Source organism: Melopsittacus undulatus, assembly GCF_012275295.1.
Source record: "Melopsittacus undulatus isolate bMelUnd1 chromosome W unlocalized genomic scaffold, bMelUnd1.mat.Z SUPER_W_unloc_2, whole genome shotgun sequence".
Lineage (NCBI taxonomy): Eukaryota > Metazoa > Chordata > Aves > Psittaciformes > Psittaculidae > Melopsittacus > Melopsittacus undulatus.
In genome coordinates this window covers 1,252,774-1,492,176 of record NW_022993944.1, presented here as the reverse complement: position 1 = coordinate 1,492,176, position 239,403 = coordinate 1,252,774, and the positions used below count along the sequence as shown (strand labels likewise).

Sequence of the window (239,403 nt, the reverse complement as noted above, 5' to 3'; positions counted from 1 at the left end):
ACCTTAGCTATTAAACTGTGTTGTCTCAACCCGTGGGGGCTACATTCTTTGGATTCTCCTTCCTAACTCTCCGGGAGTTGGGGGAGTGAGGGGGGGAAGTGAGTGAACGAGCTGTGTGTGGACTTGGTTTAAACCACGACAGTTCTTTTTGGCACCCAAAGTGGGGCCCGAGGGGTTGATATAGCAACAGATCTGAGTGGATTTATAGTCACTCATTACAATGCTGATTTTTTGTCCCTCAGAGTTTTTTCTCTGGATCTCACAGTTTCAGGATTTTGCCAGGTACTTTGAGTTTGGATTAGCTGTCTTCGTGTTTATCAATCATGGGGCTTGGGCTAAAGTTTTTGTTTCACTGTACTTTACGGCAATGACTTGTAATACAGGGGGGCTCCGGCAGCGGGGGGGATGGACGTGGCCGTGGACTTGGACTTGTACCAGGCTGTCCCGCTGCTCTTCACCATCCTCGCCCTTGTCCTCACATCCGTCTGCGTGAGGCTGCGTGAATCCGGGAAGGGGTGGCCCCGGGAGCCGGCAGCGGTGGCTGAAGCTGCCAGGGAGAGCAGCCCGGGGAACCAAACGGCTGTAGCAGAGCAGCGGGAGGAGGTGGTGGAGGAGCAGAGAGAAGCGACAGCCGAGCAGCGGGAGCAGGCAGCGTGGAAGCGGAGTACAGCGGCCGAGACCAGCCCTGCAGCGGCCGAGAGTATCCCCCAGAAGTCGCCCGCCGAGCCCCGAGAGGATGCAGGAGACCACACAGCACCTCCCAGCAAGGCAGAGGAGGAAGATCTGGACTCAGGAGAAGAGAAGCTGGTGCTGGGAGAGCTGGCAAGCATGGCAACAACATCAGCCCCAGTGACAAGTGCAGCAGCAGCTGAGAGTTCTGATGGTTATGAATGCTTTTGGGTGCCCTTGGGACCTGCCTGCTGATTGTGATAGGGATCAGCATGTTGGCACACACAGAGTGTGTTCTATCCACAAACATTTTGTCTGATCCCAAAAGTTAAGCAGAGTCAAGTTTGGGTCTTGTCTAAGGTTAGACAAGGATATAGGGGCACAAGGAGACTGTCCCCAAGGCTGGACAATCATGAGTGGCAGGGCATGTCGGACAGTATGGGCGAGTATCTGGTTCACTGGGCCCCTCCAGTGCTTTGGAAACATTGGAGATGGAAGGCAGCTGTATGGAGTCCCCAGCAGCAAGCTGTAGAAATGCTGAAGGGGACAGTGAATGATTTTGAGCCTAGTGGGCCCAGATACTTCAGGCCATCAGAGCAGAGATGCAACACAGAGATTGACTCATGATCGAGGGATGGACATAAGAGTGATGGTATATAGAAAAAGTGGGATCTGAGCATGATGTGAATGGTATGGAATAAGGGGTGGATAATATTTTGAGTTCAGCAGTAGCAGTCATTTTTCTCCTTAGTAGCTGGTGCAGTGCTGTGTTTTGACTTTTGGGCTGGGAACGGTTGCTGATAGCAGGCATGTTTTGAGTTACTGCTCAAATGTTTGGTTTGTCCAAGGACTTTTCTGAGCTCATGCTCTGCCAGGGAGGGGGGACGCTAGGAGGAAGGAGAGACAGGACACCTGACCTGGGCTAGCCAAAGAGGTATTCCATACCATAACACATCATGCCCAGGATGTAACCAGGAGAGACCGGAAAGGCTGGAGCTCTGGGGGGATGGAGGAGGTATCGGTCAGTGCTCGGGCAGGCATGGTGGGGTGAGTTATGGGTCGGTGGCTGGTGAGGTGTTGTATTCTCTTCACTTGTTATTTGCTTTACCATTATTGTTTGTAGTAGTAGTAGCAGGAGTGATTTGTGTTATTTACTACGACTAAAAACTTCAGTAACGTTCTGCATTAATTTCAGGTATAAATTCTGGTCTCAAGCTTGTGCACCAGTTATCATATGAGTACAAATTATGACCGACGCAATTTCATGCGAAAAGGTCCTGAAGGTTCCATCTGCCATGTCTTCTCTGGTTCTGGTGCTTTCTTTATTCTTGAATAATGTATCCAAGCAGGTTGTTCCTTTATCTTCACTGCTGTAAAGGTGGTCAGCAATATCTGGTACAGTCCACTCCAGTTCTCCTGTAGAGGATCTCCTGAAAAATTCTTAACATAAACCCAGTCTCCAGATCTGAAAGGGTGAATCGGATAATCCAAACCTCTTGCTCTTGTTCCTGCTACTCTCTTATTTATCTCCTCCAATTCTTTTCCCAGATTGACCAAAAATTGTCAGAGATAGCCTTCCCCCACTTCCTGAAGACTTTCTCCTTTAAACTGGGACTGTTATGGTCTTCCATATAAAATTTCAAATGGGCTAACCTCTTCTTTCGACCGAGGTTTAGTTCGCATTCTTAATAGAGCCAGTGATAAACCTTGGTACCAATATAAGTTCATTTCCTGACATATTTTCCTAATTTGTTGTTTGATCAGATGGTTTATCTTTTCTACGTGCCCACTGGCCCGAGGCCTGTATGGAACATGTACTTGCCAATCAATTTCCAATTTTTGCTAATTTCTTGTAACAATTTTGCACTAAACTGCAAACCTCGGTTGGAAGAAATTGCCGCTGGTACTCCAAAGCAAGGTATTATCTCATTAAATAATGTTTTAATCAGTTGTCTTGCATTATTTATCCTACAAGGGAATGCTTCTGGCCAGCCAGAAAAAAGTATCTGTTAACCCCAACAAATATCGATAACCCCCTTTTCTTGATAATTCAGAAAAATCTATTTGCCACTGCTGTCCCAGGCAACTTCCTCTCACAATTGTCCCAATTTGATTTCTATTTTCAGTTTTATGCTTATTTTTAAGACATAGCTGACATTGTTTTGTCACTGATTGAACTGTGGTGTATAGATTTCTTCCTACAATTTGTTTGTCTAAATATTTATATAAAGAGTTGCTACCCCAATGAGTTTTATTATGTTCTCCCTGAACTAACTTCCAGAGTTGGTTATAGGGGATTACAATTTGCCCATCAGGTATCTGAACCCAATCCTCTTTATTTTCCTGTCCATTTAGAACTTGAAACAATTTTCTATCCTCTTTTGAATAGCTAGGTTTAGATTTTACAACTGTTAGCTTGCCATCAGGGATTAAGGACATGATTTTAGATTCTTCAGCTGCTCATTTGGCTTCAAAGTCGGCCAAATTATTTCCAATTTCCTGATCAAAGTCACCTTGTTGATGTCCTTTACAGTACATAACAGCTACTTCTTCAGGTGGCTGAACAGCTTCCAGTAATTATAGAGTTTTGGTAGCATGTTTAACCTGTTTCCCTTGTGTGTTCAAAAGTCCTCGTTGTTTACAGATAGCACCACACCAAATGCATATTTAGAATCAGTCCAAATATTTATCCTTTTATCTTTAGCCAATTCTAGGGCTCTTGTTAATGCTATTATTTCTGCCTTCTGGGCAGAGGTGTTTGAGGGTAAAGGTTTAGCCCCTATTACCTGTGAAGTGGTGGTAATGGCAAATCTTGCCTTTTGTTTACCATTTTTCATGAAGCTACTACCATCCGTAAACCAAGAATCAGCATCTTCCAGAGGTTTTTCTTTCAAGTCTGGTCAGCTCAAATATACAGTCTCTATGGTGGCCAAGCAGTCTTGTGTTAGTGGTTCTGTTGATTGTTCCTGCAGAAGGATGCTGGATTGACAACGTTAGTGACCACAATTTCTATATCATCTTGTTCCACAAGGGTGGCCTGGTATTTAAAAAAACATGAAGGAGATAACCAGTGGGCTCCTTTCTGTTCCAGGACTGCTGATACAACGTGGGACACTAGCACAGTAATTTTTGTCCCAAGGTGAATCTGCGAGCTTCTTCAATATTCATGACAAATGCTGCCACAGCCCTTAGGCATCTGGGCCATCCTTTGCTTGCTTCATCCAGCTGTTTTGAAAAGCACATCACTGCCCTTCTGTAGGGTCCTAGTTTTCGAGCAAGGACCCCCAAAGCTATTCCCTGTTCTTCATAGGAATATAGCCAAAAGGATTTAGTTACATCCGGAAGTCACAGAGCTACAGTTCTCATTAGCTCTTTTTTTTTTTTAAATTTCTAAAATCCCCCTCTGCTGAATCAGTCCATTCTAAAGAGGGAGGGTTTCCCTTCAACAGTTCATATAGTGGTCTTACCAGAACACCGTAATCATGGATCCAAAGTCTGCACCATCCAGTCATTCCCAGGAATGTCCAGAGCTCCTTGCCGGTTGATGGTCGTGGAGTCTGACAGATGGCTTCTTTTCTAGAAGCTCCAAGTTCTCTCTGTCCTCCTGTTATTTCATATTCTAGGTAGGAAACTAGGGTTTGGACTAGTTGGGCCTTTTGTCTGGATACCCAATAACCATTCAGTCCCAGAAAAGTTAATAATTCCACTGTCCACTGGATACATTCTTCCTTTATTTCTGTAGCAATTAATAGGTCATCCACATATTGTAACAGAGTCCCCATCTGAGCAGGTGGCTTCCATGATCCTAGTTCTCGTGCTGATTTCCAGAAATTGCTGGACTGTTTTAAACCCTTTAGGTAATACTGTCCAAGTTAATTGAGTTTCCCTTCCTGTGTCAGTATTTTCCCATTCAAAAGCAAATAAATTTATCTTTCTTTGGCCAATGGTAAGCAAAAGAAAGCATCCTTTAAATCCAAGATGGCAAAACATTTCTGATTATTATTCAATTTAGTCAATAAATAATACAAATTAGCTACTACTGGACAAATATCCTCTGCAGTTTTGTTGACTGCTCTGAGATCTTGAATCAATCTACAACTTTTATCATCCTATTTCTTTACTGTCCAGAATATTATATTCCAATTCACATTCAATTAATAATATATATTTTAAAATTTATCAATGACCTTTTTTTTTCCCTTTGATCTTCTAATTTTCAGGGATATTGTTTTATTCTAATCGGGCAGGCCCCCCTTTTTATTTCCACTTTAACAGGCAAAGCATTTTTCACCTTACCTGGAACTTCAGATGCCCATACTCCCAGATATACCTGATTAAGGATTTCTTCTATTTCAGGGAGGTCCTCCTGTTTGCTTTTCTGTTGAATTAAAGATAAACTCAAAACTGCAATTAACTGCTTGTTTTTAACTCTAAATTCCATTCTGCCTTCTTTAAATGTTGCTTCTCACCCTAAGAAATATTTTAGAGAATTTGGCATGCATAAAAAATTATGCATTCCTATTTGTTTTCCCAATTTGTACTTTAAGGGTTTCAGAAAGAATGCCTCGGGTTGTTTGTTTGGGTTTTTTTTTTCTCTTTTTCTTGGTGGCCAGTAGCTCCCACATCTGTAACAAATTCTTTTCTCTCAGATTTAACACCGAATAAGTTGCTCCTCTATCCACTAAAATTCCACTTTATTTCCTCTAGTTCCTACTTTTAATTTAACCAGTGGATCTGCTAGGGTAGATTCCCCAGGTCCCTGTCAGTCTAGTTCCAATTCAGTCGCTGGAGCCACACCATGGCACTACCCCCCCCCTCCAGGGCAGTCTCACTTCCAGCGTCCGAACTCTCCCCCCCAGTTTCAAAGCAACCACCGCAGCCGAGGCTATAGCACGACCCAGCTTTTTCTTTTCTACCTGTTCCCGATTCCTATATGCTCTCCATGCTTCCTCCTGTCCACATTTATTCAACAACCCCTCAGTCCCGTCCGTGAACATGTCTGTTCCCACTTGTCTGCCTGCCCCAGCACCCACCCCATGCTCAGACACAGGAGCTGCTCGAGCTCCCCTCCTTTCCCCCTTGGTTTTCCTTTTATTTTTCCTCACAGTTGCTCACCCTGCTCTGCAGGGGCTGCGGATGCCTCTGCAACAGCACTTCTGGTTTGACTCTTTCTGAACTCAGAATGTGCATCTGCCGCTTGGTGCCAGTGACAGCGATCTCTTGCTCCTTATGAATATCAGATAGGACAGATGCAGAGGGTGCTCCTCTTGGAGGTACCTGTGATAGATAATTTTACAGCCTATCTTCCTGATTACTGTTTTTTAACTTTAAACATCTTTCCCCAGTATCACAGGCTGAACAACATCTCTCCATCTTAACTTTCAGTTTTTCCCTGTCCTTTTCCAAAGCCAAAATTAAGAGACCTAGCGGAGCTATATTAAATTTGCACTGCATCTGTCAATCCACGTGGTCTCTTAAAGTGAAAAACATATCAGCATACATTACTTCATGCCATTTTCCTTGCAGCCTCAAAACAACATTAATTGTAACAATGTATTATAGTTCAGGTTCCATTTTTAGGCCATTTTTCCTGATCTTCCAAAGTATACAAAGGCCACCATCGGTTACAATATTTTACCAACATTTTCTTATTTACCGAGCCCCCAGGAGACCCTCCCAGTTCTTTCCAATGTGCCAAAATGCACCCTAAAGGACTGTTTTGCATGATCTCTTCACTCTGCTGATTTTCCATTATCAATCTCTCACTCACACACACTAGGGATCCCACAGACACACTCCACACAGTTACAACACTTGAAACAGAGACTAAAATTCTATCAAACAAACCACAGTTAATAACACAGTTATAACATCCTGTCACCAATACCAAAATCACAAGACCAAAATCCTTAATGTCACAAGCCACAACAAGATCCAAAACCATTTCCACGAGACACCCCCTGCATCTTGCAGGACCCAAACCACAAGAAGCCCCCTGCTACTTGTGGGTGTATACCAAACAGACGCTAGCAGTCGGGTATACGCCTTTACCTACGAGATTTCTTATCTCGATTTACGGAAGGCTTCCAAACCTTGCGTACGCTTACCAAACCAACCCAATTACCAATGTAGTCTTTATGCAAGATGCCCCCTGCACCTTACAGACTATACAAAAGAAAATAATACCTTTTATGAAGATGGTCCTTGTCTGCTTCCCGAGGGCCCTAGGGAGCCCTGTCCTCAGCGGGTTCTGCAGCCGAGCAGAGAGGGTCCCATCTGGGGTGCCAAATTGATTCGGAGAAAACTCCAGGAACAAACTTGCCAACAAAGTTTTCAAGCTGACAAGCAGGTATTCTTTATTGCGGCGCCGGGAGACACGGGGGATAACTCCTCCTAACGTGTGTCTCTCTATTGCTACACAAGCCATCCTTATATAGTCCCTGGGCATACATACATATTCATGAGGCTACGTATGGATTACATCACTTTCCAGAAAGCTCCCCACATGCGTACAGAATTGTGGTGGAGGTCTCTGAGGGTCGTTTACTTCTTCCAACAATCTTCATCACTTCTGTCAGACTTTGAAGCACACGCAGTAGATATTTATACCAGTTTAATTGGTTCGCTAGCACCAGAGACATAATAATCCCCCTATCCTTCTACTTATCAGTTAGTTGACCTGCAGCCTATCCCAGGCACCTGCTATTCCCAGATACTCCTTATCCCTGCGTCCTGTTTTTCTAGACTGTTTTTCTTAAGACCACATCAACTATAACGATTTATCTTGTGCCAGTATGTTCTCTATCTGTACTCTATTTTTTCTATGTATTATGCACCTCAGTAATTTTCCACTGCTACTGTTACAAAGCCATTGAACTTAACATTGCTTAAAACTAATTCTAAAGGTTTATAAATTCCGTTTTGTGATTTTGTGTTCCCCTTGTTTCAATATACAAACTACTGTGATGACAGATAGGGTAAGGGCTAGCTCAAGCCCCACGCCAGGGAGCCTGAGCACTACTTTGACAGTTAACCCCTATAGTGCTCTACTGTTTCTTTAATTTTCACAAGTTTTCGTAAATTACTCGTACAATTCTCCCAAATTCCCATCTGGTCCCAGTCGGACCAATTTCCAGGGCAACTAACACACCAAAAATCCTGATCAGATTTCTCCACACCTTATTCTCACAAAGAAAACATACATAGACAAAAATTGCTTTACACACAACACTATAGTGGACAAGACACCAAAACTCAACAATAGGTACAATTTCAAAGGACATATACACTTAGTTCATCTCCAGCCACTCTTCTCACGGAGAACACAGAACTGTGAATCAGGGCTCCATGCTTGCGTGGTAGCTTTGCCACGTCTCACTCACACAAAACAGTCATTGACGCAAGGGCCCATCTCTCAATCAGTCACTTCACACAGAATGTCGTCTAAGCCAGTAATTGTTAACACATAAATCTCAAGCCATTGTTTACCTGCCAAATGTTCATACAGCCGTTAGTACAATTACCCTTGTCCTTGGGGCGAGCATCCATGCTCTTTACCTCGTGTAGGATGTCTTCTTACAACTTACAGGTATCCCCTTTACCTGATATTCCCCAGGATGTAGATCCCTCTTGTCTCTCCTACCTGGACCATATTCCCTGTTAGCTAACATAATCCCCAGTGGACTGTCCGGGGGTATTTCGGCCGGCATTTCCTTGCTCCTTTCCTTTCCTGGGACTTGGCTTACCTGCCCCTTGTCTCATACTTATACCTTGGGGGGTCTTTCAGTCTTTCTTTCTAATTCACTTTGTCTCTTTACTGGCCAATTCCCTCACAGGAGATTGGAATCACGGTTAAAAAGACCCTGCACTTGCTTCACATAAACCTGATTTGATTAACAAACATTATCTCTTTTATTACACTTATGCTAGTAAAAAAAAATGGATGTTGACCTTAAACAGATAAGGAATAGTCCTTGTATTAGCACAGACATCCAGTAATGTAAACAAACCATATGTTGGCCTAGGATACATAAGGTATAGGCCTTGTATTAGCCACAGACATCCGGTAATGTAAAGAATACTTGTGCAAGCTCTGTATTTTTGCAAGACATAATGAATTAACATTTGTTAAGCGAAGGTCACAAGACAATTACAAGAGAAAGACTTGGAGCCTTCATCCCAGAGACCACCGGGAGGCAGGAAAAGACCCCCTAACAACAGACTGGCACAGACGTAGAGTACACCACAGAAGGACACGTCTATCGGAAGTAAAGGACTATAAGAACCGCAACCTCAAGGAAGGGGAGCGCGCACCTTTGGTGGAGCAGAGGCTCCCCAGCTGCCCAGCGCTGTTTTGCTTGCTATCGCTTGCCAAATTTGTTTTAATAAATTGATATATTAATTTACTCAATTGATTCTCTGATTTTATCAGAGTACTTTATAACAATAAGCATGATTTTATTAACAAGCATTATCTCTTTTATTACAGTAACCACACGAAAGGTGCTGCAACTAGGCGCTCCGAGGAAGTCGGGCAGCGCTAGAGCCGCCTGCACCATAAGGTCCCACCAAGTGCACCGGGACTGGGGATGTGTGTGGAGTGAGCGCAGTAGGACTACATTTCCTGTCATCCCCCACGCGGCGCACAGTTGTACGCAGGCGTACTGTACTGGGGCGAGGCAAGATGGTGGTGTGCTGGAACAGCAAAAATGTGATGGTGGAATTTTGAGATTCCCAGATTTGGGGAGCTGTTGTAGCTGGGGGTTCCTGCCCTACCCTGCCCTCACCCCTGCCGTTGCGGGGCCTTTCGCCAGCAGTAGTGAAGCACAAAATCACTCTACAACTCAGAGTTATAAAGCAGTTATTTTTATTACGGCACCGAGTGCAAGGGGGATCACTCCTCCTAACTTGCATACTGAGGTGTGATAAACCACAAACTGTGTTTGTTCATTAAATACACAAATAAGGGAATGGAATGCAGGCTTACTTCAGTTTGCAGGATTACTTAGGGGCCTGGGACACCTGGAAGGAGAATGCAATGTGAGGTTTGTTCATCAAAAGGTTTAAAGAACAACCTGTAACCAATTAACATGTGAAATGTAAAACATTGTTAAGAAACCCTTTTGTATCTACCCGCTTGCAAAACCTTGTAACCCTTCAAAATGTTGCTTGTGTGATAAGCACATAAACGTATTGGCTTTCGCAATTATCATAGATGTGGTTATGTGGATATAACTATACAAGTTTATAGTAACAAAACCAAAGCTCAATAAAGACACAAGATGAGGAAAACGGAGTTGTATAATAGAAGAATCTGTAAAGGTAAACAGAAGAAAGGGAGGGGGGGGTTTTGCATGCTTGATAGAAGAAAAGCTAGTGCCTGTAAAATATAGAGTTAAAGTACTTTTTAGCTTAACTTAGGTTGTAGAAAGAGAACAATGTTTATGTTGTTAGCCTGTGAAATTTAGTGGCCCCACTAAATGTGAGTTAATTGTTTCACACTGGTCCTCTAAAGTCTCTTTAGTTTTAAAGAACAATGTTTGTGTTGTAAGTCTGTGGTGAGATAGCAAGATTTAGTGGCCCCACTAAACATGAAGGAGTTATTTCAATCCATCCTTGTACTTATCAGTTAGCTAAGAGACAGATCCTCCCAAACATCTGCTAGCTTGGGATACTCCTGTCCTGCTATAAATTTTGCAGGAAGGTCACACTGTTTCAAATCTTCGTTAGTTCTTAGAATAATTACAGATATGGCTGGTTTAAGCGAGTTGTGTGATTACTGGGGCATCCAACTGTGCCAAAGGTGAAAAGTACACTGTGAGGAAGACTGCTTACTTCATCTTGAAGACCCCTACTCACATGAGGAAGACTGATTACTTCATCCTCAAGACCCCTGCCCACAATTATTGAAGAGCAGTACGCAGACGCCAAGAGGAGGAGACTTATGATAATAAATTACTAGACTTAATTATAATATTCCCTGCCTATACACAGGGATTATGAATATGTATGTGACTAATGGAATTGTGAAAGTATATAAACCTGTAACAAATACTAATCACTTGCACCTCTGGCTACAGTCACGCGCCCAGCGCTGTTTGCTTTTGCTTTATTGACTTTGTCCCTTAATAAAACCTTGTTATCTTGTTTAGAGAAGTGAATTCGTATTTCACAAATGGGGCCTTGTCCAGGATAAAACCTGCTTTGCTTTCATGGGCCTAGGGGAATCTGAGTGAAAGGCACGCCCTGCTGATTTTGGCAGTTTGCTCGGTTTCTTCTGGTCTCATCAGAGCTTGTAGGTTATATACTGGGCAAAGAAGGGGACTCATAAAGCAAAAGCAGGGAAGGGCTCCCGGGAAAACCACGGTCGCCTGTAATTCACGTGCATGAAGATCCGGACAAGAAAACGGACTGTAAGTATTGTTTGGTTGGGCGGGTATGGGGGTGATCAGTGTGTGAATGAGACACGGACCAGGTAGCCTGGATCTGTGAAGCGAGTGTGGAGCCTTTCTAACCGCGGTTCCAATATCCTGCGAGGGAATTGTCTGGTGAAGGGATTAGGTGAATGGTGATTTGTGTGCTAATGAGACACAGACTGGATAGCCTAGATCTGTAAAGGTACGGGCCAGGATATCTGGGATCTGTGAAGTGAGTGTGGAGTCTTTCTAACCGCGGTTCCAATCTCCAGTGAGGGAATTGGCCGGTGAAGAGATGAAGTGAATGGTGATTTGTGTGCTAATGAGACACAGACTGGATAGCCTGGATCTGTGAAGGCATGGGCCAGGATATTTGGGATCTGTGAAGGGAGTGCAGGGTCTTTTTAACCGTGATTCCAATCTCCTGTGAGGGAATTGGCCAGTAAAGAGACAAAGTGAATTAGAAAGAAAGACTGAAAGACCCCCCAAGGTATAAGTATGAGACAAGGGGCAGGTAAGCCAAGTCCCAGGAAAGGAAAGGAGCAAGGAAATGCCGGCCGAAATACCCCCGGACAGTCCACTGGGGATTATGTTAGCTAACAGGGAATATGGTCCAGGTAGGAGAGACAAGAGGGATCTACATCCTGGGGAATATCAGGTAAAGGGGATACCTGTAAGTTGTAAGAAGACATCCTACACGAGGTAAAGAGCATGGATGCTCGCCCCAAGGACAAGGGTAATTGTACTAACGGCTGTATGAACATTTGGCAGGTAAACAATGGCTTGAGATTTATGTGTTAACAATTACTGGCTTAGACGACATTCTGTGTGAAGTGACTGATTGAGAGATGGGCCCTTGCGTCAATGACTGTTTTATGTGAGTGAGACGTGGCAAAGCTACCACGCAAGCATGGAGCCCTGATTCACAGTTCTGTGTTCTCCGTGAGAAGAGTGGCTGGAGATGAACTAAGTGTATATGTCCTTTGAAATTGTACCTATTGTTGAGTTTTGGTGTCTTGTCCACTATAGTGTTGTGTGTAAAGCAATTTTTGTCTATGTATGTTTTCTTTGTGAGAATAAGGTGTGGAGAAATCTGATCAGGATTTTTGGTGTGTTAGTTGCCCTGGAAATTGGTCCGACTGGGACCAGATGGGAATTTGGGAGAATTGTACGAGTAATTTACGAAAACTTGTGAAAATTAAAGAAACAGTAGAGCACTATAGGGGTTAACTGTCAAAGTAGTGCTCAGGCTCCCTGGCGTGGGGCTTGAGCTAGCCCTTACCCTATCTGTCATCACAGTAGTTTGTATATCCAAGCTAAGTGTTCTGCTTGGTCACAATATATTCTCTCTTTTGGTCAGAGACAAGAGGTTTATTCACAGAACTGCTTGGAATTCAGGTGTATCCGTTGTGGGTGCAGCACTTCGTTATACCTTTTACTCTGGGTAAAATGTTATTGTTGTAGATCTAACTGTATCATATATCTTTTAAGGATTACAATGGGAGGACGACAGAGTGGGGGAATTCTCAGAAAGAGCCTGTTAGTTTGCATTTTAGCTCATTGGAAAGATATAAGGGGAGTGCCACTGGGAGAAAATGTGAATAAGACTATGATCATATATTGTAAACAATGCTGGCCTTTTATATAAATTGAAAGATGGGGAAAAGTGGTCTTTCAAAGACAATTGATGTTGTTCTTAAAGCGATAAGGAAAATGGGATGAAGTGATGTATGCAGATATGTTTTTCACTTTAAGAAACCGCCCAGCATGACAGATTGAATACGAAATTGATATAGCTCAACCAGGTCCCTTAATTTTGGCTGTGAAAAAGGACAGGGAAAAACAGAAAGCTAAGCTGGAGAGATGCTGTTCAGCCTGTGATATTGGGGAAAAGTGTTTAAAGCTAAAAGAAAAAGGAAAACCAATGGGGAAAGGAGGGCAGCTCGCGCAGCTCCTGTTTTTGAGCGTGGTATGAGTGCTGAGACAGGCAGACAAGTGGGAACAGACATGTTGACAAACAGGACTGAGAGCTTGCTGGACCCTCACTGGACAAATCCTTTTATTTGTATGAAGTGATATTAATTAATAATCATGATTTTACATTAATGGTGGACAAAAGTTTAAACCCAACTCAGTTCTTATATGGGAAGCAAAAAGAAGATTTAACCCATAACTGTTCAGAAGTCATAAAATGCCAGATCAAGATTCGGGAGGATTTAATGGTACAGGCTCTCCCGGAGTGTGAAGGAATTTATGTGGATGTATTGTCTAGATGTCTGCAGGGAAAAAGGATGTCAAGGTATGAGCTAGTTAACAGAGAAAAGATGCAAATCATTGAAAGAGGGAAATTACCCTCAGATTGGTCTGCTCAAATGTGTGAGCAATATGCTCTGAAAAGAGCTTTAGAATACCTAGTGCATAGGAAGGGAACTATTTATACTGACTCAAAATAAGCATTTGGTATACTGCACACCTTTGGAAAAATTGCAAAGAATGAGGACTTTTAAATTCGAAAGGGAAGGGGTTGATTCATTGAGGACTTATCCTGGAAGTCTTGGAAGTATTAAAGTTACCTGAAGAAATAGCTATAGTGCATGTTAGAGGACATCAGAGAGGAATGACACTTGAAATAAGGGGAAATAATCTAACAGACCAACAAGCTAGAGATGCAGCAGAAAATGGAATTGAGAGAGTCATGTTAGTTCTGGTACCTGAGGAACAGGAATTGGAGATTCCAAAATTCAGTGAGTCAGAAAAGAAAGAGTTAAATAAAATAGGAGGAGAACAAGATCAACATGGGAAATGGAGACTCCCTGACAGGAGACAACTCCTTAATAAGCCATTGACTAAACAGATATTAGAAAACATACACCAAGAGACTCACTGGGGTACAGAGGCCCTTTGTGACCACTTTTTAAAGGAGTATGGATGTATTGGAATTTTTGGGTTAGCAAAACAAATAACTGATAAATGCATGACTTGTCAAAGAGTGAATAAAAAGATTGTAAGAAAAACTACCTCAGGGGGACGTGAATTGGCAATGCGACCCTTCCAGAGCATCCAAATAGATTTTACTGAACTCCCTCCTGTGCAGAGGTGGAAGTTCCTGTTAGCAATAACGGATCACTTAACTCATTGGGTAGAAGCAATTCCAGTTGTCAGGGCTACGACAAACATAATATCAAAAACTCTTTTGGAAATAGTTATCCCTAGATATGGGATGATCAGCAGAATTAATTCGGATAGGGGGACACATTTTACCTCAAAAATTGTACAGCAAATAACCCAAGCCTTGGGAATAAAATGGGAATTACACACCCCATGGCATCCTCAAAGCTCGGGAAGAGTGGAAAGAATGAATCAAACCTTAAAAAAAAAAAAAAAAAAAAAATTAACTAAGGTAATGATTGAGACCCAGATGTCCTGGGTAAAGTGTCTACCTTTAGCATTGTTACGAGTTCGAACACAGCCCAGATTGGACTAAGGGGTATCTCCTTATGAAATGATGTTTGGATTACCTTTTATGACAACCCAAAAGGAGACTGCTACTTATGAGGGAGGAGGCGAGTATCAGAAGATATATCACCACAATAGCTCAGACTCTGGAACATTTAAGATTAAAAGGATGGATTCCCCAGTCAACACGTCTGGACTTTAAAATTCATAACATTCATCCCGGGGAGTGTATATTGATTAAGACCTGGAGTGAGCAATCTTTCACTCCAAAATGGGAAGGTCCCTTTCAGGTATTGCTGACAACGGAGGCTGCGATCCAGACCAGAGAAAGATGATGGACCCATGCGAGCAGGATTAAAAGACCAGTGGAAGAACCTATGGAGTGGACTGTCATATCTGCGCCAGGTGACACCAAACTGACTCTCAAGAAGAGGACCATGTAGTAAGATATATATATATATGTAATAACTTGCAAACACAAAGTGTCAAATTCCCTTGTGAGATACCCTAAGGCAACTGATTCTCCTCCTGGGGAGATAATATTCCTCAAGCTAGGGGATCTGGATTAAATTAATCAGAGATATATATATAGGAAACTTGCTTAGGCTTATGATTCTATAATTGAGGTATGAGAGTCTACACAAAGGTATGAGACAAAAGGCTAAGTGCGAGTCTATATAATTGGGGTGTTCTGACTAGTCAGCAGAATAGACAGCTATTACTGAGTGCTGACTGCTTGCTCTGTTCTGTGACTGGGAGTTATTGGTACCATCGGAGTGGGAGGTAACTAAAGACAAATAGGTATTTACTATAAGGGTCTGTGAATAAAGTTTGTACTTTTCTGGTATCTGACCCAATTTCTGAAAACAGGTATTTGATGCTGTGCTTGAGTAATTAATGAATGACGAACTGCTTTTATTTTTATCGTACTACTAATTAGCATTTGTATACTTGGCATATGTTTTTGCTTTTGTTTTAAAAATTGTGAACGAGTGGAATTTTTGGGATCCTGTGTGAGTGTGTGTGTATAGCGTGTATAAGATAAATAATGGAAAATCTACAGAGTGGAGAAATAATAGAAAAGAGCCCTTTGGGATGTATTCTGGCTTATTGGAAAGAATTAGGAGGATCCCCCAGGGTCTCGGTAAATAAAAAGACTTGTAACCAATGGTGGCCATTATATACCTTGGAAGATCAGGAAAAATGGCCCAAAAATGGGACTTTGAATTATAATACATTGTTGCAATTAATGTTATTTTTAAGCTGACAAGGAAAATGGGATGAATTGATGTATGCAGATATGTTATTCACTTTAAGAAACCACCCAGAGTGGCAGACGGAATGCAAAATTAATATAGCTCTGTCCTGGTTTGAGCAAGCAGTCATTTTTCTCCTTCTTGGTGGCTGGTGCAGTGCTGTGTTTTGACTTTCGGGCTGGGAACGGTTGCTGATAGCAAGTATGTTTTGAGTTACTGTTCGGGTGCTTGATTTGTCCAAGGCCTTTTCTGAGCTCATGCTCTGCCAGGGAGGAGGGGAGGCCGGGAGGAAGGAGAGACAGGACACCTGACCTAGGCTAGCCAAAGAGGTATTCCATACCATAGCACGTCATACCCAGGATGTAACAGGGAGAGACCCGGAAGGGCTGGAGCTCTGGGGGGATGGAGGAGGTATCGGTCGGCGCTCAATCAGGCAGGGTGGGGTGAGTTATGGGTCGGTGGCTGGTGAGGTGTTGTATTCTCTTCACTTGTTATTGGCTTTATCATTATTATTTGTAGTAGTAGTAGCAGGAGTGATTTGTGTTATACCTTAGCTATTAAACCATTCTTATCTCAACCCGTGGGGGCTACATTCTTTGGATTCTCCTTCATAACTCTCTGGAGCAAGTGGGGGGGGGGGGGGAGTGAGTGGATGAGCTGTGCAGTCTTTGGCTTTAGATATATATATAGGGAACTTGCTTAGGCTTAATTGAGGTATGAGAGTCTACAAGGTATAAAAAAAAAAGAGGCTATGTGCGAGTATATATAATTTACAATTAGGGTGTTCTGACTAGACAGCTATTACTGAGTGCTGACTGTTTACTCTGTTCTGTGACTGGAGTTATTGGTACCATCAGAGTGGGAGGTAACTCAAGAAATACTTCTATAAGGGTCTGTGAATAAAGTTTGTGTGAGAATTTAATGGGAGGAAATAAGATGGCCGAGGGCAAGCCCAGGTTGGCCTCTATGCCTGCCACCAAGAAGCACAAACATACCTTGGCTGTGGGCAGCAACCTCACAGGCCAGAGGGGTGGAGGTATATGTCATACTGGACCTCTGATCATCTTATGGCTACTGTACCTACTACAAGTACAAGCCTCCTCCGATTGCACGGAATGTATAAAAACCACTTTGAGTGGACACTTGACTATGCAAACTTTAATCTATCACACCCATTATCAATGCAGTGGGAACCCACTCGAGACGTGTACCCATAACAATACAGAGTATGACAGATGTGATATTAAAGGCAAGATAATCTGTTATGATCCTAAAACGAAGGCGCAGGAATGATGGTTGGAAGTGCGATCACTGGGGAAGGATGGTATAGTAGTAGGGCGAACTAAAATCACTAATCTAAATAATCCAGTAAGTATAATTTTTGATGCTTGTGAAGCAATAGACAGTGGTAAGTGATCAGGAGAATGTAAAAGTATGGAATGGATACGAACCTACTCCCGCGACAGAAAATATATGTGCTCCTCTTGGAGATACAAATCTAAATGGGCAAGTACTGATTGTACAAGGAACTGGAATTATTGTTCTTCTTGGACCTGTGTTCTTTGGACCACAGATTATTCTCCGGGGAAGTATACCAAGAGACTGGAGGAGTTAGGATACTAAGTAGTTAAGCTAGAGAGACTGACTGTCCCAAACGAATGCAGGAGAAACCAGTGTAATACACTGAACCTAACCATAAATAAACCCGGAACTTGGAATGAGGATTGGAAAAAGGCCGAACACACTTTTGGCCTGCAGATTGACACCACTGGTTCAGACCCAGAAACTCTAGTCCATATTAAGATCCGGTAAGTTGTACACTCGGACAAGGAGGAGGAACTACTGTTCCATTCTTTCTATAATGAAATGGAAACTGGAGCCAAATATGAAATTCCCATAATTGCCAGAAATTTGTTTGTGAACCTGGCAGAAAATATAGCAAAAAATACTCAATATAAGTAATTGTTATGTGTGTGGAGATACCAATATGGGAGAACAATGGCCTTGGGAATCGAAGGAAATTAATATCACTGACAATAATATATGGAATACAAGCAAAGTCCAGAGAGCAAAACAATGGGAATTACAAACGAGTATTATTGGCCAGAACTGTTGGCAGAAGCCCCCTGGGAGACAAGGGAGGAAGCCAGTGGGAGATTTAATTTGTGAAAACATTAGAATTTGGAATGGAACAGTAAAAAATTGGATAACTTGGGGCCATCCCTCAGATATTGCAGAAGGGGGGAAAAGTTGGACTTTAAATAAGAATCCTGGGGATAAGTGGGAAGCTCCAGAAGGAATATATTGGATCTGTGGAAAATATGCTTACTCTGAATTACCCGGAAATTGGACAGGAACATGTGTTTTGGGAACCATCCGGCCGAGTTTCTTTTTGTTACCAATACATAGGGGGGAAGGATTAGGGGTACCAGTCTATTCTGATGTATCTAAAATATCCCGTGCTAAAAGGGGCCTTCAGACTGGAAACTGGAAAGATGAGCAGTGGCCCCCAGAGCAAATCATTGCATATTACGATCCTGCCTCCTGGGCTGAAGATGGATTCTGGGGATACCGGACTCTTATATATATGTTAAATCACATAATTAGGCTGCAGGCAGTCCTGGAATTTGTGACTAACAAAACTGGTGATGCATTAACTATATTAGCCAAACAGAACAGCAAAATTCGTACAGCGATATATCAAAATCACCTAGCCCTGGATTACCTCTTGACCCAAGAGGGGTGAGTGTGTGGTAAATTCAACCTCTCTAAATGTTGCTTACAGATAGATGATGAAGGAAAAGTTAATGAAAAGATAATTACTGAAATGAAAACGGTCGCATATGTTCCCTTTCAAACCTGGAGAGGATTTAACTTGGATATGGAAAAATGATGGAACAATAACTGGTGGAACTTTGGGGGGGTTAGAGTTTTGTTTTGCTAATAACTGGTTTACTTGTTGTACCTTGTGTTGTTCCCCTGATGAGTAGAATGGTTCGTAAGACCACAGAACAATTCCAGTTTGAGCTCCTAAGGGAGCAGAATCTAAAATCAGAATGTTAAAAATTCAGTCTCGTGATGATCCCTTTGAGGAGGCAAAACTAATCTTTGACAGAAATAAGCTAATGAGAAAAGCCAGAAATGAAAATTATGGCTCAAGCCAAATGGATTAAGAAAAAGAAAAAGGGGGGATTGTGATAAACACATAAATGTATTGGCTTTCGCAAATCATAGGTGTGGTTATGTGGATATAACTATACAAGTTTATAGTAACAAAACCAAAGCTCGATAAAGACACATGATGAGGAAAACGGAGTCGTATAGTAGAAGAACCTGTAAAGGTAAAAAGAAGAAAAGGGGGGGGTTTGCATGCTTGATAGAAGAAAAGCTAGTGCCTGTAAGATATAGAGTTAATGTACTTTTTAGCTTAACTTAGGTCGTAGAAAGAGAACAATGTTTATGTTGTTAGCCTGTGGAATTTAGTGGCCCCACTAAATGTGAGTTAATTGTTTCAGGCTAGTCCTCTAAAGTCTCTTTAGTTTTAAAGAACAATGTTTGTGTTGTAAGTCTGTGGTGAGATAGCAAGATTTAGTGGCCCCACTAAACATGAAGGAGTTATTTCAATCCATCCTTGTACTTATCAGTTAGTTAAGAGACAGAGCCTCCCAAACATCTGCTAGCTTGGGATACTCCTTTTCTGCCCGTCCTGCTATAAATTTTGCAGGAAGGTCACACTGTTTCAAATCTTTGTTAGTTATTAGAATAATTACAGATATGGCTGGTTTAAGCGAGTTGTGTGATTACTGGGGCATCCAACTGTGCCAAAGGTGAAAAGTACACTGTGAGGAAGACTGCTTACTTCATCTTGAAGACCCCTACTCACATGAGGAAGAATGCTTACTTCATCCTCAAGACCCCTGCCCACAATTATTGAAGAGCAGTGCACAGACGCCAAGAGGAGGAGACTTATGATAATAAATTACTGGACTTAATTATAATGTTCCCTGCCTATACACAGGGATTATGAAAATGTATGTTATAAAGTACTCGGATAAAATCAAAGAATCAATTGAGTAAAACAATATGTATCAATTTATTACAATAAATTTGGCAAGCGATATCAAGCAAAACAGCGCTGGGTGGCCGGGGAGCCTCTGCTCCACCAAAGGTGCGCGCTCCCCTTCCTTGAGGTTGCGGTTCTTATAGTCCTTTGCTTCCGATATACGTGTCCTTCCGTGGTGTACTCTGCATCTGCGCCAGTCTGTTGTTAGGGGGTCTTTTCCTGCCTCCTGGTGGTCTCTGGGATGAAGGCCCCAAGTCTTTCTCTTGTAATTGTCTTGTGACCTTCACTTAACAAATGGTAATTCATCATGTCTTGCAAAAAAATACAGAGCTTGCACAAGTATTCTTTACATTACCGGATATCTGTGGCTAATATAAGGCCTATTCCTTATCTATTTAAGGTTGACATCCTTTTTGGTTTGGTTTTTCTTTTGTTTTTTTTTTTTTTTTTACTAGTATAAGCCTGATTTGATTAACAAGCATTATCTCTTTTATTACAATCCCCCCTTTTTCTATTTACCGTTTTGTTCATCAAATCGTGATAGCATTTCAGTTGCATTAATTAATTCTGTTTCTTCTCCCTTGATTTGTTCATATTTAGTTCTAACTATCATTAAATGTGCTGCTTCTAATCTCCCTTTCACAGTTGATATTAATTTATTGAAAATACATGGTCCAAAAGTAAGGCTTACAATTAACAAAATTAACGGTCCTGCTAAAGTTGACAATAATGTTGTTAGCCAAGGTGAATAATTAAACCACGATTCATACCAGCTTTGTTGTTGTTCCCTTTCTCTTTTTCGTTTTTCTAGCCCCTCTCGTAATTTTGTCATGGTGTCTCATACCACGCCAGTATGGTCAGCGTATACACAGCATTCTTCTTTTAAAGTGGCACACAGTCCCCCTTGTTGCAAAAACATTAAGTCTAACCCTCGCCTATTCTGAAGCACCACTTCTGATAAGGATCTTAAGGATGTTTCTAGAGCACTTATAGACTTCTCTATTTTAGCCAAATCTTCATCTACTGCTATCCTAAGGGAATTGAATTCCTTGTGTTGGTTAACTAGAGAGGCTATTCCTGTACCCAGTCCACCTGCCCCAATTGTTAATAATGTAGCAACTGTAAGAGCTGTAAATGGTTCACGTTTGGCTAAATGATGTTCTTGGACAGTGTTATAGTCGTATACAAATTGTTCTGGATGATACACAATTTTTGGTACTATCATTACCTGAATACAATAATTGTGATTTTCATTGAATAATTTTAGAGAGAGACAGGGTGTAACTCCGAGACTCGTTCAAACCCATCTAGTATTCACTCCATGTAATAACCAATCAGCTGGCGTTTCCCCTCTTATTGCTCGAGTTATCACTCCACACAGATGTTGTTTCTGTTTAGGTATGGAGCCTATACATCTTCCTTTTCCTGTGACTTGTGTCAAAGTAATGCCTTGCTGATTGTTCTTGTCTTGTCTTGTCACACCCTACCTTTAAGTGTGGGTCTCTCCCTCCACCAGGTATCCAATCAGGGGCAATTGTTTCACAACCCCAATAAGCACAATAGTAGTAACCAGGATGGTTGCAATAACTTTTTCCAGGATTAGAACTAGGGAAAAAATAGAACCCTACTTCGTTGAGGCATGGCTTTATGGGAACTAAATCACAAAGGTAAATGGTGAAACTGGGAGGTCCCGGTGTAATTACGGTCCTGAGTACTGCTTGGTCTTTCCATCTGTTCAAGGTGCATTTATAAGGCTGATGTACATGATCACCCCGAGTTACCGAAATTAGCAGGAACAACAACAATAGAAGCGTGTACAGGAGTGGTGATGAGTCCTCAAATCTCCCTGGAAACTTCTTATGTAAAGTTTTGAAATTTTTTTCACTGTGTCTATAGCAATGACCTTGGAGTTTAGAGATATTTATTAGGGAGCTAGCACTAACAGCCAGGCAGTTTGTCCAATATTTGTTTATAGTCCCAAGGGTTACATATTGGATTTTCTTTCCCCACCTTTTTACTCCTCTGCCTCGCCCGTCGACTCGGTTGCTTCGAGCCACGGGGGGTACCTTCTTCTCGGCAGCAGGGGTATTCTTCAGGGGAGTTAATACTGCCATGTTTGAGCTGTCGTTTTGTGTACTGCTCCCAGTTTTTATCTTTAACTCCTGGAGTGTCACACCTTATTCCAGTTAAAGTTTTTCTACACTTAATTTTGATAATCTCTGTTATAAAAGGTATGGGCTCGTTCAAATGATAGCAGTAGTTTTCGGGATTGATTCCCAATGCAAGTATGTCCCACCACCTTTTAGATTCTCTTTCAAATTGTCCTGTTGATACACCCGTTCTAAGGGCTAGATCAGTTAAATCCCGTTCTTATCTATAGCATTCTACACATACCCCCTGGGAGGATATCCATGACGGCTATGGACCCACCACTTCTCCTGGCACACTTTACACTTGTAACACACAAAAGGATAACAAATACAACTAAGGTTTATACATGTGATAGTTACATCTGAGTTCATCAATGCTCCTTCTTTAGAGTCAATTTGAGATCTCCGGGTTGGCCGCTGATTACCTTCCACTGGGATTCGAGGACCGGTCCTTTAACTCGGCTGGCATGTGTCCATCCCCGCTCGGCAGTTCTTATAGCTGTCTCTGTAGTAAGCAACACCAAAAAAGGTCCTTCCCAACGAGGAGTCAGAGTGGATTCCCTCCATGTTTTAACAAGTACTTTGTCTCCTGGTTTAATGTTATGTATTGAAACATCTAGTGGAGGTCTTTGAACTACTAAGCCCTTCTTTTGCAATTTCTCTCGCCTCTCCATAATTTGCAAAATATATGGCTGAATTTGTGAGTCTTCGATTTTAGGATGATCTATTGGGGACTCCAGATCATATGGCATTCCATAAAGCATCTCAAAAGGGGAAATCCCTATATCAGTTCGAGGCTGCGTTCTTATATTGAGTGATGCTAAGGGTAAACATTTTACCCAGGACATTTTAGTTTCTAACATAAGTTTAGTTAATTGTTTCTTTATTTCCCCATTCATTCTTTCTACCCGCCCTGAACTTTGGGGATGCCAAGGAGTGTGGTATTCCCACTGAGTTCCTAATGAAGTAAGGGTCTCTTTAGTCACTTTGGGAATAAAATGCGGCCCTCTATCTGAATCTATGACTTCAATGTTTCCATATCTAGGGACTATGTTCTCTAAGAGTATCTTAATAACATTCTGAGATGTTGCTCTAGCAGTAGGGAAAGCTTCTACAAAATGTGTTAGATGATCTATGATCACTAATAAATATTTGTATCGACCTACTTTTGGTAGTTCCGTAAAATCAACTTGTATTTTTGCAAAAGGTCGGTGGGCCAATTCCCTTCCGCCTAAAACTTTTTCCCGAAGTTGATGTTTATTCACCCGCTGACACGTCATACAGTTAGATACTAGTTGCTTGGCAATATTATAAACTCCAATGCTCATATATTTAGTAGCAAATTGATCTACTAGGGCTTGGACTCCCCAGTGGGTCTGCTGGTGGAATTGTCTCATAATTCTCCAAGCCAAAGCTTTTGGTAGTACCTTTCGTCCATCAGGAAGCTCCCAATTCCCATTTTCTTTTTCTATTAATCCCATTTGTTTCAATTTACCTCTTTCTTGCTCTGTAAAACTTAAACGTGGATCTTGTGGCTGCACTGGGGTGTCTGGTGCCTTTAAATTTAGTAAGGCTGCCTTTTTTGCCTCCTCATCTGCGAAGTTATTTCCCCTGATCACAGGAGTTAACCCCTTTTGGTGGCCCCTTACATGTGTCACTGCAATCTTTTTGGGTCCCCTTAAAGCTTGCAGTGTTTGTGTTATTAAATATTCATGTACTAATCCTTTCCCTTGTGAGTTTATCAAACCCCTTTCTTCCCATATTTTACCAAAGGTATGTACCACCCCGAAAGCATATTTTGAATCAGTGTATATGGTCCCTTCTTTATGTTTTAAAAGTTTTAAAGCTCTTAGTACTGCATATAATTCACATGCTTGGGCGGACCAGCTGGGGCTTAAGGAGCTTGATTCTAAAACTTGGTAAGTCTTTCCATCTACAATGGCATATCCAGATTTTCGCTTTCCTTCTATAACTCGGGAAGTTCCATCTACAAACAACTTTTCTCCTCTTTCTAGCTCTTCTTCTTCCAGATCTGGTCTAATTTTTGTTTGATTTTCTATGCTTAGGAGACAATCGTGACTCAGTACATCTCCCGGATGCCCATACAGAAATTGTGCAGGGTTTTGCCAACTGGTAGTTTCTATTTCTAGCTTTGGGGAGTGTATCAAAATTCCTTCATGTTTTAGGAGTCGGGCATCAGTAATCCATTTCTCTGCCTTCTGCTGTAAGATTCCCCTGATGTTATGAGGGGTTAATACTTTTAACTCACCTCCCAAGGTGACTTTATTGGCCTCCTCTACTAGCAATGCTACTGCTACTACCGCTTGTAAACAGGTAGGCCATCCTCTACTGACAGGGTCTAATAATTTGGAAAAATATCCTACCAGTTTTCATTTTCCTGCCCATTCCTGGGTTAAAACTCCAAAGGCTGTACCATCATCAGTATTAACAAAAAGATAAAATGGCCTTTTTATATCTGGCAAACTCAAGACAGGTGCATTAACCAAATCAGCTTTTAAAGTTTGAAATTGCTTTTCATCTTCTGGGGTCCATTTTAACATCCCCTCCTTTGTTAGCTGTTGATACAAAAATTTTACCTTCTTACTGTAATTCTCTATCCATTGTCTGCAGTATCCCAGAAGTCCCAATAATTGTCTAATTTGTCTCTTATTCTTGGGTGCTGGTAAGGACAAAATCCCATTAACCCTGTCGGGGTCTAGCTTCTTAGTACCTCCCTTTAACCAATGACCTAAATACCTAAGTTCTTCTTCTACAAATTGTAATTTGGATTTGGATACTTTTAATCCTTGCAGGCTAAGAAAATTTAACAATTTTATGCTTTCTTCTCGAACAGCAGTCTCATTTGTCCCTGCTAGTAGTAAATCATCCACATATTGTACCAAGGTTACTTCAGGATTTATCTCATATTTTCGTAAGATTTGTTCTAGGGCCTGACCAAAAAGGTTGGGGGATTCTGTAAATCCCTGAAGTAAAGCTGTCCACCTAAGTTGTTGTTTCCGATGGGTCTCGGGGTCTTCCCATTCAAATGCAAAGTAATCTCAGCATTATTTTTTCAAGGGGCAAGCCCAAAAGTCATCTTTTAGATTTATCACACTATACCACTGGTTTTCAGGACTTAATTGGCTTAACAGGGTATAGGGGTTGGCTACCACAGGGAATCGGGACGCAGTTCGTTTATTTATTTCCCGTAAATCATGTACTAACTGGTAACTGCCATCGGGCTTTGTAACTGGTAAGGTTAGGGTATTAAAAGGAGACATACATGGCTCTAATAGCCCTTTGTTAATTAACCTATCTATTTCAGGTTTTAATCCTTGTCTCCCTTCTTGAGATAATGGGTATTGTTTTATTCTTACTGGCATCTCAGGATTATTAATAGTGACTTCAAAGGGCTTGATTTTCAGTTTCCCGACCGTGTCTGGTGAATACCAGACTTCTGGATTTATCCTCTGTTCATCTGCAACTGTGAGTGGGCATAGTTTTATTGTTATTTCCTTTTTCTTAATCTCTAGGTTAATTCCCAATTCAACCATAAGATCTCTGCCTAATAGGTTATATTCAGCTTCGGGCACCAATAGTAATGATCCCATTCCAAATCGTGTTTGTGTTTCAAACTGCACATTTTTGATTATTGGGACCCTGAAGGGTTCTCCTTTTGCTCCTATTACTTGTATTTTCTCTGGCGATATAATACAACCCCGGGGTACTTGTTGGACAGTTGATCTTTCTGCCCCAGAGTCCACAAGGAACTCCATTTCTTGTTGCTGAGGACCCACTTTGATTTTTATCAAGGGCTCAGTGTTTCTCTGGGTCCCCAGCAGATAGAGCCCCTGACACCCCTAATCTTCTTGAAACATCTGTTCATCCCGCATCCTTTTTCTACAGTTCCATTTAGTGTGCCCGAATTGGTGGCAATAAAAACATTCCACTTGGTTTTCTCCTACTTTCCCAGGTCTTTTTATTCTGGGGCCGCCAGGTCTTCCCTGTCTGATAGGTATTTCCTGTCTTTGATGATTTACAGTGCTATTAGGGCCAGGATGCTGTCCCTCTCTGACAGCGGCCACTAAGATTCGAGCCTGCTTTTTCTGGGCTTCCTCTTCCCTCCGTACATACACTTTCTGAGCTTCCCTTAATAGTTCTCCTAAATCCTTCTCTTGCCAATCCTCAATCTTCTCTAATTTCCTTCTAATATCTGTCCAAGATTTTGCCACAAATTGAGTTTTTAACAATGCCTGTCCCACTGCAGTGGTAGGGTCCAGGACAGAATACAATTGCAAGTTTTTTCTTAACCTCTCTAACCATTCAGTGGGGGTTTCATCCTTCTTTTGATAATCACTTAGGGCTTTTCCGATATTCTGGCCCCTGGGCACGGATTCTCTGATGCCTTGAATAATCATACTTCGTAAATCAGACATATGGCCCCTGTCTCCTGCATCTTGGTTATTCCAATTAGGTCTTTGCATAGGCCATTTAGTGTCTGCAGCTGGACCTTGTTGGTGTTGTTGCTCCCAGAGTCTCATTCCAGCTCTCCTAATCATTTATCTTTCTTCTCGAGTGAATAAAATATTCAAGATTGCTGTTAATTCATCCCAGGTATAAATATTAGGTCCCAGAAACTGATCTAATCTTTCCGAGACTCCGATAGGGTCCTCTAACAATTGCCCCATTTCCTTTTTGAATCCTCTAACGTCCCCTGAGTTAAGGGGAACAGCCACATACCCTACTCCAGGTTGGGGTCCTCCCATGGCCACTTCTCTTAAGGGGTATAACTTCTCCTGTTCTTTTCTCCGTGTCTGGCTCCTAGTCTGAACCCCAGACACAGCTTGTTCAGTCTCTGATTCCGAACCTGACTCATTCTCCTCCAGAGGGGGAGCATTTGGTATGGGAGAATAATAAGGAGGAGGGGAAAGAGGGGTTTCCTCTGACTTAGTTTTAGTTTTCTTCCCTTTTTGTGACTTTTCTTTTAAGGCAAAAAGATGGACTGTTGTATCCTTTCCTAACCATAGGGCAGCATATTCACTTTCTTCTAATGAGAAAGGTTCCTTATTGTTTACATAAATGTTTAGTGCCTGGCAAATCCAGTCTTCAAATGAACCGAAAACAGGCCAATATAAATTGTCGGCTCTAATTTTCTGTCCTCCCCATACTTCTACACAATAACGTATAATTTTTCGTTTATCCTTCCCTTTCCTAGAAGGGAAGTCATTCCAATACTTAATCATTAGTCCTAAAGGACCGTCAGGGATATTTCTGGGAGCTGCATCCGAGACTCCCTCCCCATGGACACAGACGGCTTGCCTTTCGTCTGTCCCATCTTCCGGAGTGCCTTCTTTCACACACTCACAAACCTCCCCTCGTTTGTGGCCCAGTTCCTCGCGGTAGTAGGGAACCGCACTACTAGAGGGTCTGCACTACTCGCTTTGTCCAGAAGGACGTCTCACACAATCACACTCCGGGGAACCCAACCCCATCCGAACAGAAGACCAGCCTGTCATTGGTTCAGCAGTAGCTCATGCTCTGCCAGGGAGGAGGGAGAGATAGGGCGCCTGGTCTGGGCTAGTCGGGGAGGTATTCCATACCACAGCACGTCCTGCTCGAGGAGGGGACTGGAAGCTGTCCGGAAGGGAAGGGGTTAACACTCCGGGCTGGGCTCAGGGAGGCAACTGGAAGCTGGCCAGGAGAGGAGGGGGGAGCTCTCTGTCTTCCGGGCTGGCCTTGTGGCGGCGGGTGGTATCGTATTCTCTCTTCCGTTTGTCTCCTCTAACATTGATTTGTTATTGGTACCGTTAGTGATTTCTGTTATACCTTGATTGCTGGACTGATTTTACCTCAATCCGTGGGAGTTGTATTCCTCTGGCTCTCCTTCCCATCCCTCCGGGAGTGGGAAGGTGAGGGGGGGAGGGGAAACAAAGGGGGAACTGTGCAGATTTAGTTTAAACCACGACAGTTTTTGGTGCCCAACGTGGGGCACAAACCCATGAAATAACAACAAATCTGACAGGATTTATAGTCATTTGTCACAATGCTGTTTTATTGGCTCTCACAGTTTTTTCTCTTGATCTCACGGTTTCAGGACTTTACCAATTATTTTTCATATATATTAGCTGTGTTAGTGTTTATCAAGTATGGGGTTTGGGCTAAGGTTCTGGTCTCATTGTACTTTATGTTAATGACTTGTAATACAATAGAAGCATTGATCATGAAACTGATCTGGTTTATGCTTCCGGTATGGTCACCAACTTTATATTTTGGGAGGTATATAATAGAAGTGCTCAGCAATTTCACATCTTTTTTCTCCTTCTCGGGTGGTCAACCTGTGAAGGAGACATTCTTCTATCCTCCCAGTGTTCTCTCCAGATGGTCTACAACATCATTTGAGGGTTTTGAAGTTTTTGAATGGCCTTTTAATACTGTTGAGACTTGTATGCTGATTGTGATGGGGATCACCATAGTAGCACGCATACAGAGTGTGTTTTGCTCACAGTTATTTCATCTGATTTCAAGAGTTAAGCGGAGTCAGGTCTGGTCCTGTATTGGGGTTAAACGACAAAATAGGAGGACCAGGAGATCTTCCCAGAGGCTGGACAGTCATGAGTGGCAGGGTGTGTGGGATAGTATGGGCAAGCATCTAGGTCAGTGGGCCCCTCCAGTACTTTGGAATTTTACTCCCAAACAAGTGAAGAATCCGGAAGAATTAGTAAAACACCTAAATGAGGTGTGTTGTCGTCCTGGCCATACCAGAGATGGACAAATTACAGCAACGTGCTGGGGCTTGGCCTATGCTTATAGGGCCTTGATCGACACTATCCAACACCTTCAAAAGGAGAAAAATGTCCCTGGATCTGAGAGCAACACAGAAGTCAGCGCAGCTGTTCCAACTCCAAGTACAGCAGCTAAACCATCCCCAGCGGCAAGTACAGTTGCTACCCAAACTTCAGCTGTGACAGACAGTGCAGCTACCCCAGTAACGAGTACAGGGGCTATTCAACCCTCGACTGCGACAGACAGTGCAGCTACCCCAGCAACAAGTACAGTTGCTACTCAAACTACAGTGATAATCACTGCATCTGAACTAGAGGACCAATTCGTACCAATATTGGTTGCTCCTGTACACAAGAGAAAAACCAGAAAGGAGGCAAGAAGGAAGAGGCAGGATGAAGAAACTATGCATCCAGTACCTGGTCTAGTATCTGATCAGGGGTCATCATCAAACGACGAAGGAGAAGAGATGACTTCTCGATCTCGGACCTCAGCTGAGCTGCGGAATATGCGAAAAGATTTCACCCGTCAACCAGGGGAGCACATCATCACCTGGTTGGGATAATGGGGCCGATGGTCACGAACTAGCAGGTACAGAAGCCAAGCAGCTGGGATCACTTGCTACTGAACGGGGAATTGACAAAGCAATTGCAAGAGAGAAAAAGTCCCTCAGGCTTTGGAGGCGGCTTTTGGCAGCTGTGAAAGAAAGGTTCCCATACAAGGATGATGTTATGAGTCGTTCGGTCAAGTGGACTACTATAGACAAAGGTATCCAGTCCCTGAGGGAATCAGCTATCGTAGAGATGATCTACCACACCAAGCCGAATAATGGGAATGTACTCATAGACCCAGATGAAGTCGAATGCACACGACCCATGTGGTGAAAACTTACACGAAACGCACCGTCGTCATATGCCCATACATTGGCAACGGTAACCTGGAATGACATAGCACCACTAACAGTGGATGAAATGGTTCATAAACTCCGAGAATTCAAAGACAATCTTACCCCTTCCATCATTTCAGCTGTGGAAAAACTGTCTCATGATCTCAAACAGTTGAGGGACGATCTGTCTGATTTATCTAGTTCCTCACGTGTGCCAACACGCGTTTCAGCTATTAACAAAAGGCGTCCTATTGCTCGAGAGAGAAAATATATAAGATACACACCACGGACCACCCTATGGTTTTACCTGCGGGATCACGGAGAAGACATGACAAAGTGGGATGGAAAACCTACTTCAGCCTTGGAGGAACGTGTGAGTGAATTGAAGAGAGGAGCAAGGGCCATGACTGATTGCCCCATGAGAGCTGCAGCTTCAGTCTCTGGTGAACAGGTTCCCAGATGGAGTGGAAGAGCTGATTTTACTCCAGCTCCTGTGATAAAGAAGAATAATCCCTTTCAGCACGACTTAGGTGTCCAAGATTGTGACGACGATGACTATTAGAGGGGCCCTGCCTCCAGCCAGGTGGAGGTAGGGGACAATCGTATTTACTGGACTGTGTGGATCAAATGGCCTGGCACATCAGTCCCACAGAAGTATAAGGCTCTAGTTGATACCGGTGCACAGTGTACCCTGATGCCATCGAACTGTCAAGGGGTGGAACCCATCTATATTTCTGGAGTGACAGGAGGGTCCCAAGAGTTGACTGTACTAGAGGCTGAAATTAGCCTGACTGGGAAGAAATGGCAGAAGCACCCCATTGTGACTGGTCCAGAGGCTCCATGCATCCTCCGCATGGACTACCTCAGGAGAGGGTACTTCAAAGACCCAAAAGGGTACCGGTGGGCTTTTGGTATTGCTGCTTTGGAGACTGAGGAAATTGAGCAGCTGTCCACCTTGCCTGGTCTCTCAGAGGATCCTTCTGTTGTGGGGTTGCTGAAAGTCGAAGAACAACAAGTGCCAATTACGACCGCAACAGTGCACCGGAGGCAATATCGCACCAATCGAGACTCCCTGATTCCCATCCATAATCTGATCCGTAGACTGGAAAGGCAGGGAGTGATCAGCAGGACCCGCTCACCTTTTAATAGCCCCGTATGGCCAGTGCGAAAATCTAATGGAGAGTGGAGACTAACAGTAGACTATCGTGGCCTGAATGAAGTCACACCACCATTGAGTGCTGCCGTGCCGGACATGTTAGAGCTGCAGTATGAATTAGAGTCAAAGGCAGCCAAGTGGTATGCCACGATTGATATTGCCAATGCATTTTTCTTAATTCCTTTGTCGGCAGAGTGCAGGCCACAGTTCGCTTTTACTTGGAGGGGTGTCCAGTTCACTTGGAACCGACTGCCCCAGGGGTGGAAACACAGCCCCACCATCTGCCACAGACTGATCCAGACTGCACTGGAACAGGAGCAAGCTCCAGAACACTTGCAATACATCGATGACATTATTGTGTGGGGTGATACAGCTGAAGAAGTTTTTGAGAAAGGGAGGGAAATAATCCAAATCCTGCTGAAAGCCGGTTTTGCCATAAAACGGAGTAAAGTCAAGGGACCTGCACGGGAAATTCAATTTTTGGGAATAACATGGCAAGATGGACGTAGACATATCCCTACAGAAGTAATCAATAAGATAACAGCAATGTCTCCACCAACTGATAAGAAAGAAACACAAGCTTTCTTGGGTGCTGTGGTGTTCTGCAGAAAGCACATTCCAAATTACAGTTCAATCGTAAGCCCTCTCTATCATGTGACCCAGAAAAAGAATGATTTCAAATGGGGTCCTGAGCAACAACAAGCCTTCGAGCAAATTAAACGCGAGATAGTTCAGGCAGTGGTCCTTGGACCAGTGTGGACTGGTCCAGATGTGAAAAATGTCCTGTACACCGCAGCTGGGGAGAATAGTCCTACCTGGAGCCTCTGGCAGAAAACTCCATGGGAGACTCGAGGTCGACCCCTTGGTTTTTGGAGTCGAGGATACAACGGCTCGGAGGCCAACTATACCCCAACGGACAAAGAGATATTGGCAGCTTACGAAGGGGTTCGAGCTGCTTCGGAAGTGATTGGCACTGAAGCACAGCTCCTTTTGGCACCCCGCTTGCCAGTGCTGGGCTGGATGTTCAAAGGCATGGTCTCCTCTACACATCATGCAACTGATGCTACTTGGAGTAAATGGGCTGCACTAATTACACAACAAGTCTTCAAATGAACTGAAAACTGGCCAATATAAATTGTCGGCTCTAATTTTCTGTCCTCCCCATACTTCTACACAATAATGTATAATTTTTCGTTTATCCTTCCCTTTCCTAGAAGGGAAGTCATTCCAATACTTAATCATTAGTCCTAAAGGACTGTCAGGGATATTTCTGGGAGCTGCATCCGAGACTCCCTCCCCATGGACATAGACGGCTTGCCTTTCATCTGTCCCATCTTCCGGAGTGCCTTCTTTCACACACTCAAAAACCTCCCCTCGTTTGTGGCCCAGTTCCTCGCGGTAGTAGGGAACCACACTACTAGAGGGTCTGCACTACTAGAGGGTCCACACTCGCTTCGTCCAGAAGGACGTCTCACACAATCACACTCCGGGGAACCCAACCCCAACTGAACGGAATACCGGCCTATACTTACTCACTCCTGAGTCTTCGCTCGACCTTCGTGCACAAAATTTAAGGGGTACACCGGTTTTCTTTTGCTTGCGTATCAATTTGGAAGTTCGCTGATCCAGTTGAGTGTAGTGGGATATCCCAAGCCAGGGCCGTCTGAAGACGGGGCGCCTCCCTGACACGAGAGCTCCGCACTACCTTGTCTTGTATCCGAGTCACGGCACCAAAATTGTTATGAAGTACTCGGATAAAATCAAAAAATCAATTGAGTAAAATAATATATATCAATTTATTACAATACATTTGGCAAGTGATAGCAAGCAAAACAGCGCTGGGCAGCTGAGGAGCCTCTGCTCCAACAAAGGCGCGTGCCCCCCTTCCTTGAGATTGTGGTTCTTATAGTCCTTTACTTCCGATATACGTGTCCTTCCATGGTGTACTCTGCGTCTGCGCCAGTCTGTTGTTAGGGGGTCTTTTCCTGCCTCCCGGTGGTCTCTGGGATGAAGGCTCCAAGTCTTTCTCTTGTAATTGTCTTGTGACCTTCGCTTAACAAATGGTAATTCATCATGTCTTGCAAAAATACAGAGCTTGCACAAGTATTCTTTACATTACCGGATATCTGTGGCTAATATAAGGCCTATTCCTTAACTATCCAAAGCTAACATTTTGTTTGTTTACATTACGGATTTCTGTGGTTAAGAAGGCCTATTCCTTATCTATTTAAGGTTGACATCCGTTTTGGTATGTTTTTTCTTTTTTTTTTTTTTTTACTAGTATAAGCATGATTTGATTAACAAGCATTATCTTTTTTATTACATATGTGATACAGGGGTAACCAATGTACAGGGGGGTAATACAGAGAAATTATACAAGGGAATTAAAGGAATTCCTTTGCTTAAACAAAAGTATTGTCTGTCCTAAATACCTGCCCTTGCCATCTTTCCAAGGCATTGATTACTGCTGGAGGGGGAGAAGTAGATGCTAGTTCTAATGACAGAAGCAGATGATTGGTCCTGTTGATAAGCCAGGGAGAGGCAGACTGGGCAACCAAGCCCTAAGAGCATGACAAAAGCACAGGTGTTTGGTCCTACTAAGAAGTAGGGGAGAAGCAGACTGAGCGCCGACCAAACCCTAAGGCCATGTCTGAAGATTAAAAGGTGTAAAGTTTAAGAAGAGGAAGACTCATTTACTTCATCTTGAAGACCCCTACTCACAAGAGGAAGACTCATTTACTTCATCCTGAGACCCCTGCCCATGACCAGAAGGGGCACTGTGCAGGTGCAAAAGACCTTCCGGCTCATTATAATACGAAGTGGGGATAGATAATAAATATGTATAGGCGGATTGAGCAACCTCATGTCTATGTATACCCTAAGAGAATAAATGTAAAGGGAGAACAACCCTGAGGTGTGCATGCTTTGCAGGAGCTATCCCCATGCACCTCAGCGCTGAATAAAAGCATACCTACTTTACAACTTTAACTAGTTGTGGAGTCTATCCACGCATCATATGTAACTAATGGAATTGTGAAAGTATATAAGCCTGTAACAAATACTACTCACTTGTGCCTCTGGCTACGGTCAGGCACCCAGCGCTGTTTGCTTTTGCTTTATTGACTTTGTCCCTTAATAAAACCTTGTTATCTTGTTTAGAGAAGTGAATTCGTATTTCACAGGGCCTTCATCCCAGCGACCACCGGGAGGCAGGAAAAGACCCCCTAACAACAGACTGGCGCAGATGCAGAGTACACCACGGAAGGACACGTATATCGGAAGCAAAGGACTATAAGAACCACAACCTCAAGGAAGGGGAGCGCGCACCTTTGGTGGAGCAGAGGCTCCCCGGCCACCCAGCGCTGTTTTGCTTGCTATCGCTTGCCAAATTTATTGTAATAAAGTGATATATATTATTTTACTCAATTGATTCTTTGATTTTATCCGAGTACTTTATAACAGTTACAGCCCCGCTGCAGGCCCGCGGGGTGAGTGGGGTCGAGGGCTGTGCTCCGCGGGGCAACGCCCACCCGGGCCCGGTATCTCTATGACCGTAGCGGCGAGCACAGACACAGGCAGCAGTGTAAGGGTTAAAGGCGGCGGGCCGGGAGAGGAGGCGGGAGCATGCGTATTACTGGTTTCTATTGTCTCCGGCGCGGCGCCGAGCATCTAGCTGGCTGGCGGCGGTTAGCAGCGAGGCCGTGCCTAGCCGAGTGGGGCCCTGCGCTTCTGCTGCCACATGGGCAGCAGCTGATTGTCGCCCGGCTGCTTGGCCGCGGCCCGGGCAGGAGAGAGGCGGGTGGGGCGACCCGGCTGGCGTCCACACATATCCCAGTTCCCTCGCCGTCTCGGTCTCCCCTTTATCTCCTACGCGGCCCTGGAGTCCTCGGCGGTCCTTGCCGGGAGTGACGGCGGCGGCCTCGGAGCGGGGAGGATGTCTGGAGCGGGGATGGGTTTTCGCCCGTAGTTGCCCGTGCCTCCCCTGCTTCCTTCCGCCTTTTCTCGCTTCCCGGGGGCGGCGCGGCCCCGTTCCTCACGGGAGGCTGTCGCTCGCCTTCCTCCGGCCCTGCGGTGCCCATATGGGGGGTAAGCAGAGTACGGCGGCCCGTTCGCGAGGCCCCTTCCCGGGGGTGTCGACTGATGACAGTGCCGTGCCGCCGCCAGGAGGAGGGGGGGGGGCCGTCTCCTTTCGGCCATTATCGGGCGGCCGGCGGTGGCGCCATGGGGTTGCGCAGCCGCTCAGTCAGCTCTGTGGCTGGTATGGGCATGGAGCCCGCGGCGGCCGGCGCCGTCCCCTTCGGGCTGTACGCGGCTGCGGCAGGGGAGGCCGAGCGGGCTCCGGGCGGCGGTGGCGGCGGTCCGGTCTCCGACTCCACGTACGCCCATGGCAACGGTTACCAGGAAACGGGAGGCGGTCACCATAGAGACGGGATGCTGTACCTGGGTGCCAGGGCCTCACTGGCCGACGCGCTGCCCCTCCACATCGCACCGCGGTGGTTCAGCTCGCACAGTGGTGAGTGCTGGCTCCCCGGAGCGTCCCTACGGCTTCATTTCTTTCAATGGCTGCCCGGGTGTGGCAGAGGGCACAATTTGCCTCGGACCAGGGTGGGAGGGGAGCTGCCCCGTTTTGGCTGGCTGGTCAATGCCCCTTGTGCTAAACCTGAAGGAAGGACCCTCATCCCCTCCCTGGTGCTGGGGATGGTGTCTGTGTCAAGGTCGAGGGAGGAAGCTTTCTGGAAGGCAGGTGGCTTGGCTCTGGGATGTGAAGCAGTGGATACCCTACACACATCCTCCCCACTTTTCTCTGGGGGAAAGTAGTCTGAAGGTGCTGTAGCTTGAGCACTGAGTTTTAAAGACCAGGCTGAGCTCCTCATGCTGCTTCTGTTAGCGTAAGAATGTACACATAACCACCGGAATGGTTATATGAGGTGCTTTATTGCAGCGCTGGGAAACCAGGGGCATTCGCCCAAATCTGGATTCGACCCTGTCACATCGCGCTTGCATAAGAAGTTTCGCAATCAATGCATATTCAACCTAAATTGCTACCTTAACTAATACATATGCATCAGGGATTGCCTCATCAGTCTATTACGACATCAGCCTCTTCAGTGCTTGTGCAGCCCCCCTGTGGTGGTCGTCCTGATAAAGTAAGGAGTCTTCCTCGCTTTGTCCCTTTCACCTGTCTATTCTTTGGACAGGCCCCAACCATTATGTGGATGCCAGCATTCTCTTGTTTTCACTTGGCTGCCTCTGGTCAATCTGTATGTTCTGCTTGGATAAGGTTTTACAATACTTAAATTCACCCATGCCTAAATTACAACTAAAGTACAGAACAGCAAAGTTACAATGTATAAAGGCCTTCTATTGATTTACAGACTTTCAAATATAATTATTTTTAACATAAAATTTCACCCTTTTTCTAACACTTCTGAAGGTGTTTGGGGGGTGCCAGTCAGGTGTAGTGGTTCCCACACCTTGGAAGCTGGGAAAGGGGTAGAGGAAGCCTTTGAAAGTGAGGTGTGGGATTTTCTCCCCCCCCCCTTTATTTTTACCTGATAAAGGGCCAGGGTGAGTCCAAAGCAGGTTTTCTCATTGAAGCCAGCTGGCACTGTTGTGGTGCTGTGGAGGAAGCAGAGGAGGAACTACCTGCCTCTTTAGTGGGGCTGGGGAGCTTGCAGGAAACATGTCAACTCAAGGGAATTGTAAGGTTGTCCCCATCTTCACCCTCCAGGCTGGACCATTCCATGGGTCCTGGTGTCTGGAGAAGGAGCTCTGGCTATGAGTAGGGCTGTGTCACTGACCTAGTTTTGGTCGGGTACAGGGAGCAAGATGGGAGGTCCTCCTTTTGCCTCCTTGCTACAAGGGAAGTAATTTCAGGGATGTCTCCTTGTGTTTACTGGAATAGTCTGGGATTTCTCTCCCACCCATCCCCTTTGCAAACACTGTAAGTGCTCTCTTTGCATGACATGATCTGGGAATTTCATAATGCCCCTTGGGACAATGTCTCATCAGTTGAAACTGAACCAGTGGACAAGAACAAAGTGCAAAATGAGGCATATGGGGGCCCATTTTCCTCCTTCCATCTTGGGATTTTTCCCTATTACCCAGTCTCCAGAGGCTGCTCTTCTCAGATGGAAGCTCTGTGTCTTGCATTACATCCTCAATGGTAGAACACTCTGGTCCCTCTTCCTATTGATCCGGATAAGCCATGTTCTTGCAGTCCTTCCTGGCAGATAGAGAGTGCTGGCTGGCATGTGAAACCAAGTGCTTCTGCAAACTTTCCTGCTCCATGACTTTGTGCAGATTGTGCTGCCGCCCTGGGTTTTAAACACCAAAAGAAACTAAGGCACAGCATTATTCCAGGTATTTCACAAGTCTCTGTATGGACAAGTGCCATGGGGCCTTCTGCTGTGCCTGGTGCTGGAGGGAGGAGGGTTTTGTTACAGAAACACCCTGGAGCTAATCTGTACGTAGAGGTAGTCCTTTTGAGAGTATCAGTTACATTAAATGATAGTTCTCAAGCTGCAATGCTGAGAGGCAAAGACCTACTCATAAAAATAAACCAGCTGAAAAATGGAGTAAGCTTTTTCTGACAGCTCGAGTGAGTTAGTACAATGCTGCTAAGTTAAAGCCAATGCCTTGGAAGATTGCAGCATGAGCTGTGGGAAGTGCTGCAGGAACTGAGTTTCTCTGCTGCCTCTTTTGAGGCCATCTGAGAATGTTTGAGCTGTGCTGAAGCAGCAGTGAGAGCTGTTCAGTCCCTGCTGAAGCCTCTCTTGGTGGTGGTTCTTCCTCATTGCTAACTAATAGTAAAAGGAGCAGAGGATGCTTAAAAACCATCCTGAAAACCATAGCAGCTGGTTAACCTATAGCAGGGCAGGTAGGAGCTCCTTGCTTCAGTGCTCCAGTAAATGGAGAGGAGTTCTGACATTGCTGTGCCTGACTGTCCCTGCTCCTTTTGAAATATGACTCAAGGGTGGGAATGAGGGGGGTCACCAACACACTGAACCCACTCAGCAGGATGTGTGCCTGGGGATCCCTGGGGTCTGCCTGAATTGCTGCACTGCCTCAGGAGAGGAACCCCCAAACTCTGTGACTAACAGGTCTGGAGAGTGGATCCTTGCCCTGCCTGCCCCTTTTCTCCTGCCTCTGCACAGGTCGGAGACTTGGACAGTGCCAGTGGTTGTGCACATAGGCTTGCGCTTCCAGGAGTACTTGGGTTTTGGGGTGGAACCAGGGGCCTCAAAGTGCAGCTTAGGCTCTGTGGGGACCCCAGTGGGACAGCAAGGGAGCCCTGGCTCAACAGTAGTGATAAAATGCTGCTGTTGCAGCAGCATGTCTGTGATAACAGGAGCATGCAGATAGGCTTGGCACCTTGCTGCTCCCTCTATCTGTGATGCTGGGCCTATCAGCAGGGACCCTGAGGAGTGAGATGGGGTGGGCTTGAGATCTTTTCCTTGGCTAGTCTTGACTCCTTTCCCCCCTCTGCAGTTGAAGGCTTGCAGAAGAGCCAGGCATGCCCAGAGGGAGAGAGAAGTGCTGGGAAGCCTGTGCAGGGGGAGATTGTGAAGTGGTCCCCAGGGCCAGCATGTGCTGCAGCATCACTGTAGGGAGCTGTGTGTCATGACAGTCAGCAAGAAGAGCCCACTGCTGAATCCTCCAGGCTCTGCCACAGCTGCTGGGGTGCAGGGACAACAGGAGCAGTTGTTTACTAATGGCCTTTGCCCTTCCAGGGTGAGGGAAGGAAAGCTGATGCTCTTAGGAATGGCAAAGCCTAAATGTCTTTCAAATGGGGTGGGTGAGGGGGCTCTGACCTTTGTGGTAGAGCTTGTCCCTCCCTCTAAGGCAACAGCACATCCTTGGATAAGTGGATCCTGCTTCCTGATGGGGATTTTCCAAGGCATGTCTGGATCCACACAAGCAGTGTAACTGCTCCAGCACCACCCTAAGCTGCTCTGGGATTTCCCTTTCTGCCCAGGGTTTGAGATCTGCTTCCTGCTTATGTAGGTGGAAGATGACAAAACAGCTTTTGCAACTTTGGAGTTAGCTTGTAGTGCTTGACCCCGTCTCTGTAGCTTCATGACCATTAGGACTTCTCAGCAAAGCCAAGGCTAGCTAGGAAGAAGGGATTAAAAGGAGATGTGGTTTAATGCTGCATGCCTCCAGCTTTGTATGGTTCTCTTGGTATCACTCATGCTACTCATCTTCATCAGAGGATCTCAGGGAGTTTGCAGAAGCTGTAAATAGCTTAAAGCTTATCTGGAATTCCCCCTCATCACCCAAAGCCCTCAAGTGTTTGAATAATCCATATCTCCTCATATGCTGGCTAGCCCAGGGAAATGCCTAGCTCATCCTTGTGTGCTGTGCCATCAAGAATGTTGCAAGCTTTCCATGCACTGACAAAACAAGCTATTTGTCACAGATGCTGGCAGCAGCAAGGTCAGGAGGTCTCCTTTGCCAAAGGAGCTGCTACTTTCTCAGCGGCACCTTTCCTGGAGCAGGAGGACCACACCTGGGGAAGACTGAAGGGTGGCTGGTGCAGAGATGGCAGCCAGGCTGTTGGGTTTGGTCCTTCTCCAGGCAGCTTTAGAGAGTAAAACTAGCTGGAAGTGCTCTTTAATCTGGTTCTGGAGTAAGGGATGTGAAATAAGGATCACTTGTTGGAGGATGAGCTGAAAGTCTGTGTAAATACCTGTACTGGGCAGCCCTGGTTTCTGCCTGGCTGGGGAGAGGCATGTCTGTGGTGAACCCTTGTTCTCTACCAGCTTCAATCCTGAGCCTTTTCTCACTTGGCAATCCTCACTCCTGGGCTAGTCCTGCCATTGCAGTCTCCACCAAAACCAGAAGCCTTAATTCTAGCTGGCTAGTCAGTGAGTCCACTTTCAACCCTGACTTTCCTGACACCGACTTTTCAACATGTAGAAATTGTATGTGCTTCTCTCCTCCCTTATGGGTGCTAGGTCAGGGGAAGGGCGCCCCAAGGTCTGCAGGAACTTGCCATTATAAATCTATTTTTGCCAGTGGAAATTTCCAAAGGAGGCTGTCCTCAAGCTGTCTTTTTGTGAGTTTGGCACTAGTGACTGCCTGGCATCTGGGTCAGGCACCCACAGCATTGCCAGGCCTGTGGATCATAGAATGGTTAGGGTTGGAAAGTATCTTAAGGATATCTAGTTCCAATCCCCTGCCACAGGCAGGGACATCTTCCACTAGGCCAGGTTGCTTCAAGTCCTGTCCAACCTGGCCTTGAACACAGCCAGGGATGGAGCAGACACAACTTCCTTGGGCAGCCTGTGCCAGGGCCTCACCACTCACTGCACTTGCTGTAAAGAATTTCTTCCTTATATCTAACCTAAATCTCCCTTTCAAGTCTGAATCCATCACCCTTTGTCCTATCACTATAGTCCCTGATGAAGAGTCCCTCTCCAGCATCCTTGTAGGCCCCCTTCAGATACTGGAAGGCTGCTCTGAGGTCTCCACACAGCCTTCTCTTCTCCAGGCTGAACAGACACAATTTTCTTAGCTTGTTGTGAGGGTTCATTTGGAAGTGGCCATGATGACTCCTCAGGCTGGTGATATTCAGCTGTTGGACTCCTTGGATCCGGAGGGCTTGCTCTTCTGCTTCAGCCTTCTCCGAGCCAGCTGCAGGACAGCATACACCCAGGGCAAGAGGCAGCAGCTGCCTTGGAAGAACAAAGTACTGAATACCAGCATATGGGAGACTGGAAGGCATATCAGGCCTGCAGCCTGATGAAGTTTGTCAACATTGGCATTGCGTGTGAGGAGCTGGCAGTGGTTATCTCTGGTCTCTGGAGTGAGAGCTGTGCTGCCTTGACTCCAGTGCTGTCTGAAATCTCTTTGCCTTGCCCAGGAGCCAGGCACTAATTGCTGTTCATGATAACAGCTTGGCTGGGCATGCTCTTCTCTTAAACCTGTGCTTAAATCAGCACAGGGGAGCTGGGTGCCCTCTTCCCCCCTCCGCACACGTGTGTTCCAGAGATGCTGAGAGGGGTGCTCCCTGGGCTGACCCACTTCCTAGGCAAGATTGTCTTCCCAGCCCATGATTTAAGTTTGTCCCATGCTGGTTTGTTTTGCTGTTTGTTCCGGTGACTGGAATAACTGTAAAAGCGTCTCTTGTTTATTAATGTGCTCTCAGGGCTCCTGTGCTCCCTGTCATTTGCTGTCTGGAGGATCAATCAGCTGTAGACATCTTTGGTGGAGGAGTGGTACCTAGGCTGGCACTGGGCCAAGGGAGCTGTGAAGAGTTATGGGAAAATGCTGCTAAATGCTGAAAATTCATTTCAAGAGAAATGCAGGGAGGGAGGAAAAAAACACTTTGGAGGGAGGGGGGGGGGAAAGCCTTTTTTTTTTCCTCCCATGTAATCTCCGTATGACAAATCAGACAAGCAACAAAGAAATCTTTGAATGAATTCCCTCTGTAGGGACTGGTTCTGTGGCACCCCAGCCACCTGGTGGGCAACCATGAGGCATGTCTTATTGCCTCTGCTGCTGGTACACCAGATGTGCTGAATACTTGGCTTTGAGTAAATGTGACCTGGCTTTCTCTTGGTTCCCTTGAAAATTGAAATTGGTGATAGGACAAGGGACAATAGATTCAAACTTAAATGGGAGATTCAGGTTGGATATAAGGAAGTTCTTTACTGGAAGGGTGGTAAGACACTCATACAGGTTGCCTAGAGAAGCTGTGGCTGCCCCATCACTGGCAATGTTCAAGGCCAGGTTGGACGGGGCTTGGAGCAGCCTGGTCTAGTGGAAGGTTTCCCTGCCCATGGCAGGGAGTTGGAACTGGATGAGCTTTAAGGTCCCTTCCAACCCAAACCAGTCTGGGATTCTAAGATTTATACAAGTGATGCTGTAAAGCAGCAGGCTGTGATGCAGAGCATTTTGCCCTCCTGCTCCAGTACATCAGGACATCAGCTTCTGTCTGTGGAGGTAGACCCATTTTTTCTTGCAGATAGAGCAGGAGTGGCTAAAGTTGGGCCTTAGATGTCTCACCTACACCAGTCCCACCAGGCAGGTTTCAAATGCAGGTGAACCCACTTGAGGCTTGGGTCTCCTCACTTGGGAATGCTCCTGTTTTCTCTTGCAGGTGCTGCTTTGGCCAAACTTTGCCTTGGTGCTTTCTGGTGGGAGGCCATCAGGAGGTGCAGCTGCAGGAAGCTCTGCTGGCCTAGGGCCTCTTCTGCAGCTGCACAGCATTTCCCATGGGCAAAACCCAGCTGTTGGTGGGTTTCCTGCCCTGCCAGGATGTGAGCAGAGGAGGGGAATGCGAGCAGGGATGGTGCTTTGCTGTTGGAGAGACTGCAGTGCACCTCCAAGGTGGAGCTGATTCCTCTCCCCTCCTTCCCCACAGAGCTGAGCTGCTCCAGCTGGTGTCAACAGCAGGTTGGGGAAGTTCCTGGCTCTGTACACTCATGCAGCTGTGGGCCTTCCATCAGCAGTGCAGAAATGAGACTGTACACCTTGTGCAACAGTCTGGTAGTGCTTTGTAGAGGAGCAGAGAGATTCAGCGGAAATACTTACCCTTTTGCTAGTTTTAACAGAAATTCCCCAGTGATGTATATTTCCAGTGAGGCTGGGTTGAGTTATAGCCATGGTTCCTGAGAGACTGTCACCCACCAGGCACAGAAATGGGGCTGGAATGGGTCCTGGTGAGGGAAGCACAATGGCACAGGTGAAGAATTGCTCTGCAAGCTGCTCAGACCTGTTTCCTGGCCCTAGCAGGTAGGACTGCGTGACAACAGTGGGTATTTTTAGAGGCCAGTTGCCTGGAATGCAAGAGAAGGAAAGCAGCAGGAAGGCAGGAGAACTGAGTGATGCTTCCCCTGTCCTGTGTCCCTGCCCAGTATTTTATTTTCTGGGGCTGCTGGCTTTAAGGAGTTTCCACATCCTCTGTGCCTCTTTGCCTGTTGCTGCCTCAAAAGGCAGCTGGCTTCATTCTCCCCTTGACTTTCTCCATGATTTCTCTGATTGTGGCTCAGCAGCTCAGTGGTAGTGTTGGGGGCACTACTCTTTGCATTGCAGCTTGGTGTGGTGGGTGTTTCGGGGATTGGATTTTTTGGAGAAGTCTTTGTCACCAGCAAGGGAAAACCCACAGTTCCTCCTGCAGCCAGGGTAATTGGAGTAATTCATTTGGGAGCTTTCCCTACATAGTGATGGAGCTGCATTTCATCAGCAGTGCTGCAGGGAAATTGGATTCACCTTTTAATCCATCCATCCATCCATCCATCCAAGGCCTGTACATCTGTGGCTGGGGAAAATGAAGGGGGAGAGTTGATGGCTTAAATTACTGTCTGCAGGGAGGTTGAGTCAGTGTGTACTGAGGTCACTTTTGTGGCCTGACATCTGTTAAGCTTTTGAGCAGAACGGGGTGAAGCTGAGCACCCTGCCTGAGCTGCCTTGGCCTTCCAGGTTATCCCTACCCAGATCTTGCTGCTTTGAGCTGTTGTCCATTTGCTTATTTATTGCAATGTTGATTTCATAGCCCTTGAAGTCTGCTGTTTGCCTGGATCTTACCCTTCCAAGGGTGGTTGTAGACACATTTGACTTCTTTTTGCTTACCATATGAAGCAGACAGCACCCTTGTGCTTGTGCCGCTGGCTATGGGGCAGCTCAGCCCTTCCTGTGTTTGAGGGTGGCATGTGTTGAAGCTAAGAGGGGAGGCAGGAGCAGAGGAGATGGGACAGCCAGGCAGGGTTGTTCCTGCCTGTGGCATGGTGTGCAGCCCATCTTGCCTTGCTAGCAGGATCTGGCTTGGATGTACATCTATGGCTGGAGAAGAGGAGCTCATGCTGACTGGCTGGGCAGTTTGGTGCTGTTGAGCATCCCTCCCCTCCTGTACCATGCACAGCAGAGGTGTGTGATCATCCTGCAGGTCTGCACTCCACCTTTTCCCTCCCTGCTGTCCTGGTAGCTGGGAGCATTCACTGGGCATCCCTTAGCAATTCCAGACCCTCCTGTGGAGCAGGAAGATGCTCTTTGCCATGCATCTCTTCCTACCATGCCAGGGGCAGCTGAGGGTCTGCAGTGTGCTCCCACCTAGGGCTTTTTCCCAATGGTGTCTTTCTGCAGAAAAAAAGTGTTAACTTGCCACAGGCATTTCCCAGCCATGTGCTGCCTGTGGCTGTAGCTCTATGTGCATTTTGTCTCTGCTGCCTGCTACTTAAAAACTGCCCTTTCTCTACCCTGAAAAGCAGTGCCTTGTGCTTCCCACACACCCTAGGGGCTGGGAGTCTTGCTGCCCAGGGAGGAGGTGTCTCAGGAGCCAGATGGGATTGTTTCCTGGCAGAAGGGGGTACATGGGTGAGATCAGTGCTGTGCTCTGCTCCCTCTGCCAGCATCACAAAGCTGGAGCATGTCATCATGTCTCTCTGGAGTGTCCCTTCATCCTCCCCAGGGAGATCAGCTGAAGCTGAGGCATGATGGAGCCTTGGCAGCAAGGCATGAGTGTTTTGCTTTAGAAAAACCCAGGGTTCAGGAGGGAGGGAGCTAGGGAGCTGCTGTGTCACCCCACATCCTCAGATCCGGTTGTGTTTGGGAGTAGCTTAGGTCAGGCTTTTGCAATTGAGCCTTTTAGAAAGCAGGAGTTCCTCTGGCAGCTTGGCAGCAGCTGGAGCCCACAGCAGGGACTCCATGGGTGCCTCCCAATGATGGCTTAGGAGTGACTCACACCTGGTCCCCATGTGACATTTCCTCAATGCTCCCTCCCAGCCAAAGCATCCCAACTCTCCCTTTCAGCTCTGCTTCCCAAGTCTCCACATCCCACTTTGCTGCTGGAAGATCCCCTGTGATCCTTCATTTGGACACCCAGGACACCCCCCCACCCCCCCCCACCCCCCACCCCCCCCCATTGCCCTGTTGGCTCTGTGCATCTTGCAGATGCTGCTGCCTGCAGCAGGGTTTGTGGTTGGGCTTCCTCCTTTGTGCAATAGAGTCAGGAGGGAAGAAGCAGGTGCATAGGCAAACCCTTTGGAAATTCCCAGGTGCCTACAGGATTCCTGTCCTCTTTGGGCAGTGAATTTGAAACCTGGAGCCTCCCTCGAGAGGTAGGGAATTAGTGCCAGGACATCCCTGCTGCTCTTGTGTGCCATGAGATGGCCTCAGGCTGGTTTTGTGACTAGCAGGAGCCCTGAATGATCTAGAAACTCGGTAAATTCAAGCCCTGCAGCCCCATGTCAGGAGTCTGAAGTGTTAATGCCTTTGCTGGGCTGTTGCCTGGGATCCTTCTGCTTAACTTTGCTTTTCTCTGGGATGCTAAAATTAGCTTTGGGCTACACTTCCTTATGAAGCTTGTTCCCAGCAACCGGGGGTGTATTTCTGCAGTAAAGCAGGACTGGCGCAGACAGGGTGAGGTTGCCTTTCTCATCCAGGTCTGGAGGAACTTATTCTGCAGCGTAGACTGGGCTATAGGAGGGAGATGCTCCCTAACTGTAGCATAGGTACCTGTCCTGGGTTCAGCTGTCCACACTACAGGCCACACTGGAGGTGTCTTGTAAGGCTTTGGTGTGTCCATCTGCTGAGGTTCAATGGCTTTGGGTGCTCTGGAGCAGATGTCCCTATGGGGTTCCCTCACTTGTGTCTCCTGCCCCTTCCCAACTGTCTGTCTTTCCTCAGCCCCAGTATTGCAATCTGTTCTCCTTCTTCCTGTCCTCCCCCCCGTGCCCATAAGAAACCAGCTGCCTAAAAAAAAATACAATATAGTAAAATATCTCTGCCTCCTTGCTTGCAGCAAGGCAACCCTGGGCTGCTGCAACATGATGCCACCCAGCCCCTCCACTCATGTCCTGCATCCCTACAGTCCCGCATCCCAGCTGATGCCTTTTCTTTGCTGCTGCATTTTCTTTTTGTGGCTTGAGTTGGGTGGGAGGGGGCAGAGGCATCTCCAAAGCCTCAAGTGTTAGGGTGGTGCTGGCCTTGGCCAGCTTCATTGCCCATGGCTTGTCCCTGCTGCCCTTGGCTGGTGTGTGGCCAACCTAGTGGCAAACACCTGCAGCACAGGGACTTTGCCAGGAGCCACTGCAAGTCAGGGACAGCTTTTCTTAGACACTGCAAAACCTTGCCTTGCACAGAAGAAGCTTCTTTTTGGGGTGCTACTTCACATTACAAACATTTATTTTCTCCTGGATCAGCAAAGTGGACTGACTCCATCAGCAAGGAAATGGTAGGGTGGGACAGTGATGGACCACTGCCAAGGCCCATTTAGCTTCTTTCCAAGCTCTGCCATCCAGGGGTGTCCCATCCCAGCCATATCCCTGCTGCTTGGCTGATCATCTGGGGCTGGCTCACTGGCATCCCCCAGCCCTGCCTCCCTTCCATCCCCAGGAAGGTAGGATGCTTGTTTCCACCCTGGAGCCATCCTTTATGCTTTCCCACCTCCCTGCAGCCTTGAACTGGGAGAAAGGACACTCATAGGGGCCTTATTCAGAGGTGGCAAATGAGGCTGCTTAAGTGTTTTACTCCTTCCTGCTTATGTGTCCCTGCTCGTGTCAACTCTTGTGCTGCGCAACAGCCCAGCACTGTCACTGCATTCACCTAGTGCCCTGGACCACAGAGCCGTATTGGGCTTTGGCTCCTGCATCTGCCCATGCAGCTGATGCTGTGTTCTTCTGCAAGAGGAGGTGGCTTTGGGCCTGATTCCCCTGGGTGCCCTGGCATCCAGGCACTCAATGCAAGCACTCTGTTGGCAGAGGGAGCATAGTCCTTGGTGTGACAGGTTCTTGGTGTGACTGTGGGCTGCCTCCTGGCCCCATTGCAAGGAAGCATCACCAACTACATTGCTCAGAGGCTGATAGAGCATCATTTCCATGATGGGTAATGGTCTCAGAAGATGATACTGTCCTGGGTTCAGCTATAGCATTCATTTTTCTCCTTCTTAGTAGCTGGTGCAGTGCTGTGTTTTTGACTTTTAACCTGGGAACAACACTTATAACACTGATGGTTTTAGTTGTTGCTCAGTAATGTTTACTCTGACCAGGGACTTTCTGAGTCTCATGCTCTGCCAGGGAGGAGGGGAAGCTGGGAGGAAGCAGAAACAGGATACCTGGCCCAAACTAGCTAAAGAGGTATTCCATACTACAGCATGTCATGGCTAGTATATAAACTGGGGGCAGTTACCTGGAAGGGCTAGATCAGTGCTTGGGTTGGGCTGGGTATTGGTCGGTGGGTGGTGAGCAGTTGTATTCTCTTCCCTTGTTATTTCCCCTTGTCATTATTATTGGTGGTAGCAGTAGTAGTTTTGTGTTATGCCTTAGTTACTGGACTGTTCTTATCTCAATCCATGGGAGTTACATTCTTTCGATTCTCCTCCCGTTTACTCTGGGAGGGGGGGAATGAGTGAGCGGCTGCATGGTTCTTAGTTACTGGCTGGGTTTAAACCATGACAGTTTTTTGTGGCACCTAATGTGGGGACCAAATTGTTGAGGTAATGAAAGATCTGAGCAGAGTGTGTCTAATCGTATTTGTGATAAGCATTCATTGTTTCAGATTAATAGTTGCTCGTCATGATGCTGATTTATTGGCTCTCAAAGTTGTTGCTCTTGATCTCAGAGTTTCAGCATGTCATACCTTACTTACAGCCAGTATTTGCTGTGTTAGTGTTTATCGGCTGGGGAGCCCGGTCAAAGGTTCTTGTTTTGCTGTACATTATGGTAATGAATTGTAATACAATAGACTCATTGATCATGAAACTGGTCTGGCTTGTGTTCCCAGTGTGGTCATCACCTCTATACTTCGGGAGGTATGTAATGGATGTGTTTAACAATTACACATCTTTTGTTTCCTCCTCGGGTGGTCAGCATGTGACCCCCAGCTCCCCCACCAGACTATTTACAGCATCATTTGAGAGTTTTGAAATTTTTGAATGGCCTTTGAATACCTTTGAGACCTGCCTGCTGATTGTGATGGGGATCACCATGTTGGCACACATACAGAGTATGTTTCACCCACGACCATTTCTTCTGATCTCAAAAGTTAAGCAGGGTCAGGTTTGGGTCTTGTCTAGGGTTAGATGACAATATAGGAGGACCAAGAGCTTTTCCCTAAGGCTGGACAGTCATGAGTGGCAGGGTGTGTGGGATAGTATGGGCAAGTATCTAGGCCAATGGGCCCCTCCAGTGCTTTGGAACTTCACCACTGAACAAGTGCAAAATCCAGAAAAATTAGTAAAACACTTAAATGAGGTGTGTTGTCATCCTGGTCATATCAGAGAGGGACAAATCATGGTAATGTGCTGGTGCTTGGCCTATGCCTACAGACCCCTGTTCAACCCTATCCAGCACCTTCAGAGAGAATAAGATGTCTCTGGATCTGATGGCAAAGCAACAGACAACACAGCTACTCCAAATACAGCAGCTACACCAACCCCAGTTGAAAGTACAGCAGCTACTCAAGTTCCGACATTAACAGAGTGCAGCTGCTGGTGCTACTCAACCTCCAAGCACAGGGGCTGCACCAAACCTGACAACAGATACTGCAGCCATTCCAACCCTAGTGGCAGACTGCAGGTAAACCAAAGGACCAATTTGTGCTAATATCGGTTCCCCCTGTACACAAGGAGAAAAGCAAACAAGAGACGCAAAGAGCAACCCGTACAGTGAAGAAAGATGAAGAACTAGTGCACTTACTACAGGGGACAGCATCTGAACAAGAGTTATTACATGATTCGCAGGAAGAGTAAGAAGAGGTGATTTCTCAACCCCGGACCTCGACTGACCTACAGAATATGTGAAAAGATTTCACCCATCATCCAGGGGAGCACATCATCATGTGGTTGCTCCAATGATGGAACAATGGGGCTGACAGTCATGAACTAGAAGATAGGGAAGCCAAGCAGCTGGCATCACTTGCTAGGGAAGGGGGAATTGACAAAACAGTTGCAAAAGAGAAATGGGCTGTCAGCTTTTGGAGGTATCTCTTGGCAGCTGTGAAGGAAAGGTTTCCCTACAAGGATGATGGTATGAGTTCTTTGGCCAACTGGACCACAATAGAGAAAGGCATCCAGTCTCTGAGGGGATCAGCCTTTCTAGAAATGATCTATTGTAGGCCAGATGCCAGGAATGCACCCATAGATCCAGATGAAGTTGAATGTCTACGACCCATGTGGCAGAAATTTACACAGAGTGCACCATCATCATATACCCACTCATTGGCATCAATGACCTGGCATGACGTAGCACCACCAGCAGTGGATGAACTGATTTTTCAACTCAGAGAGTTCAAAGAAAATATCACCCCTTCCATCATTTCAGATGTGGAAAAACTGTCCCAGGAGTTCAAACAATTGAATGAAGATCTATCCAGCTCCCCATGTGTACCAACCCACATCTCAGCTATTAACAGAAGGCACCCTACTGCCTGAGGAGATACAGGAGGTACATGCCACGGGCCACCCTATGGTTTTACCTGTGGGATCATGGAAAAGACATGAGGAAGTGAGATGGAAAACCCACCTCAGCTCTGGAGGAATGGGTGTGTGAATTGAAGAGGAGAACAAAGATCAAAGATGATCATTCCATGAAAGCTGTGGCTTCAGTCTCTGGTGAACAGGTTCCCAGGTGGAGTGGAAGAGCTGATTTTACTCCAGCTCCTGTGATAACAAAGAATAATCCCTGTCTACAAGACATAAGTGAACAATCTTCTGATGATTATTAGAGGGGCCCTGCCTGCAGCCAGGTGGAGGTAGGGGATAATCGGATTTACTGGACTGTGTGGATCAGATGGCCTGGCACATCAGTCCCACAGAAGTATAAGGCTCTAGTAGATACTGGTGCACAGTGTACTCTAATGCCATCAAGCTGTCAAGGGTTGGAACCCATCTATATTTCTGGAGTGCCAGGAGGATCCCAAGAGTTGACTGTACTGGAGGCTGAAATCAGCCTGACTGGGAGGAAATGGCAAAAGCACCCCATTGTGACTGGTCCAGAGGCTCCATGCATCCTCGGCATAGACTACCTCAGGAGAGGGTACTTCAAAGACCTAAAAGGGTACCGATGGGCTTTTGGTATTGCTGCTTTGGAGACAGAGGAAACTGAGCAGCTGTCCACCTTGCCTGGTCTCTCAGAGGATCCTTCTGTTGTGGGGTTGCTGAAGGCCAAAGAGCAACAAGTGCCAATCGCGACCACAACAGTGCACCAGCGGCAATATCACACCAATCGAGACTCCCTGATTCCCATCCATAGGCTGATCCATAAACTGGAGAGCCAAGGAGTGATCAGCAAGACCTCTGCTCACCCTTTAAATAGCCCCATATGGCCAGTGTCAATGTCTAATGTGGGGAGGAGACTAACAGTAGACTATTGTGGCCTGAATGATGTCACACCACCATTAAGTGCTGCCGTACCGCACATGCTAGAACTTCGTTATGAACTGGAGTCAAAGGCAGCCAAGTGGTATGCCACAGCTGATATTGCCAATGCATTTTTATCAGTTCCAGTGTGCAGTGCAGGCCACAGTTGGCTTTTACTTGGAAGGGCATCCAGTACACTTGGAACTGACTACCCAAGGGGTGGAAACAGCCCTACCATTTGCCATGGACTGATCCAGACTGCACAGGAGCAGGGGCATGCTCCAGAACACCTGCAATACATTGATGACATTATCATGTGGGGTGATGCAGTGGAAGAAGTTTTTGAGAAAGGGGGGAAAGTATTCCAAATCCTGCTGAGAGCCGGTTTTGCCATAAACCAGAGTAGGATCAAGGGACCTGCACAGGAGATTCAATTTTGGGGAATAAAATGGCAAGATGGATGTAGACAGATCCCCACAGGTATGATCAACAAGATAACAGCAATGTTTCCAACCACTAACAGAAAGGAAACACAAGCTTTCTTAGGTGCTGTGCAGTTCTGGAGAATTCACATCCCAAATTACAGTTCGATTGTAAGCCCTTTCTATCATGTGACCCGGAAGAAGAATGATTTCAAATGGGGCCCTGAGCAACAACAAGCCTTTGAGCAAATTAAACGACTGACAGTTCATGCAGTAGCCCTTGGAGCAGTCTAGACTGGCCCCGATGTGAAAAATATACTCTGCTGCAGCTGGGGTCACTTTAGAAAAATGAGGAGTGAATTCATTTTCCAGGTAATGTCAAGTCTGAATATCTTGGCTCTGCAGGTTTCCTTCACTTGGCTGGTGAGGAGGACAACTCCTCCATGGGAGGAGTCCAGGCTGTGCTGGAGCTCATGAGGGGTAAAGGAAGTGGAGGACTCAGAGTCCCTTCACCTCACCCAACCCCACATACTTCTCTGCTTCGGATTGACCAACTGGGCCCATAGATGGGGTCTTTCAGTCTTTCTATCCTTTTCTATCACTAGTATATTATTTTAAATGTGATCCATCTCTTCCAGCTTCCACCTGATGCCAGTTCAGCTGGTGAAGTCAGGGAAGCTGCAGAAGGCGTTGGGATGCTCTGGGTTTGCTCAGCAAGGAGGAGACAGCAAGACTCTACTCCAGCTGCATGCTTGGACCAAATATTCCCTGTGTTCATCTTGTGCTCGGGCACATCCTCACCTGGTGTAAGCTAGCTCCCTTGGCCAGGGGCCCAGGATGCCCTCTGGACACATGGAGATGTCCACTTCAGCTGCATAGCACATCAGGCAACCTGGGGCTTATCCCTGAGTCCCCTGGTGATCAGGTTGTCCCATGGGGTGGTGGCATAGAGGGAGGGACCCCTCCTGAGGTAGGCATATTCTGGGGATGCTGCTGTATGCAGGGCTTCTGGTTTATCCCGCTGTGGTAGCGGGTTCCTGGGCAGCTGGCTATGACTCTGGTGAGTGCTACTCTGTACATGGTGGGTTGCTTGTGCCTGGGCTGCTGCTTTCCCCTACCTTCAGGGCACATCATCCCTCACCAGCATCTTCTTCCCATTGCTGAAGGCACACCAAGCTAGCAGAGGGTTTGGTGATTGAATGTGGACATGTCATGTGCCTTTTCCTGTGGTTAGGGATGTGTTTACAGTTCCCATGGATACCATCCTGCCCATCCCCAAGGGGAGCAGCCACTTCCATTTGCAGGATGTGTTGTGGTTGACCACATTGTAGTGCTTAGTGGCTTTTCTAAGCTGCACAGGTTGCTGTGGGTATTACTTGTAGGCAAAAGTGATGGGAATTTCCTGTCCCAGCTGTGTTTCAGATGTTTGCAGGTGGGTTGGAAAGGTGTCTTGACCCTACCACCACCACCAAAGCTCTGGCAGCCTGTGTGGCGGTTTGTTTGGCACTGTGAGAATTAACTGCGGGGCTTTTTCAACTTGCATAGGACCTGCTGGAGGTTTTCAGAGGTTCCTAGCTCTGCTTCACCCAGCTCTCTAAAATTAACCATGTAACCTTCCTAAGAATATTTAAAGGGCAGTAGCCTCTGGAGATCACCATTGCTGTTTGCTCTCAGCTTCTAGACCAAGCTGTCAGAGAGCTGAGATTGCCTGCTAACCTGTCTCTCAAAGCCCTGGGAAGCTCTTGGCTTTCTCAAAGTCTTGTGCAGGATATGAGTCTAGGTCTGGATCTGAACCTGCCTTTCTGGGACAGCCTGTTTCCCCTCTTCTTCCTCACTTGCTCTTGGTGAGAGCTGATGCCTGCCTGCACATCTCTGTGACATGCGGTGACATTGCCAGCTTCGGGTTTAACGTGCTGCAGGCAGGAGTATCACCAGCTGCCCATGGTGCCTTGGGAAGGAGGAAGGGTCCATGGCCTTTCCCTGGAGCATCCCTAAGCCTCCCCAATGGATGTGGGAGGCCCAGGTGAGAAAAAGTAGCTGGGCCCTTCCTCCTTTTTTCTTTTTTTTTTTTCCATGCATGTGGGAGGAGGGTGAAAAGGGCTTGAGGAGGAAGGAGAGAGCAGAATTTTCCATGAGAAGCTGTCAAAATGTAATCTCCTTCATTGCTTGGACTGGCATCTTAGAATAAATTAACAGGGATTTTTGGGAATGTGGAAAATCCCATAGCCTGGAGGAGGGCTGGCCATGGGGGGAGCAGCCCTTTCATCTGCAGGACCAGCTCTGGGCCCCAGCACCTGCCTGAGCCACAGAGGGATGCTCCATGGCACTGGGCTCCACTGTTGGGTGTCCCTTGGCCTCACTGGGTTTTCCATCCACAACATTCCCCCAAAGGTCACCCAGAGAAGGGGTGAAGGAGCTAAACCCCCTTCCCTGCCTCCCCTTTCCCAGGCTCCAGTGCCTGCCATGGAGGGGGATGCAGGCATTTACTTTTGCAATGCCAAGTATTTGTGCTGACAGCTGGGGTGCAGGGTGCCCCCCTGCCCCAGGGGCCTTTCCATGCCAGCTCCTCCCTCCTGCTTGGACCTAGGAATTTATGGAGTTGCATTTTCACCCCGCTGCTCTGTCCTGTGAAATGCAGAGGCAGGAAAGCATGTGCACTTGGCTCAGCCCCCAGACCCATGCAGCAGCTGGCATCTGTGCCTGGAGCACATTACACATGTGCTGGGGTTTGAGCCTGGGCCCTTCCGTCTGCACAATGTCCCCACATCCTTATCACAGGGCTGTGGTGGCACTGGGGGTCCCTGTTCCTCTGCCAGCTGCTCTGGGAGCACTGAGGAGCGTGATAGGTGTTCATGCCGGCTATTTATAACTGCTAAAGCTACTCCAGCTAACAAAGAGGCCTGGAGACATGGCAACAGTGCTCACCAGAACTTGTAAAGGGCCCTGCTCTTTCCCTGGCTCCCGTTGCTTCGTGCCCTGGGCTGGGTGGTCTCATTCAGGACCTTTTGCCCTGGTTACATATCTCACTGGATCCCTTTGGATGCTGCTGAAGCTGGTTGATCTGGTGCAGCCATTTAAAATAGCACATTGACACAGAAAAAGGGGACACAAACACAGAAAATGAGGTCTTCCCTTGTGGTGCATGGGGGATGGTACCTCACCTCTGCAAATGCCTTATCCTGACACCAAGCTGGCAGCTGGAACACCTTTCCCAAAGGGAGCCCTTTGCAGCCACCCTGTGCCAGGGGCTTGCACTGGGAACCAGTCCCCAGAGCTTTGCTGGTGCTGGGAGACCATCCTCCTTCAACCAGGATGGGTTCAGCTGGAGACAGGCAGGCTGCCAGGGGAGCTGAGTGACAGGAAAGGTGTCTTGCAAGGGGAAGCTAGTTGGGTCTTGCAGGAGGCAGGCTGAGAGGCTATCTGAGCCTGCCCTATAAATACACCAGGTGGATAAACACTTGGGAGAAGGAAAAATAACACCCAACTATTTCAGCTAATGGGCATTGCTGCCACAAGGTATAAATCAGTCAGGAGTAAAATTAGGCTAGAGAGAAGGCAGATTGGGGCTGCTGCCCATGAGGCTCCAGCTGCTGATGTTGCCCTTTTATCTAGGCCTTGGTGCAAACAAGGCTGGACTCGCATCAGAGACCCTGTGGCAGGGATGTGTCCCTGCAGTGACACTCTGCCGGAAGGGCTCCCTGTTTTAGCAGGTTCCTTTAGAGCCAGTTCCCTGCTATCCATGATGCTCATCTTTGCTGTGCCCTCCCTGGGAATAACCACCCTCCAGAGGGGCAGGAGTTGGCATCCCTGTCTTAGGAGCTGGGAAGTAACTGCTCTCATTAGTAGCAATGATAAATACAGATTATCTTGGCTGTTTGCATGGCAGAGGTCTGACCTGCCTACCCTTGAAGCCACCCACACTTTTTCCTTTCCAAGAAGCAAAAAATATGCACTTGCCATGTCCATGTGGTAGTAAACAAGAACCTGATTCATCCTTAGAAAATTTGTGTACATTCCTCTCCTTTCCTGAGCAGCCTTTGCATATATAAGAAAGCTCTTAAGCAGCACTGCAGTCAAATCTGATCTGCTTTTAGAAGTCAGGTCCTTAAATTACCCTCTCTGCAGGCAGGGAGTTGATAGATATTCTGGTGCAAACCCATGGTGGCATGCATGTGTTTAGCTGCGGCAGCTTGAGCCCCATTGCACTAGACAGTGATAAACTGTGTGGCCTTGAGTTGGCTGCAGTGGGACAACAAGAGTTCAGGGTGGATGACCTGCAAGACTGGTTGGGGTTTTACTCCCTAAGAGTTTGGGGTTTAGTAAGCCTGGGTTTGGGGCATCCTGGCTCGGTGGTGCTGGGGATTATGCCATGGCAGTCTGTATAGCTCAAGTTTGTGGTGGCACTTGTGGAATACCTTGGCACCAGATGGGCTCCATCCTCATGCCCAAGAAAGGATGCATCCAAGAATTTGAGTCGCCAGGCAGTGCTAAAATCATTCTGGGACACCAGCCTGCAGGGTCCCCTGCTCCTGGAGCTGGTGGCTGGCATTGGAGGGCTAAGCACCCACTTCACTCCTGCCAAAAGCTGGAGAAAGCAGCAATGTGGGCTCATGGCTCTGGCCTGCCAGTCCTCTGCTGCAGCCCTAACAGCAAACCCTTCTTCCTTGCAGCTTTCCTGGCTTGCTGTGGCAGCAGGGACATCACCGTCCAGGCACAGAGATGTGCCCCTGCCCTTGCCAGCTGCAGGTGCTGTGTGCCCCTGGTTGCTCTCACCCTTTAAGGCTTGGCAGCAGCTGGTGATCACATGTGCTCTGCCTTGGCACGCTCCCTGTGCCCTCTGCACAGCAGGCATGGGGATGACTGGCATGCCAGCTCAGGCAGCTATCCCCTCTTAGATGGCTGTCTCCCATGCTGGTACTGCTGGCAGCCAGCACAGGATGAGCAGGTGTCCAGTGGGCACTGCATGGGGTCAGTGCCACCATGCAAGCAGCAGGTGAGGGGCTGCCTGCTGCTGGGATGTGGGATAGACTTTTCTGTTTCCTTCACTAAGGGCTCTTTCCGCTCTCCCTCCAGGTTTCAAGTGCCCCATTTGCTCCAAATCAGTGGCTTCTGATGAGATGGAAATGCACTTTATTATGTGTCTGAGCAAACCTCGCCTCTCCTACAATGGTAAGAGCCAGGTTCTGCAAGGGACACAGTGTCCTGCTGGCTTGGGATGGCTCCAGGCAGGCTGGAGACACCACAGGCTGCATGAGCAGGTGGTTTGGATGGGCTTGCTGAAGGGCTATGCTCCAGTGGGATGCTGCAGCTCACAGTCCCTGCTCAGCTCTGCTCTCCTGACATGGCTCAACCCCACTGCTTGTGCCTTTGGGGGACAGCCCCCTCCCCGTGTTGCAGTGTGCTGTGTCAGAGGGACCTGTCCTGTCTGGGTGTCCTGCCTGGGGTAGGGGATGTGTCCTCCTGGGTTGCCCCTCAGAAGTGTCATTGCTTTCCTCCCCTTGCTAGCAGTGAAGCTTACTGGGCTGAGCATCTCCTTGCATCTTCCATCCTCTTGATGCTCACCCCCTACTCAGTGGTGCCTTTTTGGAATCCAGCCCCATTCTGGCTGCCTCCACAGAGGTGGCCGTGGGCTTCCCTCCATCCTGGGAATGGGAATACCTCCACAGTGGACCACATCTCATCGCTGCCCTCTCCTCTCCTCCCAGATGACGTGCTGACCAAAGACTCTGGTGAGTGTGTGATCTGCCTGGAGGAGCTGCTGCAGGGGGATATGATAGCCAGGCTGCCCTGCCTCTGCATCTATCACAAAAGGTACTGCACAGGGACCAGGGGACACAGCCAGATGGGTGGCAGGGGGACAGCTGGGGACATCCTGAGGCTCAGCAGCATGGTGGTGACATGCTTTCCTCTCTGCAGCTGTATAGACTCATGGTTTGAAGTGAACAGATCTTGCCCGGAGCATCCTTCCAATTGACCTACTGGGTGTACTTGCTGATTTCTCTCTGAGGTGAGCCTGCGGTGGGCTGGACAAATGAGATTTTCCTGTGCTGGGTTTAAATCCTGGGCTGGGAGGGTAGAATGGGCTGGCTGTGGCTTCTAGAATCATAGAATTAACTAGGTTGGAAAAGACCTTTAAGATCATCAAGTCCAACCATTACCCTAGGACTGCCAAGACCACCAATAAACCGTATCACTGCAGGCTTCATCTATGTGTTTTTTTAACACTTCCGGGGTGGTGATTCTACCACTGCCCTGGGCATCCTGTTCCAATACCTGATCACCCTCTCGAAGAAGTTGTTCCTAATATCCAATCTAAATCTCCCCTGGTGGCATAGCTTGAGGCTGTTACCTCTTGTCCTGCTCCTCACCTGGGATCATCTCTCTCTGCCTTTTCAGGGCACCTTGCTATACCTGCTGTACCCCCTCTCCCCATCCCCCCGCCCCTCCTGGAGTTTTGGGCTGACTTTAAATTCCTCGAGAAGACAGAAATAAAACTCAGAAACTTGAACCCACTTGGGACAACAGTGATTTTTTAAATTTATTATTATTATATTTTAGTTTGGTTTGTTGGATTTTATTGTATTTTTTCCCTTTTTTCTGTTTTTTTAATTTTTATTATTATTATTGTTACTATTTAAACAATTTAAAATAAAGAACCATCCAGGAGAAGACGAGTGTGAGACCAGTGGAGCGACCCACTCTCCCCTCCACAGTTGCTGGTCACCAGGAGAGCTCTTCCTGCCAGGGAGGCCCCAGGGACACCCTCAGCCAAAACCCTGCCATGATGTTTGGCTTTTCACCCCCCAAAAAAAGGGGGAACTGTTGGGGGAAAACAGCTGGCCAAACAGAGCATGTGGCATTCCTCATCGGCAACCCCCACCTGGACCTGCCCCATGGGATCTGCTCGGTGGTTTTGCGCTGACTCAACAGGAATTTTCTCCTCTTTCTTGTCTCCCCTTTGGAGATCTCCACCCCAGGCCCAGCAGTATGAGATGGGGGACTCTGCCCTATGCTGGGAACAGGGACACTACTCCCCTCTGCTGAGCCACAGGGGTCTGTATCAAGTGTTTACAATGAATAACAAAAAAAAAAAAGAAAAAAACCACTAACCACAACTGAAGCTTTGTGTTGATTGTCACGTTCTTTGATTTGAGCTTTCCTGCCCCAGTGATGTTTACAGACTGGTCACTCTTTAACTCAGCTATAACCACTCAGAGTCTGGAGAGCTGCAGCATCCCACTGCCCCTCTGCCACCCCTTTCTGGGCTCCTCTTGCCAAAACTCCTTCCTTGCCATCTCCTTGGAGTCGAACCCTTTTGAGGAGGGGATGGGGAAGGTCCTCGATGGCCTCTCCCTGGCCACCCCAGGCCATGGCAGTGGCTTTGCCAGAGGTGCCAAGACTGAGTCAGTTCCTGACAGTGATCCCCCAGCCAGGTGCGTGGTGGGTATGTTTTTGCTGGTGAGGCCTACCCTGCTGGTGGCTGTGCCCCTGTGGGAAACCTTTCTGTATTTATATATTAAAAACAAGGGGAAAAAAACCCAAAACCTTCAAAGAGTTCACAGCTGGGGGGGGGGGGAGGGGGGGCTTCCTTCATTAGTCAAGGTGTTTTGATATGGTGTTAAACCAATGTTCAATAAAATAGTCACTGCTATTTTATTTCACTGGCTTTCTTGGTGAAGCAGAGGGTGCTGGTGCCCCTTTCTCTATAGCTACCTTGGTGTGGGGATGGCCAACATAGCCTGGAAAGCTCTCAACCCCACAGCTCTGGGGAAGGGGCTAAAGTGGGACCCCACCAGTTCCCCCACCCTGAGGGTATGCACTGCTTGGGGCAGGGAAACCCTGGGGATGGGTTGGGGTGTCCTGTCACCCCAAAAGACATCACAGTGCATGGAGGCTGCAAGTACAAAGGGGTTTATTGAGGGTCTCTGACCCACAGGGGTGGGATGGGGGATTTGGGGCAACACCAGCCTGGTGCTGGTACCTTGCTGGGGCTCATGAGGTTGTGGGGGGTCCAGTGCATCCTTGATGCTGCGCAAGGTATCCAGCCCCTCTTGCCCCAACTCCTCCAGCAGCAGCACCCACTTGCCCAGCCCCATGTTGTGCTCCCTGGTGCAGGTCTCTCCACACTGCCAACACTCATCCACATCCATGGGACACCCCCCAGGACCCCGGTCCTAGGATCTGGGCACCTTCACCCTGGTGACACCAAGGTCCCCCAATCCCTGGCCCTGGGCATGAATCCTTTGCTTCAGGACACACCTGGTTCCCCATCCCAGGTAGTGGACACCATCACTCACCCCAGAGCCATGTCATGGCCCCCCAGCACTGTCCTTCATGCCAGAACACTCCTGGTTCCCCATCCCTTGTCCCTGAGCACCTGTGCCCACCATGGCACCCAGCTCTAGACACTTTATCACTAGGGTGACCCCAGCCTCATCCCACGCTGGTGCTGTGCCTACACATCTTCCTCTGCTACTTGGCCAAGCTGTGCCAGGAGCCGTGGAGCTCCAGGAACAGCATGAGGACCACCGGCAGCTCCATGCTGTTGAAGCGGCTGCAGGTACTCACCATCAACTCATCCAGGAACTCTGGCTAGAAGGAGATAGCATGAGCCCTGCCACCAGCACCCAGACCCCAACCTGAGCACCATCCCCTGGCACCCACCAATGTGTGCCACAAGCGCAATAGTCTGAAGGACCTGCACGGTGCAATCCATGACTGCCTGTATGCTGGGGAAGGCAGTGGCAGCGCTAGCCTCGAGCAGGGGGTGCAGGTGTAGCATGGCCTGTGTGAGGAAGCCCAGGGTGCCCCTGGAGCCCATGAACAGTGAGGTCAGGTCATAGCCAGCCACCCTCTTCCTGCATGGGATTGGTGACTGCCAGTTCGGCCCCAACCCAGCCCAGACCCCCCTGGTGCCCACCTGGGCTGGCACCTGGCATCCGCAGTGTGGAGGAGACACCTGTCTGACAGTACCACATGCAGGTTCAGCACATTGGGGTGCATGGTGCCAAAACACACCATGTTGGTGCCTGAGGTGCCCGTGGCCGTCATGCCACGTAGTGAGGCATTCTCACCAGGGTCTGTGAGCAGGGGATGGGAAAGGTGGCTTGGCATGGGGACAGGGCTATGGGACATCCCCATGGGACCCCATGCTGTGCCTGGCCCTGTACCAGCCCCAGTGCACTCCTGGGACCATGGGGACAGCATGGGATTATGGCACCCACTCCCCCATGGACACCTCTGGGACCACAGCATCTCAGTGGGGACCCCCATCACCCTTGGGATCAAAGCACACCCATGGGTACCCCCAGCAACGCTGGGATGACAGCATGCCCATGAGCACCTGAGACCGTGGCAACCCCAGCCCTATGAATACCTCTAGTGCACCCCTGGCCTCATGGGTACACCCAGCACTCCCAGTGCCACCACACTCAGCCCCAGACACCCTCCTGCCTGCTCCCTGGTGCCCACAGTACCAACAGGGAACCAGAGCCCAGTGCCCTGTAGGTGGCTGTTGAGGGCCTTGCAGGTGACACCGGGCTCTACTGCCACCAGAAAGTCCTCAAGGCTCAGTTCCATGGCATCTATGCAGGTCAGGTCAAAGCAGATGCCACTCTGCCATGGGGCACACAGGGGCTGGGCACAGGCAGCACCGGCAGCCCCAGGCAGTGGCTGGGCAAGGGTCGGGGGGGGCTGTACCTGCACGATCTGTACCTGCCTATGCCAAAGGGCACCATTGGCACACAGCAGCAGTAGCAGTGCACAGCCAGCTCCTGTACCTGCCCCACTGCGTGTGGCCACACCATGGCGTCTGGGGGGGGACAGCTAGGGACAGGGGCACCACTGCCACCCACCTCCCTCCATAACCTCCCCATAGCTCTTCCCCTCTCCTCTTGGATATCCCGGCCACCATACTGCATCCCTGCCAGCAGCACCGTTCCTATTGCTTGCACCCCTAGCTGGGGCACCGAGGACTCCACAGAGACTGATGGGGACTGACAGGGATCCTGGAGAACAGCCCTGTGGGTCCTGGGCTGGCAGGTCCTTGGGGTGCAGCTCCCAGCTCCTGGGGCACAGGGAGCAGGAACACAGAGGGGACTCATGGGGACCCCAGGGAGCAAGAGCACAGGTCCTGGGCTGATGGGGACCTGGGGAGCAAACCCCAACCCCAGGGACAGATGGGTGGCAGGGTCACCCCAGGGACCAAGGACACTGTCCTGGTTTCCGTTGCTGTAGTGTCAATTTTCTTCCTAGTAGCTGGTACAGTTAAGGGACGCAGGCCGGGGTCCAGGACACCTGAGCAGTCGCAAGGACACCCAGTGTGGCCGGTTTGGGCAGAGCAGGGCAGGGGCCTGGGAGCTCCCTGGTGAGGCTATGGCCGGGAGGGAGGGATGGAGGGACCTATTTCCCGGCGCCACAGCCCCATCAGCCTGAGCCATCTTAACGTGGCAGTGGCAGCAGGAGGGACTGGGCAGGGCCCCACTCCTGGCCTTGGGTGAAGCCACCATGTGATGGGTTTGGGGGGGGGGGGGGGTTGGGAAAGGCAGTGGGAGTCCCGTGTGATCAAACTGCCCTCAGCTGTGGGTCCTGGGTCCATGGCCCTGAGTCAGACCCTCCTTCTACCCCCTGCATTGTCCACTGCCCCCTGACTTCATGGAGGACTTGAAGACCATGCTCAGGCCCTCAAAGGTATCAACAGCTGTGGCTGCAAGGGAGCAGCATGGGCACAAGGAGTCCATGCACATGTGGGTGTGTGGGCCAAAGACCCTGGGGAAGGAATGGGAAGGAGCATAGAAGACGAAGGGTCTGGGTTGGGGAAGGGCCAGGGGGAAGGAAATGGACAAATAGAGGGGAAGGGTCTGGGAAGAGGAAGCGCCATGGTGGGGAGACTGTGTGTGTGGGGGCGTAGTGGCAGCAGTTCCCCTGTCCTCCCCAGATGGTGTGGCAGGGTCGTATGCAGTGGGGCAGGTACAGGAGCTGGTTGTGCTCTGTTACTGCTGCCCCATGCACATGATGCCCTTCAGGCACAGGCCTGGAGGGCATCATCACCACGCAGGTACAGGCCCCCCCCAGCCCCTGCCCAGTGCTGCTGGTGCCAACCATGCTCAGTCTCTATGGTGGCCCATGGCAGGGCTCTGTCTGCTTTGAGCTGAGCCTCACTGACTTCTTGGTAGCAGTGGAGCCTGGCATCACCCAAAAGGCCCTCAACAGCCACCTGCAGGGCACATGGCTCTGGTTTCCTGCTGGTACCATGGTGCATCAGGGGTGCAGCTACAATCTGACCCTGAACAATTGTGGGCTCCAAGGGCACTCTGGGCTTCATCATGGAGGGCACACTGCACCTGCACCCAGTGGTTGAGGATACCACCACCTTCCCCAACACCCATAGAATCATGTAATAGTTTGGGTTGCAAGAGCCCTTCAATATCCTGCACAATTCAGGTTCTGCAGGTCTCCATGCCCATGGCCTGCAGCATTTGGTGCTGAGGGCAAATGGAGTTCCTAGATGAGATGATGGTGTCTAGCTGGGGGTGCTGGTGGTGGCCACACTTCTAGAGCTCCACAGCCCCTGGCACAGACTGCAGGCACTGGGGCTTGAGAAGCTTAGCCAGGAGAGACTAGACATCCTGAACCCCACTGAACCCATGGGTATGGAGGTAGTCCCAATGCCGGTAGCAACCCCCTGAAGTCAGGGCTGGGTGGCCCCAGTGTCCCACTTCATTTTCACCCCTAACCTTCTCATCCCCTCTCCTTTGTATCTGGAGCCTCTATGCACAATGATAACTTTTTTCTTTTTTTTGGGGGGGCATACAACAGTACACCCCAACCTTCTCAATGGGTTCCCTCCCCCCAACAGGCAAATGCCGATACTCACAGGCTGGGGAGGTCCAAGCAAATCTTTATACTGCTGAGGGCAGGGGACTAAGTTTTGGGGGCCGCAACTCCATAGCTCTGGGAACCAGCAGAAGCTTCCCCTGCATTTAAAAGGCACCAATTCCAGTTTGCATTTCAGTTACAGCTGGTACAGGAGCAACCCCCAAGATGTGAGAATATGTAGGTCAGATCCTTCTTGCTCCAGGCCCTGTCATCCCCCTGGGGATGCTTACCCAGAGCCCTGGTGCACAGTAGAACCCGTCCCACCACATCCAGTAGCCTCCACACCATTAAGATCTGGCCACTTGGGAGGCCCCGCAGCAGTGGAGCAACCAGCAGCATCATCCCAAATTATCAGGCACATCCTCATCCTGATTCAACAGGGACACAGCCCCACAATCTCAAGGCTGGTGGTTTTGTATGGAGATGCAGGGACAAGCAGGCACAAATCCACCTCCCAAGCTTTGCTTCATTATGGGCAGGGCTCCAAAACCAATCCTGGCTTCTGGCCAGAGGGAGGAAAAAGAGAAAAGGGGATAATGACTGCAGCCCCTCACCCCTTTAGTAGCAGAGCCCCAAACACCCAGTGCACATGGGGAGTCTCTATGTACAAGGTAAAGAGGGCTGTCATGGAGAGGGATATATTTCTGGGGACAAGGTGGGGGCAGCAGCCCTGCACCATCATATGGCTTCCAACTGGCCCAGCACCATCCTGAACTACTGCATGCTGTTCGCAAGGTCCTTGACACATTCCACCATGTCGTTCAAGGCAGCAGGAGAAGGGTAGTGGAGGGTGGCTACCATGGTGGTCACCATGATCTCCTTGAGCATCTCACAGAGGAGGTTGCTGTAGTGCATCACCTTGTGCTGGACATCCTGGGCCTTGGCCTGGCAGGACAGCATGTCCCCAATGAAAATGAGCTTGTGGGAAGTGAGGATGATGAATTTGCTGTGGGCCACAAAGATCCTGGGAGGTTGGTTGGTGCTGACAGCAGTGAAGAAGGGTTTGGTGAGCGTGGCGAGGTTGGCCTTGCACTGCTCCAGGTAGAAGAGAAGGAGCTGGCAGTCAGCAGGACACCAGCCACCCTGTAGCCAGTGTCACCCCACCAGGTCACAGTGCTGGGGGGGGTGGGGCTCCAGTTGGACAGGTCCTCAATGGGGCATGTCACCTCCTGCTCCAGCTGCTTCAACTGTAGGAAGGATAGGTGTGAGGCAGAGCAGCCACCAAGCCAGTGCCTGCTCCCTTCCTTGGAGCCACCAGCATGGCTGACAGTGGCCACCAGCCCCAGGTGACAGATGTGCCCCAGGGAAGCAACAAGGGACAGTGCCAGTCCCAGGACAGCTGTGCCAGGCTCCTCTCCTCTCCACAGTGCTGGTGTGGAAGGTGAGCCAGAACCCACCACAGGGACAACCATGCAAGAGGGAGCCATGGTCTAGGCCAAGGGGGATACAAGCAGAGCAGGACCCAAGGCCCCTGTCTGCCATGAGAGCTGTGCCCAGCAGCACCTGCCTGCCCTAGCACCATTACCTGCTGGTGCTCCAGCTGGTCCTTGCTCTGCCAGATGATGTTGCCTTTCTCCAGCAGCTCTTTCTGGGTCTTCTCAAACAACTCCTTGCCCTGCAGGGAAGGAAGGGGCATGACATGGAGGTCAGCAACACCAGCCTTGCCAGGACCAAGTCCTCCCCTGCCCTGGGACACCCCTAGTTCCCATAGTGCTCAAGCCATAGTATAAAAACAAGATGTGGGTGGCAGAAGCACCATGCCAGTCAGAATTGTCTGATCCCCCCATGTCAGGGACCACTGGCACAAACCCACTTATGGAGAACATCGCCACTGCCTGCACTCACCTGGAGATGGACATAGTCATAATCCTCCATCCAGTCACTCTTGCTGTTCTCATAGGGCCTGTCAGGAGATGCCTGGACCATAAGCTTGGGTTGGGAAGGCAGGGACCATGACAGGATGTTGCTGGCCTTGTTGGAAGGATGAGGGGGGCCTGTGGCTGCCACTCTCCACCACCAGTTTTGTCTGTTTGAAGAGGAGGGAGGCATTGCCATGCAGAAAGGAGGCCAACTGCTTAGCATCATTGGGAATGCTGCGCAAGTGCATGACAAAGTGCTCCAAGTCATCCGTGCCCAGCTTGCTGCTGGCCAAGGTGCTCAGGGCCCAGTGGCAAGCATCCAGCACTTGCCTGTGCCACACCAGAGTCTTGTAGACCTCCTCCATCTTCTGCAGCTGCTTGCTGAGCTTGGAGTAGAGGTAAAAGTCAGAGGCCTGGGCAGCATTGCCCACTGCCCCCTGGGCAAACTCTAGCAGGTCCCTTAGGGCTGTCCAGACACCCTCAGCTGCCTCACAGATGCTGGTGGCATTGGCCTCCATGTGCTCAAGGCTGCACCAGTGTCATGGTTTAAACCCAGCCATGCAGCTCATTCACTCACTCCCCCCCTTCCTCCCCCAACTCCTGGAGAGAGGGGGAGAAGAATCAAAAGAATGCAACTCCCACAGGTTGAGATAAGAACAGTTTAGTAACTAAGGTATAAAACAAATCACTACTGCTACCACCAATAATAATAATGATAAGGGAAATAACAAGTGAAGAGAATACAACACCTCACCACCCACCGACCGATAACTCGCCCCACTCTACCCGACCAAGCACCGACCATAGTCTAATCCTGAAGTGCCCTAGTCCTTCCAAGTAGCTCCCAGTTACATCCTGGGCATGACGTGCTGTGGTATGGAATACTTCTTTGGTCAGTTTGGGTCAGGTGTCCTGTCTCTGCTTCCTCCTGGCTTCCACTCCTCCCTGGCAGGGCATAAGGCTCAGAAAGCCCTTGGTCAGTCTAAACATTTGAGCAGTAACTAAAAATATTGCTGCTGTCAGTGCTGTTCCCAGGCCAAAAGTCAAAAACACAGCACTGCACCAGCTACTAAGAAGAAAAAATGACTGCTACTGCTGAACCTGGGACAACCAGTTGGTACTGATGAAGGACATAAGGTAGGAGATGGCACCACCAACACTGTGCTGGAGCTTGTCCAGTGTCTCCATGGTGGCATCCACATCCAGGGACAACTCCTTGCCAGCACCCTTGGCCAGCTCCTATCGACGCAGGAGTCACGGACAACACAGAGACGATCAATGTGATCAAACGATTGCCGAACTTTATTAGATACAGTGCTCTTCTTATACCCTTACTCCCTTATGTAACAGCCTTGAATACTGAGCTCTAATTGGTTAGTCCAGAGGTTACTACTGTTTACAGAGCTAATGTTTACAACTTGTTATAATTGTGATTAAATACCTTACTCTAAAAATACAGTGGGAAACTACAACCTTGGCAGAGATCATTCTCTGCATGTTTTCAGTGGAAAATTACAGAGGCCTAACAAGACAACTGACCTTGCTTATGCCTGACAAGAATCTTCTTACTTTACAGTAATAAGGCTCAGGATATCGGGATCACTCTCTATGTGGCCTTGGCTCTTTAAGAATTCCCACAAGCTCCTTCATGGGCACTGGGAGAACCAGCCTGGGTCACACCTAGATGCGAGGCATGCTGTGCTGTACATCACCACCAGCTCCAGGGATGCAAAACAGTCCTGGGTGAGAACCAGGACAGAGCCACCCCAGGGGTGCTCCTGACCCCAGGGAGGTTGGCACAGCCCTGCTGAAGGACCCCAGCTTCCCACATCCCCTGTGGGGTGGGAACCAAAGTCCTAGAGCAGCCCAAGAAGGAAGAGACCTTGCAAGATCATCCAGTCCAACCTCATCCCATAGATAAGATTATGTAGGACCCTGCTCCCTCACATAGTGAAGGCTTTCAGTGCCATGGAAGCCATCAGATGCCTGGGGAATCACAGAATCCCAGAATCCCAAGGGTTGGAAGGGACCTCAAATGATCATCTAGTCCAACCCCCCTGCAAGAGCAGGGTAACCTAGAGTACATCACACAGGAACTTGTCCAGGCGGGCCTTGAATATCTCCAACGTAGGAGACTCCACAACCCCCCTGGGCAACCTGTTCCAGTGCTCTGTCACTCTTACAGTAAAGAAGTTCTTCCTGATGTTAACATGGAACCTCCTATGCTCCAGTTTACACTCATTGTCCCTTGTCCTACCACTGGATATCACTGAAAAAAGCCTAGCTCCATCATCCTGACACCCACCCTTTACATATTTGTAAACATTGATGAGGTCACCCCTCAGTCTCCTCCAAGCTAAAGAGACCCAACTCCCTCAGCCTCTCCTCATAAGGGAGGTGTTCCACTCCCTTAATCATCTTTGTGGCTCTGCACTGGCCTCTTTCAAGCAATTCCCTGTCCTTCTTGAACTGGGGGGCCCAGAACTGGACGCAATATTCCAGATGCGGCCTCACCAAGGCAGAGTAGAGGGGGAGGAGAACCTCTCTTGCCCTACTAACCACACCCTTTCTAATGCACCCTAGGATGCCATTTGCCTTCTTGGCCACAAGGGCACATTGCTGGCTCATGGTCATCCTCCTATCCACCAGGACCCCCAGGTCCCTTTCCCCTTCACTACTTTCCAGCAGGTCAACCCCCAATCTGTACTGGTACATGAGGCTGTTCTAAGACATTCCACACTTGTTTTTACTGTAAAATGTGCCACTTGTATGGAGAAGCTTGAACCTCCTCAGCAGCACTTACAATTTGGTGCAGGTTCTCTTCCACGCTGGGGGGGGCATGTCATAGATCTCTTGCCCCAGGTCCTACCCATTGGGACCCTTCACTGCCATAGGTGGGGTGTCATAGCCCTGGAAGGGGGGGACGACACAGGACTATGTGTCAGGGATGGTATGAGTACCAGTGTAAGAAACTATAGACTAGAATATTGTTTATTAAGATTTATGTTAAGCCCAATTTAAAAAGTAGCCAACAGACACTGATAAGATCACCGCCAGGTGCCCAGGAAATCGCATATGCAAACAGCCAAGATAACCACCAGGTGCCCAGGAAATCGCATATGCGAATAGCCAAGATGACCGCCAGGTGTTCAGGATGCAAACAGCCACCAGACACTGCTTGTGCAAGATAAGATAACCGCCAGAGGCCCAGGAACCGACAGAGATGTATAAAAAGGGGCTGTTTGAACTGCTCAGCACGGCAGTTGGCGGAGCGCAGACTCCCCTGTTGTCCAGCGCTGTCTTTGCTCATATTCTACTTGCTATAATTAATAAAATTTTAATTGGATTATGATCCGTTGTGGTCTCAATTTATAACAATTTCTGGTGCCGTGACTCGGATAAGGAACGGTGGGCTTTGGTCCTCCGGGGAGGCGCCCCGCGACATTTCGCGGCCCCGCGACCAACAGCCTACCTCAACCTTACTGACGAACCTAAATTCTAGAATAATGAGCAAAGGAAAAACCGGTAAAATCCCATAAAAATTCTGTGCACGGGAGTCCGGACGAAGACGCAGGACGCGTAAGTATATTGCGAAGTTGTTTGCAGGTTTGCCGTTCGGGCAGGATTGGGTTTCCTGGAATATAACAAATGAGAGGTTCGATATACTGAACCAAGCGAGTGTGGACCCTTAAGTACTGTGTTTTCCATATCCCGCCAGGGACTGGGCCAGGAACAAGGGGGAGCGAGTGAGTGTATATTTGTGGATATTCCAGAAGATGGGGGGCGAAGGGCAGCAAGCCTTCAACTCGCATGAATACCCCTCTGGCATATATCTTAGATAATTGGAGAGATTTCCCTGGAACCCTAGGGAAAGATAAGCAAAAAAAATGATAGAATATTGTACTAAGATATGGGGAGGGAAGACGGGTCCCAGTAGAGGTCCCAGTCCCGGGGGCCCAGGCAGAGGTCCCCGGAGTAAGACAATGGGTCAGAGTAAGAGTCGTAATTATAACCCAGGAAAGGATCCAAGGAGAGATCCTAAGAATAAAGCAGGGAGCAACCTACCAGATATACCACCGGACAGTCCCCTGGGGTTAATGATAAAGTACTGGGGCATTCAGCTGTCACAGGAAGGAAAAAGAAAAAAAGTAAGGAAAAAAAAAAATGGTCCATTACTGTATGGAAGTATGGGCAAAAGAAAAAAAAAATTCGACCCGATATTTGGGTCCGCAAGACACAGTGGGTGTCTTGTACAAAAAGATTTTATGCACAAGAGGCAGCGGGCGTCCTATGGTTTACAATCACAGGAGGCAGTGGGCATCTTGTGGTTAGGGTCCTGCAAGACACAGTGGGTGTCTTGTAGAACAGGTTTTGAGGATTTCAAAGGTATGTGCTGCATGAACGTAATCTGACCATTCTGAATCAATCCATGCTAAGCTGGGAAAACTGCAGGAGAATATGCAAAAGCTTAAAATTGTTGGAAGTGGATTGGATGAGGAGTTACTGAATGGTTCAGAGATATACTTAACCAAGGCCTTCTCCAGGTAACATGGATAAGTCTGTCATAAATAATAGAGTAAAAGAATTTACTCACTTTATAGAAAAAGGGGGAACTGATACACGGGTAACCAATGTACAGGGGGGTAATATGATACGCGGATAGACTCCACAACTAGTTAAAGTTGTAAAGTAGGTATGCTTTTATTCAGCGCTGAGGTGCATGGGGATAGCTCCTCCAAAACATGCACGCACCAGGGTGGTTGTCCCTTTACACTTATTCTCTTAAGGTATACATAGACATGAGATTGCTCAATCCGCCTATACATATTTATTACCTATCCCCGCTTCGTATTATAATGAGCCGGAAGGTCCTTTGCACTTGCGCAGTGCCCGTTTTGATCATGGGCAGGGGTCTCAGGATGAAGTAAATGAGTCTTCCTCCTGTGGGCAGGGGTCTTCAAGATGAAGTAAATGAGTCTTCCTCTTCTTAACCTTTACACCTTTTAATCTTCAGACATGGATTTAGGGTTAGTTGGCGCCCAGTCTGCTTCTCCTACTGCTTATCAGTAGGAATAAACATCCGTGTTTTTGTCATGGTCTTAAGGCCTGATCGCCCAGTCTGCTTCTCCCCGGCTTATCAGCAGGACCTTTCATTTGCTTTTGTCAGCAGAACTAGCATCTGCTTCTTCCCCTCCAGCAGTAATCAATGCCTTGGCAAGGTGGCAATGGCAGATATTTAGGACAGACAATACTTTTGTTTAAGCAAAGGAATTCCTTTAACTCCCTTGTACAATTTCTCTGTATTACCCCCCTGTACATTGGCTACCCGTGTATCAATACAGAGAAATTGTACAAGGGAGTTAAAGGAATTCCTTTGCTTAAACAAAAGTATTGTCTGTCCTAAGTACCTGCCATTGCCACCTTGCCAAGGCATTGATTACTGCTGGAGGGGAAGAAACAGATGCTAATTCTACTGACAAAAGCAGATGAAAGGTCCTGCTGATAAGCCGGGAGAGGCAGACTGGGCGATCAAGCCTTAGGACCATGACAAAAGCACAGATGTTTGTTCCTATTGATAAGCGGCAGGAGAAGCAGACTGGGCGCCGACTAACCCTAAGTCCATGTCTGAAGATTAAAAGTTGTAAAGGTTAAGAAGAGGAAGACTCATTTACTTCATCCTGAAACCCTTGCCCATGATCAGAAGGGGCACTGCGCAAGTGCAAAGGACCTTCTGGCTCATTATAATACGAAGCGGGGATAGATAATACATATGTATAGGCGGATCGGGTGAGGCCGCGTTTTCGCTGTATCCCAAGTTTTGGGAGCCAGGACGGACCTGCTAGGGGGGGCAGGTGAAGGGTAAGCGAACCCACCAGGTTTCTGCTGTATCTCAAATTCTGAGAACCGTGAGGAGGGTAAGCGGAACCATAGTGTGAGTGGGGGATCCCATGTGTAACTTTGTGTTTCTGTGTGACTGAGACGTAGCATAGCTACGAAGCGAGTGTGGAGTCCCAATCCGCGGTTCCGTGTCTCCGCGAGGAGAGCGGCCGGAGACGGACGAAGTGTCTATATTTTGTGGTCCTGTCTCTGTCCTGTGTATAAGATTAAAAGAAAAGAAAAAAAAAAGAGAAAAAAAAACCACAAACTGGAAAAAAAAATTGTAAAAATGTCAAAAAAAAAATTTTAAGAGACATGATTGCAAAGGAAATTTTGCTGTAACTGAAACTTGTGTAGGTGCTCTCATATTTTCATAAGTGCATTTGCAGAGCACTGAGAAACTATATAGAGATTTGTAAAAGATTGGCTGAAATGGGAGCCGGTCAAGACAAGGAAATTCTGAGGAAAAGCCCATTGGGTTGATGCGCGGATAGACTCCACAACTAGTTAAAGTTGTAAAGTAGGTATGCTTTTATTCAGCGCTGAGGTGCATGGGGATAGCTCCTCCAAAGCATGCACGCCTCAGGGTGGTTGTCCCTTTACACTTATTCTCTTAAGGTATACATAGACATGAGATTGCTCAATCCGCCTATACATATTTATTACCTATCCCCGCTTCGTATTATAATGAGCCGGAAGGTCCTTTGCACTTGCGCAGTGCCCCTTCTGATCATGGGCAGGGGTCTCAGGATGAAGTAAATGAGTCTTCCTCCTGTGGGCAGGGGTCTTCAAGATGAAGTAAATGAGTCTTCCTCTTCTTAACCTTTACACCTTTTAATCTTCAGACATGGATTTAGGGTTAGTCGGCGCCCAGTCTGCTTCTCCTACCGCTTATCAGTAGGAACAAACATCCGTGGTTTTTGTCATGGTCTTAAGGCCTGATCGCCCAGTCTGCTTCTCCTGCCGCTTATCAGTAGGACCCAACACCTGTGCTTTTGTCATGGTCTTAAGGCTTGGTCACCCAGTCTGCCTCTCCTGCCGCCTATCAGCAGGACCTTTCATCTGCTTTTGTCAGTAGAATTAGCATCTGTTTCTTCCCCTCCAGCAGTAATCAATGCCTTGGCAAGGTGGCAGTGGCAGATACTTAGGACAGACAATACTTTTGTTTAAGTAAAGGAATTCCTTTAACCCCCTTGTACAATTTCTCTATATTACCCCCCTGTACATTGGTTACCCGTGCATCAGGGTTACATTTTGGCACATTGGAAAGAACTGAGAGGATCTTCTGGGGCCTCTGTAAACAAGAAAACGTTGGTAAAATATTGTAACCAATGCTGACCTTCATATACTTTGGAAGATCAAGGAAAATGGCCCAAAAATGGAACTTTGAACTATGATACAGTGTTATAATTAATGTTGTTTTGAGGTGACAAGAAAAATGGAATGTATGCAGATGTGACAGTGCAAAATTAATATACCTCTTCCTGATCCCTTAATTATTGCTTTGGAAAAGAACAGGAAAAACTAAAAGCTAAAGAAATGTTGTTCAGATTGTGATACTGGGGAAAGATGTTAAGAAGTTAAAGAAAGTTAAGGAGGGAGCTCGAGCAGCTCCTGTGTTTAGGCAAACAAATGGAAACAGACATGTTGATAGATGGGACTGAAGGCTGTGGAACCAGATCGGTGTGTGTGCTATGGGGAGTCTGGACCCTGGAAGTTAGACTGCCCTGGAGGGGAATGCCATGGGGCAGCTCCAGTGAATGAATTAGAACTAGAATTACATTAAAGCTGGAAAGCAAAAAAATTTATCCCCTCGTTGGGAGGGACCATTTCTTGTTCTTTTAACTACAGAAACGGCAATAAGAACTGCTGAAAAAGGGTGGACACACGCGTCATGAGTAAAAGGACCCATAAAAGGAAAGTTGTGACTGATACCGGAGAGACCAAGCTGACCCTCAAGAGGACTCGAATAAGTAACTGAAGGAATTTATATTGACTCCTGTAAATTTTATATGGGAAATGCAGATATAGTTGAAATTATTTTAAGAACCAAGTGTCCCAGTTGTGATACACGGGTAACCAATGTACAGGGGGGTAATACAGAGAAACTGTACAAGGGAGTTAAAGGAATTCCTTTGCTTAAACAAAAGTGTTGTCTGTCCTAAGTACCTGCCATTGCCATCTTGCCAAGGCATTGATTACTGCTGGAGGGGAAGAAACAGATGCTAATTCTACTGACAAAAGCAGATGAAAGGTCCTGCTGATAGGCGGCAGGAGAGGCAGACTGGGTGACCAAGCCTTAAGACCATGACAAAAGCACAGGTGTTGGGTCCTACTGATAAGCGGCAGGAGAAGCAGACTGGGCGCCAACTAACCCTAAGTCCATGTCTGAAGATTAAAAGGTGTAAAGGTTAAGAAGAGGAAGACTCATTTACTTCATCTTGAAGACCCCTGCCCACAGGAGGAAGACTCATTTACTTCATCCTGAGACCCCTGCCCATGATCAGAAGGGGCACTGCGCAAGTGCAAAGGACCTTCCAGCTCATTATAATACGAAGCGGGGATAGATAATAAATATGTATATGCGGATTGAGCAACCTCATGTCTATGTATACCTTAAGAGAATAAGTGTAAAGGGACAACAACCCTGAGGCGTGCATGCTTTGGAGGAGCTATCCCCATGCACCTCAGCGCTGAATAAAAGCATACCTACTTTACAACTTTAACTAGTTGTGGAGTCTATCTGCGTATCAATTTGGCGAGCCAGGCAGGAGACCTCTGTCCGGCTGCAGGATCGGCCAAGGGGTGGACATCCTCGGCGCCACAGGCTGTTTGCCTGGAGGACCTCCACTTCTCGTCTGCTCACTGCGGGGACAGACAACAACCTGTGCCGGCTGCGGAGAAACGGTATGCTTGGGGTTTTGGTAATTTAGGTTTTGGTAATTTAGGTGGCCTGTAAGGCGTACGCGTGGCCCGGGGCTGCTGGTAAGGCGCGCAGAGACGTCTGGCGCACAGCGAAGTTCCCCTTGGTTGGTATGGCTTGCAAGCGGGGGGCTCGCCGACCGATAGAGCGGCTGCTAGCGATCCTGGGAGCGGATCGGGTGAGCCCGGGTTTTCCCTGTATCCCAAGTTTTGGGAGCCAGGACGGACCTGCTAGGGGGGGCAGGTGAAGGGTAAGCGAACCCACCAGGTTTCTGCTGTATCTCAAATTCTGAGAACCGTGAGGAGGGTAAGCGGAACCATAGTGTGAGTGGGGGATCCCATGTGTAACTTTGTGTTTCTGTGTGACTGAGACGTAGCATAGCTACGAAGCGAGTGTGGAGTCCCAATCCGCGGTTCCGTGTCTCCGCGAGGAGAGCGGCCGGAGACGGACGAAGTGTCTATGTTTTGTGGTCCTGTCTCTGTCCTGTGTATAAGATTAAAAGAAAAGAAAAAAAAGAGAAAAAAACACAAACTGGAAAAAAAAAAAGTAAAAATGTCAAAAAAAAATTTAAGAGGCATGATTGCAAAGGAAATTTTGCTGTAACTGAAACTTGTGTAGGTGCTCTCATATTTTCATAAGTGCATTTGCAGAGCACTGAGAAACTATAAAGAGATTTGTAAAAGATTGGCTGAAATGGGAGCCGGTCAAGACAAGGAAATTCTGAGGAAAAGCCCATTGGGTTACATTTTGGCTCATTGGAAAGAACTGAGAGGATCTTCTGGGGCCTCTGTAAACAAGAAAACGTTGGTAAAATATTGTAACTAATGCTGACCTTCATATACTTTGGAAGATCAAGGAAAATAGCCCAAAAATGGAACTTTGAAGTATGATACAGTGTTATAATTAATGTTGTTTTGAGGTGACAAGAAAAATGGAATGTATGCAGATGTGACAGTGCAAAATTAATATACCTCTTCCTGATCCCTTAATTTTTGCTTTGGAAAAGAACAGGAAGAACTAAAAGCTAAAGAAATGTTGTTCAGATTGTGATACTGGGGAAAGATGTTAAGAAGTTAAAGAAAGTTAAGGAGGGAGCTCGAGCAGCTCCTGTGTTTAGGCAAACAACAGACATGTTGATAGATGGGACTGAAGGGTTGTTGGCTGGGAGTAAAGGAGGAAACATGGAAAGTGGATAAAAAGAAAGCGGTTGCTTTGAAATTGGTGGAGAAGGAATGTTGAGCAGAGTTGGGGGAGTAGGCTCTTCTGTGGAACCAGATCGGTGTGTGTGCTATGGGGAGTCGGGACCCTGGAAGTGAGACTGCCCTGGAGGGGAATGCCATGGGGCAGCTCCAGTGAATGAATTAGAACAAGAATGACATAAAAGCTGGAAAAAAGAGAGTTTATCCCCTCGTTGGGAGGGACCATTTCTTGTTCTTTTAACTACAGAAACGGCAATAAGAACTGCTGAAAAAGGGTGGACACACGCGTCATGAGTAAATGGACCCATAAAAGGAAAGTTGTGACTGAACCCGGAGACACCAAGCTGACCCTCAAGAGGACTCGGATAAGTAACTGAAGGAATTTATATTGACTCCTGTAAATTTGATATGGGAAATGCAGATATAGTTGAAATTATTTTAAGAGCCAAGTGTCCCAGTTGTTTGAAGTATATTATTACTGGTAGGGGAGACCATGAATAGTTTTTGAGAAATCAATTACAGTTCTTTTTGCATTCAGTGTGAAATTACCACCTCGTTGGAATAGTTGTTGTGGGGTATACCTTTCTGATAGGAAAACCATTCACAACAACTGTAGACTAGACAAGGGAGAGTAACCTCTCAAATAATGATCTACCACACCGTTTATGAATGCAAAGGAACAAAGACAGGCAATTGCATATATAATCAAACTCAGTGAGGACAAATTCAGAAGAAGGAAGATTAATTGGAATAAGTTATAATGAAGTTATAACCAATTCAAGTACCTCACTGTCAATAATTTTTGATGCATGTGATATTATAGATGATAATTTAGATACTAATTGTGGAAGTTTAGAGTGGAGGTGGTACTATAGTAGCCAACCAAAATATATTTGCCCATGTGGATACACCTCTGTGGAAGAAAAAGATGGTCTTGTGTATGCTGGAATACTGCAGGCTGGAGATATGACTACAACCCGTGCCTGCAGGCCAGTAAATTTAACTGAAATTTAACTGAAAAATTGGAAACAGAAAAAAGTAACTAAAATTGGACTTAAAATATATGGAACTGGAGAAGACCCAAATGTGATTATTAGTATTAAGATCAAAGAAAAATATAAAGAGTCAATACAACATCATGTATTATCATGAAATGGAAACTGGAGTCCAATATGAAATTCCCACAGTTGCTAAAAAAATCTCTTTGTAAATCTTGCTGAAAATATAGCTAAAGCATTGAATGTAACTAACTGCTGTGTTTGTGGGGGAAATAACCGGGGAGAGAGATGGCCCTGGGAGGCAATGGAGAGTAATATAAGTGACCCTGCAATCTGAAAAAATCTAAAAGGGAACAAATGGACCAGGCCAACAATGGCAGATTGACTTTACAGAACTGCCAAGGAAGGGGGGTATAGGCATTTGTTACTAAATTGAATAATAATCAAATGGTTTGCTGTCTTGGATTTAAAGGACTCTTTCTTTGGTTAATATTGGCCAAAGAAAACCAGAATTTATTGGCTTTTGAATAAGGAAAATCCTGGCACTGTAAGGAAAACTCAACTAATTTGGACAGTATTACCTGAAGGGTTTAAAACCAGTCCGACGAGTTTTGAAATCAGTTAACACTGGAACTAGAAACATGGAATCCACCACTCAGAGGGACTCTCTTACAATATGTGAATGACCTATTAATTGCTACAGGTACAAAGGAAGAATATGTCTCGTTAATGGTGGGATTGTTGAATTTTCTGGGACTGAATGATTATCAGGTATCCAGACAAAAGGCCAAACTAATTCAAACCTGAGTTTCCTACCTAGGGTATGAAACAACAGGAGAACAGAGAAGTTGGAACTGCTAGAAAAGAAGCCATTTATCAAACACCACGACCATCAGCCATCAAGGAGTACGTACCTGGGAATGACTGGATGATGCAGACATGGATACATGATTATGGTGTTCTGGTAAGACCACTATATGAACTGTTAAAAGAAACCTCTCTCTTTGGAATAGACTGATTCTGTAGAGGAGGGCTTTAAAACAGAGCTAATGAGAACTGCAGCTCTGTGACTTCCGGATGTGACTAAATCATTTTGGCTATATTCCTATGAAGAGCAGGGAATAGCTTTGGTCCTTGCTCAGAAACTAGGACCCTATAAGAAGACAGTGGTGCATTTTTCAAAACAGCTGGATGAAGCAAGCAAAGGAGAGCCCGGATGCCCAAGGGCTGTGGCTGCAGTTGTCATGAACATTGAAGAGGCTTGCAAATTTACCTTGGGACAAAAGATTACTGTACTAGTGTCTCATGTTGTATTAGCAGTTCTGGAACAGAAAGAAGCCCACTGGTTATCTCCTTCATGGTTTTTTTTTTGGTTTTTAAATTTAAGCTGGTGACTCTGATCAGGAAACTGGAAATAATTTGGCCAATATTGAAGCCAAACAAGAAGCTGAACAATCTAAAATCATTCTTTTAATCCCTGATGGCAAACTAACAATTGAGAAATCTAAACCTAGATATTCAAAGGAGGATAGAAAATTGATTGAAGATCTCAAAGGACAGGAAAAAAAGGGGGTTGGGTTCAGATACATGATGGGCGAATTGTAATTCCCTGTAATCAACTCTGGAAGATACTTCAGGAGGAACCTAATAAAACTCATTGGAGTCGCAACTCTTTGTATAAATACTTAGACAGGCAAATTGTAGGAAGGAGAAAATAGAAATCAAATTGGTACACCTGGGAAGGAAGCTAACCAGGACAGTACTGGCAAATAAATTTTCCTGAGTTACCGAGAACAGGTTACTAATATTTGTTGGTGTTAATGGATACTTTTTCAGGGTGGCCAGAAGCATTCCCTTGTAGAATAAATAATGTAAGACAAGTAATTGGAACATCGTTGTATGATATACCTTGTTTTGGAGTACCAGAGGCAATTTCTTCCGACCGAGGCTCGCACTTTAGAGCAAAATAGTTACAAGAACTACACGTACCATAGAGGCCCCAGGTCAGTGGGCAAGTAGAAAAGATGGTTCATCTGATCAAAACATCAGACTGGTAAAATATGTCAGGAAATTGGTACCAAGCCTTACCACTGGCTCTATTAAGGCTTTGAACTAAACCTCGGTCGAAAGAAAAGGCTAGACCATGTAAAATTTTATATGGAAGACCATATGGGGTCCAACAGGGAGTGCCTCTCCAAGTGGGAGAAGAAAACCATGTGGCTGGAACTCGAAGCAGAGGACTGGAGAGTCCAGTACATAATATACAACCTGGAGATTACGTATACATAAAATCTTTCAGACCCACAGAGGAAGAAGATCTCGAACCAAGGTGGAAGGGGCCGTTCCAAGTATTACTCACAACTTTCACTACTATCAAAATTAGAGAACAAAGCGTCTGGATTCAAAAAGGCTCCAAAAGCTCCTTGGAAAATCACATCGAACGGTAATAACAGAAGGGCAGTACAAGTGCTGCACATACTACATGAAGCTTGGCCTAATTAGGTGCACACCCGGGTGCTAGTGTCCGTTTGGTGTACACCCACAAGAGGCAACAGGCATTCTGTGGTTTACAGTCACAGGGGACAGTGAGCATCTTGTGGTTTGGGTCCGCAAGACACAGTGGATGTCTTGTACAAAAGGTTTTACGCACGAGAGGCAGCGGGCGTCCTATGGTTTACAATCACAGGAGGCAGTGGGCATCTTGTGGTTAGGGTCCTGCAAGACACCGTGGATGTCTTGTACAAAAAGGTTTTAGGTGTAAAACAAGAGGCAGCGGGCGTCCTATGGTTTACAATCACAGGAGGCAGTGGGCATCTTGTGGTTAGGGTCCTGCAAGACACCGTGGGTGTCTTGTACAAAAAGGTTTTAGGTGTAAAAGAAGAGGCAGCGGGCATCCTATGGTTTCCAATCACAGGAGGCAGTGGGCATCTTGTAGTTAGGGTCCTGCAAGACACAGTGGGTGTCTTGTAGAAAAAGTTTTGGTTTTTAAGCAGCAGGCATCTGGTGGTTTGAGTCCTGCAAGATACAGTGGGTGTCTTGTAGAAAAGGTTTTGAGGATTTCAAAGGTATGTGCTGCATGAACGTAATCTGACCATTCTGAATCAATCCATGCTAAGCTGGGAAAACTGCAGGGGAATATGCAAAAGCTTAAAATTGTTGGAAGTGGATTGGATGAGGAGTTACTGAATGGTTCAGAGATATACTTAACCAAGGCCTTCTCCAGGTATAATTTTAACATGGATAGGTCTGTCATAAATAATAGAGTAAAAGAATTTACTCACTTTATAGAAAAAGGGGGGACTGATACACGGGTAACCAATGTACAGGAGGGTAATACAGAAAAATTGTACAAGGGAGTTAAAGGAATTCCTTTGCTTAAACAAAAGTGTTGTCTGTCTTAAGTACCTGCCATTGCCATCTTGCCAAGGCATTGATTACTGCTGGAGGGGAAGAAGCAGATGCTAATTCTACTGACAAAAGCAGATGAAAGGTCCTGCTGATAGGCGGCAGGAGAGGCAGACTGGGTGACCAAGCCTTAAGACCATGACAAAAACACAGATGTTTGTTCCTACTGATAAGCGGCAGGAGAAGCAGACTGGGCGCCAACTAACCCTAAGTCCATGTCTGAAGATTAAAAGGTGTAAAGGTTAAGAAGAGGAAGACTCATTTACTTCATCTTGAAGACCCCTGCCCACAGGAGGAAGACTCATTTACTTCATCCTGAGACCCCTGCCCATGATCAGAAGGGGCACTGCGCAAGTGCAAAGGACCTTCCAGCTCATTATAATACGAAGCGGGGATAGATAATAAATATGTATAGGCGGATTGAGCAACCTCATGTCTATGTATACCTTAAGAGAATAAGTGTAAAGGGACAACAACCCTGAGATGTGCATGCTTTGCAGGAGCTATCCCCATGCACCTCAGCGCTGAATAAAAGCATACCTACTTTACAACTTTAACTAGTTGTGGAGTCTATCCGCGTATCAGTTGTTTGAAGTATATTATTACTGGTAGGGGAGACCACGAATAGTTTTTGAGAAATCAATTACAGTTCTTTTTGCATTCGGTGTGAAATTACCACCTCGTTGGAATAGTTGTTGTGGGGTATACCTTTAATTTACCAGAGAGGGCAAGACCGGAGGGAGTCGGTGCTGCAGCTGAAAAGGTCTGCCAAGGGCTGCAACCCCTGGGGCTGTGACCGCTGAGCACTATGATCCTGACCGGACCTCTTTTGGTGTCAGTTCTGATAGGAAAACCATTCACAACCACTGTAGAATGCACTACCACAACTAGACAAGGGAGAGTAACCTCTCAAATAATGATCTACCACACCGTTTATGAATGCAAAGGAACAAAGACAGGCAGTTGCATATATAATCAAACTCAGTGAGGACAAATTCAGAAGAAGGAAGATTAATTGGAATAAGTTATAATGAAGTTATAACCAATTCGAGTACCTCACTGTCAATAATTTTTGATGCATGTGATATTATAGATGATAATTTAGATACTAATTGTGGAAGTTTAGAGTGGAGGTGGTACTATAGTAGCCAACCAAAATATATTTGCCCAGGTGGATACCAATGTCACATAAATCCTGATGATGTACCTAGTCAAACGGCTAGATATCAGTCATCACACCTCTGTGGAAGAAAAGGATGGTCTTGTGTATGCTGGAATACTGCAGGCTGGAGATATGACTATCAATGTAAGACTCTATGAAATTTAATAGCAGGAATAGCTGTACAACCCGTGCCTGCAAGTCAGTAAATTTAACTGAAATTTAACTGAAAAATTGGAAACAGAAAAAAAAAGTAACTAAAATTGGACTTAAACTGGAGAAGACCCAAATGTGATTATTAGTATTAAGATCAAAGAAAAATATAAAGAGTCAATACAACATCATGTATTATCATGAAATGGAAACTGGAGTCCAATATGAAATTCCCACAGTTGCTAAAAAATCTCTTTGTAAATCTTGCTGAATATATAGCTAAAGCATTGAATGTAACTAACTGTTGTGTTTTTGGGTGAACTAACCGGGGAGAGAGATGGCCCTGGGAGGCAATGGAGAGCAATATAAGTGACCCTGCAGTCTGGAAAAATCTAAAAGGGAACAAATGGACCAGGCCAACAATGGCAGATTGACTTTACAGAACTGCCAAGGAAGGGGGGTATAGGCATTTGTTACTAAATTGAATAATAATCAAATGGTTTGCTGTCTTGGATTTAAAGGACTCTTTCTTTGGTTAATATTGGCCAAAGAAAACCAGAATTTATTGGCTTTTGAATAAGGAAAATCCTGGCACTGTAAGGAAAACTCAACTAATTTGGACAGTATTACCTGAAGGGTTTAAAACCAGTCCGACGAGTTTTGAAATCAGTTAACACTGGAACTAGAAACATGGAATCCACCACTCAGAGGGACTCTCTTACAATATGTGAATGACCTATGTCTCGTTAATGGTGGGATTATTGAATTTTCTGGGACTGAATGATTATCAGGTATCCAGACAAAAGGCCAAACTAATTCAAACCTGAGTTTCCTACCTAGGGTATGAAACAACAGGAGAACAGAGAAGTTGGAACTGCTAGAAAAGAAGCCATTTAACCATCAAGGAGTTCTGTACGTTCCTGGGAATGACTGCATGATGCAGACACGGATACACAATTATGATGTTCTGGTAAGACCACTATATGAACTGTTAAAAGAAACCTCTTTGGAATAGACCGATTCTGTAGAGGAGGGCTTAAAACAGAGCTAATGAGAACTGCAGCTCTGTGACTTCCAGATGTGACTAAATCATTTTGGCTATATTCCTATGAAGAGGGAATAGCTTTGGTCCTTGCTCAGAAGCTAGGACCCTATAAGAAGACAGTGGTGCATTTTTCAAAACAGCTGGATGAAGCAAGCAAAGGAGAGCCCGGATGCCTAAGAGCTGTGGCTGCAGTTGTCATGAACATTGAAGAGGCTTGCAAATTTACCTTGGGACAAAAGATTACTGTACTAGTGTCTCATGTTGGATTAGCAGTTCTGGAACAGAAAGAAGCCCACTGGTTATCTCCTTCATGGTTTTTTTTTTGGTTTTTAAATTTAAGCTGGTGACTCTGATCAGGAAACTGGAAATAATTTGGCCAATATTGAAGCCAAACAAGAAGCTGAACAATCTAAAATCATTCTTTTAATCCCTGATGGCAAACTAACAATTGAAAAATCTAAACCTAGATATTCAAAGGAGGATAGAAAATTGATTGAAGATCTCAAAGGACAGGAAAAAAAAGGGGTTGGGTTCAGATATATGATGGGCGAATTTTAATTCCCTGTAATCAATTCTGGAAGATACTTCAGGAGGAACCTAATAAAACTCATTGGGGTCACAACTCTTTGTATAAATACTTAGACAGGCAAATTGTAGGAAGGAGAAAATAGAAATCAAATTGGTACACCTGGGAAGGAAGCTAACCAGGACAGTACTGGCAAATAAATTTTCCTGAGTTACCGAGAACAGGTTACTAATATTTGTTGGTGTTAATGGATACTTTTTCAGGGTGGCCAGAAGCATTCCCTTGTAGAATAAATAATGTAAGACAAGTAATTGGAACATCGTTGTATGATATACCTTGTTTTGGAGTACCAGAGGCAATTTCTTCCGACCGAGGCTCGCACTTTAGAGCAAAATAGTTACAAAAAACTAGCAAAAATTAGAAGCTGATTGGCAACTACATGTACCATACAGGCCCCAGGTCAGTGGGCAAGTAGAAAAGATGGTTCATCTGATCAAAACATCAGACTGGTAAAATATGTCAGGAAATAAATTAATATTGGTACCAAGCCTTACCACTGGCTCTATTAAGGCTTTGAACTAAACCTCGGTCGAAAGAAAAGGCTAGACCATGTAAAATTTTATATGGAAGACCATATGGGGTCCAACAGGGAGTGCCTCTCCAAGTGGGAGAAGAAAACCATGTGGCTGGAACTCGAAGCAGAGGACTGGAGAGTCCAGTACATAATATACAACCTGGAGATTACGTATACATAAAATCTTTCAGACCCACAGAGGAAGAAGATCTCGAACCAAGGTGGAAGGGGCCGTTCCAACTATTACTCACAACTTTCACTACTATAAGCGTCTGGATTCAAAAAGGCTCCAAAAGTTCCCTGGAATATCACATTGAGCGGTAATAACAGAAAGATAGAGTGATCCATGGGTGTTAACACAATGTTGAATCAGAATATAAATCCAGGTATGAGATAAGGGTAGTACAAGTGCTGCACATACTACATGAAGCTTGGCCTAATTAGGTGCACACCCGGGTGCTAGTGTCCGTTTGATGTACATCCACAAGAGGCAACGGGCACAGTAACAGGGGACAGTGAGCATCTTGTGGTTTAAGGTTTTACGCACGAGAGGCAGCGGGCGTCCTGTGGTTTACAGTCACAGGGGGCAGTGGGCATCTCGTGGTTTGGGTAAAGGTGTAAAACAAGAAGCAGCGGGCGTCCTATGGTTTACAATCACAGGAGGCAGTGGGCATCTTGTGGTTAGGGTCCTGCAAGACACAGTGGGTGTCTTGTACAAAAAAGGTGTAAAACAAGAGGCAGCGGGCGTCCTACGGTTTACAATCACAGGAGGCAGTGGGCATCTTGTGGTTAGGGTCCTGCAAGACACGGTGGGTGTCCTGTAGAAAAAGTTTTGTTTTTTTAGGCAGCAGGCACCTGGTGGTTTGAGTCCTGCAAGATACAGTGGGTGTCTTGTAGAAAAGGTTTTGAGGATTTCAAAGGTATGTGCTGCATGAACGTAATCTGACCATTCTGAATCAATCCATGCTAAGCTGGGAAAACTGCAGGAGAGTATGCAAAAGCTTAAGGAAGTGAATTGGATGAGGAGTTACTGGATGGTTCAGAGATATACTTAACCAAGGCCTTCTCCAGGTATAATTTTAAATCAATAGAAGGAACATGGATAGGTCTGTCATAAATAATAGAGTAAAAGAATTTACTCACTTTATAGAAAAAGGGGGGACTGATACACGGGTAACCAATGTACAGGGGGGTAATACAGAGAAATTGTACAAGGGAGTTAAAGGAATTCCTTTGCTTAAACAAAAGTGTTGTCTGTCCTAAGTACCTGCCATTGCCACCTTGCCAAGGCATTGATTACTGCTGGAGGGGAAGAAACAGATGCTAATTCTACTGACAAAAGCAGATGAAAGGTCCTGCTGATAGGCGGCAGGAGAGGCAGACTGGGTGACCAAGCCTTAAGACCATGACAAAAGCACAGGTGTTGGGTCCTACTGATAAGCGGCAGGAGAAGCAGACTGGGCCCAACTAACCCTAAGTCCATGTCTGAAGATTAAAAGGTGTAAAGGTTAAGAAGAGGAAGACTCATTTACTTCATCTTGAAGACCCCTACCCACAGGAGGAAGACTCATTTACTTCATCCTGAGACCCCTGCCCATGACCAGAAGGGGCACTGCGCAAGTGCAAAGGACCTTCTGGCTCATTATAGTACGAAGCGGGGATAGGTAATACATATGTATAGGCGGATTGAGCAACCTCATGTCTATGTATACCTTAAGAGAATAAGTGTAAAGGGACAACAACCCTGAGGCGTGCATGCTTTGGAGGAGCTATCCCCATGCACCTCAGCACTGAATAAAAGCATACCTACTTTACAACTTTAACTAGTTGTGGAGTTTATCCGCGCATCACAGTAGCCAACTAAAATATATTTACCCAGGTGGATACCAATGTCATATAAATCTTGATTATGTACCTAATCAAACAACTAGGTATCAGTCATCACACCTCTGTGGAAGAAAGGGATGGTCTTGTGTATGCTGGGATACTGCAGGCTGGGGATGTGATTATCAATGTAAGACTTTACAAGCTTCAATAGCAAAAATACAAACAAACAATAACTGTACAACCCGTGCCTGCAATCCAATAAATTTAACTCTCATAGATTTGAAAAAAAAAAAAAAATTGGAAACAGAAGCAAGTAACTAAAATTGGACTTAAAATATATGGAACTGGGGAAGACCCAGGTGTGATTATTAGTATTAAGATCAAAAAAACTGGAGTCCAATATGAAATTCTCACAGTTGCTAAAAATCTCTTTGTAAATCTTGCTGAAAATATATCTAAAGCATTGAATGTAACTAACTGCTATGTTTGTGGGGGAACTAACCAGGGAAAGAGATGGGCCTAGGAGGCAATGGAGAGTGATATAAGCGACCCTACAATCTGGAAAAATCGAAAAGGAAACAAAAGGAGACAACAATGGATCTTGCAAACGGGTATAATCTGAAAAAGTTGTTGGCAAAATTTAGAAAATGGTGTAAAACCAATAGGAAATTTACTTTGTGAAGGGGGTTATATGTGGAAGAGAGCAAAGAAAGACTGGGGAAGATGGGGAAATCCCATAGAAATAAACCACCAATTCAGTAACTGGACTAATGGAACTAACATACCAAACAGTTGGCCTACTCCAAATGGATATTATTGAATCTGTAGTGTGAAAAACTAAAGAATAAGGTATTGTTTATTAAGATATATGTTAGGTATATATATGTTAAGCCCAATATAAAGGTTAGACAACAAAAGATATGAAATTGCTTATGCACACAGTTAACGGACACAGCTTATGCAAGATAAGATAACCGCAATCGCTTACACCAATTAAACCAGAAACCGTTTATGCAAACATAAGATGACCACAAGGTGTTACAGAAACTGGCTTGCAAGATGTTCCAGGAACTGGCAGAAATAAGACAAACCACTCCATATAAGGACATAAATGAAGGGTCAACTATGGAACAAAGGAGGAAGACTTCTTATTTCGGCCTCACCGACCACCGGGAGGCAGAAGTCGACCCCCTAGCAACAGCTGAAGCATGCGCAGAGTACCTCAACTACGTCATGAACACGGAAGTAAAAGATGTATAAGGGAGGGCTTTTTGAACTGCTCAGCACGGCAGTAGGCGGAGCGCAGACTCCCCTGCCGTCCAGCCCTGTCTTTGCTCATATTCTACTTGCTATAATTAATAAAATTCTAATTGGATTATGATCCGTTGTGGTCTCAATTTATAACAGTAGTAAAATAACCTTTGCATTTTTACCCCAAAATTGGACAGGTTCATGTATATTAGGAATGATCAGACCTAGTTTCTTCTTATTAAGGAGAAAACAATATAAAAGAGAGCTACAAAATAGAAAGACAATGAGTGGCCACCTGAATGAATAATCTATTATGATTTGACAACTTGGACCGAAGATGCATCCTGGGGATACAGAACTCCTATATGTATGTTAAATAGAATTATAAGGTCACAAACTGTGGTAGAAATAGTAATAAATAAAACAGAAAATGCACTAGGATTAATTGCAAAGCAAAATACTAAAATGAAAACTGCAATATATCAGAATCGTGTGGTTTTAGATTACCTGTTGGCTCAAAAAGGAGTGGTCTGTGGAAAATTTAATCTCAGTGATTGCTGTTTAGGATTAGATCTATTGTTTTTAAAAGAAGGAGGGTTATGTGTAGCTCTCAATGAAGAATGTTGTTCTTTTGCTGACCATACTGGAGTAGTCCAGGACACCATGTCTGAACTCCGGAAAAGGTTAGATCAACGTAAGAAAGATCGTGAGATGGGCAGGTCATGGTATGAAAACTGGTTTAATGTTTCACCTTGGCTAACCACTTTGTTGTCTGCTTTAGCAGGACCGCTTATTATGTTGATTTTGGGACTTATATTTGGGCCTTGTATATTACGCTATGTTTTACACTTTATTAGAGAACGGTTTGGCATAGCTAAACTGCTTATTTTAACTACGAGGTCTGGGGCAAAATATAAGAGTGTATCTATTAATGAGGATGAAGATTGTTGTGAATGCGTTATGCCACGTGAAAGCTATGCCTATTGTAATTGTGAGGTATTACCTTGTGAGTGTTATGACAAATGTTGGGATTGTGGAAAAAGGTTTGCTCGCAGTGCCGAGAATGAAAGTAGCATCTAATAAACAATAATAGGATAAAAAGAAAAAGGGGGGATTGTAAGAAACTATAGACTAGAATATTGTTTATTAAGATTTATGTTAAGCCCAATTTAAAAAGTAGCCAACAGACACTGATAAGATCACCGCCAGGTGCCCAGGAAATCGCATATGTGAATAGCCAAGATGACCACCAGGTGCCCAGGAAATCGCATATGCGAATAGCCAAGATGACCGCCAGGTGTTCAGGATGCAAACAGCCACCAGACACTGCTTGTGCAAGATAAGATAACCGCCAGAGGCCCAGGAACCGACAGAGATGTATAAAAAGGGGCTGTTTGAACTGCTCAGCACGGCAGTTGGCGGAGCGCAGACTCCCCTGTCGTCCAGCGCTGTCTTTGCTCATATTCTACTTGCAATAATTAATAAAATTCTAATTGGATTATGATCCGTTGTGGTCTCAATTTATAACACCAGCCTCCTCTCAGGGACCACTGGGAAGGACAGAGGTGCACAAAACAGCACCAAGGCTCACAATGTGCCCCGTTTTGTGTGTCATTTGTCCAGATTTGGATCCCACGCTGTGACAGAGCATCTCCCTGCCCGCCAACCAGCCTCACCTCCTGGCTGAACAGGCTCAGGACCTCCCCTTGGACAGGCAGCACATTGTAGATCTCCTGGGAGCCCGTGGAGAGGAGGTAACAAGGGAAATAATACTCATCCTGCTTGTCCTTGGGGGAGTCATAGGCAAACACTTGCCCCGCATGTGTGGGCATCAGCACCTGAAAAGAGGGAAAGGGATGAGGTGGGCACCACCGAGCATCCCCAACTTGCCTCCCACCCCACATCACCCCTCCGAAACGCAGCAATGGGGTGGAAAGATGGGTACTGGAACTGTCTGCCACCGGGAATCCGGTGCCCACGGGAGGGCGCTGCCTGGCCAGGCTGCGCTGCCAGGACCGGTATGAGATCACTGTTTATGGCGGCGAGCACCGTCAAGAGACAAAGCCCAGCGGCACGTCTGCAGCGTGCAGAAGTGAACGGCCGATATGGGCACAGAGCCGCGGGCAGGGATCTGCCAGCTCCCGGCGTGTACAGCAGGTCTCTACCCATGGCTCAGTGCCTCCCACTGTGATAAACACATAAATGTATTGGCTTTCGCAAATCATAGATGTGGTTATGTGGATATAACTATACAAGTTTATAGTAACAAAACCAAAGCTCGATAAAGACATAAGATGAGCAAACTGGAGTCATATAGTAGAAGAATCTGTAAAGTTAAAAAGAAGAAAAGGGGGGGGGTTTGCATGCTTGATGGAAGTAAAACTAGTGCCTGTAAAATATAGAGTTAAAATACTTTTCAGCTTAACTTAGGTTGTAGAAAGAGAACAATGTTTATGTTGTTAGCCTGTGGAATTTAGTGGCCACACTAAATGTGAGTTAACTGTTTCACACTGGTCCTCTAAAGTATCTTTAGTTTTAAAGAACAATGTTTGTGTTGTAAGTCTGTGGTGAGATAACAAGATTTAGTGACTCTACTAGGCATGAAGGAGTTATTTCACACCATCCTTCTACTTATCAGTTAGTTTAGAGGCAGAGCTTCTCAAACATCTGCTAGCTTGGGATACTCCTGACCTGCTATAAATTTTGCAGGAAGGTCACACTGTTTCAAATCTTTGCTAGCTATCAGAATATTTACAGATATAACTGGTTTTACCGAGTTGTGTAATTACTGGGACGTCCAACTGTGCCAAAGGTGAAAAGCACACTGTGAGGAAGACTGCTTACTTCATCTTGAAGACCCCTACTCACATGAGGAAGACTGATTACTTCATCCTCAAGACCCCTGCCCACAATCACTGGAGAGCAGTGGGCAGATGCCTGGAGGAGGAGACTTATGATAATAAATTACTGGACTAAATTATAATGTTCCCTGCCTATATGCAGGGATCATGAATATGTATGTGACTAATGGAATTGTGAAAGTATATAAACCTGTAACAAATACTAATCACTTGCGCCTCTGGCTACGGTCACGCACCCAGCGCTGTTTGCTTTTGCTTTATTGACTTTGTCCCTTAATAAAACCTTGTTATCTTGTTTAGAGAAGTGAATTCGTATTTCACAAATGGGGGCTCGTCCGGGATAAAACCTGCTTTGCTTCCGTGGGCCTAGGGGAATCTGAGTGAAAGGCGCGCCCTGCTGATTTTGGCAGTTTGCTCGGTTTCTTCTGGTCTCATCAGAGCTTGTAGGTTATATACTGGGCAAAGAAGGGGACTCATAAAGCAAAAGCAGGGAAGGGCTCCTGGGAAAACTGCGGTCGCCTGTAATTCACGTGCACGAAGATCCGGACAAGAAAACGGACTGTAAGTATTGTTCGGTTGGGCAGTTTGGGGGTGATCGGTGTGTGAATGAGACACGGACCAGGTATCCTGGATCTGTGAAGCGAGTGCGGAGCCTTTCTAACCGCGGTTCCAATCTCCAGTGAGGGAATTGGCCGGTGAAGAGACGAAGTGAATGGTGATTTGTGTGCTAATGAGACACAGACTGGATAGCCTGGATCTGTGAAGGCATGGGCCAGGATATTTGGGATCTGTGAAGCGAGTGCATAGTCTTTTTAACCGTGATTCCAATCTCCTGTGAGGGAATTGGCTGATAAAGAGACGAAGTGAATTAGTAAGAAAGACTGAAACACCCCCCAAGGTATAAGTATGGGACAAGGGGCAGGTAAGCCAAGTCCCAGGAAAGAAAGGGAGCAAGGAAATGCCGGCCGAAATACCCCCGGACAGTCCACTGGGGATTATGTTAGCTAACAGGGAATATGGTCCAGGTAGGAGAGACAAGAGGGGTGTACCTCCTGGGGAATATCAGGTAAAGGGGATACCTGTAAGTTGTAAGAAGACATCCTACACGAGGTAAAGAGCATGGATGCTCACCTCAAGGACAAGGGTAATTGTACTAATAGCTTTATGAACCTTTGGCAGGTAAACAATGGCTTGAGATTTATGTGTTAACAATTATTGGCTTAGACGACATTCTGTGTGAAGTGACTGAGAGATGGGCCCTAGCGTCAATGAATGTTTTGTGTGAGTGAGACGTGGCAAAGCTACCACGCAAGTATGGAGTCCTGATTCGCATTTCTGTGTTCCCCGTGAGAAGAGTGGCTGGAGACGGACGAAGTGTATATGTGCTTTGAAATTGAACCTATTGTTGAGTTTTGGTGTCTTGTCCACTGTAGTCTTGTGTGTAAACCAGTTTTTGTCTTTGTATGTTTTCTTTGTGAGAATAAGTGTGGGAAGATCTGATCAGGATTTTTGGTGTGTTAACGAGTAATTTATGGAAACTTGTAAAAAAAAAAAAACCAGTAGAGCAATATAGGGGTTAACTGTCAAAGTAGTGCTCAAGCTCCCTGGTGTAGGGCTTGAGCCAGTTCTGTCATCACAGTAGTTTGTATATCCAAGCTAAGTGTTCTGCTTGGTCACAATATATTCTCTCTTTTGGTCAGAGACAAGAGGTTTATTCACAGAACTGCTTGGAATTCAGGTGTATCCGTTGTGGGTGCAGCACTTCGTTATACCTTTTACTCTGGGTAAAATGTTATTGTTGTAGATCTAACTGTATCATATATCTTTTAAGGATTACAATGGGAGGACAACAGAGTGGGGGAATTCTCAGAAAGAGCCTGTTAGTTTGCATTTTAGCTCATTGGAAAGATATAAGGGGAGTGCCACTGGGAGAAAATGTGAGTAAGACTACGATCAAATATTGTAATCAATGGTAGCCTTTTATATAAATAGAAAGATGGGGAAAAGTGGTCTTTCAATGACAATTGATGTTGTTCTTAAAGCGATAAGGAAAATGGGATGAAGTGATGTACCCAATTATGGTTTTTTTTTTCACTTTAAGAAACCGCCCAACATGACAGATTTAATACAAAATTGATATAGCTCAGCCAGGTCCCTTAATTTTGGCTGTGGAAAAGGACAGGGAAAAACAGAAAGCTAAGCTGGAGAGATGCTGTTCAGCCTGTGATATTGGGGAAAAGTGTTTAAAGCTGAAAAAAAAAAAACCAACCAAACCGAACCCAGAGTAATCAGAAAAATAGGTTGAAAAATTATGTATCATGGATATCTCCAAGGGAAAGCACCCTCTGCATCTGTCCTATCTGATATTGATAAGGAGCAAGAGATCACTGTCACTGGCACCAAGCGGCAGATGCACATTCCGACTTAAGAAAGGGTCAAACCAGCAGTGCTGTTGCAGAGGCATCTGCAGCCCCTGCAGAGCAGGGTGAGCAACTGTGAGGAAAAAAAAAAAAACAAAAGGGAAAACCAAGGGGGAAAGGAGGGGAGCTCGAGCAGCTCCTGTGTTTGAGCATGGGGTGGGTGCTGGGGCAGGCAGACAAGTGGGAACAGACATGTTCACGGACGGGACTGAGGGCTTGCTGGACCCTCACTGGACAAATCCTTTTATTTGTATGAAGTGATATTAATTAATAATGATGATTTTACATTAATGGTGGACAAAAGTCTAAACCCAGCTCAGTTCTTATATGGGAAGCAAAAAGAAGGTTTAACCCATAACTATTCAGAAGTCATAAAATGCCAGATCAAGATTCGGGAGGATTTAATGGTACAGGCTCTCCCAGAGGGTGAAGGAATTTATGTGGATGGATTGTCTAAATATCTGCAGGGGAAAAGGATGTCAAGGTATGCACTAGTTAACAGAGAAAAGATGCAAATCATTGAAAGAGGGAAATTACCCTCAGATTGGTCTGCTCAAATGTGTGAGCAATATGCTCTGAAAAGAGCTTTAGAATACCTAGTGCATAGGAAGGGAACTATTTATACTGACTCAAAATAAGCATTTGGTATACTGCACACCTTTGGAAAAATTGCAAAGAATGAGGACTTTTAAATTCGAAAGGGAAGGGGTTGATTCATTGAGGACTTATCCTGGAAGTCTTGGAAGTATTAAAGTTACCTGAAGAAATAGCTATAGTGCATGTTAGAGGACATCAGAGAGGAATGACACTTGAAATAAGGGGAAATAATCTAACAGACCAACAAGCTAGAGATGCAGCAAAAAATGGAATTGAGAGAGTCATGTTTGTTCTGGTACCTGAGGAACAGGAATTGGAGATTCCAAAATTCAGTGAGTCAGAAAAGAAAGAGTTAAATAAAATAGGAGGAGAACAAGATCAACATGGGAAATGGAGACTCCCTGACAGGAGACAACTCCTTAATAAGCCATTGACTAAACAGATATTAGAAAACATACACCAAGAGACTCACTGGGGTACAGAGGCCCTGTGTGACCACTTTTTAAAGGAGTATGGATGTATTGGAATTTTTGGGTTAGCAAAACAAATAACTGATAAATGCATGACTTGTCAAAGAGTGAATAAAAAGATTGTAAGAAAAACTACCTCAGGGGGACGTGAATTGGCAATGCGACCCTTCCAGAGCATCCAAATAGATTTTACTGAACTCCCTCCTGTGCAGAGGTGGAAGTTCCTGTTAGCAATAACGGATCACTTAACTCATTGGGTAGAAGCAATTCCAGTTGTCAGGGCTACGACAAACATAATATCAAAAACTCTTTTGGAAATAGTTATCCCTAGATATGGGATGATCAGCAGAATTAATTCGGATAGGGGGACACATTTTACCTCAAAAATTGTACAGCAAATAACCCAAGCCTTGGGAATAAAATGGGAATTACACACCCCATGGCATCCTCAAAGCTCGGGAAGAGTGGAAAGAATGAATCAAACCTTAAAAAAAAAAAAAACATTAACTAAGCTAATGATTGAGACCCAGATGTCCTGGGTAAAGTGTCTACCTTTAGCATTGTTACGAGATCGAACACAGCCCAGATCGGACTAAGGGGTATCTCCTTATGAAATGATGTTTGGATTACCTTTTATGACAACCCAAAAGGAGACTGCTACTTATGAGGGAGGAGGCGAGTATCAGAAGATATATCACCACAATAGCTCAGACTCTGGAACATTTAAGATTAAAAGGATGGATTCCCCAGTCAACACGTCTGGACTTTAAAATTCATAACATTCATCCCGGGGAGTGTATATTGATTAAGACCTGGAGTGAGCAATCTTTCACTCCAAAATGGGAAGGTCCCTTTCAGGTATTGCTGACAACGGAGGCTGCGATCCGGACCAGAGAAAGATGATGGACCCATGCGAGCAGGATTAAAAGACCAGTGGAAGAACCTATGGAGTGGACTGTCATATCTGCGCCAGGTGACACCAAACTGACTCTCAAGAAGAGGACCATGTAGTAAGATATATATATATATGTAATAACTTGCAAACACAAAGTTTCAAATTCCCTTGTGAAATACCCCGAGGAAACTCTGATTCTCCTCCTGGGGAGATAATATTCCTCAAGTTAGGGGATCTGGATTAAATTAATCAGAGAGATATATATATAGGGAACTTGCTTAGGCTTATGATTCTGTAATTGAGGTATGAGAGTCTACACCAAGGTATGAGACAAAAGGCTAAGTGCGAATCTATATAATTGGGGTGTTCTGACTAGTCAGCAGAATAGACAACTAATACTGAGTGCTGACTGCTTACTCTGTTTTGTGACTGGGAGTTATTGGTACCATCGGAGTGGGAGGTAACTAAAGACAAATAGATATTTACTATAAGGGTCTGTGAATAAAGTTTGTGTAAAAATTGAATGTGAAGAAATAAGATGGCCGAGGGCAAGCCCAGGTTGGCCTCTATGCCTGCCACCAAGAAGCAAAAACATAATTCGGCTGTGGGCAGCAACCTCACAGGCCGGAGGGGTGGAGGTATATGTCATACTGGACCTCTGATCATCTTATGGCTACTGTCCCTATCACGAGTACGAGCTTCCTCCGATTGCACGGAATGTATAAAGACTACTTTGAGTGGGCACTTGACTACGCAAACTTTAATCTGTCATACCCATTATCAGTGCAGTGGAACCTCACTTGAGATGTGTACCCATAACAATACAGAGTATGCCAGATATAATATTAAAGACAAGATAATCTATTATGATCCTAAAATGAAGGCGAAGGAACGGTGATTGAAAGTGCAATCCGTGGGAAAAGACGGAATAGTAGTAGGGCGAACTGAAAACAGTAATCTAAATAATCCAATAAGTGTAATTTTTGATACTTGTTAAGTCCACCCCTCGATCATGAGACATCTCTATGTTGCATCTCTGGAATGATGGCCTGAAATATCTGGGTCCACCAGGCTCAAAATCATTCACCGTCCCCTTCAGCAGTTCTACAGCTTGCTGCTGGGGACTCCATACAGCTGCCTTCCACTTCTAATGCTTCTAAAGCACTGGAGGGGCCCAGTGGACCAGATACTTGGCCATACTGTCCCACATGCCCACTCATGACTGTCCAGCCTTGGGGACAGTCTCCTGGTGCTCCTATGTACTTGTCTAACCTTAGACAAGACCCAAAACTGACTCTGCTTAACTTTTGGGATCGGGGCTGATGTAGCTGCCCTGCTTGCCAGTTCTCCCACCACCAGCTTCTCTTCTCCTGAGTCCGGATCTTCCTTCTCTGCCTTGCTGCGAAGTGCTGCGTGGTCTCCTGCATCCTGCTGGGGCTCGGTGGGTGACTTCCGGGGGACACTCTCGGCCGTTGGGGGGTTGGGAACAACCGCGGGACTCACCTCCCCCGCTGCCTGGTCCCGCTGCTCAGCTACCGCTTCCCCTTGCTCCTTTTCCGCCTCCTCACGCTGCTCTGCCACAGCCATTTGGCTCCCCGTGTCGCTCTCCCTGGCAGCCTCAGCTGCCGGCAGCTCCCGGGGCCGCTCCTTCCTGGTTTCACGCAGCCGCACGCAGACGGAGGCGAGGACAAGGGCAAGGACGGCGAAGAGCAGCGGGACGGCCTGGTACAAGTCCATGTCCACGGCCACGTCCATCCCCCCCTGCTGCCGGAGCCACACCATATTACAAGCCTCTGACATAAAGTACAGTGAAACAAAAACTTCAGCCCAAGCCCCATGATTGATAAACATGAACGCAGCTAATCCATACTCAAAGTACCTGACAAAATCCTGAAACTGTGAGATCCAGAGAAAAAACTCTAAGAGCCAATAAATCAGCATTGTGACAAGAGACCATAAATCTGCTCAGATCTGTTCTTATCTCAAACCCTCGGGCCCCACGTTGGGCGCCAAAAACTGTTGTGGTTTAAACCAAGTCCCCCAACTCCCGGAGAGTTCGGAAGGAGAATCCAAAGAATGTAGCCCTCACGGATTGAGATAAGAACGGTTTAATTGCTAAGGCACAACCAAAATCACTACTGCCATTACTACTACAAATAATAATGATACAGCAAACAAGCGAAAAGAATACAACACCCCACCAGCCACCGATCCATAACTCACTCCACCCTGCCCGGCCAAGCACCACGTGCTCCCTCCTCCATTTTCCTCCAGAGCTCCACCCTTCCAGCTCTCTCCCAGTTGCATCCTGGGCATCACGTGCTATGGTATGGAATACCTCATTGGCTAGCCTGGGTCAGGTGTCCTGTCTCTCCTTCCTCCCGGCCTCCCCTCCTCCACCTGGCTGGAGCACGTGCTCAGAAAAAGCCTTGAACAAAAACACCCTCAAAACATGCTCGCTATCAAGCAACTGTTCCCAGCCCAGAAGTCAAAACACAGCACTGCACCAGCTACAAGAAGGAGAAAAATGACTGCCACGGCTGAACCCATGACACCCTGTTTAAGTTTTAACCCATTACCCCTTGTCCTATCACTACAGTCCTTAACGAAGAGTCCCTCCCCAGCATCCTTATACCCCCCCTTCAGATACTGGAAGGCTGCTATGAGGTCTCCACTCAGCCTTCTCTTCTCCAGGCTGAACAAGCCCAACTTTCTCAGCCTGTCTTCATACAGGAGGTGCTCCAGTCCCTTGATCATCCTCATGGCCCTCCTCTGGACTTGTTTCAAACTATGATTCTATGTTTGAAAGAGTTGGACCATACCAACATCAAGCCCTTTGTCAGAGCTTTCAAACATGCCTGTCAGGTGCAGAGCCAGGTGGTCTTTCGAGTTTCTGAGCACTCAGAGAAAAACCATATACAAGTTTGGTGTCTGTGCCCAGAACTTGGTAATATTTGCAGTCTGTGGTCTGTGGTGTAGAGGATCTTGTGACAACAGTATGTCCAAACCCACCCCAATCTCCATACCTTCTGCAGGCCTCAGCAGAGCTTCACCACCAATTTACTTGTTCCCACCAGCATGTGTTGGTTACTGGCTGAGGTTTATCATGCCAAACCCAGTCCATGCTTCTGCCAGCCCTCTACCCCTTGTTCTTTGCCCCAGTCTCACATCCTCCAACACTTCCCTCTTCATCCCTGTGGTATGACAGCATGTGTCTAATGTGCTGCCATACTCATGTTTTGGCTTTTCCCCTCTCTACAGGTGCTGCCATTGCTGGAGTTTACAGAGCTGCAGGGAAAAAAATTATTCCCTTTGAAGCCCTCATTTTGGGAGTGGGTCAGATATTCTGCATGGTGGTGGTTTAATTTCTACGCATTTTATCCACTCTCTAGCTCTTTCTCAGGTGCTAGAGATCCCAAATCAATGGAAGAGCAAATGATTTGCTGCCTATGCCACCTCTGAAACAGATCAGAAGGAGCACAACAGGAGGTGTGCCTGGATGTGTGCTTTCTCTGCTGGATAAATGATACCCAAGGGCCTCCTCCTGCCTCCAGTTTGGCTTAAGCTAAAAATTGTGAATGTTGTTACTTTTTTGTAACAAGTGCCAAGTGAAACTTTATTTCTCTGGAGGATAGGAAACTAAATGGTTTCTGGAGGAGGAGGCCCATCTACCTTTTACCAGGGATGAACTGTAGCAACAGGATGTAGCTAAGAGATGACACTAGCTGTTGTGGGGTAGAACCAGTGCTACAGAGTAAAGTGATGCCTTTGGAGCTCACTTAATGCTTTGACCTCTTGCTGCTTTGTTTGCAGTGAATTCTTCTAATGTGATTTTTTTTTTTTAAATGAGAAAATGAATTTGTTTTCTTCCTAGCCTGAATACCAGCTCTTGCTCATAATGAATTTGAAAGCAGCAAAAGGAAACATTATTTTGGACAGATGAAAGTGCAAATTTATTGAGAACCGTGACTATGAATGCTGAAGTGGGGGAAATAACTGATGTAAAAAGGATTGCTATCTTTGTGAATTTTATTACAGTGAAGCCCTTCAGGCACTGTGTACCTTCTGCCTGAAAGGCAGAGCACAGCTGATGGGGCACTACACCCCACTGCCCACAGTGGGAAGCCCAGGGCATGTGTGTGAGTGTGCACTGTTGCTTCTTAGGCTCTGAAGAAGACTCATGGTTTTAAACTTCTTCATTCTCCTTTTACTTGCTGATCATGTTTACAGTGTTGTGGTAGAACTGGGTGTCTTTGCTGACATGGAAACATTGCTGGCCAGCTTATATAAAACTCAGTACACTGCTTCTTAGGCGACTGTGCTGGTTGACACTGGGTTGTTGGGATTTGGGGCTTCCTGGGTGAGGAGGCAGCCAGCCCACAGTGTGGTGCCAGGTGGGATTCCTGCAAGGCTCCTGGGAGGATTCCCAGTGATTCCAATGTCCCAGCCCAACCCTTACCAGCAGGCAGTGTGGTCTCCCATAATTAATTGGTTTAGTTTGGTTTGTTTTTAAGTGACTTTTAACTAGTTCTTAGATCTGCCCTTTTGCCAGGAGACACGCCACATGGCTGGGGCACTTTGGTAGCTGGCTGGGTACTCCCTGGGGGCTTGGTTTTTTGGGAGCCTTGGTGAAGCTGAGGTTGAGTCCCAAGGATGGGGGGTTAGTGTAGCCAGTCCTATGGCTCTGCTGGGGTCCTTAGGTTATTGCCATCTGGCATGGCATGGGCTGCTGAGGGAAGGCGTAATCTGTATCCAGCCTTGCGGATCACACTTCCTATCCGTGTTTTTGCTGAACTCTGGTTTCCAAATCAGCTTGCCTGTTGTACCTGCAACATTTCATAAAGCCAGTTATCCTCCATGAGCCATGTGTCCTCTCTGCTGAAATAACCCTCAGCAGGGCACTCTGTGTATCATGAAGAATTTCTTTCTACGTACCAATTTCTTAGGTGCTGTATGTTGGCAGCTGATGGTGAGAGGTGTTTTTCAGGAGCTACTTACTGAGATTACCCTAATTTTTATCCTATGTTAATTCAGGGAATAAAGCTGTGCACTTAGGGAAGGCTTTAATGTGAATCCTTCTCCTTAGGTGCATGAGGTCCAGATGGTGCAACAAATTCTAAGTCCTGGATCTCCAGAGGGCCCCATGTGCTGTGCTGCACTGCTTGTAGAGAGCCTGTCTTCTTACTGCGGCATCCACCAGAGGAAGGTTGGGCCTCTACTTTCCTCTTTGCTTCTGCCCAAATAAAAAAGCAGGACTAATGATCTCTCTAGATGTCTTTTCCCCTCCCCATTTCAAATGGCTGCGCACACAGCATGTGTCCAGAGTTTCTGGTTTAATTCACATGAATTATTCTTTGTTTCCCTGGGTGGATTAAAAGTCTCTCATGGGACTTGGGCTGGGCAGGTCTGGCCTTACCTTTCAGGTGAGGCTAGAAACCAGTGTCCTGAGCACTTGCTGTGCTCCCCTTTCCCCCACCCTGTCATCAAGTACTAAGCTGATGGCAACTGGGAAAGCACATTCAGTGTGCCACGTGTGATGGCACAAGGCTGGTTTCTCTGCAGCAATGGGGCTGAGGCACACAGGATGAAAATCTGGGCTGTTATGAACAAAAATTGCTTAATAAAATCACTTGGTGCTGGGTGAACAGAAACCCTCTTGGTTTCTACTCATTCTGATCTTCTGAAGTCTGTTTTGGGGAGAGGGAAGGGGTCTGCTTTACTTGAAGAGTTGACAGCTTGGCCATTGTTTGGAAGTTGAGTGGTTGGATCCAGTGGCACCTCTCTCTGTCAGGCGCTGTGAAATTTTCAGGGCTTAGGAGGTGAACAATCAGCTGCTGACTTGTCTTGACAGGGATTAGGACTGGGGGTGTGTTCTTTGGTACTCACAGCTCCCCTGGCTGCCTTCCCCACCTCCCTGTCCAATAAAATAAGATCCAAAGAGCAAGAAGTAGTCTTGAACCAATGCCAACAGCTTCCTCCCCTCTCACTGCATCAGCTTGGTCTCCCCTTTATATTCCTTTATCCTGAGTTAAGTGAGCAGAAAAATCCCTTCAGTTTTCAGCAGGTGGCAATAGACTTTGCTCAAGCTTGCCCAAAACTTCAAAGAGTTGTAAACCTGTCACAGAATCATAGAATAGTTAGGGTTGGAAAGGACCTTAAGATCATCTCGTTCCACCACCCCTGCCATGGGCAGGGACACCTCACACTAGACCATATCACCCAAGGCTTCATCCAACCTGGTCTTGAACACTGCCAGGGATGGAGCATTCACCACCTCCCTGGGCAAGCCATTCCAGTATCTCACCACCCTAACAGTAAAGAATTTGTTCCTTATATCCAGTGTAAACCTCTTCTGTTTAAGTTTCAACCCATTACCCCTTGTCCTATCACTACAGTCCCTAATGAATAGTCCCTCCCCAGCATCCCTGTAGGCCCCTTCAGATACTGGAAGGCTGCTATGAGGACTCCACGCAGCCTTCTCTTCTCCAGGCTGAACAGCCCCAACTTTCTCAGCCTGTCTTCATATGAGAGGTGCCCCAGACCCCTGATCATCCTCGTGGCCCTCCTCTGGACTTGTTCCAACAGTTCCATGTCCTTTTTATGTTGAGGACACCAGAACTGCACACAATACTCCAAGTGAGGCTTCACGAGAGCAGAGCAGAGGGGCAGGATCACCTCCTTCGACCTGCTGGTGACGCTTCTTTTGATGCAGCCCAAAATACAGTTGGCTTTCTGGGCTGTGAGTGCACACTCCTGGCTCATGTTCATTTTCTCATTGACCAACACCCTCAAGTCCTTCTCCGCAGGACTACCATGAATTTCCTTATTGCCCAACCTGTAGCTGTGCCTGGGATTGCTCCGATCCAGGTGTAGGACCTTGCACTTGGCATGGTTAAACTTCATGAGGTTGGCATCAGCCCACCTCACAAGTGTGTCAAGGTCCCTCTGAATGGCATTCCTTCCCTCTAGCGTATCAACAGAACCACACAGCTGGGTGTCATCGGCAAACTTGCTGAGGGCACACTCAATCCCACTGTCCATGGCACCTACAAAGATGTTAAACAAGACCGGTCTCAACATCGATCCCTGAGGGACACCACTCGTTACTGGTCTCCAGCCGGACATTGAACTGTTGACCACAACTCTTTGAGTGCGACCATCCAGCCAGTTCTTTATCCACCGAGTGGTCCACCTATCAAATTGATGACACTCCAATTTAGAGACAAGGATGTCATGTGGGACAGTGTCGAACGCTTTGCAGAAGTCCAGGTAGATGACGTCAACTGCTCCACCCCTGTCCATCAGTTCTGTAGCCCCCTCATGGAAGGCCACCAAATTGGTCAGACAGGATTTCCCCCTAGTGAAGCCATGCTGGCTGTCATCAAGCACCTTGTTGTTTTTCATGTGCCCTAGCATGCCTTCCAAGAGAATCTGCTCCCAGATTTTGCCAGGCACAGAGGTGAGACTGACTGGTCTGTAATTCCCCGGGTCATCCATTTTCCCTTCTTGAAAATGGGGGTTATATTTCCCTTTTTCCAGTCATCAGGAACTTCACCTGACTGCCATGATTTTTCAAATATGATGGCCAGTGGCTTTGGAACTTCATTCGCCAGCTCCTTCAGGACCCATGGACAGATATCATCAGGGCCCGTGGACTTGTGTACATTCAGGTTCTTAAGATGATCTTGAACCAGATCCTCACGTACAGTGGGCCCAAGGTCTAGGTTTTCACAGTCCCTGCATCCGCCTTCCAAGACTTGGGTGCTGCAGTCAGAGCCTTTGCCAGTGAAGACCGAGGCAAAGAAGCCAATCAGAACCTCAGCCTTCTCCAAGTCCTGGGTAGCCAGTTCTCCCGAAAGTTTCCGGAGGGGGCCTACATTGTCCTTAGTCTGTTTTTTAGCCGCTACATACCTCTAAAATCCCTTCCTATTATGTTTAACATTCCTTGCCAAGTTTAGCTCCAGTTGGGCCTTAGCTTTCCTAACTTGGTCCCTAACTACCCGGACAACATCCCTGTATTCATCCCAGGCCACCTGTCCTTGCTTCCACCTTTTATAAGCCTCTTTTTTCCTGTGAATTTTTCTCAGCAGCTCCTTATCCATTCAAGGAGGTCTCCTGGCCCTCCTGCTGCACTTCCTTCTAGTCGGGATGCAACACTCCTGAGCTTGTAGCAGGTGAGCCTTGAATATTAACCAAGAGTCTTGGGCCCCCCTTTTCCTCAAGGGCTGTATCCCATGGAACCTTGCTAAGCAGGTTCCTGAAGAGCCCAAAGTCTGCTCTCTTGAAGTCCTGGGCAGTGAGCTTACTGCACGCTCTTCTCACTGTCTTGAGGACCTCAAATTAGACCATCTCATGATCACTGCATCCAAGACTTCCCTGGAGAGTCACATTTCCAACGAGCCCTTCCCTCTTGGTGAGCACGAGGTCAAGCATGGCACCTCTCCTCGTTGGCTCCTTTATTGCTTGCAGAAGGAAGTTGTCTTCCACACAATCGAGAAACCTCCTGGATTGCTTGTGCCGGGCCGTACCGTCGCCCCAACAGATGTCAGGGTGGTTGAAGTCCCCCATGAGAACAAGGGCCTGCGAGTGTGAGGCTTTTCTTATTTGTCTGTAGAGTTCTTCATCCACAGGTTCCTCTTGATCAGGCGGTCTGTAACATATCCCCACAGTAATGTGTCTCGTCACCGATTTCCCCTTAACCCTGACCCTCAAACTTTCTGTTAACTGATCACCTGTCCCCAGGGAGAGTTCCATACTCTCCAGCCTATCCCTAACATAAAGGACAACTCCCCCTCCCCTCCTACCAGGCCTGTCTTTTCCAAAAAGCCTATAACCTTCCATTCCAACACTCCAGTCAAAGGAGCCATCCCACCCTGTTTCAGTGATGCCTATTATATCATAGACCTGTAGATGTGCCCACATCTCTAATTCCTCTTGTTTATTCCCCATGCTACAGGCATTTGTATAGAGGCATCTGATCCGAGCTCCAAATGAAGCTGGCTCATTGGCTGGAGCGGCTAGAATATTACTACATTGCTCAGAGTAATTATTATAGGTGCTGGCAACTGTCTGGGTGTGTTGGGATGGAATGATGCTCCCCTCCCCCAACACAAATAGTTTAAAGCATCCTTGACAAGTCTGGCAAGCCTCCCAGCAAAGCCACTCTTCCCTTTCTTTATGAGAGCAGCTCCACCAGCCCCCAGTAGGCCTGGCCTACAAATGTGGGCCCCATGTCCAAGACACCCAAACCCTTGACTATGACTCCACCCTTTTAACCATTTATTAACCTGTCCAATCCTCCTTGCCTTTGGAAGGTCCTCCCCTGTGTCTTGGAGAATTGTTGAAAAGACTATCTGAGCTCCAGAGCCCCTGACCTCCTCTCCCAGAGCTCTGTAGTCCTTCTTTATACTCCTCAGGCTACTACTATCTATATCCCTAGCACCCACATGTATCACTAGAAGCGGGTAATAGTCTGTGGGACTTACTAGAGCAGGCAGCCCCTCCGCAACATCCCTGATCCGTGCCCCAGGTAGGCAACACACCTCCCTTGCGACCGGGTTAGGCCGACAGATGAGCGCTTCTGTCCCTTTCAAGGCAGAGTCCCCTACTACTACAACCCGCCACTTTTTCCTGGAGGCACCAGTAGAGATCTTCTGTACCAGTGCACCAGCCGACTGTTTCTGATGCAAGTGCATTTCCTCATCAGCCCCCTGCAGGACATCAAAGAGGTTCTGGGTGGGTACAGCAGATTTAGGAGGAAGCCCCTTGCTTTTAGTTGCTCTCTTCCTCCTTTTTTTGCTTTTTTTTGTTACTAACTCCCAGCTTCCCTGATCAACAGCCTCCTTCTTTCCTCCATGAGTTAGAGGGGAAACTTGAGGCCCCTGTGCTGTTTGGTCCTGGAGCTGCTTCCTCTCAGCTTCCCTGACATCTTGCTCCATCAGGGAGCAGCGAGCGCAGCCCTGCCCATTCTGCACCTTTCCCTCACAAGACCAGTGTAGGCACTCTCTCCACTCTGAGCTCTGCACTGCAGCCTCTCCTCTTACTGGCTCCATCTGGGTGCCTACGCTTGCCACCACCGGGGCAGCCAAGGCAGAGCTCCCAGACCAGACCCTGGTCACACGGCGAGTGCTCACCATCCCGCTCACCTGCCTGCGTGAACTGCCGTGCAAACTGCCTCGACCTGCTCTGTTTGCCCGCTCTGTTCGCCGTGCTCCCTGGTTAGGTTTTTAACCACTCACAGTTGGTGCCCCTCCTCCTGTCTCCGCCCCCGGTGAGTCACCTCCTCGCGGTAGCTGAGCTGCAGGCTCTTGGACAAGTCCTGTCGAGGACTTGAGGCTCCCTTGTCAGTGGCTCTTGTCACTCTGTGGTGAGGATCCTGGATGCTGATCTCCCCTGGCTCCGCTCCGGTGTTACAGGCGTCCTCTCTCAAGCTACTCCCCTCAGCAAGTGACAATGCAAGTGCAATGCTGAAGTGTTCCAGGCAGTGCTGTGAACCCCTGACCAGTGTCGCTGTCCTGTGTTCATCAATAGCAGTCATTTTTTCTCCTTCTTGGTAGCTGGTGCAGTGCTGTGTTTTGACTTTCGGGCTGGGAACGTTGTGATAGCACGTCTGTTTTGAGTTACTGCTCAAATGTTTTGGTTTGTCCAAGGACTTTGTGAGTCTCTTGCTCTGCCAGGGAAGGAGGGGAGGCCGGGAGGAAGCAGAGACAGGTCACCCAATCCAAGCTGGCCAAGGAGGTATTCCATACCACAGCATGTCATGCTTGGGGAGGTAACTGGGAGTTGGCCAGAAGGGTGGGAGTTAGCTCTCTTCCAGGTTGGGCTCTTTTCAGCAGGTGGTATTGTATTCTCTCTCCTTGTTTATTTCCTCTATCATTGCTTTTATTAGTGGTAGCAGTAGTGATTTGTGTTATACCTTAGTTACTGGACTATTCTTATCTCAACCTGTGGTAGTTGCATTCCTTCGGTTCTCCTCCCCATCCCTCCTGGAAAACATCTTGCAGAGAAGGTGCCTGCCCTGGAGAAATGTCACTATTGAGGCTCATGGTCCCACTTTCTGTGTACAGGCATCCCCTGTGCTGCTCTCTTGATTTAGCTCCCACCTCACTTTCTGTCTTGCTAGCGACTGTGGCTGTCACGAACAAATCTTTGTATGATGGGAAACTAAATTTTATTTTTCTACTGACACTTCTAATCCTGGTGGTGATTATCAATAAATTCTGTAACCATTGAGGTGAGCGAAGTTGTGTGTTTCTCTTGCAGTATGACAAGGGGGCCTGGCTTGTGCTGCTAGAAATAAGCCTTGCTCTAGGCCATCTGCACCTGGAATGTCCTGGTTCTGGTGATTAATTTTTGTCTCCATTAGGAGCTGGACCCACTCCTGCAGCCAGGCACTGCAGCCTGACATGACATCTCATTGCAGCTCTGCTGTCACGGATGGGCTTGGCCTGTTTTGGGGCCAGGAACCCCCCCCTGCCTGAGCTGACATGCGGGGTCCCTGTAACCCGCAGGCTTAGTACTGATCCACTACTGCTCTCTCAGGGCAGTTCTCACCCTCAGATAGTGGCTTTACAGGGCTGTGGGTCAGTCCCTGCGCACCACTTACTTAGGCTCTCACAGGGCAGTGGAAATCTTGCTGTCGCCTTCTTGCTCTCAAGATGGGACCCCACACTTTACCTGCATATCTCTGGCTAAACCCAGGGCTAGAGCAATGCCTGCATTATTGCATATCTATATACAGCCTACAGAGACTGAGATTGGCAAAACAAGGCTTTGGAAAAGAGTGGCAGCTGCATGCCATGAGCAGTTCCCAAGAGCTGGCAACCAGACACCTTCACTGCTCCCTCAGCCCCAGGCAAGTGTGCTCCGAGATCAGAATTGGCATGACAAATTCACATCCTGAGTTAGCATCCAGGAGGCTTTATTGGCAGTTAAAGGTCAGCACGTTCTCTTGGTTGCCTCAGATGAGGATGATGGGGGGTCTCAGGTCCTGCGAGAGGGTCTTGATTCGGAGAAAACTCCAGGAACAAACTTGCCAACAAAGTTTTCAAGCTGACAAGCAGGTATTCTTTATTGCGGCGCCGGGAGACACGGGGGATAACTCCTCCTAACGTGTGTCTCTCTATTGCTACACAAGCCATCCTTATATAGTCCCTGGGCACACATACATATTCATGAGGTTATGTATGGATAACATCATTTTCCAGAAAGTTCCCCGCATGTGTACAGAATTGTGGTGGTGGTCTCTGAGGGTCGTTTACTTCTCCCAACAATCTTTATCACTTCTGGCATCCTTTGAAGCATGCGCAGTAGGTGCTTATACCAACTTAATTGGTTCCTTAGCACCAGAGACATAATAATCCTCCTGTCCTACTTATCAGTTAGTTTAACTGTAGCCCATCCTGGACACCTGCTATTCCCAGATACTCCTTATCCCTGCGTCCTGTTCTTCTAGACTGTTTTTCTTAAAACCATGTCAACTACAATGATTTATCTTGTACAAGAATTCTCAGTATGTTCTCTAGTTGTACTCTATTTTTTTTCTATGTATCATGCACCTCAGTAATTTTCCATTGCTACTGTTACAAAGCCATCAAACTTAACATTACTTAAAACTAATTCTAAAGGTTTATATATTCCATTTTGTGATTTTGTGCCCCCCTTGTCTCAGGGTTTGGGCACCGAGAGAGAGAAGAATGCGTTTGGAGAAACCCCGGCCCATTTTTGTAGAGCTACGGGCATCCTCTGCTCCTCGGGTGCCTGATGGGCAGTGGGGACGGCTCTTATCAACCCAGGGGAATTAGGCGAGTGGAAGAAGTGAGGGTTACCTTGGCCTCCCACTCAATGCTATCCAGGGAGATGTCCAACAGCACTGTCGTGGTGACCACCCCAGTGATGCAGATGTCGTTGGTGGGGTCCATGATGAGGTAGTTGTGCTCCTGGGGAGAGGGAACCGTCTACAACATGGAAATAAACCTTGCTCTTACTGAACCACCAGGACTACCATGACTTTAGCAGCCACTGGTTGATTATCAGTGGTTCAATGTTAATGTAAATATTATTAATTAACGCTGCTTGTGCACGGAGGTGGGACCCAGGGGACACACAGAGCCACTGTCTTACCTGCAGCAGGTCCTGGGTAGTTTCAGCAAAGCCTACCATGCACATGGCCACGGCCACTGCATTTGCGAAGGTGAAGATCAGCCTGATGGAGCCCAGCTCCAGCCCAAGGCTCCATGATGTTATAAAAATTCCATCTTAGCCATGGTCTGATTTAATTATTTTATTTACAATTGATTAATATTGAGAGGTAATAAGCAAGCAGCTCTGGGTGCGCCGGGGAGTCTCCACTCCACCAAGGATGCACGCCGGGGTCATTGGGGTTCAGTCTCTTATACTTTTGTGGTCCTGGGTCTCAGCCAATCATTTCTTCTCCTTTATGTCGACGTGGTTCCTTTCTATTGATTTTCCTTGGTTGCTGGGGTTTTGTCTCTGGTTGAAAAACTTCTTACAAAAGGTTATCAATCTTTCTCAGTAACACAAAAAGAATAACTCAAGAAGATGTCTATCACAAGCTTAACCACCATAGGTTCCATTCCTTATATGGTTATTTATTCAAAGCATAGGTTTCACAAACCCCTGTAACAGGATGTATCTCTGGGTTACCCAATCCCTTCCTTAAAGCACTCAAGCAGTAAAACAAAGCCATTAAGCACCCTTATTATTTTAACAGTCCAAAATGATTAAAGAGGGGACTAGTCTATTCCCTTGTTTCTTCTTCTATCCCTTCATTATATTGACAGCAACATTTATTATAATCAAAGTAGTTTTTATACATTCCACACATGGTACATTGGTCACAGGTACATTGGTAACAATGATTCCTAAGTTCTTGACATGAATCATTCTCATATCCTTTACAAGATGAAGTAATAGGTACCAACTGAAGCGGTGGGAACACCCTGTGGCATTTGCTGCCTCCCCAACATGTTTTTGGCCCCTCCTGCAACTTGCAGCCCATGCCAGGAGTGGTGGCCGTGCCAGGACACACACACATGCTACCTGACATCACTTTGCCGTTGGTGGATATGGCAGAGATGGATAAGCCAGCGATGGTGGTTACCATCGCAGACATCAGGATGATTAGCCACATCAGGGCTGTGATCCTGTGTCCATCTCCATCCACCCCCCAGCCCCATAGACCCCCCTGCCTTCCCTTGGAGACCCACAAGGACCCCATCCACCGCCTCCCACCATGCTTGATGCTGCTGGCACTGGCCCCCCAGTGCTTTGGGTGACTGTCATGGTTTGAGCATGTTTTGAGGGTGTTTTTGTTCAAGGTTTTTTCCAGCCAGGTGGAGGAGGGGAGGCCGGGAGGAAGGAGAGACAGGACACCTGACCCAGGCTAGGCAATGAGGTATTCCATACCATAGCATGTGATGCCCAGGATGCATACTGGGAAAGAGAGGGCTGGAGGGGTGGAGCTCTAGAGGAAAATGGAGGAGGGAGCACGCGGTGCTCGGCCGGGCAGGGTGGAGTGGGTTATGGATCGGTGGCTGGTGGGGTGTTGTATTCTTTTTGCTTGTTATTGGCTGTATCATTATTATTGTGTTATGCCTTAGCTATTAAACCGTTCTTGTCTCAATCCGTGAGGGCTACATTCTTTGGATTTTCCTTCCTAACTCTCAGGGAGCTGGGGGACTTGGTTTAAACCACGACAGTGACAGAGAGCTTGGTGCTGCTGTCCTGCCTGTGCTGTGCTGCAGCACCCACTGATTCCTGCCTGGGCAGTGATCCAGGGCAGGTGCAGGTAGAGGATGACTCCCCAGATATTCAGCATGCAGCAAATCTGGGGGGACAGAGAGAGGACACTGATGTGTCTTGCAGACCCAAACGTAAGAAAGATCGTGAGGCGGGCAGGTCATGGTATGAAAACTGGTTTAATGTTTCACCTTGGCTAACCACTTTGTTGTCCACTTCAGCAGGACCGCTTATCATGTTGATTTTGGGACTTATATTTGGGCCTTGTATATTACGCTATATTTTACACTTTATTAAAGAACGGTTTGACATAGCTAAACTGCTTATTTTAACTATGAGGTCTGGGGCAAAATATAAGAATGTATCTATTAATGAGGATGAAGATTGTTGTGAATGCGTTATGCCACGTGAGAACTATGCCTATTGTAATTGTGAGGTATTACCTTGTGAGTGTTATGATAAATGTTGGGATTGTGGAAAAAGGTTTGTTTGCTGTGCCGAGAATGAAAGCAGCGTCTAATAAACAATAATAGGATAAAAAGAAAAGGGGGGATTGTAAGAAACTATGGACTAGGGTATTGTTTATTAAGATTTATGTTAAGCCCAATGTAAAGATTAGGCAACAAAAGATATGAAATCGCTTATGCAAACAGTTACCAGACACTGCTTGTGCAAGATAAGATAACCGCCAGATGTCCAGGAACCGACAGACAGACACTGCTTGTGCAAGATAAGATAACCGCCAGATGTCCAGGAACTGACAGAAACAGGACAGACAACCCCATATAAGGACATATGAATGAGGGGTCAACTATGGGACAAAAGAGGAAGACTTCTTACTTTGGCCTCAACGACCACCAGGAGGCAGAAAACGACCCCCTAACAACAACTGAAACATGCGCAGAGTACCTCCACTACTTCATGAACACGGAAGTAAAGATGTATAAAAAGGGGCTGTTTGAACTGCTCAGTACGGCAGTTGGTGGAGCGCAGACTCCCCTGTCGTCCAGCGCTGTTTTTGCTCATATTCTACTTGCTATAATTAATAACATTCTAATTGGATTATGATCCGTTGTGGTCTCAATTTATAACACTGACCATCAGCCTGCGGGCACTGGGACCATGCCAGCTCTCCTAGGAAAGGGTGCTCCCATGGGATCAGTCACACTCACCATCACACCCTTCACCCATCCAAAGCGGATGGGCTCCAGTGCAAGGTCTCTGCCCAGCTCCCCTGGTGCTTCCTCTGGGCTGGCCTCAATCAGCCCATTGCTCTGCTGTGGGTCAGACACGGATGCACAGAGGTGACCTGGGTCCAGCTGAGGGGACAAGGGGGAGGCAGGTGAGGGGGGGAAGGCAGCCAGGTGTCCCCAGGAGTGTAGACCTCTGGAGAAAGCTGGGATATCCCTCTGCCTTCTCCTAGGGCCTTCCCAGAGATGTGCGCATCGGCACAGCACCAGTTATGGCACCAAGAAGCATGAGATGAAGAGCCACAACCACAGAGGCATCCCAGGAACAAGTGGTACAGGCTATGGGATGCTGAATCCCACCTTACCTTGAGGATAGAGTGCAGGTTCATCAGCAAAGGTCTGCCTTTCCCAGTGTCTCCCACCCTCTTGCTGTTGGCGTAGTACTCATAGGTGGGCATGACGTCCACTGTGTTGTACCTGAAGGTCCTGGTGCAGAGGGTGCTGCCCAAGAGCTGGGTGAGTTCTGTCACAACTGGAGCCCTTGGTGAGCACATAGAAACCACGACCACCCTCCTCCATGTCCAAGAGGGTGCTGATGGTGAAGTAGCCGCTGTAGTGGGCTGGAGGCAGCTCTGTGATGGGCAGCTCAGCCATTGCCCTGGCCCAAGGGACCTGCCAGGAGAGGGATGGGGCAGAGAGGGGCTCTCCAAGGCTTTATACCTAGCAAAACTAGAGTGAGGAAACCAGCACCCACCAACTGCTGCTGCTAATGGGGGAAAAGGAATTGGCTTGAATCACCCCGAGCTGGTCAGGGAAAAAAAAAAAAAAAAAACTAGCTGGAAGGGATATCAAACGTGCTGTAATTGGTATCCCTGCCTCCCAGCACTCGATGGGGTGGCGATAACAGATTTGAGATTAAGTCCAAGGACAGATCAGAAGAGAAATGTGGTGTGGAATTTGCCTCCAGCCCTGACCAAGAACATTCATTTCCCACTGGGATTTATTATGGAAAATGGGAGCAAGACTCCCATGCACCCTCACCTTCCCTGGGATACTGCCCCAGACCCTGCAGATCCTGTAAATCGGCTGGTTTTGTGGCACTGAGCTGTTGCAGACATGGGGAGGGAAACAGATCCTTTATCTCAGAGTGAAACCAGGGGAAAGTGGGGAGTGCGATATAAAGGGATACCCCCACTAGGGCTCAGATGCTGGGGGCTGGAAGGGGGCTGGAGAGGCTGGAGAACACGGAGCAGTGACAGCCATAGATTCCCTCCATGACTGCCCAGGGCTGGGAGTTGGCAGCTCTCTGTTGCCAGGCAGCTGATGCCCACATCCCACAGCCCCCTTCTCCTGAGCCCTGGGAGGAGGAACTACTGAGCATCCAGGGTTCAAAATTGCCCCAAACCCCATCCCTGACTTAATAAACCACTTAAACCCTTCCCCACATCACAGAAAACATGAGCTGAGGTCAAACTGCCACTCAGTGCCCACCTTGCAGCCACGAGGAGGTGAGGATGGGGGAAGGATGGGATAGTTACAGATGACATCAGCAAAGACGGCAAATAAGGCAATAAAATGTGAGGGCAGCCTATTTGAGTTTCAGCCCTGTGTGGCTTTGCAAGTGAATGAAAAATTCAGGTTACCCCTGGCTGCCTTCTGCACTCATGCACAAACACTAACCTGCTTTTTGAGGACTCACTTCACCCCCCTTGATTGTTTATGTGTGAACAGACACCATCCATAACTGCACGAGCCCCACATGGGCTAGTATGGATCCATTACCCAGGGAAGCCTTGGGTGATATGGTTTAGTGTGAGGTGTCCCTGGCCATGGCAGGGTGGCTGTAACTAGATGATCTTAAGGTCCTTTCCAACCCTAACTACTCTGTAATTCTATGATTCTATGAGCTGAGGACAGGCAGCACTGCCTGCAGCATGGCTCAGCCCTCACAGCACCCCAGCATCCCAGTGCAGAATATCCCAATCCTCCCCTTCTGACTCCCAGCCTTGGAACAGGGAGAAGGGTGAAATGGGGACAAGGAAAAAGCATCACTCCAGCATCCCCTGCAACACCTCCTGCAAGGTGAGGCGGACACTAGCAGCACCTGCTTCTAAGAGCAACAGAGCTGGCAAAGGACTCAGATCACAAGTCTGATGAAAAATGGCTGAGGGAACGGGGGGGGGGGGGTGTTAGTCTGGAAAAGAGAAGGCTCAGGGGGGACCTTACCAACTACCCAAAAGGAGGATGGAGGCAGGAGGTGGCTGGACTCTTCTCCCAAGGAACAATGAAGGTTTAGATTGGATATTAGGAACAATTTCTTCATAGAGAGGGTGATCAGGTACTGGAACAGGCTGCCCAGAGAAGTGGTGGAATCACCATCCCTGGAAGTGTTCACAAACCACGTAGACGAGGCCCTCAGTGACATGTTTTAGTGATGGTCCTGGCAGTGCTGGGGGAACTGTTGGACCTGATGATCTTAAAAGTCTTTTCCAACCCAGTTGATTCTATGATTCCTCTTGCAACAACAGATGCAGCAGTAGACTCATACCCAGCAGAAATAGCTTTATTTTAGAGCCTTGCATTCCATCAAAACCACTAACTTGCCCAAACCAGCATGAATCCCAGTCTCTTAAACTGGGGATGGGTGTCTGTTAAACACAGCACAGTCAAAGATGTTCCAGCAGAGACAGTAGTTCTCCAGATGCCAGGCAAAGAGTGAAGCGTGTGGTATGATGCCACCCTGGTGTAGTGAAATAGCCGGATAGTAGGATGCACTTGTCGTCGGCCTGATTCACAACACCAGCTGCAGCACCAATACCGGGTCCTGTGGTGTGGGGAGCAGGAGGGGAATGCTCTCTGGCACATCCTGCCAGCCCCTCCACTCATTCAGTGAAGAGGTGCCAAGATGTTTCTTCAGGGCATCCCCTTGCTTCCAGCCAACCCCCTGGATCAAAACAAACAGAGCACAGTGCAATACTTTACATGTAGCTTTACATGTTCCAACAGGCCTTTAATGAAGTTTTAATGGTCCTGTTTCCATCCCCATGGAAGAGGGAACCTACTACCCTAGGCGTCACAGGCCATGCAAATGATGCAGGGGCTTGGCACTGCAAACCCACCTCACAGAGTGGGGCTCCATTTCTCAGCACTGCAGGGAAGGAAGCCCGGGAAGAGAAAATAGATGGTTATTCAGGCAACTGCTGGCCACCTCACCTGATGGGGACAAAAGGACCATTTCCCATCCTCTTCCAGGCACCATTTCCATCCTTCAAGCTTCAGACCCAGACAGAAACAGGGCAAAAATTCTGGTACAAGGACATGAACAGCAGCAGTATTTAAGCACTGTCCCACCCCAGGGACACAGAACTGGAGTTATCAATATCACCTTCTTCTCTCCAGGCTAGAAGGAAAGCAGCTTGCTTCCTTGAGAGGATGGGGCTCATTAAAGTTGGGGAGATAACTGTTGAGAAGGTAACAAGAATAAAAAAATCATTAAATTATTTTTTTTAATACAATCCCTTCAGCTACTGCAAGGAACAAGGTCCAAGTGCTATCTTAGACAAATGCAGGTGGTGGGAGACCATGGGGGAGAAGAGAGAAGCCCCCTCATTCAGCAGGTATGCTTCATCCAGTGGGTCTGGAAAACACAACAAAACAATCAGGATTGAGATGCAGAATCTGCTACCAGCACGGAAATCCAAGACAAGGCCAAGGAGCAGGAACATCTTATACAGGGTGTAGGTATTAATCAATTCAACAAGGGCAAGTCTTGCATCTGGGGAAGAACAATCCCATGTACAGGTTGGGGGTTGACCTACTGGAAAGTAGTGAAGGGGAAAGGGACCTGGGGGTCCTGGTGGATAGGAGGATGACCATGAGCCAGCAATGTGCCCTTGTGGCCAAGAAGGCAAATGGCATCCTAGGGTGCATTAGAAAGGGTGTGGTTAGTAGGGCAAGAGAGGTTCTCCTCCCCCTCTACTCTGCCTTGGTGAGGCCGCATCTGGAGTATTGCATCCAGTTCTGGGCCCCTCAGTTCAAGAAAAACAGGGAATTGCTTGAAAGAGTCCAGCGCAGAGCCACAAAGATGATTAAGGGAGTGGAACACCTCCCTTATGAGGAGAGGCTGAGGGAGCTGGGTCTAACATCCTCCCACATGACATCCTTGTATCTAAATGGGAGACACATGAATTTGCTGGATGGACACCCAGTGGACAAGGAATTGGCTGGATGACTGCACGCAGAGAGTTGCGGTCAGTGGCTCTATGTCCAACTGGAGACCAGTGACGAATAGTGTCTCTCAGGGGTCGGTGTTGGGGCAGACCCTGTTCAACATCTTTATCGGTGACACAGACAGCGGGATCGAGCACCCTCAGCAAGTTTGCTGACGACACCGAGCTGTGTGGTGCAGTCAACGTGCTGGAGGGAAGGGATGGCATCTAGAGGGACCTGGACATGCTGGAGAGGTGGCCAACCTCATGAAGTTCAGCAAAGACGAGTGCAGGCTCCTGCCCCTGGGTCAGGGCAATCCCAAGCACAGCTACAGGCTGCGTGGAGAAGTGATTCAGAGCAGCCTGAGGAGAAGGACCTGGGGGTCGGAACATGAGCTGGCTTCAGAGTGCGCTTGAGCCCAGAAACCCCCTGTGTCCTGGGCTGTATCACCACCAGCATGACCAGGAGGTCAAGGGAGGTGATCCTGCTCCTCCACTCTGCTCTCATGAGACCCCCACTTGGAGCACTGGGTAGAGTTCTGGTGTCCTCAACAGAAGGACGTAGAACTGTTGGAGCAAATCCAGAGGAGGGCCATGAGGATGCTAAGGGGGATGGAGCAGCTCCTGTACAAAGACAGGCTGAGAAAGTTGGGGCTGTTCAGCCTGGAGAAGAGAAGGCTGCGTGGAGACCTCATAGCAGCCTTCCAGTATCTGAAGGGGGCCTACAAGGTTGCTGGGGAGGGACTCTTGATCAGGGCCGGTAGCAATAGGACAAGGGGTGATGGGCTTAAAGTGAAACAGAGGAAGTTCAGGTTAGCTAGAAGGAAGAAATTGTTCCCTGTGCAGGTGATGAGGCACTGGCACAGTTTGCCCAAAGCAGTGGTGAATGCTCCATCCCTGGTTGTGTTCAAGGCCAGGTTGGACGGGGCTTGAGCACCACGGTCTTGTGTGAGGTGTCCCTGCCTGTGGCAGGGTGTTGGAAGTAGATGATCTTAAGGTCCTTTACAATCCAAACCGTTCTATGATTCTGTTCTTTAGCTTGGAGAAGAGGAGACTGAGGGGTGACCTCATCAGTGTTTACAAATATGTAAAGGGTGGGTGTCAGGATGATGGAGCTAGACTTTTTTCAGTGATACCCAGTGATAGGACAAGGGGCAATGGGTGTAAACTGGAGCATAGGAGGTTCCATGTTAACATCAGGAAGAACTTCTTTACTGTAAGAGTGACAGAGCACTGGAACAGGTTGCCCAGGGGGGTTGTGGAGTCTCCTACATTGGAGATATTCAAGGCCCGCCTGGACAAGTTCCTGTGTGATGTACTCTAGGTTACCCTGCTCTTGCAGGGGGGTTGGACTAGATGATCTTTCAAGGCCCCTTCCAACCCTCGGGATTCTGTGACTGTGTAGCCAGTGGAGCCATGTGTACACCAGGGTAGCAGCGTGGGCACCATGGTGAAAACAGTTAGATTAATGCTATGGGGATAAAAAAAAAAAACAAACCAAAATCAAAAACCCCAAAGACACCAAGCTGAGAAGATAGGACCCACCAACACCAGCTCTGCAGCAGAGTTTAGGAGGGGTCCCTAAGGCATTTTTCAGCAGTTTCCTGCTTGTCAGAAAACCTGTTAATTTTCACGTGAACTGGTTGTCTTCCCTTAGCTCAGCTGAGTTGTTACAAGTAGCCCATGGTTAACCCCTGGGCAGAGCATTAATGTTGTTTTTTCTTCCCAACTGGACAGGTAACATAGGGCACTGTAGTGAGTATTTCCAGATTTCCATGACACCCTGCAACTCCCTTGTAAATCCAAACCCCACCGACTTGGACCTTGTTCAAAGGATGTGTAGACTGTAAAGCTTTCAGAGCTGCCATGCTGATACTGCAGCACTTGGGGATGTTTCATGACTGATAAGCCATACAAGCCATGAAAAACCGACTTAGAGACTCCGTGTATCTCTGTTGTGGCCATACCAGGACAGGACATCCCGTGCTCTCAAAGCAAACACCTTCTCACTTTTTCCTCAGCTCTCCTCCAGCAAAACAAGAACGAGCTGCATCTGACTCAAGCTACCTGTGTCTCAGCTACCTGGAGAATCTTTACTGCTGAGGATTAGTCCTGGAGTAGGAGAAAGCAGATGGAATTATCCTAAATTTAAGCTTTGGCATCCATCTGTACTTTTTTCTTGTATAAAAGGGCAGAGCTCCACTGACTTATTTGTCAGCTTATACTAAAAATAAATTCAGCTCAGATAAATATCTACAGCTCTGCTGCAGGCTGTGCCTGGCAAACTACAAATACCAACCTGCTCAGATGTTGCTGGCCACTATCATGGTTTTGTGATGAACTTAGTGACACCCAAAAAAACCCTTCTAGCAGGTGAGCTGTTTAGAAAACCAAGTCTAAGGCTGCACGTTAGCACAGTCAGAGCGTGATGGTCCAACGGGTTCACAAACATCACTTCAGCAGCAGGTCAGAACCCTGAGGGAACAGAACCAGTTTTTTTTTTTTTTTCTCCAGCAGATTAAGCATGGGGTAGAGAGAAAAGAGTGACATCTGGAAAACCACAGGGGTGCCTTATTCAGCAAAGCTCCATTGTGTGTGCAGCAAAGCCCTTAAGAGTCATGCAGAGGAGAGCCAGGCTTGCAAAAGCCAGGCCTAGGTGTGGAGCTGGAACCTGCTGCTCTGAGGAATGTGGGGAGACAATGGGCTGGAATTTTTACCACCTGCAGGGACCCAAGAAGAAACCACAGGGCAATCAACAAGAAATTATTTAATTCCAACTATCTTTGGCAGCTTCCCCATAACCTCTCACATCTTGTCTGAAACAGGGCTGGGTCTTTCCAGGGTTAGTCTCACACTTTGACTCCCTGGGGTTTATTTCCTCTGTCCGTCCATCACAGAAGGACCATCTTGGCTGTCAGAAGTATGAAATGATGCAGTTTCTGCTTGGCTTAGAAGGGAGCAGAGGCTGGAGTCACAACCGCTGAGCACAAAGAGAGCAAGTGGCATGCAGCCATCAATTTTCTCTTTTACTAACACTCATGAAGGCTGAGAAGCACCAGGAAGCATCTGCTACAGCCATCCTCAAGGGGCAGACAGAGAAAGGGCAACATGCTGTTTTGAAAAGGTTCCCAGGTTCAAGGCTTGACATCAGAAATGTTCTGGTGAGGCAGCATGATAGCTCCACTGAGCAGGGGATAGGCAAAAGATAGAAGAACAAGGTCCTGCAAACAGCAGTGGGAAGAGCTGAGCCCCAAAGGACCTCTCTGCCTCTGCACAAAGGGTGGAGGGAAGAGGAAATCACAGTGGGGACAGATGGCCTTTACCCTTCCTGAATAGACTCCATAAACACTGTCCCTCTCCTGCTCAGGTCAACAGTTGCCTGAGGCCAGGTACAGCCTCACCAGCCTCTCTGTACATGGGGTGATTTGATGCCAGGAGTAACTCAGGGACAGGGGCTGAGTCCCAGCAAGGAAAACCACCACAGGAGCAGGGTTTATCTCACAGGCCCATACCTGGGGCAACCATAGCCCAATCAGGACTGTCTGCAGCTATCAAAAAAGATGTCCTGTTCCACCACCTACTTTTTGGTAACCTGTTCCCTGGGGGTTGGATGACTTGGCAAGGGAGACATACCAAGCAGCATTCCTACACCAATATGCCAGAAATGTTAATGGATAATAAAGCTTTTCCACACTCACCTGTTGACATTTTGTTAGGCAATTCAATTCCCCTGCCCCAAATAACTCTTTCATAACTCACCAAATACCCTTCACTTGCAGGGTGCTGTCCAGATCTCTTTCAGCTTCCAGTGGTAAACCACCTTGACCATGCCAGAGGAGGACTTGGTGCCACACACATCCCCCGGCTCTGCTGCTGGTAGTTCCAGCAGCATTTGCTAATGCTGAGGGATATGGCTATGGGTGGCTTAGGAAGCCATCCTTTTGCTTCCTATCCAAAAAGTTTGACAAAATTTATGCTACAACATTTCTGGTAGAAAAAAGTAATTAGGAAATTGTCATCAAGTCACTCAAATATCCCTCTATGCTCTTAAACTCAGACACAGCAAAATGGTGATGAATTCTCTCCCACAATAGCTATTAATATGCACAGGCTGAAATCAGCCCATGTTTTGTTGCCTGTTCTACACCCAGAGCCACACATGTTTTCACATCCCAGGAAGGCAAAGGGCACACAGGCAAGACAGCAGCAGCACAAAGGGTGCATCCACAGGGAGCAGTGGGAGAAACGACCAACATTCCTCCCATTTAATTTCAAAGATAGGCACATATATTAAAGAGGAAAGCTTACACTACAACATGCTCTCTGAGGTTTTACATGGATTTATGGTAGCTCAAAACATTTAAAGCTAACCTTTTTTTAATGACACTCATTTCAGTGGGACTCGGGTTTCCCACTAAATTAATAGTAGTAATAACCACCCATGCCCAGTGCACCCACACTTGGACTTCTCTGGTGAACTTTCTTCCTTCCCCTTGTGAACTCTGCATGGAATAATTTTGAATGCAACTGGTTAAAAACTCACATGTCGATCACCAAAATCTCTCCTACCCAATATACCTGTTTCCAATCCCAGCTTCTCCTCCAAAACGGAGGACTTAATGGTTTAAGGTCCAACTTTAACTGTTGGATTTGATGATCTTAAAGGTATTTTCCAACCTAGTTGATTCTATGGTTCTATGAAAAGCTTCAGCTGAACTCTAGGATACACAGAGATGTGCACATCTGAGACACTGACCTGAGAGTTTAAACTCTGTTAAGCATAAAGGATTTCTGCAGCACACAGAACTCATCTGCACCACATGAACTCATAGACCACACAACATCATGGACTGACAGCATGTGGTGTATCAGAAACAGGTTTTCAACATTTAACATGCATTAAAAGAACAACCCCCCCCTAATTTCCAAGCTGTATGTTCAGCAAGCATTAAATCAAAGTTTTCTTCTCTACTTCCTCTTCTTCTACAAAATTGCTCTTTTACCTTCCTGCTGCAGATCTGACTTCTTCCTCTGCATAGCCCATTAATAAGCAAGAATAATTTTCTAAATAGAAACCAATTTAAAATAAAATGAATAAAAACATAAAACCACAAAAAAATCAGTGAAAAAGCAAATGTCAAAACCAAATAGAAATCAAAGAAATTTATTTCCATCAACAAAAATACAGAACACAAAACAATACTGATCCCACCAGTACTAAAGACAGGCACAGGCTGCTGCAACCCTGAGCAAAAGCTTCTCTGTTGATTCATAAGGACCTCCATTTGCACCAGTCTTGCATTCATGTCTCCTGATGCCCTGTAAGGGATCATCCCAGCAAACATGATCAGTGCACAGGCTTGAGATCAAAATTGCTAAAAACCAGAAAAATAGTCTGGTTACTTTAGCATCAAAAGCCCATAAGGAAAGCTGAGTTAGACATGAGTTAAACACTCACCTTTTCAAATAAGCAAATGTAAACTTTATTTCTCAGAGCTGCTCTCTGGATAATGTACCTCCACGTTTGAATTTTAAATTATTCAGGAAAAACATTTAAACAATGTGGGGCATTGCTGTACTGCAGCAATCTTGTCATTTCTGCATGAAGTGGGCTTTCCCAGGGCAACAGTACTCCTTCCCACCTTGCAAAGTCTAAAGCTGACCCTGCTGAAAGGCAGCATTAACACCCTCAAAACATAAGCTAGAAACAAACCAGTGTTGCCACATGCACCTGGAGATCTCCAGCATCCCAACAACATACCAACAAGGGGCAATGGGTGTATACTGGAGTATAGGAGGTTCCACATTAACATCAGGAAGAACTTCTTTGCTGTAAGAGTGACAGAGCACTGGAACAGGTTGCCCAGGGAGGTTGTGGAGTCTCCTACATTGGAGATATTCAAGGCCTGCCTGGACGAGTTCCTGTGTGATGTACTCTAGGTTACCCTGCTCTTGCAGGGGGGTTGGACTAGATGATCTTTCGAGGTCCCTTCCAACCCTTGGGATTCTGTGATTCTGTGATTCTGGAACATGATGAAAACAGATGCACCAAGTACACCCAGAGACCTTTGCCTAAAGTAACCAAACCCCTTTTTGAGAAGGCTATGTAACAGCTGAAGGAATTCAGGGATAATTGGTTAGTTTATTAAAACCATTAGTAAATTAAAAGAAAATTCCTGTAACTGGTAGAGGTCAGGAGAACACAAAAAGCCTGCATCCCTAAGGAAAACTGTGCAGACTATTTTGATTGCTTACAGTGTTTTCTTCTTAAATATTAAGCATCTCTAAATTACTGCACTAGAAGATCCTGCTGGTCAAATCTTCGTTTAATCTACAGACTGCAGGGAAAGCTAGAGCAGCTTTGGGTGCTGCAGGCGTGTGGATGGTAAATCTGACAGCAGGAGTTTTACAAACTGAGAAGTGACCAAAGCCCATTACATGGCTAGCCACAGTTATAAACACCATCCCTGAGGCACATCTGGGCAATTCTACTCCTTTTCCAGTGTGATGTTAAACCACTTGGTTATTCAATAGCAACAGAGGAGCTTTGGAAGCTGACAGTGGAAAAGCTGGGATGCTCATCTGCTTGTTTCAAGACACTATCTAAATGTGACTGCTTCAGCTAGGCAAAAATCTTTCAACTTCACACATGGGGCAAAAAAAATAAGTTTTCTTTATTACTGAGCTCACAGCCATTTAATGTTCCAGTTCCATTATCTGTCTGAAGGAAAGCTGTGACTGTCTACAAAGCTCAGTGGCCTGGCTGAAATACAGAGCAGAGTTCCCATCTTGCACTGCATTCCTATCTGATTGAGGATGGGTGGATACCTGGAGCTGCAGAGGAGCAATGCAGCAGGAGACACCCCTCCCTTTCTTAAGCGCTGCAGCTGAGGAATGCCAGGAGACAGCACAGCACATCTGCAGTGCCTCTGGAGTAAGCAGCAAACCTGAGACTGACCCGATTGCTCAAAGCTCCCAGGATAGTTTCCCAAATGCAAATTAACACCTAGTTAACAAGGTCAAAGAGGTAGTAGATGGGGAAAAAAAAAGAAATGTCAAGGTGTCCAGCTCTTTGGAATTAAAATGTTAAGAGGCAAAACCTCCCACTGTGACTAAGGCAGGCTTGGGAGAAGCCTGAGTTACCATTTCCTTTACCTTTTTTGGCAGCAATGATACTAAAGCTGGACTATTTTAAAAAAGCAAAACAATAGTTGAGAAAGAACAAACAGGTTTAACCAAGGTTAAGAGTGGCCTGGAGGTCTAGATGTTCTATTGGCTGTAATTACTTCATGAATGTTTGAATCACTTGTGATTTAAAATAAAACCACAAATAAAAATAATTCAATTCCTTTCATGACCTAATTTTGCCACTCAGATAATGCCCTTGGGCTGCTCCAGAGAGTTTGCCACCCCAGATCAGGGCAGGGAACAGATGACATTGCTGTCAGGCACTCACAGCATCTGGGTCAGGGCTGTCACTGCAGCCATGGTTTCCAGAGCTGCAAACTGGGCTTGCTGCTATCTCTGCTTGAAATATGGACAAATGAGATATGATATATGAAATATGACAAAATGGATCAGGCCAAGTGGGACAGGACTTAAAAGACTCAAAGTACAGCTTAGGCAACTTCATTTTGAAATAAAATGCATCAAATGCCAGCTCTGACTCCAAACCTGATAATTTCTAAATAAACCCCATTTCATCTCTGAAGTGGGACAGGAGCTGTTCTAGCAGAGAGCATTACTGGTTAAGGGGGCTCCAGCAGTACTATTCCTCTCCATCCTGCCCTTGGTGCTGGGTTCACACTGTTCCTGCTGAAGCTCCTCTAGTCCCTGCCCATCACAGCAGGATCCCACTTCTTAGGGTGGTCAGCAGACCAGTGCTCCACTCCAGAGGGCAAACTTGAGAGCTGTGTGTTCCTAATCTGGGGGACTCTTACCTGCTACATGGAATAAGTCTCAGACTTACAAACAGCTAGTACATCATGTTTTCAAATCCTTCTGATGAACAGAGGGATTTGAATCTCTCTGCTCCAATGGTTCTAGAGAAAACCCAGGATTTCAAAGACCTACTCAAGAAAAGGTCATTTTTCACTCACACTGCCTACTGGGCAATGTGCTGAGGTTGTTAAACTTCTGGAAGAACCCAATTTCCCCTAAAATTTGCTTCCCTGTGGAAAAAGGAAAAGCTGCCTTTGTGTCCCAGAGAAGGTCTAAAGAAAAATTCTTGCCAAGCACAGCCTCCAGAAGCTTGGGACTGTTCGAGGTGAATTAGGATTTTTTGTTGAAGAAATACCTCTCTTCTCACACTCAAAGTACCCTCATTTTGTCCCACCACTAAAATCCCCTGACATACTTCTCAGGCAGGGACACTGAAGTCATCTAGATTCCTTGCTCCTGCAGTCTTGGGGAAAATTCTTCAGGGTAAGAAAAAAGGGGAACACATGCTGATCCCATCACCAATCAGCTCAACAATCTTTGGTCCTAGTATTCCTACCAAGATGACAACCAACAGCATTACACCCCTATGGAGATGGTAAATGCTTCTATGTAAGGCACAAAACTGAAATCACCAAACCAAAATAAACAGCTCACTCAGAAAGCAGGGAGCTAAGGCTGTTTGCTCAGCACCAACCTTGTGAACACACTGAGCAGGCTGCCTGGGACTTCTTCATACATGCACAATTTAAGGTGGGAGAAGCCCAAGCAGCATGCATCCCTCTCTGATGTTGCTGATCTAGAGTACCAGCACAGCTGCCAGGCAGGATCCTGTAGCTCTCACACAGACTGTACCCCAAAGACAAAAGCTGCATCATTACTTGAGACTTTAATTTTTTAATGTACTTTACAAATGCTGCTAAGACTTTTACCAATATTGCAATTTACAGATCAAAGGCACTTTTTCAGATGACCAAGGCCTGGAATAAAGCTGTCTGTGGCCCAAGTTGGTTTTCATTCTCAAAAGGAGCTGATATTTTTTTCCTAATCTGTAATATGGGATGAGTGGTTTGGCTTTGGTGTTCAAGTGCCTGTGGCAGCTTCAACTGAACAAGAGCTACAAGCCCAAACCTGAGGACAGCTAAGTTGAGAACCCTTCTGCTCAACACAGCATGTTGACAAGCCATTGCCTGCAAATCTGGCTGTGCCCTTTAAGTGATGCCTATTTTGAGGCTTGCTGAAGGCACACACCCTATCAGTGGGTGGGGGAGATGCTTCAGCACCTACTCTAGCACTAGTGTCATCAAACTCACTGTTGTCAGCCATTTAAACCAGTTAGCTGGATCACATACCATCACACCTGGAAGCTGCAGAGCAGCAGACCACCACAGGCAAACTACTACAGCCATTCACACCAACTGACTGTACTTGAGCATCTGGGTATATTGCCCACAGACACTCTGAAAATATCAGCCCACATCACTACAGAAGCAAGCCAAGGAGAGGAGTCAAAGAAGCCTTTCCACCACAAATCAGTTACGCATGAACAAGGCACTAACTCAAGCAAAAGGAGTGGAACCCAGATTCTGGAAAAATAGCAGTTCATTTGTCAAGGCAGCAATACCAACCATCCTAGACCCTGCACTGTCCACATCTATTAACCATTTAAGATCCCACCAAGAAGCAAACTGAACACGTTTTCTCTCTTGCTAGGTGATGGATATATAGTGTAATATATCTTAATTAGCTCACTGCCATTTAGAGCAATATCCTGTCTTTACACAAAGCTGAAGTTAGTATTGAGACTACTCTTTCATAAATAACCAAGCAAACTGTGTAGACAAAGACTAAGTAAATGAGCAAGTAAAAATTCAAGACCATTAGAGATTCACAGTTATTTGAAGCCAAATCCCTTGAAACCAGGGGAAAAAGGAAGTAGAAAACTTGTCAAACAGTGAGGATTATAATCTTACCGAATCTCTGTCTTCCATTACCTGCTGGGGTCTGGCAGGAGTGGCTGGGCTTGTGCCTTTCATCCTCTTATACTGGGTGAATAAAATATTCATGATTGCAAGCAGGACCTCAGATAAATTGTGCCTGATCTACACAAGGAAGCAGAAAAATAAAGACATTGCAATGAAGAGTAGGTTGACAGAATAATTACATCTGCTACACAACATCAGAAAACCAAGCACTGATAACTATGGTTGATATTTACTCATAGAACATCCAAACATTTAATAGTTACTCCTACTGTGACTGCATCACCTAGCAAAAAAAGTTACCCAGAGTTTTGAGACATCTGCTAATACTCAGATACACAAATTGCTCAAAGAAACACATTTTTTAAATTCCTATGGCACTGCAGCACCTTCTAAGTCATTGTCGTGGACACTCATTAAATATAGTTTTTCTTTTAAGTGATGCTATTTGAGACATTCTGGGCATTAGGAAGGCTGCACTTCAAGCAGAACTCTTGAAACTTACATCAAAGGTCCTGGCAATGTGACCAGAATGATATTAATCAAAAAACATGATTAAGCCTAGTAGAAGGCAGAATGTGGAGTCAATGGATTTCTTTGCACTTATCCCCTGAGCTTTGTACCTGAAGGAAATTGGTTTACAATTTTGTTGCCATGTTGCACAATAATTTATAAATGTGCTTGTGCAATTCCTGGAAGCAGAGACATAGCTCAAGGACAGAAGTCGTCTAACAAAGGACAGCTTTAATGTTCCTTAACCAGGAGGCAGAATTTTCACAGGCTGTGGCTTTTAAAAATACTTTTACTCATTTTAGATTTCCATCTAATCCAGCATTTGTTTCCTTTTAAATGTTTACACTTTCCATATTCATGGGGAAAACAGTGACAGGAACCAGAGACCTGCAAGGCAAGTGCTGTACAAGCATATTTAACATGCTGGTTTACAGCAGACAATTCCCCAGTAGAACTACCTGCTTCAGGCAAGAAGTTAACTCTTAAAACTGGATTAGATGCTTCTGCGTGCTCTCTTGAGCCACACTTGCTAGGGGATGAAATAGAGGGCTGTCTGCTCTCACTCTTGACAGCACAAGGTCAGCAAGGAGCTCCTTCCTCAAGGTAATGGCAAGAGTGGTCAAGTACACAGAGGAGGAAGCCACAGCTTCTTGCCCTTTTCTGTTGGGTGTCTCCCTTGTTCCAAAATCATCACAGAAGGAAAGCTGCACTGCTACAGTGCTGTCTGCACTACAATACATGGGGAGCCATTTAATTAGCAAGAAGATGAGCTAATCAGAACCGTTCCGGCTTTGCAGTCATAGAATCATGAAGGTTTGCAGCTGTAAAGTGGCATTATTGAACAGTAATATTTAGCTCTCTCATCAAGATCAAAGCAAGTAGCAAAACAACAATGCTCATTACAGCCTTTGCTGAAGCTTAACCTCAAGCCATAGGTTTAATTCTCCTTAATGTCTGTTACCAAATGAGGCTCTTGCTAAGTCAATAAGGCACCACTTTTCACTCAATCAGCAGCCTGACTATATGAACCAAGGGCTGACTAAAGGAGTGACTGGCAAATGCCACTCGTCAAAAGAAGAAAGGCAAAGGCCTTTGACTGAAATCAATACATTTCTGTATTTACCTTCCTAATTTTGAAGGGCCAGCAAGCCTACTTGGTTTATTTTTATTCTCTTGCACCAGAATGGTTGAGGAAAAGCTGTAAGACATTTCTTACAGATATCCACATTTTGCTCTAGTAAAATATAGTAATTGTCCATGGCAGTCACTACACCAAAAGATTATGATTTTAAAAATCCCAAAGCTACTTTGCAATTACATCCTTTCAAAAACAGGTTATTCTTAACTTTTAGCTGCTAATGAATCTTTAGCACTGGCATGTCTCAAACACATATCCTAATTATCACACAGACACTGCAGGTGACATTCCTTTTGGTCACTGCCATTCCTCTCTTTTCTAAATACCACACAGTGCTTTCCTGAAGTAACAGGCTGTGTAAATGAGGTCCACTGGTTACATTAGCCATACACCCAGCTCAGTTTAAACATTTATTGGAGGAAGTCCAGAGGAGGGCACGAAGATGATCAGGGGGCTGGAGCACCTCCCGTATGAAGACAGGCTGAGAAAGTTGGGGCCGTTCAGCCTGGAGAAGGGGAGGCATGTGGTGACCTCATAGCAGCCTTTCAGTATCTGAAGGGGACCTACAAGGGTGCCAGAGAAGGACTTTTCATCAGGGCCTGTAGTGATAGGACAAAGGGTAATGGGTTTAAACTTAAGCAGGTGAAGTTCAGGTTAGATATAAGGTAGAAGTTCTTTACTGTGAGGGTGGTAAGGCACTGGAACAGGTTGGCCAAAGAAGTGGTAAAAGCTTAATCCCTGGAAGTGCTCAAGGCCAGGTTGGACAGAGCCTTGGGTGACATGGTCTAGTGTGAGGTGGCCCTGCCCATGGCAGGGGGGTTGGAACTGGATGATCTTAAGGTCCTTTCCAACCCAAACCGTTCTATGATTCTAAGATTCCTGTTTTAGCTTTCATTAAAGCAGCACTGAAATAAAGTTCAACTACTGAACTCACTGCTCTGCTGTTGCAACTCAGAACTTTGTAGCTCTTTCGTAATATTATTTCAAACAAGTGAATTGTGTGCAACGACTCTGCAACTGTTATGATATTTAACTTTAAAAATAATCTGAAACATACAATGCACTATATTTATGGCTCCTTAATAGACTGTCTCCAGCTGGCAATCCTACAGTTCCCTTTTCCTGATTCACCTACAGATAAAGCTTCTTGCTGAATTTACCTACCTTGCCCCTGAAGATTATGTTTCTGGTTTCAGTACTGCAAGCTGTAATGAGCAGGACAGGGTAAATTCTGACCTCTTCTCTGTCTTCCCAAATGCATGGGTGGAGTGCCACAGTCCTGGCAGCAAAAAGTCAGGAACTAATACCCTCCACCTTGTCTTACCTCTCAGCAATGGAATGGGCCATGTTCTTCAACCGCTCCTTGTTCAACTGGAGAGTGCTGATCTGGGGAATGACGGGAGTAAGGAGCTTGTTCATCAGTTCTAAAACTTTGTCAGGATTCTGTTGGTATCAAAGTTACACACAGATAAAAGGAACACAATGGGACTTGGTGTTTTAATCTCACTGAAAAAGCAGAAAGGTTTCATGCAGCAGTGCCTAATGCAAGCTCAGGGATGACTCCCTCCCGTAAAGGGTCAAGGTCATACTAGCTATGAGCAACATAATGCTGCTGGCCCATGTGGAAAAGTATTTTCCCCTAATTTTCCTCTAAAACAGTAGCTATGGTTGTATCCATTTTTATTTCAAATACATTTCAAAAGGAAAGAAGAGTACTCACTATAAAGCCCAGCTATTTTAGACTTCAAATCAACATCTATGAAATTGGAGAAGCACACTCCAGGTAAATAACTTCACTAGCCAGAATAAAATCATTCATGGGGCAATCTCTTCAAAAGGCCACAACTTCCAAGAACCAGGATGTCTTAAATCAGAATGGGTTGGAGTGCAAACCATCTGGGATTGCTCACCAAAACCCTGCTCCATGCAGCCAATGGCTCTGCTTTAACAGCAGCAGAAAAAAATCTGCTTGAATCATAGAATGGTTTGGGTTGGAAAGGACCTTAAGATCACCTAGTTCCACCATCCTGCCATGAGCAGGGACACCTTCCACTAGACTAGGTTGCTCAAGGCCCTGTCTAAACTGACCTTGAACACTGCCAGGGATGGAGAAAAGGCAATTCAATCTCTGAAATTAAATTTAAGCTCCTAATCACAGGGAAAATGTTTGGGGAAAAAATGGTGAGCCAGGTACATATTTAAGGCAGCACACAGAAGATATTTACCTTTACAAGGTCATAGAGTTTTGAAGCTTCTTCAAACAATCCTTTATTTTCTGCTACAGAAGCCACTTTGTTGATAATGGGTTTTGTGTCACTTGTAAACTTGTCTTTCACTCCAGGCTAAAGAGGTGAGACAAAAACAAAAGGAGAGAAATCACAAAAATCTCCTTAATATTCTGTCAAGGCAATGAATATTTTAAATGTTGGATTATTATTAGAATGGCCTGTATATTTCCATGGGAACACGCAAAAGGGACATGTCAAAAATAGAAAGGGCTCTTGTGAGACTTTCTCCCAGAGACAGCACTGAGACAACTGCAGATTCTCATTCATTCAAGATGACCCAGATAATGGATCAAATTCTAAATTACTTTAATTGCTGATGACACATTACAGAGGAGAAGAAAACACAAAAGATTTCAGCATATAATGTGCCAGGGTCTCCAGGGATGCTGCTTGTGTATATTGGCAAGACAGGATGTAAGTGAAATCTATATCATCTAGAAGAATTTATTTTATAACTAAGATTGCTGGTTTCATACCACAGAAACACAAGAATACATTTACGTTTAAAGGTAATTGAGTAAAGTCAAGAAAAACGGATTCACCACTAATGGTATAATCTAAAAACTATCTTACAAAGAACTATAAAATGAAAAAATATTTATAAAGATGACTGAGTTACCTTGCTCTCATGTGTGCAATCTCACTGCTTTTAAACTGAACAAAACAAAAACATCTAAAAGAAAATTGTGCCAGAAATAACTTTTGTGTGTGTGTATTCTTTTTTTTTCATGTTTGCAGCATGAGCCGTAATCTTAAAATTAAGATTTAAACAATTCTGGAGTCTGCTTTACACAGAAAGCTCCCAAAGTTGCCACAGCAAACAGGAAGCCTTCACTGATTATCTAAAATTCACATTCCCTCTCCTCTTTTCAGGTGAAACCTTAAGGTTTCCTTTATCTTCTGATCATGTAAGCTTATATTTTACTTTTAGATTACTGCTTTTACAGCAGAAATAAAGCCCATCACAACTAAAAATGGCTGCTCATTGATCCAATACTCACCCTCATCTATATGGAGAAGACAGATCAGTTGTGGCTATGTCTGGAGTCTGTTAGCCTTTGCTCCCTTCCCTACAAGAATTCATAATGGGCTGCAATACATTTCTTCTCTGAGGTGAATAAGGATAATGTTACATAGATAGTTTTCACATGCTCACCTCAGTTAACCTCAATCCACCACCCACCTCAATCACCTCAATCTCCCACCCACAAGCAAGCCATTTTTACTAATTACTTTTTACTACTGTGTATTAAATTCCATTTCCTACTGTAAAAATTAAATTCTGACCTCACTGAAGTTACCTGATGCCATTTGTTTTTTTAGTTACACTGGCTGTCTGCAAGGACACTCTTTCCCCTGCAGTTCCTGATCTGCCTTCTGTTGGGCAGGTCATACATTATCCTGTAAAAGGATCTCATACTTGGAGAACTTGTATGTACTCAAACACAGTAATAATTTGGCTAGTGAAAAATAAAAGCAAGATAGCCTCATTACTACCTTGGAAATCAGTTTGTACTTTTTATATAAAATTTAAATTCTCAACTCACCTTACCACTTGCATCATTTTCCAGCTTTCCAAGAATCATATCAAACTATATCCACACAGATGTAAAGGAAAAAGAAACAAAAACAGAGGGATGAATTGCACATATTTCACAATATATTTACTAAGTACAAAGATACAGTCATGGATGAATGAAAAACAGTGACTGATGTCAAGACTATTTGCATATTAACAACAGGAAAAAGAAAGTTAATAAATATCTTAAACACATGGTCATTGTGAGATCTCCCATCATCTACATCTGCATAAAGCAGAAAGAGTAAAATCTGTTTCAGACTGTCCTGCCTGATAAAGATTTCAATGAAGAAATGAATGCCAGTTTAAGTGAGGAAGGCAAAACATGGCCAAACATACCTCTCTGCTTTCAATTACTATTTCACTAAAGCAATGCAAGAACATGTTCTCTCTTTGGTTGTCCTTTTCATTCCTATAAAAGAAAGGGAAGGAGGAAGGTACTCCTGTTTTGGAGGACTTCTCAGATACTCTTTAATTATTCTCAATAGCTAGGAGAATATCTAGAGACATATATTAGCTCCTACTTGAGAAAGTAAAAATACTGCAGAGCTTCCCTTGGATCCACTGAATCAAACTTACAGGTGTAAAACATCAAAAGCTGCACAAAATTCAGACACCTGATGCCAGGAGGGTCACCAGCTTCATGGCTTACTGCTATGTCAGAAACACCACCATCAGAGAATCTAATGCCAGGTATTGTTTCTCAAATCTTCACCTCAAATTAGCCAGAGCCATGATCCAGAGCTCTAGTGCAAATAAAACAATTAACTTTTAGGAGACTGTGCTGATAAGCACTGCTTGTTTGATCAATTATACAGACCTGCAGTGTCTACACTTAGCATATTTATGGTGAGAGAAAGCAATTAATAATTTAGTACAGAAAAAGTACAAACAGCAGCAGTGTTGTTCACAGATGAATATTTACTCTGGATTGCTGGGAACAGACAGAACTCATTCATCATGCCTTCCTGAAATCTGCCATTGCTTTAGGGAAGCAAGAAATTGGAAAGAGGCCTAAGCAGAAAAGCAGAGCCCCAAGTAACACATCTCTCTGTGGTTTCTTACCACAGTCTTCTAGCAGCTGCTTCTGGAACTGTGATAATGTTAGTCAGTCTTGTGGAGAACTTGCACCATCATTATCAAAACACAACTGATTCAGCTAAAAAAGCCATAAAAAAAGCACACATATTTCAACTTTACCTTGCACAAGGGATGTACTTGTAAGATATTTGTTCCATCTGAAGCCCCTCCTAAGATTTGACAAATCAGTCAGAAATTACTTTTAGTCACAGTATCAGGTCGATCCATTGCTGGGAAGCAAAGATATCTAATGTAGCAACAGCTGAAATCCATGTAGATATAACACAGGGGTCCTTCTCTATCTGCCCATGCCATCAAACTCTGATGCAGGGAATCTGAACACTGAAACAGTAATTAAAAACAGCATTTTTTTTTACCCAGTCTTAACAAATACATCATTTTACTCTCTCTTTCAGATAAAGGGGAGAAATGGGTAATGACCAGTACCTATCATGCCCTCATCAAAACTATAAGCACTTTGGACTGCAGTAAACACTGAAAGTGTGTCATGGTTTAAGCCTATCCAATAATTCAGAACCACGCAGCCACTTGCTCACTCCCCCCCTTCTTTCTCCCCCTGCTCCTGGAGGGATGGAGAGGAGAATCAAAAGTGACTCCCACGGGCTGAAATAAGAACAGTTCAGTAACTAAGGTATAACACAAAACTACTACTGCTACCACCAATAATAATAATAATGATAAGGGAAATAACAAGGGAAGAGACTACAACTGCTCACCACCCGCCAACTGATACCCAGCCCGACCCGAGCAGTGATCTAGCCCTTCCAGGTAACTCTCCACAGTTTCAAAACTGGGCATGACAAGCTATGGTACACCTCTTTGGCTAGTTTGGGTCAGGTGTCCTGTCTCTGCTTCCTCCCAGCTTCCCCTCCTCCCTGGCAGAGCATGAGACTCAGAAAGTCCTTGATCAGAGTAAACATTACTTAGCAACAACTAAAAATATCAGTGTTATCAGCACTATTCCCAGGCTGAAAGTCAAAACCATAGCACTGCACCAGCTACTTCTTAGTAGAAGGAGAAAAATGAATGCTATAGCTGAACCAAGGAGAGTATCCACCTCTTATTCCATTCTTATACCATTCTTATACCATTCACGTCATGCTCAGATCCCACATTTTTCAATGTACCATCGCTTTTGTCTCATACATACACACACACACAAAGAGAGAGATATCATTCCTTAGTGCATGGACTAATTCCTATAAAGCTGCTGAGTTCATCCAGTCCAGGAAGTTGGGTTCCATCTGTTGTAACAGTCTTTCAGAGCAGGAAAGACATTGTGCAGATTTGGATTGTTATCTGCTGATGATACCGCAGAACTCGTCACTGCTGAGCTTTTCTGGTTTCGTTAAAGTTCATTCTGTGTTGGGATGATGATTGGAGGGAAGTCAGGGCCAGTCACTGGTGACCTGAAGACATCTAGTTGGTGGGCTATGAAAGTGCTACATAGCAGGCAACAGCATATAATTAAGTTCATTGGCTGTTTTCCCCTAAAAACAAATCCCCTTCAGGTACACATCAAACTTCCCCATATTCCCGCATTACCCACCAAGTATATCTGTGTCTCTGAGAAAAAGCAATCCCATAAGTGGGATTTGCCTTTACTTGAAGCAAGAATAACCCAGACTGTCTTCCCCAGCAAATTCTTTATGTGCACCACAGAAACTTTGTCCTCTTCTACAGTATGTAAAAGTTCTGACTGGGCTAGGCCAGCCCTGTTGGCAGATGCTCTGGTGTTGACCAACCAGGTGTCGTTTGGTAAATGTGTATCCCAATGTTTGAAAGTCCCACCACCCATTGCTCTTAGTGTAGTTTTTAACAGTCCACTGTACTGTTTGATTTTCCCAGAGGCTGGTGCATTTTAGGTCTTTGAAGTACCTTCCCCTGAATTAGAAGATGCATTGAACCTCTGGACCAGTACAATGGGGTGCTTTTGCCATTTCCTCCCAGTCAGGCTGATTTCAGCCTCCAGTACAGTCAACTCTTGGGATCCTCCTGTCACTCCAGAAATATAAATGGGTTCCACCCCTTAACAGTTTGATGGCATCAGGATGCACTGTGCGCCGATATCTACTAGAGCCTTATATTTCTGTGGGACTGATGTGCCAGGCCATCTGATCCACACAGTCCAGTAAACCCGATTATCCCTCACCTCCACCTGGCTGGAGGCAGGGCCCTTCTAATAGTCATCACAAGATTGTTCACTTACATCTTGTAGACTGGGATTAGTCTTCTTTATCACAGGAGCTGGAGTAAAATCAGTTCTTCCACTCCATTTGGGAAACCGCTCACCAGAGACTGAAGCCGCAGCTTTCATGGGATGATCATCCTTGGCCTTTGTTCTCCTCTTCAATTCACACACCCTCCAGAACTGAGGCAGGTTTTCCATCCCACTTTCTCATGTCCTCTCTGTGATTCTGCTGGTAAAACCATGGAGTGGCCCGTGGCATGTACCCCCTATATCTTCTCTCTCAAGCAGTAGGGTGCCTTTTTTAACAGCTGAGACATGGGCTGGTACATGTGGGGAGCTGGATGGATCAGATAGATTGTCTCTCAATTGTTTGAACTCCTGGGACAGTTTTTTCAACACTGAAATTATGGAAGGGGTAAGATTGTCTTTGAATTCTTGGAGCTGACGAATCAGTTCATCCACTGATGGTGGTGCTATGTCATGCCAGGTCATTGATGCCAGTGAGTGGGCATATGATGATGGTCCACTCTGTGTGAGTTTCTGCCACATGGGTCATGTACATTTGACTTCATCTGGATCTATGCATCGAAGCAATCAGTTGACGATGTGCTCACCTGGATGACATGCAAAATCTTTTTGCATATTCCCTAGCTTGGTTGAGGTCCAGGGTCGAGAAGTCACCCCTTCTTCTTCTTCTTCCTCTGATTCACGAAATAACTCCTGATCTGATGCTGTCCCACATAGTAAGTTTCTTCATCTTTCTTCATCTTTCCTCTTCATCTTTCTTGCCTCTGTTTTGCTTTTCCCCTTGAGTACAGGGGCATTAGGGTTAGGGTTAGGTTTTCAGGAATTACTTCTCTGGTTCAGCTGCAGTGATTATCACTGTGGTTGGAGTGGCTGCAGTATCTGTTATCAGGTTTGGTGCAGCCACTGTGCTTGGCGGTTGAGTAGCACCAGCAGCTGCGCTGTCTGTTGCTGTCAGGGTTTGAGTAGCTGCTGTACTTGTCTCTAGGGTTGGTGTATTTGCTGTGCTTGGAGCTGGAATAACTGGGTTGTCTGTTTCTTTGCCATCAGATATAGAGACATTTTTTCCCTTTGAAGGTGCTGAATAGTGTAGAACAGGGCTCTGTAAGCATAGGCCAACACCCAGCATATTACCATGATTTATCCCTGTCTGGTATGACCAGGATGACAACACACCTCATTTAAGTGTTTTACTAGTTTTTCTGGATTTTGTACTTGTTCAGTGGTGAAGTTCCAAAGCACTGGAGGGTCCCACCTGCCTAGATACAGGTCCATACTATCTCTCACACCCTGCCACTCATGACTGTCCAGCCTTGGGGAAAATCTCTTGGTCCTATATTGTCGTCTAACCCTAGACAAGACTCAAACCCAACCCTGTCTAACTTTTGAGATCAGATGATATGGTCATGGGTAAAACACACTCTGTATGTGTGCCAACACGATGATTCCCATCACAATCAGCAGGCAAGTCTCAAGGATATTCAAAGGCCATCCAAAACCTTCAGAACTCTCAAATGATGCTGTAAATAGTCTGGTGGGGGAGCTGGGGGAGTAAGGGAATGTCTCCTTCAAAGACTTACCCCCCGAGGCGGGAAAAAAAGATGTGTATTTGCTAAACACTTCCATTATATACCTCCCAGAGTATAGAGGTAATGACCACACTGGGAATGCAAGCCAGACCAATTTCATGATCAATGAGTCTATTGTATTACAAGTCATTACCATAAAGTGCAGTGAAACAAGAACCTTAGCCAGGCCCCCCAGATGATAAACACTAACACAGCAAATTCTGGCTGTAAGTAAGGTATGACATGCTGAAACTCTGAGATCAAGTGCAACAACTTTGAGAGCCAATAAATTAGCATTGTGACGAGTGACTATTGATCCAAAACAATTAATGCTTATCACAAATACAATTAAACACCCTCTGGTCAGATCTGTCGTTATCTCAACCCTTCATGCCCCATGTTGGGTGCCACAAAGAGCTGTCATGGTTTAAGCCCAGCTGGGAACTTAGAACCATATAGCCACTCGCTCACTCCCCCCCCCTTCCTCACTCTGCTCCTGGAGGGATGGGGAGGAGAATTGAAAGAATGTAACTCCCATGGGTTGAGATAAGAACAGTCCAGTAACTAAGGTATAACATAAAACCACTACTGATACTGTGCCAGTGACAATAGGTAATGGTCTGTGGTGAAACACACAAAAATAGAAAAGTACTGTTTGGCATGGGTTGTGGGAACATAACCTTGAAAATAGGGGAGTTAACACTGCTGTTAGGAAAAGGGAGTCTTATGCCAGCAAACATCTGTTCACATGCTGGCCATGTGTATGTTGACGTTGCAACTGGTAATTTTCCACTCCAACCTGAGGGGGGATATAAGGACCTGCGCAGGGATGGATGGGTAAGAAGGCCAGATGCACATCTTGATTCAGGGGACACCCTGACTACACATTGCCTACCACCACTTCGACCAGGCAACGTGTTCCATCTTCTTCTCCTGCTTGGTGGTATCCCATTCAACCAGGGGTTGGTATGTATATAACCTGCTTTGCATTAATATATATTTATTTGCTTTGCATTAATACCTCAATAAATAGACTAGAGCATTTGATTGTTTACATTGTGTTTGGTGTCCAGTCTTTGTACATGGGAATCCTACGAGCCTGGAACATAATTGGTGATGAGGATGGGATTCTTGTAATACAAACACTGTAGACTGAGAACAGGGATTGGTCAGCCGAGTGCGTAGCTGCACCAAGAGGTGCTGTTCTTTGTGTGTGAAAACAGGGCTTGGTCTGTGTGTGCATGTGTGTGCTGTCAGGGTCGCTTTAAGGTTTTTGTGTAATATACTATCACTATGTTTCATAGGAAAGAGCCTCAGGCAGTGGCTCCTCCTGTGGAGAGGCTGGGGTGGATGCAGGAACCGTGGAGTACATGGTGGGACAAAATAGAGACCTGCACTAATGTAGGACCTGAACCATGAGCAGCTAAGGACCCCATGGGAGTGTTAAAGTATTGGGGTGAGTTTGTAGAAACCCTCCCAGTACCCATTCGAAGGAGCAACTGAGTCATGCCAGACACATGACAGGCTGCTTGCTACTTGCCTACAAAGGCATGGTAGATAAGAACACAGAGTTGGAGCAACAAGTAGCAGATTTACATTCTGAGCTAGAAATAGTTAAAGCAGAAGTGCTGTTGCAGAGGCAGGCATTTGTACCTGCTGAAGAGCAGGGTGAGAGACGTGGGAAAAAATGTGACACCCTAGCAGAAAAATACACTGTGTCACTAAAAAATGGAGCAATAAAAAAGATAAGAAGGCAGTGAGGCCACAGGTCTGTGCCCTTGTGTCTGATCCCAACTGGGACCCAGAGACATGGAATGGAGATATTTGGGGTATCAGTGAGTCAGAATCAAATACCAGAGATGAGGCAAACATGAAAAAGGAAGGAGCCCATGCAGCTCCTGTGTTTAAATGTAAGATGATTACCAGGGCAAATGTACAAGTAAGAACAGATAAATTGACAGACTATAGTACCAAGAAGATTAGTAACTTATTGGATAAATACAAGCAGAGACCAGGAGAGAAACCCCAGAACTGGCTGGTTTGCCTCATGGAGGAAGGAGCTGATACTGTATTACTAGATGGAGTAGATGCGAAAAAACTCATGGGACTCACCTCTGATCTGTATGTACAATCAGCGTTACGACACATAGGGGACCAGTAGCTGGAGAGGGAATGTCAGATTGATATACTAGTGATGGTGCCTGGCTGCCTGCGGCTAAAGAGTGGACCAATCTGCGGCAAGCCTGCCAATTGCTTAAAGCAGAGGGCATGAAACTAGCTGTCTTAGTGGGATCTTCTGAGCTTTATATGCAACAACCTTTAATTCCTGAAATACACAACACACTTTTAGAGGGATGTCCACCAGCATGGAAGGCGTATCTTATACCTATACTACTATCAGAACAAGGAAACCCCACTGAACAAATTATTGAAAAGCTAAGCCAATCAGGGGATTTACTGGGCCTGGGCTTGGACAAAGTAGCTCACAATAAGGGGAGAGGTGGAAAGGAGGAGATATAAAAAACTACAAGCTGTTCTGCTCCTGCTATGTGGATGATTAAAGAAGAATAATTGCTGATAGTGCACCTGGGTCTTGAGCAGGCCAGGGAGTGTTGGTGTGCATGGGCGCAAGGTCGGGCTGGGAAACAGCCTGAGGAGTGATTGTTTATAGAATGAAATTTATAGTGACTGAAGACAGTCACTGTGATCGATGTGGTTTCTGTTTGGCTTCATAGATCAGATCTAAACCCTCTGGTACTCCAGTGGGCTGCCTGTGTGGCTGCTCAGGCCTGGAGGTGAGTGTCTGGAATGGAGTGGGGGGGGAAGACTACTTCTTTCATGGGTGTTCACTGGGGGGGGGGGGGGTGTCTCAGGAGCCCTATGTGTCTTTCATAGACCGATTGGACAATGCTATACAAAGGCAGACTGATGGTCACGGGGTTGCTTGTGCACTTTTATTTTGGCTAGCATATGAGAGTGCAGGTGGGGATTACAGGGCTGCAAAAGCCCCAGTCAGAGGAAAAAATTACAGACATTGATGAGTTTGTTGGGGCATGACAGTATGTCAGTGCTGAGGCTCATAGAGCTCCTGTATTGGCTGCTGCATTAATTATTCTGTTTTTATTGGTCATATTAGGTCACATTCCAACCTGCCTGGCTCTTCAGCTGTGGGTAATGACACAGCACACTCCTTGACTCTTAACACTGTGCAGTTTACTTCTGCAGCTGCTTCACATTCTTTTTTCATCAGAATACCTCTGTTTTAAATAAACACTTTAACCTGTCTTCTTCTCAAGCAAAGCAAATTGTCAGGTCTTTCGCTGACTGTCAGTCAACGGCTCAATCCTCATTTGCCATGGGTGTAAAACCTTGTGGTTTAAAGGCGGATGTGGTATTGTGATCCTTTAGGCTCACAGAAATGGGAAGGGCCAGTGGAATTGATAACCTGGGGGAGGGGGTATGTTTGTATCCTTCTAACTACAGGTTGGTGGTGGCCACCTACAAAGTTTGTCAAGCCATACCATGAGCTGGACAGACAAGCTGAAGAACCCGATGCCTCAGCTGCAGGAGCTGACCTTGAAGACCCTGAGCAGAATGAGACAGAGGAAGAGAAAAAGAAATTATTCACAAAATATCACTTGGGGGCAACTGAAAAGTCTACATCAAACTGCAAGTACTATGATGAGCGCTGTAGGTGTGAAGCCCTCTCCAGTCAATGGCTTACTTAGCAATCATTTGTGGAGACAGTATTCTCACAGGAGAACGGATATTTGGTACATGAGCTCTGAATAACTCTGAAAGATACAGCAAGGCTGTGGGAGGCCCGAGGAAGCCTAAGCAAGCAAGATAAGAAGAAGCTGTAATTCACTGAGTTATGAGAACTGTGGACTGTTGGCAAGCGTTCGAGGACAAGTTCTCACACCTGTGCTTAACCAATTATGTGTTAGTCACTAAGGGTCTTCAAGACAAGTATCCAATCATGATATGCTAAATTGTTGTAGGTGTGTGTAAGCAATAGTATATAAGGAGTTAATGCTTTGCAATAAATGGCTTTTTGTCTGATCATATTGGTCTCTGACTGAGTCCTTTCCGCGGCAATCATTGTAGCTAATTCTGCTGTAAATACATTTAAATCAATGAAGTTTATAACCAGATTGTGTTTACCAACTCTAATATGTGTGCTTGCAATGTAGGTATTATTAGAGGCTGTGATTTTGTGTATAAACCACCTGTACTTACTAGCCAGTTGCTAATAAGAAACTACACCTTGTACTGTATGGATTTGTCACTTGTAAAAGAAATGTTAGAGCATGCAAATTTACAGAAGCTGCTAGAAAATGCTAAGGCAGAAGCCAGAAAGATTCTGATATGATGGTAGTGTTATAAAGCAGGTAATGGAACAACTTAAGAGGGTGGGAGAACCCCACTGGTGGGAAATTTTCTTTGGCTGGTCCCCTACTGCCACTAGCATCTTCAACATGCTGCTGCACCCTGTAGTAGTTATACTGCTAATGTAAATGTGTGTGCTTTGCCACAGTAGTGACTTGTTACTGGATGAAGCAGGTGAAACTCTGCATTGGCAACAAGGTGCAAGGACTGAGGTTAGCCAAATGCCTCCTACCATAGGTAAGAACAAGACTGGGTTGGCCTCTGTGTTTTCCACCAAGAAGAACCTTTAACTCTGCTGCTGGTTGCAACCCAGCAGGTGTGGAGTGGTGGGGACACAGGCCATGCCAGACCTTGATGTGAGGGATGGCCTCCTCTGTTATAAGAGGGCCATCCAGGAATTAAGGGCAGGCCAAGCAGCCTGTGGTTGGCATGAGATATGATCTAGTCCAAATCCCCTGCTCAAGCAGGGTCATCTAAAGCAGGTTTCAGCATCCTCACAGAAAAAAAAGCAAAAGTAACTATTATAAGTAATAATAACATAATAAATAACTATCATATTTGAATCTTCTATTCTCAAAGGCTAATGTCAAGAAGCTGCTCTTGTGTGATTCAAGATTCCTTAAGCAGAGAAGGGGATAAGGAAAGCCAAGGACTGTGTCCCTGGAAGTAACAGCATCTAACTCCAGATTCCCAAGACTCCCAGTACATCTGAACAACGCATTGGTGAAACCTTGTTTTTGGAGCCTGGACAGGATAGTTTGGGTCAGGTGTCCTGTCTGCTTCCCCTTCTCCTTGGCAAAGCGTGAGACTGAGAAAGTCCTTGGTCAGAGTAAACATTACTTAGCAACAACTAAAAACATTGGTGTTATCAGCATTGGTCCTTGGCTGAAAGTCAAAAACACAGCACTGCACCAGCTACTAAGAAAGAGAAAAATTACTGCTATAGCTGAACCTAGGACACAGTGTTTTCTTCCAATGGACACCAACATTTCAGCCATAATCCATCCAGAACAGAAAATTCAAAAAGAGCCTCACTGCAGTAAGCTAACACTACTTGTAAAAACAGCTGACAAAGATCAGTGTCAAATGTAGAACATGACACTTCCAAAGACAAATGTCCTCAAATTAACACCTGAGAGCACAGATGGTAACAGAGCAGCTCTGTGAATCAGGTTCCCAGCTTTTCACTATCCCCAAGGTCAAGTCATATGCAATACACTGATGCAGAACACCCCACCTAGAAGCAGGGAGGTTAGCAGATCACTGCAGAAATGCAATACCATTTAGACCTGTTCTTAAAGAAAAGAACAAATACCAACACAACCCCAACACCACACTTAATTTTAGCCAAAGATAATCTTCTGTTTTATCAGCAACTTCACTCTGGTTATCTGTAATGTCACAATGGCAAATAATACAGTAAACAGCCCCTTTGTAGGGGTCAGTGTTATTTCTCAGAGCTCGGCTGTAGTGAAGATGCAGTTTATTTTCTGTGACAGTGTAGGCTTAAATCATAGGTTTTAACTAACAATAGTGTGTGTGGCTTTAAACTAGCATAGTAGAATACAGCAAACTGTTCTAACTTGCTAACACAGAGAGAAAGGAATGTTTGGCTGATGGGGGAAGGAACATCATGGGACTGGTAACAACTAGGAGACAGTAAATAAGACCAAGGATGCCAGCCTTCAAGATAGCACAGTGGCACCCAACGTGGAGCAAGAGTGGAACAGAACAGAAGCAAGGACATACCAACTGCTAACTCAGTGCTAGGACCTGGTGAGCATACTCAAGCACTGAGGTCATTCAGTAAACACAGTGAGGAAGACTATCGATGACCTCCAGAGACCCCCACTCAGCAAGAAAGCACATGCGTAATTAGGATGAAAATATTACAATTAGTTCCTGGACATCTCTTGAATATGTAAGTAATTCTCTGGAAAATCTGTGAATATGCATGAGTATGCTAAATATATAGCTGCTGCTGGCAAGCATCGGGTGCCCTCACCTTTGTGAAAAGATTCACGTGTGCAGCCAGTCCTGCAATAAAGAATGCTGTTTTCTAAAACTCCAAATCAAGTCTTAGAGAGTTTCTCCAACTGACTTTTATGGTAACAGCAGGAGACAGTCTAAGGGGAAAAAGAGTAAAATAAACACTGTCAGAAAAGACATGAAACCCATCTTTCCCTGTATGAGGAAAGCTGGACACAAATAAATTTAATAGGTGCACATTCACAGAAAAAGTATAGTGACAGTAAGCACTGGCTGATATTTCTTGCACTTTCTATTTACATCTCTAGGCCAAGATTTTGCACACGTGAATTTAAACATGTAATTAAAGTGCAGGATGACAGCCACTTTAGGGGTGTGCTAATATTGGGGTAGATGAGCCATTTTTTGTCTGACTGCTACTTCTTCACTTCAGAAAAAGAGAGCTCACAAAGACTTAGGAACACTTTGGGTGAATAAGGAAAAAGGGAGCAGGTTGTTGTACCATGAGGTCTTTCAGGAGAGACTTACTTTAATCTTTATCATGAAGTACTGTTATAATGTTCTCTGTCATTCTATTTCTTGTACCCTCTTGTAGAGAATTTTACAGAAATGAATCAATAAAGCGTTCTTAGACTTTGTTTTTTTCACATTGTTTGTCAAATCTGCAGGCACAGTACCTTTTAACAGCTGTGATTAAAACCACAAGTCAGTTATGCTGTGTATCATTAAAAAGTTTGTAATGAAAATGAAAGTGCCTTTAAAAAGGTTTCTGGAACAATCTTGTTATAATAATGTCTTAGGTTCAGCTGTAACAGTTATTTTTCTCCTTCTTAGTAGCTTATGCAGTGCTGTGTTTTTGACCTTAGTCTAAGAGCAAAGCTGATAACACACCAATATTCTAGTTGTTGCTAAGTAATGCTTACCCCAATCAAAGACTTTTCAGTCCCTCATGCTCTGCCAGTGAGGAGGGGCACAAGAAGCTTAGAGGAAGCAGAGACAGGACACCTGACCCAAACAAGCCAAAGAGGTATTCCATACCACAGAATGTCATGCCCAGTATAAAAACTGGGAAGAGTTACCCAGATCAGGCTGGGTATCGGTCAGTGGGTGATGAGCAATTGTATTGTGCATTACTTGGGTTTATTGTTGTTTTTTTCCTTTCCCCTTTTATTTTTATATTCTCTCCCCTTGTTATTTCCCTTATCATTATTATTATTAGTGGTGGTAGTAGTAGTTTTGCATTATACTTTATTTACTGGACTGTTCTTATCTCAACCTGTGCAATTTACATTCTTTCGATTCTCCTCCCCATCCCTCTGGGGGAGGGGGAAGAAAGGGGGGAGTGAGCGAGCGGCTGCATGGTTCTGAGTTACCATCTGGGCTTAAACCATGACAACCTTCCACTGTCATCCAGGATCAACACTGATTTCCTAACCTAGGCTGTGTACTTGGTGCTCAGCCTCCTTGCCCATTTCCAGTTCAGAATTCCCACTCAATAAATACCACAGTAGCATCATCTTTTCAAGTAAGCAATTTCTCTGGCCGCTGTTGGAAAGCTGTGCTATCAAGTGCACAAAGAAATATCTAAAGGACACTGATCTCTTGGGCAAAGAGTCAGTTTTGAAAAAAGGTTGAAAGCCATCCAAGTCTGCTCATTTACAAGGACAAGATCATATCAGTCTCTGCAGGACTAGGGCAGCCCTGTTGCAACAGCAAAATTCTGAGAAGCAACACTGCTAGCTTCAGCAAAGGTAGGTGTTTGATATCAGTGCTTCAAAGCAGCAAGAACACTCAAACTCACCATCTTGTCCCCAGCAAAATGAACACAGGTGTTCAAAGATGCACATCTGTAATTCAGATCTGATTGAAGCATTTGCCCCTCAGCTTCTGAACAGCTTTTTGCTTTCCCCATTTGCTAAGTTTTTTCATTACTTGACCCTCCTGCAGTATTCTCCACCAGACATTTGTCAAAGGTGGCCAGGTTTGTGCATTTTGGGGTTTGTTTTGTGGTGGATCAAAGCAATGCAATTAAAGGAGTGGAAAAAAAGAACAGGCAGATCTTTGGTCAATCCTAAGGGCTTCACACTTTGATAAGGGAGCCTATTTCAGCTCTAGTATGGTCTAATTGAAGACCCTTCACCTACAACTAAAATACATTCTAAAGGTATTAAGAGATCACATTTTGAAAACCAAATACAGCAGATCCCATTTAACATGAAAAGCAATTTTATTTTTTCCCAACAGCTCATCACACATGATGGGTGAAACCAGGATCTTTTTCACTGTGTTAAGATATTTTCTCCATGACCAAGTACATCACAGGTGAGCCCTGCTGTACTAGAGACAATTCTGGTATTGGCTCCGTGTTTTCTGTGAAGCCATGCAATTTTTTTTTTGGCAATATCAGTATTTTTCCACCAATGTCAGCAGGCTGTTAATCACAGCTGAAACCAGATTAAATACATTTCCTTACATTAACTCACTGGCAGTACCTTATCATCCAGTTCTGCAACAGCAGCACAAAGGTCCACTGGGTTAGGCTGCAGATATTCATTCACTATCTTCTCATTATAAATATAAATCTGAAACATATTGAAAGTAAGAAAGTTGAACAGTACATATTGCTCCCCTTCTTCATCCCCAACTGCAGCAGCAAAATCTGAACCAGGCTTCAAAAACAGTGTCCTTCTGCTTCCCTACCACATTAGCCCCCTCTAATCCAATGCAAGAATGGGCATCAGCACCAACTGCCCTTACACAACACTGAAGCCTGAAGGTAGGCAGCAATCCAGCTGTTTGGGGTTCTACATGACAAGCTGAATGGCCTGTTGGACTAATTGCAATTAATTGTTGGAGGACAAAGATTCAGAAGAGACCCAACCACTGGATGGCTGTGATATTCCCCTGCATGGCAGCCTCCTACCTGCTAACATAAAAGAAACTGGATTTTTTTGTTTCTGTCAGTATTCAGGGAAATCTGACGTAGGGAAATGGGAATAGAAAACTGGCCCTTCAATGTACATACACACTTCCATTTTGATTTAAATCTTGGTCTTCATTTTGCTACTTCTACTCTTGTTTATTCTATTTTCAGCCTAAAGACCTTCCAGCTACATCTGAAAATAGTAATTCTCAATATTAGAAAGGTAATGCTGTTGTACTTTACATCCGTTTTGCACTTGCTACTTCTTTGACATGCCCAGTGTGCAAACAAGATGCAATGCAACCAGAATCTAGCATCAGTAAAATCATGTATGTGGACTTCACCATGTTTCTGTGAAACAGCCTGAACTATCTATGAAGAACAATTAATCATTTCAGTGTAATTAAAACACATTTCATGGCTGCTGATAAACTAAAACAGCATGGACTGCCTGATCTCCAGGACTCCAGCACCCCAGGAACTGGTACTGCTAGAGAGGTTGGGCTTCCCATATTGACAAAACATCAGGGAATAACGTTGAGAGCCTCAAAGTACAGACATAATTATGCTATAAGGAAGACTCTTAATGCAGGTGCATTACAGGAGATATGAAACGAATTAATCATAGAATAGTTTGGGTGGGAAGGGACCTTAAAGCTCACCCAGTTCCAAACCCCTGCCACGGGAAGGGACACCTTCCACTAGACCAGGTTACTTCAGCTACCGTCCAACCTGGCTTTGAACACTGCCAGAGTTGGGGTAGCCACAGCTTCTCTGGGCAAACCTGTGTCAGGGCCTCACCACCCTCACATGGAAGAACTTTTTCCTAAGAGCTCATCTCAATCTCCTCTCTGTCAGTTTAAAGCCATTCCCCCTTGTCCTGTCCCTATAAAGTCTTAATTTGTGTACAAGTACACGCTGACATGAATTCTGAAAAACTTTTTTTTTTTAAGGGTGAAAAGAGTTTCAGTTTACTATTACATGCATAAGTGATTTCTACAGTCATAGATGATGTTCAGGATCTCTTTATGACAAAAAAAAATCCCTGTAGCAGGCAAGTGAGCACACTTCTAAGAAGCCAGGCTAAATTTCTGTATTTTCCAATTACTTTTTAACTCCAAGCAGATATTTTTAGGCTTTGCCTACTGTATCTTATGTGTGAAACAAGGGGAACACAAAATCACAAAATGGAATTTATAAATCTTTAGAGTTAGTTTTAAGCAATGTTAAGTTCAATGGCTTTGTAACAGTAGCAGTGGAAAATTACTGAGGTGCATAATATATAGAAAAAATAGAGTACAGATAGAGAACATACTGGCACAAGATAAATCGTTATAGTTGATGTGGTCTTAAGAAAAACAGTCTAGAAAAACAGGACGCAGGGATAAGGAGTATCTGGGAATAGCAGGTGTCCGGGATAGGCTGCGGGTAAACTAAATGATAAGTAGGATAGGAGGATTATTATGTCTCTGGTGCTAACGAACCAATTAAACTGGTATAAGAATCTACTGTGCATGCTTCAAAGGCTGCCAGAAGTGATGAAGATTGTTGGGAGAAGTAAACGACCCTCAGAGACCACCACCACAATTCTGTACGCATGCGGGGAGCTTTCTGGAAAGTGATGTAATCCATACGTAGCCACATGAATATGTATGTATGCCCAGGGACTATATAAGGATGGCTTGTGTAGCAATAGAGAGACAAAGGTTAGGAGGAGTTATCCCCCGTGTCTCCCGGCACCGCAATAAAGAATACCTGCTTGTCAGCTTGAAAACTTTGTTGGCAAGTTTGTTCCTGGAGTTTTCTCCGAATCAATTTGGCACCCCAGATGGGACCCTCTCTGCTCAGCTGCAGGACCCGCTGAGGACAGGGCTCCCTAGGGCCCTCGGGAATTTTTCCCGGAGGGACTCCTCGACTCATTCGGATCACTGCGGGAGCAGACAAGGACCATCTTCATAAAAGGTATTCTTTTCTTTTCTATAGTCTGTAAGGTGGAGAGGGCATCTTGCATAAAGACTACATTGGTCATTGGGTTGGTTTGGTAAGCGTACGCAAGGTTTGGAAGCCTTCCGTAAATTGAGATAAGAAATCTCGTAGGTAAAGGCGTATACCCGGCTGCTAGCGTCCGTTTGGTATACACCCACAAGAAGCAAGGGGCTTCTTGTGGTTTGGGGCCTGCAAGACGCAGTGGGTGTCTTGTAGAAAAGGTTTTGGATTTTACTGGTATACACCCTCAAGAAGCAGGGGGCTTCTTGTGGTTTGGGTCCTGCAAGATGCAGGGGGTGTCTCGTGGAAATGGTTTTGGATCTTCTTGTGGCTTGTTACATTAAGGATTTTGGTCTTGTGATTTTGGTATTGGTGACAGGATGTTATAACTGTGTTATTAATTGTAGTTTGTTTGATAGAATTTTAGTCTCTGTCTGTTTCAAGTGTTGTAACTGTGTGGAGTGTGTCTGTGGGATCCCTAGTGTGTGTGAGTGAGAGATTGATAATGGAAAATCAGCAGAGTGAAGAGATCATGCAAAACAGTCCTTTAGGGTGCATGTTGGCACACTGGAAAGAACTGGGAGGGTCTCCTGGGGGCTCGGGAAATAAGAAAATGTTGTCCAGCAATTTTGAAAAATATTGTAACCGATGGTGGCCTTTGTATACTTTGGAAGATCAGGAAAAATGGCCTAAAAATGGAACCTGAACTATAATACATTGTTACAATTAATGTTGCTTTGAGGCTGCAAGGAAAATGGCATGAAGTAATGTATGCTGCTATGTTTTTCACTTTAAGAGACCACATGGAGTGACAGACGCAATGCAAAATTAATATGGCTCCGCCAGATCCCTTATTTTTGGCTTTGGAAAAGGACAGGTTAAAACTGAAAGTTAAGATGGAGAGATGTTGTTCAGCCTGTGATACTGGGGAAAGATGTTTAAAGTTAAAAAACAGTAATCAGGAAGATAGGCTGTAAAATTAGCTATCACAGGTACCTCCGAGGAGCACCCTCTTCATCTCTCCTCTCTGATATTCATAAGGAGTGAGAGACCACTGTCACTGGCACCAAGCGGCAGATGCACATTCCGAGTTCAGAAAGGGTTAAACCAGAAGTGCTGTTGCAGAGGCAGGCATCTGCAGCCCCTGCAGAGCAGGGTGAGCAACTGTGAGGAGAAAAAAAAAAAGGGAAAACCAAGGGGGAAAGGAGGGGAGCTCGAGCAGCTCCTGTGTTTGAGCATGGGATGAGTGCTGGGGCAGGCAGACAAGTGGGAACAGACATGTTCACGGACGGGACTGAGGGGCTGTTGAATAAATGTGGACAGGAGGAAGCATGGAGAGCGTATAGGAATCGGGAACAGGTAGAAAAGAAAAAGCTGGGTCGTGCTATAGCCACAGCTGCGGTGGTTGCTTTGAAACTGGGGGGGGGAATTTCGGATGCTGGAAGTGAGACTGCCCTGGGGGGGGGGGGGGGGGGGGGGTGGTAGTGCCATGGTGTGGCTCCAGAGACTGAATTGGAACCAGACTGACAGGGACCTGGGGAATCTACCCTAGCAGATCCACTGGTTAAATTAAAAGTAGGAACTAGAGGAAATAAAGTGTAATTTTAGTGGATAGAGGAGCAACTTATTCGGTGTTAAATCTGAGAGAAAATAATTTGTTACAGATGTGGGAGCTACTGGCCACCAAGAAAAAGAGGAAAAAAAAACCCAAAACCCACAAACAATCCGAGGCATTCTTTCTGAAACCCTTAAAGTACAAACAGGGAAAACGAATAGGAATGCATAAATTGTTATGCATGCCAAATTCTCTAAAATCTTTCTTAGGGTGAGAAGCAACATTTAAAGAAGAGAGAATGGAATTTAGAGTTAAAAACAAGCAGTTAATTGCAGTTTTGAGTTTATCTTTAATTCAACAGAAAAGCAAACAGGAGGACCTCCCTGAAATAGAAGAAATCCTTAATCAGGTATATCTGGGAGTATGGGCATCTGAAGTTCCAGGTAAGGTGAAAAATACTTTCCCTGTTAAAGTGGAAATAAAAAGGGGGGCCTGCCCAATTAGAATAAAACAATACCCCTTCAAATTAGAAGATCAAAGGGAATTAAAAAAAAGAGTCATTGAAAAATTTTAAAATATATATTATTAATCGAATGTGAATTGGAATATAATATTCTGGACAGTAAAGAAATAGGATGATAAAAGTTGCAGTTTGATTCAAGATCTCAGAGCAGTCAACAGAACTGCAGAGGATATTTGTCCAGTAGTAGCTAATTTGTATGATTTATTGACTTAATTTAATAATCAGAAATGGTTTGCCATCTTGAATTTAAAGGATGATTTCTTTTCCTTACCATTGGCCAAAGAAAGCCAAAATTTATTTGCTTTTGAATGGGAAAATACTGACACAGGAAGGGAAACTCAATTAACTTGGATGGTATTACCTAAAGGGTTTAAAACAGTCCAGCAATTTCTGGAAATCAGCACAAGAACTAGGATCATGGAAGCCACCTGCTCAGATGGGGACTCTGTTACAATATGTGGATGACCTATTAATTGCTACAGAAATAAAGGAAGAATGTATCCAGTGGACAGTGGAATTATTAATTTTTCTGGGACTTAATGGTTATTGGGTATCCAGACAAAAGGCCCAACTAATCCAAACACTAGTTTCCTACCTAGGATATGAAATAACAGGAGGAGGAGGACAGAGAGAACTTGGAGCTGCTAGAAAAGAAGCCATCTGTCAGACTCCAGGACCATCAACCGGCAAGGAGCTCTGGACATTCCTGGGAATGACTGGATGGTGCAGACTCTGGATCCATGATTATGGTGTTCTGGTAAGACCACTATATGAACTGTTGAAGGGAAACTCTTCCTCTTTAGAATGGACTGATTCAGCAGAGGGGACTTTTAGAAATTTTAAAACAGAGCTAATGAGAGCTGCAGCTCTGTGACTTCCGGATGTAACTAAATCCTTTTGGCTATATTCCTGTGAAGAACAGGGAATAGCTTTGGGGGTCCTTGCTCAAAAACTAGAACCCTACAGAAGGGCAGTGACGTGTTTTTCAAAACAGCTGGATGAAGCGAGCAAAGGATGGCCCAGATGCCTAAGAGCTGGGGCAGCAGTTGTCATGAATATTGAAGAAGCTCACAAATTCACCTTGGGACAAAAATTACTGTGCTAATGTCCCATGTTGTATGAGCAGTCCTGGAACAGAAATGAGCCCACTGGTTATCTCCTTCATGTTTTTTTAAATACCAGGCCACCCTTGTGGAACAAGATGATATAGAAAGTGTGGTCACTAACATTGTCAATCCAGCATCCTTTTGCAGGAACAATCGACAGAACCACTAACACAAGACTGCTTGGCGACCATACAGACTGTATATTTGAGCTGACCAGACTTGAAAGAAAAACCTCTGGAAGATGCTGATTCTTGGTTTACTGATGGTAGGAGCTTCATGAAAAATGGTAAACGAAAGGCAGGATATGCCATTAACACCACTTCACAGGTAACAGGGGCTAAACCTTTACCCTCCAATACCTCTGCCCAGAAGGCAGAAATAATAGCATTAACGAGAACCCTGGAATTGGCTAAAGGCAATAGGATAAATATTTGGACTGATTATGCACATGGTGCTATCTGGAAAGAATGAGGACTTTTGAACAAATATGCTACAGAAATTCTACAATTACTGGAGGCTGTTCAGCTACCTGAAGAAGTAGCTGTTATGTACTGTAAAGGACATCAACAAGGTGACTCTGATCAGGAAATTGGAAATAATTTGGCCAATTTTGAAGCCAAACGAGCAGTTGAACAATCACAAATCATGTCCTTAATCCCTGATGGCAAACTAACAACTGAAAAATCTAAACCTAGGTATTCAAAAGAGGATAGACAATTGATTGAGGATCTAAAAGGACAGGAAAATAAAGAGGATTGGGTTCAGATACCTGATGGGCAAATTGTAATCCCCTATAACCAACTCTGGAAGTTAGTTCAGGGAGAACACAATAAAGCTCATTGGGGTATCAACTCTTTATATAAATATTTAGACAAACAAATTGTAGGAGGAAATCTATACACCACAGTTCAATCAGTGACAAAACAATGTCAGCTATGTCTTAAAAATAAGCATAAAACTGAAAATAGAAATCAAATTGGGACAATTGTGAGAGGAAGTTACCTGGGACAGCAGTGGCAAATAGATTTTTCTGAATTATCAAGAAAAGGGGGTTATCGATATTTGTTGGGGTTAACAGATACTTTTTTCTGGCTGGCCAGAAGCATTCCCTTGTAGGATAAATAATGCAAGACAACTGATTAAAACATTATTTAATGAGATAATACCTTGCTTTGGAGTACCAGCGGCAATTTCTTCCGACCGAGGTTTGCAGTTTAGTGCAAAATTGTTACAAGAAATTAGCAAAAATTGGAAATTGATTGGCAAGTACATGTTCCATACAGGCCTTGGGCCAGTGGGCACGTAGAAAAGATAAACCATCTGATCAAACAACAAATTAGGAAAATATGTCAGGAAATGAACTTATATTGGTACCAAGGTTTACCACTGGCTCTATTAAGAATTCGAACTAAACCTCAGTCGAAAGAAGAGGTTAGCCCATTTGAAATTTTATATGGAAGACCATAACAGTCCCAGTTTAAAGGAGAAAGTCTTTAGGAAGTGGGGGAAGGCTATCTCTGACAATTTTTGGTCAATCTGGGAAAAGAATTGGAGGAGATAAATAAGAGAGTAGCAGGGACAAGAGGAAGAGGTTTGGATTATCCGATTCACCCTTTCAGATCTGGAGACTGGGTTTATGTTAAGAATTTTTCAGGAGATCCTCTACAGGAGAACTGGAGTGGACTGTACCAGATATTGCTGACCACCTTTACAGCAGTGAAGATAAAGGAACAACCTGCTTGGATACATTATTCAAGAATAAAGAAAGCACCAGAACCAGAGAAGACATGGCAGATGGAACCTTCAGAACCTTTTCGCATGAAATTGCGTCGGTCATAATTTGTACTCATATGATAACTGGTGCACAAGCTTGAGACCAGAATTTATACCTGAAATTAATGCAAAATGTTATTGAAGTTTTTAATTGTAGTGACTGTTGGGTGTGTGCACAGTTGCCTAAATCAGGAGAAAGCCTGGAACTCCCATTAATTGGAGTTCCAATTCCTAACACTGTTTCATGGACAAATCTGTGGGTGAACATTAGCAATTTGTATTCAAAGGGAAGGTTGAGATTTGGAATAGTTAATCCTAATCCAGGCAATAAATATTACACCTGTGCACAAAGATGTATTACACCAGGAACCAGGGTAGGAAACTATACTTGCTTAAATGCCACAGATGTAGGTCACCATTCAAATTATAGATGGTATTGTAGTTCAGTGGTGACCCGTTCCTAAAGGGAAAGGATGGTATTGGTTATGTGGAGAAAATTCTTATAAGACTTTACCTCCCAACTGGAAAGGGGCAGGCACCTTAGGTGCTATAATACCCAGTTTTACTATTATCAACAGGTATCCTTCCGGAACTTGGATTAGAAGTTTTGTTAAATGGATTAAGCGAAGGTTTAACCCTATTATTGAACGGCACACTGCATTTCATAGTTTTGTGAGAGGGAGTAAGTGAATTAGAGAAAGCAATTGTAAATATCTCAGCAACCATAGAGGAAATGGAAAGTAAAGACATTGAAATGATGCAGGCAGAACAACAAGACATAACGAGCCTATCTAAAGTGGTATAAAACCGAATGGCTCCAGACATGTTATTGGCATCACAAAGAGGAGTTTGTTCCATAACCAATGAAAGTTGTTGTTCCTACATAGACCAAAGTGGCATAATTGAAATATATCTGGAGGAAATATGGAAACAAACTAAGATATTTCATGGGATGGCTGTGGATAACACCTCCTGTGGTTTCGAAGAAATATGGAAGAAGTTAACTTCATGGTTACCTAATGTCTCCTGGTTGAGGCAACTGGTTGCAAGAATATTGATGTTAATTATTTTAATATTGATTACTTGTGGTATGATGCAATGTTCCCTCTGGTGTTGTAAAGTATCTATGATAAATTATGAAGATTGGAAAAGGAATGAAATTAAGCAACAAGTAGAAATGGGAAATTATTTCAAAGGACTTTTGATGGTAATGGCAATATATAAAATGTTGCAAAAGAATTTGCAAAAGGACAGAAAAAGGGGGGAATTGAAACAAGGGGAACACAGAATCACAAAATGGAATTTATAAATCTTTAGAGTTAGTTTTAAGCAATGTTAAGTTCAATGGCTTTGTAACAGTAGCAGTGGAAAATTACTGAGGTGCATAATATATAGAAAAAATAGAGTACAGATAGAGAACATACTGGCACAAGATAAATCGTTATAGTTGATGTGGTCTTAAGAAAAACAGTCTAGAAAAACAGGACGCAGGGATAAGGAGTATCTGGGAATAGCAGGTGTCCAGGATAGGCTACGGGTAAACTAGCTGATAAGTAGGATAGGAGGATTATTATGTCTCTGGTGCTAACGAACCAATTAAACTGGTATAAGCATCTACTGTGCCTGCTTCAAAGGCTGCCAGAAGTGATGAAGATTGTTGGAAGAAGTAAACGACCCTCAGAGACCACCACCACAATTCTGTATGCATGCGGGGAGCTTTCTGGAAAGTGATGTAATCCATACGCAGCCTCATGAATATGTATGTATGCCCGGGACTATATAAGGATGGCTTGTGTAGCAATAGGGAGACACACGTTAGGAGGAGCTATCCCCCGTGTCTCTCGTCGCCGCAATAAAGAATACCTGCTTGTCAGCTTGAAAACTTTGTTGGCAAGTTTGTTCCTGGAGTTTTCTCCGAATCATGCGTTACACTCATAGATCTGTATTTTCCCCACTTCTCTGTAGAAAACAATATTTAACTATGTTTATTTTTTTATTTTTTTATTTCTACTCACCTGACGAGCATACATCATCTCCACACTGTCCAAAGAGCTGCGACCTGGAGGACCCAACTCACTGGTGTAGCTAGGCTGTTTAACAGGAAGCATGTAAGGAGGCATAAAATTACTGCAACGCATTTTACCAGCATATCTACTCCTAAAGACTAACAGCAAAACCATGTTCCTGACATAACTAAAGACAGGGTTTTAAACTATCTACAGAGCAAAATGCACAGTCTCACTGCAATACCCCATCTTCCCAATATAGCTTAAACTTTCTGAAGTGACAGAAGTCCTCCTTATTCTGTGCACATACCATTAGCGCTCTAAAATTACGACACTGGTGTCTCCTGATAGCATCCTATAATTTTAATTCTTTCCTTTTGCTTCTTGAAAAGTTGCTTATTCACATCAGTGTCTTTTTTAAACCTCCATCACAGCAAGGACACAGAATTCAACAGATCAGCTCAAATGGATCCAGTCTAGTAAATCTGACACCCACTTCAGTTTTGTGCCAGTACCATGGCACATATACAAAACAGGATTGCAGCATTCATTTATGTGCTGAGAAGCACCCCACTGCTGGTCTGCTGCAGGAGGAAGGATGCTGGCAATATCTTGACCCGAAAAAAATAATCATTTTACCTACAGGAACAATGGGGTATTTTCAGTGAAGATAGGGAGGGAGAGCTGATGGAGTCATGGCATGGAAAATTTGTACTCTTTTATAAAAATTAACATGCCATAATAGTCTAATATTGCATAAAGCTATTCTTGTGTTTACTACAAATCACAGGTGCTTTCAGTATAGCCACCACTGAACATGGATGTTCAACACCAGAGGAAAGAATACTCCCAATTTAGTAAGCAACACTCTTCAATGTTTCTTACTTCCTAAAAATGGAATTCTTCATTTCAGCATCAGCTTTGCAAGTCTCGGGTTTGAAAAGACAGACTCCTTTAAGGTAAGAACCCCTTTAATATCAGCTGCTTCATAAGCACTGGTACAGCCCTGATGGCGGGAAGATAAAAGACAAGCTTGGTATAAAAGCATAATATTTATTATGAAGCCCATTGACACAGATGGGGCAAAGGGGAACAGAGAAGGTTTCAGAAAAGCAAGCATGTTTTCAGGTTTGTTACTGTACAACTCAAGCCTACTGATATTCCTCTAGGCTGGAATCAGTAACTTTTTCCAAGAAAAAGAAGGTACATCCACAGTTTTCAAATTAAGCTTTTTACCATCCAAGTCTGTTACAGCTGGTTGCACACCCTCATTAGCTGTTACACTGTACCTCAGCAATACTGGCAGAGAGAATCATATAATAGTTAGGGTTGGAAAGGACCTTAAGATCATCTAGTTCCAACCCCCCTGCCATGGGCAGGGACACCTCACACTAAACCATATCACGCAAGGCTTCATCCAACCTGGCCTTGAACACCGCCAGGGATGGAGCATTCACAACCTCCTTGGGCAACCCATTCCAGTGCCTCACCACCCTCACAGTAAAGAACTTCCTCCCTATATCCAATCTAGACTTCCCCTGCTTAAGTTTTAATCCATTATCCCTTGTCCTATCACTACAGTCCCTAATGGAGAGTCCCTCACCAGCATCCTTATAGGTCCCTTCAGACACTGGAAGGCTTCTATGAGGTCTCCACGCATCCTTCTCTTCTCCAGGCTGAACATCCCCAACTTTCTCAGCCTGTCTTCATACTGGAGGTGCTCCAGCTCCCTGATCATCCTCGTGGCCCTCCTCTGGACTTCTTCCAACAGTTCCATGTCCTGTCTGGGGATAGGTGATCAGTCAACAGAGAGCTTATGGGTCAGGGCTAAAGGGAGAACAACTATGGGGGACATTACTGTGGGGATCTGCTAAAGACTGCCTGATCAAGAGACCTCTGGATGAAGCACTCTACAGACAGATAGGAACAGCCTCATACTCGCAGGCCCTTGTCCTCATGGGGGAATTCAACCACCCTGATATCTGTTGGAGAGACGGTACGTCCTGGCACAAGCAATCCAGGAGGTTCCTCAATTGCGTGGAAGACAATTTCCTCCTGCAAGTAAAAGAGGAGCCAACAAGGAGAGATGCCATGCTTGACCTCGTGCTCACCAACAGGGAGGGGCTAGTTGGAAATGCGATGCTCCAGGGCAGCGTTGGTTGTAGCCATCATGAGATGGTCAAATTCGAGATCCTCAGGACAGTGAGAAGAGTGTGCAGCAAGCTCACTGCCCTGGACTTCGAGAGCAGACTTTGTCCTCTTCAGGAACCTGCTCAGTAAGGTTCCATGGGATATAGCCCTAGAGGGCAGGGGGGCCCAAGACTCTTGGTTAATATTTAAGGATCACCTGCTACAAGCTCAGGAGTGTTGCTGAGGAAAATCCAAAGGAAAAAAGGAGGCTTATAAAAAGTGGAAGCAAAAACAGGTGAACTGGGATAAATACAGGGATGTTATTTGGGAAGCTAGGGACCGGGTTAGGAAAGCTAAGGCCCAGTTAGAATTAAACTTGGCTAGGGATGTGAAAGATAACAGGAATGGATTCTATAGTTACACTGTGAATAAAAGACAGACTAGGGACAATGTAGGCCCTCTCTGGAAGCTATCAGGAGATCTGGATACCCTGGATTTGGAGAAGGCTGAAGTTCTGAATGACTTTTTTGCCTCGGTATTCACTGGCAAAGACTCTGACCACACCACCCAAGTCTTGGAAGGCAGATGCAGGGACTGTGAGAATGAAGACCTAAGGCTCACTGTACAAGAGGATCTGGTTCTAGACCATCTTAGGAACCTGAATGTGCACAAGCCCATGGGACCTGATGAAATCCATCTGCAGGTCCTGAAGGACCTGGCATTGCATGTCTTTGAAGTACCCTCTCCTGAGGTAGTCTATACCAAGGATGCATGGAGATGCTGGGATTGCTCCAACCGAGGTTTAGGACCTTGCACTTGGCATTGTTAAACCTCATAAGGTTGGCATCAGCCCACCTCACAAGTGTGTAAAGGTCCCTGTGGATAGCATTCCTTCCCTCCAGTGTATCAACTGAACCACACAGCTTGGTGTCACTGGCAAACTTGCTGAGGGCACACTCAATCCCACTGTCCATGTCACCAACAAAGATGTTGAACAAGACCGGTCCCAACAGTGATCCCTGAGGGACACCATGTGTTACTGTTCTCCAGCTGGACATTGAGCTGTCTTTGCTTTTCTTTACATCACCTACCCAGAACATCAGTAATTTACTGGGTAGACAGAATCATCTTCGAGTATTGGAAGAGCTCAGTTAAACGTGACCAACTTGCTTCCTGGACAAACAACAGAAAGCACAAATACAATGGAAAAGTCATTGTTTTAACTTTCAGCTTTACAGTTCAGCTTTGCTGATGCTGTCAGGTCACAGCTTAGCAGGACCAATGTTCCTGCCATGTCCTGGCTTGTGTGGAGTCCAGGAAAAGAGCTGAGAAGTGGGAGCTTTTCTCCAGATGGTATCATCATTCCGTTTCTTGTTTCAAATGAGGATGTAAAGCTGACAGGGTCTTCAAAAGAGTCTCTCTTTTTTGGGAACTGTATCCCAACTTTGAAATTAAATAATACAAATATATGAACTTCCAGACATGTTCCTGTCAGTCTATGCACTGAACAGTTAGTCTCTCAGTCATTCCCAAATGCTTATCAATTTAATTTATCAGTTTAACCCAGGTTATCTTCTGTTGTGTAGGACCTCCCCTACACTCATGAGCATGTATTCTTGCATATGACAGCTATCCACTGCCCCTGTCCAGGAGTTTTAATCAGGAAAATTTTCACAATTTAAAATTTAAAGACAAATAAAGTGACGCAACTACAATGGCCAAGAAGCTGTTCTGAGTTAGCAGAAATTTATGTGAAGATAAGAGCATTGACCTCTATTGAGAAATTATAAGAGCTTTGTGATATTTGTGATTACTGCTTTCTGCAGACAACATAATAAAGTTTACAGACTAAAACCCACTCAGCTGTGTTTGTCCCCAGTACAGTGAAACATAAATGAATGAAGATCATAGAATCATAGAATCATAGAATAGTTAGGATTGGAAAGGACCTCAAGATCATCTAGTTCCAACCCCCCTGCCATGGGCAGGGACACCTCACACTAAACCATGCCACCCAAGGCTTCATCCAACCTGGTCTTGAATACTGCCAGGGATGAAGCATTCACAACCTCCTTGGGAAACCCATTGATCCTAGATGATCTTTTAAAACCACTGAAATTAGTTTATCACTGCATTAATTTTTCAGTAATAGTGCCATTTAAATTATGTCCAACCTGATTTTATAATCAGGCAGATGTATTTAGACCTTAGGCAGTATAAAAATGCCTTAAAAAAAAGACAAACCAAAGAAATTCCATTTTTTCTTTTTGCAACTGAACTTACGCTAAAAATATTCTTCATAGTCATTCTTAATGGATACTGATATTCATAAGCATTTGCATTTTTCTTTCAGTTCCAAATCATCTGACAAATTCCTTTAAAACCACCTAAACCCCAACAAATTCTTTGTTCTAAAGAACAAAGAAGCTGTTAAAGGAGATTTCCTGGGAGACAGGCATGATGGCATAAACAACACTTCAAAGCCTTCCCCTGTGCTGTGCCAGATAAATTGCAGAGTTATTTAAAGTAAACTGTGGATGTTGTCATTAATTACTGATGAGGTTTCATCTTTTATAGCAAGGGAAGAAGGGTCATCAGTGTCACTTTTTAACCAGTGCCCAAACACCAGAAACATAAGGCCTGGGCCTTTGTTTTGTGAATCTGGTTCCCTTGTCTCTGTCCTGGTTTGAGCAGTAGCAGTCATTTATTCTCCTTGGTAGCTGGTGCAGTGCTGTGTTTTGATTTTCGGGCTGAGAACGGTTGCTGATAGCAAGTATGTTTTGAGTTACTGCTCAAATGTTTGGTTTGTCCAAGGCCTTTTCTGAGCTCATGCTCTGCCAGGGAGGAGGGGAAGCCGGGAGGAAGGAGAGACAGGACACCTGACGCAGGATAGCTAAAGAGGTATTCCATACCATAGCACATCATACCCAGGATGTAACCGGGAGAGACCTGGAAGGGCTGGAGCTCTGGGGGGATGGAGGAGGTATCGGTCGGTGCTCGGTCGGGCAGGGTGGGGTGAGTTATGGGTCGGTGGCTGGTGAGGTGTTGTATTCTCTTCACTTGTTATTGGCTTTATCATTATTATTTGTAGTAGTAGTAGCAGTAGTGATTTATGTTATGACTTAGTTATTAAACTGTTCTTATCTCAACCTGTGGGGGCTACATTCTTTGGATTCTCCTTCCTAACTCTCTGGGAGTCGGAGGAGCGAGGGGGGGAGTGAGTAAACGAACTGTGCAGTTTGTTTTTAAACCACAACAATAGTGTCTCAGCAACTTCATTCTTCAGCTCCTTCAGGACCCGTGGATGTATTTCATCAGGTCCCAATTCTAACTGGGCCTTAGCTTTCCTAACTTGGTCCCTAGCTTCTCAAACAACATCCCTGTATTCTTCCCAGTTCACCTGTCCTTGCTTCCACCTTTTATAAGCCTCTTTTTTTTCTGTGAATTTTCCTCAGCAGCACCTTATCCATCCAAGGAGATCTCCTGGCCCTCCTGTTGCACTTCCTTCTAGTTGGGATGCAACACTCCTGAGCTTGTAGCAGGTGAGCCTTGAATATTAACCAAGAGTCTTGGGCACCCCTGCCCTCTAGGGCTATATCCCATGGAACCTTACTGAGCAGGTTCCTGAAGAGGCCAAATTCTGCTCTCTTGAAGTCCAGGGCAGTGAGCTTGCTGCACACTCTTCTCACTGTCCTGAGGATCTCGATTTCAACCATCTTGTGATTGCTGCATCCAAGGCTCCCCTGGAACATCACATTTCCAATGAGCCCTTCCCTGTTGGTGAGCATGAGGTCAAGCATGGCATCTCTCCTTGTTGGCTCCTCTATTACTTGCAGAAGGAAGTTGTCAAATATCAGATGTTGTTGAGACAGTGATTGCAAAACAGGGACACAGGTATAGAAATATCCCCAACTCTCCCACCTTCAGGTTCCCACTTTCCAGCTAGTCCAACTTATTCTTAGATATCTACTACCTCTCAGCATCTTTCCCCAGCACATTCCAGTTCCTCTTGAATCTCTTACCCCTTGGATTCCATTTGTATCTCCTCACATTCTCCCTCTCTGATGAAGTCCAGCTCCACTGTGCCTTGTTCGAGGATGGTTTGCAAGCACAGCCCCACCAGTGGAGGGGCAGGACCCCCAGGAGGCTGTGCCACTTCCCAGTTCACACCGTGCTCCACTGTCATTTCTCATCTTGGGCAGCTACTGCCCGACACAGGCTGATGCAACAGGAACTGGCATCTGCCTTGCTCCAGACTGAATTCCAGCAAGGAGGTGTTCCAGTAGCTAATTCTTTATCAGTATGAAAGGGCACGCATGCACTGATGGTTTCCTTTTGACAGGAGATGGGAAGTCTCTTCCATTTACGGCAGTAAATGAGGTTAGTAAACTCTCTGCTGGCTGATAGAAGTCTCTTAATTACTTCAGTAAGCAGGTCATACTTTTAATACTTGATCTTAGTATTCAAGCTGTCAAAGAGAAGGCAAATGTTGCCAAATAGTATACCGAGGCCTCGGATGTTGACAGCAATGATTACTTTTTCATTGGCAGGGGAAGAAAGGAGAAAATTAAATGAACAATCCGGGGCCTTTTCAAGTCAATTTTGATTAAAATATTTCCAAGTGATGTATTTCCAGTAGAACCAGTGAATGCTGCAAAGGACCAGCAGGAATGATGACTACATGATTGACAAAAAATATAACTCTTCGGCAATGGTTTGGGAACAGTGTTCCAGAAGAAGTACCTGATCTTATGATCTCTACCAGGAATTTTAAGAAACTAATTGCTAAATACAATCCTACTGTAGAGGTGTACAATTCTGAGCACACTCCCAAGGTGCTGCACCCCAGCACAGCTCTCCTGGCCATGTTCTGTTGGGAGAAAATGAAGCAAAACTTGGAATCCACTGCCACAGTAACAGACCTTACTATATTTTAATCCAAATTATTGTTTATGCTGACACAAGTATCAAAACTTGCTGGCTGGCTTCGATCAGATGGGCCTACAAGCAATGGTGTGGCCAACTAATGTATTCCTGAGGATGGGGACATGCCAGCACAGCACAGGCAGTATTTGTCTCTATCCAGACTCTTCTTCTGCATGCATCACACCAGCATCTCTAGGAAGCTTCTATAGGTCTCCTAAGATTTGTTTTCTAGAAAGCATCAGCTTTTGCTAAAATGACACAGATAAGCAGCTTCATGACATACCTTGGCTTGTGCAATATAGTGTCCTTCAAACAGCAAGGAAGCTGCCCAAAGATCAGTGACCAAATGCAATGAGCTAAGGGCATTTGTGAAATTGGCTTTCTCCTTGGAGGACTTCAGATGGCAAAATTGCTATGGGGCCAAAGCAGACTGAAGGCTCAAGTCCAGAGGTCCTCAGAGAAGAAGAGAACCTAAGAAAGGTTGATTTATCAACCAGCATCACTTCAAGCTGCATGAGAGACAAGGAACGAGTCATTGTACACAAATGCAAAGGTCCATTGAAAAGGAAGGCCTGACAAAGCTCCTCCCAGTGTTCAAGGATTTAGCAATACAAGATTTTCCTAGCCTAAGACAGCAGAACCAGTCAAACTACAATACTCAAGTTCCTTACCACCATGCTTAGAATGGGAAAACCTACAACATTTTTCTAAAAAAAAAAAAATAATTCACTGTTGACTAAACAGGAGAAAAATCAGGAAAACACATAAGGGTTTACAGTTTGCTAAAATCCAAGGGCCTGTTGTTGCATCAGAGGCTTTGAAAGCAACAGCCATGTTGAAGCTTTCTAGAGGGAAAACCATGCAGACTAATAGCTGTAACACAAAATTGCACTAATACAGCCCAACACTGGGTTTGGGGAAGATCTGCTGCTCTACCTGCCTTCACGGGGTCTCAAACCACCTTCCCCCCACTCACTGTGACTGTGCTCCATGCTTGTAGGCAATCATAGAATGGTTTGGGTTGAAAGGGATCTTAAAAACTCATCCAGTTCCAATCCTCTGCCATGGGAAGGGACACCTTCCACTAGACCAGGTTGCTCCAAACCCTGTCCAACCTGGTCCTGAACACTTCCAGGGATGGAGCATTCACAACTACCCAATACCTTCTGAGTCTCCTTTCATGATGGAGGAGCAGCAACGTGGACCTCACTCTGGCAGCAGCAAGAACAGATGCCCATTGTGCTAGAGCAAAACTCCATGCAACGCACACAACTCCCTGTGCACACCCTGCAGAAGGGGCACCACCATCTACCCACCAGCTGCCTTCCACAGGTTGTGTGCATTCTGGAAGATGCACAACAGCAACCTTCACTGGAGACAGATCCTGGGGCAGGGGCAGGGCTTCTCTGCCCCATCAGCAGGCCACTGATGTAAGGCTCGGTTTGAGTACAGCCTTTAATCTGTGTTGCAGAGCAAGCTGTAGGCAAGTATTGACTAAGTGCTCTCTTCAAGCTTCCAAATACATGGCTGTTTTTCCTGAAGATTTTTAAATGCAGAGGGATGCCCTTGGTGTGGGTCTTTGCTCAGCCCTATGGTGAGTGGCTACAGTCTCTCCCATGTACTATAAATATCCTTGTATTAGCATCCCGTTTAAGAAATACAACCCTACAAAAATCATACACACATCAAGAGATTCACAATCAAAGCAAACCTCATGGCTTTGGCTCTTTTATGGAGTTCAGTTTAAATAAATTATGAGGTGATGCTGATGGGTTTGAGATCCATAATGCAGTCTTGTATTAAAAGTATTTATAGCATGCAAACAAAGATAACTTCTGATCATCCACTGGAATAAGCTCTTACATTTGCCTCTCTGTTAGTACACTTTTTAAGGGAATACTGAGGAAAATCTACATATTTAAATTATTTTAAAACATTAATTGCCATAACTAAGCCTGTACTGCAACACCTTGCTGAATACATTCTTTCATCAGGCAGGACAAACCTCGAATCAAGCCATCAAAATTAATTTCACTGAGGACACCATTTTCTCATTTCTTCTGCTGCTATTTTAGCACTGTGGTTCTTCCACATTTTCTCAGAGGTAGCTATGTGCTCTTCCTCTTCTAAGAGGAAATCATGCTCAAATAATGCAGCCACAAATACAACCTCTACATAGAATTCTTGTCTGTGTCACGTCCTTGCACGGCAGGGATGAAGCGTTGTCATTGCGGACCACACCTCAATTTACCATACCGAAAGCTGGTGAGGAGTCTCCCGAGATGGTGCAAGCTGAGAAACCAGTCACTGGAAATTTGCCAGCACCACACAAAAAATTGATAAAGCCGAAGAATGAGGAGTGTCCAGCCCTGTTATGGGAGGATAGGCTTCTCTCTGGATAGCACAGAACACAATAGCTAACAAGGGAGTAGTTTGAAAAGAAAAAGGCATAAAGGAGGCATAGTGACACTCTTGCAGTGTCTGTTGCTGGGTTAATTGTACATTAGCATCAACATATAAGCAGCTACAATAACCCACTTGGTTGCAGAAAATTAATTTATCAGGATCACATCTGAAAGCCAAACTGCCATCCCTATCATTTGAACTATTTACCAGCCTGAAGCAGCACATTTCTGATAGAACACTAGCAAGAAGGACAAATTATTAAACAAACCTGCTAGTCACTAACTCCCAGCCTCCTCTAACTCATTTCTGCACATTTTAGTGCAATCCTTCTGTCTCCCACACCCCTGTAAGTGCTTTATCCTTCTGTCTGTCTCAGAGCACATAACCTTGATGTTTGCGAGAAACAGGGATATTCTCAGGCTTTTTTGGGAAGCAAAAAACCATTATTGCTATTTGCACATCTCTTCCTTCACAATTTCAGGTGCATAAAAACAGTGAAATGCCTTCAAGTTAGTCTGAAACTGTATGTAAAAATATAGTAATGAAAATAATCAGTTGTCTTTACCTCCTCTGGATGCAAGTAGGAAGCCTGGCAGCACTGAGCCTCACACTCTCCCTGTACTCAGGCTGCCTCAAGCAGAAGAATCTCAGCTGCTGTGCCCCCATCTGACAGCTGAATACCCATGGTACCACCTTCCTGAATGTTCCTTGGGAGCAGTAGTTATCTTTCTGCTTTGGTTAGAAAAGAAAAGAAAATAAAGCCAAGCAACAACCTTTCGGCCTCCAACTGTATTTCAGACACAAAGTGATGCATGCAGCAGACATTCACTGCCTTGAAGGGACAACGCCTGGTTCAGAGACATCAATATCCTGTCAGCTCTGTAAATGTGATAACCAAGTTAAACCAGGATGCAAACCTTAAACCCCAGCAGAAGTGGCTTTCCTTAGAGCCACATCTCCACAATGGAGTTTCCCCTAACCTTTCCAAAGTTAAATCCACTTTATCTTGCTGATAGTGGCTAGCTAACACTACAGACAAGATTAGATGTACTGTAGTGTGAAGGGTATAAGTTTTTCTCCTTTTTTTAAAAGAAAATAAAATTTTAAGAAAATTGTGCAAGAAAATAAGCAAATTTGAAGTTCTGCCCTCTTAAATAACATGGGATGATTTAGAAAAATCATCTACCTGAGTTAAAAAAATAAGCTCACATTAGCTAGCCCAGTCTTCCTAAATATTTGGACATAAATCATAGCTACTTTATTCACCTAACAGGTATTTTCAGCATGGCAGGGTGTCCCTTGGAATAAATATCAATATTTTGCTGAAAGTGCAAACAAGCAATTTGGAGTTCATACATGTCATGATATCTTTAAATCCTCAATTTAAACATGCCATGGTCTTCAGAAATTATGTTTCCTTACTACATTACTGATACATTTCACAAAGTTAATTATTTAAATTACCTATGAATTATTAATTACATATGATTAAAATAAAAACAGAATCCTGGAATATGTCTGTTATAATGATACAATTTGTATTTTTAAATGATAGACACTATAAAGCTCAGAGAGAAAGGGATGCATTCAAATTCTCTGCTGCAACAAATGATATGCTATAATAAGCATTTTCCTCTTTTTCAGCTTATTTCTCCTATTGTGTAATAAACCTGAGGTTTAAACTTTCCAGACTTGGGACACAAGCCCAGTGTGCTGAGGATACACCAGACACAAAAGGTTTCCATTTTTCTCCTCCAGCTGTACTCCACCCTTGCTAAGGAACTCTCTAGCAGTGTGTGTCTTTATTTGCATGTCGCATTAACAATACACACAAGCTTTTGGACTTTAATGTACGGAAAATGCCAGCAGATATCAGAGAAAAATCCTGCCAGAAGAGACCTACAGCTAATTATTAATTACGGTGGCTCAGTCCTTTTTCCATACATTAATTTACGAAGGTTAGTTGAACTCTGTCTCCCACCACTTCAGACAAATGAAAATAATTTGCCACACTGTACTAACTGCAGGGTAATTGAGCCATCTCCCATACGGGGTCAGTGGAGATGCCCTCCTCCATCTTTTTACACATGTAAACCACACATTTCATCATCTTTTACCTGACTCCTGGCTGAGCTGCTTTTGTGGCAAGACACCCCACCCCCCTTTGCACAGGTAATCCTGTTTAAACAAGAGGCAACTTTCTGGCCATGCTATGCCACTGTTCCCCTGCCTCCCCTTCTAAGCATTTGGCAGTTGACAACAGGAGGAAGCCACGAAGGAGGGAGGCAAATCATTTTCTGCTACAAGAGTCCAGGCCCTGTCTCAGAACAGCGCATTTCATTAACCTGCTTTTCTCCCTATGGAGAAACAGAATTGAAAGGAGGAAAAGCAGCCCACCCTATACCCCTGTCCCCATACCAAAGGCAGGCAGAACCCCCAGTTTGCATGAAGCCTCCGAGTCCTGAGAGCTGACAGTATTAAATCAGCTGCCACCCACCCAGCTCATCACGGCCACCACATTTATATAAATGTTAATTCCCTGACTGCTTCCCTTTACTATGATTTTACTGGCTTAACCCCTTTCATAAAGTATCCTTTCCACTTGAAAGAGAGGTGGGGTCTAGGCTGCAAACTCCAGTTGACTAAGCAAGTGCATTTCACCACCCCATTTAAAGAAATTAGCCAAAAAAAAAGCAAATATCTAAGTGTCTCCATTTACTTTGGGAAAGTAGAAGTATTTTCTATCTTATTTTCATTTTCATCCTCCCATCTGAAACCCTTACTTCAAAATAAAATTAGAGAAAGTTTAGTGTGTCTCCTAAATAAATCCTAAGTGTATTTGGAGGAACAGAGGAAACAGAGTGGACCCAGACATTTGCACTATAATGAAAACTAAGAGAAAAATCATGTCATCAAGTAGCATATTTTATTTTTTGTTTCAAATGCTTCCATAGACATTTCAGAGCCTAGGGAAGAGAACAACAGGAATCAAGGCATTTAGAAAGTTAAACTCACGTATTTTTGCTTAAATGAAAAGCAAAGTCAGCAATGTCAAGAGAGGCTGTAAAGAGGCAACCTGACGGAAGCCTACCCCACCCAACAGCTGCTCTAGCCTAGATGATTAGAAGGTAAAGGCACAGACAGTAAGGTTGCTTTTCTGGGAGCAAAGGATTTTTCCACATCTACCCACCTGCTATCTTGAATTACTCACCTACAAATTGAACTGACCTGTAGCAAGAGAAAAAAAAAACCAAAAAACCACCAGAGAAGACATCTGAAGGCAAACTCTCTTATAGCAAAGCAAGCTTGTTAGCTTCATTTTATAGATTTTAAAATATATACATTCCTACCTGTAGATCTCAGTACTGAGGAGTTACAAACCTGCTAATGCTGGCTGTAACTGCCACACTTCAGTTGCCTTGGGATTTACGCTTACACAGCTGTATCTTTCTGTATTAACACTCACATTTTCTCATCTCTTAAAAAAATAAATTATAAATCAAACCTGCAAGTCCTGAAATGGCTGAGACAGTCAAGAGTCCAGCAAGACAATAAGAAAGCAGCTGCTTTCCACGGCTGAACACCTCTGCCTGTAAAGCATCTATAGATATATTTTTTTTTCCAGCGGTTTTATTCAAATTCTAGGGAAAGCATCAGTCTGAAACCAGTAACTGATGGGAGTAACAGTTTATAGGTTACAGAAGGATATTTTATTGTTAATGGACTGTACCATGTAGGAATTAGGAGGGGGTGAGGCAGCAGGAGGAGAGAGATGCTACTATTTCCCCTCCCCCCCCAAGCCACTGCAATTACTCTGATGTGAATTTTTGATTACTTCTGACATACTGCATGGTTAATAATTGTTTCAGCTGTCATGTTTGGTTAATGTGGAAAATGCATTTGTGCATTGTGATGCACCACTACAGCCACAGATTGGAACACCAGTTGTGAAGCTATTCCCTTAACTGAGCTGCATGAATTTGCACATACCATGAGGCTGAAATAAATGGGAGTTTGACTTTTATATAGCAACAGAAAGCATCTGCCATTTTAGACCTACAGAGCTGTTGAAACTTGTATGGGCAGATAATTTTACTGCATATTAATTGGTGACAGTGTTCTTTAGAGGGGAGCTTTGATTCTCTATTGTTTTGCTGGGTTTGGTTATTTAGCAGTTAAAATACTTGGACGCTATTTACATTAAACATCACTCCTTTTTGTGGCTTTGAACAGGTTATTTAATTGTATGCATATCTACCTCAATGAAACTGCACTACAGAAATGCAGCCCTGTTATTAACACAGGTTTCCCCCAACTACTTTTTCCTCCATATGATACTTACAAATGTGATTTTATATATAACCCTGTCTAAAAAAAATAGCACAAGGGGTGAAAATATGCTGCTTACACAAAAATAAAGATGATTTTATTTGGAAAGTACTTCACCTACCCTTTAGACAAAACCAAAAAAGTATAAGGTTACATAAAATACTAACATGTGCCTTTCGTTGTCACCAACAGAAAAATAATGCTACCAGCAATTGTGTAATTACAAGAGGAGATGTAAAACAGCAGAGATGAAACCATGCTAAGAGCCAGTCACCCACTGATTAAAGTCAGGCCAATGTATTCCAGCAGTCAGGTGATGGTGTTTGCCATCATTACAGTGCAGAAAGCCAGAGAAAAATCGAGAAACAGACCACCCCCATCTTAAAGAAAAAATTATAAGCACTGAAGAAATAAATAAGGAGTGCATTTGCTAATATGCAAAACATACAACCGTGAAGAAGCATTTCACAAAAGGCAAGAGTAACATTATTGGGCAGTTGCTTCCATGGTCCCCAAGTGAACATTTAACCCATGGTGCCAACACAGCTCCTGTCCCTCTGCAAACTGCTGGTGACACTCCCAAATTCAAAGCATTTTCTTTTTAAATCCCTGGTGCAATAGTCCTGAATTTCACAATTCCATAATTCTGCTTACCAACTGCACGGCTTGTATTTGCAAAACCACATACACAAAAATATCCAGACCTGAGATGTCTACATTTAATTTAATGAAACACAAAAAGCTATCAGGAGAGCACTTTACTATGCATTAACATTGATGGAGCTGCAGAATCGCCAAAAATGCCACCAATTCATTATTTCCACTTCTGTTTTAATTAAAACAACACTTCAGGGGTATCAGCTGAACACAAATTATCAGTAAAAATGGTGCAGGATATTTTACATAAAAGAAAAAAAAAGAGAAAAGAGCCTCTGAATGAATATTGTACTCTCTGGTTTAGGAGCAATTCCATTAACAGCGTTGTGTCTGTAGAAGGTGCTCTGTGGCTTGGGCTTACCTACCCCAAAGGCACCACTGGGCACCTTGCACAGGTCCGAGCTTCACAGGTGGCAGAGTGGTCTTCCAAATACAGTGTATGTTGGCTCTGAAACTAGCAAACTTGATCCTAACAGTGATTTTCCTCAAACCACTGCAAGGAGTGAACCCTCCCTCCTTGTGACTGAACAAACACTGTATTAAATACCCAAATCCTTGTTCCAGGAGTCTCATGACTGGAGAGGACAGGTCAAAACCCACTAATGTTCTTAGAGGAAAGCTGCAGTCAGTTGCATTACAGGGAAAACCACTGATCACAACCAGCTACACCCAAGCAAAGTCCCTTCCTGGCAAGGAAGGATATATATTTGCAGGAATAATTTATCCCTAGCATCCCTCTTGCATATCTGAGCATCCATGCCTGGCAGTGTCCCTGCAGCCATGCTTGCCTCAGTAGCTTGCTCCTCACCTCGCATTCTGTTTTCAGACAGCTTCTCCCCCTATTTAGCTCTAGTTTGCATAACTCACTAGTGGTGCAGAGCCGGAAGCACAGAGGATACACAGAGCTTTTGCTTTCTATCCAAACCTTAAAACAGGTAAAGGTACCTGGAGAGAGAGTCAGGTCTTTGGGATAGGCTGTAGCCTTGTCAGCCATTTCAGGAGTGTAATGATCCATTTGGAGCTGCTAACCACAACTTTAAAGATGCAGCTTTTATCAACAGACATTCTCTGTTATTTTATGGCCATGTAACATTACTGCAGAAGCTACTCTCAATTGCAAAACTACACATTATGGATCAGTTTATATATTTGTTGTTTTATGTATTGCATTGCCAGCTCAGGATATAGCAAAGGAAAGCTTTATCAGTGTGGCTGAGTACAGAACTGTCTCCCCTGAGCTATGGATTTCTTAAAGCAACAGATTTGGGGGCTATGAACAAAAACTACTCACCCCAAATGGTGGTTAGTGTAAACAACTCTGAGTGGTAACCCAGCTGTCAGAACTGCTATCTGTTTCACTGGTAATCAGTTTAGTGGAGTGTTCAGTCAGCTCACACATCAATCACTTCTGCACTCAAATGTGACTGTGGGAGAAGAAGGGAAAAAAATATCATTCAGGGCTGCTGGGCCACAGCTAGGGAAAACTGTGAAAGTTCTTCTGAGTAGAAAGCATTATATTCCTCAGAGAATGATGATGCAAACATCATGCAGAAGATGCTGGAATATGAACGTCTTCCTCTGTGTCAGGATTGTTCCCTCCCTGAGTGTCCACAATGACCTCCTTCCCTCAAAGGTAGGGGTGCATCTCCAGAGTGGAGGAGATTCCTTCACCATAACTACAAAAATCAAAGATGCTACCATCCATCCCTACTTTAAATTCAAGAAAACCCCATAGAACATGCTGGTCTACAATCATCGTGATCTCTTCTCCCTTTCTTCCACAGTCTTGCACTGGGCAGGGGTAAGGGAAAAAACAACAGCCTCCCTAGATCTACTCCTGTATTAGCCCCTTTTTGAAGTCCTACAGCTGCAACAACTGCTATCATCAGTAAGCATTAGCCAAGCAAAAGTGAAAGACATCGCTGGCAGCAAGTTAAAACAGCGATAGGTAGCTCCTTCCCAAACCCCTTTTCTTCTCTGCTTAATTCAGTGCTCTAGCAGCAGCAAATACTGCACTGTCATACTGGGTCTAGGGAGTGCCTTAAAGCATTAGCTCCCTTCCTCTGCAAGGCAGGCAGAGTGATGATCCAGCATTAATGACACACTAGGGCTCTTCAGATGGAGGGCTGTCAGACCCAGCATGCTGCCTCTGGTTTCAGCTCTGCACACTGATCCTCTCCCTTCAGAGGGATGCTGAAAGGGGAGCCAAGGGATTCAGGAGCCCAATTCAAGCAGGTTGTGATAGAGAGGAAGAAAATTCAGGCTAATGCTTTCACACTGATACAGTTAAATTCACATACAATGTAGAGAGGAGTCAGGTGGGTTGAGTGTGATGTTATGCTACTGGCCTATCCGTCAGGGAATTTGGTCTTTGTAGCAAAGGGCTAACTTTCATAGACTAAGAGAACATGAGTTGTCCAGAGTTAAAGCAAAAAAAAAAAACCCAGAACTGGGAAGTGACCAGTTCCAGTAACATCCAGTACCATCATCACAGGAAGCTGACCTATTGCAGGGGAAAAACCAGCAGCTTGCTCAGACTGGGAGGGAGTTACTGGCTTATTACAGAGCTTAAAGGAGACTTGAGTTTCAACACAGCTTTCTAAGCCTGGATCTGCACCAAGACAGAGGCAGGATGCAAAGGCTACACAGAGTGGGAAGCACCCCTGACAGCACTGCTTTTTGTGACCAGGTGGACAGAGGAACACAAATTCTGTAAAATGAGACAAGCGCTGGTCCAAGCAGGGGAGAGGGGGGAAGTGCAGCCAAGCAGATAGGATGAGCACCAACACTGGTAGTGCTATTCCTACCATTCATGCCCCACACCCCAATTAAGGGTATCATTTGTCAAGATGAATGGGGAACTAGCACTCCATTCAGCAATTTGACAGTGTCACTGAACTACCTCACATCCATATTTATCCAAGAGGAGAGAGCAGGAACCAGCTTTAATTAGAGCCTTTTTAACAAAAAATCAAGGGCATTACCCATGCTCTCACCATCAAGCGATGGTTTAAATGGTTTAAACAAAGTGCAACAAGTGTCCATTTACCTACAGCCATTGTTAAATATCTATTAGATTATTTTCAAACTTATAATGTGCCATGAATATGCAAATCATTTCCATCTTTAGCATTAAAAAGAAAAATCACCTTTTATGAAAGAAACATGCCATCCCTCAAAAAAAAAAAACCAAAACCAATCAAAAAAAACAACTGGAAGCCAAAAAGCTATTCTGCAGTAGAATTTGAGGAGTGTTTTAAACATGTCCATTCTAATTTAAAAGGAGATGGGGGGTAAAGAAGTGATGGCTCTGCGTTTGGGACATTAAACTCTGCCTGGAAAGCCCTATATTGTACAGCATTAGTGCATGCTGTAAGTCTGTAACTATGCAGAGAACATGTTAATTTTTAATTCAGAATGCTAACCTCTTTTTTTATATATAAACCCTGAATGCCAATGCCTCCCACAGATGACTGTAAGCACCGACAACACCAAATGCAACTCTTGGTGGGGAAAGCAGCTCTCCCTGGGAGGTTAGAGGCACTGTGTGTTGGAAAGGAACTTGACTCCATAGGAAAATAGCTTTTTTATAAAGCTGTCACCTCATTATCATGGCAGGCAAAATCCTTTCAACCCCACAACCTATTAAACTAGAACCAGATGATCACTGATATTCACACATTCATTTCAGCATTTGTCTGTCTAGCTGAATTTCTTCACACAACTTCATAAGAAGCTGAATTCCCATGTCCTTCACATTCCCAAAAACAGGGAAGTGCAGGATGAAGAAGTTAACCTAACACTGCCTAGAGGCCCACACCAAGTGAATGGCTGTCAAACACTAAGCTCATCTTTCATCTCATCTGACTCCTACTGATGCCAGCAGTCCATGGAAGGACCCAACTTATGAGCATGCTTTGACCCAGTCTAGTAATTAATTAACTCTGGCAGAAGCTGTAAAGCATCAGCTAGTAGCAATCATGATCTTTGTATGATGATTAACCAGACTGCAAATACCAATGCTTCTGCTTCTCACAAAATGTCTCTGAATTCTCCAACACACAAGGCCCAAAAGGCACCATACAGCCACTCACATGAAAGCAGAAACAATCCCGTGCTTCTATCTTGTTTCTTCAAGGGTATATTATCAATTGTGAATGGTCTAAGAAAGCTCTTTCTTCCCCCCTGCATTAGAGGAATTATGACTTGCATCACTGGAAGAGTGACAGAGTCATAGATATGCAGATTCAAGCCCATATTTTTAATATCCACAGCAATTCAAATCATGCAGCCACAGAAACCTGCCAACAGTTTCAGAACCATCCTTTCCCACGTTGCATCCTGCAGCAGAGCCTATTTCCAGCCCAGAGCCTGGGCTGTGTCTCCCAGCTTCCTCACCAACAGTAGACAGATGAAGAGAGGCATTCAGTTCTTACTATGACGAGTGCTGCCCAAAAGCATGTCCCCAGCCTTCCTCTGTGTCTTGGGTTCAGCAGTAGCAGTCATTTTTCTCCTTAGTAGCTGGTGCAGTACTGTGGTTTTGACTTTCAGTCTGGGAACAGCGCTAATAACACCAATGTTTTTAGCTGCTGCTTAGTAATGTTTAGTCTGATCAAGGATTTTCTGAGTCACATGCTCTGCCAGGGAGGAGGGGAAGCTGGGAGGAAGCAGAGACAGGACACCTGACCCAAACTAGCCAAAGGGGTATTCCATACCACAGCACGTCATGCTCAGGATGTAAAACTGGGGGCAGTTACCCAGAAGGGGCTAGTTCACTGCTCAGTCGGGCTGGGTATCGGTCAGTGGGTGGTGAGTGGTTGTATTCTCTTCCCTTGTTATTTCCCTTATCATTATTATTACTGGTGGTAGCAGTAGTGGTTTGTGTTATACCTTAGTTACTGGACTGTTCTTATCTCAACCCGCGGGAGCTATATTCTTTTGATCCTCCTCCCCATTCCTCCAGGAGTGGGGGGGATGAAGGGGGGGGAGTGAGAGATCAAGCTGGGCTTAAACCACAACAGTTATTTTTGGCACCTAGCGTGGGGCATGAAGGGTTGAGATAATGACAGATCTGACCGAAGTGTGTCTAATTGTATTTGTGATAAGCATTTATTGTTTTGGGTTAATAGTCACTCATCACAATGCTGATTTATTGGCTCTCAAAGTTAGGATTAGGCCAAGTGGACTACTCTAGATAAAGGCATTCAGTCTCTGAGGGAATCAGGCATTGTAGAGATGATCTATCACATCAAGCTGAATAACAGGGATGTACCCATAGATCCAGATGAAGTCGAATGTACACAACCCATGTGGCAGAAATTTACATGGAATGCACCGTCATCATATGCCCATTCATTGGTAACAGTAACTTGAAATTACATAGTACCACTAACAGTGGATGAAATGATTCATAAACTCTGAGAGTTCAAAGACAATCTCACCCCTTCCATCATCTCAGCTGTGGAAAAACTGTCCCAGGTGCTCAAACAATTGAGAGACAATCTATGTGATCTCTCCAGCTCTTCACGTGTACCAACACACATCTCATCTATTAACAAAAGGTGTCCTACTGCTCAAGAGAGAAGATATAGAAGGTATACACAATAGGCCACCCTATGGTTTTACCTTTGGGGTCACAAAGAAGACATGACTAAGTTGGATGGAAAACCTACCTCAGCTTTGGAGGAAAGGGTGCATAAATTCAAAAATGAAAACTAAGGACAAGGCTGATCACCCCATGAGAGATGTAGCTTCAGTCTCTGGAGAGCAGATTCCCAGATGGAGTGGAAGAGCTGATTTTACTCTATTTCCTGTTGTTAAGAGGAATAATCCCTTTCTACAAGACTTAAGTGCCCAGTGTTGTGATGACTATTAGAGGGGCCCTGCCTCCAGCCAGGGTCCTACACCTGGGTCGGAGCAATCCCAGGCACAGCTACAGGTTGGGCAAAAAGGAAATTCAGTGCAACCCTGCGGAGAAGGACTGGGGGGTGTTGGTCAATGAAAAAATGAACATGAGCTGGCAGTGTGCGCTTACAGCCCAGAAAACCAACCGTATTCTGGGCTGCATCAAAAGAAGCATGACCAGCAGGTCAAAAGAGGTGATCTTTCCCCTCTAAGCTCTGCTCTTGTGCAACCCCACTTGGAGTATTCTGTGCAGTTCTGGTGCCCTCAACATAAAAAGGACATGAAACTGTTAGAACAAGTCCAGAGGAGGGCCACGAGGATGATCAGGGGACTGGAGCACCTCCCATATGAAGACAGGTCGAGAAAGTTGGGGCTGTTCAGCCTGGAGAAGGCTGCATGGAGACCTCATAGGAGCCTTCCAGTATCTGAAGGGGGCCTACAGGGATGCTGGTGAGGGACTATTCTTTAGGGACTGTAGTGATAGGAAAAGGGGTAATGGGTTTAAACTTAAACAGCAGAGGTTTAGATTGGAGATGAGGAAGAAATTCTTTCCTGTTAGGGAGGTACTGGAATGTGTTGCCCAGGGAGGTTGTGAATGCTCCACCCCTTGCAGTGTTCAAGGCCAGGTTGGATAAAGCCTTGGGTGATATCGTTTAGTGTGAGGTGTCCCTGCCCATGGCAGGGGGGTTGGAACTAGATGATCTTAAGGTCCTTTCCAACCCTAACTATTCTATGATTCTATGACAATCGGATTTACTGGACTGTGTGGATCAAATGGCCTAGCACATTAGTCCCACAGAAGTATAAGGCTCTAGTAGATACCGGTGCACAGTGTACCCTGATGCCATCAAGCTGTCAACTGGTGGAACCCATTTATATTTCTAGAGTGCCAGGAGGATCCCAGGAGTTGACTGTACTGGAGTCTGAAATCAGCCTGACTGGGAAGAAATAGCAAAAGCACCCCATTGTGACTGGTCCAGAGGCTCTATGCATCCTTGGCATAGACTACCTCAGGAGAGGGAACTTCAAAGACCCAAAATACCTTTGGTATTGCTGCTTTGGAGACAGAGGAAATTGAGCAGCTGTCCATCTTGCCTAGTATCTCAGAGGATCTTTCTGTTGTAGGGTTGCTGAAGGTTGAAGAACAAGTGCCAAACCACAACAGTGCACTGGCAGCAATATTGCACCAACCGAGACTCCCTGATTCCCATCCTGTCATGGTTTGAGCATGTTTTGAGGGTGTTTTTGTTCAAGGTTTTTTTCCAGCCAGGTGGAGGAGGGGAGTCCGGGACCACGACACATCCATAAGCTGATACATGGACTGGAGAGCCAAGGAGTGATCAGCAGGACCCGCTCACCCTTTAATCGCTCCATATGGCCAGTGTGAAAGTCTAACAGAAAGTGGAGACTAACAGTAGAGAATGAAGTCACACCACCATTGAGTGCTGCCATACCAGACATGCCAGAACTGCATTATGAACTAGAGTTAAAGGTAGCCAAGTGGGATGCCACAACTGATATTCCCAATGCATTTTTCTCAATTCCTTCGGCAGCAGAGTGCAGACCACAGTTTGCTTTTACTTGGAGGGGTGTCCTGTTCACTTGGAACCGACTGCCCAAGGGGTGGAAACACAGCTCTACCATCTGCCATGGACTGATCCAGACTGCACTGGAACAGGGGCAAGCTCCAGAACATCTGTAATACATTGATGACATTAACGTGTGGGGCGATACAGCAGAACTCTTTGAGAAAGGGAGGAAAATAATCCAAATTCTGCTGAAAGCCGGTTTTGCCAATGAACTTAATTGTATGCTGTTGCCTGCTGTGTAATACTTTTATAGCCCATCAACTAGATGTCTTCAGGGCACCAGTGACTGGCCCTGACTTCTCTGCAACCATCATCCCAACAGAGAATGAATTTTGATAGAACCAGACAAGTTCTGCGGTAACGGAATGATTAGAATCAGCAGGCAATGATCCAGCACTGCACACAGCTTCTCCTGCTCTGAAAGACTGTTACAAGTGTTGGAACCTGACATCATGGATGGAATGGACTCAGCAGCATTATAGCGATTGGTCCATGTACTAAGAAATTATTTCTTTCTGTATATGTGTGTGTAGGTGTATGTATAGATATGTAAGACTGATGGTATATTGAAAATGTGGGATCTTAGCATGATGTAAATGGTATGGAACAAGGGGTGGATACTGTCCTGGGTTTAGCAGTAGGAGTCAATTTTTCTCCTTCTTAGCAGCTGATGCAGCCCTGTGTTTTGACTTTCAGCCTGGAACAGAGCTCATAATACTTATGTTTACTCTGACCAAGGACTTTATGAGTCTCATGGTCTGCCAGGGAGGAGGAGAGGCCATTGAGGAAGCAAGGATAGGACACCTGACCTAAATTAGCCAAAGAAGTATTCCATACCACAGCAACTCATGCCCGGGGAGGTAAATGGGATTTACTCAGAAGGACACTCTCTTCTCAGTCAGGCTCGTTACATCAGGTGGTATTGTATTCTCTTCCCTTGTAATTTCTCTTATCATTATTATTATTGGTGGTAGCAGTAGTGATTTGTGTTATACCTTAGTTACTGGACTGTTCTTATCTCAATCCGTGGGAGTTATGATTCGGAGAAAACTCCAGGAACAAACTTGCCAACAAAGTTTTCAAGCTGACAAGCAGGTATTCTTTATTGCGGCGCCGGGAGACACGGGGGATAACTCCTCCTAACGTGTGTCTCTCTATTGCTACACAAGCCATCCTTATATAGTCCCTGGGCATAGATACATATTCATGAGGCTACATATGGGTTACAAAATTTTTCAGAATGTTCCCCACATGCGTACAGAACTGTGGTGGTGGTCTCTGAGGGTCTTTTACTTCTTCCAACAGTCTTCAGCACTTCTGGCAGCCTTTGAAGTATGTGTAGTAGATGCTCATACCAGCTTAATTGGTTCATTAGCACCAGAGACATAATAATCCTCCTATCCTCCTACTTATCAGTTAGTTTAACTGTAGTCCATCCTGGACACCTGCCATTCCCAGATACTCCTTATCCCTGTGTCCTGTTCTTCTAGACTATTTTTCTTAAAACTATGTCAACTACAATGATTTATCTTGGACAAGAATTCTCAGTATATTCTCAAGATGTACTCTAGTTTTTTTCTATGTATCATGCACCTCAGTAATTTTCCACTGCTACTGTTACAAAGCCATCAAACTTAACATTACTTAAAACTGATTCTAAAGATTTATATATTCCATTTTGTGATTTTGTGCCCCCCCTTGTCTCAATTACATCCTTTCAATTCTCCTTCCCATCCCTCTGGGAGTTGGGGGGGGATAGGGGGGAAGGAAAGGAAAGGAGGGGGGGGGGGTAGAAACTGCGTGGCTGACTGGATTTAAACCACTACATTGCCTTCCTCTGGCTTTGTGGTAGGTGTCTTTGCACCACCTTGGGCCTCCCTGTTGTTGAAGAGCATGGTGGGTGAGAAGGGTTGTGTAGGCTGGTAGCTTGTCCATTCTGAGCTGCTGCTGCAAGGTACTGGGCTGAATCCTAGTGGGGACAAACCCACCCCAATATCTCATGCTTAGCAAGCCCAAATCCATTTGCAGAGAAGAGAAATCCCATACTCTGTGCATCCACTATGGTGCATAGCTTCTCCTGTGCCAGGCATGACGTCCAAGCACATTTTTCAAGCCAAATTTTGGGGAAGACTGTGCTTAGAGCTGTGATAACTTCCAGGCCCAAGAGTGTGGACATCCATAGTTGTGAATAAGCCCTGTGGGGGTTACATGCAGCCCTTTGCTGTCCTGAGGGTGGGTGGCTGCAGGATGCTGGATGCTGGGAGTGTGGTGGGGTGATAGGAAGGTGCATGGGACATAGAATCATAGAATAGTTAGGGTTGAAAAGGACCTTAAGATCATCTAGCTCCAACCCCCCTGCCATGGGTAGGGGCACCTCACACTAAACCATGTCATCCAAGTCTCTGTCCAACCTGGCCTTGAATACTGCCAGGGATGGAGCATTCACAACTTCCCTGGGCAACCCATTCCAGTACCTCACCACCCTTACAGTAAAGAACTTTCTCCTTATATACAATATATACTTCCCCTGTTTAAGTTTTAGCCCATTACCCCTTGTCCTATCACTACAGTCCCTAAAGAATAGTCCCTCAACAGCAACCCTGTAGGCCCCCTTCAGATACTGGAAGGCTGCTATGAGGTCTCCACACAGCCTATTCTTCTCCAGGCTGAACAGCCCCCACTTTCTCAGCCTGTCTTCATATGTGAAGTGCTCCAGTCCCCAATCATTCTCGTGGCTTCCTCTGGACTTGCTTCAACAGTTACCATGTCCTTTTTATGTTGAGACCACCAGAACCTTACACAGTACTCCAAGTGACGTCTCATGAGACCAGAGGGGCAGGATCACCTCTTTTGACCTGCTGGAACCCCTTCTCCATCCAGCCTGTAGCTGTGCCTGGGACTGCTCTGACCGAAGTGTAGGACCTTGCACTTGGCTTGTTTGATCTTCATAAGGCTGGCATTGGCCCACCTCACAAGCGTGTCAAGGTCCCTCTGGATGGCATTCCTTCCCTCCAGCATATCAACCGAACCACACAGCTTGGTGTCACTGGGAAACTTGCTGAGGGTGCACTCAATCCCACTGTCCATGTCACCGGCAAAGATGTTGAATAAGACCAGTCCCAACACCAATCCCTGAGGGTCACCACTCATTACTGGTCTCCAGCCGAACACTGAGCTGTTGGCCACAACTCTCTCTTCCAAAGCACTGGAGGGGCCCACTGGCTTGCCCATATTGTCCCACACACCCTGCCACTCATGACTGTACAGCCTCAGGGAAGATCTCTTGGTGATACTCTTAGATCGTCATTTAACCTTAGACAAGACTCAAGCCCAACTATGCTTAGCTTTCGAGATCAGAAGAGATCTGGTGTTCTTACTGTGGTATGGCCATGGGTAAAGCACACATAGTATTTGTGGCAACATGCTGATTCTCAACAAAAGCAGCAGGCAGGTTTCGAGAGTATCCAAAAGATATCCAAAACCTTTAGAATTCCCAAAAGCTGATGTAAATATATGTAAATACATAAATAAATGCTCCCCCCTGGTGGGGGAGCGGGAGGTGTGAGGGGATGTCTCCTTCATAGGCTGACCCCCTGAGGAGGAAAAAAAAGATGTGTAATTGCTAAAAAATTCCATTATATGCCTCCCAAGGTGATGACCACGCTGAGAATGCAAGCCTGCATGATCAATGAATCTGTTGTATTACAAGTCATTACCATGAAATACAGCGAAACAAAAACCTTAGGCCAGGGCCCCCACCTGATAAACACTAAAACAGGAAATGCTGGCTGTAAGTAAGGTACGTTATGCTGAAACTCTGAGATCAAGCGCAACAACTCGGAGAAAAGAAATCAACATTGCAACAAGTGACTATTAATCCAAAACAATGAATGCTTATCACAAGTACGATTAGACACACTCTGGTCAGGTCTACTATTATCTCAACACTTCATGCCCCACGATGGGCACCAAAAAGAACTGTCATGATTTAAGCCCAGCCAGTAACTCAGAACCACGCAGCCGCTCCCTTGCTCCCTTCCTCCTTCCCCCGGCGATGGGGAAGAGTATCAAAAGAATGTAAATCCCAAAGTTTGAGATAAGAACAGTTCAGTAACTAAGGTGTTATATAAAACTACTACTACCACCAATAATGATAATAAGTGTGGAGACAGTTTTCTCACAGGATAATGGATATTTGGTACATGAGCTCTGAATAACTCCGAGGGATACAGCAAGGCCGTGGGAGGCCCAAGGAAGCCTAAGCAAGCAAGATAAGAAGAAGCTGGAATTCACTAAGTTATGAGAACTGTGGACTGTTGACAAGCTTTCGAGGTCGAGTTCTCACACCTGTGCTTAACCAATTATATGTTAGTCACTAAGGGTCTTCAAGACAAGTATCCAATCATGATATGCCAAATTGCTGTAGGTGTGTATAAGCAATAGTATATAAGGAGTTAATGCTTTGCAATAAATGGCTTTTTGTCTGACCATATTGGTCTCTGACTGAGTCCTTTCTGCAGCAGATAAGGGAAAAAACAAGGGGAGAGAATATAAAACTAAAAGGGGAGAAGGAAAAGAAAGCAATAAACCCAAGTGATGCCCCAGAAAATTGCTCACCACCTTCCTGACTGATACACAGCCCGACCCGAGCAGTGATCTGGGCCTTCCATGTAACTCCCCCCCAGTTTACATACTGGGCATGACGTGCTGTGGTATGGAATACCCCGTTGGCTACTTTGGATCAGGTGTCCTGTCTCTGCTTCCTCCTGGCTCCCCGTGACCCTCCTCACTGGCAGAGCATGAGACTGAAAAAGTCCCTGATTGGGGCAAGCATTACTTAGCAACAACTAAACCATCGGTGTGTTATCAGCGTTCTCAGACTAAAGCCAAAAGCACAACATTGCACCAGCTACTAAGAAGGAGAAAAATAACTGTCATGGCTGAACCTAGGACAGGTGTTTTTATGTGCCTTAATTGATGCTTGTGATTGGGAAAAAGTGAAGTAACAGGAGATGATTTATGACAGCTTTAAAAAAAAACTTGTGGTTAATGAGAAAAATGAAAGAAACCCCCAGGAGCATTTGAAGAATTTTTCATGTAGACCATTTTTTTTGCATTTTTTTTATGCTTGTCATCCTGTGTGCAAGGGAACACTCGTAGGAAAATCTGGGTTTCTGCATCTGGAAAGGCTGGGATATAATCTGACCAAGTGCATCCCAGTGAGGACAGTTTTCCATACAGCTACTTGCTGGCTGGCTGGCAGGACCATGAATCAATGGACAGGGATTCACTAGGGATAGTGACTGCTCCTGGGTTTGGAGCTGCCTTATGCATGGGAACTGCTTTTTACATGATTTCCCATGTATTTGGAAATAGAGGCTGTATTAACAGGGAGATCCATTCAGCTTTGTAGGAAAATTTTGGTGTTGCATCTGCTTCCCTTGCTGGGTATCCCAAAATGGTATCTGAAGGGATTGCTGCAGCCAGATCGTGGTGCTAGGGGTTTCCTCTGCAGGAATAACTCCTCAGGCAGTGGAATATGGGGAGAGCAGGGAAAAGGGGAGCATGGAGGCATTTCTTGCTGCTGCTTGTTAAAACAAGCTTCAAGGAAGAGAAAAGACATGACCACCATTATGAGGAGGGACTTTGGAGGTTTTATGAGTGATGTTCTGAAGCAGTGACGAGGTCCAGCCACTACCTCTTAAACAAGCAGGCTGTTAGATGTGCCATTTTGGATTTTCTGAAATTCCCAGTTCCCACATCATGACCTACAAGTACTGAGTCCTCAGCATTAGCCACTCCAAAGCTTGTGCTAATGTCTTGCCCCCGCTATTATGGACATGTTCCCATGAGGGGACCAAACGCAGTGTATCCCTATATGCATTCAGGACAAATTCCACCGCTGATGGAGAGAGTGCCTGCTGGCTGTGGGTTTGTTCAGACGTGTATTTGGCCATAAAAGAGAAAAATGAGGTAAATTCTGATACAAGGAGGCACAAAAGCACAAAATGTAATCAGTTCTAAGTAATGATAAGTTTGATGGCTTTGTAATGGAAAATAACCCTGGTGCCTGAAGGCAGTTGACATAGTTTCAGGTCCTCAGAACCTTAGTACAAAAGGTGTGAGAAAAGCAGAATGGAAGAACAGGACCTGGGGGTGGGGAGTATCTGGGACTAGCTGATGGCCAGGATGGGAGGACTTAAACTGACTGATAAGTAGAAGGACAGGATGGTTGCTATGTCTGTAATGTTAATTAAGCTGGGAAAAGCAAACGACCCTTAAAGACCACCATTACATTTTTGTATGAATGCAGGAAACTTTCTGGAAATTATGTAATTGCCCGGTGACCATATAAGGATGGCCTGTAGAGCAATACAGGGACACATGTTAGGAGGAGTTATCCCCCATGTCTCCCAGTGCTGCAACAAAGAATACCTGCTTGTCAACTTGAAACTGTTGGCAAGTTTGTTCATGGAGTTTTCTCCAAATCAATTTGACACCCCAGATGGGACCCTCTCTGCTCGGCTTCAGGACCCGCTGAGGACAGGGCTCCCTATGGCCCTCGTGAGTTTTTCCCGGAGGGACCCCTCGACTCATTCGGATCACTGCAGGAGCAGACAAGGACCATCTTCATAAAAGGTATTCTTTAATATGCAAGGGGGGGGGGGTCCTGCAAGACGCAGTGGCAGTAGGCATCTTGTAGAAAGCATGTCAGTTTGGTAAATTGGTTTGGTAAGCGTACGCATGGTGAGGAAGCCTTCCATAAATCGAGATAGGAAATCTCATGGGTAAAGGCATATAACCAGCTGCTAGCGTTCGTTTGGTATACACCCACAAGAAGCAGTGGGCATCTTGTGGTTTGGGTCCACAAGACACAGTGGGTGTCTTGTACAAAAGGTTTTACGTACAAGAGGCAGTGGGCGTCCTGTGGGTTACAATTGTGAAATATACAGGAATGATTCGTGTCAGGAATTAAGGCATCCTTGTCGACATTGCACTTTGTGTGAAACCAGCCCTCCTTTGTGACCGTGATTATCATAAGTACTCCTGTCAAAAAGAAGAAACAAAGGGGATAATCTCTCCTAATCAATCGCTTTGTTTTTCAAAGTGGGCTTCCCTTTAACAGTTTGACTGGCCTAAGGAGATTAGATAACCAAGAGATACATTTTGTTACAGGATGTTGCAAACTTGGGTACTAGGCAAATAACCACATAAGGTATAGAACAAAATGTTAAGACTACGGTTAAGCTTGTAAGCATTTTTCTGTTAATACATTACTAAGAAAATTCAATAATGTCTTCACGGAAGAAAGACCCCAGCAAACAAGAAAATAACAAAGGAAAGGGGCCACGTCGACATTCAGGTAAAGAAGACAACAGGATTGGCTAAAACCCAAGACTGAGAAGTATAAGAGACTGTACTCCAAAGATCCCGGTGTGCGTTGCTGGTGGAGCAGAGACTCCCTTGCGCACCCAGCGCTGTTTTGCTTATTGCCTCTCTTAAATTTCTAATCAATTGTGAATAAAATCAATTGGACAAAACCCGGTTTGCGGTAAATTTTTATAACACAATCACAGGAGGCAGTGGGCATCTTGTGGTTTGGGTCCTGCAAGACACAGTGGGTGTCTTATAGAAAAGGTTTTGGTTTTTACTGGTATACAATCATGAGAAGCAGAGGGCATCTTGTGGTTTGGGTCCTGCAAGACAGTGGGTGTCTTATAGGAAGGGTTTTGGATTTTACTGGTATTTGACTTTGTTGTGGTTTAAACCAAGTCCCCCAACTCCCGGAGAGTTAGGAAGGAAAATCCAAAGAATGTAGCCCCCACGGATTGAGATAAGAACGGTTTAATTGCTAAGGCATAACACAAAACCCCTACTGCCATTTACTACTACAAATAATAATGATACAGCAAACAGCAAGTGAAAAGAATACAACACCCCACCAGCCACCGACCCATAACTCACTCCACCCTGCCTGGCAGAGCACCATGTGCTCCCTCCTCCATTTTCCTCCAGAGCTCCACCCCTCCAGCTTTCTCTTTCCCAGTATGCATCCTGGGCATCACGTGCTATGGTATGGAATACCTCATTGCCTAGCCTGGGTCAGGTGTCCTGTCTCTACTTCCTCCTGGCCTCCCCTCCTCCACCTGGCTGGAAAAAACCTTGAACAAAAACACCCTCAAAACATGCTCAAACCATGACAGACTTCTGTTGTGGTTTATTACAGTTGTGATTTTGGTCTTGTGATTTTGATATTGGTGACAGACTGCTATAAATGCGTTGTTAATTGTTGTCTCTGATTCAAGTGTTGTAACTGTGGAGTGTCTATTCTGTGGCTTGTTATAGTGATGATTTTGGTCTTATGATTTTAGTGTTGGTGACAGGTTATAACTATTAATTGTTAGTTTGATACGATTTTAGTCTCTGTCTCAAGTGTTATAACTATGTGGAGTGTGTCTGTGGGATCCCGTGTGTGTGTGTGAATGCGAGATTGATAATGGGAAATGGGCAGAGTGGAGAGATCTTGAAAAGGAGTCCTTTAGGGTGTATTTTGGCACATTGGAAAGAACTGGGAGGGTTTTCTGGGGTCTTGGTAAATGAAAAAATGTTGATAAAATATTGTAACCAATGGTGGCCTTTGTATAGTTTGGAAGATCAGGAAAAATGGCCTAAAAATGGAACTTTGAATTATGATACATTGTTATAATTAATGTTGGTTTTGAAGTGGCAAGGAAAATTGAATGAAGTAATGTATGCAGATATGACAGACGGAATGCAAAATTAATATACCTTTGCCAGATCCCTTAATTTTGGCTTTAGAAAAGGACAGGGAAAAACTTGAAAGCTAAGCTGGAGAAATGTTGTTCAGATCATGATACTGGGGAAAGATGTTTAAAGTTAAGGAAAACTTGAGTGCTGGGGAGGCAGAGGTGGAGGGATGTCGGGCAGAGGTGGGGAAGCGTGTTCTTCTATGGGAACGGATCAGTGTGTATTGTGGGGAGTTTGGACGTTGGAAGTGAGACTACCCTGGGGGAAGTGCATGGGATGGCTCTGGTGGCTGAATTGGAACTAGACTGATGGGGACCTGGGTAATCTACCCTAGTAGATCCACTGGTTAAATTAAAACTGGGGAGTAGAGGAAATAAAGTGGAATTTTAGTGGATACGGGAGCAACTTGTTCGGCATTAAATCAGAGGGAAAAGAATTTGTTACAGATGTGGGAGCTACTGGCCACCAAGAAAAAAGAAAAAAAAAAGGAAAAAAAAAGAGAAAAAATAGATTTTTTCCGAAACCCTTACAGTACAAATTGGAAAAACAAATGGGAATGCGTAAATTTTTATGCATGCTAAATTCTCCGAAATCTATATTAGGGCGAGAAGCAGCATCTAAAGAAGGTAAAATGGAATTGAGAATTAAAAATCAGTTAATTTAAGTTTTGAGTTTATATCTTCAACAGAAAAGTGAACAGGAGGACCTCCCTGAAATAAAAGAAATCCTTAATCAGGTATATCTGGGAGTATGGGCATCTGAAGTTCCAGGTAAGGCAAAAAAAATGCTCTGCCTGTTAAAGTAGAAATAAAAAGGGGGACTCCTGTCCAATCAGAATAAAACAGTATCCCTTAAAATTGCAGGGAAAGGGAACTAAAAATCATTGATAAATTTTAAAATATAAATTATTAATTGAATGTGAATTGGGATACAATACTCTTGCCAGTAAAGAAATAAAGTTGCAGATTGCTTCAAGATCTCAGAGCAATCAACAAATTTGTAGAGGATATTAATCCAGTAATAGCTAATCCATCTACCTTATTGACTAAATTGAATGATAATCAAATGGTTTGCTGTCTTGGATTTAAAGGACTCTTTCTTTTGATTAACATTGGCCAAAGGAAACCAGAATTTATTGGCTTTTGAATAGGGAAAATCCTGACACAGTAAGGAAAACTCAACTAACTTGGACAGTATTACCTCAAGGGTTTAAAACCAGTCCAACGAGTTTTGAAATCAGTTAACACTGGAACTAGAACCATGGAATCCACCCACTCAGACGGGGACTCTGTTACAATATGTGAATGACCTATTAATTGCCACAGAAACAAAGAAAGAATATGTCTAGTTAATGGTGGGATTATTGAATTTTCTGGGACTGAATGGTTATCGGGTATCCAGACAAAAGGCCCAACTAATTCAAACCCAAGTTTCCTACCTAGAATATGAAACAACAGGAGAACAGAGAAGTTGGAACTGCTAGAAAAGAAGCCATTTGTCAAACGCCATGACCATCAACCATCAAGGAGTTCTGTACGTTCTGGAAATGACTGGATGATGCAGACTTTGGATGCATGATTATGGTGTTCTGGTAAGACCACTATATGAACTGTTAAAAGAAATCCCTCTCTCTTTGGAATAGACTGATTCTGCAGAGGAGGGCTTTAAAACAGAGCTAATGAGAACTGCAGCTCTGTGACTTTCGGATGTGACTAAATCATTTCGGCTATATCCGTATGAAGAACAGGGAATAGCTTTGGTCCTTGCTCAGAAACTAGGACCTTATAAGAGGACAGTGGTGCATTTTTCAAAACTGATGGATGTGTTAGTGTAAGAATGGACACATAACCACCAGAATGGTTATATGAGGTGCTTTATTGCAGCGCTGGGAAACCAGGGGCACTCGCCCAAATCTGGATTCGACCCCGTCACATCGCACTCGCAAATTATACATCAAAAGTTTCACAATTAATGCATATTAAACCTAAAATGCTACCTTAACTACTACATATGCATTAGGGATTGCCTCATCAGTCTATTATGACATCAGCCTCTTCTGCGCTTGCGTAGTCCCCCTCTGGTGGTTGTCCTGATGAAGTAAGGAGTCTTCCTCAGATGAAGTAAGAAGTCTTCCTCGCTTTGTCCTTTTTGACCTGTCTGTTCTTTGGACAGGCCCCAACCATTATGTGGATGCCAGTATTCTCTTGTTTTCATTTGGCTGCCTCTGGTCAATCTGTATGTTCTGCTTGGATAAGGTTTTACAATACTTTCTTAAATCCACCCATGCCTAAATTACAACTAAGGTACAGAACAGCAACGTTACAACTAAGGTACAAAACGATTAACTAAGGTACAGAACAGCAAAATTACAATATATAAAGGCCTTCTATTGATTTACAAACTTTCAAATATAATTATTTTTAACATAAAATTTCACCCTTTTCTAACATTTCCCCCCTTTGAAAATACTTCATCTTCAGCAAGTATTTTCACTTCTTTGAACTTAAGTATCTGTCTCCTGACAGGTAGGCGGGGGTGTAGGGTATTTTGGATACTCTCCCGTTACTGCTCCTATAATTCGATGGGTCCATGCACTGTTGCGGGCTATTTTCCTTCAGATACAGAAATACATCAGATATATCATCAAAAACACAATTAATATCATGATTACAGTTTGTAGGTGGGAATGAATCCATCCAGCAAGATGAAGGCCCAGACTATCAAATAATCATAGGATCATAGAATAGTTAGGATTGGAAAGGACCTCTAATGCTCCAATCCAATTTTGTTCAGTATTTTCCTTTTCTGCTTCTTGTTCAATTTTGGTCAGCTGGGAAATATCATGCTCTGTATCTGCAGTCACATTGGGAATGTGAACGCAGCAATGGTCCACTCTGTCTTTTAACTACCCACAGACACCATGCTCTTTAAGTAACAACATGTCTAATGCCATTCTGTTCTGCAAGGTCATTTTGGTTGTTGCCTCTAGTTGCAAATTTAAATCTCTGAATCCCTTCTTTGTTGTTCTAGCTAATCTTTCCATTTGACCAATCAACTTGTCAATCATTTCTCTATTTCGATATTCTGCCACTTGAGCAAATAGGGATTCTAAAACCCATTCTACTTTAACTCTCGTGGAGGGTTCCTGCCAAGTGTCTTCTTCATCATCATCATTTATATCTCTTCTTGTTCGAATATGCAGGGTTTCCAATTTGCCTTTAAATGGTGATTTCTTCCAAATTGGACAAAGAGTAGGTAGTCCCAGAGTAATTTCTTTAGCTGGACATTCCATGGATAGATGGGTAGTCCAGGATCCATCACTAGCTGCCTAGACAAAATGTCCCGTACTATGCACTGCTGAATACCTACAGCCTATATAATCATCTGGGACGTTAGCCGTTTTTCCTCCGATTTTTAGTCCCCGACATGCACACCCGGCCATTAAAGCAATCTTAACTGGGAATACTGTAATCTTTTCAGGATCAGTATCACAATCCAAAATTTCGTACAATTCAACCAGGGCATATTTCTGATAATATCTCAACTAATCTTTTTATGGACATCAAGCTATTTATGTTTCCTGTTACATTTTGCTTCCCTGTCCATCTAAAACACCAAGGTGTGTTTCCAATATAAAAACTAGACAAATTGGAAGAATTTGGTAGGTCCTATTTCCTACATATGGCAAGCACAGGCTGCTGGGCCTGCCCTTTTTCTCCTGGATGGCTCTCTGATAACAGGGAGGCCATCCCTCACATCAAGGTCTGGCATGGCATGTGTCCCCACCACTCCATGCCTGCTGGGTTGCAGCCAACAGTGGAGCTAAAGGTTCTTCTTGGTGGCAAACACAGGGGCCAACCCAGTCTTGCCCTTGACTGTGGTAGCAGGCATTTGGTCAACATCAGTCCTTGCATCCTGTTTGTTGGTGCAGAGTTTCACCTGCTTCATCCAGTAACAAGTCACTACTATGGCAAAGCACACACAGATTTACATTAGCAGAGTAACTATTACAGGGTGCATCAGTGTGTTAAAGATGCTGATGGCAGCGAGTGACTAACCAAAGAAATTTCTTACAGTGGAGTTCTCCCACCCTCTTAATTTGTTCCATTACCTGCTTTATAACACTACCATCATCTTAGAATCTTTCTAGCTTTTGCCTTAGCATTTTGTAGCAGCTGCTGCAAATTTGCATGCTCTAACATCTCTTTTACAAGTGCTAGATCCATACAATACAAGGTGTAGTTTCTTATTAGCAACTGGCTAGTAAATACAGGTGGTTTTATACACAAAATCACAACCTCTAATAATTTACAAGCACACATATTCAAGCTGTTATTTTTCAGTTACCCCCAAGTGATGATTTGCAATCATTCGTTTTTCTCTTCTGCTATCTCATTCTGCTTGGGGTATTCATGATCAGTTTCTGTAGCTGATGCATCGAGTTCTTCCACTCATCTGTCCAGCTCATGGCAAGGCTTGACAAACTTTGCAGGCAGCCGCCCTGGAATTGTAGGTAGCCGTGACAACGCCACGCCCACGCTCCCTCCCACGCCCCCTCCCCCCCTCGCAAGGCCCTGTCCGTGTCTATCTCCTAGTGCTTCAATAAAGTTGTTGTGAGGGGGTGGGCGGTGGTTGCACTAATATAAGCGTGCGGCGCGGGGAAATGTGGCCGTTTCATAAGTGGAAGTGTTGGTGTTGTGGGTTTCTCCTATGTGCTGGCATAGCTTCTCCTCTTTTTCCTGCAGTGGGTCGTACAGGTCTCACAGCCTCCCCCCTCCCTTCCTCCTGCCGGGCGCTGAGCCCTCCGCAGCTTTCCACTGTACGGAGCTCCCTCTCTTTGGCCGCAGGATGGGCCCTGAGTCGTGGGGCTTCGGCGGGGCCTCCCCTGAGGAGAATCCCCTCAGGGAAGCCGCTGCCAGAGGCAGGCTGTGACAAACACATAAATGTATTGGCTTTCAGAAATCATAGCTGTGGTTATGTGGATATAATTATACGAGTTTATAGTAATGTGATAAACACATAAATGTATTGGCTTTTGCAAATCATATATGTGATTATGTGGATATAACTATACAAGTTTATAGTAACAAAACCAAAGCTCGATAAAGACATAAGATGAGCAAACTGGAGTCATATAGTAGAAGAATCTGTAAAGTTAAAAAGAAGAAAAGGGGGGGGGGTTTGCATGCTTGATAGAAGTAAAACTAGTGCCTGTAAAATATAGAGTTAAAATACTTTTCAGCTTAACTTAGGTTGTAGAAAGAGAACAATGTTTATGTTGTTAGCCTGTGGAATTTAGTGGCCCCACTAAATGTGAGTTAACTGTTTCACACTGGTCCTCTAAAGTATCTTTAGTTTTAAAGAACAATGTTTGTGTTGTAAGTCTGTGGTAAGATAACAAGATTTTGTGACCCCATTAAACATGAAGGTGTTATTTCACACCATCTTTGTACTTATCAGTTAGTTCAAAGACAGAGCCTCCCAACCATCTGCTAGCTTGGGATACTCCTGTCCTGCTATAAATTTTGCAGAAGGTCACCCTGCTTTAGGTCTTTGCTAGTTATCAGAATAATTACAGATATAGCTGGTTTTAGCGAGTTGTGTGATTACTGGGACTTTCAACTGTGCCAAAGGTGAAAAGCACACTGTGAGGAAGACTGCTTACTTCATCTTGAAGACCCCTACTCACATGAGGAAGACTGATTACTTCATCCTCAAGACCCCTGCCCACAATCACTGGAGAGCAGTGGGCAGACGCCAAGAGGAGGAGACTTATGATAATAAATTACTGGACTTAATTATAATGTTCCCTGCCTATATGCAGGGATTATGAATATGTATGTGACTAATGGAATTGTGAAAGTATATAAACCTGTAACAAATACTAATCACTTGCGCCTCTGGCTACGGTCACGCACCCAGCGCTGTTTGCTTTTGCTTTATTGACTTTGTCCCTTAATAAAACCTTGTTATCTTGTTTAGAGAAGTGGATTCGTATTTCACAAATAGGGGCTCGTCCAGGATAAAACCTGCTTTGCTTCCGTGGGCCTAGGGGAATCTGAGTGAAAGGCGCGCCCTGCTGATTTTGGCAGTTTGCTCGGTTTCTTCTGGTCTCATCGGAGCCTGCAGGTTATATACTGGGCAAAGGAGGGGACTCATAAAGCAAAAGTAGGGAAGGGCTCCCGGGAATACTGCGGTCGCCTGTAATTCACGTGCATGAAGATCCGGACAAGAAAACAGACTGTAAGTATTGTTCGGTTGGGCAGTTTGGGGGTGATCGGTGTGTGAATGAGACACGGACCAGGTATCCTGGATCTGTGAAGCGAGTGCAGAGCCTTTCTAACCGCTATTCCAGTCTCCTGCAAGGGAATTGGCCGGTGAAGGGATGAAGTGAATGGTGATTTGTGTGTTAATGAGACACAGACTGGATAGCCTGGATCTGTAAAGGCACAGGCCAGGATATCTGGGATCTGTGAAGTGAGTGCGGAGTCTTTCTAACCGCGGTTCCAATCTCCCGCGAGGGAATTGGCCGGTGAAGGGATGAAGTGAATGGTGATTTGTGTGCTGAGACACAGACTGGATAGCCCTTATCTGTGAAGGCACGGGCCAGGATATCTGGGATCTGTGAAGCAAGTGTGGAGTCTTTCTAACCACGGTTCTAATCTCCCGTGAGGGAATTGGCCGGTGAAGAGATGTAGTGAATGGTGATTTGTGTGCTAATGAGACACAGACTGTATAGCCTGGATCTGTGAAGGCATGGGCCAGGATATTTGGGATCTGTGAAGCAAGTGCAGGGTCTTTTTAACCGTGATTCCAATCTCCTGTGAGGGAATTGGCTGATAAAGAGACCAAGTGAATTAGTAAGAAAGACTGAAAGACCCCCCAAGGTATAAGTATGGGACAAGGGGCAGGTAAGCCAAGTCCCAGGAAAGAAAGGGAGCAAGGAAATGCTGGCCGAAATACCCCCGGACAGTCCACTGGGGGTTATGTTAGCTAACAAGGAATATGGTCCAGGTAGGAAAGACAAGAGGGGTGTACCTCCTGGGGAATATCAGGTAAAGGGGATACCTGTAAGTTGTAAGGAGGCATCCTATACGAGGTAAAGAGCATGAATGCTCACCTCAAGGACAAGGGTAATTGTACTAATAGCTTTATGAACCTTTGGCAGGTAAACAATGGCTTGAGATTTATGTGTTAACAATTATTGGCTTATATTCTTATATATATTATATTCTTCCATATATTATATTCTTATATATATTATATTCTTATATATATTATATTCTTATATATATTGGCTTATATTCTTATATTCTATATATTCTGTGTGAAGTGAGTGATTGAGAGATGGGCCCTTGCGTCAATGACTGTTTTGTGTGTGTGAGATGTGGCAAAGCTACCACACAAGTATGGAGTCCTGATTCGCATTTCTGTGTTCCCCGTGAGAAGAGTGGCTGGAGACGGACGAAGTGTATATGTGCTTTGAAATTGAACCTATTGTTGAGTTTTGGTGTCTTGTCCACTGTAGTCTTGTGTGTAAACCAGTTTTTGTCTTTGTATGTTTTCTTTGTGAGAATAAGTGTGGGAAGATCTGATCAGGATTTTTGGTGTGTTAACGAGTAATTTATGGAAACTTGTAAAAAAAAAAAACCAGTAGAGCAATATAGGGGTTAACTGTCAAAGTAGTGCTCAAGCTCCCTGGTGTAGGGCTTGAGCCAGATCTGTCATCACAGTAGTTTGTATATTCAAGCTAAGTGTTCTGCTTGGTCACAATATATTCTCTCTTTTGGTCAGAGACAAGAGGTTTATTCACAGAACTGCTTGGAATTCAGGTGTATCCGTTGTGGGTGCAGCACTTCGTTATACCTTTTACTCTGGGTAAAATGTTATTGTTGTAGATCTAACTGTATCATATATCTTTAAAGGATTACAATGGGAGGACAACAGAGTGGAGGAGTTCTCAGAAAGAGCCTGTTAGGTTGCATTTTAGCTCATTGGAAAGATATAAGGGGAGTGCCACTGGGAGAAAATGTGAGTAAGACTATGATCAAATATTGTAATCAATGGTAGCCTTTTATATAAATTGAAAGATGGGGAAAAGTGGTCTTTCAATGACAATTGATGTTGTTCTTAAAGCGATAAGGAAAATGGGATGAAGTGATGTATCCAAATATGGGTTTTTTTTCCACTTTAAGAAACCGCCCAGCATGACAGATTGAATATGAAATTGATATAGCTCAACCAGGTCCCTTAATTTTGGCTGTGGAAAAGGACAGGGAAAAACAGAAAGCTAAGCTGGAGAGATGCTGTTCAGCCTGTGATATTGGGGAAAAGTGTTTAAAGCTGGAAAAAAAACCCCAAAAAAACCAACCAAACCAAACCCAGAGTATTCAGAAAAATAGGTTGAAAAATTATGTATCATGGATATCTCCAAGGGAAAGCACCCTCTGCATCTGTCCTATCTGATATTGATAAGGAGCAAGAGATCGCTGTCACTGGCACCAAGCGGCAGATGCACATTCCGAGTTAAGAAAGGGTCAAACCAGCAGTGCTGTTGCAGAGGCATCTGCAGCCCCTGCAGAGCAGGGTGAGCAACTGTGAGGAAAAAAAACAAAAGGGAAAACCAAGGGGGAAAGGAGGGGAGCTCGAGCAGCTCCTGTGTTTGAGTGTGGGATGGGTTCTGGGGCAGGCAGACAAGTGGGAACAGACATGTTCACGGATGGGACTGAGGGCTTGCTGGACCCTCACTGGACAAATCCTTTTATTTGTATGAAGTGATATTAATTAATAATGATGATTTTACATTAATGGTGGACAAAAGTCTAAACCCAGCTCAGTTCTTATATGGGAAGCAAAAAGAAGGTTTAACCCATAACTGTTCAGAAGTCATAAAATGCCAGATCAAGATTCGGGAGGATTTAATGGTACAGGCTCTCCCAGAGGGTGAAGGAATTTATGTGGATGGATTGTCTAAATATCTGCAGGGAAAAAGGATGTCAAGGTATGCACTAGTTAACAGAGAAAAGATGCAAATCATTGAAAGAGGGAAATTACCCTCAGATTGGTCTGCTCAAATGTGTGAGCAATATGCTCTGAAAAGAGCTTTAGAATACCTAGTGCATAGGAAGGGAACTATTTATACTGACTCAAAATAAGCATTTGGTATACTGCACACCTTTGGAAAAATTGCAAAGAATGAGGACTTTTAAATTCGAAAGGGAAGGGGTTGATTCATTGAGGACTTATCCTGGAAGTCTTGGAAGTATTAAAGTTACCTGAAGAAATAGCTATAGTGCATGTTAGAGGACATCAGAGAGGAATGACACTTGAAATAAGGGGAAATAATCTAACAGACCAACAAGCTAGAGATGCAGCAGAAAATGGAATTGAGAGAGTCATGTTAGTTCTGGTACCTGAGGAACAGGAATTGGAGATTCCAAAATTCAGTGAGTCAGAAAAGAAAGAGTTAAATAAAATAGGAGGAGAACAAGATCAACATGGGAAATGGAGACTCCCTGACAGGAGACAACTCCTTAATAAGCCATTGACTAAACAGATATTAGAAAACATACACCAAGAGACTCACTGGGGTACAGAGGCCCTGTGTGACCACTTTTTAAAGGAGTATGGATGTATTGGAATTTTTGGGTTAGCAAAACAAATAACTGATAAATGCATGACTTGTCAAAGAGTGAATAAAAAGATTGTAAGAAAAACTACCTCAGGGGGACGTGAATTGGCAATGCGACCCTTCCAGAGCATCCAAATAGATTTTACTGAACTCCCTCCTGTGCAGAGGTGGAAGTTCCTGTTAGCAATAACGGATCACTTAACTCATTGGGTAGAAGCAATTCCAGTTGTCAGGGCTACGACAAACATAATATCAAAAACTCTTTTGGAAATAGTTATCCCTAGATATGGGATGATCAGCAGAATTAATTCGGATAGGGGGACACATTTTACCTCAAAAATTGTACAGCAAATAACCCAAGCCTTGGGAATAAAATGGGAATTACACACCCCATGGCATCCTCAAAGCTCGGGAAGAGTGGAAAGAATGAATTAAACCTTAAAAAAAAAAAAATTAACTAAGCTAATGATTGAGACCCAGATGTCCTGGGTAAAGTGTCTACCTTTAGCATTGTTACGAGTTCAAACACAGCCCAGATCGGACTTAGGGGTATCTCCTTATGAAATGATGTTTGGATTACCTGTTATGACAACCCAAAAGGTGACTGCTACTTATGAGGGAGGAGAGGCGAATATCAGAAGATATATCACCACAATAGCTCAGACTCTGGAACATTTAAGATTAAAAGGATGGATTCCCCAGTCAACACCTCTGGACTTTAAAATTCATAACATTCATCCCAGGGAGTGTGTATTGATTAAGACCTGGAGAGAGCAATCTTTAACTCCAAAATGGGAAGGTCCTTTTCAGGTATTGCTGCCAATGGAGGCTGCGATCCGGACCAGAGAAAGATGATGGACCCATGCAAGCAGGATTAAAAGACCAGTGGAAGAATCTATGGAGTGGACTGTCATCTGCGCCAGGTGACACCAAACTGACTCTCAAGAAGAGGACCATGTAGTAATATATATATATATATATATATATATGTAATAACTTGCAAACAGAAAGTTTCAAATTCCCTTGTGAAATACCCCGAGGAAACTCTGATTCTCCTCCTGGGGAGATAATATTACTCAAGCTAGGGGATCTGGATTAAATTAATCAGAGATATATATATAGGGAACTTGCTTAGGCTTATGATTCTGTAATTGAGGTATGAGAGTCTACACCAAGGTATGAGACAAAAAGCTAAGTGTGAGTCTATATAATTGGGGTGTTCTGACTAGTCAGCAGAATAGACAGCTATTACTGAGTGCTGACTGCCTACTCTGTTTTGTGAATGGGAGTTATTGGTACCATCGGAGTGGGAGGTAACTAAAGACAAATAGGTATTTACTATAAGGGTCTGTGAATAAAGTTTGTGTGAGAATTGAATGTGAAGAAATAAGATGGCCGAGGGCAAGCCCAGGTTGGCCTCTATGCCTGCCTCCAAGAAGCATAAACATATCCTTGATAAAACCTTGTTATCTTGTTTAGAGAAGTGAATTCGTATTTCACATTTGGATGGGGAGGTGTCAGGAAAACAGGTCAGTGTGTGTTTGTCATTTGGTGTCTTTGTTCAGAGTTTTGGGGGTGGGGGTTGTTCCTCTCCCCAGCAGGGTTACAGGTTCGCTCATGACTGGGGGAGAGCATCTGCTGCCAGGGGTCTGGTTATGGGGGCTCAGGAAAGGCTCAGTGTTCTCTGCACTGTCCCTGATGCAACATCGGTTTCACTGCAGGTTTTGTTAAGCTTATGTTGATACAGGGGTAACCAATGTACAGGGGGGTAATACAGAGAAATTGTACAAAGTGCTTAAATGAATTCCTTTGCTTAAACAAAAGTATTGTCTGTCCTAAGTACCTGCCATTGCCATCTTGCCAAGGCATTGATTACTGCTGGAGGGGGAGAAGCAGATGCTTAGCTAGATGCTTAGCTCTACTGGTAAGGGACAAAAGCACAGATGTTTGGTCCTACTGAGAAGCAGGGGAGAAGCAGACTGGGCGCTGACCAAACCCTAAGGCCATGTCTGAAGATTAAAAGGTGAAAAGTTTAAGAAGATGAAGACTCATTTACTTCATCTTGAAGACCTCTACTCACAAGAGGAAGACTCATTTACTTCATCCTGAGACCCCTGCCCATGACCAGAAATGGCATTCAGCAGGTGCAAAGGACCTTCCGGCTCATTATAATACGAAGCGGGGATAGATAATAAATATGTATAGGCGGATTGAGCAACCTCATGTCTATGTATACCTTAAGAGAATAAATGTAAAGGGAAAACAACCCTGAGGTGTGCATGCTTTGGAGGAGCTATCCCCATGCACCTCAGCACTGAATAAAAGCATACCTACTTTACAACTTTAACTAGTTGTGGAGTCTATCTGCATGACCTCATAGTTGCTAAGGTTTGCTTTCATATGTGTCTAGCAAGATACAGCAAGCTTTTGAATGCAGAAAGTAAACCATGTATAATGCTTGAGACTTCTTGTTTTTCAGACTAGTAAGTCGAATGCAGGAAAGGGTCTTTAAATGGTGTCTTTAAATGCTTAATGTGGACCCTTCAGGATATCCTTGAATCCAAATGATGGCTAGCCCTTTTCTCCTACCATAGATCACAGGTCCTCTCTACCAACAGCAGTGCTAACTTGTTGTGCAGAACATGTGAAAATTACCATAAGGATTTTTTACAGGGCATCTTGGATGCAGACCTGTATTTCTGAACCTAAAGGATGCCATTGTGTCCCAACATTATTTTAACCCAGAATATGTTAACAGTGAGCAGAGGGGGTTGAATTAAAGTCCAAGTGCAAGCAAGGGCTACTTCCCCCCTCCTTCAAAGTGGTCATGTTGTCTCATGGAACAGCAATTAGGTCTTGGAGAACTAAGGTGAGGGTGCCAAAGAAAAACTAGTTCCTGTGAACAGCAGTAAAACACACTTATGTTGTGTATCTAAAAGGATTTCTTACTCTTTGGGAAAACTTCTAGAGGCTTACAAATAGGAAAAGCTTAAAAATTGCTTGGAGAATGTATTCTGTCATCTAAATCCATACTTTTCCTGTGGTGGTAATATCACAAGAAATTCAGTGAGAGGGGAGAATCTGTATTTTCATGTAAAGATTTTCAAATGCCAAACTAAATGCTCTATTTAATGAGGGTCAGTTGGCCACCCTTTGGAAGTTAGTGCCCTGCTGAGTTGGGTGACAGTCAAGTGCTTAAAATAAGTTCTGTTTGGAAAAGAGGGAGAGTGTTAGGATGGCAAAACTGCCAGCTGAATCAGTTCTTTAGGACAGTGAGTGTTGACGCAGGATTCACGGACAATGCTGAGACGATCAATGTGATCAAGCAATTGCCAAAAGTTTATTCAGATACAGTGCTCCTTTTATACCCTTACACCCTTAGGTTTCTTATGTAAGTATTGGATACTGAGCTTTGATTGGTTAGTCTAGAGTTTACTATGGTTTACAAAGCTAATGTTTATAACTTGTTATAATTGTGATTAAATACCTTACTCTAAAAATACAGTGGGAAACTACAACCTTGGCAGAGATCATTTTCTGCACATTCTCAGTGGAAAATTACAGAGGCCTAACAAGACAATTGACCTTGCTTATGCCTGCCAAAAATCTTCCCACTTTACAGTAACAAGGTTCAGGGTATCGGGATCACTCACTATGTGGCCTTGGTTCTTTAAGAATTCCCACAAGTGGGGAACAGTCAGAATACAGATAAAAGGCAGTGTTAACAAATGGGTGATAGCATATATTGGAAAAAATAATTTAAAATGCCTACTGTTGGTTCCAGGTTCAATAATGAATAGGATAGAGAAGAGTAGTGTCCTTGTTTGTCCTTTCTCACAATGCAAGAGCAAATAACTGAATGCCATTGCTTTTAAAGCTTTGGGGGAAAAAAACCCCAACAAACCAAAAACCCCAAACCAAAACATTTTTGTTTGTCATATGTACTGTAATGCCTTTTTGCGATCATAAAAAGATTTGCCTTCTGCATGTCTACCTACAGATGAGATGAAGAACAAAACATACAGGACTGAAAGTCTTTATGAGAGACGGGAGGATTAATTGGTGGGTGGCAGAAGAAACAATAAGCATGAAGACTCTGTGGTCTGTTCAGGATTTTCCTGCATCAGGCTTTTGTTGCTGGGGGAATGGGCTGTTGTACCAGAAAGAGGACCAAATATAGTGTGGAGATTTGTCCTGGGTTCAGCAGTAGCAGTCATGTTTTCTCCTTCTTGGTAGCTGGTGCAGTGCTGTGTTTTGAATTTCAGGCTGGGAACAGTGCTGATAGCACTGTGTTTTTAGTTACTGCTCAAATATTTACTCTGGCCAAGGACTTTCTGAGCCTCATGCTCTGCCAGGGAGGAGGGGAGGCCGAGAGGAAGCAGAGACAGGACACCTGACCCAGGCTAGCCAAAGAGGTATTCCATACCACAGCACGTCATGCCCAGGATGTAAAAGAGAGTTACCCAGAACGGCGAGTGCTCTGGGGGGGTTGAAGGAGGTATCGGTCGGTGCTCGGTTGGGCAGGGTGGGGTGAGTTATGGGTTGGCGGCTGGTGAGGTGTTGTATTCTCTTCACTTGTTATTTCCTTTATCATTATTATTATTATTAGTGGTAGCAGTAGTGATTTGCGTTATACCTTAGTTATTAAACTGTTCTTATCTCAACCTGTGGGAGCTACATTCTTTGGATTCTCCTCCCCAACTCTCCAGGAGTTGGGGGAGAAAGGGGGGGAGTGAGTGAATAAGTTGTGCGGCTTGGTTTAAACCATGACACGATTTTAGGTACTTGCTTTTAAGATGACCTCTCCTGATTTCATATGTTTTTAGTGATGCTAGGGTATGGAAGTTTTCCCTTTGCTAGGTTTGATTAAACAGTTATTATTGTGCTTGTCCTGTTTTCAGTTTTAACAGTTATTTTTCTCCTTCTTAGCACCTGGTGCAGTGCTGTGTTTTGGATTTAGTCTGAGAACAAAGCTGATAACACACCGACGGGTTAGTTGTTGCTAAGTAACGCTTACTCTGATCAAGGACTTCTCAGCCTCAAGTTCTACCAGTGAGGAGGGGCATGGGAAGCCAGGAGGAAGCAGAGACAGGACACCTGACCGAAAGTAGTCAAAGGGGTATTCCATGCCACAGCACATCATGCTCACTATATAAGCTGGGGGGAGTTACCTGGAAGGCCCAGGACCATGATGTCCGGCTCTATCTCTTGTAACAATCTTTCAGAGCAGGCGACACAGTGTGCAGTGTTGGATTTCTGCCTGCTGATGACACTGTGGAACTCATCTGGTCACTGCTGAGCTCATCTGGTTTCATCAAAGCTGATTCATTGTTGGAATGATGGTTGGAGGGAAGTCAGGGCCACTCGCTTGTAGGCTATAAAAGTGCTACATAGCAGGCAACAGCATACAATTGAATTCATTGGCTGTTTTCCCTTAAAATCAAAATCCTTTGAGGAACACATCAGACTTCCCCATCTTCCCGCATTACCCACCAAGTATATCTGGCCTCTTCAGGAACCTGCTTAGCAAGGTTCTATGGGATATAGCCCTAGAGGGCAAGGGGGGCCCAAGACTCTTGGTTAATATTCAAGGTTCACCTGCTACAAGCTCAGGAGTGTTGCATCCCGACCAGAAGGAAGTGCAGCAGGAGGACCAGGAGACCACCTCGGGTGGAAAAGGAGCTGCTGAGAAAAATTCACAAGAAAAAAGAGGCTTATAAAAGGTGGAAGCAAGGACAGGTGGCTTGGGATGTTGTCCAGGTAGCTAGGGACCTGGTTAGGAAAGCTAAGGCCCAATTGGAGCTAAACTTGGCTAGGGACATGAAAGATAACAGGAAGGGATTTTATAAGTATGTAGCGGCTAAAAAACAAACTAGGGACAACGTAGGCCCCCTCCAGAAGCTTTCAGGAAAACTGTCTACACAGGATATGGAGAAGGCTGATGTTCTGAATGACTTCTTTGCCTCGGTCTTCACTGGCAAAGGCTCTGACCACACCACCCAAGTCTTAAAAGGCAGACGCAGGGACTGTGAAAATCCAGACCTTGGGCCCACTGTAGGAGAGGATCTGTTTCGAGACCATCTTAAGAACCTGAAAGTACACAAGTCAATGGGACCTGATGAAATCCATCCATGGGTCCTGAAAGACCTGGCGAATGAAGTTGCAAAGCTACTGGCCATCATATTTGAAAAATCATGGCAGTGAGGTGAAGTTCCCAACGACTGGAAAAAGGGAAATATAAGCCCCATTTTCAAGAAGGGGAAAATGGATGACCCGGGGAATTACAGACCAGCCAGCTTCACCTCTGTGCCTGGCAAAATCTTGGAGCAGATTCTCCTGGGAGGCATATTAGGGCACATGAAAAACAAGGTGGTTGGTGACAGCCAGCATGGCTTCACTAGGGCGAAATCCTGCCTCACCAATTTGGTGGCCTTCTATGACGGGGATACAAAGATGATGGACAGGGGTGGAGCAGTTGACATCATCTACCTGGACTTCTGCAAAGCATTCGACACTGTCCCACACGACATCCTTTTCTTTAAATTGGAGAGACATAATTTTGATAGGTGGACCACTCGGTGGATAAAGAACTGGCTGGATGGCCGCACTCAAAGAGTTGTGGTCAACTCTTCAGTGTTCAGCTGGAGACCAGTAACGAGTGGTGTACCTCAGGGATCAGTGTGTGGACCGGTCTTGTTTAATATCTTTGTCGGTGCCACGGACAATGGGATTGAGTGCGCCCTCAGCAAGTTTGCCGATGACACCAAGCTGTGTGGTTTGCTTGATATGCTGGAGGGAAGGAATGCCATCCAGAGGGACCTTGACACGCTTGTGAGGTGGGCTGATGCCAACCTCATGAAGTTTAACCATGCCAATTGCAAGGTCCTACACCTGGGTTGGAGCAATCCCAGGCACAGCTACAGGTTGGGCAAATAGGAAATTCAGAGCAGCCCTGTGGAGAAGGACTTGGGGGTGTTGGTTTATGAGAAAATGAACATGAGCCAGCAGTGTGCGCTCACAGCCCAGAAAGCCAACCGTATTCTGAGCTGCATCAAAAGAAGTGTGACCAGCAGGTTGAAGGAGGTGATCCTGCCCCTCTACTCTGCTCTCGTGAAGCCTCACTTGGAGTATTGTGTGCAGTTCTGGTGTCCTCAACATAAAAAGGACATGGCACTGTTAGTACAAGTCCAGAGGAGGACCATGAGGATGGTCAGGGGACAGGAGCATCTCCCCTACAAAGACAGGCTGAGAAAGTTGTGCCTGTTCAGCCTGGAGAAGAGAAGGCTGCATGGAGACCTCATAGCAGCCTTCCAGTATCTGAAGGGGGCCTACAGGGTTGCTGTTGAGGGACTATTCTTTAGGGACTGTAGTGATAGGACAAGGGGTAACGGGTTGAAACTTAAACAGCAGAGGTTTAGATTGGAGATAAGGAATAAATTCTTTCCTGTTAGGGTGGTGAGGTGCTGGAATGGGTTGCCCAGGGATGTTGTGAATGCTCCATCCCTGGCAGTGTTCAAGGCCAGGTTGGATGAAGCCTTGCGTGATATGGTTTAGTGTGAGGTGTCCCTGCCCATGGCAGGGGGGTTGGAACTAGATGATCTTAAGGTCCTTTCCAACCCTAACTATTCTATGATTCTGTTATCATGGAGCCTTCACCTCAGCAAGGTATCAGACAACAACGTATGATGTTGTGCAAACATGTGCAACATGTAACAAACAAAGTACAATATGTAATGATGATCAGAAAACCAGCTCCGAGAAATCATATGAGGGATTTGCAAAAGTCTCCTGTGGATGACTTGGGAAAACTGTTTCCTGTATCACAGAATGGTTAGGGTTGAAAGGGACCTTAAAGATCATATACTTACAATCTCCCTGCTACAGGCAGGGACACCTTCCACTAGTGCAGGTTGCTGAAAGCCCTGTCCAACTTGGCCTTAAACACTTCCAGGGATGGGACATTGACAGCTTCTTTGGGTATAGGTAAAGTTGGTGATGGTGATTTTGTTTAGCAATCCTGGAAGGCCTTGAGAAGTATCTGAGAAGTTGGTGTCTTCAGTGTCCCCCACTTTCTTTACACTACAAAGAGACATATTTAAAGATTAAGAGCTCTTTTTAATACTACAATAAGTAGGGTGGTTTCTGAAGTCATGAACAGAAAACATGATAGATGCTGGAAGGGACAGAAGTCTATCCAGAATCCCTGAGTGTGTTAACTAGTTTTACAGAATTGTTAGGGTTGAAAGGACCTCTGGATATCGTCTAGTTCAACCCCCCTGCTTGTCCCTGGGTTGCACACATCTTCCTTGGAGGGATACCTTTCCCTCACAGCTGATGAGCCCTTCTATATATTGCATATCTGCCTTAATGGCCTGAGGTGTCATGGTCCCACTGGGCTAAAAATAGTTCACCTTTATGGTGCAAATCTAAATCCATCTGAGCCACTTCAGTCTTAGCAGCTTGATCCACTAGTTGGTTGTTCTGGTGTTCATCAGTGGCCCAACTCTTGGGTACATGAGTATTTACATGGCGCACCTTCACCACCATGTTCTGCATCCAGGAAGTGATATCATGTCACACTGCAAGAGCCCAGATGGGATTACCTCTGTGTTGTCAGTTGCTCTGCTTCCATTGCTGCAACTACCCCCATAGGGCACTTGCTAACATCCATGAGTCAGTATAAAGTATTGGCCTTTTTTTTGTTCAGCAATGTCCAAGGCCAGCTGGATGGCTTTCATCTCAGTAAACTGACTCGATTCACCCTCTCCTTCAGCAGTTTATGCAACTTGCCATAGGGGACTCCATACGGCTGCTTTCCATCTCCTATGCTTTCCCACAATACAGCAGGACTCATCAGCAAACAAAGCATATTACTTCTCCCTTTCTGGTAGTTGTTGTATGATGGGGCCTCTTCAGAATGTGTCACCTCCTCCTCTGGTGGCATTCCAAAATCTTTGTCTTCTGGCCAGTCCATGATGACTTCTAGAATTCCTGGATGACTGGGATTTCCTATTCAAGCTCGTTGTGTAATTAGTGCAGCTCACTTACTCCATGTAGCATGGGTTGCATGATGTGTAGAGGAGAACCTGCCTTTGAACATCCAGCCCATCATGGGCAAGCAGGGTGACAGGAGGAGCTGTGCTTCAGTGCCAATCACTTCTGAAGCAGCTCAAACCCCTTCATAGTGAAACAAGGGGGGCACAAAATGGAATATATAAACCTTTAGAAATAGTTTTAAGCAATGTTAAGTTTGATGGCTTTGTAACAGTAGCAATGGAAAATTACTGAGGTGCATGATACACAGAAAAAAAATAGAGTACAGATAGAGAACATACTGAGAATTCTTGTACAAGATAAATCATTGTAGTTGACATAGTTTTAAGAAAAACAGTCTAGAAGAACAGGACACAGGGATAAGGAGTACATGGGAATGGCAGGTGTCCTGGATGGGCTACAGTTAAACTAACTGATAAGTAGGAGGATAGGAGGATTATTATGTGTCTGGTGCTAACGAACCAATTAAACTGTTATAAGCATCTACTGCGTGTGCTTCAAAGGCTGCCAGAAGTGATGAAGATTGTTGGAAGAAGTAAATGACCCTCAGAGACCACCACCACAGTTCTGTACGCATGCGGGGAGCTTTCTGGAAAATAAAGTAATCCATACGTAGCCTCATGAATATGTATGTATGCCCAGGGAATATAAGGACAGCCTGTGTAGCAATATGGGAACACACGTTAGGAGGAACTATCCCCCGTGTCTCCTGGTGCTGCAATAAAGAATACCTGCTTGTCAAGTTGAAAACTTTGTTGGCAAGTTTGTTCCTGGAGTTTTCTCCGAATCAGTAGGCTGCCAGTATCTCTTTTTCAGTTGGGGTATAGCTGGCCTCAGATCCTCTATACCCCCGATTCCAAAAGCCAAGGGGTCGACCTCGAGTCTCCCCTGCAGTTTTCTGCCAGAGGCTCCAGGTAGGACCATTCTCCCCAGCTGCAGTGTAGATTGCATTTTTTACATCTGTCCCGGTCCGGACCGGTCCGAGGGCTACTGCATGAACTATCTCTCATTTAATTTGTTCAAAGGCTTGTTGTTGTTCAGGGCCCCATTTGAAATCATTCTTATTCTGGGTCATGTGATAGAGAGGGCTTACAATCAAACTAATTTAGGATGTGCATTCTCCAGAACCCCACAACACCCAAGAAAGTTTGTATTTCTTTGTTGTTAGCTGGTGGAGACACTGCTGTTATCTTGTTGATCATATCTGTGGGGATCTGGAGACATCCATCTTGCCATTTTATTCCCCAAAATTGAATCTCCTGTGCAGGTCCCTTGATCCTACTCCAGTTTATGGCAAAACCTGCTTTTATCAGGATTTGGATTATTTTCCTCCCTTTCTCAAAAATTTCTGCTGCTGCATCACCCCACATGATAATGTCATAAATGTATTGCAGGTGTTCTAGAGCTTGCCCCTGTTCCAGTGCAGTCTGGATCAGTCCATGGCAGATGGTAGGGCTGTGTTTCCACCCCTGGGGTAGTCAGTTCCAAATATACTGGACACCCCTCCAAATAAAAGCAAATTGTGATAAATGCTAAAATAGCAAACACTAGCTGCAAGTATGGTGTGACATGGTGAAACTCTGAGACCAAGCTCAACAATTCTGAAAGCAAATAAATCAACATTGTGTTGAGTGACTATTGATCTGAAAAAAATGAATGCTTATGATAAATAAGTTTTGACACACTACGGTTTATCCCCAGCCGATGCCACCTCCATCCCAGTAGCCAAGGGGAGCTACCACCCCCAGCATGTGGGTTTGGTCTTTCTCCAAAACCAGGAGAAATTAAACTTTCCCAGTCCCAGAGAGTGACTATATGAACAAAATTTTTCCTTTTTTCCCCAAGCAAAAAGGGCAAGAGCAGCTGGGGAACACCTTCTGCCATAGTGGTGTCCATCCCTGGGGGAGATTCCTGCTGCAGGGCAGCCATGGTCCTTACCCACCTTTCATTACGAAAGCATGCATTTTGCTGAGATGGCCACAGCTATGTGTTGAGATGCTGAAAGACGGCAAAGGTATTCCTGGGAGCCCAACAGGGTTGGGGTGCAAGGTGGCAAGTAGTTGAAGAGCACCATGCCTAAAGTCTGCCTCTGTCCCTCTTGCCGGTTGCTGTTGATGGCAGCTTGGAACTCCCTGGGAGAGCTGAGTGTCCACTTCTCTCATTCATAGGAGTACAGGTACTTCACATATCTGCATGGGGAGAGAGCCAGGATGAGACCCAGCACCATGTGCCTCCCAGTTAGCCCTATGCTGAGCAGGAACAAGAGTAGGGATGGCATCTGGGAAGGGGCAGAGCCCTCCATCCCCCTTTGGGGCACCCCATGCTGCACCACAGCAGGGGGTCTGGGACATCTGAGACAGCAGGTGCCCCAGAGTGGGTGCCTTCCACCCGCTGCTACTGCCAGTCTCTCACTGTGTGTGGAGGATGAAGGCAGCACTCGTGATGGAGGTAGGTAGGTTGAGGCCCTTGATCATCTCCCACCATAATATCTTCTTGTTGATGATTTTGATCAGGCCACTCTTGTCTGTCACCAGCTGGTAGAGCATGTACAGGTCCAGCACTTGCTTGGCCATGATGGGGATGTGGTTTATGGGCATCCCTTCTGGCTACACACAGAAGAGAAAAAAGGGTGAAAGGTGAATCCATGGGGATCCTCACTCCCTGTGGGCACAGCCCCCACCTTGTCCCCACTGCTGCTGCAGGTACTGGCTGCCCCCAAGGGGAGATCTGTCTCTCCATGTTCAAGTATGGGGCATGCAGGCAGGACTCCAGGGTGACTGGGAGAGCAGTGCTGTGCCTGTGAGTGGGGCACACCCTGTCATTCTGGAAGGGGGTTCTCATCAATAGAGCTATTGGTGGGATGGGGCACCAGGTACACTCTCAGTTGGGATGTAGATGCTCAGTAGACCGGGAGAGACAAGTCTCCAACCCAACTCTTGGAGCTCCCTATGAAGAATCTCCCCACAAAATCTCAGAGCATCCTAGAAAGACTCTCTGTTACCCCCTTTCAGAGCCACATAGAGAGAGACCATCCCCTAAAAGTTATAGACAGACTCCCCTTTAACCCCCTCAGAAGAGGGACTCCTCTCATAACCTTTCTGGAGGGACTCACCCTATAACCTCCCCATGGAGAGGTTCTCTCTCTTAAAAATACTCCTAGAGCCCCATAGAAAGAGACTCCCCAAAGAGTCTCCAGAGAGACTCCCAACCCCACAGATCCCCCCAGCAGCCCCCTGAATTCCTAAAGGCCTTTGGCACCTCCTCCCAAGGGACCTGACCCCAAATTCCCTTCAAGTACCCCCAATGGAGACCCTGGACCAGCACCACCCCCCACAGTGAGGCCATGGGGCAAGGGGACATGTGGTCACCAGGGCTCTGTGAACCAAGCATGGTTCCCATAGCCACCAGATCCTTTTAAAACTCAGCATCCTCAAATAGCCCCACAGCCTTGCTCTGCCCCATGGCACCTCAGGGCAATGATCTAGGCAGCGGCTGGTGGCTGCAGCAGGAAAAAGGGACAAGCATCCCATCCTGCCCCATCCCATCTCACCCTGTATTTATTCCTCTTACAAGGTGGCAGGGCATAGGTGGTATCAGAAAGCCATCCATTTGGCCAGGGAAGGCTGTCATGGCCATGCTTCACCCCTCAAACAAATCTGTCACTCACAGTCATCCTCCAGAATCCCTAATTTATGGCCCCAATACTGGTTTGGCTTCTTCACATAAGTCTAAAAAATGCATTCTTTTTATTCCTTTACTGAGTTTGAGTTAATTTATCTTCCTTTTTTATATAATTTTGTTTTTATTTGTGTCTGTGGTGTTTGCCCAGTCAGAAAGGGGAAGAGGAGTTTATCCTTCTGGGAAAAAGGCAAAGATATCAACTCAGTATCTGCCAGAAGTCCCTCGCCAGCCCTGCTCAGGGGCTGCCAGCACGACAGAATCATAGAATCACAGAATGGTTTGGGTTGGAAAGGACTATAACATCATCTAGTTACTCCAATCCCCCTACCATGGGCAGGGACAACTTCCAATAGATCAGATTGCTCAAGGCCTTGTCCAACCTGGACATGAACATAGCCCCATCACCTCAGGGGGGCGAGATTCAAGGACTCCCCATTATCCCAGCAGCTGCCAACAAGTTTGCTGGGTCCCAGCCCCTGATGAATAAACCATGGACTTTTCACTTCCCCTGTCCCTGGCTGTGATGGTGTCGTGGTTTAAACTAAATCTGCACAGTTCCCCCTTTGTTTCCCCTCCCCCCCCCCTCACCTTCCCACTCCTGGAGGGATGGGAAGGAGAGCCAGAGGAATACAACTCCCACGGATCGAGGTAAAATCAGTCCAGCAATCAAGGTATAACAGAAATAACTACCGGTACCAATAACAAATCAATGTTAGAGACAAACAGGGAGAGAGAATACGATACCACCCGCCACCACGAGGCCAGCCCCGGAAGAGAGAAAGAGCTTCCCCCCTCCCCTCCTAGCCAGCTTCCAGTTGCCTCCCTGAGCCCAGCCCGGCGTGTTAACTCCTTCCCTCCCGGCCAACTTCCAGTCCCCTCCCCGAGCAGGACGTGCTGTGGTATGGAATACCTCCCCGACTAGCCCAGACCAGGCGCCCTATCTCTCCCTCCTCCCTGGCAGAGCATGAGCTACTGCTGAACCCATGACATTATCCACCCCTTATTCCATACCATTCACGTCATGCTCAGATCCCACATTTTCAATATACCATCATATACATATATATATATATACATCAGCGTACACCCAGACAGAGAGAAAGAAATCATTTCTTAATACATGGACCAATCCCTATAATGCTATTGAGTCCATTTGGTCCATGATGTTAAGTTTGTAATAGTCTTTTGTAGCAGGAAAGTCTGTGTGCAGTGCTGGATTGTTGCCTGCCGATGTTGATCATCCCTTTACTGCAGAACTCATCTGGTTCTATCAAAGTTCATTCTCTGTTGGGACAATGGTTAGAGGGAAGTCAGGGCCAGTCGCTGGTGACCTGAAGACATCTAGTTGATGGACTATAAAAATATTACACAGCAAGCAACAACGTATAATTAAGTTCATTGGCTGTTTTCCCCTAAAATCAAATCCCCTTGAGGTATACATCGGACTTCCCCATCTTCCTTCATTACCCACCAAGTATATCCGGGTCCTTGAGCAAAAGCAATCCCATGAGTGGGTTTGCCTTGGCCTGAAACAGGAGTAACCCAGACTGTCTTCCCTAGCAAATTTCTCATGTGCACTACAGGGACCTTGTCCCCCTCTACAACCTGTAAAAGTTCTGACTGGGCTGGGCCAGCCCTGTTAGCAGATCCTCTGGTGTTGACCAACCAGGTGGCCTTTGGTAAATGTGTATCCCAATGCTTGAAAGTTCCCCCACCCATTGCTCTCAGTGTAGTTTTTAACAGCCCATTGTACCGTTTTTCCCAGAGGCTGGTGCATGATAGGGGATGTGATATACCCACTCAATGCCATGTTCTTTGGCCCAAGTGCCTATAAGGTTGTTCCAAAAATGAGTCCCATTGTCTGACTCAATTCTCTCTGGGGTGCCATGTCGCCACAAAATCTGGTTCTCAAGGCCCAGGATAGTGTTCCGGGCAGTGGCGTGGGGCACAGCATATGTTTCCAGCCATCCTGTGGTTGTTTCCACCATGGTAAGCACATAGCGCTTGCTTTGGCGGGTTGGGGGGAGTGTGATATAGTCAATTTGCCAGGCCTCCCCATATTTATACTTCAGCCATCGTCCTCCACACCAAAGAGGTTTTAACCATTTAGCTTGTTTAATTGCAGCACATGTCTCACACTCATGAATAACCTGGGCGATAGTGTCAAGTCCACCCCCGATCACGAGCCCATTTGTACGTTGCGTCTCTGCCCTGATGGCCTGAAGTGTCATGGGCCCACCGGGCCAAAAATAATTTGCCTTTATGTTGCCAATCTAAGTCCATCTGAGCTACTTCAATCTTAGCAGCTTTATCCACTTGTTGGTTATTGTGGTGTTCCTCAGTGGCCCGATTCTTAGGTATGTGGGCATCTACATGGCGTACCCTCAGCACCAGCTTCTGCACCCGGGCAGCAATATCTTGCCATAATGCAGCAGCCCAGATGGGTTTACCTCTGCGTTGCCAGTTGCTCTGCTTCCATTGCTGCAACTACCCCCATAGGGCATTTGCCACCATCCATGAGTCAGTATAAAGGTAGAGTACTGGCCACCTTTCTCGCTCAGAAATGTCCAGGGCCAGCTGGATGGCTTTCACCTCGGCAAACTGACTCGATTCACCCTCTCCTTCAGCGGTTTCAGCAACTTGTCATTGAGGACTCCATACAGCTGCCTTCCATCTCCGATGCTTTCCCACAATACGGCAGGACCCATCAGTGAATAAGGCATACTGCTTTTCACTTTCTGACAAATTATTATATGGTGGTGCCTCTTCGGCACGCATCACCTCCTTCTCTGGTGACATTCCAAAATCCTTGCCCTCTGGCCAGTCCATGATGACTTCCAGAATGCCTGGAGGACTGGGATTTCCTATCCGAGCTCCTTGTGTAATTAGTGCAGCCCATTTACTCCAAGTAGCATCAGTTGCATGATGTGTAGAGGAGACCCTGCCTTTGAACATCCAGCCCAGCACTGGCAAGCGGGATGCCAAAAGGAGCTGTGCATCAGTGCCAATCACCTCCGAAGAAGCTCGAACCCCTTCATAAGCTGCCAATATCTCTTTCTCTGTTGGGGTATAGCTGGCCTCCGAGCCTTTGTGTCCCCGACTCCAAAAACCAAGGGGTCGACCTCGAGTCTCCCCTGGAGTTTTCTGCCAAAGACTCCAGGTAGGACCATTCTCCCCAGCTGCAGTGTACAGGACATTTTTCACATCTGGACCGGTCCGGACTGGTCCAAGGGCCACTGCCTGAACTATCTCGCGTTTAATTTGCTCGAAGGCTTGTTGTTGCTCAGGACCCCGTTTGAAATCATTCTTTTTCCAGGTCACATGATAGAGAGGGCTTATGATTGAACTGTAATTTGGAATGTGCATTCTGCAGAACACCACAGCACCCAAGAAAGCTTGTGTTTCTTTCTTATCAGTTGGTGGAGACATTGCTGTTATCTTATTGATTACTTCTGTAGGAATATGTCTACATCCATCTTGCCATTTTATTCCCCAAAATTGAATTTCCCGTGCAGGTCCCTTGACTTTATTCCGTTTTATGGCAAAACCGGCTTTCAGCAGGATTTGGATTATTTCCCTCCCTTTCTCAAAAACTTCTTCAGCTGTATCACCCCACACAATAATGTCATCGATGTATTGCAAGTGTTCTGGAGCTTGCCCCTGTTCCAGTGCAGTCTGGATCAGTCCATGGCAGATGGTGGGGCTGTGTTTCCACCCCTGGGGCAGTCGGTTCCAAGTGAACTGGACACCCCTCCAAGTAAAAGCGAACTGTGGCCTGCACTCTGCCGACAAAGGAATTGAGAAAAATGCATTGGCAATATCAATCGTGGCATACCACTTGGCTGCCTTTGACTCTAATTCATACTGCAGCTCTAACATGTCCGGCACGGCAGCACTCAATGGTGGTGTGACTTCATTCAGGCCACGATAGTCTACTGTTAGTCTCTACTCTCCATTAGACTTTCGCACTGCCCATATGGGGCTATTAAAAGGTGAGCGGGTCCTGCTGATCACTCCCTGCCTTTCAAGTCTACGGATTAGATTATGGATGGGAATCAGGGAGTCTCAATTGGTGCGATATTGCCGCCGGTGCACTGTTGTGGTCGCAATTGGCACTTGTTGTTCTTCGACTTTCAGCAACCCCACAACAGAAGGATCCTCTGAGAGACCAGGCAAGGTGGACAGCTGCTCAATTTCCTCAGTCTCCAAAGCAGCAATACCAAAAGCCCACCGGTACCCTTTTGGGTCTTTGAAGTACCCTCTCCTGAGGTAGTCCATGCCGAGGATGCATAGAGCCTCTGGACCAGTCACAATGGGGTGCTTTTGCCATTTCTTCCCAGTCAGGCTAATTTCAGCCTCTAGTACAGTCAACTCTTGGGACCTCCTGTCACTCCAGAAATATAGATGGGTTCCACCCCTTGACAGTTCGATGGCATCAGGGTACACTGTGCACCGGTGTCAACTAGAGCCTTATACTTCTGTGGGGCTGATGTGCCAGGCCATCTGATCCACACAGTCCAGTAAATACGATTGTCCCCTACCTCCACCTGGCTGGAGGCAGGGCCCCTCTAATAATCATCAGAAGATTGTTCACTTATGTCTTGTAGACAGGGATTATTCTTTGTTATCACAGGAGCTGGAGTAAAATCAGCTCTTCCACTCCATCTGGGAACCTGTTCACCAGAGACTGAAGCTGCAGCTCTCATGGGGCAATCAGTCATGGCCCTTGCTCCTCTCTTCAATTCACTCACACGTTCCTCCAAGGCTGAAGTAGGTTGTCCATCCCAGTTTGTCATGTCTTCTCCGTGATCCCACAGGTAAAACCATAGGGTGGTCCGTGGTGTGTATCTTATATATTTTCTCTCTTGAGCAATAGGATGCCTTTTGTTAATATCTGAAACGCATGTTGGCACACGTGAGGAGCTAGATAAATCAGACAGATCATCCCTCAACTGTTTGAGATCATGAGACAGTTTTTCCACAGCTGAGATGATGGAAGGGGTAAGATTGTCTTCGAATTCTCGGAGTTTATGAACCATTTCATCCACTGTTGGTGGTACTATGTCATTCCAGGTTACCGTTGCCAATGGATGGGCATATGACGACGGTGCGTTTCGTGTAAGTTTTCACCACATGGGTCGTGTGCATTCGACTTCATCTGGGTCTATGAGTACATTCCCATTATTCGGCTTGGTGTGGTAGATCATCTCTACGATAGCTGATTCCCTCAGGGACTGGATGCCTTTGTCTATAGTAGTCCACTTGACTGAACAACTCATAACATCATCCTTGTATGGGAACCTTTCTTTCACAGCTGCCAAAAGCCGCCTCCAAAGACTGAGGGACTTTTTCTCTCTTGCAATTGCTTTGTCAATTCCCCCTTCTCTAGCAAGTGACCCCAGCTGCTTGGCTTCTGTACCTGATAGTTCGTGACCATCGGCCCCATTATCCCAACATCGGAGCAGCCAGGTGATGGTGTGCGCCCCTGATTGACGGGTGAAATCTTTTCTCATATTCCGCAGCTCAGCTGAGGTCCGAGATCGAGAAGTCACCTCTTCTTCTTCGTCGTGTGATGATGACCCCTGATCAGATACTAGACCAGGTACTGGATGCATAGTTTCTTCATCCTGCCTCTTCCTTCTTGCCTCCTTTCTGGTTTTTCTCTTGTGTACAGGAGCAACCAATATTGGTACGAATTGGTCCTCTAGTTCAGCTGCAGTGATTATCACTGTAGTTTGAGTAGCAACTGTACTTGTTGCTGGGGTAGCTGCACTGTCTGTCACAGTCGAGGGTTGAATAGCCCCTGTACTCGTTACTGGGGTAGCTGCACTGTCTGTCACAGCTGAAGTTTGGGTAGCAACTGTACTTGCTGCTGGGGATGGTTTAGCTGCTGTACTTGGAGTTGGAACAGCTGCGCTGACTTCTGTGTTGCTCTCAGATCCAGGGACATTTTTTTCCTTTTGAAGGTGTTGGATAGTGTTGATCAAGGCCCTATAAGCATAGGCCAAGCCCCAGCACGTTGCTGTAATTTGTCCATCTCTGGTATGGCCAGGATGACAACACACCTCATTTAGGTGTTTTACTAATTCTTCCGGATTCTTCACTTGTTCGGGAGTAAAATTCCAAAGTACTGGAGGGGCCCACTGACCTAGATGCTTGCCCATACTATCCCACACACCCTGCCACTCATGACTGTCCAGCCTCTGGGAAGATCTCCTGGTCCTCCTATTTTGTCGTTTAACCCCAATACAGGACCAGACCTGACTCCGCTTAACTCTTGAAATCAGATGAAATAACTGTGAGCAAAACACACTCTGTATGCGTGCTACTATGGTGATCCCCATCACAATCAGCATACAAGTCTCAACAGTATTAAAAGGCCATTCAAAAACTTCAAAACCCTCAAATGATGTTGTAGACCGTCTGGAGAGAACACTGGGAGGATAGAAGAATGTCTCCTTCACAGGTTGACCACCCGAGAAGGAGAAAAAAGATGTGAAATTGCTAAGCACTTCTATTATATACCTCCCAAAATATAAAGTTGGTGACCATACCGGGAGCATAAACCAGATCAGTTTCATGATCAATGCTTCTATTGTATTACAAGTCATTAACATAAAGTACAATGAGACGAGAACCTTAGCCCAAACCCCATACTTGATAAACACTAATGCCGCGGCCAGGTGGAGGGGAGAAAACACCGATACGATGTAGGTTCACAAAATGCTCCGTTTATTGATTACAAGGCTGCTCTTAATATACTGTCTTACACGCGATCACGCATTACTTGATTGGCTGCTTCGCTTTGCCCACGAGGGATACACGCTCCCCTTTACCTCTCCTGATTGGTTTCACACCTTTGCTTCAGCTTAGCCTTACATCATGCTTCTGCAATTACTGGCATCCTGTTATTGCATTCCTGTTTTGCTGATCTTGACACTTCTTCTTCTTTTAACCTGGGGTCATAAGTTCACTTTCTCACAGCTTGCTGTAGGCCTGTTCAAGTGCCCATGCTCGACCCCCAACACACTAACACAGCTAATATATATGAAAAGTAATTGGTAAAATCCTGAAACCGTGAGATCAAGAGAAAAAACTGTGAGAGCCAATAAAACAGCATTGTGACAAATTGCTATAAATCTTGTCATATTTGTTGTTATTTCGTGGGTTCGGGCCCCACGTTGGGCACCAAAAACTGTCGTGGTTTAAACTAAATCTGCACAGTTCCCCCTTTGTTTCCCCTCCCCCCCCCTCACCTTCCCACTCCCGGAGGGATGGGAAGGAGAGCCAGAGGAATACAACTCCCACGGATCGAGGTAAAATCAGTCCAGCAATCAAGGTATAACAGAAATAACTACCGGTACCAATAACAAATCAATGTTAGAGGAGACAAACAGGGAGAGAGAATACGATACCACCCACCACCCGCCACCACGAGGCCAGCCCCGGAAGAGAGAGAGAGCTCCCCCATCCCCTCCTGGCCAGCTTCCAGTTGCCTCCCTGAGCCCAGCCTGGCGTGTTAACTCCTTCCCTCCCGGCCAACTTCCAGTCCCCTCCCCGAGCAGGACGTGCTGTGGTATGGAATACCTCCCCGACTAGCCCAGACCAGGCACCCTATCTCTCCCTCCTCCCTGGCAGAGCATGAGCTACTGCTGAACCCATGACAGATGGCTAATGAAAGTGGCTCACCATTATTTTGGGGGCCACACAGGATGGGTAGACAGTGCCCATCCTGCTGACAAAGGGACTTGTCTGCATCACCACAGATGTCCCCATCCCCTGTTAGGGCAAGGAGCACAAAAGCCTGGGGAGGTGCCACAGCCTTTGTGGTAATGCAATTACCTCCTTGGTTGATGAATGGCCCCCCATGTTATTAGCAGACCTCTTGGCTTGGTGAGAGGATAAGGGGGCCCTGCAGACCCCCATTGATCAAATGCAGAAATAGTCCCCCTACATCCTACATCACCACTTTCATGGTACCACAGAGGTTGGGGTATGGGAATGATGTGTCCCACCGCCTACATCTCATGTCTGTCTCGGCAATCTCATTCCAGATCCCTTCCAGCATTCACCCCCACATGCCACTGGGGCTAGTTGCCATGCCATGGGGTCCCCAATGGCCCCCAGTGGGTCTGACCCCAACCCATTTTTCAGCCCTGCTAATTTTCCACCCAGCTGACAAATGCCAGTGCCAAAACAGGGGGCATGGCCCTTTTCATTAAGGCTAACCCCTGGAGGCATCAAACCCCCCAGTCTGCAACCACCCACCAGGCAGAGCCATGGGGTAGTGACTCCCTGCCCAAACACACATGGGTCCCCCAGCAGGACCCATGCTGGCTCATGGGTGCTGCTTCTCAGCCAGCTCCCAATGGCCCCTGCCACCCCAAGAACCCCAGGGATGCTGTCCCTCTCTCACACAGATCCGCCAAGGCAAGCGCCATGTGCTTATGATGGTGGAAGCAACTACCAGATGGGTGGAAAACATACGCTATGCCCCACACCACTGCCTGGAACACTATCCTGGGCCTTGAGAAACGAGTCTTGTGGCAAGACAGCATCCCAGAAAGAAATGAGTCAGACAGTGGGACTCATGTCCGGAATGACATTATAGACACTTGGGCTGAAGAGCATGCCATTGAGTGGATATATCACACTCCCTATTATACACCAGCCTCTGGGAAAATCAAACGGTACAATGGGCTGTTAAAAACTACACTGAGAGACTTTCAAACATTAGGGTATACATTTAGCAAAGGCCACCTGGTTGGTCAACACTAGAGGATCTGCCAACAGGCCTGGCGCAGCCCAATCAGAAATTTATGCACTGTAGAAGGGGATTTACAGAACTGATAGGGCCAGAGAGGCTGACATCATCTACCCGGACTTGTGCAAAGTGTTTGACACTGTCCTGCACAATATCCTTGTCTCTAAGTTGGAGAGACATCAATTTGATAGATGGACACTAGGTGGATAAGAACTGACTGGATGGCCCCACGGAAAAGGGTTGTGGTCAATGGCTCAATGTCCAGTTGGAGAACAGTAACAAGTGGTGTTCCTCAGGGATCGGTGTTGGGACTGGTCTTGTTCAATACCTTTGTTGGTGACATGGACAGTGGGATTGAGTGTGCCCTCAGCAAATTTCCTGATGACACCAAGCTGTGTGGTTATGCTGGAGGGAAGAAATGCCATCCAGAGGGAACTTGACATGCTTGTGAGGTGAGCTGATGCCAACCTTATGAAGTTTAACCATGCCAAGTGCAAGGTCCTACACCTGGGTCGAATCAATCCCAGGAATTCAGATTTCAGAGCAGTCCTACAGAGAAGGACTTGGGGGTTTGGGTCGATGAGAAAATGAACATGAGCTGCCAGCATGCACTCGCAGCCCAGAAAGCTGACCGTATTATGGGCTATATCAAAAGGAGCGTGACCAGCAGGTCAAAGGAGGTGATCCTGCCCCTTTACTCTACTCTCATGAGACCTCACTTGGAGCATTGTGTACAGATCTGGTGTCCTCAACATAAAAAGGACATGGAACTGTTAGAACAAGTCAAGAGGAGGGCCACGAGGATGATCAGGGGACAGGAGCACCTCCTGTATGAAGACAGGCTGAGAAAGTTGGAGCTGTTCAGCCTGGAGAAGAGAAGGCTGCGTGGAGACCTCATAGCAGCCTTCCAGTATCTGAAGGGAGCCTACAGGGATGCAGGTGAGGAACTCTTCATTAGGGACTGTAGTGACAGGACAAGGGCTAATGGGTTAAAACTTAAACAGGGGAAGTTTAGATTAGATTCAAGGAAGACATTCTTTACTGTGAGGGTGGTGAGGCACTGGAATGGGTTGCCCAAATAGTGGCGAATGCTCCATACCTGGCAGTGTTCAGGGCTGAGTTGGATGGAGTCTTGGGCCACATGGTTTAGTGTGAGGTGTCCCAGTCTATGGCAGGGGGGTTGGAACTAGATGATCTTAAAGTCCTCTCCAACCTTAATTATTCTATGATTCTATGATTAAGGTCCTTTGGTGCACATAAAGAGTCTGATGGGAAAAACAGTCTGGGTTATTTCTGCTTCAAGTAAAGGCAAACCTGTTCATGGGATTTCTTTCTCTCAAGGACCTGGGTGTACTTGGTGTGTAATGCAGGAAGATGGGGAAGTTTGCTATGTGCCTCAAGGGGATTTATTTTTTGGTGAAAATTGTGGGAATTCTTAAAGAGCCAAGGCCACATAGTGAGCGATCCCGATACCCTGAGCCTTGTTACTGTAAAGTAAGAAGATTTTTGGCAGGCATAAGCAAGGTCAATTGTCCTGTTAGGCCTCTGTAATTTTCCACTGAAAACGTGCAGAGAATGATCTCTGCCAAGGTTGTAGTTTCCCACTGTCTTTTTAGAGTAAGGTATTTAATCGCAATTATAACAAGTTATAAACATTAGCTCTGTAAATGATAGTAACCTCTAGATTAACCAATTAAAGCTCAGTATCCAAGGCTGTTACATAAGGGTGTAAGGGTATAAAAGGAGCATTGTATCTGAATAAAATTTGGCAATCGCTTGATCCCGCGTTGTCCGGGACTCCTGCATCTACAGAAAATAGCCATTGCTCTCAATTATATGCTGTTTCCTACTATGTAACACTTCTATGGCATCTAAATGCCCATCTCTGCCACTCAAGTCTTTGAAAAGAAAATACATGCTATAATGATCATCAGCAGATAGTTTCTCCAGAAGTCATGTAGGATCTGGATGGTCAACATACCCTTTTGTCATGTCATCCACTTCCAAATTATTCTTCCTGATGGTTTGCTTCTGAAAATTACCTGGGAGGTGCCACCCTGCCAAGCCAAAGCTGCAGTGTATGATGCTGCTAAGATCCCCAAGAACTGCCTTAACTTCTTAGCACTGTGAAAGTTTTGCTTGGTGAGACCAGGTGGAAAGCAGAACTACTGCTGACAAAATCTCAAGAGGTTTTGGCACTGTTGGCTGCTTTTGTGCCTTGAGTGTGATACATCACTCCTAAATTTGCAAGACAATTCTTTCAAGATCACCAAAATCACCTGGCATTTTCCTGCATTTTCTGTGTCTTTTTTGGTAAAGTTTGTTAGAACCATGAAGTTGTGATTCAGCTGGGTTGAGAGCTCCAAAGTACTGGTAACCCAAGACACATCATGAGAGGTTTTCTTGAGCATTGAAGCCTAATAAAGCATTTCTTCTTTTAGCCATTTTCTTTTGATAAATGGTCAACAGAATTCCCAGTAGTTCCTTTGTAGCTTACTGCATGTTTTCATTAGACCTAGTTTGTGGATAATATACTGTAGAATCATAGAGTCATAGAATAGTTAGGGTTGGAAAGGACCTTAAGATCATCTAGTTCCAACCCCCCTGCCATCAGCAGGAACACCTCACACTAAACCATATCACGCAAGGCTTCATCCAACCCGGCCTTGAACACTGCAAGGGATGGAGCATTCACAACCTCCCTGGGCAACCCATTCCACTACCTCACCACCCTCACAGTAAAGAATTTCTTCCTTATATCCAATCTAAACCTCTGCTGTTTAAGTTTCAACCCATTACCCCTTGTCCTATCACTACAGTCCCTAATGAAGAGTCCCTCACCAGCATCCCTGTAGGCCCCCTTCAGATACTGGAAGGGTGCTATGAGGTCTCCATGTAGCCTTCTCTTCTCCAGGTTAAACAGCCCCAACTTTCCATGTCCTTTTTATGTTGAGGGCGCCAGAATTGCACAGAATACTTCAAGTGAGTTCTCACAAGAGTAGAGTAGACTTTCTCAAAACTCTATAACAGAGGATGTGAGTATAGTTTTTATTAAGAAAGGTAAAGACTCGAGTCTTTGGCTTCTTCATTTCCTTCAGTGCTGTTGCGGTTTAAACCCAGCCGGCAACCCAGAACCATGCAGCCACTTGCTCACTCACCCCCCTTCCTCCCCCTGCTCTCAGAGGGATGGAGAGGAGAATGGAAAGAATGTAACTCCCATGGGCTGAGATAAGAGCAGTTCATCAACTAAGGTATAACACAAAACCACTACTGCTACCACCAATAATGATAATAAGGGAAATAACAAGGGAAGAGAATACAACCGCTCACCACCCACTGACCATTTCCCAGCCCAGACTGAGCAGTGATCTAGCCCTTCCGTGGAACTGCCCCCAGTTTATATACTGGGCATGATGTGCTGTGGTACTGTGATATGGAATACCCCTGTGGCTAATTTCGGTCACGTGTACTGTCTTTGCTTCCTCTCAGGTTCCTCTCCTCTCTGGCAGAGCATGAGACTCAGAAAGTCCTTGATCAGAATAAACATTACTTATCAACAACTGAAAATAGTGGTGTTATCAGTGTTGTTTCCAGGCTGAAAGTCAAAAACATATGTGGCATTTCATGACACGGACTCAAGTTGATGCAGAGACTCAAATCCCCCTTTATTACAGCCAAGTCCATTTTATCCCCGTTCGATACTTTCCCAACCTGCACATACATACAACGTTCAATCTCATTGGCCCCTGTAAACTCTCCAGGTAAATAGTCCAATCATAATGCTGCAAAGCCTCTCACAACCCCCACATCCTCTGGCTTTCAACGCCCTGTTGGGGGTCGAGCATGGGCACTTGAACAGGCCTACAGCAAGCTGTAAGAAAGTGAACTTATGACCCCAGGTTAAAAGAGGAAGAAGTGTCAAGATCAGCAAAACAGTAATGCAATAACAAGATGCCAGTAATTGCAGAAGCATGATGTAACGCTAAGCTGAAGCGAAGGTGTGAAACCAATCAGGAGAGGTAAAGGGGAGCATGTATCCCTCGTGGGCAAAGTGAAGCAGCCAATCAAGTAATGCGTGATCGCGTGTAAGACAGTATATTAAGAGCAGCCTTGTAATCAATAAACGGAGCATTTTGTGAACCTACATTGTATCGGTGTTTTCTCCCCTCCACCTGGCCGCGGCAACGCCCCAACTCATTGCCCCAGGGCTTGTTTCTTCAACATAGTTTTAAGGGTGCTATATGTGCGTTCAGTAACGGCTTGGCCTGTGGGAGAATGTGGAATACCTGTGACATGTTGAATTCCCCGCTGCTGAGGAAATGCTTGTGTTTTGTGTGCTATATAACCTGGGTCATTATATGTTTTTATGGTTTTTGGAACTCCTAGTGTAGAAAGGGCTGTCATTGGTGTGGGCAAAACTTGTTGACAATCAGGAGACGACTGTATGATTTGTCTCGCCTGGTCTTGAGTCAGCTGAAAAGCACATGAGCTTTTGCATTTTGATGATAAAATTCATGGGATAAGCGAGCTTGTGCAAAACAGTCAGGTAAGACCGTAAGACCTGCAAGCCTATCAGCCTGTGTACTTCCCTCGCTTATAGGTCCAGATAGAGAAGCATGTGAGCGTATATACTATATAAAGTATGGGTGTAGCCGGCAATCCAGGAGCCACTTGAGCTCCCAGAGAAGGGCAAAGAATGTTCTGTTGGAAATTTCCTTCAGAAAAGCGTGTTCTAGCCTAGAAACAAGGACTGCCACATTGGCGGAATCTGTGATAATATTTATAGGAGTAGTCCATAATTTAAAAACATGGAATACAGCAGAGAGTTCTACTACCTGAGGTGATCCTGTGACAACGTGTATATCATTTTTCCAGTGTCCTTCAGCATCTTTCAAACTATTACTGCTTGGCCTGTCTTGCCAGACCCGTCAGTGTATACTGTGAGGGCCTTGGTTATTGGCATAATAGTTAATTGTGAAGCAAGCAAAAGGGGAAGAGAATGTAGGGATTGCACAATTTTGTGTCCTGGGAAATGAATACTAATTTGCCCTGTAAAATCTGATAGAGCACACTGAAAAGCAAAAGACTGGTGAGTTAAAAAGGTTAGTTGTTTTGTATAAAGAGGCAGATAGATAATATTAGGTTCAATACCATCTAAGGACAATAACCACTCTCTTCCTTTCTGACTGACCGTAGCTATCATTTCAATGGTTCTTGTAACTGTTTTTCCAAAATTATATGACAAAAATACCCATTCAAAAATAATCAGTGGATAAGTGTCTTGAAGAACCCACTGTGCTAAAAGTCCATAGGGTTGAAAAAATGAATAAAAAATGAAAAGGCTAATAGTGTGTTTTATTTTTCGCCTATGAGCACCTTGACTGGTTAATTTTATAACCACTTTATCAAGGGCGGTTTGTGCAGAGAAGGTGAGTGTTTGAGGAGGCATTAAACATGGATTCCCCTCCAATAATCTGAAGAGTTGATTAAGCCCTTCCGTCGATATTCCCAAGAGAGGACGAATCCATTTTATGGTTCCTAAGAGCTTTTGTGAATCATTTAGAGTCTTTATTCCTGTGCGCAGGGTGGTATTCTGAGGTTGAATGCCTTGTTCGGATATTTTCCATCCTAAATATTTCCAGGGTAGAGCTTCTTACATTTTTTCTTCTGTAATTTGGAATCGTGCTGTTGAGACTGCTTGGATCACTTGCCATTTCATTTTTTGGCCTGTTTGTTCCGATTCTGCAGCAATTAAAATGTCATCCATATAATGATAGATTAAAACATTCTCAAAACACTCTTGTATAAGGCTTAAAACTGCTGCTACCAATTGCTGGCATAGCATAGGACAGTTTTTCATGCTTTCTGGCAAAACTTTCCAATGATATCTTTTATGTGGCTCTGCAGCATTGATCAAAGGCACAGAAAACGCAAATTGCTGTGCATGTTGTGGAGCAAGAGGTATCATGAAAAAACAGTCTTTTAAATCAGTGTCTATGAGACTCTGATACAGGGGTAACCAATGTACAGGGGAGCAATACAAAGAAATTGTACAAGGGGGTTAAAGGAATTCCTTTGCTTAAACAAAAGTATTGTCTGTCCTAAGTACCTAACATGCCAAGGCATTGATTACTGCTGAGGGGGAGAAGCAGATGCTTAGTTCTACTGATAAGGGACAAAAGCAGATGCTTAGCTCTACTGGTAAGGGACAAAAGCAGATGTTTGGTTCTACTGATAAGCGCAGGAGAAGCAGACTGGGTGAGGACCAAACCCTAAGGCCATGTCTGAAGATTAAAAGGTGAAAAGTTTAAGAAGAGGAAGACTCATTTACTTCATCCTGAGATCCCTGCCCATGACCAGAAGGGGCACTGAGCAGGTGCAAAGGACCTTCCGGCTCATTATAATACGAAGCGGGGATAGATTCTAAATATGTATAGGTGGATTGAGCAACCTCATGTCTATGTATACCTTAAGAGAATAAATGTAAAGGGAGAACAACCCTGAGGTGTGCATGCTTTGGAGGAGCTATCCCCATGCACCTCACTGCTCAATAAAAGCATACCTACTTTGCAACTTTAAATAGTTGTGGAGTCTATCCACGCATCAATTTGGCGAGCCAGGCAGGAGGCCTCTGTCCGGCTGCAGGATCAGCCGAGGTGTGGACATCCTTGGTGCCTGGATGAGTTCCGCTTCTCATCTGCTCACTGCGGGGACAGACAACAACCTGTGCTGGCTGAGGAGAAACAGTATGCTTGGGATTCAGGTAATTAAGGGGGCCTGTAAGGCGTATGCTTGGCCCGGGGCTGCTGGTAAGGCGCGCAGAGACGTCTGGTGCAAAGCGAAGTTCCCCTTGGTAGGTATGGCTTGCAAGCGGGGGGCTCGCCGACCGATAGAGCGGCTGCTACTGATCCTGGGAGCGGATTGGGCGAGTCCAGGTTTTCGCTGCATCCAAAATTTTGGGAGCCCGGACCTTCTAAGGGAAGCAGGTGAAGGGTAAATGAACCCACCAGGTTTCCGCTGCATCTCAAATTCTGAGAGCCAGGACCATAAGAAGCAGGAGAAGGGTAAGCAGAACCATAGTGTGAGTGTGTGGGATGCCATGTGTAACTTTGTGTTTCTGTGTGACTGAGATGTAGCAGAGCTACGAAGCGAGTGTGAAGTCCCAATCCGCGGTTCCGTGCCTCCACGAGGAGAGCTGCCAGAGACGGACGAAGCGTCTATGTTTTTTGGTCCTGTGTGTCCTGTCTGTGTGAGCAGTAGGGCCTGGCTGCTGTCTCCCTGTCCTTCCTCTGTAAACCTGTGTGTCCTGACTGGATAAGCAGCTTAGAAAAGTGGGGAGGGAAATGTCCGGTTGCCCCTCTCGCTACATTTTTCTGTCCTGTGTACATTCTTGTGTGTGTACAGTTATTAAGTAGCTCAGAATGTCCCAGTGTGCCTTGTGGGAGTGTAACTGTATGTGACGTGTGGCATTTTGCATGGATATTGTGGCAGTGCTCTCGGTGTAGATTCCACTTTTACAGACACTCAGGATGCCAGTGGGGCAGATATTGCTCGGGTTTTCTTACGAAATACTGTCGAGTGGAAATTATAGTTACCCAATCAGTTACCCTTTGGAACCAGAAATAAAAAGGTTACTTTGTGGAGAAAGCCACAAAGTCCCGGAGGACTTCCGGAAAGTTAGAAGGAAAAACTGGGGAAGGATTTGTAAAAATGTCAAAGAAAATTTGAAGAGGCCTGGTTGCAAAGGAAATGTTACTGGAACTGAAATTATGATCTAACAACAGGGGAGCTGATCTGCAGAACTCAGAGATATTATTTTACTGATCCCCTTAAGAATATCATAAAACTTGTGTGTAGGTGCTCTCATATTTTCATAAGTGTATTTGCAGATCACTGAGAAAGAGAAGCTATAGAAATTTGTAAAAGATTGGCTGAAACGGGAGCTGGTGCAAACAAGGAAATTCTGAAGAAAAACTCATTGGGTTACATTTTGGCACATTGGAAAGAACTGAGAGGGTCTTCTGGGGCCTCTGTAAACAAGAAAACATTGGTAAAATATTGTAACCAAGGCTGACCTTCATATACTTTGGAAGATCAGGAAAAATAGCCTACAAAAAAAACAAATATAAAAAAAAATGGAACTTTGAATTACGATACAGTGTTATAATTAATGTTGTTTTTGAGGGGCAAGAAAACTGGAATGAAGTAATGTATGCAGATGTGACAGACGGAATGCAAAATTAATATACCTCTGCGTGATCCCTTAATTTTGGCTTTGGAAAAGGACAGGAAAAACTGAAAGCTAAGCTGAAGAGATGTTGTTCAGATTGTGATACTGGGGAAAGATGTTTAAAGTTAAGGAAAACCAAAGGGAAAGGAGGGGAGCTCGAGCAGCTCCTGTGTTTGAGCATGGGATGGGCGCCGGGGTAGGCAAACAAGTGGAAAAAGACATGTTGACAGACAGGACTGAAATGTGGACCGGGAGTAAAGGAGGAAACATGGAAAGTGTATAAAAAAGAAAGTGGTTGCTTTGAAACAGGTGGAGAAGGAATATTGAGCAGAGGTGGGGAGTAGGCTCTACTTCTGTGGAACCAGGTCGGTGTGTGTGCTATGGGGAGTCTGGACCCTGGAAGTGAGACTGCCCTGGGGGGAGTGCCATGGGGCAGCTGCAGTGAATGAATTAGAACTAGAATGACAGGATACTAATAAAAAGCTGAAAAGAAGACAGTTTATCCCCTCTTTGGGAAGGACCATTTCTTGTTCTTTTAACTACAGAAACGGTGATAAAACTGCTGAAAAAGGGTGGACACACGCGTCTCGAGTAAAAGGACCCATAAGAGAATGGAAATTTGTGACTGAACCCGGAGACATCAAGCTGAACCTCAAGAGGACTTGTATAAGTAACTGAAGAAATTCATATTGACTCCTGTAAATTTGATATGGGAAATGCAGATATAGTTGAAATTATTTTAAGAGCCAAGTGTCCCAGTTGTTTGAAGTGTATTATTACTCGTAGGGGAGACCATGAACAATTTTTGAGGAATCAATTATAGTTCTTTTGCATTCAGTGTGAAATCACCACCTCATTGGAACAGTTGTTGTGGGTCAAATACTATTGCCCTAATAGCCGACGGGGAATATACCTTTAACCTACCAGAGAGGGCAAGACCGGAGGGAATTGGTGCTGCAGCTGAAAAGGTCTGCCGAGGGCTGCAACCCCTGGGGCTGTGACCGCTGAGCGTTGTGATCCTGACCGGACCTCTTTTGGTGTCGGTTCTGATAGGAACCATATGGGAAAATGCCATGGCTTCTAAAAACATTCACAACAACTGTAGTGAATGTATTACCACAACTAGAAGAGGGAGGATAACCTCTAAAACCTTGGTCTATCACACTGTTTATGAATGCAAAGGAACAAAGATAGGCAGTTGCATATATAATCAATCCCAGTATGAGTTGTGTCAGGAAAAACAAGCAAAACTGTGTGTTATGATCCAAAGGAACTTCCAACCTTGTATTGGGTAGAAATGAGAACAAATTCAAAAGAAGGAAGATGAATTGGAATAAGTTATAATGATGTTATAACCAATTTGAGCGCCTCACTGTCAATAATTTTTCATACATGTGATATTATAGATGATGATTTAGATACTAATTGTGGAAGCTTAGAGTGGAGGTGGTACTGTAGTAGCCAACCAAAATATATTTGCCCAGGTGGATACCAAAGTCACATAAATCCTGATTATGTATCTAGTCAAACAGCTAGGTATCAGTCATCACACCTCTGTGGAAGAAAAGGATGGTCTTGTGTATGCTGGGATACTGCAGGCTACGGATATGATTATCAGTGTAAGACTCTATGAGCTTCAATAGCAATAATACAAACAAACAGTAGCTGTACAACCCATGCCTGCAATCCAGTAAATTTTAGATTTGAAAAATTGGAAACAGAAAGAAGTAACTAAAATTGGACTTAAGATATATGGAACTGAGAAGACCCAGGTGTGATTATTAGTGTTAAGATCAAAGAAAAATATAGAAAGTCAATACAACATCATTTATTATTCAATTCCTTCTATCATGAAATGGAAACTGGAGTCCAATATGAAATTTCGGCAGTTGCTAAATTCTCTTTGTAAATCTTGCTGAAAATATAGCTAAAGCATTGAACGTAACTAACTGCTATGTTTGTGGGGGAACTAACCAGGGAGAGAGATGGACAGGGAGAGAGAGTGGACAACAATGGATCTTGCAAACAAGTATAATCTGAAAAAGTTGTTGGCAAAATTTAGAAAATGGTGTAAAACCAATAGGAAATTTACTTTGTGAAGTGGGTTATATGTGGAACAGAACAAAGAAAGACAAGGAAAAATGGGGAAATCCTATAGAAATAAATAAAAAATTCAGTAACTGGACTAATAGAACTAACATACCAAACGTTTGGCCCACTCCAGATGGACATTATTGGATGTGGTAAAATAACCTTTGCATTTTTACCTCAAAATTGGATAGGATCATGTATATTAGGAATGATCAGACCTAGTTTATTTTATTAAGGAGAAAACGATATAAAAGAGAAGTACTAATTGTTAATTGGAAAGACAATGACTGACCACCTGAACGAATAATCTCTTATTATGATCCGGGAACTTGGGCCAAAGATGCATCCTGGGAATACGGGACTCCTATATACATGTTGAATAGAACTATAAGGTTACAAGCTGTGGTAGTGTTGTGGTTTAAGCCAAGTCCACACAGCTCGTTCACTCACTCCCCCCTTTGCTCCCCCGACTCCCGGAGAGTTAGGAAGGAGAATCCAAAGAATGTAGCCCCCACAGGTTGAGATAAGAACAGTTTAATAACTAAGGCATAACACAAATCACTACTGCTACTACTACTACAAATAATAATGATAAAGCCAATAACAAGTGAAGAGAATACAAAACCTCACCAGCCACCGACCCATAACTCACCCCACCCTGCCTAACTGAGCACCGACTGATACCTCCTCCATCCCCCCAGAGATCCAGCCCTTCCGTGTCTCTCCCGGTTACATCCTGGGTATGATGTGCTATGGTATGGAATACCTCTTTGGCTAGCCTGGGTCAGGTGTCCTGTCTCTCCTTCCTCCCGGCCTCCCCTCCTCCATGGCAGAGCATGAGCTCAGAAAAGGCAACACCAGAGGGAACATTGCATCATACCACAAGTAATCAATATTAAAATAATTAACATCAATATTCTTGCAACCAGTTGCCTCAACCAGGAGACATTAGGTAACCATGAAGTTAACTTCTTCCATATTTCTTCGAAACCACAGGAGGTGTTATCCACAGCCATCCCATGAAATATCTTAGTTTGTTTCCATATTTCCTCCAGATATATTTCAATTATGCCACTTTGGTCTATGTAGGAACAACAACTTTCATTGGTTATGGAACAAACTCCTCTTTGTGATGCCAATAACATGTCTGGAGCCATTCGGTTTTATACCACTTTAGATAGGCTCGTTATGTCTTGTTGTTCTGCCTGCATCATTTCAAAGTCTTTACTTTCCATTTCCTCTATGGTTGCTGAGATATTTACAATTGCTTTCTCTAATTCACTTACTCCCAAAGATGGAATTAGCCCTCTCACAAAACTATGAAATGCAGTGTGCCGTTCAATAATAGGGTTAAACCTTCGCTTAATCCGTTTAACAAAACTTCTAATCCAGGTTCCGGAAGGATACCTGTCGATAATAGTAAAATTGGGTATTATAGCACCTAAGGTGCCTGCCCCTTTCCAGTTGGGGGGTAAAGTCTTATAAGAATTTTCTCCACATAACCAATACCATCCTTTCCCTTTAGGAACGGGTCACCACTGAACTACGATACCATCTATAATTTGAATGGTGACCTACATCTGTGGCATTTAAGCAAGTATAGTTTCCTACCCTGGTTCCTGGTGTAATACATCTTTGTGCACAGGTGTAATATTTATTGCCTGGATTAGGATTAACTATTCCAAATTTTAACCTTTCGTTTGAATACAAATTGCTAGTGTTCACCCACAGATTTCTCCATGAAACAGTGTTAGGAATTGGAACTCCAATTAATGGGAGTTCCAGGCTTTCTCCTGATTTAGGCAACTGTGCACACACGCAACAGTCACTACGATTAAAAACTTCAATAACATTTTGCATTAATTTCAGGTATAAATTCTGGTCCCAAGCTCGTACACCAGTTATTGTATGAGTCCAAATTATGACCAACGCAATTTCATACATAAGGGTCCTGAAAGTTCGATCTGCCATGTCTTCTCTGGTTCTGGTGATTTCTTTTGAAACAAGGGGAACACAAAATCACAAAATGGAATTTATAAACCTTTAGAATTAGTTTTAAGCAATGTTAAGTTCGATGGCTTTGTAACAGTAGCAGTGGAAAATTACTGAGGTGCATAATACATAGAAAAAATAGAGTCCAGCTAGAGAACATACTGGCACAAGATAAATCGTTATAGTTGATGTGGTCTTACGAAAAACAGTCTAGAAAAACAGGACGCAGGGATAAGGAGTATCTGGGAATAGCAGGTGTCCAGGATAGTCTATGGGTAAACTAACTGAGAAGTAGGAGGATAGGAGGGTTATTATGTCTCTGGTGCTAGCGAACCAATTAAACTGGTATAAGCATCTACTGCGCATGCTTCAAAGGCTGCCAGAAGTGATGAAGATTGTTGGAAGAAGTAAACGACCCTCAGAGACCACCACCACAATTCTGTACGCATGCGGGGAGCTTTCTGGAAAGTGATGTAATCCATACGTAGCCTCATGAAAATGTATGTATGCCCAGGGACTATATAAGGATGACTTGTGTAGCAATAGAGAGACACACGTTAGGAGGATTTATCCCCCATGTCTCCCGGCGCCGCAATAAAGAATACCTGCTTGTCAGCTTGAAAACTTTGTTGGCAAGTTTGTTCCTGGAGTTTTCTGCGAATCAATTTGGCACCCCAGATGGGACCCTCTCTGCTCGGCTGCAGGACCCGCTGAGGACAGGGCTCCCTAAGGCCCTTGGGAATTTTTCCCGGAGGGACCCCTCGACTCATTCGGATCACTGTGGGAGCAGACAAGGACCATCTTCATAAATGGTATTCTTTTCTATAGTCTGTAAGGTGCAGGGGGCACCTTGCATAAAGACTACATTGGTAATTGGGTTGGTTTGGTAAGCGTACGCAAGGTTTGGAAGCCTTCTGTAAATCGAGATAAGAAATCTCATAGGTAAAGGCGTATACCGGGCTTCTAGCGTCCGTTTGGTATACACCCACAAGAAGCAGGGGGCTTCTTGTGGTTTGGGTCCTGCAAGATGCAGGGGGTGTCTTGTGGAAATTGTTTTGGATCTTGTGGTTTGTGACATTAAGGATTTTGGTCTTGTGATTCTGGTATTGGTGACAGGATATTATAACTGTGTTATTAATTGTGGTTTGTTTGATAGAATTTTAGTCTCTGTCTGTTTCAAGTGTTGTAACTGTGTGGAGTATGTCTGTGGGATCCCTAGTGTGTGTGAGTGAGAGACTGATAATGGAAAATCAGCAGAGTAAAGAGATCATGCAAAAGAGTCCTTTAGGGTCCATTTTGGTGATACGCGGATAGACTCCACAAGTAGTTAAAGTTGTAAAGTAGGTATGCTTTTATTCAGCTCTGAGGTGCATGGGGATAGCTCCTCCAAAGCATGCACGCCTCAGGGTTGTTGTCCCTTTACACTTATTCTCTTAAGGTATACATAGACATGAGGTTGCTCAATCCGCCTATACATATTTATTATCTATCCCCGCTTCGTATTATAATGAGCCGGAAGGTCCTTTGCACTTGCGCAGTGCCCCTTCTGATCATGGGCAGGGGTCTCAGGATGAAGTAAATGAGTCTTCCTCTTCTTAACCTTTACACCTTTTAATCTTCAGACATGGATTTAGGGTTAGTTGGCGCCCAGTCCGCTTCTCCTGCCGCTTATCAATAGGAACAAACATCTGTGTTTTTGTCATGGTCTTAAGGCTTGATCGCCCAGTCTGCTTCTCCCCGGCTTCTCAGCAGGACCTTTCATCTGCTTTTGTCAGCAGAACTAGCATCTGCTTCTTCCCCTCCAGCAGTAATCAATGCCTTGGCAAGGTGGCAATGGCAGGTACTTAGGACAGACAATACTTTTGTTTAAGCAAAGGAATTCCTTTAACTCCCTTGTACAATTTCTCTGTATTACCCCCCTGTACATTGGTTACCCGTGTATCAGTTCCCCCTTTTTCTATAAAGTGAGTAAATTCTTTTACTCTATTATTTATGACAGACCTATCCATGTTAAAATTATACCTGGAGAAGGCCTTGGTTAAGTATATCTCTGAACCATTCAGTAACTCCTCATCCAATCCACTTCCTACAATTTTAAGCTTTTGCATATTCCCCTGCAGTTTTCCCAGTTTAGCATGGATTGATTCAGAATGGTCAGATTACGTTCATGCAGCACATACCTTTGAAATCCTCAAAACCCTTTTCTACAAGACACCCACTGTATCTTGCAAGACTCAAACCACCAGATGCCTGCTGCCTAAAAACCAAAACTTTTTCTACAAGACACCCACTGTGTCTTGCAGGACCCTAACCACAAGATGCCCACTGCCTCCTGTGATTGTAAACCATAGGACGCCCGCTGCCTCTTGTTTTACACCTAAAACCTTTTGTACAAGACACCCACTGTGTCTTGCAGGACCCTAACCACAAGATGCCCACTGCCTCCTGTGATTGTAAACCATAGGACGCCCGCTGCCTCTTGTTTTACACCTAAAACCTTTTGTACAAGACACCCACTGTGTCTTGCAGGACCCTAACCACAAGATGCCCACTGCCTCCTGTGATTGTAAACCATAGGACGCCCGCTGCCTCTCGTGCGTAAAACCTTTTGTACAAGACATCCACTGTGTCTTGCAGACCCAAACCACAAGATACTCACTGTCCCCTGTGATTGTAAACCACAGGATGCCCGTTGCCTCTTGTGGGTGTACACCAAATGGACACTAGCAGTCAGGTATACACCTAATTAGGCCAAGCTTCATGTAGTATGCGCAGCACTTGTACTGCCCTTATCTCATTCAGGTAGTAAATGATACCTGGATTTATATTCTGAATACAATTGCAACATTGTGTTAACAAATTTGTCTGTTATTACCGCTCAATGTGATTTTCCAGGGAGCTTTTGGAGCCTTTTTTGAATCCAGACGCTTTGTTCTCTAATTGTGATAGTAGTGCAAGTTGTGAGTAATACTTGGAACGGCCCCTTCCACCTTGGTTCGAGATCTTCTTCCTCTGTGGGTCTGAAAGATTTTATGTGTACATAATCTCCAGGTTGTATATTATGTACTGGACTCTCCAGTCCTCTGCTTCGAGTTCCAGCCACATGGTTTTCTTCTCCCACTTGGAGAGGCACTCCCTGTTGGACCCCATATGGTCTTCCATATAAAATTCTACATGGTCTAGCCTTTTCTTTCGACCGAGGTTTAGTTCAAAGCCTTAATAGAGCCAGTGGTAAGGCTTGGTACCAATTTCCTGACATATTTTACCAGTCTGATGTTTTGATCAGATGAACCATCTTTTCTACTTGCCCACTGACCTGGGGCCTGTATGGTACATGTGGTTGCCAATCAGCTTCTAATTTTTGCTAGTTTCTTGTAACTATTTTGCTCTAAAGTGCGAGCCTCGGTCGGAAGAAATTGCCTCTGGTACTCCAAAACAAGGTATATCATACAACGATGTTCCAATTACTTGTCTTACATTATTTATTCTACAAGGGAATGCTTCTGGCCACCCTGAAAAAGTATCCATTAACACCAACAAATATTCGTAACCTGTTCTCGGTAACTCAGGAAAATTTATTTGCCAGTACTGTCCTGGTTAGCTTCCTCCTCAGTTGTACCCATTTGATTTCTATTTTCTCCTTCCTACAATTTGCCTGTCTAAGTATTTATACAAAGAGTTGCGACCCCAATGAGTTTTATTAGGTTCCTCCTGAAGTATCTTCCAGGGTTGATTACAGGGAATTACAATTCGCCCATCATGTATCTGAACCCAACCCCCTTTTTTTCCTGTCCTTTGAGATCTTCAATCAATTTTCTATCCTCCTTTGAATATCTAGGTTGAGATTTCTCAATTGTTAGTTTGCCATCAGGGATTCAGCTTCTTGTTTGGCTTCAATATTGGCCAAATAATTTCCAGTTTCCTGATCAGAGTATTTATATATATTTTTTTTTTAAGTTTTCATTCTTTTCAGCCATCACCATGTCCATGGACCACAAATGCATATTTAGAATCAGTCCAAATATTTATCCTTTTGTCTTTAGACAGTTCCAGGGCTCTTGTTCAGCATGTTCCAGGTTTCTTTCAAAAACAAAAACCAAAAATACCATGAAGGAGATAACCAGTGGGCTTCTTTCTGTTCCAGAACTGCTAATCCAACATGAGACACTAGTACAGTAATCTTTTGTCCCAAGGTAAATTTGCAAGCCTCTTCAATGTTCATGACAACTGCAGCCACAGCTCTTAGGCATCTGGGCTATCCTTTGCTTGCTTCATCCAGCTGTTTTGAAAAATGCACCACTGTCTTCTTATAGGGTCCTAGCTTCTGAGCAAGGACCAAAGCTATTCCCTCTTCATAGGAATATAGCCAAAATGATTTAGTCACATCTGGAAGTCAGAGAGCTGCAGTTCTCATTAGCTCTGTTTTAAAGCCCTCCTCTACAGAATCGGTCTATTCCAAAGAGAGAGGTTTCTTTTAACAGTTCATATAGTGGTCTTACCAGAACACCATAATCGTGTATCCATGTCTGCATCATGCAGTCATTCCCAGGAACGTACAGAACTCCTTGATGGTTGATGGTCGTGGCGTTTGATAAATGGCTTCTTTTCTAGCAGTTGCAACTTCTCTGTTCTCCTGTTGTTTCATACCCTAGGTAGGAAACTCAGGTTTGAATTAGTTTAATCATTCAGTCCCAGAAAATTCAATAAATCCCACCATTAACGAGACATAGGTCATTCACATATTGTAACAGAGTCCCTCTGAGTGGGTGGATTCCATGTTTCTAGTTCCAGTGTTAACTGATTTCAAAACTTGTTGGAATGGTTTTAAACCCTTCAGGTAATACTGTCCAAATTAGTTGAGTTTTTCTTACAGTGCCAGGATTTTCCTTATTCAAAAGCCAATAAATTCTGGTTTTCTTTGGCCAATATTAAGCAAAGAAAGAGTCCTTTAAATCCAAGACAGCAAACCATTTGATTATTATTCAATTTAGTAACAAATGCCTATACCCCCCTTCCTTGGCAGTTCTGTAAAGTCAATCTGCCATTGTTGGCCTGGTCCATTTGTTCCCTTTTAGATTTTTCCAGACTGCAGGGTCACTTATATTACTCTCCATTGCCTCCCAGGGCCATCTCTCTCCCCGGTTAGTTCCCCCAAAAACACAACAGTTACATTCAATGCTTTACAAAGAGATTTTTTAGCAACTGTGGGAATTTCATATTGGACTCCAGTTTCCATTTCATGATAATACATGATGTTGTATTGACTCTTTATATTTTTTTTTGATCTTAATACTAATAATCATATTTGGGTCTTCTCCAGTTCCATATTTTTTAAGTCCAATTTTAGTTACTTTTTTTCTGTTTCAAATTTTTCAGTTAAATTTACTGGTTTGCAGGCACGGGTTGTACAGCTATTCCTGCTATTAAACCTCATAGAGTCTTACATTGATAGTCATATCCCCAGCCTGCAGTATTCCAGCATACACAAGACCATCCTTTTCTTCCACAGAGGTGTGATGACTGATATCTAGCCGATTGACTAGGTACATCATCAGGATTTATGTGACATTGGTATCCACCTGGGCAAATATATTTTGGTTGGCTACTATAGTACCACCTCCACTCTAAACTTCCACAATTAGTATCTAAATTATCATCTATAATATCACATGCATCAAAAATTATTGACAGTGAGGTACTCGAATTGGTTATAACTTCCTGCTTCTGAATTTGTCCTCACTGAGTTTGATTATATATGCAACTGCCTGTCTTTGTTCCTTTGCATTCATAAAAGGTGTGGTAGATCAGCATTTGAGAGGTTACTGTCCCTTGTCTAGTTGTGGTAATGCATTCACTACAGTTGTTGTGAATGTTTTTAGAAGCCACGGCATTTTCCCATATGGTTCCTATCAGAACCGACACCAAAAGAGGTCCGGTCAGGATCATAGTGCTCAGCGGTCACAGCCCCAGGGGTTGCAGCCCTTGGCAGACCTTTTCAGCTGCAGCACCGACTCCCTCCGGTCTTGCCCTCTCTGGTAGGTTAAAGGTATACCCCACAACAACTATTCCAACGAGGTGGCAATTTCACACCGAATGCAAAAAGAACTGTAATTGATTTCTCAAAAACTATTCGTGGTCTCCCCTACCAGTAATAATATACTTCAAACAACTGGGACACTTGGCTCTTAAAATAATTTCAACTATATCTGCATTTCCCATATCAAATTTACAGGAGTCAATATAAATTCCTTCAGTTACTTATCCGAGTCCTCTTGAGGGTCAGCTTGGTGTCTCCGGGTTCAGTCACAACTTTCCTTTATGGGTCCTTTTACTCATGACCCGTGTGTCCACCCTTTTTCAGCAGTTCTTATTGCCGTTTCTGTAGTTAAAAGAACAAGAAATGGTCCCTCCCAACGAGGGGATAAACTCTCTTCTTTCTAGCTTTTATGTCATTCTTGTTCTAATTCATTCACTGGAGCTGCCCCATGGCATTCCCCTCCAGGGCAGTCTCAATTCCAGGGTCCAGACTCCCCATAGCACACACACAGATCCGGTTCCACAGAAGAACATCTTTCCCTAGTATCACAATCTGAACAACATCTCTTTAGCTTTTAGTTTTCCCTGTCCTTTTCCAAAACCAAAATTAAGGGATCAGGAAGAGGTATATTAATTTTGCACTCTGTCACATCTGCATACATTACTTCATTCCATTTTCCTTGTCACCTCAAAACAACATTATAACAATGTATCATAATTCAAAGTTCCATTTTTGGGCCATTTTCCTTGATCTTCCAAAGTATATGAAGGTCAGCATTGGTTACAATATTTTACCAATGTTTTCTTGTTTACAGAGGCCCCAGAAGACCCTCTCAGTTCTTTCCAATGTGCCAAAATGTAACCCAATGGGCTTTTCCTCAGAATTTCCTTGTTTTGACCGGCTCTCATTTCAGCCAATCTTTTACAGATCTCTATAGCTTCTCTTTCTCAGTGATCTGCAAATGCACTTATGAAAATGAGAGCACCTACACACAAGTTTTACGATATTAAGGGGATCAGTACAATATCTCTGAGTTCTGCAGATCAGCTCCCCTGTTGTTAGATCATAGTTTCAGTTACAGCAAAATTTCCTTTGCAATCATGCCTCTTAAATTTTTTTTTTGACATTTTTACAATTTTTTTCCCAGTTTGTGTTTTTTTCTTCTTTTTTTTTTTTTCTTTTCTTTTAATCTTATACACAGGGCAGAGACAGGACCACAAAACATAGACACTTCGTCCGTCTCCGGCCGCTCTCCTCATGGAGACACGGAACCGCGGATTGGGACTCCACACTCGCTTCGTAGCTATGCTACGTCTCAGTCACACAGAAACACAAAGTTACACATGGGATCCCCCACTCACACTATGGTTCCGCTTACCCTCCTTACGGTTCTCAGAATTTGAGATACAGCAGAAACCTGGTGGGTTCGCTTACCCTTCACCTGCCCCCCTAGCAGGTCCGTCCTGGCTCCCAAAACTTGGGATACAGCGAAAACCCGGGCTCACGCGATCCGCTCCCAGGATCGCTAGCAGCCGCTCTATCGGTCGGCGAGCCCCCCGCTTGCAAGCCATACCAACCAAGGGGAACTTCGCTGTGCGCCAGACGTCTCTGCGCGCCTTACCAGCAGCCCCGGGCCACGCGTACACCTTACAGGCCACCTAAATTACCAAAACCTAAATTATCAAAACCCAAATTACCAAAACCCCAAGCATACCGTTTCTCCGCAGCCGGCACAGGTTGTTGTCTGTCCCCGCAGTGAGTAGACGAGAAGTGGAGGTCCTCCAGGCAAACAGCCTGTGGCGCCGAGGATGTCCACCCCTTGGCCGATCCTGCAGCCGGACAGAGGCCTCCTGCCTGGCTCGCCAAATTGATGCGCGGATAGACTCCACAACTACTTAAAGTTGTAAAGTAGGTATGCTTTTATTCAGCGCTGAGGTGCATGGGGATAGCTCCTGCAAAGCATGCACACCTCAGGGTTGTTGTCCCTTTACATTTATTCTCTTAAGGTATACATAGACATGAGGTTGCTCAATCCGCCTATACATATGTATTATCTATCCCCGCTTCGTATTATAATGAGCCAGAAGGTCCTTTGCACTTGCGCAGTGCCCCTTCTGGTCATGGGCAGGGGTCTCAGGATGAAGTAAATGAGTCTTCCTCCTGTGGGTAGGGGTCTTCAAGATGAAGTAAATGAGTCTTCCTCTTCTTAACCTTTACACCTTTTAATCTTCAGACATGGACTTAGGGTTAGTCGGCGCCCAGTCTGCTTCTCCTGCCGCTTATCAGTAGGACCCAACACCTGTGCTTTTGTCATGGTCTTAAGGCTTGGTCACCCAGTCTGCCTCTCCTGCCACCTATCAGCAGGACCTTTCATCTGCTTTTGTCAGTAGAATTAGCATCTGTTTCTTCCCCTCCAGCAGTAATCAATGCCTTGGCAAGATGGCAATGGCAGGTACTTAAGACAGACAACACTTTTGTTTAAGCAAAGGAATTCCTTTAACTCCCTTGTACAATTTTTCTGTATTACCCCCCTGTACATTGGTTACCTGTGTATCACCGGAAGGTCCTTTGCATTTGCGCAGTGCCCCTTCTGATCATGGGCAGGGGTCTCAGGATGAAGTAAATGAGTCTTCCTCCTGTGGGCAGGGGTCTTCAAGATGAAGTAAATGAGTCTTCCTCTTCTTAACCTTTACACCTTTTAATCTTCAGACATGGACTTAGGGTTAGTTGGCGCCCAGTCTGCTTCTCCTGCCGCTTATCAATAGGAACAAACATCTGTGTTTTTGTCATGGTCCTAAGGCTTGATCGCCCAGTCTGCTTCTCCCCGGCTTCTCAGCAGGACCTTTCATCTGCTTTTGTCAGCAGAACTACCATCTGCTTCTTCCCCTCCAGCAGTAATCAATGCCTTGGCAAGGTGGCAATGGCAGGTACTTAGGACAGACAATACTTTTGTTTAAGCAAAGGAATTCCTTTAACTCCCTTGTACAATTTCTCTGTATTACCCCCCTGTACATTGGTTACCCGTGTATCATTGGCACACTGGAAAGAACTGGGAGGGTCTCCTGGGGGCTCGGTAAATAAGAAAATGTTGTCCAACTGTTTTGAAAAATTTTGTAACTGATGGTGGCCTTTGTATACTTTGGAATAAAACAAGGAGGCACAAAATGTAATCAGTTCTAAAGTAATGTTAAGTTTGGCTTTGTAATGAAAAGTAACCGTTTTGCCTGAAGGCAGTTTCAGGTCCTCAGAACCTCAGTACAAAAGGTGTGAGAAAAACAGAATGGAAAACGACCAGGGGGTGGGTAGCACCTGGGACTAGCTGATGGCCAGGATGGGAGCAGTTAAACCTATTGATAAGTAAAAGAACAGGATTATTGCTATGTCTGTAATGTTAATTAAGCTGGGAACGACCATCACGTTTTTGTATGAATGCGGGAAACTTTCTGGAAATGATGTAATATTCCCAGTGACTATATAAGGATGGCCTCTAGAGCAATACGGGGACACACGTTAGGAGAAGCTATCCCCCGTGTCTCCCAGCACCGTAATAAAGAATACCTGCTTGTCAACTTGAAACTCTGTTGGCGAATTTGTTCATGGAGTTTTCTCCGAATCAGGAAGATCAGGAAAAATGGCCTAAAAATGGAACCTGAACTATAATACATTGTTACAATTAATGTTGTTTTGAGGCTGCAAGGAAAATGGCATGAAGTAATGTATGCTGCTATGTTTTTCACTTTAAGGGACAACACGGAGTGACAGACGCAATGCAAAATTAATATGGCTCCGCCAGGTCCCTTAATTTTGGCTTTGGAAAAGGACGGGGAAATCCTGAAAGTTAAGATGGAGAGATGTTGTTGTTATAAATTGAGACCACAACGGATAATAATCCAATTAAAATTTTATTAATTATAGGAAGTAGAATATGAGCAAAGACAGCGCTGGACGGCAGGGGAGTCTGCGCTCCGCCTACTGCCGTACTGAGCAGTTCAAAAAGCCCTCCCTTATACATCTTTTACTTCCGTGTTCATGACGTAGTTGAGGTACTCTGCGCATGCTTCAGCTGTTGCTAGGGGGTCGACTTCTGCCTCCCGGTGGTCGGTGAGGCCGAAATAAGAAGTCTTCCTCCTTTGTCCCACAGTTGACCCTTCATTTATGTCCTTATATGGAGTGGTTTGTCTTATTTCTGCCAGTTCCTGGAACATCTTGCAAGCCAGTTTCTGTAACATCTTGTGGTCATCTTATGTTTGCATAAACGGTTTCTGGTTTAATTGGTGTAAGCGATTGTGGTTTAATTGGTGTAAGCGATTGCGGTTATCTTATCTTGCATAAGCTGTGTCCGTTAACTGTGTGCATAAGCAATTTCATATCTTCTGTTGCTTAACCTTTATATTGGGCTTAACATATATATACCTAACATATATCTTAATAAACAATACCTTATTCTTTAGTTTTTCACATTGTTCAGCCTGTGATACTGGGGAAAGATGTTTAAAGTTAAAAAACAGTAATCAGGAAGATAGGCTGTAAAATTATCTATCACAGGTACCTCCGAAGAGCACCCTCTGCATCTCTTCTCTCTGATATTCGTAAGGAGCGAGAGATCACTGTCACTGGCACCAAGCGGCAGATGCACATTCCGAGTTCAGAAAGGGTCAAACCAGCAGTGCTGTTGCAGAGGCAGGCATCTGCAGCCCCTGCAGAGCAGGGTGAGCAACTGTGAGGAAAAAAAAAGGAAAACCAAGGGGGAAAGGAGGGGAGCTCGCGCAGCTCCTGTGTTTGAGCATGTGATGGGTGCTGGGGCAGGCAAACAAGTGGGAACAGACGTTCACAGACGGGACTGAGGGGCTGTTGAATAAATGTGGACAGGAGGAAGCATGGAGAGCGTATAGGAATCGGGAACAGGTAGAAAAGAAAAAGCTGGGTCGTGCTATAGACACAGCTGCAGTGGTTGCTTTGAAACTGGCGTGGGGAGAGTTCGAACGCTGGAAGTGAGACTGCCCTGGGGGGGGGGGGGGGGTAGTGCCATGGTGTGGCTCCAGAGACTGAATTGGAACCAGACTGACAGGGACCTGGGGAATCTACCCTAGCAGATCCACTGGTTAAATTAAAAGTAGGAACTAGAGGAAATAAAGTGGAATTTTAGTGGATAGAGGAGCAACTTATTCGGTGTTAAATCTGAGAGAAAATAATTTGTTACAGATGTGGGACCTACTGGCCACCAAGAAAAAGAGGAAAAAAAACCCAAAACCCACAAACAATCCGAGGCATTCTTTCTGAAACCCTTAAAGTACAAACAGGGAAAACGAATAGGAATGCATAAATTGTTATGCATGCCAAATTCTCTAAAATCTTTCTTAGGGTGAGAAGCAACATTTAAAGAAGGCAGAATGGAATTTAGAGTTAAAAACAAGCAGTTAATTGCAGTTTTGAGTTTATCTTTAATTCAACAGAAAAGCAAACAGGAGGACCTCCCTGAAATAGAAGAAATCCTTAATCAGGTATATCTGGGAGTATGGGCATCTGAAGTTCCAGGTAAGGTGAAAAATGCTTTCCCTGTTAAAGTGGAAATAAAAAGGGGGGCCTGCCGAATTAGAATAAAGCAATATCCCTTCAAATTAGAAGATCAAAGCGGAAAAAAAAAGTCATTGATAAATTTTAAAATATATATTATTAACTGAATGTGAATTGGAATATAATATTCTGGACAGTAAAGAAATAGGATGATAAAAGTTGCAGATTGATTCAAGGTTTCAGAGCAGTCAACAAAATAGCAGAGGATATTCCTCCAGTAGTAGCTAATTTGTATGATTTATTGGCTAAATTGAATAATAATCAGAAATCTTTTGCCATCTTGGATTTAAAGGATGCTTTCTTTTGCTTACCATTGGCCAAAGAAAGCCAAAATTTATTTGCTTTTGAATGGGAAAATACTGACACAGGAAGGGAAACTCAATTAACTTGGACGGTATTACCTAAAGGGTTTAAAACAGTCCAGCAATTTCTGGAAATCAGCACGAGAACTAGGATCATGGAAGCCACCTGCTCAGATGGGGACTCTGTTACAATATGTGGATGACCTATTAATTGCTACAGAAATAAAGGAAGAATGTATCCAGTGGACAGTGGAATTATTACCTTTTCTGGGACTGAATGGTTATTGGGTATCCAGACAAAAGGCCCAACTAATCCAAACCCTAGTTTTCTACCTAGGATATGAAATAACAGGAGGAGGAGGACAGAGAGAACTTGGAGCTTCTAGAAAAGAAGCCATCTGTCAGACTCCATGACCATCAACCGGCAAGGAGCTCTGGACATTCCTGGGAATGACTGGATGGTGCAGACTTTGGATCCATGATTATGGTCTTCTGGTAAGACCACTGTATGAAGTGCTGAAGGGAAACAAACCCTGCTTCTTTAGAATGGACTGATTCAGGAGAGGGGGCTTTTAGAAATCTAAAACCAGAGCTAATGAGAGCTGTAGCTCTGTGACTTCTGGATGTAACTAAATCCTTTTGGCTATATTCCTGTGAAGAACAGGGAATAGCTTTGGGGGTCCTTGCTCAAAAACCAGGACCCTACATAAGGGCAGTGACGTGTTTTTCAAAACAGCTGGATGAAGCGAGCAAAGGATGGCCCAGATGCCTAAGAGCTGGGGCAGCAGTTGTCGTGAATATTGAAGAAGCTCGCAAATTCACCTTGGGACAAAAATTACTGTGCTAATGTCCCATGTTGTATCAGCAATCCTAGAGCAGAAAGGAGCCCACTGGTTATCTCCTTCACGTTTTTTTAAATACCAGGCTACCCTTGTGGAACAAGATGATATAGAAATTGTGGTCACTAATGTTGTCAATCCAGCATCCTTTTTGCAGGATCAATTGACATAACCGCTAATACATGACTACTTGGCCACCATAGAGACAGTATATTCAAGTGGACCAGACTTGAAAGAAAAACCCCTGGAAGATGCTGATTCTTGGTTTACTGATGGTAGGAGCTTCATGAAAAATGGTAAACGAAAGGCAGGATATGCCATTAACACCACTTCACAGGTAACAGGGGCTAAACCTTTACCCTCCAATACCTCTGCCCAGAAGGCAGAAATAATAGCATTAACGAGAACCCTGGAATTGGCTAAAGGCAAAAGGATAAATATTTGGACTGATTATGCACATGGTGCTATCTGGAAAGAATGAGGACTTTTGAACAAACATGCTACAGGAATTCTACAATTACTGGAGGCTGTTCAGCCGCCTGAAGAAGTAGCTGTTATGTACTGTAAAGGACATCAACAAGGTGACTCTGATCAGGAAATTGGAAATAATTTGGCCAATTTTGAAGCCAAACGAGCAGTTGAACAATCACAAATCATGTCCTTAATCCCTGATGGCAAACTAACAACTGAAAAATCTAAACCTAGGTATTCAAAAGAGGATAGAAAATTGATCCATGATCTAAAAGGACAGGAAAATAAAGAGGATTGGGTTCAGATACCTGATGGGTGAATTGTAATCCCCTATAACCAACTCTGGAAGTTAGTTTAGGGAGAACATAATAAAACTCATTGGGGTAGCAACTCTTTATATAAATATTTAGACAAACAAATTGTAGGAAGAAATCTATACAACACAGTTCAATCAGTGACAAAACAATGTCAGCTATGTCTTAAAAATAAGCATAAAACTGAAAATAGAAATCAAATTGGGACAATTGTGAGAGGAAGTTGCCTGGGACAGCAGTGGCAAATAGATTTTTCTGAATTATCAAGAAAAGGGGGTTATCGATATTTGTTGGGGTTAACAGATACTTTTTTCTGGCTGGCCAGAAGCATTCCCTTGTAGGATAAATAATGCAAGACAACTGATTAAAACATTATTTAATGAGATAATACCTTGCTTTGGAGTACCAGTGGCAATTTCTTCCAACCGAGGTTTGCAGTTTAGTGCAAAATTGTTACAAGAAATTAGCAAAAATTGGAAATTGATTGGCAAGTACATGTTCCATACAGGCCTCA

The 239,403-nt window shown here is 45.1% G+C and overlaps 3 protein-coding genes and 1 pseudogene across 3 annotated transcripts; 1 reads left to right on the top strand and 3 right to left on the bottom strand.

The window, feature by feature from the left end:
• Window positions 1–34,496: 34,496 nt before the first annotated feature.
• Window positions 34,497–58,085, top strand: LOC117438205 (E3 ubiquitin-protein ligase ZNRF1-like). The gene is given in 6 exon segments (XM_034073696.1): window positions 34,497–35,012; window positions 35,014–35,344; window positions 55,627–55,722; window positions 56,259–56,364; window positions 56,470–56,560; window positions 57,208–58,085. Coding segments are annotated over 5 exon segments (693 nt in total). The 5' UTR covers window positions 34,497–34,910; the 3' UTR covers window positions 56,528–56,560; window positions 57,208–58,085.
• A 940-nt stretch (window positions 58,086–59,025) lies between these two features.
• LOC117438209 (probable D-lactate dehydrogenase, mitochondrial) lies at window positions 59,026–60,473 on the bottom strand. The gene is made up of 5 exons (XM_034073699.1): window positions 60,269–60,473; window positions 60,030–60,218; window positions 59,474–59,633; window positions 59,218–59,411; window positions 59,026–59,141 (listed from the first exon to the last, which is right to left on the bottom strand). The coding sequence occupies exons 1-5, from the start codon at window positions 60,471–60,473 to the stop codon at window positions 59,026–59,028; spliced, it is 864 nt and encodes a 287-aa protein (XP_033929590.1).
• A 2,635-nt stretch (window positions 60,474–63,108) lies between these two features.
• On the bottom strand, window positions 63,109–108,877 carry LOC117438208 (breast cancer anti-estrogen resistance protein 1-like; annotated as a pseudogene).
• Window positions 108,878–111,210: 2,333 nt separating this feature from the next.
• LOC117438207 (nuclear pore complex protein Nup93-like) lies at window positions 111,211–204,230 on the bottom strand. Its single transcript, XM_034073698.1, is given in 10 exon segments — window positions 111,211–111,363; window positions 122,539–122,667; window positions 123,053–123,170; window positions 125,523–125,641; window positions 126,424–126,540; window positions 128,034–128,078; window positions 128,405–128,477; window positions 128,590–128,748; window positions 203,007–203,200; window positions 204,165–204,230. Coding segments are annotated over 10 exon segments (1,173 nt in total).
• Between the last annotated feature and the right edge of the window lie 35,173 nt (window positions 204,231–239,403).

Coding starts and splice junctions, on each gene's coding strand:
- LOC117438209 (XM_034073699.1), bottom strand. CDS start 60,473: ATGCAGTATGGTGGCCGGGATATCCAAGAGGAGAGGGGAAGAGCTATG. Junction 60,219..60,268: donor GGTGCCCTTTGGCATAGGCA/GGTACAGATCGT, acceptor CCCAGCCACTGC/CTGGGGCTGCCGGTGCTGCC. Junction 59,634..60,029: donor TGGGCTCTGGTTCCCTGTTG/GTACTGTGGGCA, acceptor CCCTGCTCACAG/ACCCTGGTGAGAATGCCTCA.